Consider the following 273,578-nt stretch of genomic DNA (forward strand, 5'->3'; position numbering starts at 1 on the left):
GTAGGCTGCCGCTGATGTTGTGATGGTCAACATTGACCTGATGTAAGTGTAGGCTGCCGCCGATGTTGTGATGGTCGGCAGTAACATTGACTTGATGTAAGGGTAGGGTGCCACTGATGTTGTGATGGTCAACATTGACTTGATGTAAGTGTAGGCTGCCACTGATGTTGTGATGGTCAACATTGACCTGATGTAAGGGTAGGGTGCCACTGATGTTGTAATGGTCAACATTGACCTGATGTAAGTGTAGGCTGCCACCGATGTTGTGATGGTCAACATTGACTTGATGAAAGTGTAGGCTGCCACTGATGTTGTGATGGTCAACATTGACTTGATGTAAGTGTAGGCTGCCACTGATGTTGTGATGGTCAGCAGTAACATTGACCTGATGTAAGTGTAGGCTGCCACTGATGTTTTGATGGTCCACATTGACTTGATGTAAGTGTAGGCTGCCACTGATGTTGTGATGGTCAACATTGACTTGATGTAAGTGTAGGCTGCTGCTGATGTTGTGATGGTCAGCAGTAACATTGACCTGATGTAAGTGTAGGCTGCCACTGATGTTGTGATGGTCCACATTGACTTGATGTAAGGGTAGGCTGCCACTGATGTTGTGATGGTCCACATTGACTTGATGTAAGTGTAGGCTGCCACTGATGTTGTGATGGTCCACATTAACTTGATGTAAGTGTAGGCTGCCACTGATGTTGTGATGGTCAACATTGACTTGATGTAAGGGTAGGCTGCTGCTGATGTTGTGATGGTCAACATTGACTTGATGTAAGTGTAGGCTGCTGCTGATGTTGTGATGGTCAGCAGTAACATTGACCTGATGTAAGTGTAGGCTGCCACTGATGTTGTGATGGTCCACATTGACTTGATGTAAGTGTAGGCTGCCACTGATGTTGTGATGGTCAACATTGACTTGATGTAAGTGTAGGCTGCTGCTGATGTTGTGATGGTCCACATTGACTTGATGTAAGTGTAGGCTGCCACTGATGTTGTGATGGTCCACATTGACTTGATGTAAGTGTAGGCTGCCACTGATGTTGTGATGGTCAACATTGACTTGATGTAAGTGTAGGCTGCCACTGATGTTGTGATGGTCAACATTGACTTGATGTAAGTGTAGGCTGCCGCTGATGTTGTGATGGTCCACATTGACTTGATGTAAGGGTAGGCTGCCGCTGATGTTGTGATGGTCAACATTGACTTGATGTAGATATAGGCTGCCACTGATGTTGTGATGGTCAACATTGACTTGATGTAAGTGTAGGCTGCCACTGATGTTGTGATGGTCAACATTGACTTGATGTAAGTGTAGGCTGCCACTGATGTTGTGATGGTCAACATTGACTTGATGTAAGTGTAGGGTGCCGCTGATGTTGTGATGGTCGGCACATCTTCCGATCATCATTGAATTAAGACTAATTAATTGTAAATTATTGATGATTAAGAATGAACTAATGTGTGTGTTTGTATACATGTTGAATTCAGATGAATATTTAACACAAGGTTGATAGTGCTTGCAGGTTGCGACAGACAGAGTTAACACAATGGTGATTATGTTAAACAATGTCAGGTGGCTATGACAGTTAGCACAATGGTGATGATGTTAAACAATGTCAGGTGGCTATGACAGTTCGCACAATGGTGATGATGTTAAACAATGTCAGGTGGCTATGACAGTTAACACAATGGTGATGATGTTAAACAATGTCAGGCACAATGGGATATGTTAAACACAGTTGGCAATGGTGACAGTTAAACAACAATGGTGATGATGTTAAACAATGTCAGGTGGCTATGACAGTTCTCACAATGGTGATGATGTTAAACAATGTCAGGTGGCTATGACAGTTCGCACTATGTTAAACAGTTGGCTATGACAGCACAATGGTGATTATGTTAAACAATGTCAGGTGGCTATGACAGTTAGCACAATGGTGATTATGTTAAACAATGTCAGGTGGCTATGACAGTTCGCACAATGGTGATGATGTTAAACAATGTCAGGTGGCTATGACAGTTAGCACAATGGTGATTATGTTAAACAATGTCAGGTGGCTATGACAGGCAATGGTGATTATGTTAAAAATATAAGGTGGCTATGACAGTTAAGCACAATGGTGATGATGTTAAACAATGTCAGGTGCTATGACAGTTCGCACAATGGTGATGATGTTAAACAATGTCAGGTGGCTATGACATGGTGATTATGACAGTTAACAATGGTGATGACAGGTGGCTATTGATGTTAAACAATGTAAGGTGGCTATGACAGTTAAGCACAATGGTGATTATGTTAAACAATGTCAGGTGGTATGACTATGACAATGGTGATTATGTTAAACAATGTCAGGTGGCTATGACAGTTAACACAATGATGATGTTAAACAATGTCAGGTGGCTATGACAGTTCGCACAATGGTGATGATGTTAAACAATGTCATGTTAAACAAAGCAGGTGGCTATGACAGTTAACACAATGGTGATGATGTTAAACAATGTCAGGTGGCTATGACAGTTAACACAATGGTGATTATGTTAAACAATGTCAGGTGGCTATGACAGTTAGCACAATGGTGATGATGTTAAACAATGGTGATGATGTTAAACAATGGTGTATGTTAAACAAGGTCAGGCTGGCTATGACAGTTAACACAATGGTGATGATGTTAAACAATGTCAGGTGGCTATGACAGTTAACACAATGGTGATTATGTTAAACAATGTGACAGTTAACACAATGGTGGCTATGTTAAACAAGTTATGACACAATGGTGATGATGTTAAACAATGTCAGGTGGCTATGACAGTTAACACAATGGTGATTATGTTAAACAATGTCAGGTGGCTATGACAGTTAACACAATGGTGATGATGTTAAACAATGTCAGGTGGCTATGACAGTTAACACAATGGTGATTATGTTAAACAATGTCAGGTGGCTATGACAGTTAACACAATGGTGATGATGTTAAACAATGTCAGGTGGCTATGACATTATGTTCGCACAATGGTGATGATGTTAAACAATGTCAGGTGGCTATGACTGACAGTTAAACAACAATGGTGATGATGTTAAACAATGTGATGATGTTAAACAATGTCAGGTGGCTATGACAGTTAACACAATGGTGATGATGATGTTATTGCTTCAATATCACGTATGATTCAGAAGATATTGGAGAATGAAGTCTGTACTCCAACCTGTATGTGAGGTTTCAAAGGTCCCATGCAAACCAATACCAGCATGTATGCTGTAATGGTGTTTCTTCGAAGGCAGTGCAGTTTATGGCAGGTATAAACTCTGGTATGTTTCAGGGCAGCACTTTTGCTGAATCCACCTCAGCTGCCTCTAGTCTGTTCCTAGAATACACCAAGCTGAATGGTGAAGTCTTCATGTGCTCCATATCTGGAGAAGCCACGGAGTGTCTAGATCCCAGCACCGTCCGGCAGATGTACACTACGTGTCCAGGTCAGTACCAACAACCTGTATATCGTTATTGTTACAGGTATATCATACAGTGTTATTGCTACAGGTATATCATGCAGTGTTATTGTTACAGGTATATCATACAGTGTTATTGTTACAGGTATATCATACAGTGTTATTGTTACAGGTATATCATACAGTGTTATTGTTACAGGTATATCATACAGTGTTATTGTTACAGGTATATCATACAGTGTTATTGTTACAGGTATATCATACGGTGTTATTGTTACAGGTGTATCATACAGTGTTATTGTTACAGGTGTATCATACAGTGTTATTGTTACAGGTATATCATACGGTGTTATTGTTACAGGTGTATCATACAGTGTTATTGTTACAGGTATATCATACGGTGTTATTGTTACAGGTATATCATACGGTGTTATTGTTACAGGTATATCATACAGTGTTATTGTTACAGGTATATCATACAGTGTTATTGTTACAGGTATATCATACGGTGTTATTGTTACAGGTGTATCATACAGTGTTATTGTTACAGGTATATCATACAGTGTTATTGTTTACAGGTATATCATACAGTGTTATTGCTTACAGGTATATCATACAGTGTTATTGTTACAGGTGTATCATACAGTGTTATTGTTACAGGTGTATCATACAGTGTTATTGTTACAGGTATATCATACAGGTGTTGTTATTGTTACAGGTGTATCATACAGTGTTATTGTTACAGGTGTATCATACAGTGTTATTGTTACAGGTATATCATACGGTGTTATTGTTACAGGTGTATCATACAGTGTTATTGTAACAGGTATATCATACAGTGTTATTGTTACAGGTATATCATACAGTGTTATTGCTACAGGTATATCATGCAGTGTTATTGTTACAGGTGTATCATACAGTGTTATTGTTACAGGTATATCATACAGTGTTATTGTTACAGGTATATCATACGGTGTTATTGTTACAGGTATATCATACAGTGTTATTGCTACAGGTATATCATACAGTGTTATTGTTACAGGTATATCATACAGTGTTATTGTTACAGGTATATCATACAGTGTTATTGTTGCAGGTATATCATACAGTGTTATTGTTACAGGTATATCATACAGTGTTATTGTTGCAGGTATATCATACAGTGTTATTGTTACAGGTATATCATACAGTGTTATTGTTACAGGTATATCATACAGTGTTATTGTTACAGGTATATCATACAGTGTTATTGTTACAGGTATATCATACAGTGTTATTGTTACAGGTATATCATACAGTGTTATTGTTACAGGTATATCATACAGTGTTATTGTTACAGGTATATCATACAGTGTTATTACAGGTATATCATACACGGTGTTATTGTTACAGGTATATCATACGGTGTTATTGTTACAGGTATATCATACAGTGTTATTGTAACAGGTATATCATACAGTGTTATTGTAACAGGTATATCATACAGTGTTATTGTTACAGGTATATCATACAGTGTTATTGTTACAGGTATATCATACGGTGTTATTGTTACAGGTGTATCATACAGTGTTATTGGTACAGGTATACCATACAGTGTTATTGTTACAGGTATATCATACGGTGTTATTGTTACAGGTATATCATACAGTGTTATTGTTACAGGTGTATCATACAGTGTTATTGTTGCAGGTATATCATACAGTGTTATTGTTACAGGTATATCATGTTATTGTGAGAGTTATATCATGTTATGGTGGGAGATACATCATGTTATTGTTACAGATATTATACAATTATAGACTGGTGATGAGGTCAATACCTGTTTTTATGGACCCACGAAAAGCAATATTGACTGAGGATGAAGTCAGAAGTCAATATTGCTTTTCGCGGGTCCATAAAAACAGGTATTGACCGAATTCACCAGTCCATAATTGCTTTATTATGTAATTAACGAAAAAAGCTTCTAAAAACCAAAACATGTCCATTTAGTCAAGAAAACTAATTTTATTTTCGCTACAAACCAATAACGTTATGTCAACAATACTGTGACATGTAAACAATAGAATGACGTCATAGATTGATGTCAAAATCTATTTTTAGTAACTCAAGTCAATATGACTTTTGGTCGGACCTGGGTTGGAGTCAATATGCTTTTCTGTCGACGGTCACGTGACCGCCTCTAGACCAATCAGGTAGCCGGAAAACTATGTTTACATAATAAATCCTGTTATTGTTACAGGTATATCGTGCACTTCGATCAACACCTACCTGATTGTGTGTGAAGTTATTCTATGGATCTCCGGATTCACTAACCTCATTATATTGTACCTGGGCTCTACGGGCGAGCGTGTATGTAAGTACTGAGTAACCTGGGCTCTACGGGTGAGCGTGTATGTAAGTACAAAGTAACATTTCTTGTGACAAAAACCAGTTATATTTTCAGGCGGCATGACTTCTGTTTTTGTATATTTTTCATGAGGCTTCTTCCATCATCAAAATATGAAACTTGAAAAATGTGTATTTCGTTTTTTGTTTTCAAATGTAGACGTGAAAAAGAGTTTTTGAAGTAGAGACTTGTGTTGAAGTAGACACTTGTGTTGAAGTAGACACTAGCTTGTGTTGAAGTAGACACTTGTGTTGAAGTAGACGCTTGTGTTGAAGTAGACGCTTGTGTTGAAGTAGACACTAGCTTGTGTTGAAGTAGACGCCTGTGTTGAAGTAGACGCCTGTGTTGAAGTAGACACTAGCTTGTGTTGAAGTCGACGCCTGTGTTGAAGTAGACGCCTGTGTTGAAGTAGACGCCTGTGTTGAAGTAGACGCCTGTGTTGCAGATACGGGACAGGAGGAGATGGTGGAGAAGGGGACGCTGTGGCTCCTGGGCATCATCCTGGGGGCGTTCATGTTGCTGCTGGGGACCATCCACGCCATCCTGGTGTCTCAGTTCTGTTCAGGTGAGAGGCTCCACCCCATCCTGTTATCTCAGTTCTGTTCAGGTGAGAGGCTCCACCCCATCCTGTTGTCTCAGTTCTGTTCAGGTGAGAGGCTCCACCCCATCCTGTTGTCTCAGTTCTGTTCAGGTGAGAGGCTCCACCCCATCCTGGTATCTCAGTTCTGTTCAAGTGAGAGGCTCCACCCCACCCCATCCAGGTATCTCAGTTCTGTTCAGGTGAGAGACTCCACCCCATCCTGGTATCTCAGTTCTGTTCAGGTGAGAGACTCCACCCCATCCTGGTATCTCAGTTCTGTTCAGGTGAGAGACTCCACCCCATCCAGGTATCTCAGTTCTGTTCAAGTGAGAGACTCCACCCCATCCAGGTATCTCAGTTCTGTTCAGTGAGAGACTCCACCCCATCCAGGTATCTCAGTTCTGTTCAAGTGAGAGACTCCACCCCATCCAGGTATCTCAGTTCTGTTCAAGTGAGAGGCTCCACCCCATCCTGGTATCTCAGTTCTGTTCAGGTGAGAGACTCCACCCCATCCAGGTATCTCAGTTCTGTTCAGGTGAGAGGCTCCACCCCATCCAGGTATCTCAGTTCTGTTCAGGTGAGAGACTCCACCCCATCCTGGTATCTCAGTTCTGTTCAGGTGAGAGGCTCCACCCCATCCTGGTATCTCAGTTCTGTTCAAGTGAGAGGCTCCACCCCATCCTGGTGTCTCAGTTCTGTTCAGGTGAGAGGCTCCACCCCATCCTTGTATCTCAGTTCTGTTCAGGTGAGAGACTCCACCCCATCCTGGTGTCTCAGTTCTGTTCAGGTGAGAGACTTCACCCTGGTGTCTCAGTTCAGTAAGGGTGAATCTCTCACTGTACTTACATCTCTGACAAATTCACATTTGCAGAAGTTCTGATGACCCTGTGACTGATGTCAGAGAGTCTGTGAAGCAATCTGGACATATGACTGAATCTATTACTACAGTATTTAGTATCACTGGACATATGACTGAAGCTATTACTACAGTATTTAGTATCACTGGACATATGACTGAAGCTATTACTCCAGTATTTAGTATCACTGGACATATGACTGAAGCTATTACTCCAGTATTTAGTATCACTGGACATATGACTGAATCTATTACTACAGTATTTAGTATCACTGGACATATGACTGAAGCAATTACTACAGTATTTAGTATCACTGGACATATGACTGAAGCTATTACTACAGTATTTAGTATCACTGGACATATGACTGAATCTATTACTCCAGTATTTAGTATCACTGGACATATGACTGAATCTATTACTACAGTATTTAGTATCACTGGACATATGACTGAAGCTATTACTACAGTATTTAGTATCACTGGACATATGACTGAAGCTATTACTACAGTATTTAGTAATCACTGGACATATGACTGAAGCTATTACTCAGTATTTAGTATCACTGGACATATGACTGAAAGTAGTTACTACAGTATTTAGTATCACTGGACATATATGACTGAAGCTATTACTCCAGTATTTAGTATCACTGGACATATGACTGAAGCTATTACTACAGTATTTAGTATCACTGGACATATGACTGAATCTATTACTACAGTATTTAGTATCACTGGACATGACTTGAATCTATTACTACAGTATTTAGTATCACTGTACATATGACTGAAGCTATTACTACAGTATTTGGTATCACTGGACATATGATTGAAGCTATTACTCAGTATTTGTAGTATCACTGGACATATGACTGAAGCAATTACTACAGTATTTAAAGTATCACTGGACATATATATGACTGAAGCTATTACTCCAGTATTTAGTATCACTGGACATATGACTGAAGCTATTACTACAGTATTTAGTATCACTGGACATATGACTGAATCTATTACTACAGTATTTAGTATCACTGGACATATGACTGAATCTATTACTACAGTATTTGGTATCACTGTACATATGACTGAAGCTATTATTCAGTATTTAGTATCACTGGACATATGACTAGGAAGCTATTACTACAGTATTTGGTATCACTGGACATATGACTGAAGCTATTACTACAGTATTTGGTATCACTGGACATATGACTGAACCAATTACTACAGTATTTAGTATCACTGGACATATGACTGAAGCTATTATTACAATCTTCAATCATCATATTAGTATCACTGGATTTGGTATGACTGACATGTTCAGATCTATTACTACAGTATTTGAAGTATCACTGGACATATGACTGAAGCTATTACTACAGTGTTAGTATCACTGGACATATGACTGAAGCTATTACTACAGTATTTAGTATCACTGGACATATGACTGAATCTATTACTCCGCAGTATTTAGTATCACTGGACATATGACTGAAGCTATTTACTACACAGCATTTGGTATCACTGGACATATGACTGAAGCTATTACTCCAGTATTTAGTATCACTGGACATATGATGGCTGAATTACTCCAGTATTTAGTATCACTGGACATATGACTGAAGCTATTACTACAGTATTTAGTATCACTGGACATATGACTGAAGCTATTACTACAGTATTTAGTATCACTGGACATATGACTGAAGCTATTACTACAGTATTTAGTATCACTGGACATATGACTGAAGCTATTACTACAGTATTTAGTATCACTGGACATATGACTGAAGCTATTACTACAGTATTTAGTATCACTGGACATATGACTGAAGCTATTACTACAGTATTTAGTATCACTGGACATATGACTGAAGCTATTACTACAGTATTTAGTATCACTGGACATATGACTGAAGCTATTACTACAGTATTTAGTATCACTGGACATATGACTGAAGCTATTACTACAGTATTTAGTATCACTGGACATATGACTGAAGCTATTACTACAGTATTTAGTATCACTGGACATATGACTGAAGCTATTACTACAGTATTTAGTATCACTGGACATATGACTGAAGCTATTACTACAGCATTTAGTATCACTGGACATATGACTGAAGCTATTACTCCAGCATTTAGTATCACTGGACATATGACTGAATCTATTACTACAGCATTTAGTATCACTGCGTCATTGACTTTACATATGTTTCAGTGTCGACCAGCTTACCTATCACAGGGGCAGCCATGTGTTCATTCACTCTTCTCATTGGCCTTGGTCTGTTGGTGATTTCCGTGTTGAAGAAAGGTGGGTCACACACAGCGCCTCAAACATCTCATCAATCATGGGCCTGCAAGCCACTAACTTAGTGTATTTTTACGTAGCAGTGCAGATCTGTTCTTGCAATTGTAGCAACATCTCTGCAGGAATAAGCTCTGTTGAAGGTTCAGCTTGCAAGTATTTATCTGAATTAATGCTGTGAGATTCCTTTTCAATTTGTGCATGTTATTGGTTGAAAGTTAATTAGCATGTTAGTACTTGGTTCATTATATACTAGGCACAAGAGATAAGGGAACCCCCAAGTGGAATTTATAGTTGAAACAATGCTACATAAAAGTTGCAAGCTGATTGCATTCGAACCCAGATCGGAAATCATTTACGGCTGATATCGCAGTCAGCACCATATTACCTTCACATGATACACATGCATTCTAGCCTATAAAACTGACAGTAAGCGTGTCCCACTATCTCTTGTGAAAATGCCACCTCGACAGTACCTGACAAACGCACAGAAATGGCAGGCCACTGGCATGATAGAGGGTGGACAATCTCAGAATAGTGTGGACCGGTTTTTCAGGAAGTCCAAAAGCGTAATTTCCCGTCTCATCAACCTTTACAGTCAGACAGGGGGCATTAAAATGAGGACCGGTCTAGGAAGACGCCCTAAAATCCCCAGACAAGGCAACATCCTGAGAGCTATAGTTTTGAGGAATCGATTTGTCACAGCCCCGGATTTGAAGATGGAATTTTTCAGAGCCATAGGAACACGGATTTCGAACTCTACTGTACGAAACAGGCTCCGTAGCAGAGGTCTTAAGTCAAAGGCGTGTCGAGGACAGCTAACCACAGACGTCTTCGTTATCGGTGGGCTCAGCAACATCAGAGGTGGGGGAACCGGCAATGGCGACATGTGATGTTTAGTGATGAATCCCACTTTCGTTTATGATTCACGGATGGACGATTGCGCGTGTGGCGATGCCGAGGAGAGCGTTATAGGAGACCCACGGTACAGGAACACGATTCTTATGGAGGCGGCTCTATCATGGTCTGGGGAGGAATTTCTTTCAATAGGAGGACTGATTTGATTCTTGTACGGGGTAATTTGACAGGCCAGAGGTATATGGACGAGATCTTACGGCCACACGTGGTTCCAATGGCTTACAGGGCAGGTCGAAATTTTCAGGACGATAATGCACGTCCTCACAGAGCTCATGTTGCCGTGAAGTTCTTGCAATAACAAGGTGTTACAACTTTACCCTGGCCATCTAAAACACCAGATCTCTCCCCTATCAAACATCTGTGGGATGTGTTAGGGCGTCGAGTGCGTCTCAGGGACCCTGCACCAGCAAATCTTGATGTGTTAGGTAGAGCACTGCAGCAAGAGTGGCACGTGATTCCAAGGGCGACAATTCAGCGGTTGGTGTCCAGCATGCCTGCAAGGTGTCGTGCATGTATTGCTGCTCATGGTGGACACGCTCGTTATTAAGTATATCTGACATACATACGGTGGTGCTGATTAAATTATTCATGCTTCACAAAGTCCACGGGTTCCTTTATTTTTTGTGCCTAGTATATTTAAAGCATCAAGCCTTTGCCTTGGAAACATGAATGTGTCTGGCTGAGCATGGAATTTCTGAATATTTGTTAGCTGTACATATAAGCTAACTGTATCAGTAGTTGAATTGTGGATGCTCATAGCTCACCCGATTCCAGGTCAAGTGAACTTCTGTCAATCTACGTACCTGAGTTGACTGTTAGTCTATCTTCCTGAGTTGATTGTCAATCTACTTATCTGAGTTGACTGTCAATCTACGTTCCTGAGTTGACTGTCAATCTATGTACCTGAGTTGACTGTTAGTCTATCTTCCTGAGTTGATTGTCAATCTACTTATCTGAGTTGACTGTCAATCTACGTTCCTGAGTTGACTGTCAATCTATGTACCTGAGTTGACTGTCAAACTACATACCTGAGTTGACTGTCAATCTATGTACTTGAGTTGACTGTTAGTCTATCTACCTGAGTTCATTGTCAGTCTATGTACCTGAGTTGATTGTCAATCTACTTACCTGAGTTGACTGTCAATCTGAGTACCTGAGTTGATTGTCAGTCTATGTACCGGAGTTGATTGTCAATCTATATACCTGAGTTGATTGTCAATCTACGTAGCTGAGATGACTGTCAAACTACATACCTGAGTTGACTGTCAATCTATACGTACTTGAGTTGACTGTTAGTCTATGTACCTGAGTTGATTGTCAGTCTATGTACCTGAGTTGATTGTCAATCTACTTACCTGAGTTGACTGTCAATCTGAGTACCTGAGTTGATTGTCAGTCTACTACATACCTCAATCTAGTTGAGTTGTCAAACTACACTGTCAAACTACATACCTGAGTTGATTGTCAGTCTATGTACCTGAGTTGATTGTCAATCTATCTACCTGAGTTGACTGTCAAACTACATACCTGAGTTGATTGTCAGTCTATGTACCTGAGTTGATTGTCAATCTATCTACCTGAGTTGACTGTCAATCTACGTACCTGAGTTGATTGTCAGTCTACATACCTGAGTTGATTGTCAATCTATCTACCTGAGTTGATTGTCAGTCTACATACCTGAGTTGATTGTCAATCTATCTACCTGAGTTGATTGTCAGTCTACATACCTGAGTTGACTGTCAATCTTCGTACCTTGTGGAGGGATTGCAGGTGATCTTCCTCGTTGTGTTTGAGGTCGTCTGACCGCTGCATGTCTGACCGCTGCATGTTGCATGTGTGTGTTGCAGTGACTCCGGAGAACACCGAGTATCAACTGCCGGAAGACCTCAAGGTCAAGAGAGGTACATGCTTGCTTCTTGCATGAGTTTCTTGCCATCTTTTGGGAACTTGCACTTTTAATATTGTCTTGGGAAAGGGATGGGAACATGTACGTAGTTGAGTAAGAATATTGGCCTTACGTTTTGTGAAGAAACCTAATTGGTTGCTGGACCTTCTTGATGTCAGACAATAAAACATTTTGTTAAAAGAGCATACAGTCAAGCATCATTGTCTCGATATTCATGGGACCAGGAAAATATATCGGGTTATACGAACTTCGCGGCACCGTGTGGAAACAATCTCAGTTCAAACGGATACTTGCGCATGAAAGGTTGGTGAATATCGAGTTGCTTTGTAAATATCGAGTTACAAGGGTAATTTAGCTTGTTGGGACCATGAAATTATATCGAGATATCTGAAATATCGAGACATCTGTATCGAGTTAAAAGAGCTTGAATAATGATAAATAATGAAGGATTCTGCCGGGACTGAGATGTTATATCGGAGACAACCGAGATATCGAGTTATCAGAGTTCGACACAACGGTGCTCGACTGTAAATTGCTTTGAGTAAAGAACTGGACAAGTGTAACTCCCTTACAAGGAAACCAGCTAGTTTAAAACTTGTGTCATGAGCAGATGGTCAAACCCTGAGAGACCCAATCATGTATGGGCAATATGTCCACGTAGATTAGACAGTGTATTGAGAAGGTTGGCATCGACTACAGCCAGATTGATCTGTTTCAGGAGACACAGCAGTACTGGAGGAAGACACGGATGAGCTGGAGGAAGACAAGTGATAGTTTATACATGGCATTTTACTTCTCTAGAGGAAGACAAGTGATAGTTTATACATGGCATTTTTCTGCTCTCCTGTCCATTTCTTCACGATTCTGACAGCACTATGCCTATCTCCGTCCACATGTGTTCTCCCTGGGCTAGATGTACTTCAACACGGAAGGTTGATGAATTATATTGTGGTTCTACACCCTTGTAATCAGGTACTCCACATGACAGCCACACTGAATAATGAAAGTTTCTGAAAAATACGGATTTTATGTGCATATTCTTTTAAGAAACACGTGAAGGTCCGGGTTAGAATGAACCTTCAGTAACCCATGCTTGTCGTAAGAGGCGACTAACGGGATCGGGTGGTCAGGCTTGCTGGCTTGGTTGACATATGTCATCGGTTCCCAATTGCTCAGATCGATGCTCATGCTGTAGATCACTGGTCCAGACTTGATTATTTACAGACCGCCACCATATAGCTGGAATATAACTGAGTGCGGCATAAAACTAAACTCACTCACTCACTCTTTTAAGAAGTTGGTACGAAACTGTTTTTATTTTTACTATTTGTATTTTTATACAAACAAATTGTCAAGACATACCAAGGATAATCACACTTCAGTCATATTTGTTTTCAGATTTAAATTCATGTTCAATTCAAATCAACTTTAAGGAGTTTTTGTGTCTGGAAATGATAGCCTGATATACAGACAGTTTCCACCTACTGCTGGTGCAGGCAGTCACCTGTTTTGGGAACATTGAATTGAAAGGTGACATATTTGCAGGTGTATTTAATCTCTGTGTTTTTGTCAGCATGATTAGACATCTTGGCACATAGTGCACTAATGGGGTCGTTGGGACGTCCGACTGTTTGAACCTGTTCTACCAGATTGATTTGTAACGGTCCAATTCTCTACTCTATAACCTCCACTGTTCAGCACGCCTGGTCAGTGAACATTAATATTCCATTTGAAAATATTTAAGTAGTACCAGATTTCCCAATCACATGGAGGATATGTGTAAAGTATGTTGTGATATTGATGCAATAGTGATAAAGATGACACACAAGACCTTCGTGCAATAGGCGTATACAGCACCGACCAGTTCGTAGTGAGATCTCGGAGGGCAGACGGTGCTGGATATGTACAACAATTCTCCATTACTTATAACTGTTCTCAACTGAAGAGTTTTACACATGTTTCACTGTGAAAGTTGCCCATTACGCATTGAAAACGTACCAATTACACATTTAAAATGTTAGATACGCAAAAGTTTAAAACAGATGCCTACGGAATATATTTATAAAAATCGCTTGCGTAATGAAAAAGACATCGATTGCTATCAAGTTGTACTGTTAGTATAGGACTAGTGTTGTACTGTCAGTATAGGATGAATGATTTTTTATGAAATCATTTCCATTATATTTAAGTTGGTTTTGATTAGGTATGACATGAGGCAGAACATACCTGCTTAGTAAACTTACTCAGTCACATAATACTTAGGTGAGTAAAATGACTGAAATACGCACATATTTGAAAGCAGTGGGTAACGGAAAATGAAATACCCACTCAACATTCATACCAAAAAAATACAGTGGGTACAGTACCCACATGAGGTAAATGTTAACTGGAGCTGTGAGAGAGTATTGTTATTTTACTATTTCTTTGTTGTGTTCATGTTTCACAAGATTCTGGCATTTTTCCCAGCTGTGAATATTGTGTTTATCAAACTTGTGTTGTGCATTTGTCCTTGAAAATGATCAATACCCTTTTTGAATATGTACTACATTTTTTAAGACTTAAAGGAATTGTGATATATCTGACAAATCACCTCCTGTTTTATGTTAGTTCGACATTTTCCCTCATATACATGATGAGAATTGTAATCAAACTTTATAAACTTGTTTTTTGTCCAAAGTGATTCAACAAAAGTATTACTTTTTAGGGTAATTTTCAAATGTTTTTTTCACGTCTCCGATGGAGAATGTTTCATTACTGCTGGCAAGTTGGTTTTATGCTGCGGTCAATATGTAAATTACTTTTGTTCAGCAGATTGGCGATCTAACAATATATAACAAACATTGCATCTACATTACAATCGACATACAGGTCGGTGTTATTGGAACAGATGCCTTCTGAGCATGTCTGTCTGAAGGTATTTCTAAGGGTTATGTGTTATACATATAAACCGTCAATGATGGATAATTAGATGATCATGTAATGAAGCTACATAACAGTAACTGAAGCACTAGCAAAATCAATTTAATGACAGTGGCCTAACTATAAATAGATAATTCAACCCTGGCTTCTTTGTCGGCCCGGTGGCCGTGAAGTAGAGCGCCCGCTTCAAATCCTGAGAGATGCCGTTCCAATCCTGCTTGGGAAAACATTTGCACATTAACATTGATCTTTGATGTTATTTTATAATATCACATATCATCTGAATTTGAATGTTGATGTTAATATAGAGTTAAGAAAAAGTAAAACCTGGGAAGAGGTCTTACTTACAAAAAGTAAAACCTGGGAGCAAACAATGCGGTTATTCCGGGAAAAGAAGGCATGTGTGATATATAGTGAGACGCACCCTTCAGGTTTATATTGAGGATTCTATATTGAGGATTCACGATCGGTTTCATTTCCAGTCCCTCAAATCATTACACTCATTGTGAAAGATGAAAATTAACTGTTGCCACCAGTCACCGGTGAACAACATACTTGATGTCTCTGAACTCAGCTTTATCTTCACAGGTACAAATAAAATACATTTTTCCGTGAAAACAGAACAAATAAAGAAAACAGAATCCTGAAAAATGTTGAAAGGCAAACAAAATGACAATATGGAGAAAAGTGTATTATACCAAATGTAGGATTGTCGTGCCCAACGTTACTTGTCAAAATTTGGATGGATAAACAAATACTTTCAATCAGGGTAATGAAAGATTCCAGGGTCAAATCGAATTTGTTCACATTGTGTTTGTTGTTTTACATGTGTGTTTTTTTTAAATCCACTGTACCTAGTTAGCTTTATTGTCAGTGTTTATATATGGTTACCAATTGTCCCCCCTTTTACATTCCAGAATAGACTGTTTGTGTTTCTATGGCAACTACATTAATCAGATTCACTACATACTTTACATCCAGCCACAGTAGTTTGAGAATAGCCACTTGTATTGTACAATTGTACAATTGTATGCTGTATGCATGCGCATTGTACTGCTCGAGTGCCTTAATCAAGCATGGCAAATTGACATGCAGCGTTGCGTCCCTTAGGTGATGAACAAATGTACCATGTGTCACTTCACAGTGACTGTTTCAGTGTGCAGGGTGACACATCCACAAACTGACACGCGTCCACAAACTGACACAAACTGAGACAGTGCAGTGGGAAGTGGGGGCCTGGTGGTTACAGTGTTCCCCGTGTCACGGTGAAGTGGGGTCCTGATGGTTACAGTGTTCCCCGTGTCATGGTGAAGTGGGGGCCTGATGGTTACAGTGTTCCCTGTGTCACGGTGAAGTAGGGGCATGGTGGTTACAGTGTTCCCCGTGTCACGGTGAAGTGGGAGCCTGGTGGTTACAGTGTTCCCCGTGTCACGGTGAAGTGGGAGCTTGGTGGTTACAGTGTTCCCCGTGTCACGGTGAAGTGGGAGCCTGGTGGTTACAGTGTTCCCGTGTCACGGTGAAGTGGGGCCTGGTGGTTACAGTGTTCCCGTGTGTCACGGTGAAGTGGGAGCCTGGTGGTTACAGTGTTCCCGTGTCACGGTGAAGTGGGGGGCCTGATGGTTACAGTGTTCCCCGTGTCACGGTGAAGTGGGGGCCTGATGGTTACAGTGTTCCCTGTGTCACGGTGAAGTAGGGGCATGGTGGTTACAGTGTTCCCCGTGTCACGGTGAAGTGGGAGCTTGGTGGTTACAGTGTTCCCCGTGTCGGTGAAGTGGGGCCTGGTGGACAGTGGGGGCCTGGTGGTTACAGTGTTCCCCGTGTCAAGGTGAAGTAGGGGCCTGGTGGTTACAGTGTTCCCTGTGTCATGGTGAAGTGGGGGCCTGGTGGTTACAGTGTTCCCCGTGTCATGGTGAAGTGGGGGCATGGTGGTTACAGTGTTCCCTGTGTCATGGTGAAGTGGGAGCCTGGTGGTTACAGTGTTCCCTGTGTCAAGGTGAAGTGGGAGCCTGGTGGTTGCAGTGTTCCCTGTGTCAAGGTGAAGTGGGGGCCTGGTGGTTGCAGTGTTCCCCGTGTCAAGGTGAAGTGGGGGCTGGTGGTTACAGGTTTGCAGTGTTCCAGTGTTCCCTGTGTCAAGGTGAAGTGGGAGCCTGGTGGTTGCAGTGTTCCCTGTGTCAAGGTGAAGTAGGGGCCTGGTGGTTACAGTGTTCCCCGTGTCAAGGTGAAGTAGGGGCCTGGTGGTTACAGTGTTCCCTGTGTCAAGGTGAAGTGGGGGCCTGGTGGTTACAGTGTTCCCTGTGTCAAGGTGAAGTGGGGGCCTGGTGGTTACAGTGTTCCCGTGTCAAGGTGAAGTAGGGGCCCTGGTGGTTACAGTGTTCTCTGTGTCACGGTGAAGTGGGGCCTGGTGGTTACAGTGTTCCCTGTGTCAAGGTGAAGTAGGGGCCTGGTGGTTACAGTGTTCCCTGTGTCAAGGTGAAGTGGGAGCCTGGTGGTTACAGTGTTCCCTGTGTCAAAGTGAAGTAGGGGCCCTGGTGGTTACAGTGTTCTCTGTGTCACGGTGAAGTGGGAGCCTGGTGGTTACAGTGTTCCCCGTGTCACGGTGAAGTAGGGGCCTGGTGGTTACAGTGTTCCCCCGTGTCACGGTGAAGTAGGGGCCTGGTGGTTGCAGTGTTCCCCACATTACGGTGAAGTGGGGGCCTGGTGGTTACAGTGTTCCCCGTGTCAAGGTGAAGTAGGGGCCTGGTGGTTACAGTGTTCCCCGTGTCAAAGAAGATCACAGTTCAGTTCTCATTACATTATTAAATTTCCAGATCTGAACAAATATTTGCAAATACAGAATTACAGCTGATCGTTCACTGTCCTTCGTGTCACCTCCTGTTGGAGGACGATAGTATTTATGTGCAGACCTACAGCAATTCCAGGGTAGGAAACACTGCACAGTTCTTTATCCATCGTAATGAGATGTACACTGGACACAAAACATACACACAATATACTTGAGTTGTGTGTCTGTTTTTGTTTATCACCAGCTGTCACTCACAGGACTCAGTCCAGCAACCTATGTGCCCTATGAAAACAAATGTGCAATATGTAAGTCAGAACCAAAAGTGCATTCAGATTGTAGGAGATTTCTTCATTTTCGTTTTTAGCTCACTTCACGAGAAGTCACGTGAGCTTATGTTGTGGTGCTGTGGCGTCGGTATATATATTAGACGTTTAAGAAATTGCTATGATCTGAGTTGAGGTTAACCTCGACAATCTGTACACAACTTTCCATAGTTTCTTGGGGGTTTTGAAACTGAGAGTTTGTCTCTCAGAAATTTCGTGCCATTGTGGAATTATTTGGCACAATTCTTGGTCAGTGCTGAATTTGACATTTTAAACACTGTGTTTTCAGGCACATTTTACATATATTTGCATATATTTGCCTATATTATAACATTTCATTGTACACAGGTAAGGCAGAGAGCCTTGTGGACCCTACCTTTACATTGATTGTGGCACATGAAGCCTATATATGTTATACACCATGCACAACTGGATTGTTAGTGGTTTTATTTTTTACACTTTGTCTAGTCTGTGTTTATTGTACTGAAACAGACAGTAACATTTATACACAAACCGCCCTCACTGGTCAAGCCTTGTTCACATCTTTTTTATTTTGGTCTGTATTGTTACCCTGTTTTTGCAATTAAATCATTAGATATATTTTTGTGTATCTTGTTAATATTTAAGAGGGAACCAACTTTATGCCGCACCCATGAAGATAGAAATGATTTGTTGTCATACATGGGCCAGACAAGCCAAAGTAGACAGCCCTTGTCATCATGTCAGTCAAACAACCCATAGTAGATAGCCTCTGTGGTCAGGTCAGTCAAACAACCCATAGTAGACAGCCCTTCTCATCATGTCAGTCAGACAACCCATAGTAGATAGCCTCTGTGGTCAGGTCAGTCAAACAACCCATGGTAGAAAGCCCTTGTCATCATGTCAGTCAGACAACCCATAGTAGATAGCCCTTGTCATCATGTCAGTCAAACAACCCAAAGTAGATAGCCTCTGTGATCAGGCCAGTCAAACAACCCAAAGTAGACAGCCCTTGTCATCATGCCTGTCAAACAACCCATAGTAGATAGCCCTTGTCATCATGCCAGTCAAACAACCCATGGTAGATAGCCTCTGTGGTCAGGTCAGTCAAACAACCCAAAGTAGACAGCCCTTGTCATCATGTCAGTCAAACAACCCAAAGTAGAAAGCCCTTGTCATCATGTCAGTCAAACAACCCATAGTAGATAGCCTCTGTGGTCAGGTCAGTCAGACAACCCATAGTAGATAGCCCTTGTCATCATGTCAGTCAAACAAACCATAGTAGATAGCCCTTGTCATCATGTCAGTCAAACAACCCATGGTAGACAGCCCTTGTGGTCAGGTCAGTCAGACAACCCATAGTAGAAAGCCCTTGTCATCATGTCAGTCAGACAACCCATAGTAGATAGCCCTTGTCATCATGTCAGTCAAACAACCCATAGTAGATAGCCCTTGTCATCATGTCAGTCAAACAACCCATAGTAGATAGCCTCTGTGGTCAGGTCAGTCAGACAACCCATAGTAGATAGCCTCTGTGGTCAGGTCAGTCAGACAACTCATAGTAGATAGCCTCTGTGGTCAGGTCAGTCAGACAACCCATAGTAGATAGCCTCTGTGGTCAGGTCAGTCAGACAACCCATAGTAGATAGCCTCTGTGGTCAGGTCAGTCAGACAACTCATAGTAGATAGCCTCTGTGGTCAGGTCAGTCAGACAACCCATAGTAGATAGCCTCTGTGGTCAGGTCAGTCAGACAACCCATGGTAGAAAGCCCTTGTCATCAGGTCAGTCAAACAACCCATGGTAGATAGCCCTTGGACAGGCCAGCAAGACAACCTATAGTAGATAGCCCTTGTGGTCAGGCCAGCAAGACAACCCATGGTAGATAGCCCTTGTGGTCAGGCCACCCAGACAACCCATGGTAGAAAGCCCTTGTGGTCAGGCCAGCAAGACAACCCATAGTAGATAGCCCTTGTGGTCAGGCCACCCAGACAACCCATAGTAGATAGCCCTTGTGGTCAGGCCAGCAAGACAACCCATGGTAGATAGCCCTTGTGGTCAGGCCACCCAGACAACCCATGGTAGAAAGCCCTTGTGGTCAGGCCAGCAAGACAACCCATAGAAGATAGCCCTTGTGGTCAGGCCACCCAGACAACCCATAGTAGATAGCCCTTGTGGTCAGGCCAGCAAGACAACCCATGGTAGACAGCCCTTGTCAGGAGAGTCGGACAACACATGGTAGACAGCCCTTGTCAGGAGAGTCGGACAACACATGGTAGACAGCCCTTTTCAGGAGAGTCGGACAACACATGGTAGACAGCCCTTGTCAGGCCAGTCAGACAACCCATGGTAGACAGCCCTTGTAAGGAGAGTCAGACAACACATGGTAGACAGCCCTTGTCAGGCCAGTCAGACAACCCATGGTAGAAAGCCCTTGTCATCAGGCCAGTCAGACAACCCATGGTAGACAGCCCTTTTGATCAGGCCAGTCAGACAACCCATGGTAGACAGCCCTTGTCAGGAGAGTCGGACAACACATGGTAGACAGCCCTTGTCAGGCCAGTCAGACAACCCATGGTAGACAGCCCTTGTCAGGAGAGTCGGACAACCCATGTAGACAGCCCTTGTCAGGCCAGTCAGACAACTGAACACACCACTGTAACACACCTAGGGAGAAGTTAAGGTCACACTACCCTTGCAGACTGTCCACATATTAGTACTAAGGTGGTATAGGTGACGATGTACATGTTACTGGAGGTATAGGTGATGGTGTACGTGTTAGTGGTGGTATAGGTGATGGTCTACGTGTTAGTGGTGGTATAGGTGATGGTCTATGTGTTAGTGGTGGTGTAGGTGATGGTCTACGTGTTAGTGGAGGTATAGATGATGGTCTACTTGTTAGTGGTTGTATAGATGATGGTCTATGTGTTAGTGGAGGTCTAGGTGATGATCTACGTGTTAGTGGTGGTGTAGGTGATGGTCTACGTGTTAGTGGAGGTATAGATGATGGTCTACTTGTTAGTGGTTGTATAGATGATGGTCTACGTGTTAGTGGAGGTCTAGGTGATGATCTACGTGTTAGTGGTGGTATAGGTGATGGTCTACGTGTTAGTGGTGGTATATATGATGGTCTACGTGTTAGTGGCGGTATAGGTGATGATCTACGCGTTAGTGGTGGTATAGGTGATGGTCTACGTGTTAGTGGCGGTATAGGTGATGATCTACGCGTTAGTGGTGGTATAGGTGATGGTCTACGTGTTAGTGGTGGTATAGATGATGGTCTACGCGTTAGTGGTGGTATAGGTGATGGTCTACGTGTTAGTGGAGGTATAGGTGATGATCTACGGGTTAGTGGTGGTATAGGTGATGGTCTACATGTCAGTGGAGGTATAGGTGATGATCTACGGGTTAGTGGTGGTATAGGTGATGGTCTACGTGTTAGTGGTGGTATAGGTGGTGGTCTACATGTTAGTGGTGGTATAGATGATGGTCTACATGTAAGTGGTGGTATAGGCGACGTTCTACATGTTAATGGAGGTATAGGTGATGGTCTACGTGTTAGTGGCGGTATAGATGATGGTCTACGTGTTAGTGGTGGTATAGGTAATTGTCTACGTGTTAGTGGTAGTATAGGTGGTGGTCTACATGTTATTGGTTATATAGGTTATGGTCTATGTATTAATAATTGTTTTAACATATGTTACTGTAGACAGATTGACCTTTCTACTCTTCGAACTTGTCAGCAGTTGATAAGTGTGCAGTGATGCCATTTTTATCTACTAATGGGTCGTCTAAGTTACACGTAGCTCAATCTTATCAGGTTGTTCCAACCCAGCAGTGTGAAGCACATGGCACGCCCCGCTGATGGAGGAGTCTGGATGCATGCGTCGCTATCCTCCACAATGCTACAAATGGTGCAGATGGACAGGAGACACATCACGAATGTATTTCAGCAAGGTTTATTCTCAACATAGAGCCTTAATTGAGCAGGTCTCAATCTTCCAGCGCCTGTCTCTGAAATGTAGAACATTACGTTTGAGAAAATGTACGTCATTTGGTCACTTTGAGATATTACTATAAAGGGAAGTAATTTTTCCTCTGCTATTAACGAAGTCACGGGCTCAATAATTAGTGGAGGAAGGACAGTCTAAGTGGACTTTATAAAATGTGACCTGATTGGATGTCACTTCATATAAGGATGGGTTGGCAGGTTGGTATTAAATGTGTACAATATCAAGCAGTTCAAGATGCAAGCAGTACAAGATGCAAGCAGTACAATATCAAGCAGTACAAGATGCAAGGAGTACAAGATACAAGCAGTACAAGATGCAAGCAGGACAAGATACAAGCAGTACAAGATGCAAGCAGTACAAGCTATAAGCATTACAAGATACATGCAGTACAAGATACAAGCAGTACAAGATACAAGTAGTACAAGATACAAGCAAGTACAAGATGCAAGCAGTACAATATACAAGTAGTACAAGATACAAGCAATACAAGATGCAAGCAGTACAAAATACAAGTAGTACAAGATACAAGCAGTACAAGATACAAGCAGTACAAGATGCAAGCAGTACAAGATACAAGCATTACAAGATACAAGCATTACAAGATGCAAGCAGTACAAGATGCAAGCAGTACAAGATACAAGCAGTACAAGATACAAGCAGTACAAGATACAATCAGTACAAGATACAAGCATTACAATATCAAACAGTACAAGATACAAGCAGTACAAGATGCAAGCAGTACAAGATACAAGCAGTACAAGATACAAGCAGTACAAGATACAAGCAGTACAAGATACAAGCATTACAAGATGCAAGCAGTACAAGATACAAGCAGACAAGAAGTACAAGATACAAGCAGTACAAGATACAAGCAGTACAAGATACAAGTAGTACAAGATACAAGCAGTACAAGATGCAAGCAGTACAAGATACAAGCAGTACAAGATACAAGCAGTACAAGATGCAAGCAGTACAAGATACAAGCAGTACAAGATACAAGCAGTACAAGATACAAGCATTACAATATCAAGCAGTACAAGATACAAGCAGTACAAGATGCAAGCAGTACAAGATACAAGCAGTACAAGATACAAGCAGTACAAGATACAAGCAGTACAAGATACAAGCAGTACAAGATGCAAGCAGTACAAGATACAAGCAGTACAAGATACAAGCAGTACAAGATGCAAGCATTACAAGATACAAGCATTACAAGATACAAGCATTACAATATCAAGCAGTACAAGATACAAGCAGTACAAATATCAAGCAGTACAAGATACAAGCAGTACAATATACAAGCAGTACAAGATACAAGCAGTACAAGATGCAAGCATTACAATATCAAGCAGTACAAGATGCAAGCAGTACAAGATACAAGCATTACAAGATACAAGCATTACAAGATACAAGCATTACAAGATACAAGCATTACAATATCAAGCAGTACAAGATACAAGTACGGTACAAGATGCAAGCATTACAAGATACAAGCAGTACAAGATAAAAAAGCAGTGCAATATACAAGATAAAAGCAGTACAAGATACAAAGCGGTACAAGATGCAAGCAGTACAAGATGCATGCATTACAATGTCAACAAGATACAAGCAGTACAAGCGGTGCAAGATGCAAGCATTACAATATCAAGCAGTACAAGATGCAAGCAGTACAAGATACAAGCAGTACAAGATACAAGCAGTACAAGATACAAGCAGTACAAGATACAAAAGCAGATACAAACATACAAGCAGTACAAGATACAAAGTAGTACAAGATCAAGCAGTACAAGATACAAGCATTACAATATACAAAGCAGTACAAGATACAAGCATTACAATATCAAGCAGTACAAGATACAAGCAGGTACAAGATACAAGCATTACAAGATACAAGCAGTACAAGATACAAACATTACAAGATACAAGCAGTACAAGATACAAGCAGATTACAAGATACAAGCATTACAAGATACAAGCGGTAGATTCACAATTACAATATACAAACATTACAAGATACAAGCATTACAATATCAAGCAGTACAAGATACAAGCAGTACAAGAAGACAGAAGCAGTACAAGATACAAGCAGTACAGAGATACAAGCATCACAACGGACAGCAACAAGACACAAGCAAATACAAAGCAGTACAATATACAAGCATTACAAGATACAAAACATTACAAGATACAAAAGCAGTACAAGATGCAAGCATTACAAGATACAAGCAGTACAAGATACAAGCAGTACAAGATACAAGCATTACAAGATACAAGCAGTACAAGATACAAGCAGTACAATATACAAGCAGTACAAGATACAAGCAGTACAAGATACAAGCATTACAAGATACAAGCAGTACAAGATACAAGCAGTACAAGATGCAAGCAGTACAAGATACAAGCAGTACAAGATACAAGCATTACAAGATACAAGCAGTACAAGATACAAGCAAGCATTACAATAGACAATACAGTACAAGATGCAAGCAGTACAAGATGCAAGCAAGTACAAGATGCAGACAGACAAGATACAAGCAGTACAAGATACAAGCAGTACAAGATACAAACAGTACAAGATACAAGATGCAAGATCAGTACAAGATACAAGCATTACAATATACAAGCAGTACAAGATACAAGCAGTACAAGATACAAAGCGGTACAAGATGCAAAGCGGTACAAGATCAAGCAGTACAAGATACAAGCAGTACAAGATACAAGCAGTACAAGATACAAGCAGTACAAGATGCAAACAGTACAAGATACAAGCAGTACAAGATACAAGCGGTACAAGATACAAAGCAGTACAAGATACAAGCAGTACAAGATACAAGCATTACAAGATACAAGCAGTACAAGATACAAGCAATATCAAGCAGTACAAGATACAAGCAGTACAAGATACAAGCGGTACAAGATACAAAAGCATTACAAGATACAAGCACAAGTACAAGATACAAGAACAAGCAGTACAAAGATACAAGCAGTACAAGATACAAGCATTACAAGATACAAGCAGTACAAGATACAAGCAGATCGCAAACAGTACAAGATACAAGCATTACAAGATACAAGCAATTACAAGATACGTACAAAAGTACAAGATACAAGCATTACAAGATACAAGCAGTACAAGATACAAAGTACAAGATACAAGATACAAAAGCGGTACAAGATACAAAGCAGTACAAGATACAAGCAGTACAAGATACAAGCAGTACAAGATACAAGCATTACAATATACAAGCATTACAAGATACAAGCATTACAAGATACAAGCAGTACAAGATACAAAGCAAGATAAACAAGATACAAGCAGTACAAGATACAAGCAGTACAAGATACAAGCGGTACAAGATACAAAGCAGTACAAGATACAAGCGGTACAAGATACAAGCATTACAAGATACAAGCAGTACAAGATACAAAGCATTACAAGATACAAGCAGTACAAGATACAAGCAGTACAAGATACAAGCAGTACAAGATACAAGCAGTTACAAGATACAAGCATTACAATATACAGTTACAAGATACAACAAGATGCAAGCGGTACAAGATACAAGCAGTACAAGATACAAGCAGTACAAGATGCAAGCATTACAAGATACAAGCATTACAAGATACAAACAGTACAAGATACAAGCATTACAATATCAAGCAGTACAAGATACAAGCATTACAATATCAAGCAGTACAAGATACAAGCAGTACAAGATGCAAGCGGTACAAGATACAAGCGGTACAACACATATATATCCACATACACTATACTGAGTCGGTGACCCACAACCCTAGTCTCACTCCCACCCTCCCTCCCTCCCTCCACACACATATATACCCACATACACTATACTGAGTTGGTGACCACAACCCTAGTCTACTCCCACCCCTCCCTCCCTCCACACACATATACCAACATACACTATACTGAGTCGGTGACCTCACAACCCTAGTTGACTCCACACAATATACTGAGTGGGTGACCACCTAGTCCCTAGCACCCACCCTCCTGACCCCTCCCTCCCTCCACACACACATATATCCACATACACTATGCTGAGCTGAAAGGCACTACAACCCTAGGTGACCACAACCCTAGCTCCACTCCCACACATACCTCCACATACACTATACTGAGGGTGGACCCAAACCCTAGTCTTCACCCCCACCCCCTCTCCCTCCACACACATATACCCACATACACTATACTGAGTGACCACAACCCCAGTGACCACAACCCTAGTCTACCCCTCTCTAACCCTCTCTCCCCTCCTCCCACACACACATATACCCACATACACTATACTGAGTGGGTGACCACAACCCCTTCTACCCCACCCTTCCTCTCCCTCTCACACACACACATGTACCAACATACCCCTGAGGGTGACCACAACCCTACTCCCCACCCTCCCTCCCTCCCTCACACACATATACCCACATACACTATACTGAGGGTGACTACAACCCTAGTCACCCCACACCCCTCCCTCCCTCCACCTCCACACATATACCCACATACACTATACTGAGTGGGTGACCACAACCCTAGTCTACCCCACCCTCTCCTCTTCCTCCACACACACATATATACCCACATACACTATACTGAGGGTGACCACAACCCTAGTCTACTCCCACCCTCCCTCCCTCCCACACACATATACCCACATACACTATACTGAGTGGGTGACCACAACCCTAGTCTACCCCACCCCCCTCCCTCCCTCCCACACACATATACTCCACATACACTTATACTGAGTCGGTGACTCACAACCCTAGTCTACTCCCACTCCTCCCTCCCCTCACACATATACACACACACATATACCCACATACAACCCTATACCCCACCCCTGGTGACCACATAACTATACTGAGCTGGGACCCCAACCCCTCCATCCTCCCCTCCCTCCCTCCACACACATATACCCACATACACTATACTGAGTCGGTGACCACAACCCTAGTCTACCCCCACCCTCCCTCTCCCTCCACACACACATATACCCACATACACTATAACTGAGGGTGACCACAACCCTAGCTCCACTCCCACCCCTCCCTCCCTCCACACACATATACCCACATACACTATACTGAGTGGTGACCACAACCCTAGTCTACCCCACCCCTCCCTCCCTCCCTCCACACACACATATATACCCACATACACTATACTGAGTGGGGTGACCACAACCCTAGTCTACCCCACCCTCCCTCCCTCCACACACACACATATACCCCACATACACTATACTGAGTGGGTGACTACAACCCTAGTCTACCCCCACCCTCCCTCCTCCCTCCACACATATACCCACATACACTATACTGAGGGTGACCACAACCCTAGTCTACCACCCACCCCTCCCTCCCTCCACACACATATACCCACATACACTATACTGAGGGGTGACCACAACCCTAGTCTACCCCACCCTCCCTCCCTCTCCCACACACACATATACCCACATACACTATACTGAGTGGGTGACCACAACCCTAGTCTACCCCACCCTCTCTCTCCCTCCACACACATATACCCACATACACTATACTGAGTGGGTGACCACAACCCTAGTCTACCCCCAACCCCCTCCCTCCCCCTCCACACCTACCCACTCACACACACATATATACCCCACATACACATATATACCCACATATACTGAGTGGGTGACCACAACCCTAGTCTACCCCACCCCCTCCCTCCCTCCACACACATATACCCACATACACTATACTGAGTGGGTGACCACAACCCTAGTCTACCCCCCCTCCCCCTCCCTCTCCACACACATATACCCACATACACTATACTGAGTGGGTGACCACACAACCCTAGTCTACCCCACCCCCTCTCTCCTCCCTCCACACACATATACCCACATACACTATACTGAGTGGGTGACCACAACCCTAGTCCACCCCACCCTCTCCTCCCCTCCACACACATATACCAACATACACTATACTGAGTGGGGACCACAACCCTAGTCTACCCCACCCCTCCCTCCCTCCACACACACATATACCCACATACACTATACTGAGTACTGGGTGACCACAACCCTAGTCTACCCCACCCCTCCCTCCCCTCCACACACACATATACCCACATACACTATACTGAGTCGGTGACCACAACCCTAGTCTACCCCCACCCTCCCTCCCTCCCCTCCACACACATATACCCACATACACTATACTGAGTCGGTGACCACAACCCTAGTCTCACCCCACCCTCCCTCCCTCCACACACACATATACCCACATACACTATACTGAGTGGGTGACCACAACCCTAGTCTACCCACCCCTCCCTCCTCCCTCCCTACCCTCCACACACATATACCCCACATACACTATACTGAGTGGGTGACCACAACCCTAGTCTACAACCCCCCCCCCCTCCCTCTCCTCCACACACATATACCCACATACACTATACTGAGTGGGTGACCACAACCCTAGTCTACCCCACCCCCTCCCTCCCCACACACATATACCCACATACACTATACTGAGTCGGTGACCACAACCCTAGTCTACCCCACCCCCTCCCTCCCTCCACACACATATACCCACATACACTATACTGAGTGGGTGACCACAACCCTAGTCTACCCCACCCTCTCTCTCCCTCCACACACATATACCCACATACACTATACTGAGTGGGTGACCACAACCCTAGTCTACCCCACCCCTCCCTCCCTCCACACACATATACCCACATACACTATACTGAGTGGGTGACCACAACCCTAGTCTAACACATCCTCTCCCAACACTCACTCCCCCACCCCTTAATGAAACTTACCAGACGGATAACAGCAGTTAAAACTGAAAACCCTGTCCGTGTCAGCGTCGCTAAAGTAGCTGCTAATCCCAACGATTCCACCGTCCGTACAAGCGAAGTCAAAGTCGGCACTGTACGCGTTCACGGATGCTGAAAGTGACAGTTCATCTGTTTAGTGGCGCCTTATTTTTTCAGAGACAACTACATTTTTTTTGTAAGCTAGCTCTAAACTCTGCACTGACGATCTCCCAGTTATTCATGTAACATTGTATACAAGTCTTAGCTAGCTCTAAACTCTGCACTGACGATCTCCCAGTTATTCATGTAACATTGTATACAAGTCTTATCTTTGCACTGACGATCTCCCAGTCATTCATGTAACATTGTATACAAGTCTTATCTTTGCACTGACGATCTCCCAGTCATTCATGTAACATTGTATACAAGTCTTATCTTTGCACTGACGATCTCCCAGTCATTCATGCAACATTGTATACAAGTCTTATCTTTGCACTGACGATCTCCCAGTCATTCATGTAACATTGTATACAAGTCCTATCTTTGCACTGACGATCTCCCAGGCATTCATGCAACATTGTATACAAGTCTTATCTTTGCATTGACGATCTCCCAGTCATTCATGTAACATTGTATACAAGTCCTATCTTTGCACTGACGATCTCCCAGTCATTCATGCAACATTGTATACAAGTCTTATCTTTGCATTGTCGATCTCCCAGTCATTCATGTAACATTGTATACAAGTCTTATCTTTGCACTGACGATCTCCCAGTCATTCATGTAACATTGTATACAAGTCCTATCTTTGCTCTGACGATCTCCCAGTCATTCATGCAACATTGTATACAAGTCTTATCTTTGCACTGACGATCTCCCAGTCATTCATGTAACATTGTATACATTGCTCTCGTAATACTGGTGTAACGTTTTGTACAAGTCTATAGTACTGACACTCTCGTAATACCGGTGTAACGGTGTATACAAGTATATAATTACTCTCATACTCTTAATACCGGTGTAACGTTGTATACAAGTCTATAATTGTACTGGCACTCTCGTAATACTGGTGTAGTGTATTATATAAGTCTTTAATTGTACTGACGCTCTCGTAATACCGGTGTAACGTTGTATACAAGACTATAATCGTACTGACTCTCTCGTTATACAGGTGTAGCGTTATATACGAGTCTATAATTGTACTGAGACTCTCTAAATGCCGGTGTAGCGGTGTATACAAGTCTATAATTGTACTTACACTGTCGTAATGCCGGTGTAGCGGTGTATACAAGTCTATAATTGTACTTACACTGTCGTAATGCCGGTGTAGCGGTGTATACAAGTCTATAATTGTACTTACACTGTCGTAATGCCGGTGTAGCGGTGTATACAAGTCTATAATTGTACTTACACTGTCGTTATGCCGGTGTAGCGGTGTATACAAGTCTATAATTGTACTTACACTGTCGTAAAGCCGTTGTAGCGGTGTATACAAGTCTATAATTGTACTTACACTGTCGTAATGCCGGTGCTATACAAGTCTATAAAGCGGTGTATACAAGTCTATAATTGTACTTACACTGTCGTAATGCCGGTGTAGCGGTGTATACAAGTCTATAATTGTACTTACACTGTCGTAATGCCGGTGTAGCGGTGTATACAAGTCTATAATTGTACTTACACTGTCGTAATGCCGGTGTAGCGGTGTATACAAGTCTATAATTGTACTTACACTGTCGTAATGCCGGTGTAGCGTTGTATACAAGTCTATAATTGTACTTACACTGTCGTAATGCCGGTGTAGCGGTGTATACAAGTCTATAATTGTACTTACACTGTCGTAATGCCGGTGTAGCGGTGTATACAAGTCTATAATTGTACTTACACTGTCGTAATGCCGGTGTAGCGGTGTATACAAGTCTATAATTGTACTTACACTGTCGTAATGCCGGTGTAGCGGTGTATACAAGTCTATAATTGTACTTACACTGTCGTAATGCCGGTATACAAGTCTATAATTGTAATTACACTGTCGTAATGCCGGTGTAGCGGTGTATACAAGTCTATAATTGTACTTACACTGTCGTAATGCCGGTGTAGCGGTGTATACAAGTCTATAATTGTACTTACACTGTCGTAATGCCGGTGTAGCGGTGTATACAAGTCTATAATTGTACTTACATTGTCGTAATGCCGGTGTAACGGTGTATACAAGTCTATAATTCTACTGACACTCTCGTAATACCGTTGTAGCGTTGTATACAAGTATATAATTGTATTGACGCTCTTAATACCGGTGCAGCGTTGTATACAAGTCTATAATTGTACTGACGCTTTCGTAATACCGGTGCAACGTTTTGCACAAGTCTATAATTGCACTGCCACTCTCGTAATACCGGTGTAACGTTTTATACAAGTCTATTATTGTACTGACATTCTCATAATACCGGTGTAACGTTTTATACAAGACTTACCAAAGTAAGTACAGTTCTCTTGTACCAAGGACATCGATGTACAGCTGAACTGGTAAACTCGGTCTTTCATACTGTTAAAGACGCCCCCGCTCCAAGATGCAATGAATTCATTTCCACAACTCACTCCTTGGGAGTGGTATGACGTCACAACAGCCAGACTCGACACAAGCAGGATACCTTTCTGGAATCAGTAATGCGAGTGACGTAATCGGTAATGTGAGTGACGTAATCGGTAATGTGAGTGACGTAATCGGGAATGTGAGTGACGTAATCGGTAATGTGAGTGACGTAGTCAGTAATGTGAGTGGCGTAGTCAGTAATGTGTGTGAAGTAATCAGTAATGTGATTGACGTAATCAGTAATGTGGGTGACGTAATCGGTAATGTGAGTGGCGTAGTCAGTAATGTGAGTGACGTAATCAGTAATGTGAGTGACGTAATCGGTAATGTGAGTGACGTAGTCAGTAATGTGAGTGGCGTAGTCAGTAATGTGAGTGAAGTAATCAGTAATGTGATTGACGTAATCAGTAATGTGGGTGACGTAATCGGTAATGTGAGTGGCGTAGTCAGTAATGTGAGTGACGTAATCAGTAATGTGAGTGACGTAATCGGTAATGTGAGTGACGTAGTCAGTAATGTGAGTGGCGTAGTCAGTAATGTGAGTGACGTAGTCGGTAATGTGAGTGACGTAATCGGTAATGTGAGTGGCGTAGTCAGTAATGTGAGTGGCGTAGTCAGTAATGTGAGTGACGTAGTCGGTAATGTGAGTGACGTAATCGGTAATGTGAGTGGCGTAGTCAGTAATGTGAGTGACGTAGTCAGTAATGTGAGTGGCGTAATCGGTAATGTGAGTGGCGTAGTCGGTAATGTGAGTGGCGTAGTCAGTAATGTGAGTGACGTAGTCAGTAATGTGAGTGGCGTAGTCAGTAATGTAGTGAAGTAATCGGTAATGCGTACGTAATCAGTAATGTGAGTGGTGACGTAATCGAGTAATGTGAGTGACGTAGTCAGTAATGTGAGTGGCGTAGTCAGTAATGTGTGTGAAGTAATCGGTAATGTGGATTGACGTAATCAGTAATGTGAGTGACGTAATCGGTAATGTCAGTGGCGTAGTCAGTAATGTGAGTGACGTAATCAGTAATGTGAGTGACGTAATCGGTAATGTGAGTGACGTAGTCGGCGTAGTCAGTAATGTGTAATAGTGGCGTAGTCAGTAATGTGAGTGACGTAGTCGGTAATGTGAGTGACGTAGTCAGTAATGTGTGACGTAGTCGAAGTGTAGTGTAATGTGAGTGGCGTAATCAGTAATGTGAGTGACGTAGTCAGTAAGTGTGAGTGACGTAATCGGTAATGTGAGTGGCGTAGTCAGTAATGTGAGTGACGTAGTCGGTAATGTGAGTACGTAGTCGGTAAATAGTGGCGTAGTCAGTAAGTGGAGTGACGTAGTCGGTAATGTGAGGACGTAGTCAGTAATGTGATGGCGTAGTCAGTAATGTGAGTGGCGTAGTCAGTAATGTGAGAGTGACGTAATCGGTAATGTGAGTGGCGTAGTCAGTAATGTGAGTGGCGTAGTCAGTAATGTGAGTGACGTAATCGGTAATGTGAGTGGCGTAGTCAGTAATGTGAGTGGCGTAGTCGGTAATGTTAGTGGCGTAGTCGGTAATGTGAGTGACGTAGTCAGTAATGTGAGTGGCGTAGTCAGTAATGTGAGTGGCGTAGTCAGTAATGTGTTGTGACGTAATCGATAATGTGAGCGGCGTAGTCAGTAATGTGAGTGACGTAGTCGGTAATGTTAGTGGCGTAGTCTGTAATGTGTGTGAAGTAATCAGTAATGTGAGCGGCGTAGTCAGTAATGTGAGTGACGTAGTCAGTAATGTGAGTGGCGTAATCAATAATGTGAGTGACGTAGTCAGTAATGTATGTGAAGTAATCAATAATGTGAGTGACGTAGTCGGTAATGTGAGTGACGTAGTCGGTAATGTGTGTGAAGTAATCAATAATGTGAGTGACGTAATCAGTAATGTGAGTGACGTAATCAGTAATGTGAGTGACGTAGTCGGTAATGTGTGTGAAGTAATTATAACGTAAATCTGCACCATTTCCTGCCAGAATCTACAGTCTAGGAAGGCTGAGGAAGTTGGGCATCACGCCACTTTTTAAATCTGTAAACATTCATAAACAATAAACTCTTTTTATAACGAACACGCTTATAACGAACTGTTTTTGATTTGTTCTTTGTGCCGGCCACTGTTTGTATATTGTTGTTGACATGTTTTAACCGAACTGACGCCATCACGAACTACAAGTGGTGGTTCCAGGTTTACCATATTCTTTATGTTCTTGTGGCTAGACAATGCTAGACACCAATGCATATGGCAAGACATGAAATTCTTTGTTTGGGAAACATCACCAGCTCAGTGCGTTGAAAACATACAACTTCCACCAGCAGCGGGAGGGCATGAGTGTCTGCATCTATCACTAGACAAACATGTATAATCTGTACAATTGTTCCCCTCTGTACTGACCTACTCGTAATACCGGTGTAACGTTGTATACAAGTCTAAAATTGTACTGACATTCTCGTTATACCGGAGTAATATTGTATACAAGTCTAAAATTGTACTGACATTCTCGTTATACCGGAGTAATATTGTATACAAGTCTATAATTGTACTGACAATCTCGTTATACCGGAGTAACGTTGTATACAAGTCTAAAATTGTACTGACATTCTCGTTATACCGGAGTAATATTGTATACAAGTCTATAATTGTACTGACATTCTCGTTATACCGGAGTAATATTGTATACAAGTCTATAATTGTACTGACCTCCTCGTAATACCGGTGTAACGTTGTATACAAGTCTAAAATTGTACTGACATTCTCGTTATACCGGAGTAATATTGTATACAAGTCTATAATTGTACTCACAATCTCGTTATACCGGAGTAACGTTGTATACAAGTCTATAATTGTACTGACACACTCGTTATACAGGAGTAACGTTGTATACAAGTCAATAATTGTACTGACATTCTCGTTATACCGGAGTAACTTTGTATACAAGTCTATAATTGTACTGACGTTCTCGTTATACCGGAGTAACTTTGTATACAAGTCTATAATTGTACTGACATTCTCGTTATACCGGAGTAATATTGTATACAAGTCTATAATTGTACTGACACCTTCGTTATACCGGTGTAATATTGTATACAAGTATTCCCTTCAGAACAGTTTATACGTGAAACACATTACCGTAATCATTAGATAATGGTATTGTTTTCTCTTCAAATTACCCGGAAGTATATATATAAATTCAAACCCGCATAGTTTAAGTATCTTCATTTGTTTATATTTAGCTCCGTAGCTCCAGAAATAGGCGTTGTCAGTGACAACAGCGCCGTCCTAGTACATTATTACATATTCATTTAAGTAAGTTATTATCGTGTTTTGTAAAGCACAATAATGTACATTCCCACATGTTTTGTATAAGTATAGGATGAGAGTATTATAATACGTTATTGCTTAACTCCATGTATATCGAAATTGCACGTTGCCAATGGCAACATCACCATCGAAACACATGTACCGTAGTCTCCCAAATAACCCATGATGACACAAAGTAGTAGTACTCTAACTAAAGCTATAGCTTCTGTCCCCTAGTTACATACTTTTATATGACTCTCTAATACTACCTACCGTGTCTACCGAAACTATTTACAACTTTACTGGAGTTAAATGGCATATATCCAATCTGAGCACTTCGTGCCGTTTACCGTATTTGCTCAATGCAGGTAGTTTGACAACTGATATTTACTTACACTCGTGGTAAATCTTTACCGTAGTTACCGCATTAGGCGCTGGTTACCGGAACAGTCATAAAACCTTACCCTCATCAGCGCATCAGGAGCGATATATCGTAATAGTCATAAATCCTTACTGTAGTTGACGCACTAGGCTCTACGAGCCGACGCGCCTCCCTGTACTTTCCTCTGCAATTGTCGTTGATGAATAATTTATCAGTGAGCTTGTGTAATTTATTAGTACCGTAGTAACTCAAGAAAATACTGCTTTATTGGTATTATGTTCTGTAAGCAGTTACCGTCCTCACTCTAACTTGTTTAAGTGGCATTTAGAAGGTGGTATGATGAACAACAAGGAGAGTTCTATGGATATACACCTTCTTTAATATGATATGAGCGACGTTTCGGTGTAGCTACTAACACCGTTATCACAAGCTTGATAACGGTGTTAGTAGCTACACCGAAACGTCGCTCATCATATTAAAGAAGGTGTATATCCATAGAACTCTCCTTGTTGTTCGTCCTTACTCTGTTAAACCCTATATTGCCTTAGATATCTCATAGGATATCATTCATTGCTATTATATGCCATTATTATGTATGGATTGATGTATTCTGAACAGTACGTCTTAAGAGACACTTTCTTGAGTAAGGAGTTCACAGTTCTCTCCCTTCTTGTTTCAAGGCTCTCCCCCAACAGCTAATTCCCCAAATCGAGGCCTGACAGCACCTTTAGCACAGCTTGCGTCAATGGCCGTCTTAACTGACGAAACAAAGCTGTCTTAATACCATAATGTTTACTGATGCTATCGAAACGAAAGTTCAATACCATTACATTGAATTACATCTTCTGTGTACACGTGTACAGATCCGACTGCTAGAATGTAAAGACAATAAAGTTTATGAAATAAGTTCAGATGTATTACCCATCATTACCAGTACTCACAAGTAATACCATGGTACACACTCAAGCAGCTCTTGGACAGGCCTGGTCTGACTTGAATTCACCACATTATATACACCGCAAAGAGTTTGTAGAATGCGTCTCTTGCCATATGGACAGACTTTGATTGGACAGATATAATTGCTGGCTGGCATATTGGCCATCATCCACCTTATAGGATGGGACGATGACTTTATCTGTTGACCTGTGTCCTGACGGCGGGGTTCAATCTCCACACAGGTGGGGGTACACAGGTATAATTACCTGGGGATCTAATTATCCAGCAGGTGTCCGTGTGCCTGTCCCGTGTAAACGACTTACTCTCTATTCTTGTTGTTACTTCTGCTGTTTTTATTGTTGCTGCTGGTGTTGTTGCTGCTGGTGTTGTTGCTGCTGGTGTTGTTGCTGCTGGCGTTGTTTTGGTTGTTCCAAACGATACTTGGAACAGCAAGCGTGACACCTGTCTAGGCAGAACCACGGGGGCTTGTAACACTAATAACTGTCATCAGGGTATGTCAGGGGTAGAAATAACTTTAAAATTGCTAGTGTACTCCGGTACAGTGGCACATGTAAAATCACTTGCCCTGATAATTTTTCCACAATACCAGCCGTTTTTTTGTTGATTTTTTAAATAAACAACATAATTAATATTGAAAAGTCAACTGGACACCGGTACAGTGTGATATACAAATTTGCTTGCCCCTCAGAAAAAAAACACTGGACTCGGGCGTCGGGCAATGGGTTATTTCCACCCCTGCATTATGTACTATAACTAACGGGGTCTTAGTATTGTATAAAAGGAAAGTGCTGAGATCCCGTTAGTGACAGTACATACCCTGATGGCAGGTTTTCGCGGTACAGAATGAACAAATATAGCGTCATGTTTAAGTACACATTTGGATTCTGTTCTGCTACACGGAAGTAGTGAACCAAACATCCGGCCGGAAGTAGTGAACCAAACATCCGGCCTTGTGCTTGGGGAGAAATGTCAGGATGGCAACATCGTCGTGCAGGGATGTCGGGTCGCCGTAGCCGTGGTTGCTGGTTTTAGGCGTAACGGCACCTCGGCATCACTTTGGGCTTTAGTGGTAGACACTAGTTTGTTTCTTTATTTGTTGTTTTACGCCGCACTCAGTAATATTCCTGCTATACGGCGGCGGTCTGTAGATAATCAAGTCTGGACCAGGCAACCCAGCGATTAACAGCATGAGCATCGATCAACCAAGTCAGCGAGCCTGACCACCCTATCTCGTTGATCGCCTCTTGCAACAAGCATGAGATGCTGTAGACCAGTTCTAACCCAGATCTTCACGGGTAAGACAAGCATGAGATGCTGTAGACCAGTTCTAACCCAGATCTTCACGGGTAGAGACAAGCATGGGTTGCCGTAGACCAGTTCTAACCCAGATCTTCACGGGTAATACAAGCATGGCTTGCTGTAGACCAGTTCTAACCCAGATCTTCACGGGTAGAGACAAGCATGGGATGCTGTAGACCAGTTCTAACCCAGATCTTCACGGGTAAGACAAGCATGGGATGCTGTAGACCAGTTCTAACCCGGATCTTCACGGCTAAGACAAGCATAAGATGCTGTAGACCAGTTCTAACCCAGATCTTCACGGGTAAGACAAGCATGGGATGCTGTAGACCAGTTCTAACCCGGATCTTCACGGGTAGGACAAGCTTGTAGACCAGTTCTAACCCAGATCTTCACGGGTAAGACAAGCATGGGATGCTGTAGACCAGTTCTAACCCAGATCTTCACGGGTAAGACAAGCATGGGATGCCTGTAGACCAGTTCTAACCCAGATCTTCTAGAGACAAGCACGGGTAACCCGTGGATTCTTCACGGGTAAGACAAGAGGGTTGCTGTAGACCAGTTCTAACCCAGATCTTCACGGGTAGATGCTGTAGACAAGCATGGGATGCTGTAGACCAGTTCTAACCCAGATCTTCACGGGTAAGACAAGCATGGGATGCTGTAGACCAGTTCTAACCCAGATCTTCACGGGTAGAGACAAGCATGGGATGCTGTAGACCAGTTCTAACCCAGATCTTCACGGGTAAGACAAGCATGAGATGCTGTAGACCAGTTCTAACCCAGATCTTCACGGGTAGAGACAAGCATGGGATGCTGTAGACCAGTTCTAACCCAGATCTTCACGGGTAGAGACAAGCATGGGATGCTGTAGACCAGTTCTAACTAAGATTCAAGCATGGGATGCTGTAGACCAGTTCTAACCCAGATCTTCAAGGGTGGGACAAGCATGGGATGCTGTAGACCAGTTCTAACCCAGATCTTCACGGGTAAGACAAGCATGAGATGCTGTAGACCAGTTCTAACCCAGATCTTCACGGGTGCTGTAGACAAGCATGAGATGCTGTAGACCAGTTCTAACCCAGATCTTCACGGGTAAGACAAGCATGAGATGCTGTAGACCAGTTCTAACCCAGATCTTCACGGGTAAGACAAGCATGGGATGCTGTAGACCAGTTCTAACCCAGATCTTCACGGGTAAGACAAGCATGGGATGCTGTAGACCAGTTCTAACCCAGATCTTCACGGGTAAGACAAGCATGGGATGCTGTAGACCAGTTCTAACCCAGATCTTCACGGGTAAGACAAGCATGAGATGCTGTAGACCAGTTCTAACCCAGATCTTCACGGGTAGAGACAAGCATGGGATGCTGTAGACCAGTTCTAACCCAGATCTTCACGGGTAAGACAAGCATGGGATGCTGTAGACCAGTTCTAACCCAGATCTTCACGGGTAAGACAAGCATGAGATGCTGTAGACCAGTTCTAACCCAGATCTTCACGGGTAGAGACAAGCATGGGATGCTGTAGACCAGTTCTAACCCAGATCTTCACGGGTAAGACAAGCATGGGATGCTGTAGACCAGTTCTAACCCAGATCTTCACGGGTAAGACAAGCATGGGATGCTGTAGACCAGTTCTCTACCCAGATCTTCACGGGTAGAGACAAGCATGAGATGCTGTAGACCAGTTCTAACCCAGATCTTCACGGGTAAGACAAGCATGAGATGCTGTAGACCAGTTCTAACCCAGATCTTCACGGGTAAGACAAGCATGGGATGCTGTAGACCAGTTCTAACCCAGATCTTCACGGGTAGAGACAAGCATGGGATGCTGTAGACCAGTTCTAACCCGGATCTTCACGGATAGGGCTAGCATGGGATGCTGTAGACCAGACGGGTGACACAAGTTCTTTAGACCAGTTCTAACCCAGATCTTCACGGGGGTAAGACAAGCATGGGATGCTGTAGACCAGTTCTAACCCAGATCTTCACGGGTAGAGACAAGCATGGGATGCTGTAGACCAGTTCTAACCCAGATCTTCACGGGTAGAGACAAGCATGAGATGCTGTAGACCAGTTCTAACCCAGATCTTCACGGGTAAGACAAGCATGGGATGCTGTAGACCAGTTCTAACCCAGATCTTCACGGGTAGAGACAAGCATGGGCATGGGATGCTGTAGACCAGTTCTAACCCAGATCTTCACGGGTAAGACAAGCATGGGATGCTGTAGACCAGTTCTAACCCAGATCTTCACGGGTAAGACAAGCATGAGATGCTGTAGACCAGTTCTAACCCAGATCTTCACGGGTAAGACAAGCATGGGATGCTGTAGACCAGTTCTAACCCAGATCTTCACGGGTAAGACAAGCATGGGATGCTGTAGACCAGTTCTAACCCAGATCTTCACGGGTAAGACAAGCATGGGATGCTGTAGACCAGTTCTAACCCAGATCTTCACGGGTAGAGACAAGCATGAGATGCTGTAGACCAGTTCTAACCCAGATCTTCACGGGTAAGACAAGCATGAGATGCTGTAGACCAGTTCTAACCCAGATCTTCACGGGTAGAGACAAGCATGGGATGCTGTAGACCAGTTCTAACCCAGATCTTCACGGGTAAGACAAGCATGGGATGCTGTAGACCAGTTCTAACCCAGATCTTCACGGGTAGAGACAAGCATGAGATGCTGTAGACCAGTTCTAACCCAGATCTTCACGGGTAAGACAAGCATGGGATGCTGTAGACCAGTTCTAACCCAGATCTTCACGGGTAGAGACAAGCATGAGATGCTGTAGACCAGTTCTAACCCAGATCTTCACGGGTAGAGACAAGCATGGGATGCTGTAGACCAGTTCTAACCCAGATCTTCACGGGTAAGACAAGCATGGGATGCTGTAGACCAGTTCTAACCCAGATCTTCACGGGTAAGACAAGCATGGGATGCTGTAGACCAGTTCTAACCCAGATCTTCACGGGTAGAGACAAGCATGGGATGCTGTAGACCAGTTCTAACCCAGATCTTCACGGGTAAGACAAGCATGGCATGGGATGCTGTAGACCAGTTCTAACCCAGATCTTCACGGGTAGCTGTAGACAAGCATGTAGAGATGCTGTAGACCAGTTCTAACCCAGATCTTCACGGGTAAGACAAGCATGGGATGCTGTAGACCAGTTCTAACCCAGATCTTCACGGGTAGAGACAAGCATGAGATGCTGTAGACCAGTTCTAACCCAGATCTTCACGGGTAAGACAAGCATGGGATGCTGTAGACCAGTTCTAACCCAGATCTTCACGGGTAAGACAAGCATGGGATGCTGTAGACCAGTTCTAACCCAGATCTTCACGGGTAAGACAAGCATGGGATGCTGTAGACCAGTTCTAACCCAGATCTTCACGGGTAAGACAAGCATAACCCAGATCTTCAGATGCTGTAGACCAGTTCTAACCCAGATCTTCACGGGTAAGACAAGCATGAGATGCTGTAGACCAGTTCTAACCCAGATCTTCACGGGTAAGACAAGCATGAGATGCTGTAGACCAGTTCTAACCCAGATCTTCACGGGTAAGACAAGCATGAGATGCTGTAGACCAGTTCTAACCCAGATCTTCACATGGTAAGACAAGCATGACAAGGATGCTGTAGACCAGTTCTAACCCAGATCTTCACGGGTAGAGACAAGCATGTAGGATGCTGTAGACCAGTTCTAACCCAGATCTTCACGGGTAGAGACAAGCATGAGATGCTGTAGACCAGTTCTAACCCAGATCTTCACGGGTAAGACAAGCATGGAGATGCTGTAGACCAGTTCTAACCCAGATCTTCACGGGTAAGAGACAAGCATGGGATGCTGTAGACCAGTTCTAACCCAGATCTTCACGACTAGTAAGACAAGCATGGGATGCTGTAGACCAGTTCTAACCCAGATCTTCACGGGTAAGACAAGCATGAGATGCTGTAGACCAGTTCTAACCCAGATCTTCACGGGTAAGACAAGCATGGGATGCTGTAGACCAGTTCTAACCCAGATCTTCACGGGTAGAGACAAGCATGGGATGCTGTAGACCAGTTCTAACCCAGATCTTCACGGGTAAGACAAGCATGGGATGCTGTAGACCAGTTCTAACCCAGATCTTCACGGGTAGAGACAAGCATGGCTCATTGTAATAAAGAGTTTGACTATCCATAGAACTTGGAGTTTCTTCATCTTAACAACTTTTAAAATGAATACATGACACGTTTAATGGATAACAACTTCTTTTATTCTTTAGACGACGTTTCAGAGCCAATCCTCGCTCCTTCATCAGGTGAATGCTGAGTCAGTGCACAAGAGAGAGAGATAGAGAGAGAGAGAGGGAGAGAGAGAGAGAGAGGGAGAGAGAGAGAGGGTAGTGAGAGAGAGGGGGAGAGAGAGAGAGAGAGAGAGAGAGAGAGAGAGAGAGAGAGAGGGGGAGGGAGAGAGAGAGAGACCGAGAGAGAGAGAGAGAGAGAGAGAAACATGTTTACACAATGCTGGGTGGAAGATAGTGTTCAAACATAATATCATTACGAAGCCATTTAACTTCTAAAACGCCTCTCAAAGAACTTTTCAGTTTAACTGGGTTCTTTTTATTCCAATGATAATGTGCAGTATGTCCTGTAATGAGGGGTCAAATGTCATTGACTGGACAATGACACTGGCCGTTCCCTGTCAATGTAGTTAGGATGTCCCCTGCCGTGAATGTCCTTGACTGTGCGGACATCTACCATTGTCCAGGTAATTACGCCCAACTGAGGGGTCAGCTGGAGCTCGTGACGCTACAATCTTGGACTGTTAATTAAGGAATGAAGTTTGCTCCTCTCGTGTGTGTAGTGGAATGAAGTATAGGTTTGATCTGAGCTATTACAGGCAAGGTAAATACAGGTAAGGTAATTACAGGTAAGCCAACGATTTGTGTAGATATCAACTTCTTTATCTAATAAAGACGAAGTTTAAAATAAATTCTTACTCAAAGCAGTTGATATCCAAAACAAGTGATATCAAAGAACTCATTGCAAAAAGCGAGCGTGCGTGGCTATTGGTTTGATATCAAATCTGGCTGAAAATCCTGAAACAGGGCCAAGTGTCTGACTGTTCCACCTGATTACCTGCACCCCTAACTGTAGAGAGACAAGCGCATATAAAACATAACATACACCACTAGCATGGTTTCCTTTCGGCACTTCAATCATTTTTGTCGTCGATTCTGTGTGTGAATATGAGTAACCACGTGCAGCTACAAACAACATATAAAAGTTTCGTTGCTCCTTTACTTTGCTTCAGATGCTGGTCCGATTGGGTTAATATGACCAATGTGTCTGTTTGGTGGGAGTTGGTGTTTCTGATGGACGTGGAATCTGCAGCTCTGCCTGTACCGCCTGTATCTGCAGAAAGCCATGGATTATTGTTTACTGAATATATTCCATCCACGACAAGATCACACGACACAATCGCGTCTGTAGCGGCAATGTATAGGGTTTTACGAAATTGTGGACTGTTTGTCCCAATTCTGAGCCTAGATTTCCGAAACGTTCGTAGCCCTACAAACTGTTTAAGCTCATTCTTAGCACATTGGCTACGATCAATTTTAAGAATTCTAAGGGCTACGAATGTTTCGAAAATCTAGGACTTGGTCGCTACGCGCATGTGTCTATACAAGGGAGGCAACTCCGTGAGGAACGTCATGGCGAGGTGGTTGCTATGGAATTCAATGTTTGATTGCCAGTATGAGGGGCACTGATGGGTGTTATCCGCGACAACGTTCTCTGTGTTAGCCACATTGTTGAGACTTCGTCTACTTCTTTCAAACAGTAGTCAGCAGAATATGACAATTCCACCGGACCCTACAAATTAGAAAGAACAAATCATCTACTTCTTATACGTCCTACCAGATGTCCAACTTGGAGAGAGTTTTTCATCTAATGTGTCTGTCCGGTCTACTCCCATTTGTGAGACTCCCAGTTGTGAGACAGTGGAGTCGGTAATTAGCAAAGAAAACACACCTTACTCCCCCTATCTGATAGAATGGATTAACCCCAGCTAATTATGGATTAGCTATTTAACTGAATCTTGTGGAGGTAACTTAATGAAACTCTAAAACATAAAGTAATTAACCTACTCAGATAAATGGCTTTAAAAAATAAACACTTTGTGTAGGTAACTTCGTAATCATTTGAAAGAGAAATGAATTTACCTATTCAGATTTACGTGTTTAAAAAATCTAGCAATAACTGTTGTAACTATAATTAATCCAAATGTATTTATTAACCTTTGACTGCTCTTTCCGATCACCATTATGGCAGGCTTTCAACAAGTAGAATATATCACCAGTTCACGATAATCTTTTTCAGTATTTCAGTATCTAATGAAAACAATAAATGCTCTTCAACGAACAATCTCTTCTGTGTTAATCAACTCATTAATGAACTATATGCCTCCTGTGGGTACTCTTCGGCAACAGGGCTGTTCCCACTTTCATCGTAGGGATGGGGAAGCACCACGTGTGTGCACTGAACCATTAATTAATGTGTCTCACAACTGGGAGTTCTCACAAATGGGGTCTGTACACATACAAGAATAGCCATGCAGCTGTCAAACCAATATAGGTGATTTAGGATTCGAACTTTGTATTTGTATGCCAGGTCCTGTTTTGCAAAGATGGAATTTTAGGGTGTCACTCGGTAGTTGAATTCCGCCAAGAATCACAAGAACAACAACACCATTTGGTCATTATATGTGCGTACCGATAGTTTTAGAGACAAGATTTGGAAAACACATCATTGTGAATTGATGCAAATTGTAGGCACAGAAACTTGAAAATGTATTTAAAACATTTTATTCTGAGAGTCCCAAAATAGAAAAGGCAGAAATTAAACAGTCAGGGCCTATATTTTCGAAGCTCTCTTAGCTTTAAGATAGTCGTAAGTGCCATACATTAACATTAACTTACGACTATCTTAGCGCTAAGAGTGCTTCGAAAATCTAGGCACAGGTGTTTGTCTGTAGAAGGCGTCATGAGGAGAATACCTGTTGTAAAGATGTGATCCGAACATAAACATATTTAAATGGAACACGAGCTGACAAAACCGCTTATAGTGATCAAACCTGCCGACATATTTGTAATTAGGAATACCATCACAGTCCCAGTAAACTACAACTCCGCTGCTTCCTTACACCGAGAATATGTTGATGTGATGCTTCATGTCAACATATCCCCGTGTGTCCACCATAAGGGGCGGTGGGGTAGCTTAGTGGTTAAAGCGTTGGCTCGTCACGCCGAAGACCCGGGTTCGAATCCCCACATGGGTACAATGTGTGAAGCCCATTTCTGGTGTCCCCCGCCGTGATGTTGCTGGAATATTGCTAAAAGCGGCGTAAAACCATACTCAGTCAGTCAGTCAGTCAGTCTACCATAAACCATTTTGAAAGCTTTACAGAGGGTTAGAACTAAGTAAACTTGATCTTAAACCTCTGAGAAATATTCGTGAGACAATTTTTCAGAAGAATGAGCATAGGCCTAGATTTTCGAAGCTCGCTTAGCGCTAAGATACCAAAAGTCGTAAGTGCCATACATTAACATTAACTTACGACTATCTTAGCACTCAGAGAGCTTCGACAATCTAGGCCCTGGCGTCTGGAGCTGTTGTCATGCTGCTCTACGTAAGGGAAGTTGAATAAAGGAAAGTTGAATAAAGGAAAGTTGAATAAAGGAAAGTTGAATAAAGGAAAGTTGAATAAAGGATAGTTGAATAAAGGAAAAGTTGAATAAAGGAAAGTTGAAATCATCCCGCTTGGCTTGTGGATGGTGTGTCTATGCTCAGTCTAAACATATGGCTACTTGTTCTTGTTCAGGTGTGTTCCACCAGTATTGATCAGTATCTGATCACACGACAAGCTCAAGTTAAACGTCTTAGACAAATTCACATTTTTTTCTTTCTTATATTTACTGGCAGTTCGATGAAAAAGTCCTATCCTATCCGTATACATAAAATATCCTGCAGCTAAACTTGAGCACAGCTGATTCTTGAGAGGCTGTCTGCCTCCTGCCTTAATGTCACTCAAAAAATTTAAATGATGTTACGAATGAGAAACCAACCAGCACTTAACTTATATCTTTTCAGTAAATTTCATATGGCATGTACTTCACGAGCGACCATATGAAGCGTTGTACAATCACAACCCCTTGCCCCAGACACTCTTCAGGTGAGACGGACGGAGGTTTAGGTGATGGTCTACGTGTTAGTGGTATAGCTGATGGTCCACGTGTTAGTGGAGGTATAGGTGATGGTCTACGTGTTTGTGGTGGTATAGATGATGGTGTACATGTAAGTGGTGGTATAGGTGATGGTCTACGTGTTAATGGTGGTATAGGTGATGGTCTACGTCTTACTGGCGGTATAGATGATGGTCTACGTGTTAGTGGTGATATAGATGATGGTCTACGTGTTAGTGGAGGTATAGATGTTGGTCTACGTGTTAGTGGCGGTATAGATGATGGTCTACATGTTAGTGGTGGTATAGATGATGGTGTACATGTTAGTGGTGGTATAGATGATGGTCTACTTGTCAGTGGAGGTACAGGTGTTGGTCTACGTGTTAGTGGCGGTATAGATGATGGTCTACATGTTAGTGGTGGTATAGATGATGGTGTACATGTTAGTGGTGGTATAGATGATGGTGTACGTGTTAGTGGAGGTATAGATGATGGTCTACATGTTAGTGGAGGTATAGGTGATGGTCTAAGTGTTAGTGGTGGTATAGATGATGGTCAACGTGTTAGTGGCGGTATAGGTGATGGTCTACGTGTTAGTGGCGATATAGATGATGGTGTACTTGTTAGTGGAGGTATAGGTGTTGGTCTACGTGTTAGTGGAGGTATAGATGAGGGTGTACTTGTTAGTAGAGGTATAGGTGATGGTCTACGTGTTAGTGGAGATATAGATGATGGTGTACTTGTTAGTGGCGGTATAGGTGATGGTCTACGTGTTAGTGGAGGTATAGATGATGGTCTACTTGTTAGTGGAGGTATAGGTGATGGTCTACGTGTTGGTGGTGGTATAGGTGATGGTCTACGTGTTAGTGGTGGTATAGATGATGGCCTACGTGTAAGTGGAGGTATAGATGATGTTGTACGTGTTAGTGGAGGTATAGGTGATGGTCTACGTCTTAGTGGTGGTATAGGTGATTGTCTACGTGTTAGTGGTGGTATAGGTGATGGTCTACGTGTTAATGGTGGTATAGGTGGTGTGCTACGTGTTAGTGGTGGTATAGGTGATGGTCTACGTTGGTATAGGTGATGGTCTATGTGTGACTGGACGTATAGATGATAGTCTACGTGTTAGTGGTGGTATAGGTGATGGTCTACGTGTTAGTGGAGGTATAGGTGATGGTCTACGTGTTAGTGGTGGTATAGGTGATGGTCTATGTGTTAATGGTTGAATAGATGATGGTCTACGTGTTAGTGGAGGTATAGGTGATGGTCTACGTGTTAGTTGAGGTATAGGTGATGGTCTACGTGTTAATGTTGGTATAGATGATGGTCTACGTGTTAGTGGCGGTATAGATGATGGTCTACGTGTAAGTGGAGGTTAAGATGGTGGTGTACTTGTTATTGGTGGTAAAGATGATGGTGTACGTGTTAGTGGTGGTATAGGTGATGGTCTACGTGTTAGTGGAGGTATAGGTGGTGTGCTACGTGTTAGTGGTGGTATAAATGATGGTCTACGTGTTAGTGGCGAAATAGATGATGGTTTAAGTGTTAGTGGCGATATAGGTGATGGTCTACGTGTTAGTGGAGGTATAGGTGATGGTCTACGTGTTAGTGGTGGTATAGGTGTTGGTCGACGTGTTAGTGGAGGTATAGATGATGGTGTACTTGTTAGTGGTGATATTGGTAATGGTCTACGTGTTAGTGGTGGTATAGATGATGGTCTACGTGTTAGTTGAGGTATAGGTGATGGTCTACGTGTTAATGATGGTATAGGTGATGGTCTACGTGTTAGTGGCGGTATAGATGATGGTCTACATGTTAGTGGTGGTATAGATGGTGGTCTACGTGTTAGTGGTGGTATAGATGATGGTCTACGTGTAAGTGGTGGTATAGGTGATGGTCTACATGTTAGTGGTTGTATAGATGATGGTCTACATGTTAGTGATGGTATAGATGATGGTCTACGTGTAAGTGGTGGTATAGGTGATGGTCTACGTGTAAGTGGTGGTATAGGTGATGGTCTACGTGTTAGTGGTGGTATAGATGATGGTCTACATGTTAGTGGTGGTATAGATGATGGTCTACGTGTTAGTGGTGGTATAGATGATGGTCTACGTGTTAGTGGTGGTATAGGTGATGGTCTACGTGTTAGTGGTGGTATAGGTGATGGTCTACATGTTAGTGGTGGTATAGGTGATGGTCTACGTGTTGTTAGTGGTGATATAGGTTAGTGGTGGTATACGTGTTAGTGTTAGTGGTGGTATAGGTGATGGTCTACGTTGTTAGTGGTGGTATAGGTGATGGTCTACGTGTTAGTGGTGGTATAGGTGATGGTCTACTTGTTATTGGTGGTATAGGTGATGGTCTACGTGTTAGTGGTGGTATAGGTGGTGATGGAGGTATAGGTGACGTGTTAATGGTGGTATAGATGATGGTCTACGTGTTAGTGGTGGTATAGGTGATGGTCTACGTGTTAATGGTGTGGGTCTACGTGTTAATGGTGGTATAGATGATGGTCTACGTGTTAATGGTGGTATAGATGATGGTCTACGTGTTAGTGGTGGTATAGATGATGGTCTACGTGTTAGTGGTGGTATAGGTGATGGTCTACGTGTTAGTGGTGGTATAGGTGATGGTCTACGTGTTAGTGGTGGTATAGGTGATGGTCTACGTGTTAGTGGTGGTATAGATGATGGTCTACGTGTTAGTGGTGGTATAGATGATGGTCTACGTGTTAGTGGAGGTATAGGTGATGGTCTACGTGTTAGTGGTGGTATAGATGATGGTCTACGTGTAAGTGGAGGTTAAGATGGTTGGGTACTTGTTATTGGTGGTAAAGATGATGGTGTACGTGTTAGTGGTGGTATAGGTGATGGTCTACGTGTTAGTGGAGGTATAGGTGGTGTGCTACGTGTTAGTGGTGGTATAGGTGATGGTCTATGTGTTAAAGGTTGAATAGATGTTGGTCTACGTGTTAGTGGCGGTATAGATGATGGTCTACGTGTTAGTGGAGGTACAGGTGATGGTCTACGTGTTAGTGGAGGTATAGATGATGGTCTACGTGTTAGTGGAGGTATAGGTGATGGTCTACGTGTTAGTGGAGGTATAGATGATGGTCTACGTGTTAGTGGTGGTATAGGTGATGGTCTACGTGTTAGTGGTGGTATAGGTGATGGTCTACGTGTTAGTGGTGGTATAGATGATGGTCTACGTGTTAGTGGATGTATAGGTGGTGGTCTACGTGTTACTGGTGGTATAGGTGATGGTCTACGTGTAAGTGGAGGCTTAGATGGTGGTGTACTTGTTATTGGTGGTAAAGATGATTGCGTGTACGTGTTAGTGGTGGTATAGGTGATGGTCTACATGTTAGTGGTGGTATAGGTGATGGTCTATGTGTTAATGGTTGAATAGATGTTGGTCTACGTGTTAGTGGCGGTATAGATGATGGTCTACGTGTTAGTGGAGGTGTAGGTGATGGTCTACGTGTTAGTGGTGGTATAGGTGATGGTCTACGTGTCACTGGTGGTATAGATGATGGTCTACGTGTTAGTGGAGGTATAGGTGATGGTCTACGTGTTAGTGGTGGTATAGATGATGGACTACGTGTTAGTGCATGTATAGTTGGTGGTCTACGTGTTACTGGTGGTATAGGTGATGGTCTACGTGTTAGTGGTGGTATAGATGATGGTCTACGTGTTATTGGTGGTATAGATTCTGGTCTACGTGTTAGTGGAGGTATACGTGACGTTCTACATGTTAGTGGTGGTATAGGTGATGGTCTACATGTTAGTGGTGGTATAGATGATGGTCTACGTGTTAGTGGTGGTATAGGTGATGATCTACGTGTTAGTGGCGGTATAGATGATTGTCTACGTGTTAGTGGTGGTATAAATTATGGTCTACGTGTTAGTGGTGGTATAGATGATGGTCTACGTGTTAGTGGTGTATAGGTATTGGTTTATATGTTAGTGGTGGTATAGGTGATGGTCTACGTGTTTGTGGTGGTATAGGTGATGGTGTACTTGTTAGTGGTGGTATAGGTGTTGGTCTATGTATTGGTGGTGGTATAGGTGATGTTCTACGTGTTAGTGGTGGTATAGATGATGGTCTACATGTTAGTGGAGGTATAGATGGTGGTCTACGTGTTAGTGGAGGTATAGGTGATGGTCTACGTGTTAGTGGTGTATAGGTATTGGTTTATATGTTAGTGGTGGTATAGGTGATGGTCTACGTGTTTGTGGTGGTATAGGTGATGGTGTACGTGTTAGTGGTGGTATAGGTGTTGGTCTATGTATTAGTGGTGGTATAGGTGATGTTCTACGTGTTAGTGGTGGTATAGATGATGGTCTACATGTTAGTGGAGGTATAGATGGTGGTCTACGTGTTAGTGGAGGTATAGGTGATGGTCTACGTGTTAGTGGAGGTATAGGTGATGGTCTGAGTTTAGTTTTACGCCACACTCAGCAATATTACAGCTATATGGCTGTTTCAAAGTTTGAAATTACTTTAATCTAGGACTATGCTAGGTTATGCTTGAGTTTCAACGCAGTTACATCTATTTCTCATGAACGTTTCATCAAGTCGGAAGTGACTTTCATCTATGTGTTGGAACCCTGTTGTAACAGTGGAGTTCTGGATTAAACAATTGAGACTTCGAGTTGATATTTCATGAATAAGAGGAGGCTTAGCCATACACCCACATCTCAAAACAATACAATGGCGGCGGTATGTAAATAATTGAGTCTGGACCACACAATCCAGTGATAAACAGACAAGAAGCATGAGCATCGATATTCGTAATTCGGATACGATGACATGTGTCAAACAAGTCATCGTATGGAACCACCCGATCCTGTCAGTCACCTCTTACGGCAAGCATGGGTTACTGAAGATCAGTTGTAACCCGGATCTTCACGAGTCTCTCAAACAAGGAAGACCAAGTTTGACGTCGCATGTTTCAGTTTTACGACGGTTTGTCACCATCTCGCTTTACAGATATTTTTCTAATTAGTACTACAGTGTACATTCGGCGCAAAGACACCAGAATCAAACAGGCATTTCTAATAGTAATATAGTAATCGTACTTTCCGATACTTTTTCAACTCCCTGGGGATCTTGCAGCCATGCTGCCTGTTAGGCGCAATAAACTATACACTCATATTGTCAGCAAATCCTCACGGGTACCCATTTTACAGCTAGGTGAACTGAGACAATATGAATCTAAGTATCTTGTCCAAGAATACTACGCAAATGTGCCCACATCGGACCCGAACCAAAGTGCCTCCACCGGGGATCGATCCCGGGCCTTCAACGTGATAGGCATACGCCTTACCACTGCACTACATTTGAACCCGGATCAGTGGATCCGGGCGCACATAGGGGACACGACACTGCACCGCAGACAACAAAGACGCCCGTACTATCGCCATACATTGCGTTTCAGAGAGAATCGCAATGCACTTTCTTCGAGTGTGTTAATCACAGTTAATATTGGAATATAGGCATAGAAGATGCACTCGTTTTAACATTCTACAAATGATTTAGGCGAAGGCGGTTACAACACCCCAAACAGAAGTCGGGTAATGGCCACTCCAGGGACGGGATATTTCCTTAGGTGTCCCCATTGTACAGTCCACCGACAACTTGTTGACGTGGTTGATACTGGACATCGCGCCCCGACGGCGTTGGGCGGTGCTCATTATATCAATCACTGGATTATTTGGAATACTGCTGTGGACGCATTTACAAACAGTCAACACAGTTTCATGTTCTTATAAATGTATCACGGAATCTCTTTGTCCCGTGTATGGCGGTCAGCTTTCCGCCGATCTGCACGTTTCAGGATCTCAGTTGTCTTCCCTCGACCCTATCCGCGTGACCACGTGACTAGGTAGTGACGAACTAAATGTGTAGAAATAAACAACATGGTTTTAACTCGTTCTGTACTTCCTGGTACTAACGTACGCTGTTCTGTACTTCCTGGTACTAACGCTGTTCTGTACTTCCTGGTACTAACGCTGTTCTGTAGTCCCTGGTACTAACGCTGTTCTGTACTCCCTGGTACTAACGCTGTTCTGTACTCCCTGGTACTAACGCTGTTCTGTACTCCCTGGTACTAACGTTGTTCTGTATTAACGCTGTTCTGTACTTCCTGGTACTAACGCTGTTCTGTACTCCCTGGTACTAACGCTGTTCTGTACCTCCTGGTACTAACGCTGTTCTGTACTTCCTGGTTCTAACGCTGTTCTGTACTTCCTGGTACTAACGCTGTTCTGTACTTCCTGGTACTAACGCTGTTCTGTACTTCCTGGTACTAACGTTGTTCTGTACTAACGCTGTTCTGTACTTCCTGGTACTAACGCTGTTCTGTACTTCCTGGTACTAACGCTGTTCTGTACTCCCTGGTACTAACGCTGTTCTGTACTTCCTGGTACTAACGCTGTTCTGTACCGCTGTTCTGTACTCCCTGGTACTAACGCTGTTCTGTGTACTGTACTTCCTGTACTTCCTGGTACTAACGCTGTTCTGTACTCCCTGGTACTAACGCTGTTCTGTACTTCCTGGTACTAACGCTGTTCTGTACTTCCTGGTACTAACGTTGTTCTGTACTAACGCTGTTCTGTACTTCCTGGTACTAACGCTGTTCTGTACTTCCTGGTACTAACGCTGTTCTGTACTTCCTGGTACTAACGCTGTTCTGTACTTCCTGGTACTAACGCTGTTCTGTACTTCCTGGTACTAACGCTGTTCTGTACTTCCTGGTACCTGTACTTCCTGGTACTAACGCTGTTCTGTACTTCCTGGTACTAACGCTGTTCTGTACTTCCTGGTACTAACGCTGTTCTGTACTTCCTGGTAATAACGCTGTTCTGTACTGCCTGGTACTAACGCCGTTCTGTAACGGTGTTTCCAAATATTGCCTTCAGCACCAGTGACTAGCTAGGCCATTACATTGTTCCCTATAGTAACCTTCTAGTTGGTAGCAACCTTACAGCCCACCGCTCCAAAGTTCACGTCTGAATCTCCTAATCAATTAATCACTTATTCAATGCTTGATCGATAGAGTAACACATTGTCCAATAAGCTCTCCGCCAGGTGGAGATGTTTTCTCAGCAGCTCTGCTAAGCTGTGCGAAATACAATGGCTAGCAACATGGCGAGATATTAATTAACATCGCCGGAACAGCTTCAAGGTGAACCGGTAGCGCACTCGCCGGTGTAGATTCACAACACCTGTCAAACTCGTCACGAGGGCATCCCCTAATGGAATCCCCTAGCTCGTATTATCCGAGCACGCTGATTGGCTGAAATTAATAATACGTCACGAAAAACGGGAAAACACTCATAACATTCCTCGCGTGCTCGCTCGGCGAAATCCACCCTCCTGCAGCTCGTGGAAGCTGCGTGCCGGTTTATGGGAAGACGGTGCAGCTGCCAGCGATCAGGTTTCATCAAGGGGGCCCCGATTGGCCCAACCTGCTTCCAAAAATACACCATGGCAGATATAACCCTTCGTCTCATTTGGTACAAACTTGGGGAGAGCTCTAGCAAGATGGCGGAAGCAGCAGCAACATGGTATTCCAAGCTTCGATGGGAAGATCATTTCTTGGATATTTTGTTGATAGGCTGGTTTTGTTGGTGTTCAGTGATTGTCATTGTCATCAACTCATTCGTATCTTTCGTGGGTCCTCTGCAACGTCGTCTGCCGTCGGAGACACTGCGTGCGAAGGAGGTCGGTGCCAAACCTGCACTTCCCAAGGCGCCCGGCATTGAAACCTGTCAGTGGTTTAACACAGCGCTAAACTGGTTTTACCTCCACTATTACCATTCTGCGGACTTCCTGGACGAGTGGATTAAGTCTCTCAATGAACAGATGACCAAACTAGGGGTAAGTAGAGCAAACCATTTAACATACATCCGAACTACTAGATTCAATCGCATTACAAATATTCATATAGCTAAAAAAATGCAACCCTAAGCAAGTGATGATGCTTGCACAAAAATCGTGAAAGCAATACCAGAGATCACACATATGTATGCAGTGACATTAGGAACTTTTTATGCATAGCCATGGTGAGTAGCAACATAGAAATATATTGTCACATTGCATATATCAACGCCTCTGAACAATGACATTATGTTCAGTAATACCCAGACATACACTGACTTTATGTAGTGTTATAGCATATATACACTGACGTTATGTAGTGTTATAGCATATATACACTGACGTTATGTAGTGTTATAGCATATATACACTGACGTTATGTAGTGTTATAGCATATATACACTGACGTTATGTAGTGTTATAGCATATATACACTGACGTTATGTAGTGTTATAGCATATACACACTGACGTTATGTAGTGTTATAGCATATATACACTGACGTTATGTAGTGTTATAGCATATATACACTGACGTTATGTAGTGTTATAGCAATACACTGACTTTATGTAGTGTAAGAACATATACACTGACATGTAGTGTAATAACATATATGTACTGGCATGATGTAGTGTAATAACATATGTACACTCGCATTATGTAGCTGCATACACCTTGTGAAGTGTACTGACATAGCTGTATGCACTGACATACAGTAGTATAATAACAGATATATACACTGGCATGCAGTAGTGTAATAACAGATATATACACTGGCATACAGTAGTGTAATAACAGATATATACACTGGCATACAGTAGTGTAATAACATATACACTGGCATACAGTAGTGTAATAACATATATATGCTGGCATAAAGTAGTGTAATAACAGATACATACACTGGCATACAGTAGTGTAATAAAAGATATATATATACTGGCATACAGTAGTGTAATAACAGATACATACACTGGCATACAGTAGTGTAATAACAGATATATATGCTGGCATACAGTAGTGTAATAACATATATATACTGGCATACAGTAGTGTAATAACAGATACATACACTGGCATACAGTAGTGTAATAACAACTGACTGACTGAGTTTAGTTTTACGCCGCTTTTAGCAATATTCCAGCAATATCACGGCGGGGGACACCAGAAATGGGCTTCACACATTGTGCCCATGTGGGGAATCGAACCCGGGTCTTCGACGTGACGAGACAACGCTTTAACCACTAGGCTACCCCACCGCCCAGTGTAATAACAAATATATATGCTGGCATACAGTAGTATAATAACAGATATATTCACTGGCATACAGTAGTGTAATAACATATATATATACTGGCATACAGTAGTGTAATAACATACATACACTGGCATACAGTAGTGTAATAACAGATATATATGCTGACATACAGTAGTGTAATAACAGATATATACTGGCATACAGTACTGTAATAACAGATACATAAACTGGCATACAGTAGTGTAATAACAAATATATATGCTGGCATACAGTAGTGTAATAACAGATATATACGCTGGCATACATTAGTGTAATAACAAATATATATGCTGGCATACAGTAGTATAATAACAGATATATACACTGGCATACAGTAGTGTAATAACACATATAAACACTGGAATACAGTAGTGTAATAACATATACACTGGAATACAGTAGTGTAATAACAGATATATATACTGGCATACAGTAGTGTAATAACAGATATATATATACTGGCATACAGTAGTGTAATAACAGATACATACACTGGCATACAGTAGTGTAATAACAGATATATATATACTGGCATACAGTAGTGTAATAACAAATACATACACTGGCATACAGTAGTGTAATAACAGATATATATGCTGGCATACAGTAGTGTAATAACAGATATATACACTGGCATACAGTAGTGTAATAACAGATATATACACTGGCATACAGTAATGTAATAACAGATACATACACTGGCATACAGTAGTGTAATAACAGATATATATGCTGGCATACAGTAGTGTAATAACAGATATATACACTGGCATACAGTAGTGTAATAACAGATATATACACTGGTGTACAGTAGTGTAATAATGTATACACTGGCATACAGTAGTGTAATAACATATATATACACTGGCATACAGTATTGTGATAACGGATACACTGGCATACAGTAGTGTAATAATGTATACACTGGCATACAGTAGTGTAATAACGTATACACTGGCATACAGTAGTGTAATAACGTATACACTGGCATACAGTAGTGTAATAACGTATACACTGACATACAGTAGTGTAATAAGGTATACACTGGCGTTCTGTGGTGTAATAACATATATACACTGGCATACAGTAGTATAATGACGTATATACTGGTATACAGTAGTGTAATAAGCGTATACACTGGTATACAGTAGTGTAATAACGTATACACCGGCATACAGTAGTGTATTAACATATACACTGGCGTTCTGTGGTGTAATAACTTATATACACTGGCATACAGTAGTGTGATAACATATATATACACTGGCATACAGTAGTGTAATAACGTATACACTGGCATGCAGTAGTGTAATAACGTATACACTGGCATTCTGAGGTGTAATAACAGATATACTCTGGCATACTGTAGTGTAATAACGTATACACTGACATTCTGTGGTGTAATAATACCTATGTATATATTGCCACAATGGACTGGCATACAGTAGTGTAATAACATATATACACTGGCATACAGTAGTGTAATAACATATATACACTGGCATACAGTAGTGTAATAACGGATATATGCACTGGCATACAATAGTGTAATAACGTATACACTGACGTTCTGTGGTGTAATAATACCTATGTATATATTTTATAATGGACTGGAATACAGTAGTGTAATAACAGATATATACACTGGCATACAGTAGTGTAATAACAGATATATACGCTGGCATACAGTAGTGTAATAACAGATATATACACTGGCATACAGTAGTGTAATAACAGATATATATGCTGGCATACAGTAGTGTAATAACAGATATATACACTGGCATACAGTAGTGTAATAACGGATATATACACTGGCATACAGTAGTGTAGTAACGGATATATACACTGGCATACAGTAGTGTAATAACGTGTTCACTGGCGTTCTGTGGTGTAATAATACATATGTATATACAGTGAAACCTGCCAACACCGGCACCTGTCTAATCCGGCATACTGTCAAAACCAGCATAAAATTTTGGTCCGGCCATTTTACAATGATTTTATGATCATTAATGTCTAATCCGGCACCCTGTCTAAACTGGCATTATATTTCTGTACCGTGGGGTTCCGGTTTAGACAGGTTTCACTGTATTGCCATAATGGAGTGCAATAACAATGTCTATTCACTCTTATTCTCACTATATATGTCTATATGTCAATATTGCCTACCCTATATTGTGTTATCAATATCAGTGAATTGTTACCGTGGTAGCGTCTTCAACAGCAGCAGGGCTGCTGTGTATTGTGTAACATGTGTACCAGTCGAGATCAGGATGTATATAATGAAACATGGGTACCAGTAAGTCACTCCAGGTTGTATATAATGAGTAACATGGGTACCAGTAAGTCACTCCAGGTTGTATATAATGAGTAACATGGGTACCAGTAAGTCACTCCAGGTTGTATATAATGAGTAACCTGTGTCATGAGATTAGGTGAAACATGGGTACCAGTAAGTCACTCCAGGTTGTATATAATGAGTAACATGGGTACCAGTAAGTGACTCCAGGATGTATATAATGAGTAACCTGTTGTAGCATGGGTACCAGTAAGTCACTCCAGGTTGTATATAATGAGTAACATGGGTACCAGTAAGTCACTCCAGGATGTATATAATGAGTAACATGGGTACCAGTAAGTCACTCCAGGATGTATATAATGAGTAACCTGTTGTAGCATGGGTACCAGTAAGTCACCCAGGTTGTATATAATGAGTAACATGGGTACCAGTAAGTCACCCAGGATGTATATAATGAGTAACCTGTTGTAGCATGGGTACCAGTAAGTCACTCCAGGTTGTATATAATGAGTAACATGGGTACCAGTAAGTCACTCCAGGTTGTATATAATGAGTAACATGGGTACCAGTAAGTCACTCCAGGTTGTATATAATGAGTAACATGGGTACCAGTAAGTCACTCCAGGATGTATATAATGAGTAACATGGGTACCAGTAAGTCACTCCAGGTTATATATAATGAGTAACATGGGTACCAGTAAGTCACTCCAGGTTGTATATAATGAGTAACCTGTTGTAGCATGGGTACCAGTAAGTCACTCCAGGTTATATATAATGAGTAACATGGGTACCAGTAAGTCACTCCAGGTTGTATATAATGAGTAACCTGTTGTAGCATGGGTACCAGTAAGTCACTCCAGGTTGTATATAATGAGTAACATGGGTACCAGTAAGTCACTCCAGGTTGTATATAATGAGTAACATGGGTACCAGTAAGTCACTCCAGGATGTATATAATGAGTAACCTGTTGTAGCATGGGTACCAGTAAGTCACTCCAGGTTATATATAATGAGTAACATGGGTACCAGTAAGTCACTCCAGGATGTATATAATGAGTAACCTGTTGTAGCATGGGTACCAGTAAGTCACTCCAGGTTGTATATAATGAGTAACATGGGTACCAGTAAGTCACTCCAGGATGTATATAATGAGTAACCTGTTGTAGCATGGGTACCAGTAAGTCACTCCAGGTTATATATAATGAGTAACATGGGTACCAGTAACCAGTTGTAAGTCACTCCAGGATGTATATAATGAGTAACCAGGTATGTAGCATGGCATGGGTACCAGTAAGTCACTCCAGGTTATATATAATGAGTAACATGGGTACCAGTAAGTCACTCCAGGATGTATATAATGAGTAACATGGGTACCAGTAAGTCACTCCAGGATGTATATAATGAGTAACCTGTTGTAGCATGGGTACCAGTAAGTCACTCCAGGTTATATATAATGAGTAACATGGGTACCAGTAAGTCACTCCAGGATGTATATAATGAGTAACCTGTTGTAGCATGGGTACCAGTCTCCAGGTTATATATAATGAGTAACATGGGTACCAGTAAGTCACTCCAGGATGTATATAATGAGTAACCTGTTGTAGCATGGGTACCAGTAAGTCACTCCAGGTTGTATATAATGAGTAACATGGGTACCAGTAAGTCACTCCAGGTTGTATATAATGAGTAACATTGGTACCAGTAAGTCACTCCAGGATGTATATAATGAGTAACCTGTTGTAGCATGGGTACCAGTAAGTCACTCAAGGTTATATATAATGAGTAACATGGGTACCAGTAAGTCACTCCAGGATGTATATAATGAGTAACCTGTTGTAGCATGGGTACCAGTAAGTCACTCCAGGTTGTATATAATGAGTAACATTGGTACCAGTAAGTCACTCCAGGTTGTATATAATGAGTAACATGGGTACCAGTAAGTCACTCCAGGTTGTATATAATGAGTAATCTGTTGTAGCATGGGTACCAGTAAGTGACCCAGGTTGTGTACAAAGAGTAGCCACAATGATTGTTTACCTGTGTGCGGTGATTGTTTACCTTGCTGTGCAGGGTTTAAATGACTCGTGATTCTTGCGTATTTGACACAACAATTTTCTAAAAGACTCTCAAAATATTACCACACGAGTCAAGCTTCACGCAAGTTTTATGAGTGAACCTCGGAAGTTAGTTCCATAAAATCGATTTGATAAGAAACAATGATAGCTTTCGTTTCATTGCAAACTGTATGGGAAACGCTCGTAATATTTACAGAAAGTATGGGAACACCGATTGGCTAAAAATAGAGTAAATGCGGTAAAGATACCTGCCCATAGCAGTTGAGTATGTCATTCATAATATTTAGACAGCCAATAGCAGTTGAATACGTCATTCACTATGTTTAGACTATGTTTCGGTCATTTAACATTGTCAGCCCTGCTATGAATCAACGGTCGTGTGACTCGTTTTTCGGTAATGAAAGCGAGAAAAACTAATCTTCTGGCATTTTCAATGATGAGCACTAAAACCAACTGCAAAATCATGACCTGTGATGTGTGCATTCGGGCAAAAAATAAATCTAACCCCTTTACATTTGCTTGTCAAACTTTTCAGAAGTCGACCTTAACAAGACATCATGCTTCTTAAGATCACCTTGACGCAGTTAAACTTCCCAAAATGCAACAGCATTGACTGATGTTCACATAAACAAATGCGCACTGTTAATGTCATGGCTCCAAAAATATCCCTGCTGATACTTTTAAAGATTTGATGAATCTACAATTTATCAATGGTGTAGAACACTGCGGTAACTTAAACAGACATGGTCATGTGATTGAGGAATCGATCTTCCTTTTATATGCAAGAACAGCAAATTGAAGCCATATAGAGCAGTCCACACATTGGCCTTATGTTGGATGAGACCTGTGACATCGCCATAGAAAAAAAGCTTACAATTTATGTCAGGTATATTGATGGTGAACTCTCTGGGTGAACCCGCTGGTATACAGTATATTGATGGTGAACTCTCTGGGTGAACCCGCTGGTATACAATATATTGATGGTGAACTCTCTGGGTGAACTCTCTGGTATACGGTATATTGATGGTGAACCCGCTGGTATACAGTATATTGATGGTGAACTCTCTGGGTGAACCCGCTGGTATACAGTATATTGATGGTGAACTCTCTGGGTGAACCCGCTGGTATACAGTATATTGATGGTGAACTCTCTGGGTGAACTCTCTGGTATACAGTATATTGATGGTGAACCCGCTGGTATACAGTATATTGATGGTGAACTCTCTGGGTGAACCCGCTGGTATACAGTATATTGATGGTGAACTCTCTGGGTGAACTCTCTGGTATACAGTATATTGATGGTGAACCCGCTGGTATACAGTATATTGATGGTGAACTCTCTGGGTGAACCCGCTGGTATACAGTATATTGATGGTGAACTCTCTGGGTGAACCCGCTGGTATACAGTATATTGATGGTGAACTCTCTGGGTGAACCCGCTGGTATACAGTATATTGATGGTGAACTCTCTGGGTGAACCCGCTGGTATACAGTATATTGATGGTGAACTCTCTGGGTGAACCCGCTGGTATACAGTATATTGATGGTGAACTCTCTGGGTGAACCCGCTGGTATACAGTATATTGATGGTGAACTCTCTGGGTGAACCCGCTGGTATACAGTATATTGATGGTGAACTCTCTGGGTGAACCCGCTGGTATACAGTATATTGATGGTGAACTCTCTGGGTGAACCCGCTGGTATACAGTATATTGATGGTGAACCCGCTGGTATACAGTATATTGATCGTGAACTCTCTGGGTGAACCCGCTGGTATACAGTATATTGATGGTGAACCTGCTGGTATACAGTATATTGATGGTGAACTCTCTGGGTGAACCCGCTAGTATACATTATATTGATGGTGAACTCTCTGGGTGAACCCGCTGGTATACAGTATATTGATGGTGAACTCTCTGGGTAAACCCGCTGGTATACAGTATATTGTAGTTTGTTATGATTGAATTGAACAGTGGAAAATATATGTTTATTAAATAATCATATATATGACAATGCAGCAGAAAACAGCAACATCTTTTCAAAACTCTTGTTTTCTGATTTACACAAAGAAATATAACACTAAAATTTTCATGACTCCAAATATTGAAAATGACTCTCAAAAATAATTACGTTGAGTCACCATGACTCCTATTTTTCAAAGTCTGTGTAAAACCCTGGTTGTGGTGACTGTCTACCTGGCTGTGGTGACTGTCTACCTGGCTGTGGTGACTGTCTACCTGGTTGTGGTGACTGTCTACCTGGCAGTGGTGACTGTCTACCTGGTTGTGGTGACTGTCTACCTGGCTGTGGTGACTGTCTACCTGGCTGTGGTGACGATTGTTTACCTGGCTGTGGTGATTGTTTACCTGGCTGTGGTGATTGTTTACCTGGCTGTGGTGACTATTTACCTGGCTGTGGTGATTTTACCTGGCTGTGGTGATTGTTTACCTGGCTGTGGTGATTGTTTACCTGGCTGTGGTGATGGTTTACCTGGCTGTGGTGATTGTTTACCTGGCTGTGGTGATTGTTTACCTGGCTGTGGTGATTGTTTACCTGCCTGTGGTGATGGTTTGGCTGTGGTGATTGTTTACTGGTGTGGTGATTGTTTACCTGGCTGTGGTGATTGTTTACCTGGCTGTGGTGACTATTTACCTGGCTGTGGTGATTTTACCTGGCTGTGGTGATGGTTTACCTGGCTGTGGTGATTGTTTACCTGGCTGTGGTGATTGGTTTGGTGGCTGTGGTGTGGTGATTGTTTACCTGGCTGTGGTGATGGTTTACCTGGCTGTGGTGATTGTTTACCTGGCTGTGGTGATTGCTGTGGTGATTGTTTACCTGGCTGTGGTGATTGTTTACCTGGCTGTGGTGATTGTTTACCTGGCTGTGGTGATTGTTTACCTGGCTGTGGTGATTGTTTACCTGGCTGTGGTGATTGTTTACCTGGCTGTGGTGATGGTGTTTACCTGGCTGTGGTGATTGTTTACCTGGCTGTGGTGATGGTTTACCTGGCTGTGGTGATTGTTTACCTGGCTGTGGTGATTGTTTACCTGGCTGTGGTGATTGTTTACCCTGGCTGTGGTGATTGGTTTACCTGGCTGTGGTGATTGTTTACCTGGCTGTGGTGATTGTTTACCTGGCTGTGGTGATTGTTTACCTGGCTGTGGTGATTGTTTACCTGGCTGTGGTGATTGTTTACCTGGCTGTGGTGATTGTTTACCTGGCTGTGGTGATTGTTTACCTGGCTGTGGTGATTGTTTACCTGGCTGTGGTGATTGTTTTACCTGGCTGTGGTGATTGTTTACCTGGCTGTGGTGATGGTTTACCTGGCTGTGGTGGCTGTGGTTGTTTACCTGGCTGTGGTGATTGTTTACCTGGCTGTGGTGATTGTTTACCTGGCTGTGGTGATTGTTTACCTGGCTGTGGTGATTGTTTACCTGGCTGTGGTGATTGTTTACCTGGCTGTGGTGATTGTTTACCTGGCTGTGGTGATTGTTTACCTGGCTGTGGTGATTGTTTACCTGGCTGTGGTGATTGTTTACCTGGCTGTGGTGATTGTTTACCTGGCTGTGGTGATTGTTTACCTGGCTGTGGTGATTGTTTACCTGGCTGTGGTGATTGTTTACCTGGCTGTGGTGATTGTTTACCTGGCTGTGGTGATTGTTTACCTGGCTGTGGTGACTATTTACCTGGCTGTGGTGATTTTACCTGGCTGTGGTGATTGTTTACCTGACTGTACCAGTTGATTGTTTACATGTAATCCTGTTTAATTCAGTCATGGTTCTCACCTTTAATAGCAACTAGAAACATATGTTTCCCACCTATAAATTGATGAGCTATAATACCAGAGTTATTCAGAGTCATGTTTTATTGAACTTTCTTGGAAGTAATGAGTGCAACTCTTTCGGTCATGGTAAAGGAATTTGCCATTTTGCCAAATACTCCTCTCTCCACCAAGATAATTGTGGGTCTGTGTAGGAGATGATGTATAAACACATCGCCTGACAATGGAAAGGTCACCTGAAGAAATAGACGCCAGCTTCAGCATCGTCAGTGAGATATAGACGAGGAGGAAATCGGGGCCGAACAGAACCAATCTACAGCATTTTCCTCAGCCCAACTAGAAGTCAATATGCGATTTTTATATTTTTTTACTTTGATAAAGGAAGGCAGGGGTGCTCCAGCAAATTGCTTCCGAATGTATTCTAGTATCCATGGAAACAAATTAAACACTATGAATAAGCCACAAAGGATTTTGGATAAACAAGATTATTGTAGATGCTGAAGAGCTTCCATGAAGTTAAACAAAAGCTGGATTAACCCTCATCTGTATTAGCTGAAAAGCTTCGTGTGAAAGGCATCAGTTGAAGGGCATAGGTTGCTCATTGTCAGACAGGATAGTGTGGTATGGATACACTGCATTTCCTGTACACTTCCTTCCCATCTGATATTTTCTTGAAGGATAAATCTCCAAATAATGTACCTGGAACTTAAGCTGAATAAAGTGTTCATGTCTCGCAACATTTACCACATTAGGAAGCTTGGTGCCGTCATTTTACAAGTCGCACATCCAGCAGGTTCCCTGTCTGTAGGGATGGGGATGATGGGGAAACACATGTACTGTGTGTAGCAGCAGCAGCAGCAGCCCCTGCCAGAGAGTTGACTCAAGCAGAAACATCACAACCCATACTTACCATAGCTCAGTTATTTCAGGTTTCAGAGATTCTACAGTTTCTGTAGTACTGGCCAGTGTTACCTTCATAGCTGGAGATTCCTGGCAGCATGGAGAACCGACGCCGCCGTTAGACCAAACCAGCAGTTCCCTGCCACATTTGGTGAGACGGGAAAACTAGTCTAGGTTACAAGGTGGTGTAATCATCTTAACAACTGTAAAGCCTGCTTCCCCCTGCCTCCTTATCCCCCCACCTCCATATCCCCCTCCACCCTCCTCACCCCCCTTATCCTCAGCTGATGCAGGCAGGTAGATCCCCAGCATATTGCATCCTTCAGACAGTGCGGCTTCAGTTAGCAGAAATCATTTATCACTTTTTGTGCTTCAGACGGCTGGAAATCGTATTTAGGTCCTTGTGGAAAAAGGGTTATGTCACCAATGTTATGTTGAGGTTCTGTGATACAAGGGATATATCACCAATGTTATGTTGAGGTTCTGTGTGATATAAGGGATATATCACCAATGTTATGTTGAGGTTCTGTGATACAAGGGATATATCACCAATGTTATGTTGAGGTTCTGTGATACAAGGGATATATCACCAATGTTATGTTGAGGTTCTGTGTGATACAAGGGATATATCACCAATGTTATGTTGAGGTTCTGTGTGATACAAAGGATATACAACCAATGTTATGTTGAGGTTCTGTGTGATACAAAGGATATATCACCAATGTTATGTTGAGGTTCTGTGTGATACAAGGGATATATCACCAATGTTATGTTGAGGTTCTGTGTGATACAAGGGATATATCACCAATGTTATGTTGAGGTTCTGTGATACAAGGGATATATCACCAATGTTATGTTGAGGTTCTGTGTGATACCAGGGATATATCACCAATGTTATGTTGAGGTTCTGTGATACAAGGGATATATCACCAATGTTATGTTGAGGTTCTGTGTGATACCAGGGATATATCACCAATGTTATGTTGAGGTTCTGTGTGATACAAGGGATATACAACCAATGTTATGTTGAGGTTCTGTGTGATACAAAGGATATATCACCAATGTTATGTTGAGGTTCTGTGTGATACAAGGGATATATCACCAATGTTATGTTGAGGTTCTGTGATACAAGGGATATATCACCAATGTTATGTTGAGGTTCTGTGTGATACAAAGGATATATCACCAATGTTATGTTGAGGTTCTGTGTGATACAAGGGATATATAACCAATGTTATGTTGAGGTTCTGTGATACAAAGGATATATCACCAATGTTATGTTGAGGTTCTGTGTGATACCAGGGATATATCACCAATGTTATGTTGAGGTTCTGTGTGATACAAAGGATATATAACCAATGTTATGTTGAGGTTCTGTGTGATACAAAGGATATATCACCAATGTTATGTTGAGGTTCTGTGTGATACAAAGGATATATCACCAATGTTATGTTGAGGTTCTGTGTAATACAAGGGATATATCACCAATGTTATGTTGAGGTTCTGTGTGATACAAGGGATATATCACCAATGTTATGTTGAGGTTCTGTGATACAAGGGATATATCACCAATGTTATGTTGAGGTTCTGTGTGATACAAGGGATATATCACCAATGTTATGTTGAGGTTCTGTGTGATACAAGGGATATATCACCAATGTTATGTTGAGGTTCTGTGTGATACAAGGGATATATCACCAATGTTATGTTGAGGTTCTGTGTGATACAAGGGATATATAACCAATGTTATGTTGAGGTTCTGTGTGATACAAGGGATATATCACCAATGTTATGTTGAGGTTCTGTGTGATACAAAGGATATATCACCAATGTTATGTTGAGGTTCTGTGTGATACAAGGGATATATCACCAATGTTATGTTGAGGTTCTGTGTGATACCAGGGATATATCACCAATGTTATGTTGAGGTTCTGTGTGATACAAGGGATATATCACCAATGTTATGTTGAGGTTCTGTGATACAAGGGATATATCACCAATGTTATGTTGAGGTTCTGTGTGATACAAAGGATATATCACCAATGTTATGTTGAGGTTCTGTGTAATACAAGGGATATATCACCAATGTTATGTTGAAGTTCTTTGATACAAGGGATATATCACCAATGTTATGTTGAGGTTCCTTGATACAAGGGATATATCACCAATGTTATGTTCAGGTTCTGTGATACAGGGGATATATCACCAATGTTATGTTGAGGTTCCTTGATACAAGGGATATTTCACCAATGTTATGTTGAGGTTCTGTGATACAGGGGATATATCACCAATGTTATGTTGAGGTTCTGTGTGATACAAAGGATATATAACCAATGTTATGTTGAGGTTCTGTGTGATACAAGGGATATATCACCAATGTTATGTTGAGGTTCTGTGTAATACAAGGGATATATCACCAATGTTATGTTGAGGTTCTGTGATACAAGGGATATATCACCAATGTTATGTTGAGGTTCCTTGATACAAGGGATATATCACCAATGTTATGTTGAGGTTCTGTGATACAGGGGATATATCACCAATGTTATGTTGAGGTTCTGTGATACAAGGGATATATCACCAATGTTATGTTGAGGTTCTGTGATACAAGGGATATATCACCAATGTTATGTTGAGGTTCTTTGATACAAGGGATATATCACCAATGTTACGTTCAGGTTCTGTGATACAAGGGATATATCACCTATGTTATGTTCAGGTTCTTGTGACACAAACGGATATTCAATGGGACTTCAATTTTATGAAGTTATAAGATACATGCAGCTATAAAAGACATACAAGGTCACGTTACAGGCATGCAGATATAAGATATATACAAGGTCATGTTACAGTCATGCAGATATAAGATATATACAAGGTCACGTTACAGGCATGCAGATATAAGAGACATACAAGGTCAAGTTACAGTCATGCAGATATAAGATCTGTACAAGGTCAAGTTACAGTCATGCAGATATAAGAGACATACAAGGTCAAGTTACAGTCATGCAAATATAAGATCTGTACAAGGTCAAGTTACAGTCATGCAGATATAAGATCTATACAAGGTCAAGTTACAGTCATGCAGATATAAGAGACATACAAGGTCAAGTTACAGTCTTACACTGGACCAATGAAGATTATAGCCTTTGGTTAGTCATTTCTATTTCTTATGGAATATCTATGGCATACAGTCATGCATTGATTGTGTGATTGTCGTGGTAACTGAAGACAGTTCAGCTGATCAAGGTGTCGTCCTTGATGTTCTGGCGGCCATCTGGACATTTTCAATTTCTTTGTGACTTTTTGCAAATACTCTGTGGCTTATTACCGATCAGTTCCTTCAACAACATCAGAGCATGGTGTGCCCAGCACATTCATCATCCTGTAGGACTGTCGATTCTGACATGACCGGACCCACTGCAAACAGAGCAGATGAAATAACCAGCAGAAGACAGCCTAAATCCCGATAATCATTCTGAAAAAATCTTCTGATGCTGCCATGTCCTCAATTTCACACTTCATCTCACGTTGCGATCAATACGAGAGAATGCAGTGTCTGAGGTGCCTGCCTGGAATCAAATCTTCCACGGAAATGGATCACACATCTTATGTGTTCAAAAAGCACTTGGTGTTTTTGCTTTTGAAAGTAGTTGCAACACTTTAGACAGATCATTGAGGAATTTATGTAATGGTGATTGATGCAGTCTGGAAAGGGACGGAAGAGGCTATGGTAGCTGGTTCTCTGGTCTGTGTGGGGCTATAGTCGCTTGTCCTCTGGTCTGGGTGAGTCTATAGTAGCTGCTTCTCTGGTCTGTGTGAGTTTACAGTAGCTTGTTCTCTGGTCTGTGTGAGTCTATAGTAGCTGGTTCTCTGGTCTGTGTGAGTATAGTAGCTGGTTCTCTGGTCTGGGTGAGTCTATAGTAGCTGGTTCTCTGGTCTTGGTGAGTCTATAGTAGCTGGTTCTCTGGTCTGTGTGAGTCTATAGTAGCTGGTTCCCTGATCTGGGTGAGTCTATAGTAACTGGTTCCCTGGTCTGGGTGAGTCTATAGTAGCTGGTTCTCTGGTCTTGGTGAGTCTATAGTTGCTGGTTCTCTGGTCTGGGTGAGTCTATAGTAGCTGGTTCTCTGGTCTGGGTGAGTCTATAGTAGCTTGTTCCCTGGTCTGGGTGAGTCTATAGTTGCTGGTTCTCTGGTCTGGGTGAGTCTATAGTAGCTGGTTCTCTGGTCTGGGTGAGTCTATAGTAGCTTGTTCCCTGGTCTGGGTGAGTCTATAGTTGCTGGTTCTCTGGTCTGGGTGAGTCTATAGTTGCTGGTTCTCTGGTCTGTGTGGGGCTATAGTCGCTTGTCCTCTGGTCTGGGTGAGTCTATAATAGCTTGTTCTCTGGTCTTGGTGAGTTTATAGTAGCTTGCTCTCTGGTCTGTGTGAGTCTATAGTAGCTGGTTCTCTGGTCTGGGTGAGTCTATAGTAGCTGGTTCTCTGGTCTGTGTGAGTCTATAGTAGCTGGTTCTCTGGTCTGGGTGAGTCTATAATAGCTGGTTCTCTGGTCTTGGTGAGTCTATAGTAGCTGGTTCTCAGGTCTGAGTGAGTCTATAGTTGCTGGTTCTCTTGTCTGTGTGAGTCTATAGTAGCTTGTTCTCTGGTCTGTGTGAGTCTATAATAGCTTGTTCTCTGGTCTGTGTGAGTCTATAGTAGCTGGTTCTCTGGTCTGGGTGAGTCTATAGTAGCTGGTTCTCTGGTCTGGGTGAGTCTATAGTAGCTGGTTCTCTGGTCTGGGTGAGTCTATAGTAGCTGGTTCTCTGGTCTGGGTGAGTCTATAGTAGCTGGTTCTCTGGTCTGTGTGAGTCTATAGTAGCTGGTTCTCTGGTCTGGGTGAGTCTATAGTAGCTGGTTCTCTGGTCTGTGTGAGTCTATAGTAGCTGGTTCTCTGGTCTGTGTGAGTCTATAGTCGCTTATCCTCTGGTCTGGGTGAGTCTATAGTTGCTGGTTCTCTGGTCTGTGTGGGGCTATAGTCGCTTGTCCTCTGGTCTGGGTGAGTCTATAGTAGCTTGCTCTCTAGTCTGGGTGAGTTTATAGTAGCTTGCTCTCTGGTCTGTGTGAGTCTATAGTAGCTGGTTCTCTGGTCTGGGTGAGTCTATAGTAGCTGGTTCTCTGGTCTGTGTGTGTCTAGAGTAGCTTGTTCTCTGGTCTGTGTGAGTCTATAATAGCTGGTTCTCTGGTCTGTGTGAGTCTATAGTAGCTGGTTCGCAGGTCTGAGTGAGTCTATAGTAACTGGTTCTCTGGTCTGTGTCAGTCTATAGTAGCTTGTTCTCTGGTCTGTGTGAGTCTATAATAGCTGGTTCTCTGGTCTGTGTGAGTCTATAGTAGCTGGTTCTCAGGTCTGAGTGAGTCTATAGTAACTGGTTCTCTGGTCTGGGTGAGTCTATAGTAGCTGGTTCTCTGGTCTGGGTGAGTCTATAGTAGCCGGTTCTCAGGTCTGTGTGAGTCTATACTAACTGGTTCCCAGGTCTGTTTGAGTCTATAGTAGCTGGTTCTCTTGTCTGTGTGATTCTATAGTAGCTGGTTCTCTGGTCTGGGTGAGTCTATAGTAGCTGGTTCTCTGGTCTGGGTGAGTCTATAGTAGCTGGTTCTCTGGTCTTGGTGAGTCTATAGTAGCTGGTTCTCTGGTCTGTGTGAGTATAGTAGCTGGTTCTCTGGTCTGGGTGAGTCTATAGTAGCTGGTTCTCTGGTCTGTGTGAGTTTATAGTAGCTTGTTCTCTGGTCTGGGTGAGTCTATAGTAGCTTGTTCTCTGGTCTGTGTGAGTCTATAGTAGCTGGTTCTCTGGTCTGGGAGAGTCTATAGTAGCTGGTTCTCTGGTCTGTGTGAGTCTATAGTAGCTGGTTCTCTGGTCTGGGTGAGTCTATAGTAGCTGGTTCTCTGGTCTGGGTGAGTCTATAGTAGCTGGTTGTCTGGCCTGTGTGAGTCTATAGTAGCTGGTTCTCTGGTCTGGGTGAGTCTATAGTAGCTGGTTCTCTGGTCTGTGTGAGTCTAGAGTAGCTTGTTCTCTGGTCTGTGTGAGTCTATAATAGCTGGTTCTCTGGTCTGTGTGAGTCTATAGTAGCTGGTTCTCAGGTCTGAGTGAGTCTATAGTAACTGGTTCTCTGGTCTGTGTGAGTCTATAGTAGCTTGTTTTCTGGTCTGTGTGAGTCTATAATAGCTGGTTCTCTGGTCTGTGTGAGTCTATAGTAGCTGGTTCTCAGGTCTGAGTGAGTCTATAGTAACTGGTTCTCTGGTCTGGGTGAGTCTATAGTAGCTTGTTCTCTGGTCTGGGTGAGTCTATAGTAGCTGGTTCTCAGGTCTGTGTGAGTCTATAGTAACTGGTTCCCAGGTCTGTTTGAGTCTATAGTAGCTGGTTCTCTTGTCTGTGTGATTCTATAGTAGCTGGTTCTCTGGTCTGGGTGAGTCTATAGTAGCTGGTTCTCTGGTCTGGGTGAGTCTATAGTAGCTGGTTCTCTGGTATTGGTGAGTCTATAGTAGCTGGTTCTCTGGTCTGTGTGAGTATAGTAGCTGGTTCTCTGGTCTGGGTGAGTCTATAGTAGCTGGTTCTCTGGTCTGTGTGAGTTTATAGTAGCTTGTTCTCTGGTCTGGGTGAGTCTATAGTATCTTGTTCTCTGGTCTCTGTGAGTCTATAGTAGCTGGTTCTCTGGTCTTGGAGAGTCTATAGTAGCTGGTTCTCTGGTCTGTGTGAGTCTATAGTAGCTGGTTCTCTGGTCTGGGTGAGTCTATAGTAGCTGGTTCTCTGGTCTGGGTGAGTCTATAGTAGCTGGTTGTCTGGCCTGTGTGAGTCTATAGTAGCTTGTTCTCTGGTCTGGGTGAGTCTATAGTAGCTGGTTCTCTGGTCTTTGTGAGTGTATGGTAGCTGGTTCTCTGGTCTGTGTGAGTCTATAGTAGCTGGTTCTCTGGTCTGTGTGAGTCTATAGTAGCTGGTTCTCTGGTCTGGGTGAGTCTATAGTAGCTTGTTCTTTGGTCTGGGTGAGTCTATAGTAGCTGGTTCTCTGGTCTGGGTGAGTCTATAGTAGCTGGTTCTTTGGTCTGGGTGAGTCTATAGTAGCTGGTTCTCTGGTCTGTGTGAGTCTATAGTAGCTGGTTCTCTGGTCTGGGTGAGTCTATAGTAGCTTGTTCTCTGGTCTGGGTGAGTCTATAGTAGCTGGTTCTCTGGTCTGGGTGAGTCTATAGTAGCTGGTTCTCTGGTCTGGGTGAGTCTATAGTAGCTTGTTCTCTGGTCTGGGTGAGTCTATAGTAGCTGGTTCTCTGGTCTGGGTGAGTCTATAGTAGCTGGTTCTCTGGTCTGGGTGAGTCTATAGTAGCTTGTTCTCTTCTCTTGTGAAGTCTGTGAAGTGTTTTAAGTGTTTTTCCGGCCTGGCTAAGTGTATAGGATCTGATCAATACACCCTTCTACCACAAGGCAGGCAAAGCCAACACAAGTAGTAGCACAATACAAATTGGTCAATAAGTGCCCTGGCTTGTCCTTGACAGCCGATATCATGGAGTGTTACTGGCACTTTATATCCTAACCTCAGCACAATGGTAAGTCCAGGAAACTGGAGCAATGATATTTGTGTCTTGGGGAATGTTGCCAGTGGGTGGTGAGTGAGTGAGTGAGTGAGTGAGTGAGTGTTGCAGTAAGTGGTTGTAGTTGGGAATGTTGTGAGTGAGTGGATGGGTGAGTTAAGATAGATTAGTGAGTGAGTGAGTGAGTGTTGCAGTAAGTGGTTGTAGTTGGGAATGTTGTGAGTGAGTGGATGGGCGAGTTAAGATAGATTAATGAGTGAGTGAGTGAGTGTTGCAGTAAGTGGTTGTAGTGAATGGATGGGTGAGTTAAGATAGATTAGTGAGTGAGGGAATGTTGCAGTAAGTGATTGTAGTTGGGAATGTTGTGAGTGAGAGGATGGGTGAGTTAAGCTGGATTAATGAGTGAGTGAGGGAGTGTTGCAGTAAGTGGTTGTAGTTGGGAATGTTGTGAGTGAGTGGGTGATGTCGTACATGACTAGATACACAGTTCAGTGGGGTAGGCACTCTCTGTCGTACATGGACTAGATACACAGTTCAGTGGAGTAGGCAGTCTCTGTCGTACATGGACTAGATACACAGTTCAGTGGACTAGGCTCTCTGTCGTACATGGACTAGATACATAGTTCAGATGAGTAGGCAGTCTCTGTCGTACATGGACTAGATACACAGTTCAGTGGAGTACGCACTCTCTGTCGTACATGGACTAGATACACAGTTCAGATGAGTAGGCAGTCTCTGTCGTACATGGACTAGATACACAGTTCAGTGGAGTACGCACTCTCTGTCATACATGGACTAGATACACAGTTCAGTGGAGTAGGCACTCTCTGTCGTACATGGACTAGATACACAGTTCAGTGGAGTAGGCAGTCTCTGTCGTACATGGACTAGATACACAGTTCAGTGGAGTAGGCACTCTGCCATACATGGACTAGATACACAGTTCAGTGGAGTAGGCAGTCTCTGTCGTACATGGACTAGATACACAGTTCAGTGTAGTAGGCAGTCTCTGTCGTACATGACTAGATACACAGTTCAGTGGAGTAGGCGCTCTCTGTCGTACATGGACTAGATACACAGTTCAGTGGAGTAGGCACTCTCTGTCGTACATGGACAAGATACACAGTTCAGTGGAGTACGCACTCTCTGTCGTACATGGACTAGATACACAGTTCAGTGGAGTAGGCACTCTGCCATTCATGGACTAGATACACAGTTCAGTGGAGTAGGCACTCTCTGTCGTACAGGGACTAGATACACAGTTCAGTGCAGTAGGCAGTCTCTGTCGTACATGGACTAGATACACAGTTCAGTGGAGTAGGCAGTCTCTGTCATACATGGACTAGATACACAGTTCAGTGGAGTAGGCACTCTCTGTCGTACATGGACTAGATACACAGTTCAGTGGAGTAGGCAGTCTCTGTCGTACATGGACTAGATACACAGTTCAGTGTAGTAGGCAGTCTCTGTCGTACATGGACTAGATACACAGTTCAGTGGAGTAGGCAGTCTCTGTCGTACATGACTAGATACACAGTTCAGTGGAGTACGCAGTCTATGTCGTACATGAACTAGATACACAGTTCAGTGGAGTACGTCTCTGTCGTACATGGACTAGATACACAGTTCAGTGGAGTACGCACTCTCTGTCGTACATGACTAGATACACAGTTCAGTGGAGTAGGCAGTCTATGTCGTACATGGACTAGATACACAGTTCAGTGGAGTAGGCACTCTCTGTCGTACATGGACTATTCTCCTGAGTGTAAACCTCATTCCCTCTCTATGTGTAAGGTACCTTCAGAACACATCCAGCAAGCTGTGAAGTTGTTTGTGTTGAAGGTAGAACTATTAAGACCGGGTTCCTCTCATTAACAGAGCTCTTCAGGGTGAGATGACGTCCCTTCACAACGAGGAAGTTATAGACTCTGCTGCAGTCATTTCGGATTTGTCGGCCGGGAAATCTGTCCGATTAGAAAGATGTGGTGTTTGTATTTGCCAAGTGAGAACATGCAGCATCTCTATCCTGTGTCATGGGATAACTTAAGTACTGAGTTGTCAGATAAAGAAATTACATTTACATGCGTTGTCATGGTTACTGTAATAAATGAGATATTTTGTTTCCAAATGCTGGAAACTTAGGATTCTGCAGGTCAGTGTAAGTGTATTGAACTGTGTAGCATTACTGTGATTATACAGTACTGTATGGTGATGCAGTATCGTGTGATGATGCAGTATTGTGTGATGTTGAAGTATTGTGTGATGTTGAAGTATCGTGTGATGTTGCAGTATCGTGTGATGTTGAAGTATTGTGTGATGTTGAAGTATTGGGTGATGTTGAAGTATTGGGTGATGATGCAGTATCGTGTGATGTTGAAGTATCGTGTGATGTTGAAGTATTGGGTGATGATGCAGTATCGTGTGATGTTGAAGTATCGTGTGATGTTGAAGTATTGAGTGATGATGCAGTATCGTGTGATGATGCCGTATTGTGTAATGTTGAAGTACTGCGTGATAATGCAGTATCATATTGTGTGATGTTGAAGTATTATGTGATGATGCAGTACCGTGTGGTAATGCAGTACCATGTGATGATGCAGTATTTTGTGATGATGCAATTCCATGTGATGATGCAGTATCATGTGATCTTGAAGTACTGTGTGATGATGCAGTACCGTGTGGTGATGCAGTATCATGTGATGATGCAGTACTGTGTGATGATGCAGTACCGTATGATGATGCAGTACTGTGTGATGATGCAGTACCGTGTGATGATGCAGTATCGTGTGATGATGCAGTATCGTGTGGTGATGCAGTATTGTGTGATGATGCAGTATTCGTGTGATGATGCAGTACCGTGTGATGATGCAGTATTGTGTGATGATGCAGTACTGTGTGATGATGCAGTACCGTGTGGTGATGCAGTACCGTGTGATGATGCAGTATCGTGTGATGATGCAGTATCGTGTGATGATGAAGTATCGTGTGATGATGCAGTATCGTGTGATGATGCAGTATCGTGTGATGATGCAGTATCGTGTGGTGATGCAGTATCGTGTGATGATGCAGTATCGTGTGATGATGCAGTATCGTGTGATGATGCAGTATCGTGTGATGGTGATGCAGTTTCGTGTGATGATGCAGTATCGTGTGATGTTGCAGTATCGTGTGGTGATGCAGTATCGTGTGGTGATGCAGTATCGTGTGATGATGCAGTATCGTGTGGTGATGCAGTATCGTGTGATGATGCAGTATCGTGTGATGATGCAGTATCGTGTGATGATGCAGTATCGTGTGATGGTGATGCAGTATCGTGTGATGATGCAGTATCGTGTGATGATGCAGTATCGTGTGATGATGCAGTATCGTGTGATGATGCAGTATCGTGTGGTGATGCAGTATCGTGTGATGATGCAGTATCGCGGTGATGTGATGATGATGCAGTATCGTGTGATGATGCAGTATCGTGTGATGATGCAGTATCGTGTGATGATGCAGTATCGTGTGGTGATGCAGTATCGTGTGATGATGCAGTATCGTGTGATGATGCAGTATCGTGTGATGATGCAGTATCGTGTGATGATGCAGTATCGTGTGATGATGCAGTATCGTGTGATGTTGCAGTATCGTGTGGTGATGCAGTATCGTGTGATGATGCAGTATCGCGGTGGTGATGCAGTATCGAATCGTGGTGATGATGCAGTATCGTGTGATGATGCAGCATCGCGGTGATGATGCAGTATCGTGTGATGTTGCAGTATCGTGTGGTGATGCAGTATCGTGTGATGATGCAGTATCGTGTGATGATGAAGTATCGTGTGATGTTGAAGTATTGTGTGATGATGCAGTACTGTGTGGTGATGCAGTACCGTATGATGATGCAGTATCGTGTGATGATGCAGTACTGTGTGGTGATGAAGTATTGTTTGATGATGCAGTATCGTGTGATGTTGCAGTATCGTGTGATGATGAAGTATTGTTTGATGATGCAGTATCGTGTGATGTTGCAGTATCGTGTGATGATGAAGTATTGTGTGATGATGCAGTATCGTGTGATGTTGCAGTATCGTGTGATGATGAAGTACTGTGTGGTGATGCAGTATCGTATGATGATGCAGTATCGTGTGATGATGAAGTATTGTGTGATGATGCAGTACCGTGTGATGTTGCAGTATCGTGTGATGATGCAGTATCGTGTGATGATGCAGTATCGTGTGATGTTGCAGTATCGTGTGATGATGAAGTATTGTGTGATGATGCAGTATCGTGTGATGTTGCAGTATTGTGTGATGATGCAGTACTGTGTGGTGATGCAGTACCGTATGATGATGCAGTATCGTGTGATGATGAAGTATTGTGTGATGATGCAGTACCGTGTGATGTTGCAGTATCGTGTGATGATGCAGTATCGTGTGATGTTGCAGTCGCGTGTGATGATGCAGCATCGTGGTGTGATGCAGCATCGTGTGGATGATGCAGTATCGTGTGATGTTGCAGTATCGTGTGATGATGCAGATCGCGGTGATGCATCGTGTGATGATGCAGTATCGTGTGATGATGAAGTATGATGTGATGATGCAGTATCGTGTGATGTTGCAGTATCGTGTGATGATGAAGTATTGTGTGATGATGCAGTACCGTGTGATGATGCACTATCGTGTGATGATGCAGTATCGTGTGATGATGCAGTATCGTGTGATGATGCAGTATCGTGTGATGTTGCAGTATCATGTGATGATGAAGTATTGTGTGATGATGCAGTATCGTGTGGTGATGCAGTATCGTGTGGTGATGCAGTATTATGTGTTTGTGACTAGTAAAACCAGTAGGCAATGGTAGGGCAGGATATCCTGAACCTTACACACAAACACTATCACTATTTTGATGGCAATTTATAGACCTATTCTTTTGATATACTTGGACTTGTACTTATATATCTCTTCTGCTTTCAGCAGGTAGTTCTTGTTTTATCAGGTTTTATCGCTTCTATCCTTCTGTCCTTCAAGAGTTGGACTAGGGGCTAGTTGATGTTACCCACACCTCAGTTCTCTGTTTATGAAAGTGATATTGTTATGCTGTGTTGCTATGGACACAATGAGCTGTGTGTGATTAGGTCCTCATTAACCAATAGGTGTGGTGGTCGTCCACATCGGGAATCAATATGTTGGCTTGAATGTAAGTCTGCTGCTGACCACTCATTGAAAACACCCGGCAACGCCTAGTAACAACCAGTAACACCTGGCAACGCCCAGCAACACTCAGCAACACCTGGCAACACCAAGCAACACCTCGCAACGCCCAGCAACACTCAGCAACACCTGGCAACACCTGACAACACCCAGCAACAACCAGCAATACCCAGCAACACCTGGCAACAGCTAGCAACACACGGCAACAAACAGTAACACCTGGCAACACCAAGCAACACACGGCAACAAACAGTAACACCTGGCAACACCTAGCAACACACGGCAACAAACAGTAACACCTGGCAACACCAAGCAACACACGGCAACAAACAGTAACACCTGGCAACACCTAGCAACACACGGCAACAAACAGTAACACCTGGCAACACCTAGCAACACTGTTACGCTATTAAGACTTTGGGGAAAGGCCCCATAATCTATTTTCTACACTGAATATTTGGATGGGACACTTTGACATGTGATCCTTGCTGTCCATTGACTAGACTAAAAACATGAAGCTGTGGAAATCTAGACTTGCCACATTTTCTAGACTTGCGTGTGCTTTCTTGGATATATTTGCTTCAGGCAGCATTTAAAATTCCTGCCCGCCCAACTGTCCGGAATCGGTCTATTATTATCTCGGACGGTCAAATTTCAAAAGTAGCCTGTCCGGTGGCCCGGTAGATATTTCTCTGATCTTGATTGTGAGGCTGACAATGCAACAGATTTCTAGTCTGTAAACCAGGCCATGTAGCTTAGCTTTAACGTTACAATACATGCAGTAAAGTATTTCTAGTTTGTAAACCAGGCCATGTAGCTTAGCCTTAACGTTACAATACATGCAGTAAAGTATTCAGAAACTTGATTTTATTTTTGTTTTTTTATTGTTGAAAACCGGACAGGCAAGTTTGTATCCGGACTGGTAATTTTTTAAAGTTACCAGTCCGGCTGTCTGGCTTGGAATTTTGGGAGTTTTAAACACTGCTTCAGGGTCTGTATGACAGACTATCCACTGACAGAACTAGTCAGATCCAGGGTGTAGAACTCGATGCTCATGCTATTGATCACTGGATTGTCTGGTCCAGACTCGATTATTTACAGACCACCGCCATATAGCTGGAATATTGCTGAGTGCAGCGTAAAACTAAACTCACTCACTCACTCTCTATATCCTGCCAGCATCTCGCTGCTGTAGAGGGTTGTGTCTTCAGTCTTGTGTTCCTTCACCTTTCACTGGGAGCAGGGCCTGCGGTGATAGAAATAGTCCAATCAAGGGTGTAGAACTGTCTATATATTCCACCAGCATCTCGCTGCTGTAGAGGGTTTTGTCTTCAGTCCTGGGGCTTTCACTTGTGTCAGATTTCAGTCCTGTGTTCCTTCAGCTTTCACTGGGAGCAGGGCCTGGTGTAGACAGATTTAGTCCGATCCAGGGTGTAGAACTGTCTATATATTCCGCCAGCATCTCGCTGCTGTAGAGGGTTTTGTCTTCAGTCCTGTGTTCCTTCAGCTTTCACTGGGAGCAGGGCCTGGTGTAGACAGATTTAGTCCGATCCAGGGTGTAGAACTGTCTATATTTTCCACCAGCATCTCGCTGCTGTAGAGGGTTGTGTCTTCAGTCCTGTGTTCCTTCAGCTTTCACTGGGAGCAGGGCCTGGTGTAGACAGATTTAGTCTGATCCAGGGTGTAGAACTGTCTATATATTCCGCCAGCATCTCGCTGCTGTAGAGGGTTGTGTCTTCAGTCCTGTGTTCCTTCAGCTTACACTAAGGGCAGGGCCTTGGGGCGACATGTGATCTGCGGTATGCCAGAGACTCAGTGTGTCGGGAGGTGCAGCTATTTTCAGGATACCACTTCACTGTAAATGTGTGAGTTAACATTGTTGGCGGCTCAGGTGATTTGTAATGAAGTATCTCTTGAGGTTAATAGAGGAAAGTAGATCTGTGATCCTTTGGTGGATAACAGGATGTAGTTGTCTTGGGCAGGTAGATATAGAAATATAGGCGTGTATTACTGTCCCAGCAACCTGTGCATGTTAATATGTCTGGGGCCAGTTCTCCTCCATCATCTAGCAGCCTGTGTATCACACGTCAGTCTGCATTGTGTTCATTACCTTCCACTGCCTGCTGCTTCAGTGCTTCTAGCCCAGGACAACTATAAAATAATTGGTTTGTTTTGCGGCATAAACAAGTTGATGTTTATTACACGTGACTGCGGAGGATGCAGGTTTGTGGGGTGCCTCTGTGGCTGAGTCTGGGTTGTGGGGTGCCTCTGTGGCTGAGTCTGGGTTGTGGGGTGCCTCTGTGGCTGAGTCTGGGTTGTGGGGTCCCTCTGTGGCTGAGTCTGGGTTGTGGGGGGTCCCTCTGTGGCTGAGTCTGGGTTGTGGGGGGTCCCTCTGTGGCTGAGTCTGGGTTGTGGGGTCCCTCTGTGGCTGAGTCTGGGTTGTGGGGTCCCTCTGTGGCTGAGTCTGGGTTGTGGGGGTGCCTCTGTGGCTGAGTCTGGGTTGTGGGGTGCCTCTGTGGCTGAGTCTGGGTTTTGGGGGTCCCTCTGTGGCTGAGTCTGGGTTGTGGGGTCCCTCTGTGGCTGAGTCTGGGTTGTGGGGGTGCCTCTGTGGCTGAGTCTGGGTTGTGGGGGTGCCTCTGTGGCTGAGTCTGGGTTGTGGGGTCCCTCTGTGGCTGAGTCTGGGTTGTGGGGGGTCCCTCTGTGGCTGAGTCTGGGTTGTGGGGTCCCTCTGTGGCTGAGTCTGGGTTGTGGGGTCCCTCTGTGGCTGAGCTCTGGCTGAGTCTTTGTGGGGTCCCTCTGTGGCTGAGTCTGGGTTGTGGGGTCCCTCTGTGGCTGAGTCTGGGTTGTGGGGTCCCTCTGTCGCTGAGTCTGGGTTGTGATGTTGATGCACCAGCTTCCAGTACACGCATAGACAGCCGACACGAGATGAACAGCTAGAGCTGGCTCAGGTCCTTAGCTTGCCAATGTACAACATATTTCTTAAAGACATCCTTGTCAGGAGGGAACAGTTTCATCTGACAAATTCAAGTCACAGTGATGTTGCCACATGGAGGGCTAATGTGAATCCTGTATCATACACAACCAAGTATTATTCTGTGAAGGATTTAACCATACACAGTCAAGGGTACACATGCGAGGGTTTAACATACATGGTCAAGGGTACACATGCGAGGGTTTAACATACACGGTCAAGGGTACACATGCGAGGGTTTAACATACACAGTCAAGGGTACACATGTGAGGGTTTAACATACACACTCAAGGGTACAGATGTGAGGGTTTAACATACACAGTCAAGGGTACAGATGTGAGGGTTTAACATACTGTCAAGGGTACAGATGTGAGGGTTTAACATACACAGTCAAGGGTACAGATTTTAGGGTTTAACATACACACTCAAGGGTACAGATGTGAGGGTTTAACATACACACTCAAGGGTACAGATTTTAGGGTTTAACATTCTCAGTCAAGGGTACAGATTTTAGGGTATAACATACTCAGTCAAGGGTACAGATTTGAGGGTTTAACATACTCAGTCAAGGGTACAGATTTGAGGGTTTAACATACTCAGTCAAGGGTACAGATTTGAGGGTTTAATATACAGTCAAGGGTACAGATGTGAGGGTTTAACCATGCATAGTCACACACACTTGACTGTCGAAAACTGACAGCTTGAGCCAATTTGTTTCTTCATGTATGTTTAATGTCCTAATTATCAGCCTTGTGTTGTAGGCATGAGTTAATGACTTTTGGGAAAGGCTTTTTTTCACCTTATTTATATTGATGTATTGTTAAATCTTTTTCTGCCGCTGATCTATTAATCCCCAGTTTGACTCGAGTGATCATTAGATGTTGTGATCACTGTTAGTGTTGTTGGTAATATCCTCCAGATTATGCCAGTTACCGTGTGTTGACGGAGAGGCACATGACGTGTATTGATTGTAATAACGCGCTTGTGTCTGCTACCACATAGCATGTCCACATAGCGTGTTAACTCAGTTAATTGCATCTAATGGCTGACCATCAGGATGTCGTACCTGACTTGTCAATCCGCTGTGTGATTGGCAGCAATTGATAAACTGAGCTTTTCATTCGTTGAGTTTCTTTTTATGATTGTTGGAGAGGATAGTTCCTGTTGACAATCAGGATTATTGAAGGAGCTGATATTTCTTCCACCCTCCCTATCTCCTCTCCTCCCTATCTCCTCTCCTCTCCTCCCTATCTCCTCTCCTCCCTATCTCCTCTCCTCCCTATCTCCTCCCTATCTCCTCCCTATCTCCTCCCTATCTCCTCTCCTCACTATCTCCTCACTATCTCCTCACTATCTCCTCACTATCTCCTCTCCTCACTATCTCCTCTCCTCACTATCTCCTCCCTATCTCCTCACTATCTCCTCTCCTCCCTATCTCCTCACTATCTCCCTATCTCCTCTCTCCTATCTCCTCTCCTCCCTATCTCCTCTCCTCATCTCCTCTCCTCCCCATCTCTCCTCCTCCATCTCCTCCCTATCTCCTCACTATCTCCTCCCTATCTCCTCACTATCTCCTCCCTATCTCCTCACTATCTCCTCTCCTCCCTATCTCCTCACTATCTCCTCCTATCTCCTCCCTATCTCCTCTCCTCACTATCTCCTCTCCTCACTATCTCCTCCCTATCTCCTCACTATCTCCTCCCTATCTCCTCTCCTCACTATCTCCTCCCTATCTCCTCACTATCTCCTCCTCCTATCTCCTCCCTATCTCCTCTCCTCACTATCTCCTCACTATATCCTATCTCCTCTCCTCACTATCTCCTCACCATCTCCTCTCCTCACTATCTCCTCTCCTCACTATCTCCTCCCCATCTCCTCACTATCTCCTCCCCATCTCCTCACCATCCACCCCGTATCAGTCTCGGTTGGTGGGGTGGGCTGGGCAGGGGGGGATTCATAGGAGATTCAACACAAGCCCTGAAAATAGCGTCAATCCATGCTCTCTTAATCATGTTTTGGTAACAAGGTATATTTCAACCAGAAGCAGACGCCAGAATCTGTGAACATTGCACACACAGCTATTCCTGTCAGCATCACCAGTTGATTCAGTGAAACCCAGCCTCTACCCTCAACCCTGCCTTCGCAGTGGAGCTATTGCTGTCCCCCACGTTGCTACAAGGAACATGAAGAGATCTCAGTCTGATTATTCTGGGAGGTTTCTGACGGCATGTGAACGTTGAGAAGGCCTGGATCGACGTCAGTACCTCCCCAGATTTCATCTGGCACACAACTAGCGGCCATCATCTCACCTGTACTGCCTTAATCAACTACAGAATTCATTTCTGAAATGGCACAGGATCTCTTCCCTAGAACGCTGCTGTTCCAGACGCACTATGACTTGCTGTGGTTCAGTTGACAGAACGTTGGCTAGGAGAGGTGGGAGGTTCCAGACACACTATGACTTGCTGTGGTTCAGTTGACAGAACGTTGGCTAGGAGAGGTGGGAGGTTCCAGACACACTATGACTTGCTGTGGTTCAGTTGACAGAACGTTGGCTAGGAGAGGTGGGAGGTTCCAGACGCACTATGACTTGCTGTGGTTCAGTTGACAGAACGTTGGCTAGGAGAGGTGGGGTTTTGATCTCTGCTTGCATCATACTGAAAGATGTTCAAGATGTAGCTGTCATCACTCTCCCTCATCCTGCTGCCCTGTTGGTGCCAGCAGTCAGGAGGATGCTGGACCGGAACCAGGGGACTGTGGGGTGTCCATGTCCAGCAAACTGGCAGAAGCTGTCACACACACATTACCCCCTCTGGTACACGGTTTGTACAACTTGAGACATGGAGATGCTCTGGTACACGGTTTGTACAACTTGAGACATGGAGATGCTCTGGTACACGGTTTGTACAACTTGAGACATGGAGATGCTCTGGTACATGGTTCTGTACAACTTGAGACATGGAAATGCGCTGGTACACGGTTCTGTACAACTTGAGACATGGAGATGCTGGTACACGGTTTGTACAACTTGAGACATGGAGATGCTCTGGTACACGGTTCTGTACAACTTGAGACATGGAGATGCTCTGGTACACGGTTTGTACAACTTGAGACATGGAGATGCTCTGTACTCTGGTACGGGTTTGTACAACTTGAGACATGGAGATGCTCTGGTACATGGTTCTGTACAACCTGAGACATGGAGATGCTCTGGTACACGGTTTGTACAACTTGAGACATGGAGATGCTCTGGTACACGGTTTGTACAACTTGAGACATGGAGATGCTCTGGTACATGGTTCTTTAGAACTTGGGACATGGAGATGCGCTGGTACACGGTTCTGTACAACTTGAGACATGTAGATGCTCTGGTACACGGTTTGTACAACTTGAGACATGGAGATGCTCTGGTACATGGTTCTTTAGAACTTGGGACATGGAGATGCTCTGGTACATGGTTCTTTAGAACTTGGGACATGGAGATGCTCTGGTACATGGTTCTGTACAACCTGTACAACTTGAGACATGGAGATGCTCTGGTACATGGTTCTGAGACGGTTTGTACAACTTGAGACATGGAGATGCTCTGGTACATGGTTCTTTAGAACTTGGGACATGGAGATGCTCTGGTACATGGTTCTTTAGAACTTGGGACATGGAGATGCTCTGGTACATGGTTCTTTAGAACTTGGGACATGGAGATGCTCTGGTACATGGTTCTGTACAACTTGAGACATGGAGATGCTCTGGTACATGGTTCTGTAGAACGTGAGACATGGAGATGCTCTGGTACATGGTTCTGTACAACTTGGGACATGTAGATGCTCTGGTACATGGTTCTGTAGAACGTGAGACATGGAGATGCTCTGGTACATGGTTCTGTAGAACTTGGGATATAGAGACTCCTTGGTATATGGCTATTCTACAAAACAGACACCTCCTGCCTCTCAGTGGCAACCAGCGATCAAGTGATATGAGCTTTACAGTATATCTATGTAGGGGAAGGTTAATGTACAGGACTATATTGCTAATGGGCACAGGGCTTCACATAATCAATAAATCTCGGCTGCTCTCTGCTGGTGGCAGTTAAAGCAGGTAGTTTCTGAGAGTTGTCTCCCTTGCCTGCCTGTTTTCTGTTCAGAAGCTGTATGTCTGAATTTGTCAGAATCAGTCTGTCTAGCAAGTGTTACAACATTACGGTTCTTGGTTTGTTAGGATAAGTCCGTCTAGCAAGTGTTACAACATTACGGTTCTTGGTTTGTTAGGATAAGTCCGTCTAGCAAGTGTTACAACATTACGGTTCTTAGTTTGTTAGGATAAGTCCGTCTAGCAAGTGTTACAACATTACGGTTCTTGGTTTGTTAGGATAAGTCTGTCTAGCAAGTGTTACAACATTACGGTTCTTGGTTTGTTACGGATAAGTGTTAGATCTAGCAAGTGTTACAACATTACGGTTCTTGGTTTGTTAGGATAAGTCTGTCTAGCAAGTGTTACAACATTACGGTTCTTAGTTTGTTAGGATAAGTCCGTCTAGCATGTGTTACAACATTACGGTTCTTAGTTTGTTAGGATAAGTCCGTTACGTTTCTAGCAAGTGTTACAACATTACGGTTCTTAGTTTGTTAGGATAAGTCCGTCTAGCATGTGTTACAACATTACGGTTCTTGGTTTGTTAGGATAAGTCCGTCTAGCATGTGTTACAACATTACGGTTCTTAGTTTGTTAGGATAAGTCCGTCTAGCAAGTGTTACAACATTACGGTTCTTGGTTTGTTAGGATAAGTCCGTCTAGCAAGTGTTACAACATTACGGTTCTTGGTTTGTTAGGATAAGTCCGTCTAGCAAGTGTTACAACATTACGGTTCTTGATTTGTTAGGATAAGTCCGTCTAGCATGTGTTACAACATTACGGTTCTTAGTTTTGTTAGGATAAGTTCTTGTGTTAACAACATTCATGGTTTGGATAAGTCAACGTCTAGCAAGTGTTACAACATTACGGTTCTTGGTTTGTTAGGATAAGTCCGTCTAGCAGTCCGGCCTGTTACAACATTACGGTTCTTGGTTTGTTAGGATAAGTCCGTCTAGCATGTGTTACAACATTACGGTTCTTGGTTTGTTAGGATAAGTCCGTCTAGCAAGTGTTACAACATTACGGTTCTTAGTTTGTTAGGATAAGTCCGTCTAGCAAGTGTTACAACATTACGGTTCTTGGTTTGTTAGGATAAGTCCGTCTAGCATGTGTTACAACATTACGGTTCTTAGTTTGTTAGGATAAGTCCGTCTAGCATGTGTTACAACATTACGGTTCTTGGTTTGTTAGGATAAGTCCGTCTAGCATGTGTTACAACATTACGGTTCTTAATTTGATAGCAACTTGGTGTTTTTCCACGGTTACTAACTCTTTGCAACCACATGACGGAACCACACTTTCTCACTCTCTCACTCTCTCACTCTCTCCCATACCTGATCTCAGCTTGGTGTAATAACATTCACATCTTCTCACCTGAATGTAGGTCAAGTGTTACAGAGATGTAGGTCAATACTGCATCTGGAGCCCAGGTGGGGATGCTGTCAGTACTTCTAGGGAGGGGTGACATTTTGGTCACTACGCGTGACCTACACGTGACCTACCCGAGTGGGTCTGCTGTCAGCAGTGTGTCTGTAGCCAGCTTCATCTATGGCTTTGTAGAACATGTTGTAAGACAAGCCTCTGCTGCATCTGGCAGCCGTCAGTGCTGCCTGAGGAAGTGGGTGCTTCACGGGTGTGGCCTACTGAGTGGAGGGAGAAGTGGATCTACTATAGGGGCCCTCTGGAATAGGCCGGAGTGTCTACCATTAGCTCAGTAAGTCAAAGGTTCGTCAATGAGGTACAAGTGGCCTGTACATCGCTCACATCACAGGTTCAGATGGGAAGGTGCACATCAGTAGTCTGACAGTATGAAGGCCACATCAGTGTCTGACAGTATGAAGGCCACATCAGTTGTCTGACAGTATGAAGGCATCAGTAGTCATCAAGGCCACATCAGTAGTCTGACAGTATGAAGGCCCCATCAGTAGTCTGACAGTATGAAGGCCACATCAGTAGTCTGACAGTATGAAGGCCACATCAGTAGTCTGACAGTATGAAGGCCACATCAGTAGTCTGACAGTATGAAGGCCACATCAGTAGTCTGACAGTATGAAGGCCACATCAGTAGTCTGACAGTATGAAGGCCACATCAGTAGTCTGACAGTATGAAGGCCACATCAGTTAGTCTGACGACAGTATGAAGGCCACATCAGTAGTCTGACAGTATGAAGGCCACATCAGTAGTCTGACAGTAGTATGAAGGCCACATCAGTAGTCTGACAGTATGAAGGCCACATCAGTAGTCTGACAGTATGAAGGCCACATCAGTAGTCTGACAGTATGAAGGCCACATCAGTTGTCTGACAGTATGAAGGCCACATCAGTAGTCTGACAGTATGAAGGCCACATCAGTAGTCTGACAGTATGAAGGCCACATCAGTAGTCTGACAGTATGAAGGCCACATCAGTAGTCTGACAGTATGAAGGCCACATCAGTTGTCTGACAGTATGAAGGCCACATCAGTAGTCTGACAGTATGAAGGCCACATCAGTTGTCTGACAGTATGAAGGCCACATCAGTAGTCTGACAGTATGAAGGCCACATCAGTAGTCTGACAGTATGAAGGCCACATCAGTAGTCTGACAGTATGAAGGCCACATCAGTTGTCTGACAGTATGAAGGCCACATCAGTAGTCTGACAGTATGAAGGCCACATCAGTAGTCTGACAGTATGAAGGCCACATCAGTTGTCTGACAGTATGAAGGCCACATCAGTCTGTATGAAGGCCACATCAGTTGTCTGACAGTATGAAGGCCACATCAGTAGTCTCTGACAGTATGACAGTATGAAGGCCACATCAGTTGTCTGACAGTATGAAGGCCACATCAGTTGTCTGACAGTATGAAGGCCACATCAGTAGTCTGACAGTATGAAGGCCACATCAGTAGTCACATCAGTTGTCTGACAGTATGAAGGCCACATCAGTAGTCTGACAGTATGAAGGCCACATCAGTTGTCTGACAGTATGAAGGCCACATCAGTAGTCTGACAGTATGCAGGCCACATCAGTAGTCTGACAGTATGAAGGCCACATCAGTAGTCTGACAGTATGAAGGCCACATCAGTTGTCTGACAGTATGAAGGCCACATCAGTCAGTAGTCTGACAGTATGAAGACAGCCACATCAGTAGTCTGACAGTATGAAGGCCACATCAGTTGTCTGACAGTATGAGGGCTACATCAGTCTGTCTGACAGTATGAAGGCCCACATCAGTAGTCTGACAGTATGCCACATCAGGCCACATCAGTTGTCTGACAGTATGAAGGCCACATCAGTAGTCTGACAGTATGAAGGCCACATCAGTAGTCTGACAGTATGAAGGCCACATCAGTAGTCTGACAGTATGAAGGCCACATCAGTTGTCTGTACAGGCCACATCAGTTGTCTGTATGCAGGCCACATCAGTAGTCTGACAGTATGAAGGCCACATCAGTAGTCTGACAGTATGAAGGACAGTTGTCTGACAGTATGAAGGCCACATATGAAGGCCACATCAGTAGTCTGACAGTATGAAGGCCACATCAGTTGTCTGACAGTATGAAGGCCACATCAGTAGTCTGACAGTATGAAGGCCACATCAGTAGTCTGACAGTATGAAGGCCATCAGTAGTCTGACAGTATGCAGGCCACATCAGTAGTCTGACAGTATGCAGGCCACATCAGTAGTCTGACAGTATGCAGGCTATGCTGGCATCTTTACCTGGAGAATATTCTTATAGTTGATAGATTTGGCAGATTGTGTACAATGGTAACTGTATTGACTTGTGTAAGGCAGACATCATCGGGCATTGTGCAGTGGTGAGGTGGGTGAAATTGGGTTTAACATCGTGCTTGAGAATATTTCGCTCATATGACGACATGCATGCATGTGTGTATGTGTATGTGCGGCTGCTTGTACTAGCCCAGACTTAAGCTGGTTTTATAGTGCTAGCCCACTGAGATACCGTGCCACAGTTAAGCATGAATACCCCACTCAGACGCATTATACTGACTCCGAGCCGACCAGTCCTTGTTGTACCCATTAATGCCGAGCGCCAGGCAGGGACCAACAAGTACCATATTTTAACGTCTTTTGGTATGACGCGGTAGGGGATCGAACCCGCGACCTTCCACTCTCCGGGCGGACGCTCTAACCACTACACCACGGAGGCGGCCATTGGGCAGTGGACAATGTTGATGTTGATGATGATGATGATGATGATGATGATGATGATGATGATGATGATGATTGCTCATGTTTGGATGCTGACAGGACTGCATGTTAAACAAGAGCCCCAGGCAGGCAAATTTGAAAACAAATAATTATTATTTTGTCAGGTAATATTTTCCAAAATACTGAGGTAGTTTAACATTACATTCTTGTAAAACTAACCTCCTAAACATGTTCCACACCATTAGTTCTGTTGTGAGACATATACAAGTTACCTCTACAAAGCTATACCTCAAGTTCTGTTGTGAGAGATATACAAGTTATATCTACAAAGCTATACCTTTAGTTCTGTTGTGAGAGATATACAAGTTATATCTACAAAGCTATACCTTTAGTTCTGCTGTGAGACATATACAAGTTATATCTACAAAGCTATACCTTTAGTTCTGCTGTGAGACATATACAAGTTATATCTACAAAGCTATACCTTTAGTTCTGCTGTGAGACATATACAAGTTATATCTACAAAGCTATACCTTTAGTTCTGCTGTGAGACATATACAAGTTATATCTACAAAGCTATACCTTTAGTTCTGCTGTGAGACATATACAAGTTATATCTACAAAGCTATACCTTTAGTTCTGCTGTGAGACATATACAAGTTATATCTACAAAGCTATACCTTTAGTTCTGCTGTGAGACATATACAAGTTATATCTACAAAGCTATACCTTTAGTTCTGCTGTGAGACATATACAAGTTATATCTACAAAGCTATACCTTTAGTTCTGCTGTGAGACATATACAAGTTATATCTACAAAGCTATACCTTTAGTTCTGCTGTGAGACATATACAAGTTATATCTACAAAGCTATACCTTTAGTTCTGCTGTGAGACATATACAAGTTATATCTACAAAGCTATACCTTTAGTTCTGCTGTGAGACATATACAAGTTATATCTACAAAGCTATACCTTTAGTTCTGCTGTGAGACATATACAAGTTATATCTACAAAGCTATACCTTTAGTTCTGCTGTGAGACATATACAAGTTATATCTACAAAGCTATACCTTTAGTTCTGTTGTGAGAGATATACAAGTTATATCTACAAAGCTATACCTTTAGTTCTGCTGTGAGACATATACAAGTTATATCTACAAAGCTATACCTTTAGTTCTGCTGTGAGACATATACAAGTTATATCTACAAAGCTATACCTTTAGTTCTGCTGTGAGACATATACAAGTTATATCTACAAAGCTATACCTTTAGTTCTGCTGTGAGACATATACAAGTTATATCTACAAAGCTATACCTTTAGTTCTGCTGTGAGACATATACAAGTTATATCTACAAAGCTATACCTTTAGTTCTGCTGTGAGACATATACAAGTTATATCTACAAAGCTATACCTTTAGTTCTGCTGTGAGACATATACAAGTTATATCTACAAAGCTATACCTTTAGTTCTGCTGTGAGACATATACAAGTTATATCTACAAAGCTATACCTTTAGTTCTGCTGTGAGACATATACAAGTTATATCTACAAAGCTATACCTTTAGTTCTGCTGTGAGACATATACAAGTTACCTCTACAAAGCTATACCTTTAGTTCTGCTGTGAGACATATACAAGTTATATCTACAAAGCTATACCTTTAGTTCTGCTGTGAGACATATACAAGTTATATCTACAAAGCTATACCTTTAGTTCTGCTGTGAGACATATACAAGTTATATCTACAAAGCTATACCTTTAGTTCTGCTGTGAGACATATACAAGTTATATCTACAAAGCTATACCTTTAGTTCTGCTGTGAGACATATACAAGTTATATCTACAAAGCTATACCTTTAGTTCTGCTGTGAGACATATACAAGTTATATCTACAAAGCTATACCTTTAGTTCTGCTGTGAGACATATACAAGTTATATCTACAAAGCTATACCTTTAGTTCTGTTGTGAGACATATACAAGTTATATCTACAAAGCTATACCTTTAGTTCTGTTGTGAGACATATACAAGTTATATCTACAAAGCTATACCTTTAGTTCTGCTGTGAGACATATACAAGTTATATCTACAAAGCTATACCTTTAGTTCTGCTGTGAGACATATACAAGTTATATCTACAAAGCTATACCTTTAGTTCTGCTGTGAGACATATACAAGTTATATCTACAAAGCTATACCTTTAGTTCTGCTGTGAGACATATACAAGTTATATCTACAAAGCTATACCTTTAGTTCTGCTGTGAGACATATACAAGTTATATCTACAAAGCTATACCTTTAGTTCTGCTGTGAGACATATACAAGTTATATCTACAAAGCTATACCTTTAGTTCTGCTGTGAGACATATACAAGTTATATCTACAAAGCTATACCTTTAGTTCTGCTGTGAGACATATACAAGTTATATCTACAAAGCTATACCTTTAGTTCTGCTGTGAGACATATACAAGTTATATCTACAAAGCTATACCTTTAGTTCTGCTGTGAGACATATACAAGTTATATCTACAAAGCTATACCTTTAGTTCTGCTGTGAGACATATACAAGTTATATCTACAAAGCTATACCTTTAGTTCTGCTGTGAGACATATACAAGTTATATCTACAAAGCTATACCTTTAGCAAGTTACCTCTAGCTATACCTTTAGTTCTGCTGTGAGACATATACAAGTTACCTCTACAAAGCTATACCTTTAAGAGACATATACAAGTTATATCTACAAAGCTATACCTTTAGTTCTGCTGTGAGACATATACAAGTTACCTCTACAAAGCTATACCTTTAGTTCTGCTGTGAGACATATACAAGTTACCTCTACAAAGCTATACCTTTAGTTCTGCTGTGAGACATATACAAGTTATATCTACAAAGCTATACCTTTAGTTCTGCTGTGAGACATATACAAGTTATATCTACAAAGCTATACCTTTAGTTCTGCTGTGAGACATATACAAGTTATATCTACAAAGCTATACCTTTAGTTCTGCTGTGAGACATATACAAGTTACCTCTACAAAGCTATACCTTTAGTTCTGCTGTGAGACATATACAAGTTACCTCTACAAAGCTATACCTTTAGTTCTGCTGTGAGACATATACAAGTTACCTCTACAAAGCTATACCTTTAGTTCTGCTGTGAGACATATACAAGTTACCTCTACAAAGCTATACCTTTAGTTCTGCTGTGAGACATATACAAGTTATATCTACAAAGCTATACCTTTAGTTCTGCTGTGAGACATATACAAGTTATATCTACAAAGCTATACCTTTAGTTCTGCTGTGAGACATATACAAGTTATATCTACAAAGCTATACCTTTAGTTCAACTATAACAGCATGAATTGGGAGATGTTTAATTGTGGTTTGGGATATTCTGATATCGGTCTCTGAGCTGAGCTGATGGTGAACCTGGTATGTGTACACTACTGTTTAGTTTCTGTACCTGAAGCAAAACTCGTGAAGTACTGGATGATATGGCTGCCTGCTGACTCGGTAATCATGGCTCGATATCCTCACAGCGTGTGTTGCCCAGCGTGGTGGAGGCAGATAGTCAGCTGTACCTGTGCCGATTCCATGGAGGGCAAAAATAACTTCTGGCAAGCAGGACTTCAACGGGGAGAATGTTGTCCGGGAACAGTTATGTGGGTATTTTTAAACAGTTTTGTATCTTCCTCGTACAGACTGGTGCACTAAAGTTATCCGAAACGGCTGAGCCAGGGAAGATGCATCTGTTAATGCTAGGTAATAATTCTCACACTGGCTCCATCAACAAACAGCGTGTGATGTGTTTGTGTAACCTGCGACATTAAAGACCATTATGTCCGTTGAATATGGACAGTTTATCAACTGTGTAAATCTCTTCCATAAAGTGGGATTTACTATCTCCAAGACAGCTTGGCTGTCTGGTTTGGCTGGTGTTACATACATACAAATGATGATGATGATGATGATGATGATGATGATGATGATGATGATGATGATGATGATGATGATGAATATTGCTGAGTGTGGCGCGAAACAACCAACCAATTAATATTATTCCTGATTAAAGTGATGACAAATGCAGGAATCATGCTGGTTCCCAACATGTCCTGAAGGTGAAGGTCATCCTCCTCCAGGTCTGGCTTTCGGACCTGCTTGTTAAGATGTTGATCTAATTCTTCACCATGGGCATGTTACCATGGAAACCTGGCTGACTGGCAAAATAATATTGTCCTGGTTGTCATGCTCCCCTGCAAATACTCGGGGTTGATGATCGTATAGTTTGTCTGACGACTGCAAGGGGTCCTCACACAAAGAGTCAGGTCTCCTCACACAAAGAGTCAGGTCTCCTTGCCCAAAGAGTCAGGTCTCCTCGCCCAAAGAGTCAGGTCTCCTCGCCCAAAGAGTCAGGTCTCCTCGCCCAAAGAGTCAGGTCTCCTCACCCAAAGAGTCAGGTCTCCTTGCCCAAAGAGTCGGGTCTCCTTGCCCAAAGAGTCAGGTCTCCTCACCCAAAGAGTCAGGTCTCCTCACCCAAAGAGTCAGGTCTCCTCACCCAAAGAGTCAGGTCTCCTCACCCAAAGAGTCAGGTCTCTTCACCCAAAGAGTCAGGTATCCCAGTGAGGGAAGAGTGAGGTCTCCTCGCCTGAGTCGGGTCTCCTGATGAAGGAAAACACTGGTTGGCTGCCTTAGTTGTGACAAGATGTGCTGTATGTGATGGAGTTGATGCTGATGATGTTGATGATACTGATGATGCTAATCACCAGATTGCCTCATCTAGGCCTCATGTTCAGGAGTTTGAATCCCAGCTGATCCTGATTCCAGCCCTGACAGCATCACACCCTGTGTTTGTGGATTGCACCAAACTGGTCAACAGCTGAATCCGGCTTCACTTCCTGCCGCATCTTGCTAGCCGGCCATTATGTAACTGAAGTCCAGGTCAGGGAAAGCATCTCATCGTAACAGCTGTAGTCCGCTTCAGCCTGCTTCCCTAACAACTGATAAGAGAGATGTTCAAACTGACAACTGTACAGCTTGATGTATGTGAACCTAGCAGATCACACTGACACAATACTGGTGTAGGCTTGAGTTGAACTTGTGTTAATGTGTTATTGTACAGATGTTGAATGTGAAACTAGCAGATCACACCGACACAATACTGGTGTAGGCTTGAGTTGAACTTGTGTTAATATGTTATCGTACAGATGTTGAATGTGAAACTAGATCACACGGTACGCAATAGTAGTGTAGGCTTGAGTTGAACTTGTGTTAATGTGTTATCTTACATAGGTTCAATGTGAAACTAGCAGAACTCACCAACACAATAGTAGTGTAGGCTTGAGATGAACTTGTGTTAATGTGTTATCTTACAGAGGTTCAATGTGAAACTAGCAGAACTCACCAACACAATAGTAGTGTAGGCTTGAGATGAACTTGTGTTAATGTGTTATCTTACAGTGGTTCAATGTGAAACTAGCAGAACTCACCAACACAATAGTAGTGTAGGCTTGAGATGAACTTGTGTTAATGTGTTATCTTACAGAGGTTCAATGTGAAACTAGCAGAACTCACCGACACAATCTGCTATACTGGTGTAGGCTTGAGTTGAACTTGTGTTAATGTGATATCTGAAAATCTAAAACTTCAGCCATGACTTGTAGACCCTTACTGAGTAGAAGATACAATTAACCTTACAACTATTTTTTTCCCACTGATTGCTTTAGAATATGGGCATACGTCCGATTTGTTCCACCTTGATGCTGAGACAATATCCTCCTCAAGAACTTTTCCCAAATCCCTAAAGGCTGGAGATGAGATTTCTTCATCGCTATGGCAACTAATGCTCCTATTTCTCAGTTTACCGTGAGTGGTAAACTATTTAACAGTACAGACCCAGGCATTAAGCAATTTCCCCATCATAACTGTGCCCTGGTGTGTGTCTTGCTTGCTATGGGAGTTAGCTGTCGGTCATTGTGTTGTGGACCACACGTAGAGGCCAGCAAGGTCACGACATGTCTGGTGAATCTGGTCAAGGAAGGTGTCCATTGTGATGATGTCTGTCTTATAGTGACTAATTCAGGACAGCCATCGTCCAAATATTTAAAATGTCCAAAAACTATGTAGCCAAGAAATGTGGGAGTTAATAATTATTTAAATTGCAATCTTAATCCTTATCACTACCACAGTGTACATTGTCTTGTCAGCCACCCTGTACCACTCTGTCACTTTCATTAATTACTGTATGTGACATTTATACCCTTATTTGGTCATCCCCCTTTGGCCGTGTCTGCCATCACATCAACTGGTTCAAGGAATTGCTATTGTTTCTCTGTCTGTCCATTGTTGAGTCTTCGCCTGTCCATTGTTGTCAAAAACTGTATATATTTGTTCATATCTATATTGTCAAGCAGTCCGGTATTCCGACTGTCTGTGTAGGGCCGACCGCGAGCAGGATAATGCTGGAAACGGCCTGGGGTTGAGCTGGAACTCCGCTCACCTCATTCTTGTATACTTGTTATCCCCCGCAACGCATTTTGCGAGGGGGTATTAAAATGGACTCCGTCCGTGCGTCCGTCCGTCCATGCACATTTGTCTCTTCCAGAGCAGAACTCTGGAATTCTGAATAAAATATTTTTGGCATTTACATGGCAACAAGTTCGACTTAGACTGAAATTAGTGGTAGTGCTCCTTTCTGGAGCAGAACTTTAAAACCTTTCAATACTCTCCTTCCACTTTTCTATATACACACCTAAGTATTTGACATAATCATAACTCGTAGACATAATCATGAAGAGTATTTTGGATATGGCCCAAATGGGATATTGATAACTTTGTCTTCTTGTTTGTCATGTCTTGTGTAAGTAACTAAAGAAGTTTGAACTCAACTATGCCTTTGTTTTCGTCAACGCACACTTCCTCTTAATTTTGAGATAGTTCCCCATTCGACCGTATCTACGCGTTGACAGCTGCATGGGTTTCATGATGAAAGTGGGATATCCTTATGGTCGATATTTGACTATTTGACTGACGTCCCCAAATCCACAGAAATCTAAGGATTGCTTAAGGATGCAGCCGTCCATGAAACTAGCTACAGTTTGTTTATGGAAGCTAATGCTATCAAACGGGTACACTTGAAATTTATGAAACATGTACTATGTGTCAAAATGTTAACACCATCAACTTTCATATATGGAGAATTGGGTACATTCCCTTTGAAAGTTATTCGTCTTGTCAGCATTATCAAATATTGGCGTATTTTGAGAAGTAAACCAGATAGATATATAGTTTTGATATATAATTCATTATTGAATAGTTCAAATGAGAATCCTGATGTTGAAAATTGGGCAAGTTTATTGAGAGATATGTTCTGGTCTAGAGCTTCACCTGGACAAGTCACTTGTTGTTCTGGTCTAGAGCTTCACCTGGACAAGTCACTTGTTGTTCTGGTCTAGAGCTTCACCTGGACAAGTCACTTGTTGTTCTGGTCTAGAGCTTCACCTGGACAAGTCACTTGTTGTTCTGGTCTAGAGCTTCACCTGGACAAGTCACCTGTTGTTCTGGTCTAGAGCTTCACCTGGACAAGTCACTTGTTGTTCTGGTCTAGAGCTTCACCTGGACAAGTCACTTGTTGTTCTGGTCTAGAGCTTCACCTGGACAAGTCACCTGTTGTTCTGGTCTAGAGCTTCACCTGGACAAGTCACTTGTTGTTCTGGTCTAGAGCTTCACCTGGACAAGTCACCTGTTGTTCTGGTCTAGAGCTTCACCTGGACAAGTCACTTGTTGTTCTGGTCTAGAGCTTCACCTGGACAAGTCACTTGTTGTTCTGGTCCTAGAGCTTCACTAGTCACCTGTTGTTCTGGTCTAGAGCTTCACCTGGACAAGTCACTTGTTGTTCTGGTCTAGAGCTTCACCTGGACAAGTCACTTGTTGTTCTGGTCTAGAGTTTCACCTGGACAAGTAACTTGTTGTTCTGGTCTAGAGCTTCACCTGGACAAGTCACTTGTTGTTCTGGTCTAGAGCTTCACCTGGACAAGTCACTTGTTGTTCTGGTCTAGAGCTTCACCTGGACAAGTCACTTGTTGTTCTGGTCTAGAGCTTCACCTGGACAAGTCACTTGTTGTTCTGGTCTAGAGCTTCACCTGGACAAGTCACTTGTTGTTCTGGTCTAGAGCTTCACCTGGACAAGTCACCTGTTGTTCTGGTCTAGAGCTTCACCTGGACAAGTCACCTGTAGTTCTGGTCTAGAGCTTCACCTGGACAAGTCACCTGTTGTTCTGGTCTAGAGCTTCACCTGGACAAGTCACCTGTAGTTAAATTTAAAAATGTTGGTGTTGTTGCTCAAAATGAAAATTGGTCGTTTGAAAACGTAAATATGAGAGGTGTTGCCTACGAAGGCCGAGAAAGCTCTACTTCCAATCTGTAAAGTGAGTGAGGAAAGCAAGTATGCTTCATTTTCCACTGCCAGTATTTATTTCAAGAAAACAATGTACCTAGTTCTTGTGTGTAGTGCAGGCTTTATTTTGAAGAAATTTAAAGTTTCATGCATCCTATTTTAAAAGATTTCTAAGCGTTGGTATGCTTGATTCAAATAGAGCTATTCAAGGAGGGATTGGACGCTATACTATGTTTATACTGATACAGATGAAAGGAAAGACATATTGGATTTAACATATGTGTGTGACACTTTCTCATTGCCATTGCTAGAGCTACTGGTTGTCCATGACTGTACCTGATACTGGCAAACATACATGGTCTGGTGGCAGACAGTGACTGTACCTGATACTGGCAAACATACATGGTCTGGTGGCAGACAGTGACTGTACCTGATACTGGCAAACATACATGATCTGGTGGCAGACAGTTATTGTTTTCTTCTGGGATTTCACGTCAGGATTGCCCGACACATTAGTGACAAGTTGTCATGTTTGTGTCTTTAAACAGAGACTTTCATTTTCTTTCACATGCCACGTTTCAAACTGAAGAAAGAAATATTTGCCACATATAAAAGATTCTCAGATCACCACGTAATGGACAAATAACTGGGTTGAAGTTAGTTAAGGTGTGATGGAGTTGCCATGTTGTGGAGCTGGGTACGATTACCAATATGGGTGCAGCGTGTGAAGTGAAATCCGTTACTGGTATCACCCTCCATGATATTGCTGGAAGATTGCTTAACCTCACTCACTCACTCACTCAAACTCTCACTCAAACACTCACTCACTCACTCAAACACTCACTCACTCACACTCTCACTCATTCACTCCACTCAAACACTCACTCAAAACTTAAAGCTCTCAAACACTCACTCACTCACTCACGCTCTCAAACACTCACTCACACTCTCACTCACTCAAAAACGCACTTAAATTCTCAAACACTCACTCACTCACCCGTGCACTCACTCAAACTCTCAAACACTCACACTCACACTCTCACTCACTCACGCACTCACTGAAACACGCACTTAAATTCTCAAACACTCACTCACTCACCCGTGCACTCTCTCAAACACTCACACTCACACTCTCACTCACTCACGCACTCACTCACTGAAACACGCACTTAAATTCTCAAACACCAACACTCTCACTCACTCACTCACTCACTCAAACTCTCAAACACTCACGCACTCACTCAAACTCTCAAGCACTCACACTCTCACTCACTCACTCAAACACTCACTCACTCACTCAAACACTCACTCACTCTTGAAGTGATACAAGTATGTTAATGATATCTTCCTTACAACTAATCATAGGTAGGCGAGTCTTTCTTGATAATTTCATAGAATAGATTTTTGAAAGTACATTTGTGCTACTTTCCTTGTCACAACTTGTTATGTCTAGGTAAATCTTACTTGATAGTCTTTTTTCATTGTTAAATGAATAGGTATTCCTATGTTAAGTGATATGTTCCTAACAACTGATTAACTCTTGACAAATCTTTATTATACATCTGCATGACTCGAGTTAATACATGTGGTGATAAATTCCTGACAAGTTGTAGTGACTGTATATATCCGTTTCAGTTTTTAATGCAGCAATTGCTTGGAGTCTCAGATAAAAATATACTTATCATCTCAGGGGCCCTGACTTGACAAGATATTTGTTTATCGAACTTGATAGTGTTTATCAAGCAGGAAGCATTTTCCCAAAGTGTTGATAACTGTGAGACTTTATTGAGGTCAGGTGCCAGGAAAATGGTATGTACATCAGCTTAAAGAGGCTACTTGCCTCACAACTATGAATACTGCCTCTCCTTGTGATGAATCTCATGATGTTGTCAGGGTAGATATTCCGTATACCCCAAGTGATGATGTTGTCGGGGTAAACGTTCCATATACCCCTAGTGATGATGTTGTCAGGGTAGACGTTCCGTATACCCCCAGTGATGATGTTGTCAGGGTAGATGTTCCGTATACCCCCAGTGATGATGTTGTCAGGGTAGACGTTCTGTATACCCCCAGTGATGATGTCAGGGTAGATGTTCCGTATACTGCCGGTGATGATGTTGTCTGGGTAGACATTCCGTATACCCCCAATGATGATGTTGTCAGGGTAGACATTCCGTATACCCCGAGTGATGATGTTGTCAGGGTAGATGTTCCGTATACCCCTAGTGATGATGTTGTCGGCTTAGAGTTCCGTGTACCCCCATTGATGATGTTGTCGGCTTAGAGTTCCGTGTACCCCCATTGATGATGTTGTCGAGGTAGACGTTCCGTGTACCCCCATTGATGATGTTGTCGAGGTAGACGTTCCGTATACCACCATTGATGATGTTGTTGAGGTAGATGTTCCGTATGCATATTGCCATGTGTTATATCAGCAGATTGCCTTGTGTTCTATCAGCAGATTGTCATGTGTTCTATCAGCAGATTGCCGTGTGTTCTAGCAGCATGTTGTCATGTGTTCCAACTACCAATTGCCATGTGTAATGTGTTCTACCAGCAGATTGTCATGTGTTCCAACTACCAATTGCCATGTGTCATGTGTTCTAGCAGCAGATACAGTCATGTGTTCCAGCTACAGATTCATTCAAAAAAGAAAGAAAGAAAACTAGATAAAGATTGTCATGTGTGATGTGTTGTGGTTCCAGGGTCCTGTACAGACCAAGTTTGAGAGGATCCAGGCCGGGAGCCTGCCGCCCAAGTTTGGAGATATCTCTTGTGAGGCCACACCAGAAGACAAGTTTGTGAGTTGACTTGCTGTGCTTCATTCCTCCCATACCTCAACATAAACATGATTGTGATGTCTTTAGTTATATGCCATCAGCTAGCCTGTCTCACAGTCCCTGAACCATCAGCTAGCCTGTCTCACCGTCCCTGAACCATCAGCTAGCCTGTCTCACAGTCCCTGAACCATATTATTTCCTTGCACCTTGCCCTCCCTGTAATGCTAATGTCCTAAATGATAAGTCTAGATTTCCCCAGGTTCTGAATCTCTGGTCTCCCTGGGGCTCCTTTTCAATTTAAATGGTTTTATTTGTTAGAATGAGAATTCAGTATAGCCAGAGACTAAGCGTTAGTCTAGTCATCAGCCTGTGTCACACCTTCTGATCATGATGAAGTGCCAGTTTGATGGATAGCATGAAGTCTGAGTGATCTGTATCCATCTGTATTGATGGATAGCATGAAGTCTGAGTGATCTGTATCCATCTGTATTGATGGATAGCATGAAGTCTGAGTGATCTGTATCCATCTGTATTGATGGATAGCATGAAGTCTGAGTGATCTGTATCCATCTGTATTGATGGATAGCATGAAGTGTATCCATCTGGATAGCATGAGGATGTATTGATGATTAAAGCATGAAGTCTGAGTGATCTATCCATCTGTATTGATGGATAGCATGAAGTCTGAGGATCTGTATCCATCTGTATTGATGGATAGCATGAAGTGTATCCATCTGTATTGATGGATAGCATGAAGTCTGAGTGATCTGTATCCATCTGTATTGATGGATAGCATGAAGTCTGAGTGATCTGTATCCATCTGTATTGATGGATAGCATGAAGTCTGAGGATCTGTATCCATCTGTATTGATGGATAGCATGAAGTTCGAGGATCTGTATCCATCTGTATTGATGGATAGCAGCATGAAGTGATGTATCCATCTGTATTGATCTAGCATGAATCTGAGTGATCTGTATCCATCTGTATTGATGGATAGCATGAAGTCTGAGTGATCTGCATCCATCTGTATTGATGGATAGCATGAAGTCTGAGTGATCTGTATCCATCTGTATTGATGGATAGCATGAAGTCTGAGTGATCTGTATCCATCTGTATTGATGGATAGCATGAAGTCTGAGTGATCTGTATCCATCTGTATTGATGGATAGCATGAAGTCTGAGTGATCTGTATCCATCTGGATTGATGGATAGCATGAAGTCTGAGTGATCTGTATCCATCTGTATTGATGGATAGCATGAAGTCTGAGATCTGTATTGATCCATCTGATTGATGGATAGCATGAAGTCTGAGTGATCTGCATCCATCTGTATTGATGGATAGCATGAAGTCTGAGTGATCTGTATCCATCTGTATTGATGGATAGCATGAAGTCTGAGTGATCTGTATCCATCTGTATTGATGGATAGCATGAAGTCTGAGGATCTGCATCCTGTATTGATGTATTGATGGATAGCATGAAGTCTAGATGAAGATCTGTATCCATCTGTATTGATGGATAGCATGAAGATTCTGAGTGATCTGTATCCATCTGTATTGATGGATAGCATGAAGTCTGAGTGATCTGTATCCATCTGTATTGATGGATAGCATGAAGTCTGAGTGATCTGCATCCATCTGTATTGATGGATAGCATGAAGTCTGCGTGATCTGTATCCATCTGTATTGATGGATAGCATGAAGTCTGAGTGATCTGTATCCATCTGGATTGATGGATAGCATGAATTTTAAGTGATCTGCATCCATCTGGATTGATGGATAGGATGAAGTCTGAGTGATCTGCATCCATCTGGATTGATGGATAGGATGAAGTCTGAGTGATCTGTATCCATCTGTATTGATGGATAGCATGAAGTCTGAGTGATCTGTATCCATCTGGATTGATGGATAGCATGAAGTCTGAGTGATCTGTATCCATCTGTATTGATGGATAGCATGAAGTCTGAGTGATCTGCATCCATCTGTATTGATGGATAGCATGAAGTCTGAGTGATCTGTATCCATCTGGATTGATGGATAGCATGAAGTCTAAGTGATCTGTATCCATCTGGATTGATGGATAGGATGAAGTCTGAGTGATCTGCATCCATCTGGATTGATGGATAGGATGAAGTCTGAGTGATCTGCATCCATCTGGATTGATGGATAGCATGAAGTCTGAGTGATCTGTATCCATCTGTATTGATGGATAGCATGAAGTCTGCGTGATCTGTATCCATCTGGATTGATGGATAGCATGAAGTCTGAGTGATCTGCATCCATCTGTATTGATGGATAGGATGAAGTCTGAGTGATCTGCATCCATCTGTATTGATGGATAGCATGAAGTCTGAGTGATCTGTATCCATCTGGATTGATGGATAGCATGAAGTCTCGTGATCTGCATCCATCTGTATTGATGGATATAGCATGAATCCAGTGATCTGTGATCCATCTGGATTGATGGATAGCATGAAGTCTGGCGTGATCTGTATCCATCTGGATTGATGGATAGCATGAAGTCTGAGTGATCTGCATCCATCTGTATTGATGGATAGCATGAAGTCTGAGTGATCTGTATCCATCTGTATTGATGGATAGGATGAAGTCTGAGTGATCTGTATCCATCTGTATTGATGGATAGCATGAAGTCTGAGTGATCTGTATCCATCTGGATTGATGGATAGCATGAATTTTAAGTGATCTGCATCCATCTGGATTGATGGATAGCATGAAGTCTGAGTGATCTGTATCCATCTGGATTGATGGATAGCATGAAGTCTGCGTGATCTGTATCCATCTGTATTGATGGATAGTATCAGTTTTATTTATCCATCTGGGAAAACACCAAACCCCAGCCAAGTCTGCTCCTACAGTGAGCTTAATCACCGAACATCCCCTCCTTCGACGACCTTGAAACACTCGCTGGTACCAGCATGATACATATTCCTGATGCCAGCATCACACCGAGTGCAGCGCCATGCACATTCTCCTACACACCTACAGTGCAGCAACTCCGCTCACACATTGCTATGTTTGCCATGTCTCATCTCCATGTCTCATCTCCATGTCTCATCTCCATCCTCTGTCTGTCAACATATGCTCAGTGTTTTCTCAACACCAGGGTCCAGACGAAGTGCCCATCTTCAACTGTGTTGAGCAGTTTGCAGGAAAATAGTTAACTTGGACAATCTGCACCTGGCATGTTGCCGCGGCAACCACCGTTCTGGCCAATAACTCCTCAAGGTCGAAACTATGAAGTGGCTCATGCAGTCTTCATTATGGAGAACTTGTACAAGATAAAACTTGTTACATAAAACATTCTCAGCTTTCTGGATTTGTACGCAGCTGACAAGTAGTTTGAAGGGGAAGCATTTGTTTAAAGAAATAGTACTGAGTGAACCCAAAGTCTTGAATGGGGTTTCCCAATGTGTCACCGCTGCAATTATTTAGTACTCTGTGATAAATGGGTAGCTCACTTAAAAAATTAATTGATGTAAAGTTTCTAAAGGTACTTCCATGAATGGAATTTACCTCGTGAAAGTGGTATATTTCAAGCATGAGGTAGTCTGATGAAAGGTTCCTGGCCCTCGTAAGTCTCTGTATCTTCAGTATCACTGAAACAAGGCTGACGTACTGCCACTCATATTCCTGATGTTTATGTGTGATGACACCATCACAACATTCATACAGAACATCCAGCAGAATGTACATACAGATCCTACATACAAAATGTACATACAAATGTACATACAAAATGTACAGATCCCACATACAAAATGTACGAAGATACAAAATGTACATACATACAAAATGTACATACATACATGTACATATAGATCCATGACATGTACATACAGATCCCCACATCCTACAAAATATACATACATACAAAATGTACATACATACAATATGTACATACAGATCCTACATATAAAATGTACATACACATCCCACATACATGTACATACAGATCCCACATACAAAATGTACGAAGATACAAAATGTACATACATACAAAATGTACATACATACAATATGTACATACAGATCCTACATACAAAATGTACATACACATCCCACATACATGTCCATACAGATCCCACATACAAAATGAACGAAGATACAAAATGTACATACATACAATATGTACATACAGATCCTACATACAAAATGTACGAAGATACAAAATGTACATACATACAAAATGTACATACATACAATATGTACATACAGATCCTACATATAAAATGTACATACACATCCCACATACATGTACATACAGATCCCACATACAAAATGTAGGAAGATACAAAATGTACATACATACAAAATGTACATACATACAATATGTACATACAGATCCTACATACAAAATGTACATACAGATCCCGCATACAAAATGTACATACATGCAAAAATGTATACAGATCCTACATACAAAATGTACATACAGATCCCACATACAAAATGTACATACAAATGTACATGCAAAATGTCCACACAGATCCCGCATACAAAATGTCCATACATATCCTAAATACAAAATGTACATACATACAAAATGTATACAGATCCCACATACAAAATGTATACAGATCCTACATACAAAATGTCCATACAGATCCCACATACAAATCTTCATACATACAAAATGTGCATACAGATCCTAAATACAAAATCTTCATACATACAATATGTACATACAATTCCTACATACAAAATGTACATACAAAATGTCCATACAAATGTACATGCAAAATGTCCACACAGATCCCGCATACAAAATGTCAATACATATCCTAAATACAAAATTACATACATACAAAATGTATACAGATCCAACATACAAAATGTATACAGATCGTACATACAAAATGTACATACAGATCCCACATACAAAATGTACATACAAATGTACATGCAAAATGTCCACACAGATCCCGCATACAAAATGTACATACAAATGTACATGTAAAATGTCCACACAGATCCCGCATACAAAATGTCCATACATATCCTAAATACAAAATGTACATACATACAAAATGTATACAGATCCCACATACAAAATGTATACAGATCCTACATACAAAATGTACATACAGATCCCACATACAAATCTTCATACATACAAAATGTGCATACAGATCCCAAATACAAAATCTTCATACATACAAAATGTACATACAGATCCCACATACAAAATGTACACACAGATCCTACATACAAAATGTACATACAGATTCCACTTACAGATTCCACAGATCTTAGATGCAAAATGTCCATAGAGATCTTCCATGCAAAATGTTCATACAGATCTTACATGCAAAATGTCCATACAGATCTTACATGCAAAATGTCCATACAGATCTTACATACAAAATGTACATACAAATCTTAAATACAAAATGTACATACAAATCTTACATACAAAATATCCATACAGATCTTACATACAAAATGTAGACACAAATCATAAATACAAAATGTAGACACAAATCTTACATACAAAATGTACATACAGATCTGACATACATACAAATGTACATGCAAAATGTCCACACAGATCCCACATACAAAATGTATACAGATCCCACATACAAAATGTATACAGATCCTACATACAAAATATCCATAGACCCCACATACAAATCTTCATACATACAAAATGTGCATACAGATCCCACATACAAAATGTACACACAGATCCTACATACAAAATGTACATACAGATCCCACATACGGAATGTCCATAGAGATCTTCCATGCAAAATGTTCATACAGATCTTACATGCGAAATGTCCATAGAGATCTTACATGCAAAATGTACATACAGATCTTATATACAAAATGTACATACAAATCTTACATACAAAATGTAGACACAAATCTTACATACAAAATGTAGACACAAATCTTACATACAGAATGTACATACAGATCTTACAAAATGTATATACAGATCTCACATACAAAATGTACATACAGATCTTACATACAAAATTACATAGCGTTCTCACATATAAGATGTACAGATCTTATGTAGAAAATGTGTCGCATCCCCAGTGGTTGTTTTCAAATTGCCGGACCAAACTTGTGGAATCAACTCCCACAACACCTGAGATCTAACCACGACCTGGACTCATTCAAATCACAGCTAAAGACTCATTACTTCCGTGAAGCATACAACTAACTTTCCATCAGAGTCTCAAGCGCTGCAGAGCAGTTTATTTCTGGATATGGCGCTATATAAGTTTTTCCATAGATAGATAGATAGATAGATAGATAGATCTTACATACTAAATGTATAAACAGGTCTTGCATACAAGATGTACATGTCAACCTTACATACAAAATGTACATGTCAACCTTACATACAAGATGTACATGTCAACCTTACATACAAGATGTACATGTCAATCTTACATACAAAATGTACAGATAGATCACACAGAATACACCGACAGTGTGTGTAGGTTTCTCCAGAACATATATGCGGAGCCTGCATCCGAAACCTACATCCAGACCATGCATCTAGAAAATACATGCATACAAAATGTCAGTATAAACTGAACATACAGTATATATGTCCACTCAACCACATATTTAGAATGTACATGTGATAAAGGCCAAATATTGTCCTGGGTCATGGTGACATGCAAGTGGAAGACAGTGCTTTCTCCCAAGAATGACAGCTCCCACGAGAGAGATCACCGCTGATGACGAGATCCGTGCTGGGAGCGTGTCTGACAGAACTCCACGCTGTGTCAGGTCATAACCTATACACACAGCAGGTGACTTTTTTCACAGTCTGTTATCGTTATTACCTCAGAAAACAACAGGTTCCCTAACAGTGATGACATGGGCTGTTGTGGCTGATACTCCTGCTTCCCATCTGAGTTTTATGTTGGTGTTGACTCAGGTTCATCACAGGGGGCTTAACTTGAAACATGTTTATCCATAACCTTCACCTTGACATCCCCTTAAACCAGCAAATCTATAACTGTAACACATTGCATCAATGTGACAGATGGGAACACACTACAACATTGTGACAGATGGTATCACATTACAACATTGTGACAGATGGGATCACACTACAACATTGTGACAGATGGGATCACATTACAACATTGTTACAACATTACAACATGACAGATGGGAACACATTACAACATTGTGACAGATGGGAACACATTACAACATTGTGACAGATGGGATCACACTACAACATTGTGACAGATGGGAGCATGTTACAACATTGTGACAGATGGGAACACATTACAACATTGTGACAGATGGGAACACACTACAACATTGTGACAGATGGGATCACATTACAACATTGTGACAGATGGGAGCATGTTACAACATTGTGACAGATGGGAACACATTACAACATTGTGACAGATGGGAACACACATTACAACATTGTGACAGATGGGAACACATTACAACATTGTGACAGATGGGAACACACTACAACATTGTGACAGATGGGAACACACTACAACATTGTGACAGATGGGAACACACTACAACATTGTGACAGATGGGAACACATTACAACATTGTGACAGATGGGAACACATTACAACATTGTGACAGATGGAACACATTACAACATTGTGACAGATGGGAACACATTACAACATTGTGACAGATGGGAACATGTTACAACATTGTGACAGATAGGAACACAATACAACATTGTGACAGATGGGAACACATTACAACATTGTGACAGATGGGAACACATTACATCATTGTGACAGATGGGAACACATTACAACATTGTGACAGATGGGAACACATTACAACATTGTGACAGATGGGTGACAGACAGATGGGAACACAACACATTGTTACAACATTGTGACAGATGGGAACACATTACAACATTGTGACAGATGGATGGAAACACACAGATACAACATTGTGACAGATGGGAACACATTACAACATTGTGACAGATGGGAACACATTACAACATTGTGACAGATGGGAACACATTACAACATTGTGACAGATGGGAACACATTACAACATTGTGACAGATGGGAACACACTACAACATTGTGACAGATGGGAACACATTACAACATTGTGACAGATGGGAACACATTACAACATTGTGACAGATGGAACACATTACAACATTGTGACAACATTACAACATTGTGACAGATGGGAACACATTACAACATTGTGACAGATGGGAACACATTACAACATTGTGACAGATGGGAACACACTACAACATTGTGACAGATGGGAACACATTACAACATTGTGACAGATGGGAACACATTACAACATTGTGACAGATACAACATTGTGACAGATGGGAACACACTACAACATTGTGACAGATGGGAACACATTACAACATTGTGACAGATGGGAACACATTACAACATTGTGACAGATGGGAACACATTACAACATTGTGACAGATGGGAACACATTACAACATTGTGACAGATGGGAACACATTACAACATTGTGACAGATGGAACACATTACAACATTGTGACAGATGGGAACACACACATTTACAACATTGTGACAGATGGGAACACATTACAACATTGTGACAGATGGGAACACATTACAACATTGTGACAGATGGGAACACATTTACAACATTGTGACAGATGGGAACACATTACAACATTGTGACAGATGGGAACACATTACAACATTGTGACAGATGGGAACACATTACAACATTGTGACAGATGGGGGAACACATGACAGATGGGAACAACATTGACAGATGACAGATGGATGACACACATTACAACATTGTGACAGATGGGAACACACAGATACAACATTGTGACAGATGGGAACACATTACAACATTGTGACAGATGGGAACACATTACTAACATTGTGACAGATGGGAACACGTTACAACATTGTGACAGATGGGAACACACATTACAACATTGTGACAGATGGGAACACTACAACAACATTGTGACAGATGGGAACACATTACAACATTGTGACAGATGGGAACACACTACAACATTACAACATTGTGACAGATGGGAACACATTACAACAACACTACAACATTGTGACAGATGGGAACACATTACAACATTGTGACAGATGGGAACACACTACAACATTGTGACAGATGGGAACACATTACAACATTGTGACAGATGGGAACACACTACAACATTGTGACAGATGGGAACACATTACAACATTGTGACAGATGGGAACACATTACAACATTGTGACAGATGGGAACACATTACAACATTGTGACAGATGGGAACACATTACAACATTGTGACAGATGGGAACACATTACAACATTGTGACAGATGGGAACACATTACAACATTGTGACAGATGGGAACACATTACAACATTGTGACAGATGGGAACACTACAACATTGTGACAGATGGGAACACATTACAACATTGTGACAGATGGGGAACACAACATTACAACATTGTGACAGATGGGAACACATTACAACATTGTGACAGATGGGAACACATTACAACATTGTGACAGATGGGAACACATTACAACATTGTGACAGATGGGAACACATTACAACATTGTGACAGATGGGAACACATTACAACATTGTGACAGATGGGAACACATTACAACATTGTGACAGATGGGAACACATTACAACATTGTGACAGATGGGAACACATTACAACATTGTGACAGATGGGAACACCCATTCAACATTGTGACAGATGGGAACACACTACAACATTGTGACAGATGGGAACACATTACAACATTGTGACAGATGGGGAACACACTACAACATTGTGACAGATGGGAACACACATTACAACATTGTGACAGATGGGAACACATTACAACATTGTGACAGATGGGAACACATTACAACATTGTGACAACATTGTGACATTGTGACAGATGGGACACATTACAACATTGTGACAGATGGGAACACATTTACAACATTGTGACAGATGGGAACACACTACAACATTGTGACAGATGGGAACACACTACAACATTGTGACAGATGGGAACACACTACAACATTGTGACAGATGGGGAACACATTACAACATTGTGACAGATGGGAACACATTGTGACAACATTGTGACAGATGGGAACACACTACAACATTGTGACAGATGGGAACACACTACAACATTGTGACAGATGGGAACACATTACAACATTGTGACAGATGGGAACACACTACAACATTGTGACAGATGGGAACACACTACAACATTGTGACAGATGGGAACACACTACAACATTGTGACAGATGGGAACACACTACAACATTGTGACAGATGGGAACACACTACAACATTGTGACAGATGGGAACACACTACAACATTGTGACAGATGGGAACACATTACAACATTGTGACAGATGGGAACACACTACAACATTGTGACAGATGGAACACACATTTACAACATTGTGACAGATGGGAACACACTACAACATTGACAGATGACAGATGTGACAGATGGGAACACACTACAACATTGTGACAGATGAGACACACTACAACATTGTGACAGATGGGAACACACTACAACATTGTGACAGATGGGAACACACTACAACATTGTGACAGATGGGAACACACTACAACATTGTGACAGATGGGAACACACTACAACATTGTGACAGATGGGAACACACTACAACATTGTGACAGATGGGAACACACTACAACATTGTGACAGATGGGAACACACTACAACATTGTGACAGATGGGAACACACTACAACATTGTGACAGATGGGAACACACTACAACATTGTGACAGATGGGAACACACTATAACACTCTGTTTATTGTTGGGCAGGTGGTGTATATTTTCTTGTGAGGAATTCAAAGAGTTGTTTGAAAACTTGTATAAATGTTTTGACTTTCTGCCATGTGTTTATGCAATTAGAAACAATATGCTCTTGTGTTTCCATGGCAACCTTTATGGTATATTTTTGTAACTTTGTCAGCAAATCACAAGATGATATCTGTTCTGGCTTCTTCCCCCTCCTGGTTTAGGGGAAATATTGACTTAGCAACAAAAGTCTTCACACTTCCCTAATAGCAGACCTTCTTTCGTTTCCATGGCAACCTAATAATAAAACTATTCCTCTTGATGTTGGTAGTTTCAGTCTTGTCTGTTGGTGGTGTAAGGATCAAATTATTAGTGATGATTGATGGAACACCTAGGAGTACTGATGAAGTTTAATTGTGTAGTGAAAACAATGGCATTGCTGTTGAAAACATTACAGTTGGTAGATTGTTCTTTGTAAAGCGAAATATTCTAAGATAAGTAAACCAAAGAATAGGTCAGTTGTACACTTCTATGCATTTAATATAGACCATATTGTGCTGGCTATGTAGACAATATTGTGTTGGCTATGTAGACAATCTTTTGTTGGCAGTGTTGACAATATTATGTCAGCTGTGAGTTGACAATATTGAGTTAGCTATGTAGACAATATTGTGTTGGCTATGTAGACAATAATGAGTTAACTATGGAGACAATATTGAGTTAGCTATGTACACAATATTGTGTAGGCTATGTTGACAATATTAAGTTGGCTATGTAGACAATATTGTGATGGTTGTGTAGACAATATTGTGTGGTCTGTGTTAACAATATTGTGTGGTCTGTGTTAACAATATTGTGTGGTCTGTGTTAACAATATTGTGTGGTCTGTGTTAACAATATTGTGATGGTTGTGTTAACAATATTGTGATGGTTGTGTTAACAATATTGTGATGGTTGTGTAGACAATATTGTGTTGGCTGTGTTGACAATATTGTGTGGTCTGTGTTGTTTCAGGTCATCCATGTTCGTGTCGATTCCAAGGACCTGGCATTTGTCATCTTCTGCTCTCAACAAACTCATGAAGGGGTCAAGCTCACCAACTGCACCGCCACAGTCTTCCGGCTCAGAGGAACAGTAAGTATATGCAACCCCCACAGTCTCTGGGCTCTGAGGAACAGGAAGTATATGCAACCCCCACAGTCTCTGGGCTCTGAGGAACAGGAAGTATATGCAACCCCCACAGTCTCTGGGCTCTGAGGAACAGTAAGTATATGCATCCCCAACAGTCTCTGGGCTCTGAGGAACAGTAAGTATATGCAACCCCCACAGTCTCTGGGCTCTGAGGAACAGTAAGTATATGCAACCCCCACAGTCTCTGGGCTCTGAGGAACAGTAAGTATATGCATCCCCCACAGTCTCTGGGCTCTGAGGAACAGTAAGTATATGCAACCCCCACAGTCTCTGGGCTCTGAGGAACAGTAAGTATATGCAATCCCCACAGTCTCTGGGCTCTGAGGAACAGTAAGTATATGCAACCCCACAGTCTCTGGGCTCTGAGGAACAGTAAGAAATGCATCCCCTACAGTCTCTGGGCTCTGAGGAACAGTAAGTATATGCAACCCCCACAGTCTCTGGGCTCTGAGGAACAGTAAGTATATGCAACTCCCACAGTCTCTGGGCTCTGAGGAACAGTAAGTATATGCAACTCCCACAGTCTCTGGGCTCTGAGGAACAGTAAGAAATGCATCCCCACAGTCTCTGGGCTCTGAGGAACAGTAAGTATATGCAACCCCACAGTCTCTGGGCTCTGAGGGAACAGTAAGTATATGCAACTCCCACAGTCTCTGGGCTCTGAGGAACAGTAAGAAATGCATCCCCTACAGTCTCTGGGCTCTGAGGAACAGTAAGTATATGCAACCCCCACAGTCTCTGGGCTCTGAGGAACAGTAAGTATATGCAACTCCCACAGTCTCTGGGCTCTGAGGAACAGTAAGTATATGCAACCCCACAGTCTCTGGGCTCTGAGGAACAGTAAGTATATGCAATCCCCACAGTCTCTGGGCTCTGAGGAACAGTAAGTATATGCAACCCCACAGTCTCTGGGCTCTGAGGAACAGTAAGTATATGCAACCCCCACAGTCTCTGGGCTCTGAGGAACAGTAAGTATATGCAACCCCCACAGTCTCTGGGCTCTGAGGAACAGTAAGTATATGCAACCCCCACAGTCTCTGGGCTCTGAGGAACAGTAAGTATATGCAACTCCCCACAGTCTCTGGGCTCTGAGGAACAGTAAGGCAACCCCCAGTGAGGAAATGTAAGTAGCCAGGAGACAGGGGCGGACAATAGGTATTATGTCTTTCTTGTCATCTTGACTCATATTGTGTCATCGCAACGCATCGGAATGGTAAACTCTTGTGTATTCATGCAGTAGTTTGCAGACTTCTTTGCTTCTGCTGATAAAACTCCTCAACAGGGCTCTGAGGAACAGTAAGTATATGCAACCCCCACAGTCTTTGGGCTCTGAGGAACAGTAAGTATATGCAACCCCCACAGTCTCTGGGCTCTGAGGAACAGTAAGAAATGCATCCCCTACAGTCTCTGGGCTCTGAGGAACAGTAAGTATATGCAACCCCCACAGTCTCTGGGCTCTGAGGAACAGTAAGTATATGCAACCCCCACAGTCTCTGGGCTCTGAGGAACAGTAAGTATATGCACCCCCACAGTCTCTGGGCTCTGAGGAACAGTAAGTATATGCAACCCCACAGTCTCTGGGCTCTGAGGAACAGTAAGTATATGCAACCCCACAGTCTCTGGGCTCTGAGGAACAGTAAGAAATGCATCCCCTACAGTCTCTGGGCTCTGAGGAACAGTAAGTATATGCAACCCCCACAGTCTCTGGGCTCTGAGGAACAGTAAGTATATGCAACCCCCACAGTCTCTGGGCTCTGAGGAACAGTAAGTATATGCAACCCCCACAGTCTCTGGGCTCTGAGGAACAGTAAGTATATGCAACCCCCACAGTCTCTGGGCTCTGAGGAACAGTAAGTATATGCAACCCCCACAGTCTCTGGGCTCTGAGGAACAGTAAGTATATGCAACCCCCACAGTCTCTGGGCTCTGAGGAACAGTAAGTATATGCAACCCCACAGTCTCTGGGCTCGAGGAAATGTAAGTAGCCAGGAGACAGGGGGCGGACAATAGGTATTATGTCTTTCTTGTCATCTTGACTCATATTGTGTCATCGCAACGCAGTGGAATGGTAAACTCTTGTGTATTCATGCAGTAGTTTGCAGACTTCTTTGCTTCTGCTGATAAAACTCCTCACTCATTCACTCACTGTCTGTCTCTGTGTTGCACAGCTGAAGGTTCAATCGTTCAGGGAAGCGGGAGACGTCAAGGTCAACGTTGCATTCGATGGGCGTCCTGACATCAAGGTCAATGTCAAACCTACCAACCCATATCAGGTAAGCAGACTCCAAGTGTACAACACATCAACCTCACACTTACATCCTCAAGTCAATGTCGGAACCACTGCAACTTGAGATAACCCGTCACTGATGGACATACTGGCCTGTCCTTGGTACTAGTTTCCACATAAAAGCTCAGATTATTCATCTCTTTTAGGAAAGGATATCAAGAAGATTCACGTGTTTGTTCATGTAGATAATATTTTCTTATCTTTAACTGAATCTTAACTGTAGAAATGTAGAATTTTACTGACTTGCTTTTACTAATATGAATTTCCACGGAACGCTGGATTAGCTAGGATTCTCTTCAGTATAAGACTTGATCATCTGTGTCTACTAACTTAGCTTTCATTTATGATGACCTATAGAGTGGACCTGTCACTGACCTGTAGAGTGGACCTCTTGTTGACCTGTAGAGTGGACCTATCACTGACCTGTAGAGTGGACCTGTCACTGACCTGTAGAGTGGACCTCTTGTTGACCTGTAGAGTGGACCTATCACTGACCTGTAGAGTGGACCTGTCACTGACCAGTAGAGTGGACCTATCATTGACCTGTAGAGTGGACCTGTCATTGACCTGTAGAGTGGACCTGTCATTGACCTGTAGAGTGGACCTCTCATTGACCTGTAGAGTGGACCTGTCATTGACCTGTAGAGTGGACCTGTCATTGACCTGTAGAGTGGACCTGTCATTGACCTGTAGAGTGGACCTCTTGTTGACCTGTAGAGTGGACCTATCATTGACCTGTAGAGTGGACCTGTCATTGACCTGTAGAGTGGACCTGTCATTGACCTGTAGAGTGGACCTCTTGTTGACCTGTAGAGTGGACCTATCATTGACCTGTAGAGTGGACCTGTCATTGACCTGTAGAGTGGACCTGTCATTGACCTGTAGAGTGGACCTTAGAGTTGACCTGTAGAGTGGACCTGTCATTGACCTGTAGAGTGGACCTGTCATTGACCTGTAGAGTGGACCTGTCATTGACCTGTAGAGTGGACCTGTCATTGACCTGTAGAGTGGACCTGTCATTGACCTGTAGAGTGGACCTGTCATTGACCTGTAGAGTGGACCTATCATTGACCTGTAGAGTGGACCTGTCATTGACCTGTAGAGTGGACCTGTCACTGACCTGTAGAGTGGACCTGTCATTGATCTTGACCTGTAGAGTGACCTATCATTGACCTGTAGGAGTGGACCGGTCATTGACCTGTAGAGTGGACCTGTCACTGACCTGTAGAGTGGACCTCTTGTTGACCTGTAGAGTGGACCTGTCATTGACCTGTAGAGTGGACCTGTCATTGACCTGTAAGAGTGGACCTGTCATTGACCTGTAGAGTGGACCTCTCATTGACCTGTAGAGTGGACCTGTCACTGACCTGTCATTGACCTAGAGAGTGGACCTATCATTGACCTGTAGAGTGGACCTGTCATTGACCTGTAGAGTGGACCTGTCATTGACCTGTAGAGTGGACCTGTCATTGACCTGTAGAGTGGATTGACCTGTAGAGTGGACCTGTCTGTACCTGTAGAGTGGACCTGTCATTGACCTGTAGAGTGGACCTCTGTATTGACCTGTAGAGTGGAGAGTGGACCTCATTGACCTGTAGAGTGGACCTGTCATTGACCTGTAGAGTGGACCTGTCATTGACCTGTAGAGTGGACCTGTCATTGACCTGTAGAGTGGACCTGTCATTGACCTGTAGAGTGGACCTGTTGACCTGTAGAGTGGACCTGTAGAGAATTGACCTGTAGAGTGGACCTGTCATTGACCTGTAGAGTGACGTGTCATTGACCTGTAGAGTGAACCTCTCATTGACCTGTAGAGTGGACCTGTCATTGACCTGTAGAGTGGACCTGTCATTGACCTGTAGAGTGGACCTGTCATTGACCTGTAGAGTGGACCTGTGAGAGACATGTAGAGTGGACCTGTCAGAGTGGACCTCTGACCTGTAGAGTGGACCTGTCATTGACCTGTAGAGTGGACCTGTCATTGACCTGTAGAGTGGACCTGTCATTGATATGTAGAGTGGACCTGTCATTGACCTGTAGAGTGGACTGTCAGAGCCTTCACCTGTCATTGATATGTAGAGTGGACCTGTCATTGATCTGTAGAGTGGAGCTGTCATTGACCTGTAGAGTGGACCTGTCATTGATCTGGAGAGTGGTCCTGTCATTGACCTGTGGAGTGGACCTGTAGAGTGGACCTGTCATTGACCTGTAGAGTGGACCTGTCATTGACCTGTAGAGTGGACCTGTAAAATGGATCTGTCATTGACCTGTAGAGTGGACCTGTAAAATGGATCTGTTATTGACCTGTGGAGTGGACCTGTCATTGATCTGTAGAGTGGACCTGTCATTGATAGGTAGAGTGGACCTGTCATTAACCTGTAGAGTGGACCTGTCATTGACCTGTAGAGTAGACCTGTCATTGACCTGTAGAGTGGACCTGTCATTGACCTGTAGAGTGGACCTGTCATTGACCTGTAGAGTGGACCTGTCATTGACCTGTAGAGTGGACCTGTAGAGTGGACCTGTCATTGACCTGTAGAGTGGACCTGTCATTGATATGTAGAGTGGACCTGTAGAGTGGACCTGTCATTGACCTGTAGAGTGGACCTGTAGAGTGGACCTGTCATTGACCTGTAGAGCGGACCTGTAGAGTGGACCTCTATGACCTGTAGAGCGGACCTGTAGAGTGGACCTCTATGACAGTCTGATGATGTGGCTGAAACATGCAGCATCATCTCACAATTCATGAATATTTTCATGATAAAAATTGATAATGAGGTCGGTAATGACAGGTCCTTGTAATATCATGTTTTTTGGTTGAGTTTCTAACACTGTGCTGTTTTTCCATGTTGGCAGGAGGAAGACGTAAGTCAATGTTTGCTGTGTGCCGTGTGATATCATGTTTGCCTCATGGTTCTGTCTCCTATCTTGTTCAGTACACACTGGTCTTGTTCTTAGTTCTATGTTATATGTCTTGTACAAATTATCAAATATGACCTGCTGCCTGTGTAAAACATTATACCCACTGATCTTGCTCTCATATTGTAATATGTTGTGTGATATAGTTATTGATAGCAGATACACAAGTTAATTCAAGATAATCTAAATTTTCATGATCTAAATGAGCAATTCATATAATGCGTTTGGGAGTTTCTGTTTGATATAATGTAGAATACCACCATCTCAATTATTCTACACACAAGGTGGACACACACCTTCTATAGCACCTGTTTGTCCTCCCCTTCTACACACAAGGTGGACACACATTCTATAGTTCCTGTTTGTCTTCTCCCTTCTACACTCAAGGTGGACACACACCTTCTATAGCACCTGTTTGTCCTCTCCCTTCTACACACAAGGTGGACACACACCTTCTATAGCACCTGTTTGTCTTCTCCCTTCTACACACAAGGTGGACAGACACCATCTATAGCTCCTGTTTGTCCTCTCCCTTCTACACACAAGGTGGACACACACATTCTATAGTTCCTGTTTGTCCTCTCCCTTCTACACACAAGGTGGACACACACCATCTATAGCACCTGTTTGTCCTTCCTCTTCTACACACAAGGTGGACACACACCATCTATAGCACCTGTTTGTCCTCCCCCTTCTACACACAAGGTGGACACAAATTCTATAGCTCCTGTTTGTCCTCTCCCTTCTACACACAAGGTGGACACACACCATCTATAGCACCTGTTTGTCTTCTCCCTTCTACGCTCAAGGTGGACAGACACCTTCTATAGCTCCTGTTTGTCCTCTCCCTTCTACACACAAGGTGGACAGACACCATCTATAGCTCCTGTTTGTCCTCTCCCTTCTACACACAAGGTGGACACACACATTCTATAGTTCCTGTTTGTCCTCTCCCTTCTACACACAAGGTGGACACACACCATCTATAGCACCTGTTTGTCCTTCCTCTTCTACACACAAGGTGGACACACACCATCTATAGCACCTGTTTGTCCTCCCCCTTCTACACACAAGGTGGACACAAATTCTATAGCTCCTGTTTGTCCTCTCCCTTCTACACACAAGGTGGACACACATTCTATAGCACCTGTTTGTCCTCCCCCTTCTACACACAAGGTGGACACACATTCTATAGCACCTGTTTGTCCTCTCCCTTCTACACACAAGGTGGACACACATTCTATAGCACCTGTTTGTCCTCCCCCTTCTACACACAAGGTGGACACAAATTCTATAGCTCCTGTTTGTCTTCTCCCTTCTACGCTCAAGGTGGACAGACACCTTCTATAGCTCCTGTTTGTCCTCTCCCTTCTACGCACAAGGTGGATACACACCTCCTATAGCACCTGTTTGTTTTCTGCCTTCTACACACAAGGTGGACACACACATTCTATAGCACCTGTTTGTTTTCTCCCTTCTACGCACAAGGTGGACACACACATTCTATAGCACCTATTCGTCCTCTCCCTTCTACGCACAAGGTGGACACACACCTTCAATAGCACTTGTTTGTTTTCTCCCTTCTACGCGCAAGGTGGACACACACCTTCTGTAGCACCTGTTTGTCCTCTCCCTTCTACGCACAAGGTGGACACACACATTCTATAGCTCCTGTTTGTCTTCTCCCTTCTACACACAAGGTGGACACACACCATCTATAGCTCCTGTTTGTCTTGTCCCTTCTACGCACAAGGTGGACACACACCTTCTATAGCTCCTGTTTGTCTTCTCCCTTCTACGCACAAGGTGGATACACACCTTCTATAGCTCCTGTTTGTCTTCTCCCTTCTACGCACAAGGTGGACACACACCTTCTATAGCTCATGTTTGTCTTCTCCCTTCTACGCACAAGGTGGACACAGAAGGTGTTCCAGTGCATGTTAGGGGCGATGGGGTAGCCTAGTGGTTAAAGTGTTCGCTCGTCTTGCCAAAGACCTGGGTTTGATTTTTCTCATGGGTACAATGTATGAAGTCCATTTCTGGTGTCCCCTACCATGATATTGCAGGACTATTGCTAAAAGCAACGTAAAACCATGCACAGTCCCTCACCTAATGCATGTTCAGATTGATGATCCAGCTGGCGGCATGGCATCATGTCGCCCACTGCAGTGTTGCAGACACTGTCTTGACAGGATATGCTGACTCTTGTGTTTGAATCCCAAGTTTGGCCTGTCAGCACCATAACATAACACAGGTTACTTCAATGTGCTCAGTCTCTCCTAAACCTCCCCATCTTGCCCCCTACAAACATTTAACAGAATTAAATGAAATCGTCCTATATGTATGGACCCACACAAACCTCCCCTCACCCGCTCAAATTCCGTCACACTTTGTTCTGAACGGTTCACTGAGTTTCCCCGTTATCCACCTTCTGCCAGAATGACACGTGTCACCATGGTTACAGGATAATAACATAAGAGCTCAGTATCAGAACAACTTATTGATATGCTGTCATCTTTTCCACATTATTTACACCTAATTATCTTCCATGTTAAATCACTGACATTGTGACAGAGAGTATTGTGTGGATCTCTTTAATTAGCAGATCCATATGCCTGTGTATGAAACCACCATCTTATTCAAGTCTGTGTGGTGTCCAGCATTGTGTATTGGATGTCATGGAGTTATAAATAGCATTAGCCGGCAGTGGATGTTCCTAGTAACGACTTGGCTCTAGTTCAGCAGGATGCTAGCGTAGTGAGACTATATACATGTGTGTCATGTCACAGTGGTTTTCTTTGTCATGTGAAGAATGGACGTTGCTATGGATACAGAGTCTTTGTTTAGAACTTGTAACGTTTTAGTAGCCACAGCATATTGTTGGGAAAATGTCAGATTCCAAACATTGAAGATATGAGTTGATGAAGGAAGCATGCTGTGTGTCGGAGATAACGGGTTGGGAAGGTGTCACTGGTTGCAGGGCTACAACTCCCATGTTTAGGGATTGTATAATGTGTAGTCATAACAAATGTTGCCCTATAAACAAGTTAACATGCCCTATGTAATGTTTCTATGTTTAACTAAACTATAAACTATATAATATAACATGCCCTATAAGTAGAAAGATGCTATAAAGTTTCTATGTTTCAAGATGTTTCTATCAAGCTAAACTATATAATATAACATATATAATATAACATGCCCTATGTATTAATATAACATGCCCCATAAACTATATAATATAACATGCCCTATAAACTATAGGCTAAACTATATATATAACATGCCCTATAAACTATATAATATAACATGCCCTATAAGTAGAAAGATATTTCTATGTTTCAAGCTAAACTATATAATATAACATGCCCTATAAACTATATAATATAACATGCCATGCCCTATAAACTATATAATATAACATGCCCTATAAACTATATAATATAACATGCCCTATAAGTAATATAAGATGTTTCTATGTTAGAAAGAAGCTAAAATATATAATATAACATATATAAACTATATAATATATAGAAAGATGTTTCTATGCCCTATATGCTATGTTTCAATATAACATGCCCTATAAACTATATAATATAACATGCCCTATAAGTACTAGTTTCTATGTTTCAATATAACATGCCCTATATAATGTAACATGCCCTATAAATGCCCTATGTAATATAACATGCCCTATAAGTAGAAAGATGTTTCTATGTTTAACAGGCTAAACTATATAATATAACATGCTAAACTATATAATATAACATGCCCTATAAGTAGAAAGATGTTTCTATGTTTCAAGCCTATAAACTATATATATAACATGCCCCATAAACTATATAATATAACATGCCCTATAAACTATATAATATAACATGCCCTATAAGTAGAAAGATGTTTCTATGTTTCAAGCTAAACTATATAATATAACATGCCCTATAAGTAGAAAGATGTTTCTATGTTTCAAGCTAAACTATATAATATAACATGCCCTATAAGTAGAAAGATGTTTCTATGTTTCAAGCTAAACTATATAATATAACATGCCCTATAAGTAGAAAGATGTTTCTATGTTTCAAGCTAAACTATATAATATAACATGCCCTATAAAGTAGAAAGATGTTTCTATGTTTCAAGCTAAACTATATAATATAACATGCCCTATAAGTAGAAAGATGTTTCTATGTTTCAAGCTAAACTATATAATATAACATGCCCTATAAGTAGAAAGATGTTTCTATGTTTCAAGCTAAACTATATAATATAACATGCCCTATAAACTATATAATATAACATGCCCCATAAACTATATAATATAACATGCCCTATAAACTATATAATATAACATGCCCTATAAGTAGAAAGATGTTTCTATCTTTCAAGCTAAACTATATAATATAACATGCCCTATAAGTAGAAAGATGTTTCTATGTTTAAACTATATAATATAACATGCCCTATAAACTATATAATATAACATGCCCTATAAACTATATAATATAACATGCCCTATAAACTATGTAATATAACATGCCCTATAAGTAGAAAGATGTTTCTATGTTTCAAGCTAAACTATATAATATAACATACCCTATAAACTATATAATATAACATGCCCCATAAACTATATAATATAACATGACCTATAAACTATATAATATAACATGCCCTATAAGTAGAAAGATGTTTCTATGTTTCAAGCTAAACTATATAATATAACATGCCCTATAAGTAGAAAGATGTTTCTATGTTTCAAGCTAAACTATATAATATAACATGCCCTATAAGTAGAAAGATGTTTCTATGTTTCAAGCTAAACTATATAACATAACATGCCCTATAAGTAGAAAGATGTTTCTATGTTTCAAGCTAAACTATATAATATAACATGCCCTATAAGTAGAAAGATGTTTCTATGTTTCAAGCTAAACTATATAATATACATGCCCTATAAGTAGAAAGATGTTTCTATGTTTCAAGCTAAACTATATAATATACTTGCCCTATAAGTAGAAAGATGTTTCTATGTTTCAAGCTAAACTATATAATATAACATGCCCTATAAACTATATAATATAACATGCCCCATAAACTATATAATATAACATGCCCTATAAACTATATAATATAACATGCCCTATAAGTAGAAAGATGTTTCTATCTTTCAAGCTAAACTATATAATATAACATGCCCTATAAGTAGAAAGATGTTTCTATGTTTCAAGCTAAACTATATAATATAACATGCCCTATAAGTAGAAAGATGTTTCTATGTTTCAAGCTAAACTATATAATATAACATGCCCTATAAGTAGAAAGATGTTTCTATGTTTCAAGCTAAACTATATAATCTACATGCCCTATAAGTAGAAAGATGTTTCTATGTTTCAAGCTAAACTATATAATCTACATGCCCTATAAGTAGAAAGATGTTTCTATGTTTCAAGCTAAACTATATAATATACATGCCCTATAAGTAGAAAGATTCAAACATGATTTGACAGACTGTGTTATTGATGTATTTGGGAATGAAGTTGACAGGATTTCCTATTGGTGTCAGTATCTGTTGAGGAAAGACTGACTGACGGACTGAGTTTGGTTTTACGCTCCGCTATTAGCAATATTCCAGCAACATCACGGCGGGGGACACCAGAAATGGGCTTCACACATTGTGCCCATGTGGGGATTCGAACACGGGTCTTCGGCATGACTAGCCAACGCTTTAACCATTAGGCTACCCCACCGCCCCGTTGAGGAAAGACTATTTTCATGTGTAAACTTGGATCATATGGGAGTCTGAGGATAGAATAGGTCCCCAGCTGTATGGCTTTCTTAGAGATGCTAACTGGATGAGGTGAACATCCTCTGTGACGTTCTCTCCATGTTGTTTTGTTGATCACTGCTCATAACATCAACCACTGGTTCGTCTGATCCAGACTTGAATATTTTGAGATGGCATTATTTACCACCATGTTATTCTGGAATGAGAGGATGTTTTAGCATTTGTGCAGAGAAACAATGATGTATGTCTTCAGGAACACTTGTAAGCTCTTCTGGGATGAGAATCTTCTCATGTTCACGTGTCATCTGTTGAGGTTCCTGAAAGGCATTTAGAGGTTGGATGAACACGTTGTTTATGGATAACAACTCTGTTTTATTCTTTATACGATGTTTACACTCAGAGCACACTGACTTAGCATTCACCTAATGAAGGAGCAAGAATTACCTCTGAAATGTCGTATAAAGAATAAAGAAAAGTTGTTATCAATGAAAAACCTGTCATGTATGCATCATCTGTAGAAAGTACATGAAGGATATTCTCGTGTACACACCTCAACCACTTCTGGGTCCAGAGCCTTATCTTCTCTATAAATAGATATGACCTTACTGAACACTCTCTTGTGTGTCTATACTCCGTGATCATTTTATAAGAAATCCAGGAATTGAGTTTTCATTTTAGAGGGTTTGTTCCGTGTGTTTTGTTGATTTTAGTCTTCAGTTCTGTCTAGACGTTTTCTTCAGGATGCATTTTAAATATTCTTCCACTTCTATTTCAGTGATGTCACACAGCACAGCAACGAGCTTCGCTTCGAGGTGTTTGACAAGAACAAGCAGCCTGGAGGTGAGGAGATACTTGCATGTCGACAGTGTCGCCCATAGAGACGTCATGTCGACTGTGTCGCCCATAGAGACGTCATGTCGACAGTGTCGCCCATACAGACGTCATGTTGACAGTGAGAGCTGTGTTATTGTGTATAAATTTAATCAGGCCAAGTTTCATGGTGTTCTGATTGTATGTGGAGGTCAGTTTGGAGGTTGGGAGGTCTGTCAGGATTCCAGTGACGTTCAAGAGGTTAGTCGGAATGACGATCAAGAGCTCAGTCAAAATGATGATCAGGGGGTCGGTCAGAAGGGTAATCGGGATGACGATCAGGAGGTCAGTCAGAATGACGATCAGGAGGTCTGTGGGGAGGTCGATCAGGAGGTTAGTTGGAATGACGATCAGGAGGTCTGTGGGGAGGTCAATCAAGAGGTCATTTGGAAGGTCGATCAGGAGGTCGGTCAGAAGGGTAGTCGGAATGACGATCGGGACGTCAGTTGGAATGATGATCAGGAGGTCTGTCTGAGGTCCGTTGGGTAGTCAATCATGATGTCAGGAGATCGATCGGGAAGTCTGTTTGGAATTTGGGAGGTAATATTTGGGTGTTCTGTTTCAGAGGACTTCCTGGGGGAGACGACTGTGTACATGAACGACCTGCGCCTCTGCCCCAGCAGCCGCCAGATCCTCGCCCTGCAGAGTCGGCCCGGCAACATGGACTCCATCAGTGGCTCCCTCACCGTGGAGGTAAGTCAATACCATGTCTTACCCTCACCGTGGAGGTAAGTCAATACCACGTCTTCCCCTCACCGTGGAGGTTAGTCAATACCACGTCTTCCCCTCACCGTGGAGGTGGAGGTAGTCCAGTCAATACCACGCCTTCCCCTCACCGTGGAGGTAAGTCAATACCACGTCTTCCCCTCACCGTGGAGGTAAGTCAATACCACGTCTTCCCCTCACCGTGGAGGTAAGTCAATACCACGTCTTCCCCTCACCGTGGAGGTAAGTCAATACCACGTCTTCCCCTCACCGTGGAGGTAGGTCAATACCACGTCTTCCCCTCACCGTGGAGGTAGGTCAATACCACGTCTTCCCCTCACCGTGGAGGTAAGTCAATACCACGTCTTCCCCTCACCGTGGAGGTAAGTTAATACCACGTCTTCCCCTCACCGTGGAGGTAGGTCAATACCACATCTTCCCCTCACCGTGGAGGTAAATCAATACCACATCTTCACGTCCATACATGATCACATTAGTACCACGTGTTCTCCTTGGTAACGCATCTCCAGGGGAAAGAGGATAAATTTCAGTTGATCTTCACATCCATCTCGCGTCTTACGATGAGATCTTTTGGATTTCTGCCTGGAATTGGTCCCCAGTGCCAATACACAATGTTTTATGTCTGTAGACGTCAGACACTGATGCTGCTCTCTGTGTGTGTTTCCAGTTTCTCTTCATGGACTCGGCGGAGGCGGAGATGATGATGGGTATGCCGGGCGCCCCCAACAGCCAGCTGTCCCCCAAACGTCGCATCGAGACGGAGCGCACTATCACACCAGGTGGCACTGTTATAACCACGACAACTACTACCACACACCGACCTCAGTTCGGCCAACTCCAACCAGGGCCAGAGGGTAACACCACAGAAATGATTCAAACAATGGATGTTTCTCAGTTGACTTTGTCATCCATTGTCCAAAATTATATTCATTGTGTATGATTTTGGTGAACTTTGTTGGACATTTTCTTCTGTTTGTTTCCTCAACTTGTGTGATAGTTCCTCGACATCCTGGTCTGTACCGCCTCACACTCGTCTGACCAGTCACATGATAGGAACAAACAACCAATCCGTACTCTCCTCTTATAAGGAATAGGGTAACTCTCGACTTCAAAATTCAATCTTTTCAACATTTTATGGCAATTTGGCTCAAATACTCATAAAAGATGTCACTGCTTGTATTAGAAGAAAAAAATAAAAGCTAGGGTGGAGGTCAATACAATGGCTAGCATGGAGGTCAATACAATGACCAGGGTTTAGGTCAATACAATGGCAAGGGTGAAGGTCAGTACAATGGCTGGGGTGAAGGTCAGTGCAATGGCTGGGGTGGAGGTCAATACAATGACCAGGGTTTAGGTCAATACAATGGCTGGGGTGGAGGTCAATACAATGGCCAGGGTGGAGGTCAATACAATGGCCAGGGTGGAGGTCAATACAATGACTGGGGTGGAGGTCAATACAATGGCCAAGGTCAATACAATGGCTGGGGTGGAGGTCAATACAATGGCCAGGGTGGAGGTCAATACAATGACCAGGGTGGAGGTCAATACAATGACCAGGGTGAGGTCAATACAATGGCCTGGGTAAAGGTCAATACAATGACCAGGGTTTAGGTCAATACAATGGCTTGGGTGGAGGTCAATGCAATGGCCAGTGTGAGGTCAATACAATGGCCAAGGTGAAGGTCAATACAATGTCCAGTGTGAGGTCAATACAATGTCCAGGGTGAAGGTCAATACAATGGCTGGGGTGGAGGTCAATGCAATGGCCAGTGTGAGGTCAATACAATGGCCAAGGTGAAGGTCAATGCAATGGCCAGTGTGAGGTCAATACAATGTCCAGGGTGAAGGTCAATGCAATGGCCAGGGTGTCGAGGTGGAACTACAGACTGCCTGTGTGTGCATGTGTGTTGAATTATTATGTAGAGACCCCTACTGGAATGATGTTTACAAGATGTAACATATATTTGTGTTTGAATGTTTGATACTAATTTTTTATTGTTGAAAACTGTAATGTTAACACTACCATCTGTAGGAGAGCCCTCTATAATATTGTCAAGGGAGACAACTCTGTAATGTTCAGCCTTTACTGAACTGTATGGGTCTATACACCCATCTGTAGTAAAACCCTTTATATCACTACAAGGGGGACAACTCTGTAATGGTCAGCCTTTACTGAACTGTATGAGTCTATATACCGACCTGTAGGAAAACCCTTTATATCACTACAAGGGAGATCACTCTGTAATGGTCAGCCTTTACTGAACTGTATGGGTCTATATACCGACCTGTAGGAAAACCCTTTATATCACTACAAGGGAGACAACTCTGTAATGGTCGGCCTTTACTTAACTGTATGAGTCTATACACCCATCTGTAAGAAAACCCTTTATATCACTACAAGGGAGACCACTCTGTAATGGTCAGCCTTTACTGAACTGTATGGGTCTATATACCCGATCTGTAGGAAAACCCTTTATATCACTACAAGGGAGACAACTCTGTAATGGTCAGCCTTTACTTAACTGTATGGGTCTATACACCCATCTGTAGGAAAACCCTTTATATCACTACAAGGGAGACAACTCTGTAATGGTCAGCCTTTACTGAACTGTATGGGTCTATACACCCATCTGTAGGAAAACCCTTTATATCACTACAAGGGAGACAACTCTGTAATGTTCATCCTTTACTGAACTGTATGGGTCTATATATCCATCTGTAGATAAACCCTATATATCACTACAAGGGAGACAACTCTGTAATGGTCATCCTTTACTGAACTGTATGGGTCTATATATCCATCTGTAGATAAACCCTTTATATCACTACAAGGGTGACAACTATGTAATGTTCATCCTTTACTGAACTGTATGTAGGAAAACCTATATATCACTACAAGGGAGACCACTCTGTAATGTTCATCATTTACTGAACTGTATGGGTCTATAAACCCTTTATATCACTACAAGGGAGACAACTCTGTAATGTTCATCCTTTACTGAACTGTATGGGTCCATATACCCATCTGTAGGAAAACCCTTTATATCACTACAAGGGAGACAACTCTGTAATGTTCAGCCTTTACTGAACTGTATGGGTCTATATATCCATCTGTAGATAAACCCTATATATCACTACAAGGGAGATCACTCTGTAATGGTCAGCCTTTACTGAACTGTATGGGTCCATATACCCATCTGTAGATAAACCCTATATATCACTACAAGGGAGACCACTCTGTAATGTTCATCCTTTACTGAACTGTATGGGTCTATATACTCATCTGTAGATAAACCCTATATATCACTACAAGGGAGACAACTCTGTAATGGTCAGCCTTTACTGAACTGTATGGGTCTATATACCGACCTGTAGGAAAACCCTTTATATCACTACAAGGGAGACAACTCTGTAATGGTCAGCCTTTACTGAACTGTATGGGTCTATATACCGACCTGTAGGAAAACCCTATATATCACTACAAGGGTGACAACTCTGTAATGGTCAGCCTTTACTGAACTGTATGGGTCTATATACCGACCTGTAGGAAAACCCTATATATCACTACAAGGGTGACAACTCTGTAATGGTCAGCCTTTACTGAACTGTATGGGTCTATACACCCATCTGTAGGAAAACCCTTTATATCACTACAAGGGAGACAACTCTGTAATGGTCAGCCTTTACTGAACTGTATGAGTCTATATACCCATCTGTAGATAAACCCTATATATCACTACAAGGGAGATCACTCTGTAATGGTCAGCCTTTACTGAACTGTATGGGTCTATATACCGACCTGTAGGAAAACCCTATATATCACTACAAGGGAGACAACTCTGTAATGGTCAGCCTTTACTAAACTGTATGAGTCTATATACCGACCTGTAGATAAACCCTATATATCACTACAAGGGAGACAACTCTGTAATGGTCAGCCTTTACTGAACTGTATGAGTCTATATACCCATCTGTAGATAAACCCTATATATCACTACAAGGGAGATCACTCTGTAATGGTCAGCCTTTACTGAACTGTATGGGTCTATATACCGACCTGTAGGAAAACCCTATATATCACTACAAGGGAGACAACTCTGTAATGGTCAGCCTTTACTGAACTGTATGGGTCTATATATCCATCTGTAGATAAACCCTATATATCACTACAAGGGAGATCACTCTGTAATGGTCAGCCTTTACTGAACTGTATGGGTCTATATACCGACCTGTAGGAAAACCCTTTATATCACTACAAGGGAGACAACTCTGTAATGGTCAGCCTTTACTGAACTGTATGGGTCTATATACCGACCTGTAGGAAAACCCTATATATCACTACAAGGGTGACAACTCTGTAATGGTCAGCCTTTACTGAACTGTATGGGTCTATATACCGACCTGTAGGAAAACCCTATATATCACTACAAGGGTGACAACTCTGTAATGGTCAGCCTTTACTGAACTGTATGGGTCTATATACCGACCTGTAGGAAAACCCTTTATATCACTACAAGGGAGACAACTCTGTAATGGTCAGCCTTTACTGAACTGTATGAGTCTATATACCCATCTGTAGATAAACCCTATATATCACTACAAGGGAGATCACTCTGTAATGGTCAGCCTTTACTGAACTGTATGAGTCTATATACCCATCTGTAGGAAAACCCTATATATCACTACAAGGGAGACAACTCTGTAATGGTCAGCCTTTACTGAACTGTATGAGTCTATATACCGACCTGTAGGAAAACCCTTTATATCACTACAAGGGAGACCACTCTGTAATGGTCAGCCTTTACTGAACTGTATGGGTCTATATACCGACCTGTAGGAAAACCCTATATATCACTACAAGGGAGACAACTCTGTAATGGTCAGCCTTTACTGAACTGTATGGGTCTATATATCCATCTGTAGATAAACCCTATATATCACTACAAGGGAGATCACTCTGTAATGGTCAGCCTTTACTGAACTGTATGGGTCCATATACCCATCTGTAGATAAACCCTATATATCACTACAAGGGAGACCACTCTGTAATGTTCATCCTTTACTGAACTGTATGGGTCTATATACCGACCTGTAGGAAAACCCTTTATATCACTACAAGGGAGACCACTCTGTAATGTTCATCCTTTACTGAACTGTATTGGTCTATATACTCATCTGTAGATAAACCCTATATATACTGTAATGTTCATCCTCCACTGAACTGTATGGGATATAACCCTATATATCACTACAAGGGAGACCACTCTGTAATGTTCATCCTTTACTGAACTGTATGGGTCTATATACCCATCTGTAGATAAACCCTTTATATCACTACAAGGGAGACAACTCTGTAATGTTCATCCTTTACTGAACTGTATGGGTCTATATATCCATCTGTAGATAAACCCTTTATATCACCACAAGGGAGACAACTCTGTCCTGTCAGGTTTAACTTTTGAATTAAATAAATGTTTTGCCAACATAGATTTGACATTTATTTGAGAAGAAACTTGATGGATATGTTGGACAGCCTGGCCTATACCGCTCTGAGTAGATGCATTGACTGACAGGATATTTGTGTATCTCTCTCAGTAAGTCTCCCATCACAGTCAGTACTTACCTGCATGAGTGTGTGTACACATGATTTAAATGTACTTTCTGTATTCTGTGCTTGTGTGTATCTATTCGTGTGTATGTACTCTTGTGCGTTATTGTGTGTAAGTACTTGTGTGTATGTGTTGGTATGTATGTGCTCGTGTGTATGTACTATTGTGCATTATTGTGTGTAAGTATTTGTGTGTATGTGTTGGTATGTATGTGCTCGTGTGTATGTGCTCATGTGTGTTCTTGTGTGTAAGTACTTGTGTGTATGTGTTGGTATGTATGTGCTCGTGTGAAAGTGCTCCTGTCTATGTGCTCCTGTGTACATGTTTGTGTGTCTGTGATCATGTGTACATGCTTGTGTGTCTGAGCTCATTTGTACGTGCTCCTGTGTGCATGCTAGTGTGTACATGCTTGTGTGTATTTGCTTTGTGTCTGCTTGTGGGTATGTCATATCCGATTGCTTCAATCCTGAGTAAAACATCATCATTCAAACCCTGAGTATACCAAACACCTGAGTGACTACACACGTGTGTGACCGTATGCCTGTGTGGCAATATGCCTATTTGATGACACCGTGTGACTGTATGCCTGTCTGATGACACACCAGTGTGACTGTATGCCTGTCCGATGACACACCAGTGTCATTGTATGCCTGTCCGATGACATGCCAGTGTGACTGTATGCCTGTCCGATGACACACCAGTGTGATTGTATGCCTGTCCGATGAAATGCCTGTGTGATTGTATGCCTGTCCGATGACACACCAGTGTGATTGTATGCCTGTCCATTGACATGCCAGTGTGATTGTATGCCTGTACATCGACACACCAGTGTGATTGTATGCCTGTCCGATGACATGCCAGTGTGATTGTATGCCTGTCCGATGACATGCCAGTGTGATTGTATGCCTGTCCGATGACATGCCAGTGTGATTGTATGCCTGTACATCGACACACCAGTGTGATTGTATGCCTGTCCGATGACATGCCAGTGTGATTGTATGCCTGTCCGATGACACACCAGTGTGATTGTATGCCTGTCCGATGACATGCCAGTGTGATTGTATGCCTTTACATCAACACACCAGTGTGACTGTATGCCTGTCCGATGACATGCCAGTGTGATTGTATGCCTGTCCGATGACATGCCAGTGTGATTGTATGCCTGTCCGATGACATGCCAGTGTGATTGTATGCCTGTTCGATGACATGCCTGTGTGATTGTATGCCTGTCCGATGACGCACCAGTGTGATTGTATGCCTGTCCGATGACACACCAGTGTGATTGTATGCCTGTCCGATGACACGCCAGTGTGATTATATGCCTGTCCGATGACATGCCAGTGTGATTGTATGCCTGTCCGATGACATGCCTGTGTGATTGTATGCCTGTCCGATGACATGCCAGTGTGATTGTATGTCTGTCCGATGACATGCCTGTGTGATTGTATGCCTGTCGGATGACGCACCAGTGTGATTGTATGCCTGTCCGATGACACACCAGTGTGATTGTATGCCTGTCCGATGACATGCCAGTGTGATTGTATGCCTGTCCGATGACATGCCTGTGTGATTGTATGCCTGTCCGATGACATGCCAGTGTGATTGTATGCCTGTCCGATGACATGCCAGTGTGATTGTATGCCTGTCCGATGACATGCCAGTATGATTGTATGCCTGTCCGATGACATGCCTGTGTGATTGTATGCCTGTCCGATGACATGCCAGTGTGATTGTATGCCTGTCCGATGACATGCCAGTGTGATTGTATGCCTGTCCGATGACATGCCTGTGTGATTGTATGCCTGTCCGATGACATGCCAGTGTGATTGTTTGTCTGTCCGATGACATGCCAGTGTGATTGTTTGCCTGTCCGATGACATGCCTGTGTGTTTGTATGCCTGTCCGATGACACACCAGTGTGATTGTATGCCTGTCCGATGACATGCCAGTGTGATTGTATGTGTGTGTGTCATCTATAATGGCTGTGTGATTGTACGTGTGTGTGTCATCTATAATGGCTGTGTGAATTAATGCATGTCGTGAGGTGTAATATGCGTGTGTATAATGGCTGTGTGAGTGTATGCGTGTGTGTCATCTATAATGGCTGTGTGAAGTGTATGTGTGTCATCCTGTAACGCTGTGTGTCATGTATAATGGCTGTGTGAGTAATGCGTGTGTCATCTATAATGGCTGTGTGAGTGCACGTGTAATGTCATCTATAATGGCTGTGTGAGTGTCATCATCTATAATGGCTGTGTGAGTGTACGTGTGTCATCTATAATGGCTGAGTATGCGGTGTCATCTATAATGGCTGTGTGTGAGTGTACGCGGTGTCATCTATAATGGCTGTCATGAGTGTAATGGCGGTGTGTCATCTATAATGGCTGTGTGAGTGTATGCGTGTGTGTCATCTATAATGGCTGTGTGAGTGTAATGCGTGTGTCATGTATAAAGGCTGTGTGTCAGTATAATGGCTGTGTGTGTAATCGTATGTGTCATCTATAATGTCTGTGTGAGTGTATGTGTGTCATCTATAATGGCTGTGTGAGTGTATGTGTGTCATCTATAATGGCTGTGTGAGTGTATGTGTGTGTCATCTATAATGGCTGTGTGAGTGTACGTGTGTGTCATCTATAATGACTGTGTGAGTGTACGTGTGTGTCATCTATAATGGCTGTGTGAGTGTATGTGTGTGTGTCATCTATAATGGCTGTGTGCCTACCTATATTTACCTATATTTACACGTGTTACCTGTGTTACCTGTGTGGTGTGTCCCCCTAACTGCATGTCTCGTCTCCCCAGGACATCCCCCCAGCCTGGTGGAGAAGCATCACCACTCTAACCCGGACCTGGACTCCTCGTCCACCCTGAGTGCCGACTCCCCGTACTTCCCCGGGGACCAGTCATTGTCAGCATCTGCATCCTCAGGTAACTTGCTGCTCCCTATCTGTCTGACTCCTGTCTCCAGGCTTTAGTGCATGGAGGACAAGGTATTGTGATAAAGTATCCTAGACCCTCATATCACTTGATCCTCTTTCACCATCCCACCTTTCACTTCTAGGTCTTCATTTCACCATCTTTCACTTCTTGCACTTCATTTCAACATCTTTCACTTCTAGATTTTCATTTCACCATCTTTCACTTCTTGGTCTTCATTTCACAATCTTTCACTTCTTGGTCTTCATTTCACCATCTCTCTTCTTGGTCTTCATTTCACCATCTTTCACTTATTGGTCTTCATTTCACCATCTTTCACTTCTTGCACTTCATTTCACCATCTTTCACTTCTTACACTTCATTTCACCATCTTTTGCTTCTTGGTCTTCATTTCACCATCTTTCACTTCTTGGTCTTCATTTCACCATCTTTCACTTATAGATCTTCATTTCACCATCTTTCACTTCTAGGTCTTCATTTCACCATCTGTCATATCTAGGTCTTCATTTCACCATCTTTCATTTTTTGGTCCTCATTTCACCATCTTTCACTTCTTGCACTTCATTTCACTATCTTTCATCGCTTGGTCTTCATTTCACCATCTTTCATTCTAGGTCTTCATTTCACCATCTTTCATCTCTAGTTCTTCATTTCACCATCTTTCACTTCTAAGTCTTCATTTCACCATCTTTCATCGCTTGGTCTTCATTTCACCATCTTTCATCGCTAGGTCTTCATTTCACCATCTTTCATCTCTAGTTCTTCATTTCACCATCTTTCACTTCTAAGTCTTCATTTCACCATCTTTCATCGCTTGGTCTTCATTTCACCATCTTTCATCGCTAGGTCTTCATTTCACCATCTTTCATCTCTAGTTCTTCATTTCACCATCTTCACTCCTAGGTCTTCATTTCACCATCTTTCACTTCTAGATCTTCATTTCACCATCTTTCACTTCTTGGTCTTCATTTCACCATCTTTCACTTCTAGGTCTTCATTTTCTTTCACTTCTTGGTCTTCATTTCACCATCTTTCACTTCTTGGTCTTCATTTCACCATCTTTCACTTCTTGGTCTTCATTTCACCATCTTTCACTTCTTGATCTTCATTTCACCATCTTTCACTTCTAGGTCTTCATTTCACCATCTTTCACTTCTAGGTCTTCATTTCACCATCTTTCACTTCTTGGTCTTCATTTCACCATCTTTCACTTCTTGGTCTTCATTTCACCATCTTTCACTTCTAGGTCTTCATTTCACCATCTGTCATATCTAGGTCTTCATTTCACCATCTTTCATTTTTTGGTCCTCATTTCACCATCTTTCACTTCTTGGTCTTCATTTCACCATCTTTCACTTCTTGGTCTTCATTTCACCATCTTTCACTTCTAGGTCTTCATTTCACCATCTTTCACTTCTTGGTCTTCATTTCACCATCTTTCACTTCTAGGTCTTCATTTCACCATCTTTCACTTCTTGGTCCTCATTTCACCGTCTTTCACTTTTAGGTCTTCATTTCACCATCTTTCACTTCTTGGTCTTCATTTCACCATGTTTCACTTCTAGGTCTTCATTTCACAATCTTTCACTTCTTGGTCTTCATTTCACCATCTTTCATCTGTAGGTCTTCATTTCACCATCTTTCACTTCTAGGTCTTCATTTCACCATCTTTCACTTCTAGGTCTTCATTTCACCATCTTTCACTTCTAGATCCTCATTTAACCATCTTTCACTTTTTGGTCCTCATTTCACCATCTTTCACTTCTTGGTCTTCATTTCACCATCTTTCACTTCTAGGTCCTCATTTCACCATCTTTCACTTTTTGATCCTCATTTCACCATCTTTCACTTCTTGGTCTTCATTTCACCATCTTTCATCTCTAGATCTTCATTTCACTATCCTTCACTGTAGAATTTTGGAATCATAATTTATCAATGTTTCGCTGGAAGACCTGAAAGTGTTTGAACCAATGTTTTAATGGTGATGTGAGATTCTCCTGCATGACGATATGTATTTTCTTAAACAATACTAATGTCCTTTATTTTCAGCAACCTGCTCCCTGCATGGGATGTTTGACTCCTGTAGTTGACTTTGATTACAACAAACCGATGTGTTACTGAAACTCCCTCCAGAATAAGTTTCCAGTACAGCTATTGTCGAAACGTTTGTAGCCCTACAAACTTCTTAAGCCCATTCTTGACACATTGGCTACAATCAAAGTTAAGAATTCTTAGGGCTACGAACGTTTGGAGAATAAGGGTCCAGTAAAACCAAACAGGTTACCACCTGCATGAAACACCTGGACTTACTCATCTGTACTTAGACACCTGTACTTAACACCTGTAAATGAACACATGTACTTACAAACTGTACACACACACAAGCACACATACACACAACGTATGCACACACACATTTACACATTTAGATACAAAACTATTCTTACGCATCTGTTCCCAAACACTTGTACACAAACACTTGTACACACACACTTGTACACAAACACTTGTACACAAGCACTTGTACACACGCACTTTTGTACACAAACACTTGTACACAAACACTTGTACACAAGCACTTGTACACACGCACTTGTACACAAACACTTGTTCACAAACACTTGTACACAAGCACTTGTACACAAACACTTGTACACAAGCACTTGTACACAAACACAAACACTTGTACACAAACACTTGTACACACGCACTTGTACACACGCACTTGAACACAAACACTTGTACACAAACACTTGTACACAAGCACTTGTACACAAACACTTGTAAACAAATACTTGTACACAAATACTTGTACACAAACACTTGTACACAAGCACTTGTACACAAGCACTTGTACACAAACACTTCTACACAAACACTTCTACACAAACACTTCTACACAAACACTTCTACACAAACACTTCTACACAAACACAAACACTTCTACACAAACACTTCTACACAAACACTTCTACACAAACACAAACACTTGTACACAAACACTTGTACACAAACACTTGTACACAAGCACTTGTACACAAACACTTGTACACAAGCACTTGTACACATGCACTTGTACACATGCACTTGTACACAAACACTTGTACACAAGCACTTGTACACAAGCACTTGTACACATGCACTTGTACACAAACACTTGTACACAAACACAAACACTTGTACACAAACACTTGTACACAAACACTTGTACACAAGCACTTGTACACAAACACTTGTACACAAACACTTGTACACAAGCACTTGTACACACACACTTGTACACAAACACTTGTACACACACACTTGTACACAAACACTTGTACACAAACACTTGTACACACACCTTGTACACAAACACTTGTACACAAACACTTGTACACAAAAATACTTGTACTCACACTTATACACACACACACACCTGTGTGTTCAATGGCCAGTACTATAGTGACACACATTAATTGCACACAACTATTTTCTCCCCCTGTTTACACACACACACTTCTACACGGACAGGTGTCAGGTGTTACACGTTATATTTGGGATCTCACTTTCTCAGTAAATGTCAGTGTCTAGTCACAGGTGTCAGGTGTAACACGTTATATTTGGGATTACACTTTCTCAGTAAATGTCAGTGTCTAGTCATAGGTGTCAGGTGTAACACGTTATATTTGGGATTACACTTTCTCAGTAAATGCCAGTGTCTAGTCACAGGTGTCAGGTGTTACACGTTATATTTGGGATTACACTTTCTCAGTAAATGTCAGTGTCTAGTCACAGGTGTCAGGTGTAACACGTTATATTTGGGATTACACTTTCTCAGTAAATGTCAGTGTCTAGTCATAGGTGTCAGGTGTCTTTGTGTCACAAGAAATTATATATTTTCCATAATTCATGATTTTTGTGACATTTGTAATGACCTTGGGTTTGTTGTGTCAAGGTCAACGTCCATTGTGTGCATGACGTGCTGCAGATTGTTAGATGCATCAACAGAAGACGATGTCCACTCCTTGAAACTATATGTCCACTCTGCTTGTTTTGTAGGACGACTTTGAATCATTCCTCAAGTGTTACCTCATAAACATGCAATATTTTAATAGTTACCTCCTGGGCCCTGGTTGTACAAATTGCATTTATTACACAAACATTCAGCTTGTAATTAGTTCACAGTGGGAAGAGTGACGGGGTCAAGGAATTGAACACAACCTCATAAAGAGAGTGCCATGTATTGTCTTTATAATTTATCTCAGCTTAAACAAGAATATGTGAATAGTCTTGTAAACTACAGTACCTTGTAGAACAGGGCACTTAATGGAGTAAATACAGTATCTCTTGTTGCTGGGTAACCTTGTAGAACAGGGCACTTAATGGAGTAAATACAGTATCTCTTGTTGCTGGGTAACCTTGTAGAACAGGGCACTTAATGGAGTAAATATGGTATCTCTTGTTGCTGGGTAACCTTGTAGAACAGGGCACTTAATGGAGTAAATACGGTATCTCTTGTTGCTGGGTAACCTTGTAGAACTTGTAGAACAGGGCACTTAATGGAGTAAATACGGTATCTCTTGTTGCTGGGTAACCTTGTAGAACAGGGCACTTAATGGAGTAAATACGGTATCTCTTGTTGCTGGGTAACCTTGTAGAACAGGGCACTTAATGGAGTAAATACGGTATCTCTTGTTGCTGGGTAACCTTGTAGAACAGGGCACTTAATGGAGTAAATACGGTATCTCTTGTTGCTGGGTAACCTTGTAGAACAGGGCACTTAATGGAGTAAATCACGGTATCTCTTGTTGCTGGGTAACCTTGTAGAACAGGGCACTTAATGGAGTAAATCACGGTATCTCTTGTTGCTGGGTAACCTTGTAGAACAGGGCACTTAATGGAGTAAATACGGTATCTCTTGTTGCTGGGTAACCTTGTAGAACAGGGCACTTAATGGAGTAAATCACGGTATCTCTTGTTGCTGGGTAACCTTGTAGAACAGGGCACTTAATGGAGTAAATCACGGTATCTCTTGTTGCTGGGTAACCTTGTAGAACAGGGCACTTAATGGAGTAAATACGGTATCTCTTGTTGCTGGGTAACCTTGTAGAACAGGGCACTTAATGGAGTAAATACAGTATCTCTTGTTGCTGGGTAACCTTGTAGAACAGGGCACTTAATGGAGTAAATACTGGTATCTCTTGTTGCTGGGTAACCTTGTAGAACAGGGCACTTAATGGTAAGTAAATGCGGTATCTCTTGTTGCTGGGTAATCTTGTAGAACAGGGCACTTAATGGAGTAAATACAGTATCTCTTGTTGCTGGGTAACCTTGTAGAACAGGGCACTTAATGGAGTAAATACAGGTATCTCTTGTTGCTGGGTAACCTTGTAGAACAGGGCACTTAATGGAGTAAATACTGGGTATCTCTTGTTGCTGGGTAACCTTGTAGAACAGGGCACTTAATGGAGTAAATACAGTATCTCTTGTTGCTGGGTAACCTTGTAGAACAGGGCACTTAATGGAGTAAATACAGTATCTCTTGTTGCTGGGTAATCTTGTAGAACAGGGCACTTAATGGAGTAAATACAGTATCTCTTGTTGCTGGGTAACCTTGTAGAACTGGGCACTTATTATATTAAATATTGTATATTAGTTTTACTGGGTAGCTACTGGAGGTGGGGCTCTTAATACAGTAAATATGGTACCTGCGATTGCAGCAAAATCAAGTGATTGGGGTGGGGGGGGGGGCAGCCCACAGAGGGGAACACGTCATGGTTCTTCTTCCATCTGAATTTTCAGCTCATCAGGGATTGCTTGAAACTAATTTCCGAGTTTATCTCCCCAGGTGCCGATCATGGTGGTGTACCCGTAAGTAGCGGCCGTTTTGACTTGTGTTCCAGGCGGCTGTGCTGCAGATGTTGGAATGTTGCAGCATGTGGTTGGAATGTTGCAGCATGTGGTTGGAATGTAGATGTTGTTGGTGTTTTACAGAGTTGATTGTAATTAATGGAGTGGAGTCCGTCACAGACGCAGCCATCAGGGAGTTGAAAGACCAGACGCGGCGGCCTCGCACTCCAACCAAAACTAGCACGCTTATAATAACCGGCGTCAAGCGGGTAAGATCTACACCGCACTTCCTGTCTCCTTACGATTATCAGTGAAATTACGAGGGTTGTTTTCTAACTTTGTGCTGGGAGTCTGTCGATAGCTTTATTTTTAATATATCCTTTACTGGTCAAATGTCTTCATTTTATTATATATCATAGATATGGTCATATGTTATTGAAATTATTGTGTTGGGCATAGCATCAGATGTGATGTAGAGTGATGTGAACACTCACTTTCCCGATTAGATCACTTGATTATAAGTATAGTTTCTCTTATGTCTGCAACATCCTGCAACATGTCAGTTGGGCTATTTATGGAAGATGTCAAATCAGATATTTCTTTCACATGTGTAAGTTGTATTCTCATTTTTTCTTTAAAAGTATGTGTTTTAGTAAAAATGAATGTTCTTAGATAGTTCTGAACATCCCCCTTATGAACACCAGCTGGGGCTAGGTCCCTGTAACTATGGCAACACACAATCTGGTGCTAGGTCCCTGTAACTATGGCAATACACCAGCTGATGCTAGGTCCCTGTCACATGTAACTATGGCAACACACCATCTGGTGCTAGGTCCCTGTAACTATGGCAATACACCAGCAGATGCTAGGTCCCTGTCACATGTAACTACGGCAACGCACCATCTGGTGCTAGGTCCCTGTAACTATGGCAACACACCAGCAGATGCTAGGTCCATGTCACATGTAACTATGGCAACACACCATCTGGTGCTAGGTCTCTGTAACTATGGCAATACACCAGCAGATGCTAGGTCCCTGTCACATGTAACTACGGCAATACACCAGCTGGTGCTAGGTCCCTGTAACTATGGCAACACACCAGCAGTTAGGTCCCTGTCACATGTAACTACGGCAATACACCAGCTGGTGCTAGGTCCCTGTAACTATGGTAATACACCAGCAGATGCTAGGTCCCTGTCACATGTAACTACGGCAACACACCATCTGGTGCTTGGTCCCTGTAACTATGGTAATACACCATCTGGTGCTAGGTCCCTGTCACATGTAACTACGGCAACACACCATCTGGTGCTAGGTCCCTGTAACTATGGCAACACACCAGCAGATGCTAGGTCCCTTTCTCATAGTTAGAAGGAATACAAACTTTCTGATCTCTGGTAAGAGAGCTTTAGCTTATTGGACCTTCGTTGTTAAGAATGTGATGATTTTATCAAGGAGGCGTTTAGACCAGTCAAAACGACAACACACCACAACAATGTATACAATATCAAGAGCAAAGGCTGCATATTCTATAAATGTCTTGAATATTTGTTTAAATATTGTTTTAAAATGATCTCAAACTTGTCCTAATAATTGTGTAAAAGTAATACTTTTGAGAGGGTCCCAAACTGAGGCAGATGAAGTCAAGGTTATTGAAGTCAATACATCACCTCCGTCTAACTGCCTGCAGTTTCTGATGGTTGTACAGCTGCCATCAATGTCTTTATGTTGTTACTTAGTTTGTTTATTTATGCAGCCTTGACCCTGTTGTTTACTGAGACTTGCCGTCAGTGTCCAGCATGTGTGTCTGAATGAGACCACTGGGTTGACTCCGGTTGACTCCGGTTGACTGGTTATGTTATTGTAACTGTGTGGAAATTAGGCAGGGCTCCAGATAAGTTTTCAACATGAGGAGTACGTACTCCTTATTGTTTAAATATTGGAGAACTGGAAAAACTTAGACTACATTTAGAGTACTGAATGGAAATTAATGGAGTATCAGTGATCTTGTATTTCGTTTCATATGTGCACCACAACATTGCTACTCATGTGTAAACAGGTCAATAAACAATAAAACAACACTTTTTCAGATAAATATGTATGTAAATTATTCTAAGACCATACACCATTTACTGTGGTTCTAAAGTATCTGCATGTTTTTTAACCGTACACACGCCGATATGGCCCTTATCTGGAGCCCTGATTAGGCCTTTTACTTTACAGTTTACAGTGGCTTACAAAGCATTCAGACAAATAAAGCTTTAGGGACATTTTATGTGGAGTCCAGTCTGTTTCGCTATCAGGTATGGTCCCAGCGATGTGAATGTAATTTATAGTTGTGTGGAAAACACCACAAACTACGGAAACTCCTGTTGTTGTCGGCAATTAATATATATAATTTGTGGCAACATGTTTTGTAAAACAGCCGAAGGAACTGAAAGGCCAACAATGCATGTTGACTGTATGAGCATGGCAACGTGAACTGATTTGTCAGGAAGTCGACTGATTGCTGCTGCATCCATTGTCATCAGTGTGTTGTTGTTAGCAAATAGTCTTTCTATGTTATACAGTAACTTGGAATGTTTGTTGATGTAAATATTCTTGTAATTTATAAATTTGTTGCATTACATATGTTATATCTACATATATCTGTGATGATGTCCTGGAAATTTCCGTGGTACATGACCTTGACCTTGATCTCCCCCTCTGACCTTATACTTTGACCTTACAAACACCCAATTTATTCTTACTTGACCACAACTTGACCACAAAATGACGATATGACTTGTTTACAACACCACACACTTTGTAGGCCTGTGTGTCATCAAACCCATTATACTCTGTTTTGTGTTATAACAAATGTTATAACCTGCTTATGTTATAACCAGCAAATTCACTTGTGATGTTAGACCCAATGTTATACCCTGTGATGTTATAATCCATGTATTTAAGAAATACAGTTCACTCTACCACCATGTATAGTGTAATATAACACACTTTTGCCCTGAACTATTATAGTTAAAGCACGAGGACGCTTGCGTCCGAGTGCTTTAACGTTATAATAGTTCAGGGCGAAAGTGAGCTTTATTACACTATACTTGGTGGTAAGGCGAACTGTATTTCTTTTCTAAGATGCCAAATTTAATACTTTCTAAGAATAATTACGATTAATTTAAGGCAGAAAACAAACGACGGTGTCGGTGACCTAAATTAAGAATCCTTGCACAGGGCAAACTGGCGAGCTGTTCTATTGATGTGTCTGCCCCCCTACGTTGAGACGAACGTTACCAGAAAAAAAAAAATGATAACAGTTTGATGACTGTTTACGTTCGGATTAAATATCTTCTCTGAATTATTTTAATTACATCTGTCATTAACGTAAACCATATGGGGTAATATGAACGTCGCATTTCTACTACAAACGTATGTTTAGATCAGTACATCCAGATGAAGCTGAGTAGTCAAGTGACATTCCACAATGGCATTGTGGGAATGTAAACATTGCGAACGTTACTGTGTCGCTGAAAACTTGTGAGTCGAATTGACACATTTTAACCGTCGTAAAACATAAACGTAATGTTTCCACCAGTGATGTTAGCTGCGTGAAAGCAACTGCAAACCAAGAAACGGGATGCAACGGAGTAGTTAACTGTAGGAGGCCGTACGAGACGATGACAACTGACATGCATCGTGACGTCGCTTACATTGTGACGTAATGTAAAATGGTTCGATCACGAGGGGGCACACTAGAATGGCGCAGTGACGAGATAACGTCATTCAATTCTTACGTCATCAAAAAACTATACCTTTATTGTCTGATAATGTAATTTTTTTCGATTGTTCTAACCGCTAGGCATCTTAGAAAACCTGTTCATGTTGTAACCCATGTTATACCCAGTTTGTGTCACGACCCATGTTATAACCTGTTTGTTAAATCATGTTTTACCTACTTGTGTTACAGCCCATGTTTTAACCCTTTTGTTTTATATTCCATGTTATATATTTTGTGTTATAATCCATGTTATAACCTTTTTGTGTTATAATCCATGTTATATCATGTTTGTGTTGTAACAGTTTACATCCTCGTAGTGTCATAATGCATGTTATACCCTTTTCATGTTATATTTTATGTATATATGCTGTGTTGTGTACTTGTTACTACAAGAGCGTCCTTCATGTCGTGAGTTCTGCCACTAGTTACGAACAAACACCTGTTCCCCCTGTAGATGAAGTTCCCATAATATCTGTGTCTGTATTGACCCCCTCCATGGCCCAGTGGAGAGAGTATCCGCTAGGAGAGAGGAAGGACAGGGGTTTGATTCCCACATGGGTTGTGTCAAGATCATGTTATGAGATTGTAGTTAAAGGCCAAAAATCTTAGCACCGTCCTCCAACACATCACATCGTCCTCCAACACATCACACCGTCCTCCAACTGTCCTCTAACACATCACACTGTCCTCCAACACATCACACCGTCCTCCAACACATCACACTGTCCTCCAACCATCCTCCAACACATCACACCATCCTCCAACACATCACACCGTCCTCCAACACATCACACCATTCTCCAACCGTCCTCCAACACATCACATCGTCCTCCAACACATCACATCGTCCTCCAATCGTCCTCCAACACATCACATCGTCCTCCAACACAATATCACACTGTCCTCCAACCGTCCTCCAACACATCACACCGTCCTCCAACACATCACACCGTCCTCCAACACATCACATCGTCCTCCAACACATCACATCGTCCTCCAACCGTCCTCCAACACATCACACTGTCCTCCAACACATCACACCGTCCTCCAACACATCACAAAGTCCTCCAACACATCACACTGTCCTCCAACCGTCCTCCAACACATCACAAAGTCCTCCAACACATCACACTGTCCTCCAACCATCCTCCAACACATCACATCGTCCTCCAACACATCACACTGTCCTCCAACCTTCCTCCAACACATCACACCGTCCTCCAACACATCACACTGTCCTCCCACCGTCCTCCAACACATCACACCGTCCTCCAACACATCACACTGTCCTCCAACCATCCTCGAACACATCACACCGTCCGCCAACACGTCACACCGTCCTCCAACACATCACACCGTCCTCCAACACATCACACCGTCCTCCAACACATCACCACGTCCTCCAACCATCCTCCAACACATCACACCGTCCTCTAACACATCACACCGTCCTCTAACACATCACACCGTCCTCCAACCGTCCTCCAACACATCACACCGTCCTCTAACACATCACACCATCCTCCAACTGTCCTCCAACACATCGCACCGTCCTCCAACACGTCACACCATCCTAGACCTCATCAAACCGTCCTACTTCTCATCGTACTATGCAAATGTAATGCTGCACCAGTGGCACACTATTTCAGGAAGTAAAGCACTGATAGTTAAAATGGTAATCTTGTTTGTAAGGACAATTAGAATGTTAGAGATTGGAGATCAGATATTCTGTGTGATGCTGGGCCAGCATTTGTCTTCCTTCTGTTTGTCAAAAGTTCCAAGACAGTAGTGTTAATACCTCCATAGTACCCTGTCAGTACCCTGGTAATACCCCTTAAATAGCCAGACAATACCCTGGTAATACCTCCATAGTACCCTGACAATACCCTGGTTTTACCCCTTGAGTACCCAGACAGTTCCCTGGTAATACCCTTTGAATACCCAGACAGTACCCTGGTAATACCTCTATAATACCCTGACAGTACCCTGGTAATACCCCTTGAATACCCTGACAGTACCCAGGTAATACCCCTTAAATACCCAGACACTACCCTGGTAATACCCTGACAGTACCCTGGTAATACCCCTTGGATACCCAGACAATATAAGCTGACCCCAGGAGCACCCCACTGCCAACATCCTACTCTGACAATACCATGACAGTGTCCACACCTGGCTACTGTGATCTCATGCTGACGCCGGTGTTCAGAGTGACATCCTCACATATCTTACTTACAGCTCTGTGGTGTGATACACTGTATAACATGCTATGTGAAATACTTGTGACTAACAGAAGCATGCTTGTGCAATAAATGGTATTTTTATGAAATACTGTTATGTTTTGTAACTACTAACGTGTGTTAACACTATGTTTGTGTCTTGACTTGATTATTGGTTTTACTTCATCCTCGGCAACCAGGGGCGGAATATGTTCCTCCTCACTCCTCCTCGCTCCTCCTTTCTTCTCCGTTGTCACATTGTGATAATAACCGTCATCCTGAGAACGTCAGTACAAACACATGTTGAAGAAATTCCCACCTTTCTTGTCAGCAGGCACAAAGGCAAGAATTCTAGAACCTTTTGGGTTACAAAGAATTAAGGTAGTTGAAGATTATTTCTGATAAGGGTCTTTGGAAGTCACCTGTAACTAATATGTTGAAGGTTACCTGTAATTAATATGGTTGAAGGTTACCAGTAATTAACATGGATGGAGGTCACCTGTAATTAACATGGTTGGAGGTCACCTGTAATTAAAATAGCTGAAGGTTACCTGTAATTAATTTGGTTGAAAGCCACCTGTATTCAATACGGTTGAAGGTTACTTGTAATTAATATGGCTGAAGGTTACCTGTAATTTATATGGTTTGACTTCACCTGTAATTAAGATAGCTAGAGGTTATCTACAGCTAAAATTGTTTGAGGTTTCCTAAAGTTATCGCCCAGGTGGAGGAAGACCAACATATTCCCCTGGATGTCTTTGAATGTCTGATAGAAATACATTCCTTCTTGTGTTCAGCATGCATTCCTACAAACATTCCTCCACACATTCCTACGTACATTCCTACATACATTCCTACGTACATTCCTACAAACATTCCTACGTACATTCCTACGGACATTCCTACATACATTCCTATGGACATTCCTACATACATTCCTATGGACATTCCTACATACATTCCTACGTACATTCCTACATACATTCCTACGTACATTCCTACATACATTCCTACGTACATTCCTACATACATTCCTACGTACATTCCTACAAACATTCCTACGGACATTCCTACATACATTCCTACGGACATTCCTACATACATTCCTACATACATTCCTACAAACATACATATTCAGTAAGACATGCAGTGAGAGCTGGTAATGTATTGAGAGGTTAGTGGAAATAGCGTGTGATAACCAGGACTTGTGGAGCTGTCTGCCTTTGCTGCCATTATCTGCTTCACACCCAGCAATCATGTGGAGGTGTTCATAGCATCGACCACTAGTTTGCCACAACTCTTGTGTGTAACGTGTAAGTCTATTTCAACCTGAAACCCCCCACATGGGTACAATGTGTGAAGCCCATTTCAGGTGTCCCCCGCCTTGATATTGCTGGAATATTGCTGGAATATTGCTAAAAGCGGCGTAAAGCCCTACTCACTCACTCACTCTGAAACCAACACAGGACATTTGTTTTCAAGTATCTCTTGCAGGACACTGAATGTAACACTATATTTCATTTCATATTTCGTAACTTAAAACTGAATCATTAGTTAAAAGTTTAAATTTTGAATTAATTTGCGTAGATAGAAATAGACAATATGCTTTGCAAAACCCACACCACAGGTAGCATCTGAGGATGTAGACAAGGTAAATATTGTTTTCATTTCTCACCTCCAAATAAACCAATCAGCTTTCACAACACAAGCAGCACTTTGTGTTACATAATGTCATTGGTCAGTCCACGTGCACAAACCATGAACAGCTTGGTGCTATATTCAAATACCATTTGCATGACAACTGTCATTACTTGCCATCTTGCATCTTGATGTCTAGCATCTTCAAAGTGCCCTTTTATTAGTTCTAATAATTCTCAATTATTGTTATTTTTTAGATCTGTTTATTAATCTTTTTTATTTTCATTTGTTGCTTTGTGGCAAGTTTGTACCTGTTGTTTTTTTTACTGCTTGTATGTCTAGTTGATAGGGTAATATTAGATTTGAGTCAGCATCTTCTCAAACAGTAAGCATGCCATGTCAGTGATTTAATGAAGCTTGTTTATAAACTGTTGATGTATCTGCTCTAAGGTTTAATGATCTGACGCCTTGCTTAAAGTGCTTTACTGAGTTTGTATGTAGACTGTTAATATCATGTCAATATCATGTCAATATCATGTCAATATCAGCTCATGCCCTGTATGTTTTATTCCATGCCTACCAGGAGCCAGTAGTGCCTATTATTAAGGTAGATAGTCCAGGCAGATTAACACTCGTTACATGTCACTTTCAAACAGCAGGGCTCAGGAAGGGAGATAACTCTGACACAACTGTCAGATCACTTCATTCTTTAAACAAGGGAAATAACTCAACATGTAGGTCTTTCAAAACCGTAGACAAGGTAGATAACTCATTACTCGGTGGTTAACAAACTTTGGAATGGCAAGATCACCCAGTATACAATACTGGTACAACGTTATGGACAAGGGAGGTAATCCAGTCTGTGGCAGTTGCACAACCTTCTTTGCATCCTGTATAGAAAGGGGAGATAATGACATCTATCTTGTTAACCTTCTGTGTTGATGAGTGGACTGCTGTTTGGAAGTGTAATGGGCCAGCTACCGTATGATTGCACATGTTCACAGGATTCGGAATGAAACACTTTTCCTGACAACATTGTATAATATTTTCACATATTTTTTTCATTTCTCCATCCATTTAATTATTCAAATTCCGTTGCTAGTAGTAGTTGTTGCAACAACTTTACACAACCAGTTTAAAGTTTTGATATTTTGCAATTATTTGTGTTCTGTTGTGTGGACTGCATGCAGCTCAATGAGACACACCTGCTAGGGAGCTTGAGCACCCAAACCTAGCACAGTTACGTCTGTAGGTTTAGTGACTGGGAGAAGTAGCTGTTTTGTAGTTATAGAGTTCTGTTTGTCAGAGACGTGTGAAGATCCAGGTTAGAATTGGTCTTCAGTAACCATGCTTGCCATAAGAGGCGACTAACGGGATCGGGTGGTCAGGCTCGCCGACTTGGTTGACACATGTCATCGTATCCCAGTTACATAGAACAATGCTCATGCTGTTGATCACTGGATTGTCTGGTCCAGACTTGATTATTTACAGACCTCCTCAATATAGCTGGAATATTGCTGTGTGTGGTGTTAAAAAAACTAACCAACTGTTTGTCAGACAAAAAATATTTATAATACAGTCAAATCCCGATGAGTCGAATGCCGGTGTCTTGAATATTATGCATAACTCGAAGTACCTGTCTGTCCCGACCATTCCCTGTTATAATTGTCATCATTTGAATATCGGTTACACGAATTCGTCTCATAAATACACACGATGACTCGAGAAGGAAATTTGGTCCCATGAGATTCAAACAACAGCAATCTTGTATACATAAGCCGAAGTCAGTCAATGAGAAGTTGATTGGTGTAGCAAACTGATCCAATTAACAAACCAGTGCGGCTCACACCTTTCCGCCATTGACGGGTGAGTTCAAAAGGCAGATTAGTGATTTTACGGAAATCCCTGTCTGTGCTAATCAGACTGGAACTGATAAGGTGTCCCTATTAGTGATAGGGAAATCATTAGGTAAACAAATGCTTAGGTGGAGGAATTAGGACTGGATCATCTTTTTTTCTGCCCTCATAGACATACCGATAAGTCGAATGTATTACTTGGTCCCCAGCGATTCGACTCATCGGGATTGGACTGTATTCATCAGCATGTTTGAGATAATTTCTTAAGCGATTTGTATACTTCTTTTGTTATACTAATGCATCAAAAAGTGTTTTATTTATTATCTACAATGATCCTTAATCTGTCCAATGAGATGTCACCGTAAGTGAAGGGATCTCAACCATCTAAGAAGTGATCTCTTTGAAGCAAATAAAATATCATTGACTGCCAGGATAATCCTCAGACCCTTGACTGCAGAGGATGGTTTCAGTCAGAGAGTAAAACCCCTGTAAAGGTTTTATTGTCCCTGTCCTGATGTTTTCATGTTTTTGGTTTCAGACTATAGAGAGTTCTCCCACGGAGGAGGGGGGTGACATCACCGTTACCAGCGCCCCCCCAGAGAAGGCTGTTGAGAAAGGTTGGGCCGTTATGTTACTTAGTTGAGAATCACTGTGTTACCTCAGATGTATTATCTCCGATCTATTATCTCAGATGTATTATCTCTGACCTCTTATCTCAGATGTATTATCTCCGACCTCTTATCTCAGATCTATTTTCTCCGACCTCTTATCTCAGATGTATTATCTCCGACCTCTTATCTCAGATCTATTATATCCGACCTCTTATCTCAGATCTATTATCTCAGACCCGTTATCTCAGATCTGTTATATCCGACCTCTTATCTCAGATCTATTATCTCAGACCCGTTATCTCAGATGTATTATTTCCGACCTCTTATCTCATATTAGTGATTGTTTCTGTGTGATTTTCAAATGTAATACATTGATAGTAGGGAATTATTGGAATGTGGGATGTCGATCAACTGAGGGAAATTAATTTTCTGTGTGAAGTTGACAGAATGTGTGATGTGTAGTGTATCTTGATCAGAAGTATCGATACAGACCTGCAGCCCCAAACTATCTTCACACATGCTGACTTGAGGTGGAGGTGCTCCAGTCTGTGTGTAGTGCCTCTTTATACATGCTGACTTGAGGTGGAGGTGCTCCAGTCTGTGTGTAGTGCCTCTTTATACATGCTGACTTCAGGTGGAGGTGCTCCAGTCTGTGTGTAGTGCCTCTTTATACATGCTGACTTGAGGTAGAGGTGCTCCAGCCTTTATCAATCATATTTTGAGAAATAAATCAAAACCAGAAATTCAAAAAATTATAAATGTGGACCTAACAGACATTTCACTTGCAGTCCTGGAAGCAGATGTCCTATGCATGACCATAATACCATCATTTCCCAGAATAGTATAAACACACAACAGTTGTGTTGTTGTCACACTTTAACATCTGTTGATGCCATATTTGGTATTACTGTATTTGAAAATACATTATGTACCATAAGTTTATGCAAAGCTGAATGTCTTTATCTTGAGTATTAAATACATCAAAGTTTGAAAGTACTACTTCATGACCTGAAAGTTTGTCGTGTTTATTAAAGTTCTTTCACCTTTAACAAGTTTCAGATTTGAAATATTCTGATATTCTCCATCCCTCTCTCTGCTGATGTTGCCATCTGTAATTTTCTCCCATCTCTGATCGATCATTAATGACTGGCCACCGTCACGTCACGCCTTTATACAGGAACCTTGTCTCAGGCTATTTATAGCTTAGTTCAAATATGCTGAATCTGCACTTTGGTTTATTTTTGAAAAACATGCATTTGTTCAGTTTTAGAATGAGACTTTGTGTGTTAAGATTTGCCCCTGAGTTTTGTGGTTGAGATTAACGGTGGTGTTGCTGGCGGAGATTAACGGTGGTGTTGCTGGCGGAGATTAACGGTGGTGTTGCTGGCGGAGATTAACGGTGGTGTTTTCGGTCCACAGTGCCCCCCGTTCTGCAGGTGTCGGGCTCTATGCTCCCGGTCACACCACTCTGCCACACGTTCAGGCAGCTGTGAGTCTCTTCTGTCGCGTAGTAGCTGTACACGTTGTAGTTGTTACTCTGGTTGCGGGAGGTGCTGCTTGTTTTCTGAATAGACAATCCGTAAATTACCATCCAGTACGATAGCACTGCTGGTAACATGTAAAACAAATCAAAACTGAACACAGAGCAAACGCTGGTTGACGAATCATGTCCGGCAAAGCAGTTTGGTTGTCTCCCTTTCTCTTGACAGGATCTTACTTTCTGGACTTGAATAATGATTAACCCTGATCATGATGATGAGTTTCACAGACTTGTAGACATCAAGGTCTCTCATCACTTATCAAAATACTGTCCAAAACAGTGTTAGTCCATACTCACTTACTCAAATAAAACTGCAGAGTGAACTTCGAAATGTCAAAACTTTCAGTGAAATCTTTATTCCTTTGAATGTATTAGATGTTACGCTATATATATTGTAGGTTATTGTCATTATAGTTAGACCGAGTATCTTACCACACTAAAGCCAGTCCAGATAAATGCCTGTTTACATTCAGAAAACCAGCACACCGTCTGCCATCAGTCATCCAAAATAACATTCTAAAACATTGTTGAAGGCAGCAGCTTACGCCCCTCTCATTCCACAATCCACCTCTTGCAGAAAAGAAGAAAAGCTCGTTTGGGGAAGCGATAAGGAAGCGTTTTGGTCGCAAGAAGCGATCGCAAAGTGCTGATCGTGCTGCGTCCAGTTTGAAAGAAGGCGCGAACTATCTCCGCCCCCCTGAGCAAACCTACGGCCCTCAATCTAAAGGTTCCTATCTGAGCTCCACACCCCGCGAACCCCATCACACTCCGCCACAGGCATCGTCATGGCTACTCCCAGCCTGACCCTTATACCTGCTAATGTGAAGAAGTTTGGGAGCCATCTTGAATTTTCACCTCAGTTCTTTAAGACGTTTTACAATCATCATCATCATCGAAATGAAATATTCGGATTTAAGTCATTAACATTATTCCATAATAACATGTTTGTACAACAAACTATTATTTATATGCTTAAATATGCTAAGAAATATCAAAATTGAATAAATTTTATATGGATTGCCGTTTGCTATGGCGACGACAGTGGAATAGTGTGATGTGGGCAGTATCAGGGTGTGGTGCTTCCACCATCCGGTGTCCGTCCATGCGTTGTCCGATTGTTGCTGTGGCTTTCTCTCCCGGCACTGACCACTCATCATCTATCATTGCTGACTGACCGCTGCAGGGGACACACGATGCCAGACAGTCAACTTCAAAAATGTATCACTCCATTACAAAATTTATATTGTCAAGTTACACAGATTTATTTGTAACTTACAAATAGATTTGTTTCTCAAAAAGACAAATGTATTTGTCATGTACTTAAGATAATTATCTGATATACATTTTCACTGCATTATTTATGGACCAAAAATATACTTTTTCCACTTCCAAACACCTGACAGGAAACTTTGAGTATATCTACTATGTTATACATTATTTTTTTTCAATTTTATACCTTTTAGGAATTATTTGAACTTGAAGGTGTATTCATTATCTAGTAATGTTCTGCAGTGATTTTGAAGCTGAGGCAAAATATGGAAACATAATTATTCCAATATTTACATTATTTGGTATTTACCATTTGACTGTTTGTAACTCGATATTGTTCAACCGCTGTGTGTTCTCCTGTGACGGTTCCAGCCAAGGAGTGTAAACCATTAGCAGACATATAATCATTGGTTGGTTTCCTTCTTTTCTGCAGTAGTTATCTCCCCTTGACGCAGACTTTAGTAGGCTTGTGTTTAGCGGTAGCATCTTCTGATTGGTTCCTTGTTTTAAGCAGCAACGTTTGAGCATTCGTAGCTGTTTTGCGACACTAGAACTTTGAGTGGTCATTCATCGTTGTTTGTAGAATATGTTGTTTGTAGAATATGTTGTTTTAAGTGGCCCAAGTAAGCATGGCGTTTCTGTTGTTGTAGTCATCATCCATCATGACTGTGCAAACAGATTCATTTAAAATATCTCACCCTCAAGTCTTCTTCAGTGAACCTTTTTGCAGAATGTTTCAAAATCAGAAAGACCGCAGCCCTTGTCAGAACATCTCAGATAGAACACAACCTTTGTCAGAATACTTGAGATAGAACGCAACCTTTGTTGGAATACATCATATAGAACACAACCCTTGTTGGAATACCTCATATAGAACACAACCCTTGTTGGAATACCTCAGATAGAACACATCCCTTGTTGGAATACCTCAGATAAGACACACCCCTTGTTGGAATACCCTAGACAAGGCACACCCCTTTTGCAATACCTTAGATAAGACACACCTCTTGTTGGAATACCTTAGATAAGACACACCCCTTGTTGGAATACCTTAGACAAGGCACACCCCTTTTGCAATACCTTAGATAAGACACACCTCTTGTTGGAATACCTTAGATAAGACACACCCCTTGTTGGAATACCTTAGACAAGGCACACCCCTTGTTGGAATACCTTAGACAAGACACACCCCTTGTTGGAATACCTTAGACAAGACACACCCCTTGTTGGAATACCTTAGACAAGACACACCCCTTGTTGGAATACCTTAGACAAGACACAACCCTTGTTGGAACACCTTAGATAAGACACACCCCTTGTTGGAATACCTTAGACAAGACACACCCCTTGTTGGAATACCTTAGACAAGACACACCCCTTGTTGGAATACCTTAGATAAGACACAACCCTTGTTGGAATACCTTAGACAAGGCACAACCCTTGTTGGAATACCTTAGACAAGGCACACTCCTTGTTGGAATACCTTAGACAAGACACACCCCTTGTTGGAATACCTTAGACAAGACACACCCCTTGTTGGAATACCTTAGACAAGACACACCCCTTGTTGGAATACCTAAGATAAGACACACCCCTTGTTGGAATACCTTAGACATGGCACACCCCTTGTTGGAATACCTTAGACAAGACACACCCCTTGTTGGAATACCTTAGACAAGACACAACCCTTGTTGGAATACCTTAGACAAGACACACCCCTTGTTGGAATACCTAAGATAAGACACACCCCTTGTTGGAATACCTTAGATAAGACACACCCCTTGTTGGAATACCTTAGACAAGACACCACCCTTGTCAGAATATCTCAGATAAGACACACCCCTTTTGCAATACCTTAGACAAGACACGCCCCTTGTTGGAATACCTCAGATAAGACACACCCCTTGTTGGAATACCTTAGACAAGGCACACCCCTTGTTGGAATACCTTAGATAAGACACACCCCTTGTTGGAATACCTTAGATAAGACACACCCCTTGTTGGAATACCTTAGATAAGACACACCCCTTGTTGGAATACCTTAGATAAGACACGCCCCTTGTTGGAATACCTCAGATAAGACACACCCCTTGTTGGAATACCTTAGACAAGGCACACCCCTTGTTGGAATACCTTAGATAAGACACACCCATGTTGGAATACCTTAGATAAGACACACCCCTTGTTGGAATACCTTAGACAAGACACCACCCTTGTCAGAATATCTCAGATAAGACACACCCCTTTTGCAATACCTTAGACAAGACACGCCCCTTGTTGGAATACCTCAGATAAGACACACCCCTTGTTGGAATACCTTAGATAAGACACACCCCTTGTTGGAATACCTTAGATAAGACACACCCCTTGTTGGAATACCTTAGATAAGACACGCCCCTTGTTGGAATACCTCAGATAAGACACACCCCTTGTTGGAACACCTTAGACAAGGCACACCCCTTGTTGGAATACCTTAGATAAAACACACCCCTTGTTGGAATACCTTAGATAAGACACACCCCTTGTTGGAATACCTTAGACAAGACACCACCCTTGTCAGAATATCTCAGATAAGACACACCCCTTTTGCAATACCTTAGACAAGACACGCCCCTTGTTGGAATACCTGAGATAAGACACACCCCTTGTTGGAATACCTTAGATGAGACACACCCCTTGTTGGAATACCTTAGATAAGACACGCCCCTTGTTGGAATACCTCAGATAAGACACACCCCTTGTTGGAATACCTTAGACAAGACACACCCCTTGTTGGAATACCTTAGACAAGGCACACCCCTTGTTGGAATACCTTAGATAAGACACACCCCTTGTTGGAATACCTTAGATAAGACACACCCCTTGTTGGAATACCTTAGATAAGACACAACCCTTGTTGGAATACCTTAGATAAGACACGCCCCTTGTTGGAATACCTCAGATAAGACACACCCCTTGTTGGAATACCTTATACAAGGCACACCCCTTGTTGGAATACCTTAGATAAGACACACCCCTTGTTGGAATACCTTAGATAAGACACACCCCTTGTTGGAATACCTCAGATAAGACACGCCCCTTGTTGGAATACCTTAGATAAGACACACCCCTTGTTGGAATACCTTAGACAAGGCACACCCCTTGTTGGAATACCTTAGATAAGATACACCCCTTGTTGGAATACCTTAGATAAGACACACCCCTTGTTGGAATACCTTAGATAAGACACACCCCTTGTTGGAATACCTCAGATAAGACACACACCCCTTGTTGGAAATACCTTAGATAAGACCACACACCCCTTGTTGGAATACCTTAGACAAGACACACACCCCTTGTTGGAATACCTTAGACAAGACACACCCCTTGTTGGAATACCTTAGACAAGACACACCCCTTGTTGGAATACCTTAGATAAGACACACCCCTTGTTGGAATACCTTAGATAAGACACACCCCTTGTTGGAATACCTTAGATAAGACACACCCCTTGTTGGAATACCTTAGACAAGACACACCCCTTGTTGGAATACCTTAGATAAGACACACCCCTTGTTGGAATACCTTAGATAAGACACACCCCTTGTTGGAATACCTTAGATAAGACACACCCCTTGTTGGAATACCTTAGATAAGACACACCCCTTGTTGGAATACCTTAGATAAGACACACCCCTTGTTGGAATAAGATAACACACCCCTTGTTGGAATACCTTAGATAAGACACACCCCTTGTTGGAATACCTAGATAAGACCCTTGTTGGAATACCTTAGATAAGACACACCCCTTGTTGGGAATACCTTAGATAAGAGACACACCCCTTGTTGGAATACCTTAGATAAGACACACCCCTTGTTGGGAATACCTTAGATAAGACACACACCCCTTGTTGGAATACCTTAGATTAAGACACACCCCTTGTTGAAATACCTTAGATAAGACACACCCCTTGTTGGAATACCTTAGATAAAATACCTTAGATAAGACACACCCCTTGTTGGAATACCTTAGATAAGACACACCCCTTGTTGGAATACCTTAGATAAGACACACCCCTTGTTGGAATACCTTAGATAAGACACACCCCTTGTTGGAATACCTTAGATAAGACACACCCCTTGTTGGAATACCTTGTTGGAATACCTTAGACACACACCACTTGTTGGAATACCTTAGATAAGACACACCCCTTGTTGGAATACCTTAGATAAGACACACCCCTTGTTGGAATACCTTAGATAAGACACACCCCCTTGTTGGAATACCTTAGATAAGACACACCCCTTGTTGGAATACCTTACCCCTTGTTGGAATACCTTAGATAAGACACACCCCTTGTTGGAATACCTTAGATAAGACACACCCCTTGTTGGAATACCTTAGATAAGACACCCCTTGTTGGAATACCTTAGATAAGACACACCCCTTGTTGGAATACCTTAGATAAGACACACCCCTTGTTGGAATACCTTAGATACCCCTTGTTGGAATACCTTAGATAAGACACACCCCTTGTTGGAATACCTTAGATAAGACACACCCCTTGTTGGAATACCTTAGATAAGACACACCCCTTGTTGGAATACCTTAGATAAGACATCTCATGTATGCACCTGACCATGATCTATATTCCATATTTCTCCTCTATTTCTCCCCCTATTTCTCTGCATTGTTTCTCCTCATGTTCCCATCTTCCACAACCATGTTTGTCATTTTCATCAGTCCTGTTTGTTAATTCAGATTTGTTGCAATTTTTATTTGCAGATTTTGCTGTGTGAGTTTTGATTTCAGGTTTTTATTGCTAGCTAGTGACAAAAACATTTGTACTTAAACAAACTGACTTGTCTTCAAGCAGATTTCAGAAAAAATGATTCTCTGGTGAAATCTTTGAAATTAGAGAAAAAGGTGTTGCCACAAGGAAAAAAACAGGATGTATGTGACATATTACCCATGAGTCTATGTTGTTTAACAAATTATGTTTGTGTATGCAACAAATATAAAACCCTAGAAGATCCGGGTTAGAGTTGGTCTTCAGCAACCCATGATGTCAAGGACTAGATAAGTCCAGGCTTATTATATATAGACATTGTTATATGGCTGGAAGATTGGTGAGTGTGACGTTTAAAGACAAACAAACATATTTCATTCAAAGTATCAAATAAGGAAATTATCTTATATCTTATTTTGATGACAAATGATTCAAGCTTAAACAGTAGAGTTACCCACCCTTGATGTTACAGTGAAAAGTTACCCACCCTTGGTGTCACAATCAAGGGTTACCCACGCTTGAAGTCACAAACAAGAGTTAGCCACCCTTGAGGTCACAATCAAGAGTTACCCACCCTTGGTGTCACAATCAAGAGTTACCCACCCTTGGTGTCACAATCAAGAGTTACCCACCCTTGGCGTCACAATTAAGACTTACCCACCCTTGAAGTCACAAACAAGAGTTACCCACCCTTGGTGTCACAATCAAGAGTTACCCACCCTTGAAGTCACAAACAAGAGTTCAAGAGAGTTACCCACCCACCCACCCTTGAAGTCACAATCAAGAGTTACCCACTTGGTGTCCAATTGGAAGTCACAATTAAGACTTACCCACCCTTGAAGTCACAATCAAGAGTTACCCACCCTTGGTGTCACAATCAAGAGTTACCCACCCTTGAAGCCACAATCAAGAGTTACCCACCCTTGAAGTCACAATCAAGAGTTACCCACCCTTGAAGTCACAATCAAGAGTTACCCACCCTTGAAGTAAGTAACAATCTAGAGTTACCCACCCATGGTGAAAACAACAAGGGTTTCCTTTCCATGACATCATTTTTCAAATTTTCAAATGTCTGAGGAGAAATCCCAGAATTCCAATGGAATCCCTGTAAGTCCTGAAGGGATTGCCTATAAACTTTACCTCACGCTAATGTTGTCTCTGATAACTGAACCTGCTTGAGAAAGAAACAGCTAAATCAATTTGTTCTGATAAACACTGATTAGTCACAATAAATGCTCTACAGTCAAACACCGCTGTATCAAACACTGACTTGTTATGTCTCTACAGTCAAACACCGCTGTATCAAACACTTTCCGAGCATCACAATCATCTCCACTGCACTGAGTGTTGTGTGTTGAGGCCGATTGTCTTGTGTGTTACACTCAGTCACACCAAACTTGTCAGAATTGATCAACTGATGTTTCCATCAGGGACTAACAGGTCAACAAGCGCAGAATCGGATGGAATCATGTGATTGTCATGTGTTTATCTCTTTAATACAAATTACAGATGAGGACTTGCCTTCAGAATGAAAACATAAGGACATTCACGGAATTGTCACTCAACACAACCCACTATTACCAATATAAAAAAAACAACATAACCTGGAAAAGAAAAGGAAAAACAGCAAAAAACACTCAACAAATACCAAGCTAACTGACTGACTGAGTTTAGTTTTATGCCGCTTTTAGCAATATTCCAGCAATATCACGGCGGGGGAAACCGGAAATGGGCTTCAAACATTGTACCCATGTGGGGAATCGAACCCGGGTCTTCGGCGTGACTAGCCAATGATTTAACCACTAGGCTACCCCACCGCCCCACCAAGCTAACGGCCCCGTATTTCCGCTTTAGTTGTTTTCATTCTTTGATAACTGGAAGTATGACGTAGTTCCCTTCGGCCTCCACCCAGCGCTGACTGACTATCTATCTTGTGGTGCCAATTTATAATGGCTATTGTGAATATTTTTTTTTACAAAATTAAAAAAAATCTACGTACTCAGTATGAAGTCCAGATGAACATCTGCAAGACCTTACCAGGGAAGTTAGAATGGCACTTACATGTTGTGGAACACAAAAAACTTGTGGTGCACACGTTCACTCATTTTTTCTGATTCTGCTAAAAATTCCCCTGGATGTTGCCAGCATGTTGTGTTTGTTTCCACGTTGTCATGGTTACCATTAACCTGTGCTCGGGTAAGCTGAAGAGCAAAGTGCCAGTTTGTTTTGACTTCAGTACGTCTGTACATAGAGCCATAATACAGATGATGCTTTGTTTCTGAGTAAAGTAAAGTTTCCATTTCAGATTTGATGAAATAATATCACAAGTTTAAAACCTTTTTCGCTTGATCCTTCTTTTTACGGTAAAGTGTTTTCTTTCAGAAAGTACTTAAATGGTGTTTTGCTTTAATGTTATAATTGTTACAGAAATCGTGAAGAATACTGACACCGATATTGTTGTGTTCGCAGATGATATGGAACTCGTGCGGTCCCAGGATCCATCGAAATCACCCAACTTGAAGAAGTCCCGCTCACTAGGTGGTAGCTTAAAGAAACTGTTCCGGCGTAGTAGAAAACGGTCGAAGTCTCGAGGAGAATCATCACGAGATAGCTCTTTTTCAAGGTCATCTGATCGCCGAGGAGGTTCTCAAAATCCTTCCAGGGATAGTTCGTTAAACAGACATTCAGCACATCAAAGGGCTGCGTCTACTTCTTGAAACCACACCCCCTCCAAATCTAATTTTAAAATTAATATATTTTGTACAAAAAAAGGAATTAACGCTAAGCACAAATCGGCTGCATGACCTTTCACGAATGCTGTTATGGGTTTTCAACAGCCTTGACCTCAGAGGTTCAAGGTCATATTTTCAAGGTGATCCTTACATCTCTTCTCGACCTTGAATAACATTTAATGTGATGTTCCCAATGACCTCTATGTGCTCAAACGACCTTTAAGGTCATTTGCATAACTATCTGGTCATGTGTTCATGGAAACTAATATCATATCACTTAATCCTGTTTGTGATCAGACATGCACTATGTAACAGTGTTCGTGATGGGTCATGCACCATGTAACAGTATTTCTGATTGGTCATGAACCGTGAAACAGTGTTTCTGATTGGTCATTTGCCAGGAAGCCTCTTGTAGATGTGTGGAAATAATCTGTACAGACTGTCCTATGTATAAGTACAGTTTTGTGGCTACAGTGTAACTGCTCTTGCAATCAGTTGCGGCCATATTTAAATATAGTCCTGGGCACACAAAGTTTTGCCTCTGAAACACTAGCTTTCCTTCAGACTTAAATATGCTGACAAATATGCAAAATATGATTTGACAGACTTTTCAAACTGAGTTTTATCTTCAAACCTGAATATTGTGAAGTATATGTGTCAGTGATGGTGGCTATGCAGTGATGTCCGAGCGAAGCGGCACCTGCAATATCCGTTTTAACAAAATATACAACTATAAGACCTTTCTGTCTGCGAAGTTTATCAGGGTACGTCTCTGACAGATGTTAGTGAGTTGATGTCATGACTAGTTACAGGAGTGTGTTAGTAGATGTAGGTGTCCTGACAACTAGTTATATGTGTGAGTAGATGTAGGTGTCCTGACAACTAGTTATATGTGTGAGCAGTTGTAGCATCCAGACAACTAGTTACATATGTGTGAGCAGATGTAGCATCCAGACAACTAGTTACATATGTGTGAGCAGATGTAGCATCCAGACAACTAGTTACATATGTGTGAGCAGATGTAGCATCCAGACAACTAGTTACATATGTGTGAGCAGATGTAGCATCCAGACAACTAGTTACATATGTGTGTCACTAGATGTAGGTGTCCTGACAACTAGTCATTGACATTTCAGAGTACAAGTGAAATAATGGGTAATTCTGATTACCAAGGGAGCCTGACAATTTTGGGGTCAACACACATCTTATGTTGCAATCAGTAGTGGACAAGCATGGACCCATACTGACCACTGAAGGCGAGGTACTGTCAGACAGATTGATAGCATTACTACCACAATATTCAGGCTTTGGGGTACCTATCCTTGTATCTGTTAGCAGAAAGTCGTCATCCTTCACGTCGCCCTCACTCATGTCGCCCTCACTGTTGTGTTGTCGATGTTGCTGTGGTGTTGCTGTAGTTGTGTGGGCATCTCATTTTGCTGACGATCTGATTCACCACAATGTTGCAGATACTAAGAGCTGTGTTATCCAGACCTGTTATCAGTTGATGTACTTTACTGCAAAATGTTGAGAACATTGTTATTTATTAACACTACAAGCAGCTGATACAGCTACAGTGGCGTCCCTGATGTGGGCAGTTTTAACATTTTCTGAAGTAGCTTTTATGTTAAAACATTGTTTTTTCTGCAATAGCTGTTATTGCCAGTAATATCATTGTTATTTTCTGCTACATCAGTAATATTACTTTCTGCAAGGGGCAGTAATAACATTGTTATTTTCTGCAAGGGCAGTAATAACATTGTTATTTTCTGCTAGATCAGTGATATTACTTTCTGCAAGGACAGTAATAACATTATTTTCTGCTACATCAGTAATATTACTTTCTGCAAGGGCAGTAATAACATTATTTTCTGCTGCATCAGTAATATTACTTTCTGCAAGGGCAGTAATAACATTGTTACTTTCTGCTACATCAGTAATATTACTTTCTGCAAGGGCAGTAAGAACATTGTTATTTTCTGCTAGATCAGTAATATTACTTTCTGCAAGGGCAGTAATAACATTGTTATTTTCTGCTAGATCAGTAATATTACTTTCTGCAAGGGCAGTAATAACATTGTTATTTTGTACATTAGCTGTTATTGTTAGTTATAACATTGTTATTATCTGAAGTAGCTTTTATCGTAATAACATTGTTATTTTCTGCAATGGCAGTTACTGGAAGTAATAACAGTGTTGTTTTCTGCAATGGCAGTTACTGGAAGTAATAACATTGTTATTTTCTGCAATGGCAGTTACTGGAAGTAATAACAGTGTTATTTTCTTCTGGAGATGTTTCTACATAAGCAGGGATAAGCACCATCTACTGAGAGGTCAGTGAAGCATGGCGGTGCCAAGTCCCTGGTTGTCTTGAAGCGCTGTACAAGAACCCTGGAAGGTGTTTTGACAATATCTGCTTTAGTCTCATTTTTATTAAACTGTAATGCATGACGCCAGTATTGAACCAATTCTAGTCAGTCAGTCAGTATTTTAAACCATACAAGAAAAAGAGCTGAACAAATTTTGCCGGTTGAGTGAGGTTCAAGGAAATGGGTGATTTTGTGGCCGAAGTTCAATAAGTGTTGGTCCCATGCTACCCGCGTTTCCTACATTCGATCCCAAAAGTCACCATTCATAGCGTGTCATCGTCTTTCTCGTGACAGTCTGGGAACATAACAGAAATGCATTCTTGTAGAAAATTGAAATTTTGGACTTCAACTTTGGAATTTCTTTGTATTCTACTAACTTTTAAATATCAACCAGTCACTTCTACACAAAAGGTTTTACTAAAGTTTAAATGATTAAATTTTGATTCTCTGATTGTAGAACATTTTGGCATTTGATTCTGTGTGGAAATGATTTGAAGACATAGACATGCGATGCTGTACGAGTGTGAGATGAGAGGCTGTCGGAAGGTCCGTCTGTGGTGTGAGGGGTCTACCCACGATTTGACCACTGTGTTCAAATGCTCAATTTTGATTTTTACGCTTTTGGAATTGTGCAGTTCTCTGTGTTGGTTTTTTTATCCTTTTTTTAAAATCTAGAATAGCATGAATGGCAAGCTAGTTTCCTCACAATCTGGTTTCCCACAGAAAACGCATAATGTCTGATATAAACCAGGAGATTCCAGTTCGGAATAACCATCGCCCACAACTTGCAGAAACAAGTCACCATTCTGTTTCCTAGGTAACCATTTCGTTTGATGTTAGTTGGACATTGTGTTCAGTTCTACAGGAAACGGGACTGTGAAAACTTGCTTGTTAAGCTCTTTTTTATGAATTTTACTTTACTTTTGAATGTTGTGTGAAATGGAAGAAATGTCCTTGTCACAGGAAGAGAGTAGTTTATGATTTAATCAGTGAGAAATACGTACATGAGACAGTATGAACAGCAACAGAAACTTGCTTCACCATTTATAAGTAAGACCGCTAGGTCGCATGTAATATACACATTATATTCTCCTGTTTTGGAAAGTTCAGATTTACATGTATCAATGTGTAAAGTTTTGAGGGAAAATGATAAAAAAAATAAGTAAGCAGTTTGTAAAATGACAATATTTACACAGGAAGTTGATTCTTTCATTCCATCAGGGGAGACAACTGGATCAGGGGAGACAACTCCAAACTGTATGACAGGGGCAACAACCCCATGTGATCATATCTTGCTGTCTGAACCAAATATTGCTGGTTACTGAAATCAGTTCAAAACGCGAGAATTATACAACAAATATTGAAACAAGTTAATTTCATTTTGAACATCTTTGGTCGAGGGAACGAGCAAGATTTTCATTTTGAAATGTCAGTATTACTGAAAGAAGACACAAGTGCAATATAGATAACCTGATGACCGTGTGATAATTATATTTATACCAGCGTAGTGGTCTAGATGGAATGCTTAATGTCCAGTTTGTACGGTCGTACTAGTGACAGTGTGATATTAATTATTGTAGATAGCTATTTTGTACAATATTGTTAAATGACTTTGTGACTTTTTTTGTATTCCTAAATGGCCGTGGATGTCTTGTGTGCACTGATCAGCCAACTTCTGCTTGACTCTGCTGCCTTTAACACTGATTGCTGGGAGTGTTGTCCATGACATTAATACATTAATGCTCATATGTTGAAGAATATTTTCAGAAGTGCAATATCAGTTTTGATTGAAAAAATATAAATTTTTAGATTTGAAATTTGAAAATCTACATCCTCCAAAGGTGATTGTCTGTGGAAATGCTGTTTGATAATATTGCAACATTTGGTCACATTTCTTACATTAAAAGGGAAATTAAAGTTTTAAAGTTAGAGAACCACCCTGTCACAGGATCTCTAAGAACCAATCTGTGGCCACGAAGCTGAACTTGCCCTTATGTTTTGTTAAATGCTTATAATTTCATGAAAATTAATCTATGCAAGAGGACGTAATCGTTTCCATAGCGACACTGAATATATTCTGCACCAATCGAACAGCAGCTGCCTGTTTAACATTCATAGATCAAAACTTTCTTTCGTCGAAGTGTCACTTCTTTGTAGAAAACACTTCACATTTTCGAAAGAAATATTTCTCCCTGTTACAAAAAAATAGCAAAATCCTCATTATTTGGCTTTTCGTGTTTTTCTGATCATGCCAGTGGTTGCCAGGGGTTGCCGGGTGTGGAACCAGCTGGTTGGTACTAGATTCTAGAGGCAACTAGATGCACCATGTGCTGTAGTCAAGAGTCCTGAGATCCTGGGGATCTTACGGGGAGTTTGTGGAGATCTAGGGGAGATTGTGTTGATCTAGGGGGAGAAGGTGGAGATCTAGGCAGAGATTTCAAAGATCTAAGATAAGATTACAGAGATCTAAAAGGGAATTCTGGAGATCTAAAATGTAAAAGATCTAAGGGAGATTGGAGACATCAAAGGGGAAATCTAAGATAACGTTGCAGAGATCTGAATGGAGATTGTTGAGATCTCTAAATATAAGCATGTGAAGGTCTAAGGTCTAAGGGAATATTCTGGAGCTATAAGAGATGTTGGTGGGAACATTATGGAAGTGTTGGAATCTAAGCAGACTTCTCAATGGACCACATCAGAGTTTCTGAAGTGATCTAGTGTAGTGGATTCTGTGAAGGTCTGATAGGGATTCTGTGATGTGAGATTTCCACGGTGTGGTGGAGGTCTGTGGGCAGTGTAACATCCGTCTGACAACAGTGCACATTAGAATAAAACTGTCGAAAAACAGTCTGCTTCTTGTTGTTTGTTTCCTGTAATGTGGACAGCAGAATCACAGCCCTCGGCTTTTGTCTGTGTACAAAACAATCTGCTTGTTCAAGATCTCAGATTAGAGTTACCTGACTTGTGACACACACTAGAATGATGCTGAACTAAATTCACTCAATAAAATTTCTCCAAAACAAACCCTCTAGTAAGCAAATTACACATTACACAACAAATCACACTATCCACTAATCACACTAACAACCAATCACACCAACAACCAATCACACCAACAACCAATCACACCAACAACCAATCACACCAACAACCAATCACACCAACAACCAATCACACTAACAACCAATCACACTTACAACCAATCGCTATATCCACAAATCACACAACCAATCACACCAACAGCCAATCACACTAACAACCAATCACACTAACAACCAATCACACCAACAACCAATCACACCAACAACCAATCACACCAACAACCAATCACACCAACAACCAATCACACTAACAACCAATCACACTAACAACCAATCACACCAACAACCAATCACACTAACAACCAATCACACTAACAACCAATCACACCAACAACCAATCACACCAACAACCAATCGCTATATCCACAAATCACACTAACAACCAATCGCTATATCCACAAATCACACCAACAACCAATCACACTAACAACCAGTCACACTAACAACCAATCACACCAACAACCAATCACACTAACAACCAATCACACTAACAACCAACACCAACAACCAATCACACTAACAACCAATCACACTAACAACCAATCACACCAACAACCAATCACACTAACAACCAATCACACCAACAACCAATCACACCAACAACCAATCGATATATCCACAAATCACACTAACAACCAATCGCTATATCCACAAATCACACCAACAACCAATCACACTAACAACCAATCACACTAACAACCAATCACACCAACAACCAATCACACTAACAACCAATCACACTAACAACCAATCACACCAACAACCAATCACTCAACTAATCACTAACAACCAATCACACATAACAACCAATCACACTAACAACCAATCACACTAACAAACAATCAATCACACTAACAACCAATCGCTATATCCACAAATCACACTAACAACCAATCGCATATCCACAAATCACACTAACAACCAATCACAATTAACAGCCAATCACACTAACAACCAATCACACCAACAACCAATCACACTAACAACCAATCACACTAACGCAACAACTAATCACACTAACACTAACCAATCACACTCAACAACCAATCACACTAACAACTAATCACACCTAACAACCAATCACACCAACAACCAATCACAACACTAACTATAACACAAACACCACCAATAACCAATCAACTAACAACCAATCACACTAACAACCAATCACACTAACAACCAATCGCTATATAACAACAAATCACACTAACAACCAATAACTATATCAACAAATCACTAACAACCAATCACACTAACATCACAATACACTAACTAACAACCAATCACACTAACAACTAATCACACTAACAAATCAATAACTAATCACACCAACAACCAATCACACCAACAACCACTCAACAACCAATCACACAACAATCAACAACCAATCACACTAACAACCAATCACACTAACAACCAATCACACTAACAACCAATCACACTAACAACCAATCACACTAACAACAACCAATCAACACTACTCAACAACCAATCACACTAACAACAACACACCAATAAACTAATCACACAACAACCAATCGCTATATCCACAAATCACACTAACAACCAATCACACTAACAACCAATCACACCAACAACTAATCACACATAACATCCAATCACACTAACAACCAATCACACTAACAACAATCCAATCACACACTAACAACCAATCACACCAACAACCAATCACACTAACAACAACCAATCACACTAACAACCAATCACACTAACAACCAATCACACAACAATAATCACACCAACAACCAATCACACTAACAACCAATCCGCTAATCACAAATCACAACAACCAATCGCTATATCCACAATCACACTAACAACTAACAACAACCAATAACACCAACAACACAACACCAACAACCAATCACACTAACAACCAATCACACTAACAACCAATCACACTAACAACCAATCACACTAACAACCAATCACACCAACAACCAATCACACTAACAACCAATCACACCAACAACCAATCACACCAACAACCAATCACACTAACAACCAATCACACTAACAACCAATCACACAACAACCAATCACACTAACAACTAATCACACTAACAACCAACACTAAATAAACAAATCACACCAATCAATTAACAACCAATCACACTAACTAACAACCAATCGCTATATCCACAAATCACACTAAATAACAACCACTATATCAACCAATCACACTAACAACTAATCACACTAACAACTAATCACACTAACAACTAATCACTAACAATAACTAATCACACTAACAACTAATCATACACCAACAACCAATCACACTAACAACTAATCAACTAATCATAATAATCAACCAATACAATCAACTAATCACACTAACAACTAATCACACTAAACAACTAATCACATTAACAACTAATCATACCAACAACTAATCACACTAACAACCAATTGCTATTCACAAATAACATAAATCACACTAACAACTAATCAATTAACAATAATAAATAATCACACTAACAACTACAACAACTAATACAACTAATCACACTAATAAACTAATCACACTAACAACCAATCACACTAACAACTAAATCATACTAACAACTAATCATACTAACAACTAATCACACTAACAACTAATATCCACAAACCACAACTAACAATAAAATCACTAATTCAACAAAATCACACAAATGTATAACTAATCAATACTAACAATTAACAATTAATCACACTATCTATTAATCTAATAAAACAATCTATACTAACAATCAAATCACAATACATACAAACAAACTAATCAATCACACTAACAACTAATCACATACTAACAACTAATCACACTAACAACTAATCACACTAATAAAACTAATCACAACTTAACAACTAATCATACTTAACATAAATCACATACTAACAATAACTAATCACAACAAACAACCAATCACAATTAACAACAAATCATACTAACAACTAATCACTATAATAACAACTATATCCACAATAACAACCAATCGCTATATCCACAAATCACATAATAACTAATCATCATACATCAACAAATCACTACTAACAACCAATCACACACCAACAACTAATCACACTAACAACTAATCACTACCAACAACTAATCAACTAACAACTAATCACACACTAACAACCAATCACACTAATCAAACCAATCTAATAACTAACAACCAATCACACTAACCACCAACTAACAACAACTAACACTAACAACTACAATAATCATACTAACAACTAATCGCTATATCCACAAATCATACTCTAACAACTAATCACTATATCCACAAATCAATAATAATAATCAATCACACTAACAACTAATCACACTAACAACCTAATCACACTAACAACTAATCACACCAATCAATACTAATAACTAACTAACAACTAATCACACTAACAACAACTAATCACACTAACACTAACCAATAGCTACACTAATAAACTAATCACACTAACAACTAATCACACTAACAACTAATCACACTAACAACTAATCACACTAACAACTAATCATACACTAACAACCAATCGCTATATCCACAAATCACACTAACAACCAATCGCTATATCCACAAATCACACTAACAACTAATCACACTAACAACTAATCACACTAACAACTAATCACACTAACAATAATCACAATTAACAACTAATCACACTAACAACCAATCATACCTAACAACCAAATCATAATTAACAACTAATCACACTAACAACTAATCACACTCTAACAACTAATCACACCAACAACTAATCACACTAACAACTAATCAACATACCAATCACACTTAACAACCAATCACAATAACAACTAATCATTAACTAACAACTAATCACACTAACAACCAATCACACCAACAACTAATCACACTAACAACCAATCACACTAACAACTAATCACACTAACAACTAATCACATAACCAATCACACTAACAATAATCACACAACAACAACAACTAATCACACTAACAACTAATCATATAACAACAAATCACACTAACAACTAATCACACCTAACAACTAATCATACATCCATACAAATCACACTAACAATCAATCATCACTATATCATAATAAATCACACATAACAACTAATCACACTAACAACTAATCACAAACAACTAATCACACCAACAACTAATCACACTAACAACCAATCACACTAACAACTAATCACACTAACAACCAATCACACCAACAACTAATCATACTCAATAAACTAATCACACTAACAACTAATCACACTCAACAACTAATCACTATAACCACTAAATCACACTAACAACTAATCACTATAACAACAAATCACACTAACAACTAATCACACTAACAACTAATCACACTAACAACTAATCACACTAACAACTAATCACACTAACAAATCAATCAACCAATCACACTAACAACCACTAACAACCAATCACACTAACAACTAATCACACTAACAACCAATCACACTAACAACCAATCACACTAACAACCAATCACACTAACAAACAACTAATCACACTAACAACCAATCACACTAACAACCAATCACACTAACAACCAATCTCACTAACAACCAATCACACTAACAACCAATAACACCAACAACCAATCACACTAACAACCAATCAACAACCAATCACACCAACAACCAATCACACAACTAAATCAACTAATCACTAACAAACAACCAATCACACAAACAACCAATCACTATATCAACCAATCACTAACAACCAACCAATCGAACTATCAACCAATCACAAACAAACAACCAACAACTAATGACTGACAGTTAAGTTTTACAATCGCTTTTAGCAATATTCCAGCATCATCACGGTGGGGACAACCAAAATGGCTTGAACACATTGTGCACCAATGTGGGGAATCGAACTCCCAATCTTCGGCGTGACCAATAACACTTTTAACCACTAGGCTACCCACCACCCTAACATACAACTAATCACACTATCAACCAATCACTAACAAACAACCAATCACAATATCAACCAATCACACTATCAACCAATCACTAACAAACAACCACTCACACAAACAACCACTCACACCAACAACCAATCACACTAACAACCAATCACACCAACAACCAATCACACAAACAACCAATCACACTAACAACCAATCACACAAACAACCAATCACACAAACAACCAATCGCTATATCCACAAATCACACTAACAACCAATCGCTATATCCACAAATCACACAACCAATCACACCAACAGCCAATCACACTAACAACCAATCACACTAACAACCAATCACACTAACAACCAATCACACTAACAACCAATCACACTAACAACCAATCACACTAACAACCAATCACACTAACAACCAATCACACTAACAACCAATCACACTAACAACCAATCACACTAACAACCAATCACACCAACAACCAATCACACTAACAACCAATCACACTAACAACCAATCGCTAACAACCAATCCACAACAACAATCACACTAACAACCAATCGCTATATCAACAAATCACACTAACAACCAATCACACCAACAACCAATCACACCAACAACCAATCACACCAACAACCAATCACACTAACAACCAATCACACTAACAACCAATCACACTAACAACCAATCACACTAACAACCAATCACACTAACAACCAATCACACCACTAACAACCAATAACACACAACAACAACCAATCAACCAACCAACAAACAACCAATCACACCAACAACCAATCACACTAACAACCAATCGCTATATCCACAAATCACACAACAACCAATCACACCAACAGCCAATCACACTAACAACCAATCACACTAACAACCAATCACACTAACAACCAATCACACCAACAACCAATCACACTAACAACCAATCACACCAACAACCAATCACACTAACAACCAATCACACCAACAACCAATCACACCAACAACCAATCGCTATATCCACAAATCACACTAACAACCAATATAAACACAAATCACACCAATCAACCAATCACACTAACAACCAATCACACTAACAACCAATCACACTAACAACCAATCACACACCAACAACCAATCACACCAACAACCAATCACACCAACAACCAATCACAATCACACCAACAACCAATAACAACTAACTAACAATAACAACCAATCACACAACAACCAATCACACCAACAACCAATCACACCAACAACCAATCACACCAACAACCAATCACACCAACAACCAATCGCTATATCCACAAATCACACTAACAACCAATCGCTATATCCACAAATCCACCAACAACCAATTACACGCACACCAACAACCAACAACCAATCATATCAACAACTAACAACCAATAACACTAACAACTAATCAACACTAAACATCACACTAACAACCAATCACACCAACAACCAATCACTAACAAACAATATCCAACAAATCACACTAACAACCAATCACACCAACAACCAATCACACCAACAACCAATCACACCAACAACCAATCACACAACAACCAATCACACTAACAACCAATCACACTAACAACCAATCACTAACAAACAAACCAACAACCAATCACACCAACAACCAATCACATACCAACAACCAATCACACCAACAACCAATCACACCAACAACCAATCACACCAACAACCAATCGCTATATCCACAAATCACACTAACAACCAATCGCTATATCCACAAATCACACTAACAACCAATCACACCAACAACCAATCGCTATATCCACAAATCACACTAACAACCAATCGCTATATCCACAAATCACACAACCAATCACACCAACAGCCAATCACACTAACAACCAATCACACCAACAGCCAATCACACCAACAACCAATCACACTAACAACCAATCACACTAACAACCAATCACACCAACAACCAATCACACCAACAGCCAATAACACCAACAGCCAATCACACCAACAACCAATCACACCAACAACCAATCGCTATATCCACAAATCACACTAACAACCAATCGCTATATCCACAAATCACACTAACAACCAATCACACCAACAACCAATCACTATATCAACAGCCAATCACACCAACAACCAATCACACTAACAACCAATCACACCAAGAACCAATCACACTAACAACCAATCACACTAACAACCAATCACACCAACAACCAATCACACCAACAACCAATCACACCAACAACCAATCACACTAACCAAACAACCAATCACACTAACAACCAATCACACCAACAACCAATCACACTAACAACCAATCACACCAACAACCAATCACACTAACAACCAATAACACCAACAACCAATCACACCAACAACCAATCACACCAACAACCAATCACACAAACAACCAATCACTAACAAACAACCAATCACACAAACAACCAATCACTATATCAACCAATCACTAACAAACAACCAATCACTATATCAACCAATCACTAACAAACAACCACTGACTGACTGACTGACTGAGTTTAGTTTTACGCCGCTTTTAGCAATATTCCAGCAACATCACGGCGGGGGACACCAGAAATGGGCTTAACACATTGTGCCCATGTGGGGAATCGAACCCTGGTCTTCGGCGTGACGAGCCAACGCTTTAACCACTAGGCTACCCCACCGCCCCCTAACATACAACCAATCACACTATCAACCAATCACTAACAAACAACCAATCACAATATCAACCAATCACACTATCAACCAATCACTAACAAACAACCACTCACACAAACAACCACTCACACAAACAACCAATCACACAAACAACCAATCACACCAACAACCAATCACACAAACAACCAATCACACAAACAACCAATCACACAAACAACCAATCACACCTAATCCAAAACAACCAATCGCAACATCCACAATCACACCATCAACCAATCACTAACAACACTATCAACCAATCACTAACAAACAACCACTCACATAAACAACCAATAACACCAACAACTAATCACACCAACAACCAATCATTAACAAATAACCAATCACACTAACAGCCTATCACACAAACAACCAACCACACTAACAACTAATCACACATCTCTGCCAATATAACACAATTTGTTAAACCAGTTGTCAATCACACACTCATTCAGTCAACTGACAATCACAGTCTGTTAAGAGAAACAAGCCGTCAGTCGCCAGCTAGGTCAGTCAACGCACCTGTCAATCGCATATTCGGTTAAACAAGTTGTCAATTACACAACAGGTCAATTAATTCCACTGGCGATCACTCAGTTTGTTAAAGCATCACTCGATGAGTCAATCAAAGCAGTTGTCAACCACAGATTCCAGTTGTCAACCACAGATTCCAGTTGTCTGACACACTTTATGTCAATCAGCTTATACAATACAGGCGCGGGCTGCCATCTGACCAAACACCAGTTGGAATTAAGATGACACACCTTGTCCGAATGAAGTCATCATTTTCTGTGAACAAGTCTGAACAATGAAGCTCAACAGATGTCGGTTAAAAGCCATGATGTAGCAATCAGTACATTCGTGACCAACTTGTGTTATTCGGGAAGACCCGATTATTTAAAGGTTTCGGAAAAGGCGAGTGGTGACGAAAGCACACCCTGCTTTAAAGAAAGTCAGATGGCGGCGCACTTTTCTCAACATGTCGGTTTGGGGTTCGAATCCTGGGTAGCACTTTGTGTGCAGGTGATGAGGTGCCTCACTCTAAGATCCCAGATCGGACTCAACCCCCAAATGTAGCCGAGTCTGTACTTTACTGAGAAGGTGTAATCCCAGATCGGACTCAACCCCCAAATGTAGCAGAGTCTGTACTTTACTGAGAAGGTGTAATCCAAGATATATCATGTTACATTTTATAGCTATCTATAATGCATTGTGCATTCATTCCAAAATGCTCGGGTTTTTCCGTGTGTATGCGATACATGAATACAAGAAAAGGTCACAACGTGTCACATTCTCTGGCGTTCACAAATATATTCTAAGACGCTGAGTTCGTCACGGAATAATATACGATATTTATATAGCGCACATATCCAGGCAACTAGTGCTTGCTCAAGGTGCTGGTATTGTTTCCCTCTATCATTGGATGTCAATCTCAACGGCACAACGTGTTATCAATCTCAACTCCCTGGGGAGTATACGGAAGTGTCTAAATGTTCAGAAACAACGCAACGCAACATTCACATGTGTCGTCCATGGGCTCATATACTTCATTGTCGCGCTCCGGTAACGGAGAAGCAATATATACACTGATACTTTTTTTAATTTAAAGGAGGAAAAGTATACTTATGAACCATCCCTTTACCCAGTGAATACAAGAACACTCAAACACCTATGGTGTGACTTCACCTTAAGTGAGTGAGTGTGGATTTATGCCGCTTTTAGCAATATGCCAGCAATATCACGGTGGTCTTCAGCGTGACAACACAAATGGGCTTCGCACATTGTACCCATGTAGGGACTCGAACCCGGGTCTTCAGCGTGACGAGCGAACGCTTTAACCACTAGTCTACCCCACCTCCTCGACTTCACCTAAAGAAAGATCCGGGTTAGAATTGGTCTTCAGTAACCCATGCTTGTCGTAAGAGGCGACTAACGGGATCGGGTGGTCAGGCTTGCTGACTTGATCGACACGTCATCGTATGAACCATGCCCACGATGTTGATCTCCATATAGCTGGAATGTTGCTAATTGCGGCGTAAAACAACAAACCAACCAATCATTTAAGAAAGTTATAAGACGGCGTCTTGACAATCACATAGTGGGCTGTTTTTACGGGTAATTATACTCAGGTCACTAGTGGTCTCATCTGGTTGCAGAGAGAGCGCAATCTCTTGGCATTTGGCATGCACTATATGTCTTGGACGGGTGAGGGGCAGTGGGGTAGCCTAGTGGTTAAAGCGTTGGCTCGTCACGCCGAAGACCCGGGTTCGATTCCCCACATGGGCACAATGTGTGAAGCCCATTTCTGGTGTCCCCCGCCGTGATATTGCTGGAATATTGCTAAAAGCGGCGTAAAACTAAACTCAGTCAGTCAGTCTTAGACGGGTGAAGCTCTGGGTGAGAACTCGCCTTGAGCAACCCAGCTTGTCGCAAGAGACGACAAACGGGAGCGGGTGGTCAGACTCGCTGACTTGGTTGATGCATGTGATAGTAACTCAACTGTGTAGATGCAGGCTCGTGGTGGTCAGTCACTGGATTGTCTGGCCTGGACTCGCTGTTCACAGGCCATATTCATGGCGTATAAGTGAGCGCGACGTTAACCTGTACATCTAAGTGGATACGAAGTATATCATGCCGCAAAATCTTCAGTGATGCCTTTCATTAAAGCTGAACTCCTCGGTGATTTCCAGTCTAAGTAAACTTAGGCTCAGTATTATAACGTATTTTACTGAGCCCAAGTTTACGTAGACAGCAGTGATTTCTGTCAGCTACAGTGTTAGAGCTGTACCGTATTAGCTGACTGGGTTACAGGGGAAAGGGCTTGGATAGGCTATGGTCCGAAAAGACGATATTATTTTTACGTGGGACTGGTTCCACGTGAAAAATAATGGCGACTTTGAAGAACATATTCCGCTGAAAACAAAGTCACGTGCTGAACTAATGACAAACCGATATAGAAAACAAATACAGAATGTGTCGATCGCAGTGACTGTTTTCTGCTCACGACTACCAACTTTCAGTTCTGACATAAACACGACAAGCTGTTGAAGAACAATCATCGATTTGTTTAACTGTCGAATATCCTTGTAACAAGTACAAAAATCCAGAATTTATGAACTTGTACTCTCCACACTTTATTTCTATAGCAAAACGTTATACGTGGGATTTTGTCGAAAAAAAAAAAGTTGAAACAATTGTCTTTGTTCCACACTCTTGGTTATAACAGGCTGTTTGCCACAAATTTAATATCATTGTTACAAAATATTTTAGACTCTTTGCTGGAATCACAACAAACGTCTCGTTACGTAGATGTAGCTGAAAAATAATAATTCTCAGACATAAATTCCTTCTGTAACCCTTCCCTACGTAATACCAACTAGTGAGATATCTAGCGCTGTTCTCAGAGTGAGAAAACGGGGTTTACTTCCCAGGGGACGTAACTCTAAATAAATTTGAAGACTATAGATGGCGCTGTGTGCACAGTAACCAGAAAGCGTGATTCGCAACGAGAGAATCGATGTGCATATGAAATTAAAATGTGCAAACTGATTCACTGAATTCAGTTAGGCGTCATGACAGCAACTCACAGATTTACTGTTCCGAGGGGCTACAATCAGGATCGCATCGAACCGGCAAACGACGGAGTTTACTTTGCCGTGCCGACAAAGAAGACAGATATTGGGATATGGTGTTTTCAAAGTTTACAATCGGAACCGGTGATTTTGACGGGACACCGACAACCGATCACCTCCTTGTGTTTTGGATTTAACACAAATCCTAAACTTCTCTGCTCAGCGGCTGGTGATTATGTAATTGTTTGGAATATCCACACTGCACGTGAGAAATATACGAGGGGCGAACGCGTCACTGGTCAGATCGTGGGAACAACTTTAGGCCAAGTGCAGTTCTGTTGTTTTAACGTCGATGATTCTCTTGTTGCTGCGTGTGCTGGTGACAAGGTTATTATTCTTACGTCCAACTTTCAGTCGGTAATTGCCGAGCTTGAAGGGCACAATGGTCCCGTCACGCGAGCGGAATTTTGCCCTCATTATACATCCACACTTGTTACGATATCAGACGACCGGACGTTCAAGGTGTGGGACACCAGGATGTTGTCTCTTGTGTACGAATCTGCCATCATCACATCATCATCTCTTATCAGCCTCGCGATGAACTGGTCGTCTCCCCACGTTACGATTGGCTCAACGGATGGCATACTCAGAACGTATGATCTCACTGATGGCAATAACTTTCGTAGCTTACATCAAGTTGATGTGTCTAAAGCTGTTTCAAAGCAGCGGGAAAGAATTGCAAATTTAAAAAGTAAAACAAATGAAAAAGGGACTATGACAGTCACAAAGCGAGGGACTTGGAAAAAGTCGAATTCAAAAGATGTTGATATTGAGACAACATCAGAGCAGGGTCAGGCTGTGCTGTGTGTATGTTTCTCTTATCACTCCACCCACGTGGAAACAACAGACATGGCGCCACAGTTTGGGAAATCCACTGTCAATGACCTCCTGGCGTCACGGCCTCCTGTGCTGGTTGTTGTCACCACAGGTGCCATGCTTCAGCTCAATGCTAAGAACCTGGAGATTTTAGACTTCACAGATCTACACGATTCTCTGCCAAGCGTTGGTCTGGATGGAGGGTCAAGGTGTGTCAATACTGCCGAAGTTGCAACCATCGCACAGAATCCTGGCGCCGCAGGTCTGTGGGCACTCCTGGGCACAATGTTTGATAATGAACTAAACGTGGTTCATTTAGAATTGTCTGATTCAGGTTTGTGTAACAGAAATACAGATTTTGATTCGTCCTTAACCCACGTCATATCAGGTTTGGTTGATCTTGAAGCGGGCGGAGATGAGGATGGTGATTCAGGTTTGTGTGTTGTAGCTGTAAAGACTTTGTGTGAGAAATCTCCATTAAAGTCCGAGTTGATTCCACAGTCGAAACCTGAGACCTCCAAAACAAAAACAGTGAAAACACCAAGCTATGACAAAAGGACAAAATCTGACCCGATGAACCAAGCTTTGACCTTTAAACCTAAGGTAAAATCATCCGGTTACACACAAGCCCCTAGGACAACCATGTTTAAACCCAAAATCAACAAACCGATGAAGTCAACATCACCGTTAAAAAAATCATCATCAGAAAATAAACTGTTTAATGTAGAATACCCCCTGGACAGTGATCCCCCAACGGAACTACAAGACAGGGTCAGCGTCGCTGAGCGACCTACTCCGGTCAATCGGGTGTCCTTCTCAGACGATGCTCATAGTGTGGCTTGTGCCCTTGCTAACAAAACAGCCTCAATATTCAAGTTTCCAATTGGTGAGAATGTGAGCCGCGTGTATGTAGGACATAACGGAAATGTTAATTCTGTGGCCTGGAATCACAGCAGTTCCATGATCATCACCTCATCAGATGACAAAACAGCCTCCATCTGGACCAAAGGATCAAGTGAACCGCTGCTGAAGTTTGAGACGTTTTGCGACAATATGTCCGTTAATAAGGAGCAGGTAATGCAGTCAGCCATTCATTGTAAAGAATGATTGATTGTTACAAATGATTGATTGTAATGACTGCCTGTCAGTAAGGAATGATTGATTGTAAAGACTGTTGGATTGTAAGAAATGATTGATTGTCAGCAAGGACTGATTGGAAGGAAAAATCGATTGTAAGGAAGGATTGTAAGGAATGATTGACTGTAAGAAATAATCAATTGTAAGGAATGATTGTAAGGAATGACTGTAAGGAATGATTGTAAGGAATGATTGACTGTAAGAAATAATCAATTGTAAGGAATGATTGTAAGGAATGACTGACTGTAAGGAAGGATCAGAGCTACAGATAACTTTTTGGGTTGTTGAGTTATGTACCCGCTTGTCTTCATCTCAATTGGGTATCCTAATTTTCCTTTGAGTTACCAAACAAACTGTACTCACCTCACTCAGAATCAATTGGGTGTTTTGACTTTTTCCATTAATTGTAAAAATATAATAAAGTTTAAATGTTAGTGTTTGTTATTTATATTTGATCTGTTATATGAGAAATGATATGAAAGACTGCTAGTTGAGTGTTCATGTGCCGAAATAGAACCTCTAAATATACCTCAGTTCCTCCATCTATCCACTGTTATGCAAACTAAGATTTGACAGTTTTCTGTGTACACATGTACAATCAAATTTATTGAGCATTTACAAAAATACCAGCATACTTGTACGCAACAGACGTAATAGGAATTGAGTTTTCGCATAAATATTTGCGTAATTTACGCAGATTCGCAGCTTATCTGTACCTCTGAAGGATTGTTAGGAATGATTGACTGTAAGAAATAATCAGTTGTAAGGAATGATTGACTGTAAGAAAGGATTGTAAGGAAGGATTGACTGCCCTAGTGCTCTACTCGTTTGTGAAGAGTTCTGTTCCCTTGATGTGCCAGGATACTCTGAAGTGGGTTGTGAGCGGTTTCAATCCCTGATTATGATCGTTTCCTTCCTCCCAGATTTAACATAATTCTGAGATGTTACTGGAATATCTCCCACCTTTAACATCATTCTGAGATGTTACTGGGATGTCTCCCACATTTAACATCCCACATTTAACATCGTACTGAGATGTTACTGGAATATCTCCCACATTTAACATCATTCTGAGATGTTACAGGAATATCTCCCACATTTAACATCATTCTGAGATGTTACTGGAATATCTCCCCCATTTAACATCATTCTGAGATGTTACAGGAATATCTCCCAGATTTAACATCATACTGAGAGGTAACTGGAATATCTCCCACATTTAACATCATTCTGAGATGTTACAGGAATATCTCCCACATTTAACATCATTCTGAGATGTTACTGGAATATCTCCCAGATTTAACATCATTCTGAGATGTTACAGGAATATCTCCCACATTTAACATCATTCTGAGAAGTTACAGGAATATCTCCACATTTAACATCATTCTGAGATGTTACAGGAATATCTCCCACATTTAACATCATTCTGAGATGTTACTGGAATATCTCCCAGATTTAACATCATTCTGAGATGTTACAGGAATATCTCCCACATTTAACATCATTCTGAGATGTTACAGGAATATCTCCCACATTTAACATCATTCTGAGATGTTACTGGAATATCTCCCACATTTAACATCATTCTGAGATGTTACAGGAATATCTCCCACATTTAACATCATTCTGAGATGTTACTGGAATATCTCCACATTTAACATCATTCTGAGATGTTACAGGAATATCTCCCACATTTAACATCATTCTGAGATGTTACTGGGATGTCTCCAACATTTAACATCATACTGAGATGTAACAGGAATATCTCTTAGATTTAACATCATTCTGAGATGTTACAGGAATATCTCCCACATTTAGCATCATTCTGAGATGTTACTGGAATATCTCCCACATTTTACATCGTACTGAGATGTTACAGGAATATCTCCCACATTTAACATCATTCTGAGATTTTACTGGAATATCTCTTAGATTTAACATCATTCTGAGATGTTACAGGAATATCTCCCACATTTAACATCATTCTGAGATGTTACAGGAATATCTCCCACATTTAACATCATTCTGAGATGTTACAGGAATATCTCCCACATTTAACATCATACTGAGATGTTACTGGAATATCTCCCACATTTGACATCATTCTGAGATGTTACTGGAATATCTCCCACATTTAACATCATTCTGAGATGTTACAGGAATATCTCCCACATTTAACATCATTCTGAGATGTTACAGGAATATCTCCCACATTTAACATCATTCTGAGATGTTACTGGAATATCTCCCACATTTAACATCATTCTGAGATGTTACAGGAATATCTCCCACATTTAACATCATTCTGAGATGTTACTGGAATATCTCCCACATTTAACATCATTCTGAGATGTTACTGGAATATCTCCCACATTTAACATCATTCTGAGATGTTACAGGAATATCTCCCACATTTAACATCATTCTGAGATGTTACTGAGAACTGGAATATCTCCCACATTTAACATCATTCTGAGATGTTACTGGAATATCTCCCACATTTAACATCATTCTGAGATGTTACAGGAATATCTCCCACATTTAACATCATTCTGAGATGTTACTGGAATATCTCCCACATTTAACATCATTCTGAGATGTTACAGGAATATCTCCCACATTTAACATCATTCTGAGATGTTAATGGAATATCTCCCACATTTAACATCATTCTGAGATGTTACAGGAATATCTCCCACATTTAACATCATTCTGAGATGTTACAGGAATATCTCCCACATTTAACATCATTCTGAGATGTTACAGGAATATCTCCCAGACTTAACATCATTCTGAGATGTTACAGGAATATCTCCCACATTTAACATGATTCTGAGATGTTACAGGAATATCTCCCACATTTAACATCATTCTGAGATGTTACAGGAATATCTCCCACATTTAACATCATTCTGAGATGTTACAGGAATATCTCCCACTTTTAACATCATTCTGAGATGTTACTGGAATATCTCCCTCATTTAACATCATTCTGAGATGTTACAGGAATATCTCCCACATTTAACATCATTCTGAGATGTTACAGGAATATCTCCCACATTTAACATCATTCTGAGATGTTACAGGAATATCTCCCACATTTAACATCATACTGAGATGTTACAGGAATATCTCCCTCATTTAACATCATTCTGAGATGTTACTGGAATATCTCCCACATTTAGCATCATTCTGAGATGTTACTGGAATATCTCCCACATTTAACATCATTCTGAGATGTTACAGGAATATCTCCCAGATTTAACATCATTCTGAGATGTTACAGGAATATCTCCCAGATTTAACATCATTCTGAGATGTTACAGGAATATCTCCCACATTTAACATCATTCTGAGATGTTACTGTAATATCTCCCACATTTAACATCATTCTGAGATGTTACAGGAATATCTCCCACATTTAACATCATTCTGAGATGTTACAGGAATATCTCCCAGATTTAACATCATTCTGAGATGTTACTGGAATATCTCCCACATTTAACATCATTCTGAGATGTTACTGTAATATCTCCCACATTTAACATCATCATACTGAGATGTTACAGGAATATCTCCCACATTTAACATCATTCTGAGATGTTACTGGAATATCTCTTAGATTTAACATCATTCTGAGATGTTACAGGAATATCTCCCACATTTAACATCATTCTGAGATGTTACAGGAATATCTCCCACATTTAACATCATTCTGAGATGTTACAGGAATATCTCCCACATTTAACATCATACTGAGATGTTACTGGAATATCTCCCACATTTGACATCATTCTGAGATGTTACTGGAATATCTCCCACATTTAACATCATTCTGAGATGTTACAGGAATATCTCCCACATTTAACATCATTCTGAGATGTTACAGGAATATCTCCCACATTTAACATCATTCTGAGATGTTACTGGAATATCTCCCACATTTAACATCATTCTGAGATGTTACAGGAATATCTCCACATTTAACATCATTACTGAGATGTTACAGGAATATCTCCCACATTTAACATCATTCTGAGATGTTACTGGAATATCTCCCTCATTTAACATCATTCTGAGATGTTACAGGAATATCTCCCACATTTAACATCATTCTGAGATGTTACAGGAATATCTCCCACATTTAACATCATTCTGAGATGTTACAGGAATATCTCCCACATTTAACATCATTCTGAGATGTTACAGGAATATCTCCCACATTTAACATCATTCTGAGATGTAACTGGAATATCTCCCACATTTAACATCATTCTGAGATGTTACAGGAATATCTCCCACATTTAACATCATTCTGAGATGTTACTGGAATATCTCCCTCATTTAACATCATTCTGAGATGTTACAGGAATATCTCCCACATTTAACATCATTCTGAGATGTTACTGGAATATCTCCCACATTTAACATCGTACTGAGATGTTACTGGAATATCTCCCACATTTGACATCATTCAGATGTTTGGAATATCTCCACATTTAACATTCTGAGATGTTACAGGAATATCTCCCACATTTAACATCATTCTGAGATGTTACAGGAATATCTCCCACATTTAACATCATTCTGAGATGTTACAGGAATATCTCCCACATTTAACATCATTCTGAGATGTTACAGGAATATCTCCCACCCACATTTAACATCATCCACACTGAGATGTTACAGGAATATCTCCCACATTTAACATCATTCTGAGATGTTACAGGAATATCTCCCACATTTAACATCATTCTGAGATGTTACAGGAATATCTCCCACATTTAACATCATTCTGAGATGTTACAGGAATATCTCCCACATTTAACATCGTACTGAGATGTTACAGGAATATCTCCCACATTTAACATCGTTCTGAGATGTTACTGGAATATCTCCCACATTTAACATCATTCTGAGATGTTACAATCTCCACATTTGGATGTTACAGGAATATCTCCCAGATTTAACATCATTCTGAGATGTTACAGGAATATCTCCCACATTTAACATCATTCTGAGATGTTACAGGAATATCTCCCTCATTTAACATCATTCTGAGATGTTACAGGAATATCTCCCACATTTAACATCATTCTGAGATGTTACAGGAATATCTCCCACATTTAACATCATACTGAGATGTTACAGGAATATCTCCCACATTTGACATCATTCTGAGATGTTACTGGAATATCTCCCACATTTAACATGATTCTGAGATGTTACAGGAATATCTCCCACATTTAACATCATTCTGAGATGTTACTGGAATATCTCCCACATTTAACATCATTCTGAGATGTTACTGGAATATCTCCCACATTTAACATCGTTCTGAGATGTTACAGGAATATCTCCCACATTTAACATCATTCTGAGATGTTACTGGAATATCTCCCACATTTAACATCGTACTGAGATGTTACAGGAATATCTCCCACATTTAACATCATTCTGAGATGTTACTGGAATATCTCCCACATTTAACATCATTCTGAGATGTTACAGGAATATCTCCCACATTTAACATCATTCTGAGATGTTACTGGAATATCTCCCACATTTAACATTGTACTGAGATGTTACAGGAATATCTCCCAGATTTAACATCATTCTGAGATGTTACAGGAATATCTCCCACATTTAACATCATTCTGAGATGTTACAGGAATATCTCCCACATTTAACATCATTCTGAGATGTTACAGGAATATCTCCCACATTTAACATCATACTGAGATGTTACAGGAATATCATCATTGCACTGAAGATGCACACATTGGCAAGCAGTAAAAGAACTTGCTTGTCTTGACAAAGACCTAGGTTCACCTGTGTGTGCCCTCTACCAACACTGACTTAGTGTGCTGGCGATTAGGTGCCTGACTCTCATTGTGTGGGTGTGAATCTTGGATTGGATCCAACCCCCAATAAGTACTAGAATCTGTATTTTACAGAGAAAGTGTAACACCAAATACATGTATAACATGTTTCATGACTGAAATCTGTCCATAACTCTACAGAAGCACCTAATCAGCATGTTATATTGAGTCCGATTTAAACATATTTATTTCCAAAGAAAGGAACCGGATTGGTAAACAAGCATAGGCTTATATGAATACCGCTCCGGGATACACATTCTCTTCCCACAGAGGTTACTCCTGTCATATCTTCCTACGTAACCTCTGTTCAAATACGGCCCTTTCATGGTGTGAGCGTTCAAGACTCGTGATTGGAGGCAATCAGATTTAGTTGTGCAATCAGCGACGTTGTTTCAAAAGTGATCATTCGCAAGGCCTCGGTAATTTCCGTATGCTTCGAAAAAAACTAAATTTCTTCCCTGCGCGATGCGTAAACGTTTCTTCTAGACAGAACTCAGTAATGTTATGGCGGATCAGTGGCGTCTCCATCGCCCACGTTGACAACGGACAAGCTAGCCATTAAACGTCTTGTGTCTAACATCAACACAATTCCCCGTCAGATGGGGATATTTGTTGCCCCACATTTGCTTGTGTTAGTCAAGTTGAATCTAAGTCGATGTAACAAGTGTTCTGATTGGATAGAAAGAAGGGAGATAATTCGTGTTGCAATCTTTTGCCTCTAGGGGATTTTACGAGAACCGGGAAATATGGCCGTATTAGAACAGAGGTTCGTAGGAAGATATGACAAGTAACCTCTGTGGGAAGAGAATGCAGGATACAATGGAAGGAAGAGTAAACATGTCATGATGAATGTACAATGTGAATGATATATAAATGTTTCAAAAACGAGAAATAGCGCCAATCATTGTTAAACAGTATATGTCATATGAAGAAATTATTTTTGATCAAATATATTGAGTCCATCAGGAAATCTTTATTTATCTTGGTGATGCTTCCTGGATGTTCTGTCTGCACTAAATTTCAGGAAAAAGTAGAAATATGACAAAACCCAGTCACCAAACATGCTGGTATATGATATTGTTGTATCGGGGGACTGTATGTTATCTGAATGCTTCATGAATCAGTGCATCAGTAGTTGTCAGTTGAATGTGCTACTCCACCACTGGTGTGCCGCTCACAGGCTTCTCGTTATTACCAGGTGAAGACAGACAAAAGCAACGCATCATTTAACAGGGAGGTTAGACACGGCCAGTTCTTCTACATGGACAAGTTTGTCCTGCTGACTTGTGGCGGCTCTCTACACCTGTACAAGTATTACCTGGACGCAGCCAGGGATGAAATCAAGAGATACCTGACCAAAAGCAGGTGAGTTAATTAGCTCTCTACACCTGTACAAGTATTACCTGGATGTAGCCAGGGATGAAATCAAGAGATACCTGACCAAAAGCAGGTGAGTTAATTAGCTCTCTACACCTGTACAAGTATTACCTGGATGTAGACAGGGATGAAATCAAGAGATACCTGACCAAAAGCAGGTGAGTTAATTAGCTCTCTACACCTGTACAAGTATTACCTGGACGCAGCCAGGGATGAAATCAAGAGATACCTGACCAAAAGCAGGTGAGTTAATTAGCTCTCTACACCTGTACAAGTATTACCTGGACGCAGCCAGGGATGAAATCAAGAGATACCTGACCAAAAGCAGGTGAGTTAATTAGCTCTCTACACCTGTACAAGTATTACCTGGATGTAGCCAGGGATGAAATCAAGAGATACCTGACCAAAAGCAGGTGAGTTAATTAGCTCTCTACACCTGTACAAGTATTACCTGGACGCAGCCAGGGATGAAATCAAGAGATACCTGACCAAAAGCAGGTGAGTTAATTAGCTCTCTACACCTGTACAAGTATTACCTGGATGTAGCCAGGGATGAAATCAAGAGATACCTGACCAAAAGCAGGTGAGTTAATTAGCTCTCTACAATGCTACAACAGGTGAGATGATTATCACTGTCAGTCATTACAACAGGTCAGATGATTATCACTGTCATAGCAACAGGTCAGATGATTATCACTGTCAGTCACAGCAACAGGTCAGATGATTATCACTGTCAGTCACTACAACAGGTGAGATGATTATCACTGTCAGTCATTACAACAGGTCAGATGATTATCACTGTCAGTCATTACAACAGGTCAGATGATTATCACTGTCAGTCACTACAACAGGTGAGATGATTATCACTGTCAGTCATTACAACAGGTGAGATGATTATCACTGTCAGTCATTACAACAGGTCAGATGATTATCACTGTCATAGCAACAGGTCAGATGATTATCACTGTCAGTCACAGCAACAGGTCAGATGATTATCACTGTCAGTCACTACAACAGGTGAGATGATTTTCACTGTCAGTCATTACAACAGGTCAGATGATTATCACTGTCAGTCATTACAACAGGTCAGATGATTATCACTGTCAGTCACAGCAACAGGTGAGATGATTATCACTGTCAGTCACAGCAACAGGTGAGATGATTATCACTGTCAGTCACAGCAACAGGTCAGATGATTATCACTGTCAGTCACTACAACAGGTGAGATGATTACCACTGTCAGTCACCACTACAGGTGAGATGATTATCACCATCAGGCACTACAACAGGTGAGGTGATTGTCACTGTTACACACTACAACAGGTGAGATGATTACCACTGTCAGTCACTACAACAGGTGGGATGATTATCACCATCAGGCACTACAACAGGTGAGGTGATTGTCACTGTTACACACTACAACAGGTGAGATGATTATCACGGTCAGTCACAACGACAGTAGAGATGATTATCACCATCAGGCACTTCAACAGGTGAGGTGATTGTCACTGTTACACACTACAACAGGTGAGATGATTATCACAGTCAGTCACAACAACAGTAGAGATGATTATCACTGTCCAACATTACAACACATGACTGTGCCTGTTTCAGATACAAGCTGGTCCAGAGCTGGGCAACACAGAGTCAGACGATTACTTCCATGGCCGCCATCAACGCCTTCCACTCCCACCTCGTCATCTGTGCCGGTTCCAACCGTGACATCGAGGTGTTCGACCTCAACCAAGGTGTCCTAGCCACCTGCATACAAGACACCCACACCCGCCCTGTACACTCGGTATGTCTCAACAAGGGATCCAGCTACGCCTCACAGCCGTCGTCCGCCTACAACATCTTTGCATCAGCTGCGGCTGCAGACTGCATCAAGGTGTGGGACATGAGGTCGCAGCGCTGTGTGCAGCGGCTGGAGGGCCACCTGAACCAGGCCCACACTTGTGGACTCGCCCTCAGTCCGTGTGGGAAGTATCTAGCCTCGGGGTCGGAGGACAGACTGGTGTATATGTATGACCTGCGCGCAGGGACCTACTGCGACAGACTGCGAGGCAACACCGATGTCGTCACAGATGTCACCTTCCACCCGGCTCGACCAACGCTGGTGTCTGGGAGTCTGGACGGGAGAGTCATGTCATTTGTTCCCGAGTGATGTCGTCACAGACGTCACCTTCCACCCGGCTGGACCAACGCTGGTGTGTGGGAGTCTGGATGGGAGAGTCATGTCATTTGTTCCTGAGTGATGTCATCACAGACCTTCCACCCGGCTCGACCAACGCTGGTGTGTGGGAGTGTGGATGGGAGAGTCATGTCATTTGTTCCCGAGTGATGTCATGGTAGTAGATCTGGGGAGTGATGCCAACATGTCAGGCTGAAGCTAAATTCCTTTGTTATGCAATAACTTTCTAATGATTTGTTTCATTTTACCTTGAAGGAACAGTTCTATTCTCATGAGCTTATGATATGGACTGATTAATAAATTGTCAAAGTGACGTAATTTATATATATATATATACACATACACATACATATACATATACATATACATATACATATACATATATATATATATATATATATATATATATATATTTTAGTTCCAAGTTTCAACCAACACCCAGTATTGAGTGAATCCCACCCACGAGCCCACCATCCTCAATAAACATACAGCTAAGGCTAATATTTCACTTTCTTTATGCCTGGACCTTTTCCAGTGGTTGTATCAAATTACCCGCCCTTGATTTTCCATCTGATGTCACCAAGCTTCCTTGTCCAGTTTAATATTGTTTTAACGTAATGACTGGTCAGTAAAACATAAATGAAAATCTGTGATCCAGAGGTTAGTGTAGGTTTAAGGAAAGGTGGGCCCTGGACATGTATAGGGTGGTTGCCATCTGGATATTGAGGGTTTATGTAGTCGGACGTAGTGTAGGTTTAAGGAAAGGTGTGCCCTGGACATGTATAGGGTGGTTGCCATCTGGATATTGAGGGTTTATGTAGTCGGACGTAGTGTAGGTTTAAGAAAAGGTGTGCCCTGGACATGTATAGGGTGGTTGCCATCTGGATATTGAGGGTTTATATAGTCGGACGTAGTGTAGGTTTAAGAAGAGGTGGGCCTTGGGCATGTATAGGGTGGTTGCCATCTGGATATTGAGGGTTTATGTAGTCAGACGTAGTGTAGTTTTAAGGAAAGGTGTGCCCTGGACATGTATCGAATTGGTTGCCATCTGGATATTGAGGGTTTTTATGTAGTCAGACGTAGTGTAGTTTTAAGGAAAGGTGTGCCCTGGACATGTATAGGGTGGTTGCCATCTGGATATTGAGGGTTTATGTAGTCGGACGTAGTGTAGGTTTAAGAAAAGGTGTGCCCTGGACATGTATAGGGTGGTTGCCATCTGGATATTGAGGGTTTATGTAGTCGGACGTAGTGTAGGTTTAAGAAGAGGTGGGCCTTGGGCATGTATAGGGTGGTTGCCATCTGGATATTGAGGGTTTATGTAGTCAGACGTAGTGTAGTTTTAAGGAAAGGTGTGCCCTGGACATGTATCGGGTGGTTGCCATCTGGATATTGAGGGTTTATGTAGTCAGACGTAGTGTAGTTTTAAGGAAAGGTGTGCCCTGGACATGTATCGGGTGGTTGCCATCTGGATATTGAGGGTTTATGTAGTCAGACGTAGTGTAGTTTTAAGGAAAGGTGTGCCCTGGACATGTATAGGAATTGGTTGCCATCTGGATATTGAGGGTTTATGTAGTCAGACGTAGTGTAGTTTTAAGGAAAGGTGTGCCCTGGACATGTATCGGGTGGTTGCCATCTGGATATTGAGGGTTTATGTAGTCAGACGTAGTGTAGTTTTAAGGAAAGGTGTGCCCTGGACATGTATCGGGTGGTTGCCATCTGGATATTGAGGGTTTATATAGTCGGACGTAGTGTAGTTTTAAGGAAAGGTGGGCCCTGGGCATGTATATGGTGGTTGCCATCTGGATATTGAGGGTTTATGTAGTCGGACGTAGTGTAGGTTTAAGAAAAGGTGGGCCCTGGGCATGTATATGGTGGTTGAGGGTTTATGTAGTCGGACGTAGTGTAGGTTTAAGAAAAGGTGTGCCCTGGACATGTATATGGTGGTTGCCATCTGGATATTGAGGGTTTATGTAGTCGGACGTAGTGTAGTTTTAAGGAAAGGTGGGCCCTGGGCATGCATATGGTGGTTGTGGGTTTATGTAGTCGGACGTGGTGCAGAGCATGTATTTACAAAACCCAACATCTCTATATATACACACACAATGAGCCGTGGGGGCATCTGCAAATGAACCAGCCGTTACACTTGAGTGCACACCCACCCGCTCTGACTGGGTTTGGTATCCCGGCTGCTTCATTTCTTGGAAAGTAAACCCAAGTACAAAATATTGCACTTTTGATTTGGGATTGTTCGCTTATAGTTTTGTTTATATGTTTTTTCACAATCAGCAATATTATATGGCATGAATAAGTGATAATTGTGTTTTAATTATGTCTGATTTTTTGGTTGCACGTGACCTTTAAGGACTAGTGCTTTAACTATAATAGTTCAGGGCGAAAATGTGCTTTATTACACTCTACATAGTGGTAGAGCGAACTGCATTCCTTTTCTAAATGACCTAAATTAACAATCCTTGTTCAGGGCTAACTGACGCGCTGTTCTATTGATGCGTCTGTCCCCTTCGTTAAGCCGCACGTTACCAGAAAAACAAATGATAAACATTTTGATAACGGTTTACGTTCGGGTTGAATATCTTCTCTAAATCAAATTGAAAACTCATCACAAATATATATCTAAAAGAACTTACAAGTATACGGAAGATCAGGAGAGTTGAATTTGAACAAAAGTGTCATTTACCCTGATGACGTGTCACCACTGCCACTAGTTTTACGCCACACTCAGCAATATGTAGCAGGGCTTGCTGACATCCCACAGATGACATCCTTACCTTGTCAGCTTGCTGACGGGGTTAACCTCTTTGGTCATGTGGACAAGGTGCCCGACTTCGGATTAGAAGGTCCATGGTTCGAATCCCAGCACTGGACTCGGAAATTTTATGGCCGCTACATTGGCGCTCAAATTTGAGCGAAATAAGTCTCAGTACCCAACTATGCGGCTCGGGACGTGCCTTCTGTTGACGGGGGAGTAAAATAAAGCGGCCATAATATTTCTGTCATCTGTGGGATGACTCCACGCCCTGCTACAAATATTCCAGCTATATGGCATCCACACGGCATAACACTGGTAATTCCATATAGAGTGAAACAAGTGATGCATTGAATGTCTTTAATGATACAACGTATCTAGTAATGTAGTGCTGGGACATGACTACACGACAAGGATTTAAAACATGCATCTCGACGTCATTACTGCAACGCTCCGAACATCAGGTCTGTACATTGTGTTTCACAGTGGTATCAGAGCTGATAAAATAAAGATCAAATAAAAATAGTTGTCACGGTTTTGTGCATCCACTGTTAGTGCTTACAAACTACTTGGTTAATAAAGATTTAATCATTTTTCAATCAAGAAGAAAATACCATTTTCCATAGTTAAAATATGTTAAAAATCACTTCAATATGATTACACAATGACTTTTAGAAAGTGGTCAAATGCAACATATGTCATTTCCAAATCCCTAAATCCCAAACATAGCATATGTAACACTTAAACATGATAAATAATATCATATCTTTCTTGTTGAATTGTGGCGGTGGGGTAGCCTAATGGTTAAAGCGTTTGCTCGTCGCGCGGAGGACACGGGTTCGATTCTCCACATGGGTACAATGTGTGAAGCCCATTTCTGGTGTCCCCCGCCGTGATATTTCTAGAATATTGCTAAAAGCGGCGTAAAACCAAACTCACTCACTCACTCATTCTTGTTGAATTGGTAAAAACGAGTAAGAAAGTGTCATGAATCATATTTGATTGAACCTTAAAGCAAAGTTATTTGATGTGATCTACTTTGAGAACCAAACAGTTTGCAGTTGGTCTGCAGCGTGTTGTCAACAACATAACATAGAACATCGTAGCTGTGGTTACAGAGATAAAGCCTCAGTGTTGTATGTTCATGAATCTTATGTCAATTCTTTGGGACAGCTGCAGCATATTGCTTAAGTTTAATAATGAATTTGTTTTGAGCGGTGGGCTAGCCCACGGGTTGAAGCGTTCGCTCTTTCTGCCGAAGACCCGGGTTCGATTCCCCACATGCGTACAATGTGTGAAGCCCATTTCTGGCGTCCCCCGCCGTGATATTGCTGGAATATTGCTAAAAGCGGCGTAAAACCATACTCACTCACTCACTTAAATTTGTTTACCTGAATGTCATTATCAAAAGGATATGTCACTATTGCGGTTTCAGTGTCATAACTAATTTATATGAATATACAACAACTTATTTCTCACACACCTTTTAAGCTATGGGAGGGTCAAAGGAATTCAATGTTTTATCCTTTTCTGATAACTGTTTGAGATAACACGTATGTGACGCCAAGCGACTTTTTCCATTTCAAAGCTGTTTTTAAGCAAAATTTATGACATTTTCCCAAATCAGTATTTTTGATATACCTTTGATGGGTAGAGTGTGGTGTATGAGGGCGGAGCGGATCAGTGTGGGGTGTGTATAAGGGTGGTGTGTATGAGAGGGGTGTGTGTATAAGGGCCGTGTGTATGAGAGTGGTGTGTGTATAAGAGTGGTGTGTATGAGAGAGTGGGGTGTGTATAAGGGTGGTGTGTATGAGAGTGGGGTGTGTATAAGGGTTGTGTGTATGAGAGTGGGGTGTGTATGAGAGTGGGGTGTGTATAAGGGTTGTGTGTATGAGGAGTGGGGGGTGTGTATGAGAGTGGGGTGTGTATAAAGGGGCGTGTGTATGAGAGTTGGGTGTATGGGGTTGTGTGTATGAAGTGTTGTGTGTATGAGAGTGGGGTGTGTATGAGAGTGGGGTGTGTATAAGGGGCGTGTGTATGAGAGTTGGGTGTATGAGGGTTGTGTGTATGAGAGTGGGGTGTGTATGAGAGTGGGGTGTGTATAAGGGGCGTGTGTATGAGAGTTGGCTGTGTATGAGGTTGTGTGTATGAGAGTGGGGGTGTGTGTGTATGAGAGTGGGCTGTGTGTATAAGGGGCGTGTGTATGAGAAGTTGGGTGTATGAGGGTTGTGTGTATGAGAGTGGGGTGTGTATGAGGAAGTGGGGTGTGTATAAGGGGCGGTGTGTGTATGAGAGTGGGCTGTGTATAAGGGTGTGTGTGTATGAGAGTGGGGTGTGTATGAGAGTGGGGTGTGTATAAGGGGCGTGTGTATGAGAGTTGGGTGTATAAGGGTTGTGTGTATGAGAGTGGGGTGTGTATGAGAGTGGGGTGTGTATAAGGGGCGTGTGTATGAGAGTTGGGTGTATAAGGGTTGTGTGTATGAGAGTGGGGTGTGTATAAGGGGCGTGTGTATGAGAGTTGGGTGTATAAGGGTTGTGTGTATGAGAGTGGGGTGTGTATAAGGGGGTGTGTATGAGGGCGTGTGTATGAGAGTTGGGTGTATAAAGGGTTGTGTGTATGAGAGTGGGGTGTGTATAAGGGGCGTGTGTATGAGAGTTAGGTTGTATGTATGAAGGTTGTGTGTATGAGAGTGGGGTGTGTATAAGGGGCGTGTGTATGAGAGTTGGGTGTATAAGGGTTGTGTGTATGAGAGTGGGGTGTGTATAAGGGGCGTGTGTATGAGAGTTGGGTGTATAAGGGTTGTGTGTATGAGAGTGTGTGAGAGTAGGGTGTGTATAAGGGGCGTGTGTATGAGAGTTGGGTGTATAAGGGTTGTGTGTATGAGAGTGGGGTGTGTATAAGGGGCGTGTGTATGAGAGTTGGGTGTATAAGGGTCGTGTGTATGAGAGTGGGGTGTGTATAAGGGTTGTGTGTATGAGAGTGGGGTGTGTATGAGAGAGGGGTGTGTATAAGGGTTGTATGTATGAGAGTGGGGTGTGTATAAGGGTGGAATGTATAAGAGTGGGGTGTAGGAGGTTTAAGTGTGGGAGGGTGGAGCGTATAAGGGCGGGGCGTGGGATTGTTCTCGATATCAGTTGTAGTCTCTCTCCGGGGAAACACACAGCGCTATCGTTCTCTCTCTGACTCCTGTCTTTGTGGGCTCAGTACATTCCAGCACCGCAGGGGTGCCGATCAACTGGAACATTAAACAGAACTATTCCCTACAAGTCCCAGCATTTAAACATTGATTTAGTTTAGCAGTGTTTGCCGTGTTCAATAGATCCGCACAGGTCGCCATTCACAGAAGTATCGCCCCTCAGACCCACTTTGTACAATTCATACACTGTAGACTGATACTTCATACAGTCGCCACACAACACTCCGTGCATTGCTTGTCCATTGACAACGTTGCCAGGAGCCACTCTCAGATATATATATATATATATATATATACAGAGCAAGGGCCCTTTGTTCTGTCAATGCAGCCCGAGAGGCAATGGTATAATAACCAGGAATGTATTGTATACCGAAAACGACGTTTAATTGTCACGGAGGCCTGTCGCTGACGTCATTCATCGTCATCAAAATCGACAATGATCTTCACAAATTTGGGATGTTTCGCGTCTCAGGATATAATGCAGGTATGATAGTGTTAACTTGGTCTAACTACATAACTATAGACCATGCAGGTCTGGTAGAGTTAACTTGGTCTAACTACATAACTATAGACCAGGCAGGTCTGGTAGTGTTGACATGGTCTAACTACATAACTATAGACCAGGCAGGTCTGGTAGTGTTAACATGGTCTAACTACATAACTATAGACCAGGCAGGTCTGGTGGTGTTAACATGGTCTAACTACATAACTATAGACCAGGCAGGTCTGGTGGTGTTAACATGGTCTAACTACATAACTATAGACCAGGCAGGTCTGGTGGTGTTAACATGGTCTAACTACATAACTATAGACCAGGCAGGTCTGGTGGTGTTAACATGGTCTAACTACATAACTATAGACCAGGCAGGTCTGGTGGTGTTAACATGGTCTAACTACATAACTATAGACCAGGCAGGTCTGGTAGTGTTAACATGGTCTAACTACATAACTATAGACCAGGCAGGTCTGGTGGTGTTAACATGGTCTAACTACATAACTATAGACCAGGCAGGTCTGGTGGTGTTAACATGGTCTAACTACATAACTATAGACCAGGCAGGTCTGGTGGTGTTAACATGGTGGTCTAACTACATAACTATAGACCAGGCAGGTCTGGTGGTGTTAACATGGTCTAACTACATAACTATAGACCAGGCAGGTCTGGTGGTGTTAACATGGTCTAACTACATAACTATAGACCAGGCAGGTCTGGTGGTGTTAACAGACCAGGCAGGTCTGGTGGTGTTCTAACTACATAACTATAGACCAGGCAGGTCTGGTAGTGTTAACATGGTCTAACTACATAACTATAGACCAGGCAGGTCTGGTGGTGTTAACATGGTCTAACTACATAACTATAGACCAGGCAGGTCTGGTGGTGTTAACATGGTCTAACTACATAACTATAGACCAGGCAGGTCTGGTGGTGTTAACATGGTCTAACTACATAACTATAGACCAGGCAGGTCTGGTAGTGTTAACATGGTCTAACTACATAACTATAGACCAGGCAGGTCTGGTGGTGTTAACATGGTCTAACTACATAACTATAGACCAGGCAGGTCTGGTGGTGTTAACATGGTCTAACTACATAACTATAGACCCCAGGTCTGGTGGTGTTAACATGGTCTAACTACATAACTATAGACCAGGCAGGTCATGGTCTAATGGTCTACATAACTACTATAGACCAGGCAGGTCTGGTAGTGTTAACATGGTCTAACTACATAACTATAGACCAGGCAGGTCTGGTAGTGTTAACATGGTCTAACTACATAACTATAGACCAGGCAGGTCTGGTAGTGTTAACTTGGTCTAACTACATAACTATAGACCAGGCAGGTCTGGTAGAGTTAACATGGTCTAACTACATAACTATAGACCAGGCAGGTCTGGTGGTGTTAACATGGTCTAACTACATAACTATAGACCAGGCAGGTCTGGTGGTGTTAACTATGGTCTAACTACATAACTACATAACTATAGACCAGGCAGGTCTGGTAGTGTTAACATGGTCTAACTACATAACTATAGACCAGGCAGGTCTGGTAGTGTTAACATGGTCTAACTACATAACTATAGACCAGGCAGGTCTGGTGGTGTTAACTTGGTCTAACTACATAACTATAGACCAGGCCGATCTGGTGGTGTTAACTTGGCCTAAGTACATAACCATACACCTCGCAGGTCTGGTAGTGTTAATATGCTGGTGTACATAGCCCCACTTTATGCCTATATTACAGGAGCCCCGTGACAGTGTGATATAGAGCTCTGACCTTCCCTACAAACACCATTGTATGGGACAATGCCATCTCTCATTCAATGCCAGTAACTGACTGACGCTCCCAATAAACACACTCTATTCTGCCCACTGAAAGACGTAGTTAGGACAGATACAGAGAGATACCCGTACTAAACACCGAGATGTGTCCTGAACATGTGTCATGTCTGTTTCAGAGGATGTTTGATTGACAGGTGACATCACCATGGTGATGGGGAAGATGCGTGGACATCATGTGATGCGATACGTGTGGGTGTGTTTCAGCTGGATTGTTGTGCAGCTGTACACAGGTAGGTAACTACCGACACGGTCCAACTGTACCTGTCTGTCAGGCGGGGCTACCCTCCATGCTGCGTGCCATATTTACACACACAAACAAATAACCACAATATAGTTACCATTACTTGGTGTAAATACATATACGTGTATAGTGGTATATATATTGACACAATTTGTGCATTTTCAACATTGCAACATCTCACCTGCCCGCCAAATGCGACCAAAAAAGCAACAACCAGAAATCAAATTTGGAGTGAAAGCATTATCTACACTTCTGAACATATTACCCAGATTGACTTAATTCGTTAAGTTACACAAACGCGTCATATAATCATGTTACACATATAGAGGAAGGTTTGTCCCGTCGTCCCTCACAGATTGTTGTTGTCGGTATTACTTGTAGTGGGTGTGTGGCAAGGTTGTATTTTGACTCCGCTTTTGTTTTCATTATTTGTAAATCAGTCAACGTGTTTCGATTATTTGGGATTGCTTTCACATGTAAACTATGCGGGTCCAAATTTGTTAACAATCTAGTAAATAAAGTAAGTCAAAAGATATTCTCCTGCGGAAATGTTTAGTTAACAGACTAAAAACCAAACTTGTAATTTTCTTCTGAAATATGGATTTTCCCAAAATTCGTCTGTCATCGAACAATTTCATGTTAGATTTTGCCGGTATGCATCATGGGTTAGTCACAAACGGTAGTGATGTTCCTGTCCGGGCTGAATCTGCGAGGCATGATGTATTTATGTTCATACTTTGTTGAGAATGGGAACATTCTGGTTTATACATCCAGATATAAGGTGTCCAAAACTATGTTACCTTGTGATGTACAGTGTGAATGAGGAGGACCCCAAACATGCATGGATGCCGTTAGATCAGTATTGGTTGGTTTTGGTGGGGTAGGGAGTATGGTGTAAAGATGTTTGAACTTGAAACAACGATTAAACAATTGTTATGCACAGTGTATGTTTAGAGATTTGTCAACTACACATATAATACTCAATGAAACGCTGATCATAATCAAAACATCAGACCAACTCTGTGAGTTATGTCCTAATAATACAAAAGTTGTTTAACAAACTATCATTAAAATATTTATACAGTTCACTGTTTGTTACGAGGGGGGAGTGCAAAGAGAGGAACAGCCAGGTGTGCGAGAAAGGATGGAGACAGCACTGCACAGGTATATGACTCAATAACTTTGTAGGCACTTGTGCTCGTGCTTCTCGTACACCTGGCTGTCCCTTTCTCTGCACTCCTCCCTCGTAACACACAGTGAACTGTGTCAATATTTTAATGGTAGTTTGTTAAACAACTTTTTAATATTAGGACATAAATTCTGCAAACATCTCTCGGAGTTAGTCTAATGTTTTGATTATGATCAGCGTTTCATTGAGTATTATATGTTTATTAGTTTTCGAGATTGCAATTCATCGGTCCGCTTTTGAGCCAAACGGACTAAAACTTGCAGCAGAATTATCTCCTTAATGATTGGGGAACACCCCAAGTATAACAATATAGAATATGTGACGGTGTTCCACATCAGAGTTATGTTTCTGGAGCGGCGATAAGTTTCCGAGCCCCGTGCTGGGATTCGAACCACGGACCTTCTGACCCCAAGACGCCTTGTCCGCATCATCAAAGAGGTTAACCCCGTCAGCAAGCTGACAAGGTAAGGATGTCTTCTGTGGGATGACTCCACGCTCTGTTACACTGACAAGGTAAGGATGTCATCTGTGGGATGACTCTACGCCCTGCTACACTGACAAGGTAAGGACGTCATCTGTGGGATGACTCCACTTCCTGCTACACTGACAAGGTAAGGATGTCATCTGTGAGGTGACTCCACACCCTGCTACACTGACAAGGTAAGGATGTCATCTGTGGGATGAATCCACGCCCTGCTACACTGACAAGGTAAGGATGTCATCTGTGGGATGACTCCACGCCCAGCTACACTGACAAGGTAAGGATGTCATCTGTGGGGTGACTCCGCACCCTGCTACACTGACAAGGTAAGGATGTCATCTGTGGGATGACTCCACGCCCTGCTACACTGACAAGGTAAGGACGTCATCTGTGGGATGACTCCACGTCCCTGCTACACTGACAAGGTAAGGATGTCATCTGTGGGATGACTCCACTTCCTGCTACACTGACAAGGTAGGGATATCATCTGTGGGATGACTCCGCGCCCTGCTACAGTATCATCAGTCAGTAATTATAAACTTGTAGACTTTCACTTTCTGTAATAGATATCCATTGTACCTTGATATTCGTCAAAGATATTTCAGAGATATACCTTTCTGCACCCATTCCAACTACTTCATACGTTCTGTGCTTTGTGAGTTTGCCTTGTCTGGAAGCTTACTCTAAGCACATTAAAGTTGCCTGAAGCTTACGTAACACCTTGAAATACACAATGCCATTTTAGAAAGTGATCAAATGTAACATATGCTATATTTGAGATTACACTTTCTTAGTAAAGTGGAAGCCTCGGTGGCTGAGCGGTCTAGGCGTTTGTGTGCTGGCGATTAGGTGCCTGACTCTGAGGGTGTGGATCGAATCCCGGATGGGACTCAACCCCAAAAGTACTAGAATCTGTACTTTATTAAGAAAGTGTAATCCCACATATAACATATGTTACGTAACTCTTTCTTATAATTGATGTGAACTATTGTAACTTCACTCACAATTTTGTAAAATCTGTTGCCTTTATGTACGTGAACCTAGGACTCTCTAGTTGCCTTTATGTACGCGAACCTAGGACTCTCTGCTGAATAAAATGATTGATTGAATAGTACTAAAGGAAGGTAGACAATTCCCCTGCTATCTCAAAAACAAATGACTGAGGTGATAGACATACAATACCGAGAAATACGAAATGTCGAATGTATATTAACTCAATCCCTTCCGCGTGGCCATTTTGTGAACGTCATTGAAACGCCAAACTACGTGCACCAGAGAAGACGTACATGAAATTATTTCGTCAATTTTTCAGAAATCGTTTAAAAGTCGAAATGTCGAAAAGAAACACACAGAAAATACGGAAGATGAGAGCTAAATAAAAGGCAGATGCTTTAGGAAAGACACATTAAACTCACCCCTAGTGTCCCCCGTGGCTATGACAAAGAGGATCAGCTAGGGTCCATGGGGATGAGTCCAGGTTTGTCAAAATGAATGTTCAGAACAGGACACGAGGTGTAGGGAGACGTCGAATCATTAGAACACCTACTGAAGACGACAGAATATACACAGCTGAAAATGCTGAAACAACTGGATAGAACATTAAACACATTCAAAAACGTTGTACACGGATGAACGAATGCAGTATAGCCGTTCAAACACCGACCATTTAAACAGACCAGGATCTCCAGGATGCGTGGCACCCAAACAATAAAGCTGATCCAGTGGATCTTACAGCTTCCAGTCAGTCGTGGACAGAATGACATGGAGTCTCGTGTCACATTTACTTACCTTAACCAAAACATATCAGTTGCGTCGCCAAAGTTTTGGTTTGTCGCTGACGAAGCCTCATATCTACAGTTGATGCTATTCTGATAGACTGCATGTCGGATTCTGAATCTGAAGGTGGTTGTTTACTGGACTGATGGACCAACAAGTAAACAAACGAATAAACAGTGTCAGTTGGAGATTCCTATAGTGATGTCGTGATGGAATTAGTTTACAGTTGGTCATGGAAGGGCCCCTGGGGACTGACTCGGGCAACACAGAGAAGATGAGGCGGTTGGGAAGAGGACCATCAGCTGACTCGGGCAACACAGAGAAGATGAGGTGGTTGGGAAGAGGACCATCAGCTGACTCGGGCAACACAGAGAAGATGAGGTGGTTGGGAACAGGACCATCAGCTGACTCGGGCAACACAGAGAAGATGAGGTGGTTGGGAACAGGACCATCAGCTGACTCGGGCAACACAGAGAAGATGAGGCGGTTGGGAAGAGGACCATCAGCTGACTCGGGCAACACAGAGAAGATGAGGTGGTTGGGAACAGGACCATCAGCTGACTCGGGCAACACAGAGAAGATGAGGTGGTTGGGAACAGGACCATCAGCTGACTCGGGCAACACAGAGAAGATGAGGCGGTTGGGAAGAGGACCATCAGCTGACTCGGGCAACACAGAGAAGATGAGGCGGTTGGGAAGAGGACCATCAGCTGACTCGGGCAACACAGAGAAGATGAGGCGGTTGGGAAGAGGACCATCAGCTGACTCGGGCAACACAGAGAAGATGAGGCGGTTGGGAACAGGACCATCAGCTGACTCGGGCAACACAGAGAAGATGAGGTGGTTGGGAAGAGGACCATCAGCTGACTCGGGCAACACAGAGAAGATGAGGTGGTTGGGAACAGGACCATCAGCTGACTCGGGCAACACAGAGAAGATGAGGTGGTTGGGAACAGGACCATCAGCTGACTCGGGCAACACAGAGAAGATGAGGATGGTTGGGAACAGGACCATCAGCTGACTCAGGCAACACAGAGCTTCCAGGTTGGGAAGAGGACCATCAGCTGACCGGGCAACACAGAGAAGATACTTACCTTGGGAAGAGGACCATCAGCTGACTCAGGCAACACAGAGAAGATGAGGTTTGGTTGGGAAGAGGACCATACAGCTGACTCTGATAGGCAACACAGAGAAGATGAGGCGGTTGGGAACAGGACCATCAGCTGACTCGGGCAACACAGAGAAGATGAGGCGGTTGGGAAGAGGACCATCAGCTGACTCGGGTGAGAAGATGAGGTGGTTGGGAAGAGGACCATCAGCTGACTCGGGCAACACAGAGAAGATGAGGCGGTTGGGAACAGGACCATCAGCTGACTCGGGCAACACAGAGAAGATGAGGTGGTTGGGAACAGGACCATCAGCTGACTCGGGCAACACAGAGAAGATGAGGTGGTTGGGAAGAGGACCATCAGCTGACTCGGGCAACACAGAGAAGATGAGGCGGTTGGGAACAGGACCATCAGCTGACTCGGGCAACACAGAGAAGATGAGGTGGTTGGGAAGAGGACCATCAGCTGACTCGGGCAACACAGAGAAGATGAGGCGGTTGGGAAGAGGACCATCAGCTGACTCGGGCAACACAGAGAAGATGAGGCGGTTGGGAACAGGACCATCAGCTGACTCGGGCAACACAGAGAAGATGAGGTGGTTGGGAACAGGACCATCAGCTGACTCGGGCAACACAGAGAAGATGAGGTGGTTGGGAAGAGGACCATCAGCTGACTCGGGCAACACAGAGAAGATGAGGCGGTTGGGAACAGGACCATCAGCTGACTCGGGCAACACAGAGAAGATGAGGTGGTTGGGAAGAGGACCATCAGCTGACTCGGGCAACACAGAGAAGATGAGGTGGTTGGGAAGAGGACCATCAGCTGACTCGGGCAACACAGAGAAGATGAGGTGGTTGGGAAGAGGACCATCAGCTGACTCGGGCAACACAGAGAAGATGAGGCGGTTGGGAACAGGACCATCAGCTGACTCGGGCAACACAGAGAAGATGAGGTGGTTGGGAAGAGGACCATCAGCTGACTCGGGCAACACAGAGAAGATGAGGTGGTTGGGAAGAGGACCATCAGCTGACTCGGGCAACACAGAGAAGATGAGGCGGTTGGGAAGAGGACCATCAGCTGACTCGGGCAACACAGAGAAGATGAGGCGGTTGGGAAGAGGACCATCAGCTGACTCGGGCAACACAGAGAAGATGAGGTGGTTGGGAAGAGGACCATCAGCTGACTCGGGCAACACAGAGAAGATGAGGCGGTTGGGAAGAGGACCATCAGCTGACTCGGGCAACACAGAGAAGATGAGGCGGTTGGGAAGAGGACCATCAGCTGACTCGGGCAACACAGAGAAGATGAGGCGGTTGGGAACAGGACCATCAGCTGACTCGGGCAACACAGAGAAGATGAGGTGGTTGGGAACAGGACCATCAGCTGACTCGGGCAACACAGAGAAGATGAGGCGGTTGGGAACAGGACCATCAGCTGACTCGGGCAACACAGAGAAGATGAGGTGGTTGGGAAGAGGACCATCAGCTGACTCGGGCAACACAGAGAAGATGAGGTGGTTGGGAACAGGACCATCAGCTGACTCGGGCAACACAGAGAAGATGAGGTGGTTGGGAACAGGACCATCAGCTGACTCGGGCAACACAGAGAAGATGAGGCGGTTGGGAACAGGACCATCAGCTGACTCGGGCAACACAGAGAAGATGAGGTGGTTGGGAAGAGGACCATCAGCTGACTCGGGCAACACAGAGAAGATGAGTGGTTGGGAAGAGGACCATCAGCTGACTCGGGCAACACAGAGAAGATGAGGCGGTTGGGAAGAGGACCATCAGCTGACTCGGGCAACACAGAGAAGATGAGGTGGTTGGGAAGAGGACCATCAGCTGACTCGGGCAACACAGAGAAGATGAGGTGGTTGGGAAGAGGACCATCAGCTGACTCGGGCAACACAGAGAAGATGAGGCGGTTGGGAACAGGACCATCAGCTGACTCGGGCAACACAGAGAAGATGAGGTGGTTGGGAACAGGACCATCAGCTGACTCGGGCAACACAGAGAAGATGAGGTGGTTGGGAAGAGGACCATCAGCTGACTCGGGCAACACAGAGAAGATGAGGTGGTTGGGAAGAGGACCATCAGCTGACTCGGGCAACACAGAGAAGATGAGGCGGTTGGGAAGAGGACCATCAGCTGACTCGGGCAACACAGAGAAGATGAGGCGGTTGGGAAGAGGACCATCAGCTGACTCGGGCAACACAGAGAAGATGAGGTGGTTGGGAACAGGACCATCAGCTGACTCGGGCAACACAGAGAAGATGAGGTGGTTGGGAAGAGGACCATCAGCTGACTCGGGCAACACAGAGAAGATGAGGTGGTTGGGAAGAGGACCATCAGCTGACTCGGGCAACACAGAGAAGATGAGGCGGTTGGGAAGAGGACCATCAGCTGACTCGGGCAACACAGAGAAGATGAGGCGGTTGGGAAGAGGACCATCAGCTGACTCGGGCAACACAGAGAAGATGAGGCGGTTGGGAAGAGGACCGTATCTCCTTCTGGATCAGTGTCAGTCTTCATCGTCTTAGCAGTTGCAGTGTTCGGAGAACATGTTTTGTTGATTTGTTTTGTTTCATCTTAAACTACAGAAATCATTTTCGAAATTAGGGGATGTAAACTGCGGTTGTTAGGTCCCTGCAGTCTGTAATGTGAAATGTGATCTTGGGTGGTGTTTTCATAGATGGGTGTTTCGCCTTAAATACTTGTGTTTTTGAAATGATGTTTTTGGGGTCTTGTTGTTTTCTGTTATTTTTTCGCTATTTTTATAACCCTTTAAGATATTGTGGTAAAATGTTGAACAGAGACTGGTAAATTCCAGCGCGTCGTTCAAGGACCTTCAAATTGGTATCTCACTATATTGATTGATGTAGCTGAAACGTTTTAGAAAACTGTATTCAAACAAACCAACCTTATCTCACTCGACTTGGTCCAGCAAATGCTGAAACATGTTTCGTGATTATTCGATATTATCATTAGGGAAGGGGAGGGAGAGACGAGGCGAGGTGAGGTGAGATAAGGTGAGGTGAGGTTTCATCTACAGAGCCACACATGTGTCCGAGCTAGTAGTTGTACTTGTAACTAGGTCAACATATCTGGCTCAGACACACTTAACTGACTCTTGGTTTTTGCTATATTTCTAACGAACACAGGCAAGGTAACAACAAGTCCCATGTTTTGTATGACAGTGTATCTTGCCGCCAACCTTCTGCTGTACAGGCTATCGGAGGCGACCTAACCAACTGTTCGGTCGGCAAGTCAGTATAAAAACCTAAGTCGATAAGTTCGTTAGATACCTGTGGTCGTCGGTTCGAAGTTAAATCAAACACAAATAGCGAGGTTACATTTTGAGGGAGAATTGTCTGAGAGGTAAAACATGTCGAACATATGGATATGGCGATTTGCTTTTGCCTTACAGAGTTACCTCCTGTGAGTGGCGGGGATGTGGAGTTTCAGAGCTCAAACGTTACGGGGACCAACGTCACCTTGGTCTGTTCAGCAAACTTGGAACCAGGGGAAACCTTCCGGAATCTCATCATTGAGAGGAGACGGCCAACCGCCAACTATTTCTTGGGGGTTGGGCAAGTGTCAAAGTCGTTCATATCCACTATCGTCGACCTTACGCTGAAGAACAACGTAACCTTGACCTTTGCCGAGGAGACACATGTGGCACTGATGACCCTGATTAATGTGGGGAGATGGGCGGATGGTATCTACACGTGCCACGTCTACTACATATCGTCTCAGGGCAGCGTGTTCAATAAGAATGATTCAACAATCATAGGATCAGGTATAGTAAAGAATATTCGGGCAGGTGCATAGAAGTTGTAAGTAGTATTTCTAACTCCATTTAATACTGTTCTCTTCTTCACTCTTAAACGTCATCGAGGTAGCGCATTCTAGTAAATTGATGTTCAAAAGAACATAAACAAATGGTTCTTCTAATACTGACCTGATAGAGGATATATTCCTAAACCTGCTGCCACTTATACAGGTGGCGGTGGTGGAACAACGACTGACTCTGGCACAGGTGGTGGTGGTGGAACAACGACTGACTCTGGTACAGGGGGTGGTGGTGGAACAACGACTGATTCTGGTACAGGAGGTGGCGGTGGAACAACGACTGACTCTGGTACAGGTGGCGGTGGTGGAACAACGACTGACTCTGGTACAGGAGGTGGTGGAGGAACAACGACTGACTCTGGTACAGGTGGTGGTGGTGGAACAACTACTGACTCTGGCACAGGTGGCGGTGGTGGAACAACGACTGACTCTGGTACAGGAGGTGGCGGTGGAACAACGACTGACTCTGGTACAGGAGGAGGTGGTGGAACAACTACTGACTCTGGTACAGGAGGTGGCGGTGGTGGAACAACGACTGACTCTGGTACAGGTGGAGGTGGTGGAACAACGACTGACTCTGGTACAGGAGGTGGTGGTGGAACAACGACTGACTCTGGTACAGGTGGTGGTGGTGGAACAAACTGACTGACTCTGGCACAGGTGGCGGTGGTGGAACAACGACTGACTCTGGTACAGGAGGTGGTGGTGGAACAACGACTGACTCTGGTACAGGTGGTGGTGGTGGAACAACGACTGACTCTGGTACAGGAGGTGGTGGTGGAACAACGACTGACTCTGGTACAGGTGGTGGTGGTGGAACAACGACTGACTCTGGTACAGGTGGAGGTGGTGGAACAACGACTGACTCTGGTACAGGTGGAGGTGGTGGAACAACTACTGACTCTGGTACAGGAGGTGGTGGTGGAACAACGACTGACTCTGGTACAGGTGGTGGTGGTGGAACAACGACTGACTCTGGTACAGGTGGTGGTGGTGGAACAACGACTGACTCTGGTACAGGAGGTGGTGGTGGAACAACGACTGACTCTGGTACAGGTGGTGGTGGTGGAACAACGACTGGACTGGAGGTGGTGGTGGAACAACAGGTGGTGGTGGTGGAACAACGACTGACTCTGGTACAGGTGGTGGTGGTGGAACAACGACTGACTCTGGTACAGGTGGTGGTGGTGGAACAACGACTGACTCTGGTACAGGAGGTGGTGGTGGTGGAACAACGACTGACTCTGGTACAGGAGGTGGTGGTGGTGGAACAACGACTGACTCTGGTACAGGTGGTGGTGGTGGAACAACGACTGACTCTGAGGTGGTGGTCTGGGTACATTCTGGTACAGGTGGTGGTGGTGGTGGAACAACGACTGACTCTGGTACAGGGGGTGGTGGTGGAACAACGACTGACTCTGGTACAGGTGGTGGAACAACGACTGATTCTGGTACAGGAGGTGGTGGTGGTGGAACAACGACTGACTCTGGCACAGGTGGTGGTGGTGGAACAACGACTGACTCTGGTACTGGTGGCGGTGGAACAACGACTGGTACAGGAGGTGGTGGTGTAACAACGACTGATTCTGGTACAGGAGGTGGTGGTGGAACAACGACTGACTCTGGTACAGGTGGTGGTGGTGGAACAACGACTGATTCTGGTACAGGTGGAGGTGGTGGAACAACGACTGATTCTGGTACAGGAGGTGGTGGTGGAACAACGACTGACTCTGGTACAGGAGGTGGTGGTGGAACAACGACTGATTCTGGTACAGGTGGCGGTGGTGGAACAACGACTGACTCTGGTACAGGTGGTGGTGGTGGAACAACGACTGACTCTGGTACAGGTGGAGGTGGTGGAACAACGACTGACTCTGGTACAGTGGTGGGTGGAACGAAGGTGGGTGGTGGAACAACGACTGACTCTGGTACAGGAGGTGGTGGTGGAACAACGACTGACTCTGGTACAGGAGGTGGTGGTGGAACAACGACTGACTCTGGTACAGGTGGTGGTGGTGGAACAACGACTCTGGTACTGACGACTCTGGTACAGGTGGTGGTGGTGGTGGAACAACGACTGACTCTGGTACAGGTGGTGGTGGTGGAACAACGACTGACTCTGGTACAGGTGGTGGTGGTGGAACAACGACTGACTCTGGTACAGGAGGTGGTGGTGGAACAACGACTGACTCTGGTACAGGTGGAGGTGGTGGTGGAACAACGACTGACTCTGGTACAGGTGGTGGTGGTGGAACAACGACTGACTCTGGTACAGGGTGGTGGAACAACGACTGACTCTGGTACAGGAGGTGGCGGTGGAACAACGACTGACTCTGGTACAGGTGGTGGTGGTGGAACAACGACTGATTCTGGTATAGGAGGTGGTGGTGGAACAACGACTGACTCTGGCACAGGTGGTGGTGGTGGAACAACGACTGACCCTGGTACAGGAGGTGGGTGGTGGAACAACGACTGACAACGCTCTGGTACAGGAGGTGGTGGTGGAACAACGACTGACTCTGGCACAGGTGGTGGTGGTGGAACAACGACTGACTCTGGTACAGGAGGTGGTGGTGGTGGAACAACGACTGACTCTGGTACAGGAGGTGGTGGTGGAACAACGACTGACTCTGGTACAGGTGGTGGTGGTGGAACAACGACTGACTCTGGCACAGGTGGTGGTGGTGGAACAACGACTGACTCTGGTACAGGTGGTGGTGGTGGAACAACGACTGATTCTGGTACAGGTGGTGGTGGTGGAACAACTACTGACTCTGGTACAGGTGGTGGTGGTGGAACAACGACTGACTCTACACAGGTGGTGGTGGTGGAACAACGACTGACTCTGGTACAGGTGGTGGTGGTGGTGGAACAACGACTGACTCTGGTACAGGTGGTGGTGGTGGAACAACGACTGACTCTGGTACAGGAGGTGGTGGTGGAACAACTACTGACTCTGGTACACAGGTGGTGGTGGTGGAACAACGACTGACTCTGGTACAGGAGGTGGTGGTGGAACAACGACTGACTCTGGTACAGGAGGTGGTGGTGGAACAACGACTGACTCTGGTACAGGAGGTGGTGGTGGAACAACGACTGACTCTGGTACAGGTGGTGGTGGTGGAACAACGACTGACTCTGGTACAGGTGGTGGTGGTGGAACAACGACTGACTCTGGTACAGGAGGTGGTGGTGGAACAACGACTGACTCTGGTACAGGTGGTGGTGGTGGAACAACGACTGACTCTGGTACAGGTGGTGGTGGTGGAACAACGACTGACTCTGGTACAGGTGGTGGTGGTGGAACAACGACTGACTCTGGTACAGGAGGTGGTGGTGGAACAACGACTGACTCTGGTACAGGTGGTGGTGGTGGAACAACGACTGACTCTGGTACAGGTGGTGGTGGTGGAACAACGACTGACTCTGGTACAGGAGGTGGTGGTGGTGGAACAACGACTGACTCTGGTACAGGTGGTGGTGGTGGAACAACGACTGACTCTGGTACAGGTGGTGGTGGTGGAACAACGACTGACTCTGGTACAGGTGGTGGTGGTGGAACAACGACTGACTCTGGTACAGGTGGTGGTGGTGGAACAACGACTGACTCTGGTACAGGTGGCGGTGGTGGAACAACGACTGACTCTGGTACAGGTGGTGGTGGTGGAACAACGACTGACTCTGGTACAGGTGGTGGTGGTGGAACAACGACTGACTCTGGTACAGGAGGTGGTGGTGGAACAACGACTGACTCTGGTACAGGTGGTGGTGGTGGAACAACGACTGACTCTGGTACAGGTGGTGGTGGTGGAACAACGACTGACTCTGGTACAGGTGGTGGTGGTGGAACAACGACTGACTCTGGTACAGGTGGCGGTGGTGGAACAACGACTGACTCTGGTACAGGTGGTGGTGGTGGAACAACGACTGACTCTGGTACAGGTGGTGGTGGTGGAACAACGACTGACTCTGGTACAGGTGGTGGTGGTGGAACAACGACTGACTCTGGTACAGGTGGTGGTGGTGGAACAACGACTGACTCCTGGTACAGGTGGTGGTGGTGGAACAACGACTGACTCTGGTACAGGAGGAGGTGGCGGTGGTGGAACAACGACTGACTCTGGTACAGGTGGTGGTGGTGGAACAAACGACTCTGGTACAGGTGGACTGGTGGAACAACGACTGACTCAGGTGGTGGTGGTGGTGGAACAACGACTGACTCTGGTACAGGTGGCGGTGGTGGAACAACGACTGACTCTGGTACAGGTGGCGGTGGTGGAACAACGACTGACTCTGGTACAGGTGGTGGTGGTGGAACAACGACTGACTCTGGTACAGGTGGTGGTGGTGGAACAACGACTGACTCTGGTACAGGTGGCGGTGGTGGAACAACGACTGACTCTGGTACAGGTGGAGGTGGTGGTGGAACAACGACTGACTCTGGTACAGGTGGTGGTGGTGGAACAACGACTGACTCTGGTACAGGTGGAGGTGGTGGAACAACGACTGACTCTGGTACAGGTGGCGGTGGTGGAACAACGACTGACTGGTACAGGTGGCTGGTGGTGGAACAACGACTGACTCTGAGTACAGGAGGTGGTGGTGGAACAACGACACTCTGGTACAGGTGGTGGTGGAACAACGACTGACTCTGGTACAGGTGGTGGTGGTGGAACAACGACTGACTCTGGTACAGGTGGCGGTGGGTGGAACAACGACTGACTCTGGTACAGGGAGGGTGGTGGTGGAACAACGACTGACTCTGGTACAGGTGGCGGTGGTGGTGGAACAACGACTGACTCTGGTACAGGTGGTGGTGGTGGAACAACGACTGACTCTGGTACAGGTGGTGGTGGTGGAACAACGACTGACTCTGGTACAGGTGGCGGTGGTGGAACAACGACTGACTCTGGTACAGGTGGTGGTGGTGGAACAACGACTGACTCTGGTACAGGTGGAGGTGGTGGAACAACGACTGACTCTGGTACAGGTGGAGGTGGTGGAACAACGACTGACTCTGGTACAGGTGGAGGTGGTGGAACAACGACTGACTCTGGTACAGGTGGTGGTGGTGGAACAACGACTGACTCTGGTACAGGAGGTGGTGGTGGAACAACGACTGACTCTGGTACAGGAGGTGGTGGTGGAACAACGACTGACTCTGGTACAGGTGGTGGTGGTGGAACAACGACTGACTCTGGTACAGGTGGAGGTGGTGGTGGAACAACGACTGACTCTGGTACAGGTGGCGGTGGTGGTGGAACAACGACTGACTCTGGTACAGGTGGTGGTGGTGGAACAACGACTGACTCTGGTACAGGTGGAGGTGGTGGAACAACGACTGACTCTGGTACAGGAGGTGGTGGTGGAACAACGACTGACTCTGGTACAGGTGGCGGTGGTGGAACAACGACTGATTCTGGTACAGGTGGTGGTGGTGGAACAACGACTGACTCTGGTACAGGTGGTGGTGGTGGTGGAACAACGACTGATCCTGGTACAGGTGGAGGTGGTGGTGGAACAACGACTGATTCTGGTACAGGTGGAGGTGGTGGAACAACGACTGACTCGTGGTACAGGTGGAGGTGGTGGTGGAACAACGACTGACTCTGGTACAGGAGGTGGTGGTGGAACAACGACTGACTCTGGTACAGGAGGTGGTGGTGGAACAACGACTGACTCTGGTACAGGTGGAGGTGGTGGAACAACGACTGACTCTGGTACAGGAGGTGGTGGTGGAACAACGACTGACTCTGGTACAGGTGGAGGTGGTGGAACAACGACTGACTCTGGTACTGGTGGAGGTGGTGGAACAACGACTGACTCTGGTATAGGAGGTGGTGGTGGAACAACGACTGACTCTGGTACAGGTGGAGGTGGTGGAACAACGACTGGCACTGGCACAGTCGGAGATGGTGGAACAACGACTGGCACTGGTAATTAAAATGTCTAAACACACATCATGGCCACCCGCCTTTGTACACAGACGCACACACGCACACGCACTGATATCTTGACCAGAACCGTCCCAACATTGTTGGCCGTTTAAGTACTTGTTTCATTACTTTTTCTTGTTGTTACTTTACTTGCAGTACTTGTCTCATGTTTCCTACGAAAACGGAGCTAGGCATGTTTTGACCGGCTCAAATGATAGAGGAAGGTTCTCGACGGAGTTAAAACGCGATTCGTTCCATTATGTTTGCTGTTTCTATTCCTCAGGTCGGACCGGTGGAAGCACAAGTCTTACAGGCTGTACGTATAGCAATTACTGTAATGATATCGACGGGCACTGATGATATTCACATTGACTATTTACTGTATTGGCAATGACTACTTGTACTTAACTCAAGGGACCCTCTGCAGATATCCCTAGCTCTAAATACATCGATATATCCCCTGCAGACATCCGCATAACTAAAGTGGAGACATCCAGTAAATAGAGTGATAATCTTGTGCAGACATCCATTAACTGAAAATAAAGTGATGCAGATAGTGTCAATATGTGTTAGTTTCATTAATATCAGCTTCTCAGTTACAAGATGCTTCATCAGCACGAGTGTTTCAGGGAGTGATTATGTCCAGCAATTGTTGGTTACAGTGACCTGGATACAGAGACTCTTATTGATCTTGTGTATAATCCTCGTCCTCCAGACTGTGGGAGTGTCCTTGACCATCTACTACATCTGTGAGTAAACCTGTACTTGACTATATACTACATCCGTGAGTACACCTGTCCTTGACTATATAATACACCTCGTGAGTACACCTGTCCTTGACCATCTACTACATCCGTGAGTACACCTGTCCTTGACTATATACTACATCTGTGAGTACACCTGTCCTTGACCATCTACTACATCTGTGAGTACACCTGTCCTTGACCATCGACTACTTCCGTAAGTACACCTGTCCTTGACCATCTACTACATCTGTGAGTACACCTGTCCTTGACTATATACTACATCTGTGAGTACACCTGTCCTTGACCATCTACTACATCTGTGAGTACACCTGTCCTTGACATATACTACATCTGTGAGTACACCTGTCCTTGACTATATACTACATCTGTGAGTACACCTGTCCTTGACCATCTACTACATCCGTGAGTACACCTGTCCTTGACAATATACTACATCTGTGAGTACACCTGTCCTTGACCATCTACTACATCTGTGAGTACACCTGCCCTTGATCATATACTACATCCGTGAGTACACCTGTCCTTGACTATATACTACATCTGTGAGTACACCTGTCCTTGACTATATACTACATCCGTGAGTACACCTGTCCTTGACTATATACTACATCCTGTGAGTACACCTGTCCTTGACCATCTACTACATCTGTGAGTACACCTGTCCTTGACCATCTACTACATCTGTGAGTACACCTGTCCTTGACTATATACTACATCCGTGAGTACACCTGTCCTTGACCATCTACTAAATCTGTGAGTACACCATTGACTATATACTACATCCGTGAGTACACCTGTCCTTGACCATCTACTACATCTGAGTACACCTGTCCTTGACCATCTACTACATCTGTGAGTACACTTGTCCTTGACCATATACTACATCTGTGAGTACACCTGTCCTTGACCATCTACTACATCTGTGAGTACATCTGTCCTTCACCATCGACTTCATCTCAGAGCACATCTGTCCTTCACCATCTACTTCATCTGTGAGTACACCTGTCCTTCACCATCTACTTCATCTGTGAGTACACCTGTCCTTGACTATATACTACATCCGTGAGTACACCTGTCCTTGACCATCTACTACATCTCTGACCATCTACTTCACATCTGTCCTTCTGTGAGTACACATATACTCACCATCGGTCAGAGTACACCTGTCCTTGACCATCTACTACATCTCAGAGAGTCCTTCACCACATCTGTCCTTCACCATCTACTTCATCTCAGAGATCTGCACACCTGTCCATTCAGAGCACACCCTTCTATCTTCATCTCAGAGCACATCTGTCCTTCACCATCATCTCAGAGTACATCTGTCCTTCACCATCTACTTCATCTCAGAGCACATCTGTCCTTCACCATCTACTTCATCTCAGAGCACATCTGTCCTTCACCATCTACTTCATCTCAGAGCACATCTGTCCTTCACCATCTACTTCATCTCAGAGCACATATGTCCTCCATGTGATAATGAGAACTGGTTGTACAGAAAACCTTCATTTCATTCAGATCGCCAAGAAAAGAGGAAGGTTTCACCATCGTAGTACCAGCGAAGTACCATCTTAGTACCATCGTAGTACCAGCGCCACTTTATCTTCAAGAAAACAATGACGATGAAAGAAAGCTGTAGACAGGATGCGAATCGCCAGATGGATGCAAGGTCGCAAGCATACGCGTCCAACGTTTGGTCAACGGGTATATGCCTAGTGATACTAGAGGACATTACAACGCCCTAGCGACCCCGCATCCGCAGTATAATACCTGTCCACTTTCATTCGGAAAGCATCGTCCGTTTACGGAAGATCATCACCAACATGTACTGACTCTCGAGAACGATTCTGTGATATGTTCTTATTCTTCCCATTCGCCCTTCCTGACATTGACAGTATCTGACTCTTGATAGTTTTGGCTGCCATGACTCTGTAGACTGCGATCGTCAGCAATCAATATTCAGGGGGATGACGTTGAGTGAGTGGGTGAGGGAGTTAATATTTAAAGTCACATCGGCAATGTTTCAGCCATATCGTGACGAGAACAAATTTGACGTTATAAAGAATATGTATATATCATAAAACCTGTCGTCAATGACAGTAAAACAACTAAATATAGATTATCACAGTTAGAATTAAAACTAGCATGCGAAGTTCAAACTAATAGCACTATTTGGATAATACATTGATATAAAAACAGGCTATACATGGGATGACGTGGATTGCTCTCTGGAATTCGACATAGGCCAAAGGTCATGCCAATATATAGTCAACTATAACGACTATTCCCTTTCCAGCGCGGTTACCAGGGACACGTTAATTAAGACTGGTTATCGTCCATTACCTGTACACTTTCATTCAAGTAAAGGATAGACTAAAACAACTAGCTGGATTTAGAAGTGTATGTGTATGTTGTGCTTCATTCTGATCGTGTTCACAAAACACTGAGCCGGAGACTAAGTGTTTTAAGTTTACGGAAATGTCCGATGTCATGAGTGAACCAATGGGAACACCCAGAGGGACAATGGTGAAGGTGTCGGACGGTGTTCAGCATTTAGTGTGTTCCGAGTGTTTGATGAGGCCAAAGTGTTTAGTGTTGTGAACAATTCAATGTTAATATAACTGAAAATATACCTAGAAGAGCCAGCGCATGCCCAGATAGCTGACAGTGTTTCCTGTTCGACGGGAAACTGAATGATTCAGTTTTTATGTTTCTTGTTCCGTCGATATTTTGTATAGTTAATAAACCTGCTGAGCTGCAACGTTCTTGCACAATATGAGTTTAAAGTCCATGTCATGTTTTTTCCTTCTACGTGCTTGGTAATATTCAGGCTATGTGGCACCAAGCCTGAACACCGAGTCTGGTTTAGACAATCCAGTGCCTGGCGTCATGAACTTCGATCAGCAAAACTGATATTCTATAGAACCACACCACGTCACAGGGTCTGAACATCTGTTCCATTGATTCCCGGATTCCAAACATCTACAGAATGAACATGTGATTGTACAGGTTATATCTACAACAGCTCACCTCGTCAAGCCATACATATCTTTACTGTTGTCTAACAGTAATCCTAACAGATACAAGATGAGCATGTGATTGTACAGGTTATATCTACAACAGCTCACCTCGTCAAGCCATACATATCTTTACTGTTGTCTAACAGTAATCCTAACAGATACAAAATGAGCATGTGATTGTACAGGTTATATCTACAACAGCTCAACACACATCACCTCGTCAAGCCATACATATCTTTACTGTTGTCTAACAGCAATCCTAACAGATACAAAATCTAAGGAAACTGAGAAAATATCTGACACATTCTTGTTTGTTTAAAACGGTGGTTTTAGTTTTCTGTAAATCAAATTATCCTTCTGAGATGAATTAATGATTAATGTGCGATGAATAATGTTAAAATTGGAACATTTTTACCAACTTCCGCAACAGTGATTCCATATCATGTCCTTTGGATATTTCTGTTTCCATCATTTTGTGTATTCCATTTAATTTTCGTTGTTTAAATGTCAGCTGTTGTATCCAGATCAGTTGCTGCTGTTTACAACAGAGTACAGATTTATCGCTCAATTTGACACACGAGAGGTTATTTGGTTAGACTTGGTCTTCAGCAACCCACTCTTGGTGTTGGCGGCACAGAATCACGTGCACGCTTTTCATAAAAAATACATTTCCGTTTGGTGTATACCCAGTTTTGGCAAGACGAAGTTCAGGTTTTTAAATTCCCCGAATGAGATGATCATGTCGCTGTTCCACCTTCTGGCTGAGCAGGAGGAAGAACTTGCGATTCCGGGAGTCTACCATCACACAAAGTATCTGATGCTCCAACAATCCCATGATGCAAAGCGATAACCGGAAGTCAGCTGTCACACTTTATTCAGTTTCTTATGCACCAACGATACCATGATGCAAAGCGATAACCGGAAGGCAACCATCAGACTGTACTCAGTATTTGTTGCACAATCAATCCCACGATGCAGACCACTAGTGACACTGAAAGTCCTGCACGGCAACCTTAAATTAAAACAACGGACAGATTTTAAAAAGTGGTTAGTGCAGGTTCACAAACACTTTTTAAAACATTTTTTAGTTTGTTGTTTAAGCCGCACTCAGCAGTGTTCTAGCCATTTGGCTGTTACAACACAATAATAGATACATCTCGCAGGTCTTCCTACACCAATCTAGCAAACCCTGATATGACAGGAGACAGTTCAAAGTGGACTAAAAACCCACTCACTCACTCACAAGTGAGTGATTAATTCTGTTAACATGAGTAACATTTTGTTATAAACGAATTAACGAACGATAATATTTCTGTCAGTTACCTTCACTAGGATTCGGCGGGATATCGTTACAAGGGTAGTGTTGTCATCAGACACCAACAGCATCCTGTATCTGTGAAGTTGTACTTGATATACAGCGATGTAAATGTTATGTTATTAACAATAATAACATAGTATTTGGTCATCCGTCTGATTATTGTCATGTCAATACAAATTCATTGCCTGCACGCTCTAAAAGAAATGTTGTGTGACAATTATCTAAACTGACACACAGAAGAAGGTACCCACCTGAGTAAACACAAGCAGCAAAGTAAAGCGTTTTGGGGGTTATTTTTGTTTGTTTGTTGTTGTTGCATTATCCGAAAGCAATAAATGTGTACCCACGTCAGTAGATGCTGAATTTCAAGGAGCGGTTGCATCCTGTGTTAGGATTTAGCTCACCTGGTACATTATGCCTCATGCCTCCAGTAAGGGCGCATATTATGATGTAGCTCACCTGATAAGGTGTAGTTCATGCCTCCAGTAAGGCCGTGTATTATGATGTAGCTCACCTGGTAAGGTGTAGTTCATGCCTCCAGTAAGGGCGTGTATTATGATGTAGCTCACCTGATAAGTTTAGATCATGCTTCCAGTAAGGGCATGTATTATGATGTAGCTCACCTGGTAAGTGTAGTTCATGCTTCCAGTAAGGGCGTGTATTATGATGTAGCTCACCTGGTAAGGTGTAGTTCATGCTTCCTGTAAGGGCGTGTATTATGATGTAGCTCACCTGGTAAGGTGTAGTTCATGCCTCCAGTAAGGGCGTGTATTATGATGTAGCTCACCTGGTAAGGTGTAGTTCATGCCTCCAGTAAGGGCGTGTATTATGATGTAGCTCACCTGGTAAGGTGTAGTTCATGCTTCCAGTAAGGGCGTGTATTATGATGTAGCTCACCTGGATAAGTGTAGTTCATGCTTCCAGTAAGGGCGTGTATTATGATGAAGCTCACCTGGTAAGGTGTAGTTCATGCTTCCAGTAAGGGCGTGTATTATGATGTAGCTCACCTGGTAAGTTGTAGTTCATGCTTTCAGTAAGGGTGTGTATTAAAATGAAGCTCACCTGGTAAGGTATAGTTCATGCTTCCAGTAAGGGCGTGTATTATGATGTAGCTCACCTGGTAAGGTATAGTTCATGCCTCCAGTAATTGCGTGTATTATGATGTAGCTCTTGACGTTCATGGTACAGTAATATGGTTTTACGTCGTCACAGCTGGCATTGCCCATGTTCAGCACAAGGTAGGATTTCCTGACGTCCGTGTGGTTCAGCTGTCCTGACGCCGCTGCTCTCTGTTTCACGCTGTTGGCGACGTGGGCCGCCTCAGTATCGGATACCGCAGCCAGTGGTACCTTGGTGCCCTCCAACTTTCCGATCGTGATGGCAAGTATGTCCTTGATGGACCCCGGGTCACTTCCCAGACTGCACCGCAGTTCAATGCTGCTACTTCCGATGTAGGTCGGGGCTCAGCTGATATTACTACGCTTGATGTCACTGAAGATAATTATATTGCTAATCAGGAAAAATCTCCCAGTGATATTAACCCGAGCCACACATTCATCCATATATCTACACATTCCTACACATACTTACACATTCCTACATATATTTACACATTCCTACATATATTTACACATTCCTATATATACTTTTCATATATCTACGCATTCCTACATATGTCTACATATTCTTACATATATGTACACATTCATGTATATACTTACACATTAATTCATTTATTTACACATTCCTACATATTCCTACACATTCCTACATATTCCTACACATTCCTACATACGATACACTACTGGAATATAGTAAAGGTCAGTTCACAAATTCAGCATCGTGTGTGTCCACCATTGGCGTTGATGTATTCTGTATGACAACGACGACGCATAGACGACACTAACCGATTGAAGAAAGCTTGGGGAATGTTGATCCATGCCTAAAACAACGCTTGTTCCAATGCGTCAATGGCTGATTCTAGGCTTGATGTAAACGTCGCTCCATTTCACCCCGAGCGTGCTCGGTAGGGCACAGGTCCTGAGAAACAGCTGGTAATAAGTACCGGAATGTTCTGCTGTCTCAGTCACAACACGAGCGACACGTGGACAGGCATCATTTTGCTGAAGCGTGAAGTTACGTCTCTGTCCTTGAATGAACGGCTGCACATGAGACCCAATTATCTCATCCCTGTATCGCAGACCTGTCAGATTGCCATTGGCTATGACAAGTTGTGTCGAACCCTGAGATGTGATGCCTCCCCATATCATAACGCCTCGACACCAAACAGCCGACTTTGAACAACGCACGCGTCAGCATACCGTACACTCGACTCGTCAGTGAACAAAGGACGATCCCAATCGTGTCTCCTGTACCGCAGATGTTGTCTACATGACGTGGCTGTTTGTGACATTGGAGCAAAATTGGACGTCTCGCATGCGTCGGGGCTGGATGTTGTGCTCCCTCGGTCGGTTCCGTACAGTCCTGGAACCGATAGGACGTAAGTCAGGAATGTGGTTGTCTTGGTGACGTGACGTCACACGTGGACGACCGGTCAGAGGCAAATCTCTTGTGTTCCCATTATGTTGAAAACGTCTCCATAGCGATGAGATCGTGTTTCGATGGACACCAAAATGTCTGGCTACTCCATTTTGGTCAATTCCAGTCTCCAGCATACCCAAGGCGCTGAGCCGCTGATTTTCTGTAAGCCTTGGCATGACGTATGCGAAGTTTAGATTAAAATTAACGTGTTTTCACAACATCCAGAGGCTAGAGAAGAATCAACCGTTCTTCAATTTTCAATATCAGATGTGTGAACTTCAGGTGTCAAAAAGCATACAAAAAGGAATAAGTTAATTGTGCACAAAGTGCACGGGCCACGGACATCAAATGTCCTGAAAAGTGTTTTGCTTCGTGTTTATTTTTATGTTATTCAGTTACTTTTTTCCGTTCATTTACATACACATTCCTACATATAGCTACAGATTCCTACATATAGCTACAGATTCCTACATTAACTAAACATGCCTGAACATAGCTGTATATACCTACATATAGCTACAGATTCCTACATATAGCTACAGATTCCTACCTTAACTAAACATGCCTGAACATAGCTGTATATACCTACATATAGCTACAGATACCTACATAAAGCTACAGATTCCTACATTAACTAAACATGCCTGAACATAGCTGTATATACCTACATATAGCTACAGATACCTACATAAAGCTACAGATTCCTACATTAACTAAACATGCCTGAACATAGCTGTATATACCTACATATAGCTACAGATTCCTACATATAGCTACAGATTCCTACATTAACTAAACATGCCTGAACATAGCTGTATATACCTACATATAGCTACAGATACCTACATATAGCTACAGATTCCTACATATAGCTACAGATTCCTACCTTAACTAAACATGCCTGAACATAGCTGTATATACCTACATATAGCTACAGATACCTACATAAAGCTACAGATTCCTACATTAACTAAACATGCCTGAACATAGCTGTATATACCTACATATAGCTACAGATACCTACATATAGCTACAGATTCCTACATTAACTAAACATGCCTGAACATAGCTGTATATACCTACATATAGCTACAGATTCCTACATATAGCTACAGATTCCTACATTAACTAAACATGCCTGAACATAGCTGTATATACCTACATATAGCTACAGATTCCTACATAAAGCTACAGATTCCTACATTAACTAAACATGCCTGAACATAGCTGTATATACCTACATATAGCTACAGATACCTACATAAAGCTACAGATTCCTACATTAACTAAACATGCCTGAACATAGCTGTATATACCTACATATAGCTACAGATTCCTACATATAGCTACAGATTCCTACATTAACTAAACATGCCTGAACATAGCTGTATATACCTACATATAGCTACAGATACCTACATAAAGCTACAGATTCCTACATTAACTAAACATGCCTGAACATAGCTGTATATACCTACATATAGCTACAGATACCTACATAAAGCTACAGATTCCTACATTAACTAAACATGCCTGAACATAGCTGTATATACCTACATATAGCTACAGATACCTACATATAGCTACAGATTCCTACATTAACTAAACATGCCTGAACATAGCTGTATATACCTACATATAGCTACAGATTCCTACATAACTAAAGCTACAGATTCCTACATTAACTAAACATGCCTGAACATAGCTGTATATACCTATACATATAGCTACAGATACCTACATATAGCTACAGATTCCTACCATTAACTAAACATGCCTGAACATAGCTGTATATACCTACATATAGCTACAGATTCCTACATAAAGCTACAGATTCCTACATTAACTAAACATGCCTGAACATAGCTGTATATACCTACATATAGCTACAGATTCCTACATATAGCTACAGATTCCTACATATAGCTACAGATTCCTACATTAACTAAACATGCCTGAACATAGCTGTATATACCTACATATAGCTACAGATTCCTACATTAATATAACTAAACATGCCTGAACATAGCTGTATATACCTACATATAGCTACAGATTCCTACATTAACTAAACATGCCTGAACATAGCTGTATATACCTACATATAGCTACAGATACCTACATAAAGCTACAGATTCCTACATTAACTAAACATGCCTGAACATAGCTGTATATACCTACATATAGCTACAGATTCCTACATATAGCTACAGATTCCTACATTAACTAAACATGCCTGAACATAGCTGTATATACCTACATATAGCTACAGATACCTACATAAAGCTACAGATTCCTACATTAACTAAACATGCCTGAACATAGCTGTATATACCTACATATAGCTACAGATACCTACATAAAGCTACAGATTCCTACATTAACTAAACATGCCTGAACATAGCTGTATATACCTACATATAGCTACAGATACCTACATATAGCTACAGATTCCTACATTAACTAAACATGCCTGAACATAGCTGTATATACCTACATATAGCTACAGATTCCTACATATAGCTACAGATTCCTACATTAACTAAACATGCCTGAACATAGCTGTATATACCTACATATAGCTACAGATACCTACATAAAGCTACAGATTCCTACATTAACTAAACATGCCTGAACATAGCTGTATATACCTACATATAGCTACAGATACCTACATAAAGCTACAGATTCCTACATTAACTAAACATGCCTGAACATAGCTGTATATACCTACATATAGCTACAGATTCCTACATATAGCTACAGATTCCTACATTAACTAAACATGCCTGAACATAGCTGTATATACCTACATATAGCTACAGATACCTACACATAAAGCTACAGATTCCTACATTAACTAAACATGCCTGAACATAGCTGTATATACCTACATATAGCTACAGATACCTACATAAAGCTACAGATTCCTACATTAACTAAACATGCCTGAACATAGCTGTATATACCTACATATAGCTACAGATACCTACATATAGCTACAGATTCCTACATTAACTAAACATGCCTGAACATAGCTGTATATACCTACATATAGCTACAGATTCCTACATAAAGCTACAGATTCCTACATTAACTAAACATGCCTGAACATAGCTGTATATACCTACATATAGCTACAGATTCCTACATATAGCTACAGATTCCTACATTAACTAAACATGCCTGAACATAGCTGTATATACCTACATATAGCTACAGATACCTACATAAAGCTACAGATTCCTACATTAACTAAACATGCCTGAACATAGCTGTATATATAGCCTACATATAGCTACAGATTAACTAAACACCTACATAGCTGGCTACAGATTCCTACATTAACTAAACATGCCTACAACATAGCTGTATATACCTACACTATAGCTGTAGATACCTAAACACATATAGCTACAGATTCAGATACATTAGACTAAACATGCATGCCTGAACATAGCTGTATATACAGATTCCTACATATAGCTACAGATACCTACATAGCTAAAGCTACAGATTCCTACATTAACTAAACATGCCTGAACATAGCTGTATATACCTACATATAGCTACAGATACCTACATAAAGCTACAGATTCCTACATTAACTAAACATGCCTGAACATAGCTGTATATACCTACACATATAGCTACAGATACCTACATAAAGCTACAGATTCATATAGCTACAGACATTAACTAAACATGCCTGAACATGGCTGTATATACCTACATATAGCTACAGATACCTACATATAGCTACAGATTCCTACATTAACTAAACATGCCTGAACATAGCTGTATATACCTACATATAGCTACAGATACCTACATAAAGCTACAGATTCCTACATTAACTAAACATGCCTGAACATAGCTGTATATACCTACATATAGCTACAGATTCCTACATATAGCTACAGATTCCTACATTAACTAAACATGCCTGAACATAGCTGTATATATACCTACATATAGCTACAGATTCCTACATAAAGCTACAGATTCCTACATTAACTAAACATGCCTGAACATAGCTGTATATACCTACATATAGCTACAGATTCCTACACATATAGCTACAGATTCCTACATTAACTAAACATGCCTGAACATAGCTGTATATACCTACATATAGCTACAGATACCTACATATAGCTACAGATTCCTATTCCTATTAACTAAACATGCCTGAACATAGCTGTATATACCTACATATAGCTACAGATACCTACATAAAGCTACAGATTCCTACATTAACTAAACATGCCTGAACATAGCTGTATATACCTACATATAGCTACATAGCTACAGATTCCTACCTTAACTAAACATGCCTGAACATAGCTGTATATACACAGATACATATAGCTACATATAGCTACAGATTCCTACATTAACTAAACATGCCTGAACATAGCTGTATATACCTACATATAGCTACAGATACCTACATATAGCTACAGATTCCTACATTAACTAAACATGCCTGAACATAGCTGTATATACCTACATATAGCTACAGATACCTACATAAAGCTACAGATTCCTACATTAACTAAACATGCCTGAACATAGCTGTATATACCTACATATAGCTACAGATACCTACATAAAGCTACAGATTCCTACATTAACTAAACATGCCTGAACATAGCTGTATATACCTACATATAGCTACAGATACCTACATAAAGCTACAGATTCCTACATTAACTAAACATGCCTGAACATAGCTGTATATACCTACATATAGCTACAGATTCCTACTACATATAGCTACAGATTCCTGAACCTGTAACTAAACATGCCTGAACATAGCTGTATATACCTACATATAGATACAGATACCTACATAAAGCTACAGATTCCTACATTAACTAAACATGCCTGAACATAGCTGTATATACCTACATATAGCTACAGATTCCTACATATAGCTACAGATTCCTACATTAACTAAACATGCCTGAACATAGCTGTATATACCTACATATAGCTACAGATTCCTACATAAAGCTACAGATTCCTACATTAACTAAACATGCCTGAACAGAGCTGTATATACCTACATATAGCTACAGATTCCTAACATATGCCTGCTACAGATTCCTACATTAACTAAACATGCCTGAACATAGCTGTATATACCTACATATAGCTACAGATGCCTGCATATAAAGCTACAGATTCCTACATTAACTAAACATGCCTGAACATAGCTGTATATACCTACATATAGCTACAGATACCTACATATAGCTACAGATTCCTACATTAACTAAACATGCCTGAACATAGCTGTATATACCTACATATAGCTACAGATTCCTACATATAGCTACAGATTCCTACATATAGCTACAGATTCCTACATTAACTAAACATGCCTGAACATAGCTGTATATACCTACATATAGCTACAGATTCCTACATAAAGCTACAGATTCCTACATTAACTAAACATGCCTGAACATAGCTGTATATACCTACATATAGCTACAGATACCTACATAAAGCTACAGATTCCTACATTAACTAAACATGCCTGAACATAGCTGTATATACCTACATATAGCTACAGATACCTACATAAAGCTACAGATTCCTACATTAACTAAACATGCCTGAACATAGCTGTATATACCTACATATAGCTACAGATTCCTACATTAACTAAACATGCCTGAACATAGCTGTATATACCTACATATAGCTACAGATTCCTACATATAGCTACAGATTCCTACCTTAACTAAACATGCCTGAACATAGCTGTATATACCTACATATAGCTACAGCTTCCTACATATAGCTACAGATTCCTACATTAACTAAACATGCCTGAACATAGCTGTATATACCTACATATAGCTACAGATTCCTACATGTAGCTACAGATTCCTACCGTAACTAAACATGCCTGAACATAGCTGTATATAGAACCAGATACCTGCACAAAGCCCGAACATCAGGATATTTGCCCACAAGCAAATCCCATATCTTTCAACACCATCATGATCCTTCACACTACACCGGCTGATTGTGTGACATGAGAAGCCGCTAGACGACCTACCTGAACTGGCAACAGCCACCTGTAGCAGGAACGACGTTAAGACAACGGAAATGTTGTACTTCATGCTGAACAGGGCAGGCGAGCTCTGAAAATAGACGACACACGCAGTCACATACAGAGCCACACCCAGACAAAACCTCTCACACAGAACTACAAACAGACAAAACCTCTCACACAGTCACATAAGAACCATGCCCAGACAAAACCTCACACACACTCACACACAGAACTACAAACAGACAAAACCTCACACACAGTCACACACAGAACCACGCCCAGACAAAACCTCTCATACACAGTCACACACAGAACCACGCCCAGACAAAACCTCTCACACACAATCACACACAGAACCACGCCCAGACAAAACCTCACACACAGTCACACAGAACCACATCCAGACAAAACCTCACACACAGTCACACACAGAACCACACCCAGAACCACAGCCAGACAAAACCTCTCACACACAGAAAAAGGGATCGAGAGAGAGGTAGAGAGAGACTAAGAATGACTTATCTCTCCTATCGGTATCCTCAACCGCACCGCACCCCGCCTCCCCCTCACCTATATCCGCCTGTTGTCAACTAACCCCCACCCCACCCCCCACCAATACATTACATATGCAAAGATATACAATCTCACCCCTCCTATCCGCAGCCCTACCCCTCCGCACCCCGCATCCCCCACCTGCATATCTGTGACCACTGTCCAGTAGATATCCGATTTCACGGTCACTAGCCGCTGGTCGTGTTGCCACCCTGGGCGCAGTATCCCCGCTATAAGACGTGACCTTGACCACCACAGAGACGTACATGTCATCGAATGTTGGCCTGCATCGTGTACTAAGCCAACACAGAATAACACATCACTAATACTGAGGTAGAAATATGCCAGGGTAATTTATAGACAGTTCAGTTTATATAAACATGCATGGTAAGATTTTATGAGTTGTAGGGTGTTATGTCGAGGTGTTAAAAGAACAAGAGGGTAGATGGTTAAATTGTTATTATTTCATGGTTGGCCGATACACTCACAGGATCTCTTACATTCAAATTACAATATGACACAAGAATAAAAATGCGAAATTTCTCAGTTCAATATCGTGTATGGCCGCCCCGCGCATTCACCACTGCCAAACACCGACTCCTCATCGACTGCCCGATGCTTGTGAACACGTGGTTGGGGATTCTGCGCCATTGCTCTTGCAAGGCATCGCCCAGTTCCTGCAAATTCTGAGGTTGGTTCCTAAGACCACGAAGCCTTCTCCCAAGTTCATCCCAAACGTGCTCTATTGGATTAAGGTCAGGGGACCTCGATGGCCAGTCCATGACGTTGATTCCAGCGTTTTGAAGGAAATTTCGTGTCACCATCGCGGTATGCGGCCGAGCATTATCATGCTGGAACTGTAGACCTGGGCCATGAGCCGCCATGAAAGGAACGAGTTCAGGGGGTGAGCACCTGGTCGCGGTAAGCAGCAGCTGTGAGGTTTCCACGGATGACCAGAAGTCGGGAACGGTTGTTCCCACAGAAAGCACCCCACACCATGCAACTTCCGCCACCGAATCTGTCGACTTCCTGTACGCAACATTGGGTATACCGTTCACGACGTCGTCTCCAGACTCTATGCCTGCCGTCCGCGAATCTGAGGGTAAACCTGGATTCATCGCTAAAGACGACTCGATTCCAGTCTCTCTGGGTCCATCGGAGGTGACGTTGGGCCCACAGCAGACGTTGACGTTGATGAAACGGCGTCAATATTGGCCCACGATATGGACGTCGAGAATGGAGATTGGCAGCCCACAACCGATTTCGAATGGTCTGTGAGGACAGTCGACCTCTAAACATCTCAGCCCTGGTTCGTGTAGCCGGCAGAAATCTGTCACGTAGGTGACGTAGGACGATTTGACGGTCTTCTGCTCGTGACGTCACACGTGGACGACCCGACCTTGGGCGATCAGAAATGGTGCCAGTTTGTTGTAGACGACCTCGCAAGTCATACACAGTACGACGGCTGCATCCCATTGCTCTTGCGACGTCAGTAACTGATCACCCATCTTGCAACATGCCAACGGCACGTTCACGTTGCACATTTGACAATCGTGGCATTTCAAGTACCGTTAGAACTGTGGTTTCAAAGTGTTTTTTCAATTCTTGAGCTCAATGCAAACACGTGCATATGAAGAAAACTTCGATGCGAAGATCACGTGATCGACTGCACGTGCAAAACCTGATTTGGCACTAACGTCATTTGCACGAGGAATGGATGGGTTTGAGTGGGTTTTGCTAACGTTTTTCTAGAGTCGACAGATAGGGATCCCATTTCGGATACATAGATGTATCATCAGAGAAAAACTATTCATTATTTTTCAAATTACATTTTGTGAAGTTTCTTTTTTGACTCAGTATATATGGGTAGAAATCGGCGATTTAAGGAGTGAGTGAGTTTAGTTTTACACCGCACTCAGCAATATTCCAGCTATATGGCGACGGTCTGTAAATAATCGAGTCTGGACCAGACAATCCACAGATCAACAGAATGAGCATTGATCTACGCAAATGGAACCGATGACGTGTCAATCAGGTCAGCGAGCCTGACCACCCGATCCCGTTAGTTGCCTCTTACGACAAGCATGGGTTACTGAAGATCACGAGTCTCTAGGGTAAGATGTATGAGTGTATGTGAGATGATAGTGGCACTAAAACACTCATATAATGTACCTTCCACAATGTTCAATACCGTGTTTAGTCCATAGCCTTTGTAGACGATTCCAGAATTATACTTGACTCCAAAACCATCTAAATATAGTAACGTTAGACTGTAATCAACTCGACAACGTATTGTTTAACATAATGTGGTGAACTTCTACATAGCATAAACACGAATATACACTGTAACCCACGAATACACAATGTAACCTCAGAATCCATTTGATCTGTTTCAGTTTGTTTTTCCATTTAAGATCCAATATACAGCATTCATGTATCGCAAAATAACAAACGAACGTATATGACTCGGAAGTGTCAACAGGGTTTTTAAAAGTAAACTATACTTTGCAATCTTTACGCTTGTGAGAGTTTTACTTAGCAATGTATTGCGGCAGGTACATCTCCCAAACACCTTGTACAGGTTCACTTGGTGCTGCTTGTGCATACATTTCTCACATGAGTAGGTAACATAACACTACACCTGAAAATGTCCAGGCCAAAAACTAGGTGGATATCAAGGGTGGAAATATGATGGTCACACAACCGCTGGTCGTGACGTCATGTGCGGTGATAGAAGCTTGGGCCTGCTCACTTACATAGTCTACATACCTTCTAGAAACTTCTATCCTAGGCTTGCTTATCCATATAGCTGTCCGGCCCGGAAAGGTCCTCAGTAATCCATGCTTAGGATCGGGTGGTCAGACTCGCTGACTTGGTTGACACATGTCATCGTATCCCAATTGAGTGCGGCACAAAACTCACTCACTAAACAGTTATCTTTTTATGCGTTTTGCCGTTATCTTTTCCTTGAGGGTCCATTTATCCACATTGTAGATTAAACTGAAGTTTGGATAAGTTCCGCTGCTGTGGTTAATGGTAACATATTGATGCTATGAAGAATATGGGTGTTGCGATATTTTTTGTCATGTGTATAGTCTGAATAACCTTTAGAAAGTTGTAGTCTAGGTTTCATAGCACAAGACTAACACACATTGAAATATTGTAACTTCCTCGCCACTGCTCACATTAGCAAGAAATGCATTTTTTGCACTATCAAAAGTGGTCTGAACTTCTTCTGAAATATACTGAGGGAAACAAAAAAGGGATCACATGAAAGCACAAGTGTTCCTTTATTTTTTTGTCCAAGTTTCTTCACAAGCTTTGTATTGCACAGCTTGTGGAGAAAGCTGGACAAAAGTAAAGGAACACTTGTATGTGCTTTCGTGCGATTCCTTTTTTGTTTCCCTCAGTATATACATTTTATACATTTTTTAGATTAAATAGGCAAGTCGCAAAAATATCGCGACGCCAAAATGTTTGTTGGTCGCCACTCGCAAAGATATCGTGACGCAAAAATGACGTGATTTACAATAACAGAGACGTGTAATGCCATACAATCACAGCATTATTTACTAATGAATTCAAGATTCGTTATACAGGCCTTGTATACTGAATGAAGAATCATAAATGTATTACATCGTCAGGTGTTAGTGAAGTAGGGTGTATTTTTGGTATCTAGTTTGTTTGGGGTGGGGCACTCTTTCAGTGATTGCGCACCGGGATTACATTCCATAGCACAGTATAAACCCATGATTCATATTCTGCCTGGTGAGGGCTGACCTTTATCACTTCGTTTATGGGGATGAACATCAGATTGATTTAATTCAGAGGACTGACGTGGCACTCGGCCGTGAATTTAGTAAAACAAGTAATGGCGTTTTTATGGTGAAATGTTAATGACCACCTAGATAGCTTTGTCACAACTATCCAGCATCAAGCATTCCCGCTGAGGTCTCGATCTCTTAAAAATACGAAGAAAAAAGACCGATGTCTTTAAACCGTTCGCGTGATGGACTGGTTAGACACGTCACCAGTAGTTTAGTTGTAGGGTATTCAGTTGGGAGGGGTTGTGTGCGTGTGTCGAGTAGGGGAAGGGTGGAGAGAGGCGGGTATAGAATATTCAGTTGGGCGGGGTTGGGTGCGTGTGTGGGGTGGGGAGGGGTGGAGAGAGGCGGGTATAGAATATTCAGTTGGGCGGGGTTGTGTGCGTGTGGGGGTGGGGGAGGGTGGAGAGAGGCGGGTGTAGGATATTCAGTTGGGCGGGGTTGTGTGCGTGTGTGGGGTGGGGAGGGGTGGAGAGGCGGGTATAGAATATTCAGTTGGGCGGGGTTGTGTGTGTGGGGGTGGGTGAGGGGTGTTGGTGGGGCGAATGGGCTATATATATAGTATTTCAAGCAATCACTTGGTTGTCGTCCATGTCGTCGACTGACATGGACCAGGTGAGTTCGACGTTGGCAGATGCGTGATTGGCGACGTGTGGTGTTCACCGACGACAGTAGGTTTTTCGTCTGTACAGCAATGACAGTCGGGCTCGTGTTTACTGACAGCAGGTGAACGTTGAGCGCCGAAATTGCGTGCAGCAAATCCGACCGTTTGGAGCAAGTAGCCGGATGGTGTTGGGAGCGATCTGCAGCCATCTCAAAACGAGTCTTGTGATTATTCATGGCAACCTGAACAAGGAAGAAGTTTTGCGACCATTTGTGTTGCCATTTATCCAGCAACAACCACGTGACATTGTCTACCAACACGATAACGCAAGGATTCATACAGCAAGACTGGCAGACGACCACGCTAACATCGCTGTTTTGCCGTGGCCAGCATGTTCTCACGGCATGAATCCGAAAGAACACTTATGAGACTACCGGGATCAACAAATCAGAAGACTACCAGAGCCACCTAATGGCGCTTAACAACTGGAACAATGTCTCCTACAGGAAGAGCAACGGATCACGTCCGTCATTCGTCGTCTTACGTCATCAATGCGTTTTTGCGTGTATTGAAGCCAGAGGTGGTTACACTCACTATTGATTCAACATTTCATGACATTTTATGGACAAAAAACGTCTTTGTGTAAAGGTTCAGCCTGTGATACCACGTGTCTTTCAAATTCAGTGTCAGTCAAACGGTACTTTCGACTCTGTATGGAATGAAACTGTGTACATTTGCTGTAGAATTGAATACTCTATTGAAATTAAACAGATGTTTATCATATCTATACCTTCAAATTTGGTCAAACACACTGTATACTCTTTTTTGACCATTTAGTGAGTCTAGGGTCATATTCTGCAAGCCTGGTTCCATATTCTGCAAGCCTGGTTCCATATTCTGCAGGACCGGTGCCATTTTGTGTGATTCTCAAGTCATGCTTTGTAAGTCTGGTTTTTATGCGTTTAAGCAATGTTTTGTGCGGTTTAAGCAACATTTTGTGAGTCTTAAGTCATGTTTTGTGCGTTGTAAGTCATGTTCTGCAGGTCTGGTGTCATGTTTTGTGCGTCTGAAGTCATGTTTTTGCGCATCTTAAATAATATTTTGTGCTTCCTAAGTCATGTTTTGTGCGTTTTAAGTCAAGTTTTGTGAGTATTAAGTAATGTTTTGTGAGTCTGGTGTCAGGTTCTGTGAGTCTAATGTCATGTTTTGTGAGTCTAATGTCATGCTTTGTAAGTCTGGTGTTATGCTCTGTGAGTCTAATGTCATGCTCTGTAAGTCTGTTGTTATGCTCTGTGAGTCTAATGTCATGTTCTGTAAGTCTGTTGTTATGCTCTGTGAGTCTAATGTCATGTTCTGTAAGTCTGTTGTTATGTTCTGTAAGTCTGTTGTTATGTTCTGTAAGTCTGTTGTTATGTTCTGTAAGTCTGTTGTTATGTTCTGTAATGTTCTGTAAGTCTGTTGTTATGTTCTGTAATGGTCTGTAAGTCTGTTGTTATGTTCTGTAAGTCTGTTGTTATGTTCTGTAAGTCTGTTGTTATGTTCTGTAATGTTCTGTAAGTCTGTTGTTGTGTTCTGTAAGTCTGTTTTCATGTTCTGTAAGTTTGTTTTTATGTTCTGTAAGTCTTTTTTTATGTTCTGTAAGTCTGCTGTTATGTTCTGTAATGTTCTGTAAGTCTGTTGTTGTGTTCTGTAAGTCTGTTTTTATGTTCTGTAAGTCTGTTTTTATGTTCTGTAAGTCTGTTGTTATGTTCTGTAATGTTCTGTAAGTCTGTTTTTATGTTCTGTAATGTTCTGTAAGTCTGTTGTTATGTTCTGTAAGTCTGTTGTTATGTTCTGTAAGTCTGTTTTTATGTTCTGTAAGTCTGTTGTTATGTTCTGTAATGTTCTGTAAGTCTGTTGTTATGTTCTGTAAGTCTGTTTTTATGTTCTGTAAGTCTGTTGTTATGTTCTGTAATGTTCTGTAAGTCTGTTGTTATGTTCTGTAAGTCTGTTGTTGTGTTCTGTAAGTCTGTTTTTATGTTCTGTAAGTCTGTTTTTATGTTCTGTAAGTCTGTTGTTATGTTCTGTAATGTTCTGAAAGTCTGTTTTTATGTTCTGTAAGTCTGTTGTTATGTTCTGTAAGTCTGTTGTTATGCTCTGTAAGTCTGTTTTTATGTTCTGTAAGTCTGTTGTTATGTTCTGTAATGTTCTGTAAGTCTGTTGTTATGTTCTGTAAGTCTGTTGTTATGTTCTGTAAGTCTGTTTTTATGTTCTGTAAGTCTGTTTTTATGTTCTGTAAGTCTGTTGTTATGTTCTGTAAGTCTGTTCTGTAAGTCTGTTGTTATGTTCTGTAAGTCTGTTGTTATGTTCTGTAAGTCTGTTGTTATGTTCTGTAATGTTCTGTAAGTCTGTTGTTATGTTCTGTAAGTCTGTTGTTATGTTCTGTAAGTCTGTTGTTATGTTCTGTAAGTCTGTTGTTGTGTTCTGTAAAGTCTTTGTTATGTCTGTAATGTTCTGTAAGTCTGTTGTTGCTGTTCTGTAAGTCTGTTGTTATGTTCTGTAAGTCTGTTGTTGTGTTCTGTAAGTCTGTTTTATGTTCTGTAAGTCTGTTGTTATGTTCTGTAATGTTCTGTAAGTCTGTTGTTATGTTCTGTAAGTCTGTTGTTATGTTCTGTAAGTCTGTTTTTATGTTCTGTAAGTCTGTTGTTATGTTCTGTAAGTCTGTTGTTATGTTCTGTAAGTCTGTTCTGTAAGTCTGTTGTTATGTTCTGTAAGTCTGTTGTTATGTTCTGTAAGTCTGTTGTTATGTTCTGTAATGTTCTGTAAGTCTGTTGTTATGTTCTGTAAGTCTGTTGTTATGTTCTGTAAGTCTGTTGTTATGTTCTGTAAGTCTGTTGTTGTGTTCTGTAAGTCTGTTGTTATGTTCTGTAATGTTCTGTAAGTCTGTTGTTATGTTCTGTAAGTCTGTTGTTATGTTCTGTAAGTCTGTTGTTGTGTTCTGTAAGTCTGTTTTTATGTTCTGTAAGTCTGTTTTTATGTTCTGTAAGTCTGTTGTTATGTTCTGTAAGTCTGTTGTTATGTTCTGTAAGTCTGTTGTTATGTTCTGTAAGTCTGTTGTTATGTTCTGTAAGTCTGTTGTTATGTTATGTTCTGTAAGTCTGTTTTTATGTTCTGTAAGTCTGTTGTTATGTTCTGTAATGTTCTGTAAGTCTGTTTTTATGTTCTGTAAGTCTGTTGTTATGTTCTGTAAGTCTGTTCTGTAAGTCTGTTGTTATGTTCTGTAAGTCTGTAGTTATGTTCTGTAAGTCTGTTGTTATGTTCTGTAAGTCTGTTGTTATGTTCTGTGAGTCTATTTTCATGTTCTGCAAGTCTGGTGTCATGCTCTGTAAGTCTGGTGTCATGTTATGTGAATCAGGTGTCATGTACTGTGAGTCTGGTGTTATGTTCTGTATGTCTGGTGTTATATTCTGTGAGTCTGGTGTCATGTTCTGTGTTCGAGTTTTGGTACAACTGTCATGAATTACACAACAAGAAGTAGAAATGCAGCATTATTTTTATCCTTTTTTCAGATCATGTTATTCAGGGTTACATTAAACATGAAAGAAAGAAAGTGCTTCCCTATACATAATTAGTTCGATGTAGAGTAACATGGAGTAATTGTTGAGCTGATTACTTCATTTAATAAATCTTAGACAGAGCATCGCCTCTTAGCCCTCTATATGACGGCCATTATGAAAACTGTCCGTCAATTTTCCCATTTTCGGGTAGTTATGATATAAATTGACTTCCGTTGACCAAACTGTTAAAGATAGAAAGACATGTATTGGATGAAAAATGATCAGCTATGAATTTCCTACAAGTTGATATATGAATTATGAGAATTGGAGAATTGTAAAAAAGGTTATGACGAAAAAACGTAAAAACGAAACGTCTCTGGTCCCATCACATACAGGAGATTCTTAACCAAGGGCAGGTAACTCTAACCTGCTTTGCCCCCCAAATGAGGTGCAATTCTATATCCAAAAAATTTTCCCCCAGAAGATTGTCAATAGTCCCTTAAACAAAGATAACCATTTAATGCAGAGCCAACGAGACACAACGACCTAATGGCGTCGCTATAGATAGACTGACATACTACGAAACTACGAAAAACAAGGAAAACTGACGCTTTATCTCACTCTGTACATCAACCTCCTCTGCTGTAATCACTTATCAAATATCCAATGTACATCAACCTTGTTAATTGTATATACTCACCATACAGCTATGTATATATTCTCCTTGCTTCAGTTGTTGTATCACTTGCTTGATAACGGTGTTAGTACCTACACCGAAACGGCGCACTCATTGCAATAAAGAAGTTGACTATCCATACAAATCAGTTTTCCTTCATCTTCACAACTTCTAAAATGCCTCTCAAAGAAATTACGAAAAACAACTTCAGCCAACGATGAAGAGTAAGAATATACCCCGAATCATTGTGTTCCCCATAATATGGGAGCTGACATGCATCCATTTCCCCCTTTAGATATTACAAAGCTGTACATAATTCTAAAGTGTGTCAGTATATATAGACTATATACAAACCTAGGGCCACTTGTTACAGGGCAACTATAAACTGCTGGCATTGCTAGAGGGTGAAGAAAGTTTATCACAAGGTTTCATAACAGAGATGTACAAAATGCATAGTTCACATTATTTAGGCACTGATCATTTATTATAAAGAGTGAGTGAGTATGATTTTACGCCACTTTCGTCAATATTCCAGCAATATTACCGGAAATTGGCTTCACACATTGCAGCCATGTGGGGAGTCGAACCCGGGTCTTCGGTGTGACGAGTGAACGACATGGGAGGGCATGGTGAGTGAGTGAGTTTTGTTTTACACTGCTTTTAGCAATATTCCAGCAATATTCCAGCAATATTCCAGCAATATTCCAGCAATATTCCAACAATACCATGACGGGGGATACCAGAAATGGCCTTCACACATTGTACAGCTTTCATGTGATCACTTTTTTTTCCTCAGTATATTTTCGGAGACAAGGCATTAGTCTGATACAGACATATAACAACATGACACATCACAGGATCAGACATCAGACATCAGTCCAACTGCTCCAATGACAGGCTGTTTCCATGCAGCAGTTGTCTCCCCTGGTCAGACAGTGTGTGGCAGATCTCATGTCGGATGATGTCTTACCTCATCATGTTCCGTCATCTGATCAAGACATTTACCTGAGCTATTTGTCTCAAGAACATATTCCGCAATGGATAAATATGTATCCTCACACGCAGAGAGTCCTGTGACAGATGTGTGACAGACGTGTGACAGATCTATCTGTGACACAGACATATACCACCATACTCACACCAAGAGAGTCCTGTGACAGACGTGTGACAGACGTGTGACAGCTCTATCTGTGACACAGACATAAACCATGAATCTTCATTTCCAGGTCAAACAGTTCAATAGCAGGCACAAAACAGATTACATACAGTGCACGAATTCCTCGCACACAATATTAAATTAAACCAAATAACGATATATATGTACTGTACATAAAGAAATATACTCCATCTATAAAGCAAATCTTGGACGGAATGTTGGTGGGAGCAGTTGTCTGCCCTTGCTGAAATAATATCCACCCGTAGGTCCATCTACCTCAGAAGCAGTTGCCTCCCCTTCCAAACACCAGAATCTTCTTCCTAAATGTATACACCATTTTAGCAGTTGATGACGTGTAACATGTCCATATATTTATCTACCACCGGTGTAGCAGTTGTCTCCCTTTGCCGGTACAGGATGCCATATCCATAACTAGGATGTTTATAACAAAGTAATGGATATAATAAACTATATTTTGTCCCTGTCACTTGCTCTCTGTTTTAGTCGAAATGTGTACCAAACTATATTATAACGAACTAAGATTAGATGACCCTTTGAGGTCTTCCCTAAGTTGACCGTACTTACAAATATACTCTTAAAAAAAAGAAACTTGACATAAGAAAGCCACATCAGCGTACTCCACATACATTGCTTTAAGCCACTAAAGACGACTAGACTTGGAATGACAGAAGCTCAACGACACAACGCCATCGGCCGTTTACAAGGAGGGGCATCGCAGCATGAGGTGGCAAGGCACTTATTCACTAAATAATAATAATATTCTAGTAGGTGAACAGATCTCATACTCAAATTGGTGATCACTTTTCGAACCTGAGTTCAACTTTGGGTGACACCCAGTCTTTAATCCCTTGAAACAACAACGCTAAAACCACATATCACATCAAAGGATTTTTACCCTCAACCCAAGGGGTCGACGTTTCGGTAAGACACCGGCACTTCAGCGTGTCCACACAGACCATCTCAAACCTATTGACCCTCTACAACAATACCGAGAGTGTTAATGACTGACCAACCACCGCCAGCCAGGATCTCTACATCCGGTTGAAACAACTTTGTTCACGCACCACGACCGTTCCACAGCAAGTCACATCCCTGGACTGCGCCGCATCTCATACCAGACAGTGCGCAATCGGTTACGGAAAGCCGGACTTTTTGCCAGAAGACCAGTTCGACGTAACGTCTTGACACAAGGTCACCGGGCTGAACGTATTCAATGGCGCAGACAACGAGTGAGAAAACCAAGGGCAAGATGGAGGACAAATTTGCTCTCAAATTAGTCTCGGTTTCTTCTCAGGCGTGCTGATGGACGTTCACGTGTATAGAGAGGTCAGAACGAACGTTACACCGATAACTGTGTACAGCATGTCGATAGATGGTGGTGAAAGTGTCATGATGTGGGCAGGACTTTATCATAATGGCCGGACAGCTCTTGTGCACGTAGCAGGTGCGTTGAATGGGGTTCGCTATAGACACGAGATTTTGCCACCTCACATCGTTCCCTTCATTAACGTCAACGGTGGATCTTTCCAGCATTACAACACGTGTTTGCAAATACTTCCTCCAGCAAAACAACATTCAGGTGTTACCATGGCCTTCTCGGTCGCCCGATTTGTCCCCCATTGAACATCTATGGGATACTCTTGATCGACTCTTGCGCCAGCGTAATCCGCCACCTCAGACACTACAAGAACTGCACGCGGCACTTCAGCACCAGTATCAAAACATTCCTCAAGACAGCATTCGACATCTCCTTTCCTCTGTGGGTTACCGCTGCCAAGCTGTTATCGATGCTCATGGTGGTCACACCAGATAGTGACATTTTACTGAGACCAAGTGGCTTTAATAGTCCTCTGTGCTTTTACCAAACACTCTCTGGATAATCATGTTTTGGAAATTTGTAAAGTGACGATTTTATTGTAACTGAGCTATGATGTCATGTTTGAAATCAGTTATGTGCACTCAGTAAATAAACTCCAAAACAGCATGTCAGTTTCTTTTTTTGAAGAGTATAAATGCGACTGTAGTTTCCCATCTATAAGGTCACAAATTACAACCTTTTGGTTGATAATGTTAAAGACAATGTCAACATGAAAAATAAAGGCCCGAAAAACAATGAAGCAGTTCTGTCTTTGGCAATGGCCGATTGCTTGAAAATTCGGGAGACCGTACATCAGTCTGCCCAAGTCTGTGGTCTCCCTAATGATGGTTTTTAAATACATTTGGTCTATGTATATATATGTATATTTGTGTTTCGAATTTAGTTTTATTGTTTTTTTATGTTCTGTATTCCACAATTCTACAACTGTAAGATTATTTCCTCTCACGTATCCATATACATGTACAATAGCATTGATAAGTAAATGATTCATCGACCTCCTCCGTACATGCAGACCTCGAGTCACCACTGTAGCCCAAGATCGATACATCCGGGTACGACATTTGCGTGATCATACCGCTACGGGTGAGAGCACAACAGCACAGCAGCCAGGTTGCCTGACTACGGAGGATATCCGGTCAAACTGTACGGAACAGGTTGGAAGAGATTGGACTGAGAGACTGGAGACCCGACGTCGGGACCGTGCTACGTCGTCACCATGGCGCTCAACGTCTTGTTATCTAAAATGATCCACTTGGTTGTATAGACATTACCTTCTTCTAAACTGATGTCAAACTTCATGTACTAAAGTCTGTTTGTAGACGAGTTATACATGTTTGAAAATACAACATTTTCGCAACTGCTTTCTGGCATATGCGTTTCTTTTTTGGCATAGTATAATTTACTTTTAATGATTATAAATCTATAACTTGATTTAGTCACGATATTGCTAAGATATTGCTGATGTGACTTAAAGTCTTAACTCACTCACTCACTCTTGTACTGCCACTATAGTCTGGCATTATACCCTGACACACATGCCCTCTATATACATGATATAACCATTCACAAACAATGCACCTGTCACATGTACGCACCGGGTGATACAAGAAGGTCCAAAGGGTAATGTGGCTCCGTCTTTGTAGAATGGTTTTCTTGACTGCTGACTCTGTGTTTGGTTCTCCACGTGGATGGTTCACAAGTCACAGTGACCTGACATATTGCACCACCTCCATATGTCCTCGTTTACGGGCCACGTCTAGGCAGTTTTTACCGTCTTTGTTTCTGAGTGAGAGATTAGCTCCATTCTTTACCAGCAGTTCGATCACATCCTTATGTCCAAATCTTGCTGCTATTATCGCTGGTGTCCTGCCCTTCCATCCCCTGCCTGTTTATGTGCACCGCGTGCAGTGAGAGGATATATTTCACGACATGTAAAAATCCCGTGACACATGTATGGTGAAGGATGTTCTCATCCGCCCCATCAATCAATGACAGATCAGTACCATGTTGTACGAGTAGTTCCACCACTTCTTTACGTTTCTGACGTGATGCTACCATCACTGGTGTCCCCCTTTTCCATCCCCTGCTGTCTATGTCCACCCGGTTCAGTGAGAGGATATATTTCACGTGATCCAATTGTCCCCTCTGACAGGCAACGTGAAGGACGTTCCCCTCTATTCCACTGAGTGACAGATCAGCTCCATGTTTTACGAGTAATTTCGCCACTTTGGTTTGACCCCATACTGCAGCTGACATCGCTGGTGTCCTCTTCTTAAACCCCCCGCTGTTTATGTCCACCGAGTTCAGAGAGAGGAGATATTTCACTACATCAAATCTTCCTGGGTAACAGGCACGGTGAAGGGCGTTGTCCCCATGTTCATCACGCAGAAACAGATCAGCTCCATGTTTTACCAGTAGCTCCACCACTTCTTTATGTCCCTGTTCTGCTGCTACCATCAATGGTGTCCTCTTCTGCAACCCCCTGCTGTTTATGTCCACCGAGGTCAGAGAGAGGAGATATTTCACGACATCAAATTGTCCTGCGTAACAGGCACGGTGAAGGGCGTCGTCCCGATTTTTATCACCTAGTAACAGCTTAGCTTCATATTTTAAGTGTACTTCAACCACTTCCTTGTGATCACATTCAACTGCTACCATCACTGGCGTGTTCTTGTCATGTCCTAGACTGTTCATATCAATTATTTTCTGTGAGAGGATGTACTTCACCAACTCCGCATCTCCCCCCCTACAGGCACAGTGAAGGATGTTGTCACCTGCGTCATCCAGTAGTGACACGTCAGCTTCTTTGTCCACAAGCAACGCTACCATGTCTTTGTGACCGTTTTCTGCTGCCAGCATCACAGCTGTTCTCCCGCACTGTACTCTATCATTGATGTCCACCATGTTCTGTGAGAGGACATACTTGACCACCTCGATGTCTCCTCCCATACAGGCTGAATGAAGGATGTTGATGCCGAATCTATCGACCAGTTTTACGTTAGCCCCTTTACTCACAAGTAACTCCACCACTTCTCTATGTCCCCCACTGGCTGCCCACATCACCGGTGTTCTACCAATCCACTCTCGACAGTTAATGTCCGCCCGTCCCAGTGACAATAATAATTTCACCCTTGACAGTTTCCCGTACTTTGAGGCGGTATGAAGGTCACATAGTGGTGGAGCTGTAACACAAAGTTAAACTCTATACAAATATTAGACGATAGTTTGGAATGTACAAGGTTAAAGGAGAATACGGACGAAAACAAAACTTTTGATATATTGTAAAGGATATTCTAAAAGTCACCTTCCGTTATTAAAACTGGGCAATAAAAACACTAAAAACGTTCTCATATTTCTGCCTATTACGGAAACACCTGACAGTTAATGAGCGGAGGGGGTATCACGTGACATGACGTCATATGTGCCTGTTGCTGATGGCTTCCTCTTTGATTTTACCTCACAACTTAACAGTGTCCATGGATTCTGAAGAAGTAACAGATGTTCCTGATGTCATTTCTGAAATGGATGTTAGACCGTATCAATACGATCCGATTTTACATCTTACAAGACAATCTTCCATTGCAGATGAAGAAGAGAATCAAGCAAAACGGAGGCACCGCTTGAGGTCAAAATAAATTTAAAACTATACCATATCATATAACAAGATTACTATTTGTCAGCAAAATGTGATACAGTTCCAACCAGCAAACCCACCCCTATAAATATATGACTAGTCTCTAAGAATTATTTAAAAAATAATGTGACTGCAGTTCCTTTTGTGTCAAATGGGTGACTGTAGGGTGTCTGGGATTTAAAAACAAAATAATTATATTTCAGCCGTGGGAAAATAGAAAAATTACTACAAAGTTTACACTGGAATTATTTTGTTGAAAAAAATCAGGATCCTAGTTCTCATTAATAACGTATCAAGTCTCCATACAAGATTCCAGCCTGGTCGAGCTGAGATAATATTCGCAGAGATAAATTATTCCCCGAAAACTGGTGAATTATAAAATACTAGTCAGGACAATGTATGTTTCCTCAGTGTTTGGTTATGGAAATAGTTATGGTACTCGGTCATAGCCTTAGAATGACATCTTGTCAGCCAATGAGAATACAGAACAACTTTCACGGCACACGTAATTGGACAAAACGGAAGACAATGAAAGCAACAAGTACTTCATGATTTGCCGTTGTGTTCGGCAACGTTTCAGGTAGACTGTAGCATTTAGGGCTCCAAACCGAAAAGAACGTTATAGCGAAATATTTTCAAGCTCATGTGAAATCTCTTACAAAATTTGATAATATATATTTCATGGATACCAGTCGAACTGCCCCAGCTACAAAATGCCACAGCAAATTGAGACATTCATTCTTATATGTTCAAATATATTTAAAATGATTAAATATATGCCGTAAATGCATAGTTTTTGTCAATTTTGATATTATTTTCTTCCTATATAAGTTGTTAGGAAGAAATATTTCTGATAAATGTTCCATTAGTAAACTCACAACTATGTATATACTTTTATGATAAATGTTCCATTAGTAAACTCACAACTATGTATATACTTTTATGATAAATGTTCCATTAGTAAACTCACAACTATGTATATATTTTTATGATAAATGTTCCATTAGTAAACTCACAACTATTTATATACTTTTATGATAAATGTTCCATTAGTAAACTCACAACTATGTATATACTTTTATGATAAATGTTCCATTAGTAAACTCACAACTATTTATATACTTTTATGATAAATGTTCCATTAGTACACTCACAACTATGTATATACTTTTATGATAAATGTTCCATTAGTAAACTCACAACTATGTATATACTTTTATGATAAATGTTCCATTAGTAAACTCACAACTATGTATATATTTTTATGATAAATGTTCCATTAGTAAACTCACAACTATTTATATACTTTTATGATAAATGTTCCATTAGTAAACTCACAACTATGTATATACTTTTATGATAAATGTTCCATTAGTAAACTCACAACTATTTATATACTTTTATGATAAATGTTCCATTAGTACACTCACAACTATGTATATACTTTTATGATAAATGTTCCATTAGTACACTCACAACTATGTATATACTTTTATGATAAATGTTCCATTAGTAAACTCACAACTATGTATATACTTTTATGATAAATGTTCCATTAGTAAACTCACAACTATGTATATACTTTTATGATAAATGTTCCATTAGTAAACTCACAACTATGTATATACTTTTATGATAAATGTTCCATTAGTAAACTCACAACTATGTATATACTTTTATGATAAATGTTCCATTAGTAAACTCACAACTATGTATATACTTTTATATGAAGAACATAACATCAAAGTCACCAGAAATTCCAACATGGCTGGGTAACCAACAGAGGACGATGTGGGATTGGCCAGTAGCAAGATCATAATATAATTCAATAATTTCGATTAAAAGTGGATGTTTGCAAGAGAGAGTGTCTAATAGCCCGAAGGCACAAAAGAGAGTCTGAAAAGATTATATATTGTTTACATTTCGGGTGTTTATTGATGTATTTAGGAGCTGTTAATATGGCGTTAGCTTCTGCTGTGATAATAGAGCTGTTTGGTAATCGAGAAGATATTGTTCAGGATCCAATGACGACCCACAGCGCCACCATCCTTGGATCCATCTGTAAATAAGGACTTGTATGTATTATATTTACTTTTTAATTGATTATATTCTTATTTATAAGTCATTAGTTTCTGATTTTTACATTTAGTGAGTGTAAGGTCGACTTGTGGCCTAACTAATTGCCAAGGAGGGGAAGAAAGAAGACGGGAAGGAGATATAGGTTCGAGATCAATGTCAGCAGCATAACTGAATGGTTTAATTCTGAGCCCAAGAGACGAACCAAGAGAAGATTTGTTGTTGTATAAATCCTCACAGAGGGGATTGAAGACACAGTTATATGCAGGGTTAGATTTGTTCGAGTATAGTTTTGTAATATATTGTAAAGATAGTTTTATACGGCGTTGTGTAAGAGATGGCTCATCTGCCTCGACGTAGAGACTGCCAACAGGAGAAGTTCTAAAAGATCCAAGACAAAGTCTTAGACCTTGGTGGTGGACAGAATCAAGAATTATAAGGTTGCTTTTGCAGGCTCCACCATATACGATGGAGCAGTAATCAAGTTTTGAACGGACCAGTGATCGATATAGATGTAGGAGGGTAGCTTGACCCCTCCCCACTTTGAATTAGACACGACTTTTAACAAGTCAAGTGCCTTCAGGCATTTATGTTTTAAAGTATTTAATATGTGGTAAAGAAGTCAGACGAGAGTCAAAAATTAGTACCAAAAACTTGGCGTCTGTTACAACCTTGATGGGTGTGCCATTTAAAACTACTTCTGGGTCTTTGTGCGGATTATATTTTCTACAGAAATGTATACAAATTGTTTTGGATTTTGAAAATTTTAAACCGTTTTCAATTAAACCAGTTATGAATTTTATTGCGACATAGTTGTAAATGCCTCTCTATTGTATACATATTTTAACGCGAATAGAAACATTAAAATCATGCACGAAAAGTGATCCATCAACTGAATAATTTAAAACCCTTGAAAGGCTGTTTATTTTAATACGTTATAACGCTACAGACACAATGCTGCCTTGTGGAACACCCTGATCCTAATAATAATGGTCAGACAGGGTTGAACCCACTCAGACCTGAAATTACCTGTCTGTTAAAAACTGTGATATAAAAAGAGGTAAACGACCCCTTAAACCAAAATCATGTAACGCTTTTAGATTGCCGTGCTTCGGGGTAGTATCGTTGGCTTTCTCAAAACCAAATAGGATTTATACTACATGTTTAGTTGCAATCGCATTCTTAAGATAGGATTCCAATCGTACTAAATGATCAATAGTGCTTCGATTTTTCCGGAAACCACATTGTATATTTGTAATTATGTTATTGATTTCACGATACCAAATTAATCTGCTATGTACCATACGTTCCATGGTCAATTTGATGGATCTCCGTGATCCCGGCCGGGTTTCGGAATGGGACTACAATTGCATTACTCAACGAAGTATGAAAATTCCATATTCGGTCTAAAAGTGACACCAGACATGGTTCAGGTAAGTGTTTCAGTACCTGGTAATGTATATTGTCATCACCCGCTGCAGTGTCATGAGCTTGCTCAAGAGCTCGATGCAGCTCATGTAACGAAAACACTTCATTATAATCTTCACCGTTATTTGATTCGAAATTAAGTTTGGTCTTTTCCTGTTGTTCCTGATAACTCTGAAAAGCAGGGACATAATTTATCCATGAACATTTTTGGCAAGAGTTTCGCCAATATTCCAATTGTATTTGAGGTTTTAGATTTGTCAGTAATTAAACCATCACCATCACCATGGTTAACTGCAGATTTTGAATCTTTGCCTTTAATTCTTTCAACCTTTTATTCGCTGAACCATGTTCCATACCTTGGAGTTTGGCGTGCGTGAATTAATTTTGGAGATATAGTTTCTCCAAGATTGTCGTTTGTTTCATTTGAAGGTACAACGTGCCTTTTAATTGAGTATTTTAAATTTCTTTAAGTTATGGACAGTTGGATGGTGGCGGAAATAGTGCTCCGCCTTTTTCTTCGCTTTTCTGGCTTGTCTACAATCTGTATTAAACCATGGTTTTCGTACATGCGGTGTCGTAGAGGTCTTTGGTATACACTCATCAGCTATTTGCTTTAAAACGTCAGCAAAAGTTTGAATGGGATCAGTTATATTACTGAAACATTCAGGTCGCAGATGTGATTTACAAACAGTTTGATATAGAGACTAGTTAGCCTTCGAAAAGTTCCATCTTGTATACGATGGAGAATCAGATGGAGTTAATTCTGAAAGGATAGTTGGGAAGTGGTCACTTCCACAAAGGTCATTATGAACAGACCAATCAAATTCATTCAGGAGGTTAGAATCTGCAAGAGACAAATCCAGAGAAGAATAAGTGCCAGTTGCCGGATGCAGATAGGTGCTTGAATCATCATTAAATATGCACAGGTCCTTATTGGAAGTGAAATCTTCCAGTATTTGCCTTTAGTATCAGTGTTAGTACTGTCCCAGAGCGGGTTGTGGCCGTTTAGGTCACCCATAATAACACAGGGCTTCGGTAGTTGATCATAGAGTGATTGAAGATCAGTCTGCTGAAGTGCCGATGAAGGCGGAATATATAGACAGCATAAAATATAAATGGTACACCCAGAGTAAGTCGCACTGCAACAGCTTGGAGATTAGTGTTAAGTGTAACAGCACTGTGAATAACATCCTGTCGTATAAGGATAGTAGATTCTCCAGTGGAACTATCATCCGAAGGGAAATCTGTCTGTTTCAGAAACGTCTTTTGAAGACAGAACGCCGATGGTGTTAAATCCTGGACTAATAGCTGTAGTTCATTTAAATTGGTCCGTAGTCCTCTACAGTTCCACTGCAAGATATTTGTAGAAAGATCTATCTTTAAAGTGGATTAATAGGGGATCTACCCCGCACCTTTTTCGAGGGCGACAAGCTGTGTGCCCAAGAATGGACGTTTTCGGACACGTTCATGTGATCCGTATCCATGTGAATCAGACGATGTTTTGGCTATGGATGCACACGTTTCCTTAATTTCAAATCTTAAGACAAGCTTTTTGGCATCAGGAAAACTAATGTTTCGGGTAAACTTTATCTTATTGATCTCCATCTGCCGTTTCCAGATCGGACAATCTTTTGAGGGCGATGAGTGATTGCCTGCACAGTTGGTACATTGCCTAAAGTCCCTGTCACAATCTTCTGGTGTATGTGTCTTCTCATCACAGTGAGCACACACAACAGACAATGTGCAAGTACTAACACCATGACCAAACTTTTGGCATTTAAAAAACCTCAAAGGATTTGGTATGTATGTGTCGACATTAATGTGACAATAATCTTCTTTTACTGATCTGGGAGCATTTGGAGAGGAAATTGAAAACAGGTAAGTATTAGTCTGAATAGTTTCCTGTTTTGTACGTGTTATAAAACGCTTAACGTATGCGACCCCTTGATCTTTCATTTCTGAAACAATATCGAGTTCAGACATATCGATGAACAATCGATCTCTATCTCTGATGATTCCTTTGCTGGTGTTCAGTGTTCTATGAGGAGATACTGATACTGGAATGCCGACGAATGTTTCAGTAGTCATCAGGTTAGTAGCCTGCTATCTTTTGCTGCACTCTACGAGCAATGCACCTGAACGTAAACGTTTGATATTTCTAACGTCACCGGCAATGCCTTGGATGCCTTTTTGTATTGCAAAAGGGTTAAACTTTAATCTTGTGTTATCTTGAGTCTCAATCACGATAAAACGTGGCCAGTAGTCAATTGATTTGGGCTGTTTATCTTCATCATCACCAGGATCAGTGTCAAGAGGACGTTTTGGTTTTTTTAAGGGAGTTTCGTAAGCCATGGTTAGTGTTTAATGGTTCATCATCCGAGCTCCCCACCCACCATGGAGTATCATGAAGACAAGTGAGTCTCACTTGCAGCACCAAGGATACTCGGATGATATACTCCAGCAGAAAAACTAAAAGATTAATTATTCCACCAGGTTGGTCCATGAGCCACCGCCTTCTGGACATAAGACTCTAGGCAACGTTCACGATAAACATATTACAAAGATCAAATGGTGTTATATGAACCAAAGGTGCCAAGACCAAACTTTAAAGGTCACATGCAACCAAAAAATCAAACATAATTAAAACACAATTATCACTTATTCATGACATATAATATACATTGCTGGTCATGAAAAAACATATAAACAAAATTATAAGCGTACAATCGCAAATCAAAAGTGCAATATTGTGTACTTCGGTTTACTTCCCAAGAAACGAAGCAGCCGGGATACCGAACCCAGTCATAGCGGGTGGGTGTGCACTCAAGTGTAACGGCTGGTTCATTTGCAGATGCCCTCACGGGTCATTGTGTGTGTATATATAGAGATGTTGGGTTTTGTAAATACATGCTCATTTTTTGTGTATAACATTTTGCAATAAACAGACATCATAACATGTCATGTGTTCAAGTATCACACCTGCCTGTCTGTGTAATTACATAATGTGACAGAGACCGAACTCGGGCCATAAATCAATGCATTTTGTTTATGGTGTACAGCCTGATTGGTGTTAAGTTCAAATTGCATGTGGTCAGTGATAGCAGCTGTGTATTGAATATTGTCATTAGCAGACAGGCAGGCAGGCAGACACACAGGTGTCAATAAAACAAGACATTGAGTTTAGTCTGTGACAACAACATATCTATATCACAGTTGGAAATTCTGTCAACGCTAAATAATGGCATTGCTTTTAAGTATCGAACTGAGAAAGTGACTCGGTAAGAAGAACGTGTGGTGAAATAGACAAATGAAATTATATAAACAGTTAATTTACTGTCATAACATATAAAAAGCTCGCGCCTGTGAGATATCAACAAAACATTAGAAAAATAGCTCACACCAAAGCCTTCACCGAGTATTCACCGGACAACCGCTGCCAAGCTGCGCGAACCTACTTCACTGCGCACGTGTTATAAGCGCAGCCCAGCTGTTGAAACCCGTTTTCCCCAGAAAAGTCGGGGGAAAATTAGTGAAACGTTTGAACTCCGATTTCGCGCGTTTTTTTTCATCGCGTTATTTTTCAACTTTATAAGTTGAATTTGCATTTTTGACGATTTGTTTCGGTAAGTCCATACCAAAAGGTATCAGAATCTGCAAAGTTGTGTTTTACGTTGCATGTGACCTTTAAACAATTCCTAATCAAATTTTGTGCAGTTACATAAAATCCATGCACAGGGCCTGGCATGACCAGCCGATTGATTAAACCAGGCCCATTCTGCCACCCGTCTTGGTGATGTCAGGGGCGAAGTGGTGTTACGGGCAAAGGAACGCTGTGCCTGGAACCAATGCCCTCAACCCCAGATCCCGTCCCCCACCGACACACGGCAACCCACGGCAAACGGGTTGCCCAGTTCGGTCTTACGACCAACAGTGGGGTGCTGCGGACCAACTACCCCGGGTCCACACGGGGGGGGCGAAGAGCTTTCAGTGTTACCCAGCACCCACCGCGAGGAGGTTGCTCTTCAAGGGTGCCAAAACAGAAAAGAAACTTCGTCTGTGCAGGTTAATTTAGGATACAATGCTGAATTATCTCGAACACAGAGGCCTGAAGGAAACGTGGACGGCCCCTACAGCCATGTAGAGGTCGACGTCTTTGTCTTTGCACAGCCTCCTCCAGAAAATGTATGCCTCCAGAACCACCATTCGATCCTAAGGATGTTATGCGAGAAGCACACATTGTCATTTCGCAGGTAGTATGATTCATCTATGAGTTCACAAGATTGGGTGAGACTATATATATTAAGCTGAGCATCGTGCACACCTCTGCTTGTACACTTACCTTCCATACAGACCTTTTCACAGCCTTTATCCACATATCGGGAAGTCCCACTGCAGACCTTGGATCCACAGGATTCAGTTGGGACCTTTAGAGAGAAATAATATGTCTGTCCACTATCAATATAATGTCAAGAGTTCAACATATGTTGATAGAGAACTTTTGTGGATCACGTTTTACGTCAGGTCTACAATAGGCTTTACCTCACTATATGTCAATATAAAACATATAACGTCAGGTCTGCAATAGGCTTTATCTCAATATATGTCAATATAAAACATATAACGTCAGGTCTGCAATAGGCTTTATCTCAATATATGTCAATATAAAACATATAACGTCAGGTCTGCAATAGGCTTTACCTCACTATATGTCAATATAAAACATATAACGTCAGGTCTACAATAGGCTTTACCTCAATATATGTCAATATAAAACATATAACGTCGTCAGGTCTACAATAGGCTTTATCTCAATATATGTCAATATAAAACATATAACGTAGGCGTCAATTGGCTTTACCTCAATATATGTCAATATAAAACATATAACGTCAGGTCTGCAATAGGCTTTATCTCAATATATGTCAATATAAAACATATAACGTCAGGTCTACAATAGGCTTTATCTCAATATATGTCAATATAAAACATATAACGTCAGGTCTGCAATAGGCTTTATCTCAATATATGTCAATATAAAACATATAACGTCAGGTCTGCAATAGGCTTTATCTCAATATATGTCAATATAAAACATAACAAATATAACGTCAGGTCTACAACAGGCTTTATCTCAATATATGTCAATATAAAACATATAACGTCAGGTCTGTCTACAATAGGCTTTATCTCAATATATGTCAATATAAAACATATAACGTCAGGTCTACAATAGGCTTTACCTCAATATATGTCAATATAAAACATATAACGTCAGGTCTACAATAGGCTTTATCTCAATATATGTCAATATAAAACATATAACGTCAGGTCTACAACAGGCTTTACCTCAATATATGTCAATATAAAACATATAACGTCAGGTCTGCAATAGGCTTTACCTCAATATATGTCAATATAAAACATATAACGTCAGGTCTGCAATAGGCTTTATCTCACTATATGTCAATATAAAACATATAACGTCAGGTCTGCAATAGGCTTTACCTCAATATATGTCAATATAAAACATATAACGTCAGGTCTGCAATAGGCTTTACCTCAATATATGTCAATATAAAACATATAACGTCAGGTCTGCAATAGGCTTTATCTCAATATATGTCAATATAAAACATATAACGTCAGGTCTGCAATAGGCTTTACCTCAATATATGTCAATATAAAACATATAACGTCAGGTCTACAATAGGCTTTACCTCAATATATGTCAATATAAAACATATAACGTCAGGTCTACAACAGGCTTTACCTCAATATATGTCAATATAAAACATATAACGCCAGGTCTACAACAGGCTTTACCTCAATATATGTCAATGTAAAACATATAACGTCAGGTCAACTTATATTATTTAGGTTAATTAATCATTATTAATTAAATACGTAATTAATTAAGATATGTTTTGACAAAGATAAATTGATTAATTAACATGGATACTTAATTAATTTTAATTAATTAGGATATACTTTAATTAACTACGTATTTAATTAATAATGATTAATTAACCTAAATAATATAAGTTTAATTAATCACACACACACTCAAATAAACAGATGAAATGTAAGCAAATTACACTAAGTCCTAATGGTAAAGTACACTAAGGTAAGTCTAAACAAATGTAAACAAGTTTGGCTTATGATAAACAGGGTATGCAAAGATATCAAATATCAAACCTTAACTATTACAAAACAATAAATGAATGGCAATGTAATAAATGCAGAATAATGTGTCATATATTGTTTTGTAATAGTTGAGGTTTGATATTTGATATCTTTGCATACCCTGTTTATCTCAATATATGTCAATATAAAACATATAACGACAGGTCTACAATAGGCTTTACCTCAATATATGTCAATATGAAACATATTACGTCATGGAACATTTACGTGATTTGTACCTAGGGGTTTTCATCAATATATGCCAATCTGGAACATTTACGTGATTTGTACCAAGGGGTTTAAATCAATATTCATCTTACCTCACACATCAATGTCGCTTTCTGATTGGCTGAGCGCTCTTCTGTTATTTTCAATGTACCCCGCTTGCAAGCGAATAACATTTCAATGTACCCCGCTGTCAATGGCAACTCATTTGGTACTTTGTGGTAGTAATTCTTAATCTCGAATAACATTGAATCACGTATGATGTACGTAAAGATGTTTTGCGAATGCAAATCGATGTATGGGAGGTAACTCTAAATCTGTTTTTCTTGTCAGCAAAATCTAGTGATGGCTACAAAAAGATTTGTACCCGTGCTTCAAACAATTCAAAATTAATATTAAGGTGTTTGGTAAGATAAATACGTTGTTTACTGGTCCCTCGGGGCCCATGGGTTGATGTACCCTCGATGTTTGTTTATCAACCCATGCCCCCCTCGTGACCAGTGAACAACTTATAATGTCAATTTGGAATATTTACGTGACCTGTACCAAGAGGTTTACATCAATATAGGTCAATCTGGAATATTTACGTGACCTGTACCAAGAGGTTTACATCAATATATGTCAATCTGGAATATTTACGTGACCTGTACCAAGAGGTTTACATCAATATAGGTCAATCTGGAATATTTACGTGACCTGTACCAAGAGGTTTACATCACTATAGGTCAATCTGGAATATTTACGTGACCTGTACCAAGAGGTTTACATCAATATAGGTCAATCTGGAATATTTACGTGACCTGTACCAAGAGGTTTACATCAATATAGGTCAATCTGGAATATTTACGTGACCTGTACCAAGAGGTTTACATCAATATAGGTCAATCTGGAATATTTACGTGACCTGTACCAAGAGGTTTACATCAATATAGGTCAATCTGGGACTTTTTCCGTCAAGTATACATTGGGGTTTACCTTAACATATTTTTTAGGTCAGGTGTACCAAGCATCGTATTCCAGTATAGGCCAATGTAGGACATTTTATGTCAGGCCAACCGCGGGGTTTATCTCAGTACATAGAACACTCTACTTCCGTCATAGCATGGGCCTTATCTAAACATCTGTCTATGTATAACTGTTGATGTCGTTTATACCTCGGGATTTCTTTCATTATAGGTCAGTTTGGAACTGTTTACCTCAGTCATACCATGGGCCTTATCTAAACATCTGTCTATGTATAACTGTTGATGTCGTTTATACCTCGGGATTTCTTTCATTATAGGTCAGTTTGGAACTGTTTACCTCAGTCATACCATGGGCCTTATCTAAACATCTGTCTATGTATAACTGTTGATGTCGTTTATACCTCGGGATTTCTTTCATTATAGGTCAGTTTGGAACTGTTTACCTCAGTCATACCATGGGCCTTATCTAAACATCTGTCTATGTATAACTGTTGATGTCGTTTATACCTCGGGATTTCTTTCATTATAGGTCAGTTTGGAACTGTTTACCTCAGTCATACCATGGGCCTTATCTAAACATCTGTCTATGTATAACTGTTGATGTCATTTATACCACGGGATTTCTTTCATTATAGGTCAGTTTGGAACTGTTTACCTCAGTCATACTATGGGCCTTATCTAAACATCTGTCTATGTATAACTGTTGATGTCGTTTATACCTCGGGATTTCTTTCATTATAGGTCAGTTTGGAACTGTTTACCTCAGTCATACCATGGACCTTATCTAAACATCTGTCTATGTATAACTGTTGATGTGGTTTATACCACGGGATTTCCTTCATTATAGGTCAGTTTGGAACTGTTTACCTCTGTCATAGCATGGGCCTTATCTAAACATCTGTCTATGTATAACTGTTGATGTTTTATACCTCGGGATTTTCTTTCATTATAGGTCAGTTTGGAACTGTTTACCTCAGTCATACCATGGGCCTTATCTAAACATCTGTCTAACTGTTGATGTCGTTTATACCTCGGGATTTCTTTCATTATAGGTCAGTTTGGAACTGTTTACCTCAGTCATACCATGGGCCTTATCTAAACATCTGTCTATGTATAACTGTTGATGTCTTTTATACCTCGGGATTTCTTTCATTATAGGTCAGTTTGGAACTGTTTACCTCAGTCATACCATGGACCTTATCTAAACATCTGTCTATGTATAACTGTTGATGTGGTTTATACCACGGGATTTCCTTCATTATAGGTCAGTTTGAAACTGTTTACCTCTGTCATAGCATGGACCTTATCTCAATGTATGTTGATAGATAACTTTTACATTAAATATACAAAAGGCCTTAATCATGATATGTTTCGATATACAGGTATATATGTATATATGTTTTTTACAACAGGTGAAGAAAGGGCCTTATCTCAATATATGTCTATACACACAGACGAATAAAAAAATCAAACACATCTCAACACACATTCACACCTACACACACACCTATACATACACCTAAACGTACACTTGCACACACACCCACAAACACACACACACACACTCTCTCTCTCTCTCTCTCTCTTACACACACACACACACACACTCACAGCACAGCACGCAGCACCAATATCTATTCATACAAATGACATAAACATAACTTACACTACGGTGATTGGATCTGCTCGTCGTCTCAATCTTCTCAGTCTTCTTTGATTCCCCACAGTTTGTGAATATGAAGGAATCTTCAACACATTTAGCTTGGCACAACATGTTGTCAACATTTCTAAAAACGACAGATCTGCTCTTCATCTTCTCTGTCAACTGAAGTCCACATTCCTCTGTGCTGCATGTGGAAAGCACAACCATGAAATAAACAGCTGATGTTAACGCAGCCTGCAGACCATTATTTGAACACAGCAGCAACATCATGAAGTGTGCACAGTAGACTGCAGACTTCATACACTGAGTAGAGGACTAGTAGAGGCAGTTACTCAAATGGTAGGAGATTACCTCATTGCAGAATTAATGTCGATATGAAGCAGTTTTGCTATGGCGAGTGGCCATACATCAATTACCTGAGTTCAACTACACTATGACGCTAACTGAAAGGTCTAAAACAACAATTGAATAGTTTTCTTGCTTTCTTTATGTCATACTTTCAAGCCTGAATTCGGCATGGGCGATGCAGCAGAGGAAGCATACCTGTTTTAATCCTGTGACTGATACATTAGGTAACCATAACCTCAACACTTCCAGCTACATACCCATCACCATCCCAACAGACCATCCCACGTACACTACCACCATCCCAACAGACCAGCTACATACACCATCACCATCCCAACAGACCATCCTGATACACCACCACCATCCCAACAGACCAGCTACATACACCATCACCATCCCAACAGACCATCCACATTCACCATTACCACCCCAACAGACCAGCTACATACGCCATCACCATCCCAACAGACCAGCTACATACACCACCACCATCCCAACAGACCAGCCACATACCCATCATCATCCGATTATACCAGGGCCATACCTGTCACTATGGCAACAGACACATTTGCTTAATGTTGTCAAAACCTGACAGTAAGTCAGCAGGTCATTATGGTGAGATGAGACATGAGTCATGAGTCATGAGGTGACAAAAACATGACACAATGTTAACAAATCAGACAGCCATCCGTTTGACAAGTTTGGCTTGTGTCGGGTCGATCGAAATATCACAATCATAACAGTATAAAAACAACCCGGGCCCCGTTCCTCAAAGCGATCGTAGCGCTACGACGGTCGTAAGTCTATGTTAAAGTATGGGAGTTACGATCACCTTAGCGCTACGACTGTCGTAAGTCTATGTTAAAGTATGGGAGTTACGATCATCTTAGCGCTACGACTGTCGTAAGTCAATGTTAAAGTATGGGAGTTACGATCACCTTAGCGCTACGACTGTCGTAAGTCTATGTTAAAGTATGGGAGTTACGATCATCTTAGCGCTACGACTGTCGTAAGTCAATGTTAAAGTATGGGAGTTACGATCACCTTAGCGCTACGACTGTCGTAAGTCTATGTTAAAGTATGGGAGTTACGATCATCTTAGCGCTACGACTGTCAATGTTAAAGTATGGGAGTTAAGTCTATGTTAAAGAAATATGGGAGTTACGATGTCGTAAGTCAATGTTAAAGTATGGGAGTTACGATCACCTTAGCGCTACGACTGTCGTAAGTCTATGTTAAAGTATGGGAGTTACGATCATCTTAGCGCTACGACTGTCGTAAGTCTATGTTAAAGTATGGGAGTTACGATTACCTTAGAGCTACGATCGCTTTTGAGGAACGGGGCCCTGGTGGATATCTTTGACTTCTGCCTTCGACATTACTGTTGTCAAAGATTTGGGGATGTTTGGCTGATCTGTTCATACTGCAAAACATTCGATGGTGGCGTATACTCAATGTCAATAATCACGCACAAAACTTTCAGACTAATTCATCTGAGTGTTTTTAAACCATGCTCTGCATATTTCAGTATTTGTGTCAGGAGGTGGGATCTTCTGTTGAATTCATTCATGTGACTCAAAGGTTAGAAAGAAAAAGAACACTATGTGAGAAAAGCGAATGACTGGGCTATGGGACAGGGTGGAAGACATTCCTAACTATGAGAACATTGCTTGTTTAAAATGAAGGTCACAGCATATGTAGGAAAAACTAGAAGGAATCTAATAAGGATGTATATAGTCTTCCTATCAATTATTCAGTTGCCTGATATATCGGATTGATATGATTTGAAGGTATAACTAGATAAACAAACACTGGCTGGTTCATGGTGTAACAACCATTAAGCATATTTTGTTGACTCCAGCTTTATGACATGTTTCTGTTAAATAATATATTCACTTGAAAGATTATGCCAAAAGTCATTAAGAGTATCACAAGACATAAATATTTAAGTCCAGAAAATTTAAAGTGGTGGAATTGGGTTTAACGTCGTGCTTGAGAATATTTCGCTCATACGACGACCAGAAAATTTAAAAACAAAGGCTATGTTATTGTCTAATCGAGGTTAGATATTATATAGTCCTCGAACAGAATAACTTACCTAATTCTCAGTTGATTGTCTTGTGACTGGGAAGAATATTGGAACATATCTAAATAGTATTTAAGCTTTTAATAATTTTTAAGCATGATTAGTTTAATAATAATTTATTCACAAAGTGAAAAGGATCAAGGACAAGTCCTTACAACTTATAAAACCCCTCTCAAAGATGTTTACGATAGCAAATTTCTGCACCAGCAATTATAGGAAATAGACACGGGAGAAGATTGACAGTTTAGGAGAACTAGTACAACACAACAAGTGTATAGAAAGACGACTACTGAAATCGTGTATATTTTACCTACATACTGATGTACATTTTTAATATAACTTCATGTTTATGATTTGTCAGATATGCAATGCCGTTTAAAAGAACATATAGTGTAATTACATAGTTATAAGTGCATACATACTGAATAGCTTTAAACACAATCTTTCTTCTTTCTATGCTGATTGTATAATGAACACTGTAAGAAATAATGGCGAGCATTTTCGCATGATTTACCACATGACCAAGGTGTATGAGTGATTAGCCCCACTCTGCACAGACTTCATCTACTACGACTGTGACATGTGTTCGTATGTTGTATGTTAAATTTTCTAATACCGTAAGAAATGTTCGAGAGTTCCAATGCTAGGGACCTCAACTGAGAAGGCAATGCTGTAGACAGAAGCTGGTTAACTGCAGTCAAACTAGATCATCCACGTCTTGAGAGACCCCTTATAGTACAAAAGCAGCTAACTGAATCATTTCACGCACCCGTTATATCGTCACGTCGAAGACCCGGGTTCGATTCCCCACATGGGTACTATGTAAAGCCCATTTCTGGCGTCCCCCGCCGTGATATTGCTGGAATATTGATAAAAGTGGCGTAAAACCATACTCACTCGTTCATTTCACGCGTCATATTTAACACTAGTTACATGCATGCAGATGCCTTGTCCCACGAGAGGATGTGGGAGGTTTGTCAGATGTCTCAGGACAAAACTACCCGTGAAGATCCAGGTTAAAATTCATCTACAGTAACCCATGCTTGTCATAAGTCTCATGAACCTATTCAGACAATGACCTACTTTTCAGCCGATCCGAATTTTCTCGTGTGAAAGTGAAAATAGACATCACAAACAATTATGGTTACACTGAATTCCAATTCCTTGTTTCATAAGAAAATGGTATTTATAAGTTAATTTTGATTTTAAACTTTAATGACATCGTATTTCTATATTTAATGGCGAGGTGTAGGCAGCATGACCTTAACTAAGACGTCATAAACTGCCCCTGTTTCATGAGGTCGTAAAATGATTCACGATGCATCTGGCTCACTGGTTACACCAGTTATGAGTTGTTATGCGCATATTCAGTGTAGTTATGTAACGCACAATATTATTGATATAATATCAAGTCCGTACCAGACCGCCAACCTTTTCTAGCGGGAGAGCCTCGTTTTGAGATTTCCACGATTTCCAGGTTTCCGTTTGTCAGAGCTCGCTGTACGAAAGAGCACGCTGCATGACGTGTTTGCAAGGATTAGGATCGTAGTGTTGCAATATACAAGTGCTTAGATGTATCAAATAATACTGATTAATAATTATGCATCCAGTTAAATGAATTGGTCTAAACATTCTGGACAGGTTACTGTACTAAGTTGCGCAATTGGACGGGACATAGTCAACAGGAAACGAGCCTGATGTGTAATCAATGTTTTGACTTGATCGCTGACCTGGTTGACACATGTCATTGTATCCCATTTGCGTAGGTCAATGCTCATGATGTTGATCACTGGATTGTCTGATCCAGACTCGATTATGTACAGACCGCCGCCATATAGCAGGAATATTGCTGAGTGCGGCGTAAAACTAATTTCACTCACTCACTCGGGACAAAACGGAGAGTTCAGTTTGCATATCTTGTACACATTACTTAGGAGTGCTACAACTCTCAACCACTAACTCTCGGCCATAAATCGTAATACTGACAATAGAAGTCCGATGAATAACGTAATAGTGCTTCCAGAAGAGTATTTAAACCATGCCATCTGTATATCTGAAATATTTTAGTTGATTGACATATACTACTATTTCTAAGTTTAACGGTACAATACATAATGGGCTATAGATCGCCAACAACTGAAGGTGGATCACCACACTAGGGACCATGGGGACTTACATTGCATTTGCTACCTGCATGGACCCTAGTTGGATTTACACCATCCCTTCAGCCGTTTAAACAAACATACATTACAAGAACACATATTCTACCATTGACAATTTGGTAAGTTTAAATTTACTTTTTTTTATGTTTTGGGACTTACTCCTGTCAGGAGTACAGCAATTTTACAACTGTTCTAAATTTTGCAAAATATTCCATACTGTTTAAAGGTACTGTTTACACATGAACTGATGTATTGAAAAACAAATTCGTGACGTTGGAAAGATTATTGTCATGAGTTCAAAAAATTATACATCTCAGTGAAAATTTGCGATTTCTTAACAAAACTTTACACCAGAACGCACCTGCTCACATGCATGATATTTGCACATGCTTTTTGATGCATGATCCTCGTGCAATTCATCTGCATAAGGTTTGCAGTTGGTTCCCCCCAAGTTAGGGGAGAAATCAATCTTCGATGTAACTATATATAGAGTGCACCTGGTTATGCTGTGACGCCACCCTGGATATAATGTCATGTTTTTGCTAGAACGGTTTTCCTGCCTATACAATACCCTGGTTATAATGCCAAACTGGATACAATGCCATATGCCAATGGGTTTTGGAACAAAAAGTCATTTTCCCCTGGTTATAATGCCAATTACACTGGCTGCATGTAGTATAATACCTTACTTGGTTGGGGCGATGGGGTCGCCTAGTGGTTAAAGCGTTCGCTCGTCACACCGAAGGCCCAGGTTCGATTCCCCACATGGGTACAACTTGTGAAGCCCATTTCTGGTGACCCCGCCGTGATATTGCTGGAATATTGCTAAAAACGGCGTAAAACCATACTCAGCCAGCCAGCCAGCCTTACTTGGTTAACTGACATGACTCAAATTAATTGACTAAACTCAGTTATGCTTAAAGTAGTCATGGAATCCCAGATAGGATAACACATGTGACAACACACTTCCTGCCACCTACAACAACAAGTCACCTGCAGCCGCTAGATGCTGGGATTTTCCAGTTATTCAAGGCTCATTACAGGAGACATCAGCTCAATCACCTTGTTGATTACACAGGGCCTCTAACTGTCCTACCTGGTTAAAATCCCCCCCTCCCCCCCCCGGACAAACGGTGGCACTATAACGAGGGTATATTGTACATGTATATACTAAGCTACATAACATATAGCGACTGTTTTCAGTGAGTCTAAACTCTTAATGGGAAATTCATAATTCAAAAAATTCGATTAAAAGTGGATGTCTACAAGGAAAATTGTTAAAATCATTCACAAAAGATGATCCATCGATTGGATCGATGTGACAGACAAAGAGTGACGGACAAAATACTGCCTTGTGGGACACCCTGATCCTGATTATAATGGTCAGACAGGGTAGATCCCACTGTGACTTGAAATTGCCTGTCGGTTAAAAACTTTGATATAAAAAGAGGTAAACGATCCCTCAAACCAAAATCATGCAAATCTTTAAAATGCCATGCTTCCTGGTGGAATCGTATGCTTTCTCGAGATGAAGGAATATCGATACGCATGTTGTTTATTTACTATAGCACTTCTAGCAAAGGATTCTAAACGTACCAAATGATCAATGGTACTACGATTTTTCCTGAAACCACATTGAATATTTGTTATAAGGTTATTGGTTTCAAGATGCCAAGTTAATTTATTGTTTATCGCTCCTTTCATGGTTTTACAAACACAACTCGTAAAAGAAATTGGTCTGTAATTAAACGGATCAGTATGATCCATGCCAGGCTTTGGTTTAGAGACAAAAATGGCATTACGCCAGGAAGTTGGAAAATTCCCTGTAGTCCATATCATATCAAATATATTTAGAAGTGATTCCAAACATGATTCAGGTAAATGTTTCAAGAGGTGATAGTGTATATCATCAGCCCCTGTTGCTGTATCATGAGCTTGCTCAAGGGCGATATGTTGTTCATGTATTGAAAATAATTCATTATAGTCTTCGCCATTATCCGAGTTACAATTTATTCCTTTCTTCTTCTGTTGGTTCTGATATTGTTGAAACGTAATTTGACGAAGAAGAATGCTTGGTGAGAGTTTCACAAAGTTTATTTGCAATGTCAGTTTTATTAGTTAATAAACTGTCATTTAGAGATTTGGAACCTTTGCCCTTTATCCTCCACATCCTTGAAATCGGTGTACGGGAATTTATCTTGGAAACATAGTCCCTCCAAGACTGACGCTTATTCTGTTTAAAAGTGCGTCGAGCCTTGGCATTTACAATTTTTACTTTATCTACATTATGAACTAACGGATATCGGCGGAAATACTGGGAGCTTTCTTCCTACTCTTTCTGGCCTGTTTACAATCATTAGTAAACCATGGTTTACGAATATGTGGAATTACAGAGGACTTGGGTGTAGGTTGGTCAGCAATGTTGTTCAGTATATCTGAAAGAACTGTATCGGATCTTCGCTGTCGGATAAGTAATAAGAACACATAGTCATATATGATGTAGTTCCTTCTTGGTAATGGTGGATCATCACCAGTGTTGATGTTTTTGAGAATGGTGGGAAAGTGATCACTTCCTCATAGGTCATCATGGATCATCCATTCAAATTCATTGTATAATGTTGATCGGCGAGTGAAAGATCCAGAAAAGAATATGTTCCCGTAGCTGGATGCAAATGAGTGGCTGAATCGTCATTTAATATCGTCAAGGATGTTACCTTTAGTATTAATGTGGGCACTTCCCCAAAGCGTGTTGTGTCCGTTAAGATCGCCCATAATGAGACATGGCTTCGGAAGTTGATCATTCAGATTGTGAATATCTGATTGTTGAATATTTGAAGAAGGAGGTATATACAAACTGCACAATGTCAGAGCAATGTGCAGAGTCAGACGCACAGCAACAGTTTGAACATCCATATATAGAGTGACAGGGCTATAAATGACACTCTCGTGTACCAAAATAGAGGCGCCACCAGAAGCTTTATCGCCTGGAGGGGAAACAGAGTGATAATAACCGTACTGTCTTTGATTAAAGGTTTCTGTATCCTTGAGATATGTCTCTAGAAGACGGTTGGAAATCCTCTCATAGTAATTGTAGCTGGAGACCAAGTGTACTGAATCGTAGCTGGAGACCAAGTGTACTGGAACGTAGCTGGAGACCACGTGTACTGAAACGTAGCTGGAGACCACGTGTACTGGAACGTAGCTGGAGACCACGTGTACTGAATCGTAGCTGGAGACCAAGTGTACTGGAACGTAGCTGAAAACCAAGTGTACTGGAACGTAGCTGGAGACCAAGTGTACTGGAACGTAGCTGGAGACCAAGTGTACTGAATCGTAGCTGAAGACCTAGTGTACTGAATCGTAGCTGAAGACCAAGTGTACTGGAACGTAGCTGGAGACCTAGTGTACTGGAATCGTAGCTGAAGACCTAGTGTACTGAATCGTAGCTGAAGACCAAGTGTACTGAATCGTAGCTGGAGACCAAGTGTACTGAATCGTAGCTGAAGACCTAGTGTACTGAATCGTAGCTGAAGACCAAGTGTACTGAAACGTAGCTGAAGACCAAGTGTACTGAATCGTAGCTGGAGACCAAGTGTACTGAACCGTAGCTGAAGACCAAGTGTACTGAATCGTAGCTGGAGACCAAGTGTACTGGAACGTAGCTGGAGACCACGTGTACTGGAACGTAGCTGGAGACCACGTGTACTGGAACGTAGCTGGAGACCAAGTGTACTGAATCGTAGCTGGAGACCAAGTGTACTGGAACGTAGCTGAAGACCACGTGTACTGGAACGTAGCTGGAGACCACGTGTACTGGAATGTAGCTGAAGACCAAGTGTACTGAAACGTAGCTGGAGACCAAGTGTACTGGAACGTAGCTGAAGACCAAGTGTACTGGAACGTAGCTGGAGACCACGTGTACTGGAACGTAGCTGGAGACCAAGTGTACTGGAACGTAGCTGGAGACTAAGTGTACTGCAACGTAGCTGAAGACCACGTGTACTGGAACGTAGCTGAAGACCAAGTGTACTGGAACGTAGCTGAAGACCAAGTGTACTGGAACGTAGCTGAAGACCACGTGTACTGGAACGTAGCTGGAGACCAAGTGTACTGCAATGTAGCTGAAGACCAAGTGTACTGGAACGTAGCTGGAGACCAAGTGTACTGGAACGTAGCTGGAGACCACGTGTACTGAATCGTAGCTGAAGACCAAGTGTACTGAATCGTAGCTGGAGACCAAGTGTACTGAATCGTAGCTGAAGACCTAGTGTACTGAATCGTAGCTGAAGACCAAGTGTACTGGAACGTAGCTGGAGACCTAGTGTACTGGAATCGTAGCTGAAGACCTAGTGTACTGAATCGTAGCTAAAGACCAAGTGTACTGAATCGTAGCTGGAGACCAAGTGTACTGAACAGTAGCTGAAGACCAAGTGTACTGGAACGTAGCTGGAGACCAAGTGTACTGGAACGTAGCTGGAGACCACGTGTACTGGAACGTAGCTGGAGACCACGTGTACTGAATCGTAGCTGGAGACCAAGTGTACTGGAACGTAGCTGAAGACCACGTGTACTGGAACGTAGCTGGAGACTACGTGTACTGGAATGTAGCTGAAGACCAAGTGTACTGGAACGTAGCTGGAGACCAAGTGTACTGGAACGTAGCTGGAGACCAAGTGTACTGGAACGTAGCTGGAGACCACGTGTACTGGAACGTAGCTGGAGACCAAGTGTACTGTATCGTAGCTGGAGACCAAGTGTACTGGAACGTAGCTGGAGACCAAGTGTACTGGAACGTAGCTGGAGACCACGTGTACTGAATCGTAGCTGAAGACCACGTGTACTGGAACGTAGCTGAAGGCCAAGTGTACTGGAACGTAGCTGGAGACCACGTGTACTGAATCGTAGCTGGAGACCAAGTGTACTGGAGCGTAGCTGGAGACCAAGTGTACTGAATCGTAGCTGGAGACCAAGTGTACTGGACCGTAGCTGGAGACCACGTGTACTGAAACGTAGCTGGAGACCACGTGTACTGGAACGTAGCTGGAGACCACGTGTACTGGAACGTAGCTGGAGACCACGTGTACTGGAACGTAGCTGGAGACCAAGTGTACTGAATCGTAGCTGAAGACCACGTGTACTGAATCGTAGCTGAAGACCAAGTGTACTGGAACGTAGCTGGAGACCAAGTGTACTGAATCGTAGCTGAAGACCAAGTGTACTGGAACGTAGCTGAAGACCAAGTGTACTGAATCGTAGCTGGAGACCAAGTGTACTGAATCGTAGCTGAAGACCAAGTGTACTGAATCGTAGCTGGAGACCAAGTGTATTGGAACGTAGCTGGAGACCAAGTGTACTGAATCGTAGCTAGAGACTAAGTGTAGTGGAACGTAGCTAGAAACCAAGTGTACTGGAACGTAGCTGGAGACCAAGTGTACCGGAACATAGCTGGAGACCACGTGTACTGAATCGTAGCTTAAGACCTAGTGTACTGAATCGTAGCTGAAGACCAAGTGTACTGGAACGTAGCTGGAGACCTAGTGTACTGGAATCGTAGCTGAAGACCTAGTGTACTGAATCGTAGCTGAAGACCAAGTGTACTGAATCGTAGCTGGAGACCAAGTGTACTGAATCGTAGCTGAAGACCTAGTGTACTGAATCGCAGTTGAAGACCAAGTGTACTGAATCGTAGCTGAAGACCAAGTGTACTGAATCGTAGCTGAAGACCAAGTGTACTGGAACGTAGCTGGAGACCAAGTGTACTGGAACGTAGCTGGAGACTAAGTGTACTGCAACGTAGCTGAAGACCACGTGTACTGGAACGTAGCTGAAGACCACGTGTACTGGAACGTAGCTGGAGACCAAGTGTACTGGAATGTAGCTGAAGACCAAGTGTACTGGAACGTAGCTGGAGACCAAGTGTACTGGAACGTAGCTGGAGACCACGTGTACTGAATCGTAGCTAGAGACCAAGTGTACTGGAACGTAGCTGGAGACCAAGTGTACTGGAACGTAGCTGGAGACCAAGTGTACTGGAACGTAGCTGGAGACCAAGTGTACTGGAACGTAGCTGGAGACCACGTGTACTGGAACGTAGCTGGAGACCACGTGTACTGAATCGTAGCTAGAGACTAAGGGTACTGGAACGTAGCTGAAGACCAAGTGTACTGGAACGTAGCTGGAGACCAAGTGTACCGGAACGTAGCTGGAGACCAAGTGTACTGAATCGTAGCTGAAGACCTAGTGTACTGAATCGTAGCTGAAGACCAAGTGTACTGGAACGTAGCTGGAGACCTATTGTACTGGAATCGTAGCTGAAGACCTAGTGTACTGAATCGTAGCTGAAGACCAAGTGTACTGAATCGTAGCTGGAGACCAAGTGTACTGAATCGTAGCTGAAGACCTAGCGTACTGAATCGTAGCTGAAGACCTAGTGTACTGAATCGTAGCTGAAGACCAAGTGTACTGGAACGTAGCTGGAGACCTAGTGTACTGGAATCGTAGCTGAAGACCTAGTGTACTGAATCGTAGCTGAAGACCAAGTGTACTGAATCGTAGCTGGAGACCAAGTGTACTGAACTGTAGCTGAAGACCAAGTGTACTGGAACGTAGCTGGAGACCAAGTGTACTGGAACGTAGCTGGAGACCACGTGTACTGGAACGTAGCTGGAGACCACGTGTACTGAATCGTAGCTGGAGACCAAGTGTACTGGAACGTAGCTGAAGACCACGTGTACTGGAACGTAGCTGGAGACCACGTGTACTGGAATGTAGCTGAAGACCATGTGTACTGGAACGTAGCTGGAGACCAAGTGTACTGGAACGTAGCTGGAGACCAAGTGTACTGGAACGTAGCTGGAGACCACGTGTACTGGAAAGTCGCTGGAGACCAAGTGTACTGTATCGTAGCTAGAGACCAAGTGTACTGGAACGTAGCTGGAGACCAAGTGTACTGGAACGTAGCTGGAGACCACGTGTACTGAATCGTAGCTGAAGACCACGTGTACTGGAACGTAGCTGAAGGCCAAGTGTACTGGAACGTAGCTGGAGACCACGTGTACTGAATCGTAGCTGGAGACCAAGTGTACTGGAGCGTAGCTGGAGACCAAGTGTACTGAATCGTAGCTGGAGACCAAGTGTACTGGACCGTAGCTGGAGACCACGTGTACTGAAACGTAGCTGGAGACCACGTGTACTGGAACGTAGCTGGAGACCACGTGTACTGGAACGTAGCTGGAGACCAAGTGTACAGGAACGTAGCTGGAGACCAAGTGTACTGAATCGTAGCTGAAGACCACGTGTACTGAATCGTAGCTGAAGACCAAGTGTACTGAATCGTAGCTTAAGACCTAGTGTACTCAATCGTAGCTGGAGACCAAGTGTACTGAATCGTAGCTGAAGACCTAGTGTACTGAATCGTAGTTGAAGACCAAGTGTACTGGAACGTAGCTGAAGACCAAGTGTACTTAATCGTAGCTGGAGACCAAGTGTACTGAATCGTAGCTGAAGACCAAGTGTACTGAATCGTAGCTGGAGACCAAGTGTACTGGAACGTAGCTGGAGACCAAGTGTACTGAATCGTAGCTAGAGACTAAGTGTAGTGGAACGTAGCTAGAAACCAAGTGTACTGGAACGTAGCTGGAGACCAAGTGTACCGGAACGTAGCTGGAGACCACGTGTACTGAATCGTAGCTGAAGACCTAGTGTACTGAATCGTAGCTGAAGACCAAGTGTACTGGAACGTAGCTGGAGACCTAGTGTACTGGAATCGTAGCTGAAGACCTAGTGTACTGAATCGTAGCAGAAGACCAAGTGTACTGAATCGTAGCTGGAGACCAAGTGTACTGAATTGTAGCTGAAGACCTAGTGTACTGAATCGCAGTTGAAGACCAAGTGTACTGAATCGTAGCTGAAGACCAAGTGTACTGAATCGTAGCTGAAGACCAAGTGTACTGGAACGTAGCTGGAGACCTAGTGTACTTGAATCGTAGCTGGAGACCAAGTGTACTGAATCGTAGCTGAAGACCAAGTGTACTGAATCGTAGCTGAAGACCAAGTTTACTGAATCGTAGCTGGAGACCAAGTGTACTGGAACGTAGCTGGAGACCACGTGTACTGGAATCGTAGCTGAAGACCTAGTGTACTGAATTGTAGCTGAAGACCAAGTGTACTGAATCGTAGCTGGAGACCAAGTGTACTGAACAGTAGCTGAAGACCAAGTGTACTGGAACGTAGCTGGAGACCAAGTGTACTGGAACGTAGCTGGAGACCACGTGTACTGGAACGTAGCTGGAGACCACGTGTACTGAATCGTAGCTGGAGACCAAGTGTACTGGAACGTAGCTGAAGACCACGTGTACTGGAACGTAGCTGGAGACCACGTGTACTGGAATGTAGCTGAAGACCAAGTGTACTGGAACGTAGCTGGAGACCAAGTGTACTGGAACGTAGCTGGAGACCAAGTGTACTGGAACGTAGCTGGAGACCACGTGTACTGAATCGTAGCTGAAGACCACGTGTACTGGAACGTAGCTGAAGGCCAAGTGTACTGGAACGTAGCTGGAGACCACGTGTACTGAATCGTAGCTGGAGACCAAGTGTACTGGAGCGTAGCTAGAGACCAAGTGTACTGAATCGTAGCTGGAGACCAAGTGTACTGGACCGGAGCTGGAGACCACGTGTACTGAAACGTAGCTGGAGACCACGTGTACTGGAACGTAGCTGGAGACCACGTGTACTGGAACGTAGCTGGAGACCAAGTGTACTGGAACGTAGCTGGAGACCAAGTGTACTGAATCGTAGCTGAAGACCACGTGTACTGAATCGTAGCTGAAGACCAAGTGTACTGGAACGTAGCTGGAGACCTAGTGTACTGGAATCGTAGCTGAAGACCTAGTGTACTGAATCGTAGCTGAAGACCAAGTGTACTGAATCGTAGCTTAAGACCAAGTGTACTGAATCGTAGCTGGAGACCAAGTGTACTGAATCGTAGCTGAAGACCTAGTGTACTGAATCGTAGCTGAAGACCAAGTGTACTGGAACGTAGCTGAAGACCAAGTGTACTTAATCGTAGCTGGACACCAAGTGTACTGAATCGTAGCTGAAGACCAAGTGTACTGAATCGTAGCTGGAGACCAAGTGTACTGGAACGTAGCTGGAGACCAAGTGTACTGAATCGTAGCTAGAGACTAAGTGTAGTGGAACGTAGCTAGAAACCAAGTGTACTGGAACGTAGCTGGAGACCAAGTGTACCGGAACGTAGCTGGAGACCACGTGTACTGAATCGTAGCTGAAGACCTAGTGTACTGAATCGTAGCTGAAGACCAAGTGTACTGGAACGTAGCTGGAGACCTAGTGTACTGGAATCGTAGCTGAAGACCTAGTGTACTGAATCGTAGCTGAAGACCAAGTGTACTGAATCGTAGCTGGAGACCAAGTGTACTGAATCGTAGCTGAAGACCAAGTGTACTGAATCGTAGCTGAAGACCAAGTGTACTGGAACGTAGCTGGAGACCTAGTGTACTGGAATCGTAGCTGGAGACCAAGTGTACTGAATCGTAGCTGAAGACCAAGTGTACTGAATCGTAGGTGAAGACCAAGTTTACTGAATCGTAGCTGGAGACCAAGTGTACTGGAACGTAACTGGAGACCACGTGTACTGAATCGTAGCTGGAGACCAAGTGTACTGGAACGTAGCTGAAGACCACGTGTACTGGAATGTAGCTGGAGACCACGTGTACTGGAATGTAGCTGAAGACCAAGTGTACTGGAACGTAGCTGGAGACCAATTGTACTGGAACGTAGCTGAAGACCAAGTGTACTGGAACGTAGCTGAAGACCACGTGTACTGGAACGTAGCTGGAGACCAAGTGTACTGGAACGTAGCTGGAGACTAATAGTACTGGAACGTAGCTGAAGACCACGTGTACTGGAACGTAGCTGAAGACCAAGTGTACTGGAACGTAGCTGAAGACCAAGTGTACTGGAACGTAGCTGAAGACCACGTGTACTGGAACGTAGCTGGAGACCAAGTGTACTGGAATGTAGCTGAAGACCACGTGTACTGGAACGTAGCTGGAGACCACGTGTACTGAATCGTAGCTAGAGACCAAGTGTACTGGAACGTAGCTAGAGATCAAGTGTACTGGAACCTAGCTGGAGACCAAGTGTACTGGAACGTAGCTGGAGACCAAGTGTACTGGAACGTAGCTGGAGACCAAGTGTACTGGAACGTAGCTGGAGACCACGTGTACTGGAACGTAGCTGGAGACCACGTGTACTGAATCGTAGCTAGAGACCAAGTGTACTGGAACGTAGCTGGAGACCAGGTGTACTGGAACGTAGCTGGAGACCACGTGTACTGAATCGTAGCTAAAGACCAAGTGTACTGCAACGTAGCTGGAGACCAAGTGTACTGAAACGTAGCTGGAGACCAAGTGTACTGGAACGTAGCTGGAGACCAAGTGTACTGAATCGTAGCTAGAGACCAAGTGTACTGGAACGTAGCTAGAAACCAAGTGTACTGGAACGTAGCTGGAGACCAAGTGTACTGGAACGTAGCTGGAGACCACGTGTACTGAATCGTAGCTAGAGACGAAGTGTACTGGAACGTAGCTAGAGACCAAGTGTACTGAAACGTAGCTGGAGACCAAGTGTACTGGAACGTAGCTGGAGACCACGTGTACTGGAACGGAGCTGGAGACCACGTGTACTGGAACGTAGCTTGAGACCACGTGTACTGAATCGTAGCTGGAGACCGTGTACTGGAACGTAGCTGGAGACCAAGTGTACTGGAACGTAGCTGGAGACCAAGTGTACTGGAACGTAGCTGGAGACCTAATGTACTAAATCGTAGCTGGAGACCAAGTGTACTGGAACGTAGCTGGAGACCAAGTGTACTGGAACGTAGCTGGAGACCACGTGTACTGAATCGTAGCTAGAGACCAAGTGTACTGGAACGTAGCTAGAGATCAAGTGTACTGGAACCTAGCTGGAGACCAAGTGTACTGGAACGTAGCTGGAGACCAAGTGTACTGGAACGTAGCTGGAGACCAAGTGTACTGGAACGTAGCTGGAGACCACGTGTACTGGAACGTAGCTGGAGACCACGTGTACTGAATCGTAGCTAGAGACCAAGTGTCCTGGAACGTAGCTGGAGACCAGGTGTACTGGAACGTAGCTGGAGACCACGTGTACTGAATCGTAGCTAAAGACCAAGTGTACTGGAACGTAGCTGGAGACCAAGTGTACTGAAACGTAGCTGGAGACCAAGTGTACTGGAACGTAGCTGGAGACCAAGTGTACTGAATCGTAGCTAGAGACCAAGTGTACTGGAACGTAGCTAGAAACCAAGTGTACTGGAACGTAGCTGGAGACCAAGTGTACTGGAACGTAGCTGGAGACCACGTGTACTGAATCGTAGCTAGAGACGAAGTGTACTGGAACGTAGCTAGAGACCAAGTGTACTGAAACGTAGCTGGAGACCAAGTGTACTGGAACGTAGCTGGAGACCACGTGTACTGGAACGGAGCTGGAGACCACGTGTACTGGAACGTAGCTTGAGACCACGTGTACTGAATCGTAGCTGGAGACCACGTGTACTGGAACGTAGCTGGAGACCAAGTGTACTGGAACGTAGCTGGAGACCAAGTGTACTGGAACGTAGCTGGAGACCTAATGTACTGAATCGTAGCTGGAGACCAAGTGTACTGGAACGTAGCTGGAGACCAAGTGTACTGGAACGTAGCTGGAGACCACGTGTACTGAATCGTAGCTAGAGACCAAGTGTCCTGGAACGTAGCTGGAGACCAGGTGTACTGGAACGTAACTGGAGACCAAGTGTACTGAAACGTAGCTGGAGACCAAGTGTACTGGAACGTAGCTGGAGACCAAGTGTACTGAATCGTAGCTAGAGACCAAGTGTACTGGAACGTAGCTAGAAACCAAGTGTACTGGAACGTAGCTGGAGACCAAGTGTACTGGAACGTAGCTGGAGACCACGTGTACTGAATCGTAGCTAGAGACGAAGTGTACTGGAACGTAGCTAGAGACCAAGTGTACTGAAACGTAGCTGGAGACCAAGTGTACTGGAACGTAGCTGGAGACCACGTGTACTGGAACGGAGCTGGAGACCACGTGTACTGGAACGTAGCTTGAGACCACGTGTACTGAATCGTAGCTGGAGACCACGTGTACTGGAACGTAGCTGGAGACCAAGTGTACTGGAACGTAGCTGGAGACCAAGTGTACTGGAACGTAGCTGGAGACCTAATGTACTAAATCGTAGCTGGAGACCAAGTGTACTGGAACGTAGCTGGAGACCAAGTGTACTGGAACGTAGCTGGAGACCACGTGTACTGAATCGTAGCTAGAGACCAAGTGTACTGGAACGTAGCTAGAGATCAAGTGTACTGAACCTAGCTGGAGACCAAGTGTACTGGAACGTAGCTGGAGACCAAGTGTACTGAACGTAGCTGGAGACCAAGTGTACTGGAACGTAGCTGGAGACCACGTACTGGAACGTAGCTGGAGACCACGTGTACTGAATCGTAGCTAGAGACCGCGTCCTGGAACGTAGCTGGAGACCAGGTGTACTGGAACGTAGCTGGAGACCACGTACTGAATCGTAGCTAAAGACCAAGTGTACTGGAACGTAGCTGGAGACCAAGTGTACTGAAACGTAGCTGGAGACCAAGTGTACTGGAACGTAGCTGGAGACCAAGTGTACTGAATCGTAGCTAGAGACCAAGTGTACTGGAACGTAGCTAGAAACCAAGTGTACTGGAACGTAGCTGGAGACCATGGCGTACTGGAACGTAGCTGGAGACCACGTGTACTGAATCGTAGCTAGAGACGAAGTGTACTGAACGTAGCTAGAGACCAAGTGTACTGAAACGTAGCTGGAGACCAAGTGTACTGGAACGTAGCTGGAGACCACGTACTGGAACGGAGCTGGAGACCACGTGTACTGGAACGTAGCTTGAGACCACGTGTACTGAATCGTAGCTGGAGACCACGTACTGAACGCAGCTGGAGACCAAGTGTACTGGAACGTAGCTGGAGACCAAGTGTACTGGAACGTAGCTGGAGACCTAATGTACTGAATCGTAGCTGGAGACCAAGTGTACTGGAACGTAGCTGGAGACCAAGTGTACTGGAACGTAGCTGGAGACCACGTGTACTGAATCGTAGCTAGAGACCAAGTGTCCTGGAACGTAGCTGGAGACCAGGTGTACTGGAACGTAACTGGAGACCACGTGTACTGAATCGTAGCTAAAGACCAAGTGTACTGCAACGTAGCTGGAGACCAAGTGTACTGAAACGTAGCTGGAGACCGCGTACTGGAACGTAGCTGGAGACCAAGTGTACTGAATCGTAGCTAGAGACCAAGTGTACTGGAACGTAGCTAGAAACCAAGTGTACTGGAACGTAGCTGGAGACCAAGTGTACTGGAACGTAGCTGGAGACCACGTACTGAATCGTAGCTAGAGACGAAGTGTACCTGGAACGTCGCTAGAGACCATCAGTGTACTGAAACGTAGCTGGAGACCAAGTGTACTGGAACGTAGCTGGAGACCACATGTGTACTGGAACGGAGCTGGAGACCACGTGTACTGGAACGTAGCTTGAGACCACGTGTACTGAATCGTAGCTGGAGACCACGTGTACTGGAACGTAGCTGGAGACCAAGTGTACTGGAACGTAGCTGGAGACCACGTGTACTGGAACGTAGCTGGAGACCAAGTGTACTGAATCCTAGCTGAAGACCAAGTGTACTGGAACGTAGCTGGAGACCAAGTGTACTGGAACGTAGCTGAAGACCAAGTGTACTGGAACGTAGCTGGAGACCACGTGTACTGGAACGTAGCTGGAGACCAAGTGTACTGGAACGTAGCTCTGTGTACACACTTGGACTGGCAGTCTGTAAGACTGTACCCCGGATTCCCAGGATGTGGTCGTCTCGTATAACGAATAAAAGCGATTATTAGAATCAGTAGTACACCAATGAAGACACAATACAATTTAGAAAAAGTAGAGAAATAACATATTTAAAGTACAGATATAACATATGTAAAGTACAGATATAACATATGTAAAGTACAGATATAACATGTGAAAAGAACAGATATAACATTTAAAGTAGAGATAAAACATATGTAAAGTACAGATATAACATGTAAACTACAGATATAACATACAGATATAACATATGTAAAGTACAGATTTAACATGTACAGATATAACATATGTAAAGTACAGAAATAACATATGTAAAGTACAGATATAACACATGTAAAGTACAGATATAACATATGTAAAGTACAGATATAACATATGTAAAGTACAGATGTAACATATGTAAAGTACAGATATAACATGTAAAGTACAGATATAACATATGTAAAGTACAGATATAACATGTAAAGTACAGATATAACTATGTGAAGTACAAATATAACATATGTAAAGTACAGATATAACATATGTAAAGTACAGATATGACATTTGTAAAGTACAGATATAACATATGTAAAAAATACAGATATAACATATGTAAAGTACAGATATAACATATGTAAGTACAGATATAACATTTGTAAAGTACAGATATAACATATGTAAAGTACAGATATAACATATGTAAAGTACAGATATAACATATATAAAGTACAGATATAACATGTAAATTACAGATATAACATGTTAAGTACAGATATAACATATGTAAAGTACAGATATAACATTTGTAAAGTACAGATATAAGATATGTAAAATACAGATATAACATAAGTAAAGTACAGATATAACATACGTAAAGTACAGATATAACATGTAAAGTACAGATATAACATGTAAAGTACAGATATAACATGTGTAAAGTACAGGTGTTGCATATGTAAACGACAGCTATAACATGTAAAGGACAGATATAACATATGTAAAGTACAGATATAACATGTAAAGTACAGATATAACATGCTAAAAATTCTGGATATAACATGTAAAAGTACAGATAAAACTATATGTAAAGTACAGATATAACATATGTAGAAATATACACAGATTTAACATGTGGCAGATATAACATATGTAAAGTACAGAAATAACTGTATGTAATGTACAGATATAACACATGTAAAAGTACAGATATAACATATGTAAAGTACAGATGTAACATGTAAAGTTCAGATGTAACACATGTAAAGAAATTACAGATATAACATGTAATGTACAGATACTAACATGTAAAAGTGCAGATATAACATATGTAAAAGTGCAGATATAACATATGTAAAAGTACAGATATAACATATGTAAAAGTAAAGATATAACATGTAAGTACAGATATAACATGTAAAGTACAGATATAACATATGTAAAGTACAGATATAACATGTAAAGTACAGATATAACTATGTGAAGTACAGATATAACATATGTAAAGTACAGATATAACATATGTAAAGTACAGATATAACATGTGAAAAGTACAGATATAACATATGTAAAGTACAGATATAAAATGTAAAGTACAGATATAAATTGTAAAGTACAGATATAACTATATACAAAATACAGGGTATAACATATGTAAAGTACAGATATAACATTTGTAAAAGTACAGATATAGTATATGTAAAATACAGATATAACATAATGTAAAAGTACAGATATAACATACGTAAAGTACAGATATCACATATGTAAAGTACAGATATAACATTTGTAAAGTACAGATATAAGATATGTAAAGTACAGATATAACATATGTAAAGTACAGATATAACATATGTAAAGTACAGATAAAACATATGTAAAGTACAGATATAACATGTAAAGTACAGATATAAGATATGTAAAGTACAGATATAAGATATTTAAAATACAGATACAACATATGTAAAGTACAGATATAACATACGTAAAGTACAGATATAACATGTAAATTACAGATATAACATGTAAAGTACAGATATAACATATGTAAAAAGTACAGGTGTTACATATGTAAAGGACAGCTATAACACATGTGAGTACAGATATAACATATGTAAAGTACAGATATAACATGTAAAGGACAGATATAACATGTTAAGGTACAGATATAACATGTAAAAAGTACAGATATAACATCATGCCAAAGTACAGATAAAACATTATGTAAAAGTACAGATATAACATATGTAAAGAAGTACAGATATAACATACAGATATAACATATGTAAAGTACAGATTTAACATGTACAGATATAACATATGTAAAGTACAGAAATAACATATGTAAAGTACAGATATAGCACATGTAAAGTACAGATATCACATATGTAAAGTACAGATGTAACATATGTAAAGTACAGATATAACATGTAAAGTACAGATATAACATGTAAAGTACAGATATAACATATGTACAGATATAACATATGTAAAGTACAGATATAACATATGTAAAGTACAGATATAACATATGTTACATTTGACCATTTTCTAACTGGCATTGTGTATTCATAGCTTTCGGTCCGTGGTCTCGACCCTCAGTTGTCCGACTTCCACTTTTGTGGAAGCCAGATTATTAACTGAAGCAGGTTAGGACTTGTGTGTACTGGAAAGTAGGTGGCTCTGAGGGTGTGGGTTCCGAATCCCGGATTGGACTCAAACCAACAGTTGTACTTAGAATCTGTACTTTACTAAGAAAGTGTAATTCCAAATATAACTTATGTTACAGTACAACACCTTGTTCCAGGGTCAGGCTCGTTAGAATATAGTTTTGTAATATACCTTCCCAAAAAAAGAAACACATATAGGAATTTCAACTGGTATTTTTTATGATTATTTTGAAACATCTGCATAGGCTTTATGAGTCAATGAAATATAACAGAAACTGCACACTGGGGATGCAGACTTATCCCGTCTTTGGCACCAACTCGAGGAAATTCAGTTTTTGGAGTCTCACATGGGAGACGTGTGTAATTTGGCGCTGAAGTCAATACCTCATTCGTGACCACCGTGGGCATTCAGAACTGCACGGCATCGCCTCGGCATCGAACGAATAAGTCTCAGAATCTCGTGTTGCCCAATCGCAGCCCACTCTGCCTGTAGTGCCTGTGCGAGTTGCTGAAGTGTCTGGGGCTGAGGGTTACGGCGTTGCACCCGTTTGTCCAGGGCATCCCACAGTTGTTCGATCGGGTTTAAGTCCGGTGATCTTGAGGGGGCCAGGGGAGCATATTGATGTTGTGGTTCTGGAGGAAGTCTCTAGTGTGACGTGCTGTGTGGGTCCTGGCATTGTCCTGTTGAAAAAGAACTCCCTCTGGCGATCAATGATTGGAAGGAGGTGTGGGCGTAGGATTTCGTCACAGTACCGTTGAGCTGTCAGGTTGCCCTGGATCATCACCAAATCACTTCTCCTACGGCAGGTGATTGCTCCCCCGCA

The 273,578-nt window shown here is 42.0% G+C and overlaps 4 protein-coding genes and 3 long non-coding RNA genes across 9 annotated transcripts in view; 5 read left to right on the forward strand and 2 right to left on the reverse strand.

The window, feature by feature from the left end:
• LOC124263669 overlaps positions 1-13,548 on the forward strand; it is a 20,988-nt gene extending 7,440 nt beyond the window's left edge. The window contains exons 5-10 of one of the 2 annotated variants that reach the window (XM_046698325.1): positions 3,328-3,481; positions 5,694-5,807; positions 6,286-6,405; positions 9,507-9,599; positions 12,359-12,412; positions 13,136-13,548. In XM_046698325.1, the coding sequence (XP_046554281.1) occupies positions 3,328-3,481; positions 5,694-5,807; positions 6,286-6,405; positions 9,507-9,599; positions 12,359-12,412; positions 13,136-13,188 (588 nt within the window). In that variant the 3' untranslated portion in view covers positions 13,189-13,548. The remainder of the gene's footprint in view (positions 1-3,327; positions 3,482-5,693; positions 5,808-6,285; positions 6,406-9,506; positions 9,600-12,358; positions 12,413-13,135) is intronic. The other variant, XM_046698326.1, reaches the window with a different exon arrangement.
• A 3,069-nt stretch (positions 13,549-16,617) lies between these two features.
• Positions 16,618-19,041, forward strand: LOC124263674. Of its 2 annotated transcripts, XR_006894905.1 has the most exons (4): positions 16,618-16,769; positions 17,162-17,413; positions 17,471-17,890; positions 18,060-19,041. It is a non-coding gene; the product is annotated as an uncharacterized LOC124263674 (long non-coding RNA). The 2 variants fall into 2 exon arrangements; XR_006894904.1 differs by lacking the exon at positions 16,618-16,769 and having other exon boundaries at positions 17,133-17,413.
• A 34,321-nt stretch (positions 19,042-53,362) lies between these two features.
• LOC124263671 (phospholipid transfer protein C2CD2L-like) lies at positions 53,363-159,753 on the forward strand. Its single transcript, XM_046698329.1, has 16 exons — positions 53,363-53,920; positions 99,376-99,471; positions 111,301-111,420; positions 113,646-113,807; positions 115,892-115,953; positions 116,621-116,629; positions 122,698-122,760; positions 123,244-123,308; positions 123,904-124,031; positions 124,732-124,918; positions 132,476-132,601; positions 138,587-138,711; positions 146,061-146,084; positions 148,466-148,544; positions 150,656-150,805; positions 158,586-159,753. Exons 1-16 carry the CDS (start codon positions 53,447-53,449, stop codon positions 158,831-158,833), a joined length of 2,118 nt encoding a protein of 705 aa, XP_046554285.1. The 5' UTR covers positions 53,363-53,446; the 3' UTR covers positions 158,834-159,753.
• On the forward strand, positions 139,578-141,126 carry LOC124263679. The gene is made up of 2 exons (XR_006894908.1): positions 139,578-139,713; positions 139,758-141,126. It is a non-coding gene; the product is annotated as an uncharacterized LOC124263679 (long non-coding RNA).
• A 15,725-nt stretch (positions 159,754-175,478) lies between the features above and the next one.
• LOC124263680 (WD repeat-containing protein 27-like) lies at positions 175,479-187,342 on the forward strand. Its single transcript, XM_046698333.1, has 3 exons — positions 175,479-177,513; positions 184,660-184,826; positions 186,453-187,342. Exons 1-3 carry the CDS (start codon positions 175,564-175,566, stop codon positions 187,000-187,002), a joined length of 2,667 nt encoding a protein of 888 aa, XP_046554289.1. The 5' UTR covers positions 175,479-175,563; the 3' UTR covers positions 187,003-187,342.
• A 27,013-nt stretch (positions 187,343-214,355) lies between these two features.
• LOC124263675 lies at positions 214,356-236,182 on the reverse strand. The gene is made up of 3 exons (XR_006894906.1): positions 236,172-236,182; positions 226,955-226,964; positions 214,356-214,446 (listed from the first exon to the last, which is right to left on the reverse strand). It is a non-coding gene; the product is annotated as an uncharacterized LOC124263675 (long non-coding RNA).
• A 784-nt stretch (positions 236,183-236,966) lies between these two features.
• Positions 236,967-238,440, reverse strand: LOC124263672 (ankyrin repeat domain-containing protein 50-like). The gene has a single exon (XM_046698330.1). It carries the CDS (start codon positions 238,438-238,440, stop codon positions 237,211-237,213), a length of 1,230 nt encoding a protein of 409 aa, XP_046554286.1. The 3' UTR covers positions 236,967-237,210.
• Between the last annotated feature and the right edge of the window lie 35,138 nt (positions 238,441-273,578).

This window comes from Haliotis rubra, unplaced genomic scaffold, assembly GCF_003918875.1.
Source record: "Haliotis rubra isolate DU_JTF1 unplaced genomic scaffold, ASM391887v1 Scf893, whole genome shotgun sequence".
NCBI lineage: Eukaryota > Metazoa > Mollusca > Gastropoda > Lepetellida > Haliotidae > Haliotis > Haliotis rubra.

Excerpts from the sequence above, each read along its gene's own strand:
- LOC124263671 (XM_046698329.1), top strand. The coding sequence starts at position 53,447 with ATGGGAAGACGGTGCAGCTGCCAGCGATCAGGTTTCATCAAGGGGGCC. Across the intron at positions 122,761-123,243 it reads TGGGATGAGAATCTTCTCAT|TGATGTCACACAGCACAGCA; the intron begins GTTCACGTGTCA and ends CTTCTATTTCAG. Across the intron at positions 124,032-124,731 it reads GTGGCTCCCTCACCGTGGAG|TTTCTCTTCATGGACTCGGC; the intron begins GTAAGTCAATAC and ends GTGTGTTTCCAG.
- LOC124263680 (XM_046698333.1), top strand. The coding sequence starts at position 175,564 with ATGACAGCAACTCACAGATTTACTGTTCCGAGGGGCTACAATCAGGAT. Across the intron at positions 177,514-184,659 it reads TGTCCGTTAATAAGGAGCAG|GTGAAGACAGACAAAAGCAA; the intron begins GTAATGCAGTCA and ends CGTTATTACCAG. Across the intron at positions 184,827-186,452 it reads AGATACCTGACCAAAAGCAG|ATACAAGCTGGTCCAGAGCT; the intron begins GTGAGTTAATTA and ends TGCCTGTTTCAG.
- LOC124263672 (XM_046698330.1), bottom strand. The coding sequence starts at position 238,440 with ATGTGGGCAGCCAGTGGGGGACATAGAGAAGTGGTGGAGTTACTTGTG.